The sequence below is a fragment of the Stegostoma tigrinum genome, chromosome 9 (genome assembly GCF_030684315.1).
Source record: "Stegostoma tigrinum isolate sSteTig4 chromosome 9, sSteTig4.hap1, whole genome shotgun sequence".
Taxonomy (NCBI): Eukaryota; Metazoa; Chordata; class Chondrichthyes; order Orectolobiformes; family Stegostomatidae; genus Stegostoma; species Stegostoma tigrinum.
This window is the reverse complement of record NC_081362.1, coordinates 95,682,277-95,970,634: the sequence shown is the minus strand read 5'-3', so window position 1 is coordinate 95,970,634 and position 288,358 is coordinate 95,682,277. Positions and strand designations below refer to the sequence as shown.

The following is a 288,358-nucleotide window of genomic DNA, read 5'->3' as shown; positions in this document are numbered from 1 at the left end:
ACACCAAAGGAGCAGTGATATATTTCCAAATCAGGATGGTGATTGCTTTCGAGAGGACATGGCAGGTGGTGGTGATCCCATGTATCTGCTGTCCTTGTTCTTCTAGACAGAAGGAGTTATGAATTTGGAAGGTGCTGTCTAAAGAGCCTTGGAGAATTTCTCCAGTGCATCTTGTCGATCCTATACACTGCAGCTACTGAGTGTCAGTGGTGAAGGGAATGGGTGTTTGTGGATGTGGTGTCAATCAAGCAGATTGTTTTGTCTTAGATGATTTTTTTTGTATGGTGTTATTGGAGTTGCCCCTAGTTGGCAACTGGGGGGTGGGTTGAGTATTACATCACATTCCTGACTTGAACCATGCAGTTGGTAGATTGGCTTTGGAGAGGCAAGAAGTGAGCTACTTGTTGCAGTATTCCCAGCCTCTGACCTTCTCTTGTAGCCACTGTGTTTATCTGACAAGCCCAGTTGAATTTCGGATCAGTGGTAATCTCAAGGACATTGACGGGGAAACAGAATGACATGTCAATAGCTCTGACAAAGGACTAAAATAGGATCAAGTTTAGATGAGTCTTCACATCAATTTTTTTTTAATTCACTCATGGGACTGGGCATCACTGGATGGCCAGCATCTATTGCCTACTCCTAGCTGCCCTTGAACTGAATGGCTTCCCAGGCCATTTCAGACAGCAGTTGACAGTCAACCACATTGATCTGGGTCTGGAGTCACATGTAATCCAGATCAGGTGAAGATGGAAATTTCCTTCCCTAAAGGACATGCCTGAGCCAAATGAGTTTTTCCAAAAATCAGCAATGGTTTCATACTCATCAGAAGATCTCTTGTTGCAGATTTTTAAAAATTGAATTTAAATTTCACCATTGGCCATGGCAGGATATAAACCCGGGTCTCTAGAACATTAACTGAGTTTCTGGTTTTATACTTCAGTGATAACACCACCAGGCCATCACCTCCCCAAAGTCACAGATTCTATTCCTGCTGAGTGGTATTCTGTGTAAGGCTGTGATTCATCAGTCTGCAAGGTCCATGCCAACAAATTTATCAGAACTCAAACCTCAATATCTACACACTCATCAATGATCAATCCCAACTGACAGTTCAATAATGTTTACACCACGGATGCATGAGCTCCCCAAGCCATGTCCCCATAGGTCCATCAGCTTACTCATCCACCTATACAGTTCCACCAGTTCTCCAATCAACCCAAACAGGTCCAACAGCCCTCCAATTGAGGGAGGCAATGGCCTAGTAGCATTATCACTGGGTTGTTAATCCAAAGACCCTGGTGATGTTTGGAGACCTGGGTTCAAATCCCACCATGGCAGATGGTAGAATTTGAATTTAGCAAATATCTATAATTAAGAGTCTAATGATGACCGTGAATCCATTGCCACTTGTTGGAATAATCAATCTGGTTCACTCATGCCTTTTAGGTAAGGAAACTGCCATCCTTACCTGATCTGGCCTACATGTGTCTACAGAACCCACAGCAATGTGGTTGGCTCTTAACTGCCCTTTGGACAATTAGGGATGTGCAATAAATGCTGCCTAGGCAGCGATGCCCTCATCCTCGAATGAATAAAGAAAAACAAATTCACTCAGTTGGGTCCGCCAGACCTCCAATTCACTCAAACAAGTATATCAGCTCTCTGGTCTAAGAGCTCTGCTGAGTGACCAGTCAATGTTTGGGTCCTGAAACCCCTGAAGACTAGTGTCCAAATAGGAAGGGAGCAGTCGGAAGCTCAGTGTCCATTGGTTAAACACATGCAGAGCCTCTAACTCACTTAGGAGCTCATGAAGAATGTTGGGTGAACCCCCAATGAGGAGATCACAATACAGGGATCACAGGAGAAATGAATCTTTCCTTTTGAAAACACACCTACCTGCTTGAGCCAAACGTTCGTTGTCATCATCTGGTTTTTCTCATCCTGTTCCAAGAAAAGGAAAGGAAAAGGTAATAATTGTTGTGAATAATTCATTGCTACTTCATTACCAACGTAACAATAAGCAAGTGGAGTGAATCAAGAATATTGCAAAGAACCTCTCAAATTGTGTTGGTAAGTAAATTAAAGCCAGTTCATTAGGATAATGCCCTAATTCAAGTACAGGTGGAAATTATACAGTGAATGGCAGAACTCTTAGGGGTATTGATATGAAGAGGGATCTGTGTGTGCAGGCCCACATATTACTGAAGGTTACAGTGCAGTTAAATAAGGTTATTAAAAGAAAGGCCTATGGCATGCTTGCCATCATTGGAAGAGGCATTGAATATAAGGATAGACAAGTTATGCTGCAGCTTCGTAGAAATTGTTAGGCCACACTTGGAATATTGCATATAGTTCTGATCATCACACTGCCAGAAGGATGTGGATGCTTGGGAGAGGCTGCAGAAAAGGTTTACCAGAATGCTGCCTGGTACGGGGAATTTTGGCAATGAAGAAAGGTTGGAAGTTTGGCTGGGTTTGTTTTCACTGAAATGCAGTGGTTGACCGGCAACCAAATAGACATTTATAAGATTGTGAATGGCATGGATAGAGTGGAAAGTATGAGGCTCTTTCCCAGGGTGGAGGGATTAATTTCTAGGAGACACAGTTTCAAGGAGTGAAGGGGGAGTTTATAAGAGATGTGAAAGGCACGTTTTTCACACAGATGGTGGTGAGTGCCTAAACATGTCGCCAGAGGAGGTGGTGGAAGCAGATACATCAGCAGCATTCGTGAATACATGAATAGGAAGGGAATAGAGGGAAACAGCTCCTGTAGGTGAACACAGTTTTAGTGTGAAAGGGCAAAATGTGGTGGCGCAAGCTTGGAGGGCCGAAGGGCCTGTTCCTGTGCTGTATTGTTCTTTATTCTTTCTTATTTATTCACAGGGCGTCGGTGTCATTGGCTAGGCCAACTTTTATTGCCCATCTCTAACTGCCCTCTGGGTTAAGGGTCAACCACATTTCTGTAAATTTGTCATCACATGTAGACCAGGTCAGATAAGGGTGGCAGTTCCCTTTCCTAAAGGACATTAGTGTCCCAGATGGGTTTTCTGACAATCGACAATGGGTTCATGGTCATCATTAGACTCTAAATTCTAGATCATTATTGAATTCAAACTCCACTAGTAACTCTGGCAGGATTTGAACGTGGGTCCCCAGAACATTACCTAAGTCTCTGGATTAACAGTCCCACAATAATACTACTAGGCCATTGCTTCCCCTATTTACTTTTATTTCAGAAGATATGAAGCGATTTTGAAACAGTTGCCTTTCTACAACTAATCAGAGATAGAACAACAAACATGCATTTCTGTGATGAAGGTGTAGAGCCGGATGAACACAGCCGGCCAAGCAGCATCAGAGGAGCAGAAAAGCTGGCGTTTCAGGCCTAGGCTCTTCGTCAGAAAATGCATTTCTGTAGCATCTTTTGCCATATCATGATGTCCCAAAAGTACTTCAGAGCTAATAAGTGTTTTTCAAAAGCAAGCACTGTATAGGAAACTTGGGAGCCAATTTGCAGACAGGAAGTTCCCACAAACGCAGCGTAATAATGACCTGTCTTCAGTGATACTGATTGAGGGATCAATATGGAGCAGCACCTCAGGGGAAATGCCCCTACTTGTTTCAGAAGCAGTGCCATGAGGATCATCTGCACCCAAGTGAGGGGACAGCAGTGTTCAAGGCTGAAAATATGCACAGCCGAATGAAGGTATGTGAAGGACACTCGGTGCTGCACATTACTGTTAGATGAAAGTGAACATTTTCTGCTCTAATAATTTGTGTCTAAAGGACATATTTCTTTAATTTGCATCTTGGTGTAATGGGCAGTCAACCAATGCAATCATTCCAATTCTCGTTGTGTTGTTCTGCAGATAGAATGTCTGTGGCGTATATGGTCTGTATTAGCCTCTGGCAGATAACTGAAGCATAAGGAGAAACTTAATGGATTTCAGTGCACTGAAAGAACACAACAGAGCCTTCTCTGGATTGCACAGACTGAAGTGTCTACATCTGTTTCCCTGCTCCCTCGCTCCTCCAAGTAATTCCCCTTCAGATAACAGACACAATAATGGCCAGTTTGGAACCTACAACAACCTACATTTATATAGTGACATGATCATAATGAAACGTCCCAAACTTGTTCTCAAGAAGTTTATCAAATAAAGTGCCTCACTGAGCCATAAAGGAAACATTAGGACAGAACACCAGAAGGGTGGTAAAGGGATTAACTTTTAAGGAGGGGGTTAAAGGAGGGAGGTGAGGTAAACAAATGAAATCATATTCCAGAATTCGGGGCCCAGGCAGCTAAGGGTGGAGAGTTCAGATTAGGGATCCATAAGAGGCTAGAACCAAAGGGTCATGGAGATCTTGGAGGGTGATGGGGCTGGAGGAGATTACAGCAATATGGAGAGGTTTTGGAAACAGGAGTGAAAATTTTAAGATGAGGGTATTGCCTCACAAGATCTGATTTCTTGTTCAAGCTCAGACAATCAGAAATGGCAGGCAATTTAACTATGGAGGCCTCACAGTGAAATCCAGACTGACAAGAGTGGAATGGGGAGGTTTGTGTGGAGTCAGGATCCAGATATGTTATCTCCCCTTTTCTTTGGGACACTGAGGACAAAGCCCTGGTCCCTGCACTACATGAAGAATCGTTCTGAAAGCCAACTCCAACAGGAAATTCTAACACACTGGGCACAATTGGAGGGATCTCACTTCCCTTGGAAGCAGGTTTCGTAGAGAGCAGTGAACTGCTTAATTCTGAGACAAGGACATACGGATGGTCGTATCAATGAAAGGGAACAATTCCAGACATGGTGCCAGAGCAGAAAGATTTGGGCATGTTGCTGTACAGATCATTGAAAGTGACAGGACACGTTGCAAAAACGATTGATAAAGCACACAAAACTTGTGATTTATTCATAAGCAGTAAAAGACCAAAGAAGCTACGATAAACTTGCATATAAAACATTGATTCTAAGCAGCAATACTCTGCTCTCTTCTGGATGGTACACTTGTGGAAGTATGTGAAGACTGCAGCAAGAATTCACAGAAATGTTTCGTTTATTCATTCACGGGACGTGAGTATCACTGGCTGGGTCAGCATGTATTGCCCAACCCTAGTTGACCCTTGTTGGTGAGCATCTTCTTAAACTACTGCAGTCCATGTGCTGCAGGTAGGTCCACGTTGCCCACAGGGAGGGAATTCCAGGATTTTAACCCAGAAACACTGAAGGAACAGCAATATATTTCCAAGTCTGGATGGCAAGTGGCTTGGGAATTTGCAGAGAGTGGTGTTCCCATATATCTGCTGCTCTCGTCCTTCTAGATGGAAGTGGTCATGGGTTTGGGAAGTGCTGTCTAAGGATCATTGGTGAATTTCTGCAGTGCATCTTGTAGACAGTACACACTGCTGCGACTGTGCCTTGGTGGTGATGGCCTTCCCACTGTGATGTAACCAGGTAGAATTCCATGAAAGATTCTCTACACCCACCTCGGTATTTCCCACTGTTGTGCCGGTAGTACACAGAACTAGTCAATGAAGGGTGTTTAATATAATCCTAGGGATTATGAGAACACCAGGCTGAATCAAGAGCTCTCAGTCCCTACAACACAGATAGCAGGGCATAAAGTGATGATAAATTATTCAATAAACAACCGCTTAAACTTTAATATCCAACATTTTAAATCTTTAATCTGTTTGTTTGTTATGAAGCTCATCCATCTTCATCCTCAAAGTGTAAAAATACCCAAACCTGATCTAGATTTGATGGCTGTTTCCTGCAAGTCTCCTCATATCTTAAGCGAGCAGCAGACCCTCTTTCAGTGTCCAACTCAGCTCCTGCTCCAACCCCAAGCAACATTCCCTGGGAGCAACCAACAATCACACATGGGCCTCTGAGAAAAATCTTGGTTTTGTCCCTTCCCTCAGTCCTTTTCCTGCTATACACAGTGGGGAAGTGAAGGGGGCAAAGGAACTCCTTCAAACCTGCACAGAAAGCCTTGCCTGTGTGAGTGAGCATGTCAGCAATGATTGGTATTTCACTGTGAAGAGCACTGAGGTGTCCTAAGGGTGTGAAAGGTTCTATCTAAATGCAAGTTCTTTCTTAATATTCCTGAATGTTTCTTTGCTAAACTTTGAGAGTGTAAACATGGTAATGTTGCAGTACAAACTCATAGCAATGATTGTGAATACCACTGATTATGAATTTTTTTTCTGAATAACGTCCTGATCCAAAATGTTAACTTTTCTGCTACCCTGATGTTGTCTGGTCTGCTGTGTTCCTCCAGCTCCACTCTGTGTTATCTCTGACTCCAATATCTACATTTCTTGCTATCACTGATTGTGAACTACAGAAATTGCGAACATTGGTGATTGTGATTGTAAGAAGGAGTAGGATTTGGCCATTCAGCCCTTTAAGTCTGCTTTATCATTCAATGAGTTTGTGACTAATCTGACCATCTGCAACTCTACGCTCCTGCGTTATCAGCAGAATCCTTGATTCCCTTCCTGATTAAGAATGTATCTCAGCCTTGAAAATATTTAACGGCCCAGCCTTGACATCCTCTGTGCTTCTGAGAGAAAGCTTCCTGTTATCTATCTCAAATGGATGACTCCTTATCCTGAGGTGATGCATTCTGCTCTTAGACTCTCCCATGAGGACAAACAACCTCAAAGCATTTTACTATCAAACTCCCTAAGGAGTCCTTATGTTATAGCAGGTCACCTCTTATTTCTCCAAAATCCAATTAGTTTAGGTCCGACCTACTCAACCTCTCCTAATAAGAAAGTCTCTATATACCCAGAATCAACCTAACAAACCATCTCTAGACTGCATCCAATGCCAGGATATCTTTCCTTAGATAAGGGGATCAAAACTATACATAGTATTTTGAGTAAGCCTAACTAATGCCTTATATAGTTTTAGCAAAACTTTCCTACTTTTATTCTTCATTCTCTTTGGAATAAAGGCTACTACCTCATTTTCCTTTTGAACTTGGATGCTAGGTTTTTGTGATTCAGACACAAGGACCCCCAAATCCCTCTGTACTGTAGATTTCTGCAATCTTTCTTGATTTAAATAATATTCAACTCCTCTGTTTTTCCTGCTAAAGTGCATAACCTCACATTTTCACATTAACAGCAGTGATTATGAATAGCAGTGATTGTCAGCAATGGTGATTATAAACTGGAATGATTGTATACAGCAGTCATTGTGAGCTGATCACTACAATATCTCACCACATCAATGAGCTGTGCGATGGAAAGACCAAAGTTGACGATAACGGCATCTGAAGCATTGGAGACAGGTCTGGACCACCGATTGTAGCCAGTGAAGAGGTGTTTGAAGAGCCTCTCCTCAGCCTGAGAATGAGTCTTCTCCTGACAATAGACTAGAGATAAGAAAGAAGGAGAGGAAGGGGGAGGGAGAGAGGACAAAGGAGAGAGTACAGGAGTTGCAGGGGAACAGGAATAGAAGATGAAGATGGAGCAGGAGTGGGGAAGAGAGAGAGAGACATGGAGTTGGAGAGGGAGAGAGAGAAAGAGGGAGATGGAAATGGGAGAAAAGGGAGAAGGAAATGAGGTGGAAGAGGGAGAGGGAGAGAGAGATGGGGAGGGAAAGGGAAAGAGAAAGAGAGAAGAAAATCAAGCGGGAAAGGGAGAGAGTGATGAACAGGGAGTGGGAGAAAGAAAAGGAGCAGAAGAGGGAAAAGGAGGAGGGGAGGCAGGGGAGCAGGAGAAGGAGAGGGGGTGGGAGAGAGGGAGAATCAGAATTTTGATGAAACCCACTGTTATTGATTAAACACATTGTTAGTCCATTTGATCAGCTCACACCCAAGATCTTTGAAATTAATTCTCTCCTAGCCCACAATCATTCCCATCTAGAAGGACAAGAACAACAGTTACGTGGGAACGCCACCCATTAGGAGTTCCCCTCCAATGACTCACCTTTCTGGCTTGAAATATATCACCATTTCTTCACTGTCATTGAGTGAAAATCCTGGAATTCCCTCCCTAAGGTCATTGTGGATCTAACTACAGCAAATGGACGCAGTGGTTCAAGAAAGCAGCTCACAAACACCTTCTCAAGGGGCAGCTAGCGATGAGCAATAAATGCTGGCCTTCTATGTGATGTTTACATCTTATGAACAAATGAAAGCATAGATAATGAATACCAATGCAGTTTCAGTGGCTAAGGTGATGGAATATATACATGTGATTCAATTCAATAAGTGGACCCTGCAATGGTCAGTTTGCCATAAAATCAAGCAATTAATCAGAAAAAGAAATGATTCCCATTTATTGAGGTCATTTATATTTTGCTAATACCTTCTGTCAGATACACCAGTGGCCATCAGGGGCCACATGCATGTCCTCTTGTGTGGTACATGATATAGGAGCCCCAGTGATGACCCATGTTAACACCAATGATGGTGTGACATCTATGAATTGAACTCAAAATGCCATTTCAACAAAGCTCTGTTTGCCAAAGCTGTAGGGGGGTGGGTGCCAGCAGCTGTAATGTGAAGGTGGGTCATTCCAGTGATACTTGCTGAGCACCTAATGACGATCAAACAAAACCAGAAAGTGAAACCATTAGGAAGAGAAACAGAAATTGCTGGAGAAACTCTGCTGTTCTGGCAGCATCTGTGGGAAGAAAGCAAGGTTAATGAACTGATTGTAGATAGGAAAAATTCGGTATATAGTTGAAGGTGTGGGGTGGAGGGGGAGAGAAAAGTAAATGATGAGAGGAGGTGGAGACCACAGAGATAGAACAGCAGGTGGGCAGACAAAGAACTAGACCATGGTAAGTCTGGGAGAATTAAAAGCAGTGGGTGAAACTGGGTTAGCTGTGATGGCTGCCCAGAGCCTATCTGATGACATGATAAAGGACATGGAAGGAGGTGCACAGGCTGCAAGTTGTTGAACTCGATACTGAGTGTTAAATGCTTTCGAGTTCCCATGAAAGCCCCTTCTCCCACTCTTATGTTGAGCCTGCACCCTCTGAACCTGCCTGGGGTACCACACTATTGGACATGGATACTCTCAAACTGGAGGTTCATTTGATCCAGGTCACCAGAGGGGCCAGTGCTGGGGTAGAGTGAGAGGTTGAGATTGAGCAATAGTAGAGTGGGGTGGGGACAGGGATTGAGCAGATAAGGAATTCCCAATCTCCCAATCAGGGGAGGAGTAGGAGAGATAGCACATATAGAAAGTACTTGGATGACTGTTTGAAGAACCCAGACCCTCTATCTTAAAGCTGAAGTAGGAGCATGTTCCTGTTGGATTAGCTGGACATGATGGCCCAATATCCTTTCTTTGGTGCTTTACTGCCTGATAATTCTATGAATGGAACTGAAATCCTGTGGGGAATGAAAGGCTCACCAAGCAAGTACAACTCCTCCAGGGATCACTGAACCCAAAATATTAACCCTGTTTTATTTTTCCTTCACAGATGCTGCCAGACCTTTCCAGCAACTTTGTTTTTGTTGCAAAATATTAACTTACTGCATCCGCACGGGAAGAGGGAACAGATGAGGAGCAGACTGCAGCCTCCCGGGACACTTCCTGCCGAGTTTAAAAGAGTAAACATCCCGCGTTCCTGACACCCCAACTTTGAACAAGAGACAACAGATTATCGTTGTCCCAAATTCATTAGAAACGAAATTGCAACGGTTTGGCTCAGGGAAAGGAGCGTCTCTGGGACTTCCTCATAGCGCTGTCCGCGGTGCTGAAACCCAACTCTGCGCATCCACCGAGGAAGTTTCAGCGTGCCAGGAGTTAATGGATGTGTCCTGTCGGAGAGAAAAACAGAGAAGCATCCACATTAATATTTCAACTTTGACGAGTGCACTCTACCGTAATAAAACTCAGTGCTCATCATCTAAATCTTCTTCAATCATGTAAAGTGATAGAAATAGAGATGAGGCCAAACTCTGTGACCCTACAGTCTAGGTCAAACTCGATCCAAGGTTCCACTCAAATGTTTCTTTAAGAGGTAAATGCAATGACCATCACTCAAACGCAGCTTTCGATTCACAGTCATTACACTTGAATGAAAACCTAACTCTTCCTACAAAAAAATGCAAAATATAAGCACAATAACATCGAGACAGCTCTGGCTGTGTTTTCCATGATTTAAACGTCTTTGTTAATTCCTCATCAGCTTAACAGGAGATGAAAAAAAAGACATTCTTTCTCGAAGCCTGTGTGACATTGACTATTTTGTTGCCGGGTACTGTATAACAGAGCAGACCTTGCTTCCTGGAAAGTCATTTTGTTGGAATGTGTCAAATATCTTTGACTTTCCAATGTTACACTCTGATTACAACATCACTCCTACATTAAGAAAGAGCTCCACATTTCATATGATATGAAAATAGGCCATTCAGCCCATTAAGTCTGTATGACCTTCCAAAAAAACACTCCACATAGACTCTCATATTTAGTACAGCCAATCCACCCCTAACTTGCACATCTTTGGACTGTGGGAGGAGATCAGAGAACCTGGAGGAAACCCACACAGGCACGGGGAGAATGTGCAAACTCCACACAGTCACCTGAGGCTGGAATCAAACCTGAGTCCCTGGCACCATAAAGCAGCAGTGTTAACCATGGAAACATTGTGTTGCCCTGAGTGAAGATTCTGATCAGGGCTCCTTCAGAAATGCAGAGCCTTGCTGTAAATCTGATGGGTTTTCCCACAGTACAGGAAATGTGGTGAGAGGCTGGGAACAGGAGGTTCAGGTCAGGTTGCATGGCATGTGGGGAAGTTTCCCATTCTTGGGGGGTGTTAAGTCTCAGGCGTAGAAGGAGGTATTGGGTTTGGTGACTGAAAGCACCATATCATTAGACAAGAGTGGGTGCTGGATCAGGGTCATAGGTGTGTAAGGAATGTGGGTAGGTGTATAGATCTGGGTGTGTATGGTAATTTGGGATTCAGTTTTATAGTTACCTAGCAATTAGGTTAGGTTTTCAATAGTCAAACTTTTCCTGAGTAACTATTTACTTCCCTGCAGTGGAACACACAGAATTCTCCAGTTTAAATCGGTACTTTTGAAAGATTCCAAATATAGAGTAATTGCCCAATGGAATCTTCAACTTCCCACGCACTTCTCTCAGAATCTGCTACTGTGCCAATTCCACTGGATCCTTGTGCATAACTCCCTTCTACATTGCAGAAGCAATTATTTCACCATTGGAAATGGATTGGAACATGTTACAAACAAAAAGGCAAACTAAAACACTACCAGACTGTTCAACACCGAATCTTCCAAAGATTGTTTGAAAGATGGAAGGAATCTCCACAAACACAGATCAATGAACAAAGATTAAAACAGGCAGTGCAAGAGAAGCTCTGTGCCATCTGTGGAGAAAGAAAGAGTTAATGTTTTGTGCCCAGTGTGATTCTTCTTTGGAACTGAAGAGGTCTGGAATATGATACTTTTTTATGCTATTGTGAAAGAGAAAGGTGAAGCAAATGGAACAGGTAGTGAGGATGTCCAGAGCAAAAGAAAAAGGGAGTGCTCATGGGGTTAAAGGAGGGATAAGAGGTGTGGAGTAGGTGTTAATTATAGGTGTGATTAATAGGAAATAGGTCAGCTCTGCTGAGAGAAATCATGTAAACAAGGTGAACAGGCTGTAATGAAAATGGAAGACAGTGCCCCTCCCACCCCCACCTCAAGTAAACAGTGACAGGCAGTTCCCTGCTGGCTTCTCCTATCGTCAATACTTTCAGGACAGGGAGGAGGAGCCTAGCACTGACTCAGAATTGGGCATGTAAGGAATAGTCAGAACAGACCATAAATAATGTAACTATTTACATTGGCTCCAAGTGAAATTTGGCAGTTCAAACGGGACAATGTATAATTGAGGTGACAGTACAAAGATTTGCAAATCGACATGTAAATCACCTGGAATAATTGGACAATGCCATTTTGTATTGCAGAGTTTTAGAGTTACAGATGCAATTGCTACACCCAGGTCTTTCTTCAATAAGGAACTCACTGGTCTCCCCTTACCCACTGAATTATTCCAACACTGAAACAGCACCAAGCTCATCCCCTGCATCAGCCCAATCACCGAGTCACCTCATATCAGATATAAATCTAAAATCACACCACAAGCTGTATATCAAGAGTAACAGTGAACCCTCCCATCCAGATCACTGCTGATTGACTCCACTGAGGTCATAGAATCATAGAACTATAGAGTACAGAAGAAGCTTTTCAGCCCTTCAAATCTTCATCAATAAAATCTTCACAAATCCTGCTCTAATCTCACTTTCCAACATTTGGTCCATAGCATTGAATGTTATGATATTTCAAGTGCTCATCCAACTACTTTCTAAATATTTTAATGTTTACCAAATCAACTACCCTCCCAGACAGTGTAATCCTGATTCCTGTTAATATCTTGATTAAAATTGTATCAGTGATAATGGGAACTGCAGATGCTGGAGAATCCAAGATAACAAAGTGTGAAGCTGGATGAACACAGCAGGCCAAGCAGCATCTCAGGAGCACAAAAGCTGACGTTTCGGGCCTAGAAATGTCAGCTTTTGTGCTCCTGAGATGCTGCTTGGCCTGCTGTGTTCATCCAGCTTCACACTTTAATATCTTGATTAAAATTCTTTTCTCCCAGTTCCTTCTCAACCTTTCACCTCAAAATTGTGGCTCTTGTTTTTGACCCTTAACTTAGGAGAACAGCTGCTCTCTATCCAGGGTGTTCATGTCCCTTAGAATATTATACATCTCTATCAGGTCCTCCCCCAACCTTCTCTGCTCCAAAGAAAACTACCTGACATTTTCCAGCCTCTTTTCATCACTGAAACACTCCATCCTGGGCAACATCCTGGTGAACCTTCTCTGCACCCCCACAAGTGCATTCCTATACAAAAACAGAAATTGCTGGAAAAGCTTAACAGAACTAGGAGTATCTGTGAAGAGAAAGCAAAGTTAACATTTTGGGTGCAGTGACCCTTCTTCAGAACTCTATTTCTAAGGCAGGGTCACTTGACCTGAAAGATTAGCTCTGATTTCTCTGCGCAGATGCTACTAGACCTCCTAAGCTTCTCCAGCAATTTTTGTTTGTGTTTCTGATTTACAGTATCCACAGTTCCTTTGGTCTGTGCAGTTTTGGTCTGACACAGGAGGAAGTTATACCAAACGGGAAGAGAAGGATGGAAACTGAGAGCAAAAAACCATGTGAGTTGTGGGAATAAGAGAAGGAAGAAGAGAGACATCTATAGATAAGTGCATAGAAATAGAAAATAAATGGGGAAATCTAGAAAATGGAATAGAGGGAAATCAGAGAATTAAATTCTGGATATAAAACCATTGAGAAGTGATAGGAGAAATAGGCTGCAGAGACAGAGTAGGACTGAGATTATGAAACCAGAAAGAGAAAAGATAATGAAATGGAGAAAAAATAAGTGAAAGACAGGCGGATGTGGTTAGGGAGAAATAATTAAAAGGTTGAATAATCAGAGGCATAGTGAAAATTGAAGGGGGGGAATTTTTTTCAAAGGCTGAGACTGAAATAAAAGTGATCAGAAAGATGGAGAAACACAATGACAAATGGAAAGAGCAAAACTGGCTGAACAATATTGGATACATGAATGTGAAATTCTACATGATGCATTCTGTTGTGGTTATTATAGAATGAAACTGCCTTGATAGAAAGGGAGAGAGAAAGAGAGAGAAAGAAGTAAAAAAAAGATAAACTGAAGGAGACCACGTGAAGAAATGCAAAGGCTTGAAACTAAAAGTGTGAGGGAAAATCAATGAGTGAGGTGAGACTTGTAGTACTGAAACTGGTAGTCGAGATTGAATGAGAAAGAGATAGAACACGATGAGATCGTTTCATATTTCCAAGAGGGGAGTGCTGCACACGCACTGAGATGCACAATGAGACACTAACGCAAAAAGCAGTGAGATACTAACAGTGAGTCACACATACTAACACTAACACACCGTGAGACACTGACCACACTCACTGACCCTGGCTCTCTAGGTTCAGGTGCTCCTGGTCTAGGGGAGAGCAGATTTATTTGCTCCTGGTCCAGAGGCGGGGTTGCAGGTTTAAATGCTCCTGGTCTAGAATGGCAGCAGTCCAATTCCGCACGGTCTCCTCTTGAAGCCGCTGCCTCGCCCAGGTTGTGGTGAACTGTGAGAGGGGGTTGCCAGTCGGGGTCGGGTCCCGGTTGCTTCCCGGAGCGTGGAGAGGTGCTGGGCTCCGGGCTGTCCCACACTCGGAGCTGAGCAGAGAGCTCACTGTCTCAGCACACAGCGACTCCGACTTCCCACTGGTCCGGTTCTCACAGCCAATCCGGGCTGGCGTGGGGTTACAACCGCCTCACATCTAAAGTAGAACACATTCATCCAAAACACCAGCTGCGGTCCTCAGGAGAGAAGCCAGTGTGATCAGTGAGAAGTGTGTGTGTGCGCGAGTGGCAGCGGCTCACTGTCAGTAGATATCTCAGCCTGAAACAGTCTGCAAGTAACACAGCCAGGAGGCCGAGTTCTCACATTACACCTGAATCCGACATGTGTGTCCGTCCGACTGGGAACTGTATTCCCAGAGTCTGTGCAAAGAAGAAATTTTATGCTCCACCTGTCCTGGGAGTGTTTGACGGGAGGATATAATGAAATTGATTGTTGACAATTTTAGATTGTAAATTATGATATTGTTAATAGTGATTGCTTGCGATAGCTCAGCGCTGCCAGCATTACTGCCTGAAAAGCATTAATTGAAGAAATGGATCTGAGTTGCTTGGTTTTATTAACTTCGGGGATAGTGCAGTGTCAGATGACGACTGCACAATTGATTGATTGAGGAGTCAGGATGGATTCTGTGGCTGGCTGTATCAGAAATAAAGGCAGAAGCTAGTCATTCAGATTCTTGCCCATATATAAAATCCATTAATTATAACAAATTCTATATTTACTACTAATATTGACATGCCAATGGTAATTATTTCAAATAGAAAGCTGGAGAAACTCAACAGGTCTGGCAGTATCTACAGAGAGAGAAAAAGTGAATATTTTCGGCCCAATATAACTTCTGCAGAACAAAAGTGAGCTGAAAATGGTGGTTTAATACTATCATTAAAAGAGAAGAAAATATTCCCCTTTTTGCTCTATCTATTCTGTCGTGACCTCTTCCCTCCACCTCAAAATCTGAAACTACGAAGGATACAGGAGAAGTCTCAGGTTTCCACTGCAGTAACTCTCCGCATTCATGCACTGGACTGAAGCTTGTCTCACCAATTTGTGGCAATGCTGATGAGAAACTTCATTCTGGGACAGCAGCTTCCCGCATGTGATTCATTCAGATTTATTTCTGCATGTGTGTGTCTAGGTGTGTTACATAAGAATGAGCTGTCACAGTGACGGTGCTCCCTTTAGGAGTTATTCTATGCGTGTTAGGAAGACCAGCAGCAGAGTAAGTGATGGCAAACCATAGAATCCCTACAATGTTGAAGCAGGCCATTCAGCCCATTGAACCAACACTGACTCTCTGAAGAGCATCCTACCCAGACCTATCGCCCTACCCTATCCTGCAATCCCACATTTCCTATGGCTAACTTCACTTCCCTGAAAACTATGGACAATTTATCATGGCCAGTCCACACTAACCTGCACATGTTTGGACTGTGGAAGGAAACCAGCACATCCAGAGGAAACTCATGCAGAAAAAAAAGAGAATGTGCAAACTCCACACAGACAGCCACCCAAGGCTGGAATCAAATCTGGGTCCTCGGCACTGTTAGACCGCAGTGCTAACCACAGCAATCACACCACCCATGATAAAGTGTTTGCTGAAAGGATTGGAGGGAATCATTTCTTTGACCCCCTGCCACCTCAAGATGAAATACATTGTGACTCATGAATTCCAAATGCATCAACCTCTGCTCTAAACCCCTAAATAGAAATCCTGGCTCCAGAAATTTGACCATACTGCACCAGAGCTCTCAGAGGATAAGTTCCAACTTTAATTGATGTAGTTTCTAGATTCACATTAAATCTGTGCTGGGACATCATTAAAATTACCTGGCAGCTCTAATGGTCTCAACAAACTAGAAAAAAACTTGGACAAGGGGCTGCAAAAGTTCCAGAAATAACACCCAGGATCTGCAAAGCTGCTCAGAAGATCCTGCTCCAAGCAATGAGCAGCCAGCACTAGATTCAGCAAAACTTCTTGGGACCACCCGCATTGCCTGTGAGAAAAGGTCACTGAGAAAGTCATTGCTTTGGACAGAGCCTCAGAATAGAGCTGCAATTCTGGAAAGGGTTCAGTGACTTCACAGGACTGTTCAGAGAGGCAAATGCTTTACACAAAGGGTGGGTTCACTTGTGGAATGAATTCCCTGAGGTAGTGATGGGTGTGGGCACAGTTACAATGTTTAAAAGACACTTGGATAAGTATGTGAATAGGAAAAATTTGAAGGGATACAAGCCAAGCACAGGCAGGTGGGACTTGTTTAGTTTGGGATCATGTTCAGCATAGACTAGTTAGATCAAAGGGTGTTTCCATGCTGTGTGCCTGTATGACTCAATGATTCTATGACTTTAGCCTCATTTCTCAACAGTTCATTCACGTGTAATTACTGCACGACACTACACATCCACCTCCTCACGCCCACCATTGGTACTACCATTATTACCCACTTTACATCTTACATACTGTACATGAGCTATTCTACAGTGATAGTCACACCTGTTCTTTAAAAACTACTCTCTCACTGGCACATCCTCTCGTGTGTCAAGACCATATACAACCTATGACAAAAGACTGCTCCCTGAGAAGGCCGTATCCACTTGTCCATTACTGAGAGAGTGCACAACAGCAGGAGAAGAATAGAAACCATGGAAGCTGGCAGCTCTGAGAGATGCACTGCTGGAGGGCTCCTTCAGATCTCATTTGCTTTGTCCCTCTCTCTCTATCTCTCTCTCTCTCTCAGCCCACAGTTGCTGCATGATAAGCTGCAGCTGCTTTCACAAGTCACATCCTGTCTGCCATCACTGCTTCATGTACGTACACACACACAGGGCAAACACTCACAGCACTGGGAAAGGGATAGACAAGGTAGACCATAAGAAGACTGGGCAGGGGAAGTGCAAGGAGAATATCTCACAACATGGGGGAATCTAGAACAGGAGGAAACATTGTTTAAGAAATGTTATGGGTCTCCCACTTGAGATGGAGATGAGGAGGAGTGATATATTTACAAAGGTTCATTAGCCTATGTTATTCTTCAGCCATGTGAGTGGTGCAGCCTGGTTTATTGAATTAACTTGAGGCAATTGGACAGATCTTTGAGGGGAAAGGGAGGGAAGGGGTATGGAAGGCAGATAGGAAAATGCAATCAATGCCACAACCAGATGAGCCATTGTCAGGCCAATTGGTAGAGCAGGCTTAAGGGGACTGAATGGGCCAGACGTTCTCCTCATTCTTGTGTTTCTTATGGGCTCTACAATGGCATTTCTTAGATGGAATACAGAAGAACTGAATTCTTTCCATTTACCTTTCCTTCAGAATTTGAAGATTGTGTCAATATTCATTGGGACATTAGGATAAGACTACTCTGAAGGAAGGAAAGCAAATAGTGGTGTTGAGGGTGGTGACAAAGGCTGTGGGAGTGTTGGGCATTGGAAAAATGATTTAGCTGTAGCACTGCTAATTAGGACACATGCATTTATTGCTCAGGTAATAAAACCTGCAGTGTTCACATGGATAGAATAGATTGGGAGAGATTTTCCCTAATACTGGAAGGGTCAATATTCAGGCAACAGTGTATTAAGCTGAGGACCAGAGGGTTGAGAGGGAATTTGAGAAAAGAGTCTTTCACCTAGAGGACTGTGCGTATTTGGAACTCACTGCCTGAAAGGATACTCAAGTCAGGAGACCTCACAACATTTGAGAATTATTTAGATGAGCATTTGAAATGTCACAGCATGCAAGGCTACACATGATGTGCTGGAAAATGGAATGTGAATAGATGGATTGTTGATGGCTGATGCAGACACAATGGACCAAAGGATCTCTTTCTCCACGGTAAAAGCTCTATATCAATACTATTTGTTGTTGAGAATGTAAGAATAGGTGCTGCATTCTTTGCTGAGGCTTTAGTTCTATTTATTGAAAGATTGCACACACCTCATGCTGCATCAAATTTTGGTCATCCAAACACAGGCGAATGAAAACTTCAGTGATATCACAACAAAGTCTCACACAGATTATAATACATCATTAATGCCATTTTGCGCAGTCTGAAAGTATCCAATGATGCTACAGTTAGGGAGCACAGTGATCTGGACAGTCAGCAGCTATACTGCCCAGAGCCTGATGCAGTCCCTTCTCCTCCCACTAGTTCCCGATTGCTCTCCTGTTCTCTTGGGTATCCATGTGCCTGTCCCTTGTCGTCCTGCCCAAAAAGGTACTTGACCTGAGCAACAGTGAGGCTTATCAAACAATACCTAGATTTTTTTAATCTGGAAAAGAGCTTATCAAACACTGTAATGTGGCAGCGTCTGGTTACCCATTGGAGTTTTGATTTTCTGCACAGATGTATCATGTGATGCCAGACCAGATGAAGGTCATTAGCAACATTGGACATCTATGATGTCCATTTTGACTGCAGCCTATAGTGTTCCAATCAAAAACCACTAGTGCTATACTGCTGCTCCTGACTACATGACAGCCTTAGTTCAATCATGGACAAGAGAGCTGAAATCAAGAGGTGAGATGAAAGTGACTGTCATTGTGCTCAAGGCCACATTTAACCAAGTCTCTTCAAGTAACCTAAGTAAAACTGGAATCAATGGGTATCAAGGGCCAAACTCACTACATGTTGGAGTCATACCTGCCATGTGGGAAGATGGTTGTTGTCATTGGAGATCAGTCATCTCAGCTCCAGGACATCTCTGCAAAAGTTCCTCAGGGTAGCATCCTAGGCCCAACTATTTTCAGCTGCTTCATCATTGACTTTCTCTCCATCATAAGATCAGAAATGGGGATGTTTGCTGATGATTGCATAATGTTCAGCACCATTCACAAGTCCTCAGGTACTGAAGAAATCAGTGCTCCAAGTCCATATGCAACAAATACTTAGACGTTATCCAAGTCTGGATGTATCCACAAACATCCACTCTGTGCACCACCGATGCTCAATTGCAACAGTGTGTATCATCTACAATATGCATTTCAGGAATTCACTAAGGCTGTTTGGACAACATATTCCAAACCCGTGATCACTTCCATCCAGAAGGACAAAGGCAGAAGCACCATGGGGACACCATCAGCTGCAATGATCTGAGCACCTGAATGCTCAAGCATGACCACAATTTCTAGCTTTTCACCATTTAGATAGTGCTCCACTCTATCCCCTAACGGCTCAAAATGGATGAGATTTACCTCCACTGAAATCCATTTCCACAGTCACCTGAACTATCAATAGTCTTCCATAATTTTATACTTCCATCCAAACTGTTTAAGAAACAATTGTCAAACCATGGTCACAAGAAATTAGAGAGTTATGAATACAACCCAATCTATCAGGAAAACTAGCCTTCTCTCCATAGATTCTATCTACACTCCCAATGCCTCAGGAAAGCAGCCAACATAATCAAAGGCCCCTCCCACCCCAGTTACACTCTCTTCCACCCTCTTCCATTGAGCAGAAGACACAGAAGTTTGAAAACTATTCACTAACAGATTTAAGAACAGCTTCTTTCCCACTGTCATCAGACTTATGAATGGGCCAATTTTATATTTGAGTTGATCTTTCTCTGCATCTTCTCCATAACTGTAACGCTGTATTCTACATTCTGTTCAATTACTCTGATGTACTTATATAAAGTATGATTTGTCTGGTTGGCTCACAAAACAATATTCTTCAATATGCCTTGGTACATGTGACAATAATAAATAAAATCAAATAAATCAAAATCAAATCTGCAAGGTGCTGAGTTCTGGATTCTGTTCACCTTCTATAGGTTTTCTATTAGCATTGCTCAATGTCATCCTTCAGATTCACCAGAAGGACCCAGGCTCAAACATTGTCATCCTGGAAATTGACACTGCCACTGGCATCAAAGCCATCCTCCTGTGAAGCCAGCTGCACTGAAGAGGTTACCTTGCTCAGATAAACGACAGTTGCTTGCCCATGATTGTATGACACAAACAGTTGACTGCAGGCAGATGGCACACAGGAGTGCCATTCAAATGTTTGACAGACTCCTGAACAAAATCACTCTCTGTTTACCATACAAAACAGGGCCAAAGCTATGCTCAGGTGACAGTTGTGACCATGAAGTATATCATCAGTTGTTGTAAACTACCATCTGGTTCACTAATGCCATTTAGGGAAGGAAGTCTGCCATCTTTACATGATCTGGCTGAGATTGACACCAGAGTCACAACAATGTGTTGAGTTTTAACTTCCTTCAGAGATAGGCAAACGAGCCACATGGCTCCAGGGCAACTGAGGATGCTCAACAAACTCTACCCTTGTCCATGACATCAATGCAGGACCAATGAAAAGAAACAGTGGTCATGGCCTGAACTCAGATCCTTGCATGGCAACTCCAGCCACTTGCTGACAATTAGATCACTTGCCCATTATACCTATCCTGTTAAGCCTGCCCAGAGGCCCATCAAGCCTGCCCTCCAATTCAATATGATCATAGCTGATCCTAGACTTCAATGCCTTTTGCTCACCCCATTCCCACAACCTGAGGCCTTGCCAAAAATGAGGTCTTTTTTGTTTCTTTATTCATTAACAGAATGAGGGTATAGCTGACTAGGCAGCATTTATTGCCCGTTCCTAATAGATGGGATACTGACCTTTGGTGGTGGTGGATGGGGGGAATTGTTTCAACCATAATGTGATTTTTTTTTTCTTTATTCACTCACAGGATGAGGGATTGGCTGGCTAGGCCAGTATTTATTGCCCATGCCTAATTTCCCAGAGGGCAGTTAAGAGTCAACCACATAACTGTGGGTCTGGAGTCACATGAAGGCCAGACCAGGTAAGGATGGCAGATTTCCTTCCCTAAAAGGATATTCATCAGTCAGATGGTTTTTTTTGCCTGACAATTGACAATGGATTCATCACTAGATTCTTAATTCCAGATACTTATTGAATTCAACGGTAGTAGATTCGCCAACTTTAGGTACATTTAAGTCATCATTGGACAAGCATATGGACGTACATGGAATAGTGTAGGATAGATGGGCTTGAGATCGGTATGACAGGTCGGCACAACATCGAGGGCCGAAGGGCCTTTACTGCGCTGTAATGTTCTATGTTCTATGTTCTATAACCTGCCATGGCAGGATTCAAACCCAGAACGTTAACTGGGTCTCTGGCTTAACAGTCCAGCAATAATGCTACTAGACCATCATCTCCCCCAATATACTTTCATTTCCTTGAACTTCAATTTTAGCTAACAGTACCTGATTAAGAATCTTGTTAGGTTCCATCTGGCCTTTTGTATAAATTAGGGACAACTCTCTGACTACTACTTCCACCTCAACAAAACAATTCAGACAAGTTTGTCACAAACATCCTACCTTTTATATATTCATATCACGTCCGTCTGATCAGCTGAACCTCTACAATCTGTTCAGTTAGCCCGTTATTATTACAGATCCAGCAAAGTCTAAACGGCAGATATGAGGTATTCTTTGGAAGGCTATTGTTTGGGGTCCTGCAATGTTCACATCCTTTAAACCCTGGATGGAAATCGTCTTGTTCTGGGGATTTGTTCTCATTTTAGGGCCATTATTTTCTTCATACCTATCTTTTTGCTTTTGTTCATTTTCATTAGTGTCTATCCTTGATTCAGTAGTGGGGATGTCGGCTCTGCTAATCTCCTGCAAACTCTGGCACAAAACCCTTATTCAGGCTGATTGAAAATTACACATTTCTATTTGCAATCAGTTTCAAGTCTACTCTAACATAATCATTAAAAATTTTTGCATTGATTTTAATATCTTTTGCAATTGTCTTTAAAAATTCCCGTGTTTTGTGGATGGTACGATAGGTTTTGCCAATTTTTGCTGAAGGTTGTAACACAATATGCCTGAGGTTAGTACGATGCCAATGAAAAGGAACTACTAGGGAATTATTCACAAATGGAACAACTCTTGGCAACTACTAATGTAACTTTTACATTCTTCTTCAGCCTTCAGGATTTTGTTTAACCTCTGAATCATCAGGATTTACATTGTCGATTACAAATTTGAATGCTTCCTTTATTCTTCTGTTGCCTCATAATGTATAAGTTAATCATAACTGTTTCTTTACAAATCTTGTTCTATGAGGTATAAATTTCTTCTCCATCCATAAAGTTCTTTTTCAAGACCTCCCGCTGCCCATTCCCCATTGACTGATTTGCTAGGCAATTTGGTGAACTGTTAATCCAGAGAACTAGGTAATGTTCTGGGGACCTAGGTTCAAATCCCACCTTGGCAGATGGTGGAATTTGAATTCAATAAATATCTGGAATTAAGAATCTAGTGGTGATTCCATTATTGATTGTCAGGAAAAGTCCATCTGGTTCGCTAATATCCTTTAGGGAAGGAAACTGCCATCCTTACCTGGTCTGGCCTACATGTGACTCCAGCTCCAGGTCCAGTCTATGAGGTTGACTCTTATCTGCTCTTCTGGGTAATTAGGAATGGGCAATAAATGCTGGCCTGGTCAGCAATCCCCTCATCCTGTGAGGGAATAAAGAAAAAAAATCACATTATGGTTGAAATAACCCCCCAAAGGCCAGTAACCCACCACCAAGTCACCTTTTGTTTACATGCAGAGTCCTTGACGCTAATTCAGCTCCCTCAGAGCCAGTTTTCACAGTGAAAAGGATATCTAACACTCCTGTTCTTATCTGTCAGCCAGAGCTCTATGATTGGTCCAGAGTAACAGCCCCAATCAGGGAACCCATATTCTATCAGGTCCAGCTGGCTGACCAGTGGCTACAGAAGTGAACTAGAATCTTAGCAGCCCTTTCATGGTTCTCTCCATTTCAAACATTATATTGAACTTGACTTCATTTTGATCATTACTAATAATCATTCATGTATTTTTAGACTCTTAACTAATTTCATCTCGTCATTAAATTCAATACATTGGTCCTGAGACACATTGTTAAAAAAAACTGTCCAAAATGCATTTAAAAGATTCTTTATTTTTCTGACGTATATTTATCAGATCTTTGTAAAAATTCAAATGTATTTCATTCACTCAGCCACTGCTCTGAAACATTTATGTATTCCTGTGATGACTGTACCATTTGGGATATGTTTTCTTTTAGTACAAGTTTCAACATTTGGAGAAATTCTGGATCAACTGCACTTGGAATATGGAGGTCTTGATCTTTATGAAGCCTCAATGGTGTGTTATTGAATAAAGGCCAAAGACTTCCTGGTCCAAAGTCCTTCCTTTGGAACCTGCCCAGAGCAGCACTTTGAGAACTGAGGGATCACTCGACTTTTGAAACACTGGAGAATCCCAGTGAGCGGGTTATTGCCAGGTCAGCCCTTCACAGAATGCATCATTTCTTAACATTTATTCAATTGTTAAAACTGCATGAGTTTGAACATATTCAGTAAGGCAGCCATTTACAGAAGTGAATAGTGAGCAATTTTTAATATCCTTAACGACCTGTTTGGAAGCATGACCCTACATATGGCAACGCTGGGAAACATAAGATGGGTGCACACAGCTGTTGATGTGCTGGCAATGCAATGAAACACAACGAAAGCTCGGCAGTGAATAGTTTTGAATAGAGCAAAGAACAGAACTTAGACCAGAAGCTAGTGAGTAGAAATGATTTGCCAGACTATAGAGCATTGCCACTCAGGAAATAGGGACTAGTGTCTTTAGCTCATTGTTTGATCCTTTCTGCAAATGCTGGAATCTTGTCAAGAAAAAATGTTAACATCTCAAATGTGAGCTGATTGATGATGGGACGTGGTGCTTAATACACAGGGCAACCAGCCTCCTCTCAGTTCTTGTATTGGATAGACTTCACTGTATGAGACTTAGCCATGTGATGGTTTAGCTCTGTGGAGAGAGTGTCTGACAGGTCCTCAACCTGGCTGGCAAGGAGATCGATAGTCTGCAGCATCGTTTCCATCTTCCAAACATTCTCCTTGAACCTAACAAAGGAGAGGACAATACTGATAGAGGGTCAACCTGAAAACAACCTGTCAAGAGCCACCAAGACTGCGACTGTAAAAAGCCAGCTCAAGGAAGTATATACTTCACACGTAATAATGAGCAGAAGGAAGATTACTCTGTACCTAACCCTGTGCTCTCCCTGTCCTGGGAGTGTTTGATGGGGGCATTGTAGAGAGAGCCTTACCCTGTATCTAACTATGTGCAATCCCTGTCCTCGAAATGTTTGATAGGGAACAGTGCAGAGGCAGATTCAACATGTATCTCAACCCGTGCTGTTCCTATTCTGGGAGTGTTTGATGAGGGACAGTGTAGAGAGGCCTTCACTCTGCATTTAAACCAGTGCTGTCTCCCTTCTGGAAATGTTTGATGGGAATACTGTAGACGGAGTTTTACTCTGTATCTAACCCTGTGCTGTCTGGGGACAGTATTCAGGCAGCTCTACCTTCTGCTGTCCCTTATCGGTGGGTATTTAATGAGTTACTAAGTGCCATGGAAAGAAATGCTTCTGATTCTAAACAAACACAGAAATGGTTGGAGAAACTAAGTGGGCCTGGTAGCATCTATAGAGAGGGAAACTGGTAATGTTTCAAGTCAGATATGACTTATTTTTCAGTGTTACAGCTTACAATGTGCTTACATCCAGCATCTGCATTGGTCTGCTTCAATTTGAAGGTTTCTATTGCACATTTCTGGTGCCCTTCCCCTTTGTATTTGTTGGAGTTAAGCCCACAGTCAGATCAGCTGTGATCTTATTACATATTGAAGCAGATCCAAGGCAATCTGTTCCAGCCCATTCCCAACTTGTAATGTTTGTACATATAACATTTCAGTGGCAAAGGCCAAACTTTTCCAAACCTCTATATACATAGCTCAATACTTACTTTTTCACATGGTTATCTGATGTTGGCTCTGAGTCAAGGGCTTGCAAGATTTCTGTCATAATGTTATTGGATAGCTCATTCTGTTGTTTAATGTCCTGGACTGCGGCCGTGATAAGTGATTGGTAGTTTACTTTCCCAATCTCTTCGTTAACTGCAGATGCCAAGCTCTCCAGTATGAAACTGCTGCTATTCAAGAGATCCTTGATGAGATTAAGGTCTTCCTGAGTTACAGGGCCCACTGCTTCCTGCTCCCCGGGGCTGGCTAAGGAACTGGTCAGCACTGTTATCTCACACACATTCGAGAGCTCCATCATTCCCAATCCAGCTGCACTCTCAGTCGCGAATGTGTTGTTCAAACGCAAGGGGAACAGGGAAGCCAGAACATCGGTCTCTGAGGTATAATCTTCTCCAGCCTCCATCATGTAGACTCCCAAGACACAGTGTAAGATCCACAGGAACCTCATGATAACCTAAGGACAAGATCGGTTAGAATTTCCATAACCTTGCTTTTAATCACCAACATCTCAACCAATCAAAATTCCATGCCTTTGCTCCCTTCAGGACAAAACACTCTTCTACGGTTCCTGGCTGACCTCCCACTGGAGCTCACAGCCTCCCAACTGGAGGTCATAGACTCCCAATGGAGCTCACTGTCCCTGTGAGTTTCAATGTTCCCCTTTACTGACACACACACACACACACACACACACACACACACACACACACACACACACACACACACACACACACACACACACACACACACACAGGCTGTGTATAACAGGGCATTGAGACACAAGCCATTGACAAGAAGCTGTGGCAATCACTGACTCAAATTGCAGTTTGAAAAGAACTTTTAATTTTCTGAATTTACCTCGAGCAACAAACTACTGACACACATAACCAACAGATATACATACACATAACACTCACTCAGTCAGATATTTACACACATAACACATGTACCGTCAGATATACACACAATCAGATTCACACATACACAAATGCACACATCATCATTTGCACAGGAAGAATGTAGACGCCACACTCGGGCATAGCACATTTAATGAGCAGGAATATTACCTGATAAAATGCTGTTGTTAATAGAGGAGCTGCCTTCTCAGATGGTTGCAGTTTCTCTGTCAGAAACTCTCACTATTTTCCTGGGTGAGTGAAGTATTAGCTGTTCACAGTTTCCCTTTATACTGTCTAATGGAGATGGAGAGGCAGTGAGAGTTTGAAATACTGACTTTCCAGCCCCCTTTCCTTGATGCTGAGTTCTTCTGGGTTCCTGTTCTGCTATTTATTATTCACTGGCAGTTGCATAGTTCAATCTCCACATCTGTAAGATGTTAATGAAACCTTGCTGCAGACAGGGCGTGGGACTAAATACTTGCTTCAGTGGTGATTGTTAAAGTGACAGTAACACCAGAAACAGTATGTCGGGGGTTCGGGGGTGGTGTGCGATTGTGATACTGCTGTGTGTACACTTTAGAGTAAGGTGTCTCTTTGCAGATATATTGTTTCCCAGTTCCACAGTCCCTCAATGTTAAAATTCTTATCCTCATGTTCAAATCTCTCCATCACTTTATCTCTCCCTCCCTGTACTATTCTCCAGCTGTCAGAGAAGCTATTGGTTCTCAGCTCTTTCCTGATGTTAATCGATCCCCGTGATGCCTGTGTCTTCAGCTGTCTGGGCCCCAAATCCTGGCATTCCATCTCTAACTTTCCCTAACTCTCTCCCTCCTCCTTTTTGATGTTCCTTTGGGCTTATAGTTTTGACCAGGTTTTAAATCGCCAGAATTCATATCTCCAAGTGTGACATAAAGCCACTGATCACCATACCTGGAGGCCACTAGCCTTCATTGTCAGCGCAATGAGTTTAGGAGTTGGGAGGTCATGTTGCAGCTCTACAAAACATTGCTTAGGCCACTTTTGGAATATTGCATTCAGTTCTGGTCTCCCTGTTGTTAAACTTGAAAGAGTTCAGAAAAGATTTACAATGATTTTTCCAGGGTTAGAGAGTTTGAGCTATAGGGGAACGATGAATAGGCCTGCTGTGGCCTCCGCTACATTGGGGAAACCAAAGAGAGGCTTGGGGACAACTTTGCAGAACACCTATGCTCAGTTCGCAATAAACAACTGCATCTCCCAGTCGCGAACCATTTCAACTCCCCCTCCCATTCCTTAGACGACATGTCCATCCTGGGCCTCCTGCAGTGCCACAACGATGCCACCCGAAGGTTGCAGGAGCAGCAACTCATATTCTGCTTGGGAACCCTGCAGCCCAGTGGTATCAGTGTGGATTTAACAAGCTTCAAAATTGCCCCTCCCCCTACTGCATCCCAAAACCAGCCCAGCTCGTCTCCGCCTCCCTAACCTGTTCTTCCTCTCATCTATCCTCTCCTCCCACCTCAAGCCGCACCCTCATTTCCTACCTACTAACCTCATCCCACCCCCTTGACCTGTCCGTCTTCCCCGGACTGACCTATCCCCTCCCTACCTCCCCACCTACACTTACCTCTACAGGCTCCATCCCCGCCTCTTTGACCTGTCTGTCTCCTCTCCACCTAGCTTCTCTTCTATCCATCTTCTATCCCCATCCCCCTCTCTCCCCATTTATTTCAGAACCCTCTCCCCCTTGTCCTTTTCTGATGAAGGTCGAGGCCAGAAACATCAACTTTTGTGCTCCTAAGATGCTGCTTGGCCTGCTGTGTTCATTCAGCTCCACACTTTGTTATCTCAGATTCGCCAGCATCTGCAGTTCCCATTATCTCTGATGAATGGGCCTGGACTGGTTTCCCTAGCATGTCGTACGCTGAGAGGTAAACTTATAGAGGTTTATAAAATCATGAGGGACATAGATATGGCAAATAGCCACAGACTTTTTCCCAGCATAAGGGAGTCCAAAATTAGAAGGCATGGGTTTCAGGTGAGAAGGGAAAGTTTTAAAAGGGACCTAAAGGGCAACTTTTCCATGCAGTGGGTGGTGCATATGTAGGAAGTAGTGGAGACCGGTGCAATTACAACATTTAAAAGGCAGGTGGATGGGTACATGAATAGGAAGAGTTTCGAGAGATATGGGCCAAATGCTGGCAAATGGGGCTAAATTAATTTAGGATATCTGGTCGGGATGGAAGAGTTGGACTTAAGGGTCTGCTTCTGTGCTGTACAGCTCCATGACTCTTTGACACTGCCCTGGTGAATGGCAACACCTCCTGTGGTCTACAATGGGTCAGCACGATGATCAGAGCCAACTGTGGCTTGACAGCAAATACCAACACTGGAATGCAAGTCCCAGTGTCACGCAATTGTTTCATGTGTGGCACTTGTGATTCAAAAAAACCCTCAGAGTTTGGCATCTTATTCACCAGCGATGGTGCTTTATGTCATTAGGCAGCAGCTGAAATGGACTGTGTTGATCATTGGTTGAAGATAGAAGAAAACAGACGAGGAGCTCAATGTCAGATTTTGCTTGGCAATGCCACTGTGTAGCAACTGGTCACATTTTCCCAAGCTTAAGGAACTATGTCAATGCAGTCACTGATGTTAAGAGTGAACTAGCTGAAACTAACCTCTAGCCCTTCCCCTGACTAACACCTGAGTCTCAGTGGCGATGCCTCACTGCAACCAATAAGCATCTTTCTTGTCTACCCTCATGGTTACACTTCAATCTCCTCCTCACTCCTAACCCAGTCAAGACATTCACTTCCATTCCATCCCTCTCACCAATTCTCCCTGACACTTGTCCCATGCCCACTAAAACCTCACCTCCACCACAATGATTTTCTCATGGCAATTTTTCTCCCTCGTCACTTCAAGCAGCCCCTCATCTTGCGTGACCTAAACCTCAACATAAACTTTCTCCTCTCCCTGATTTCTCTGTCCTCATCTTGTACCTTCTACCCTGATGCCCTTTACTCCCCACCTCTCTGATTTTAACAGGTCCCCGCCCAATCCCTTACCCCTCACTCAACCCCCTCTTTCTCTGACTAAATTTTACCCCTCACAACAAACACATCCCAACCCACTTCAATCTTCCCTACTTCAAATACACATTCCAAATCAGCAACCCTCTCCAGACGCACCTGACCCCTCCAAGCCTTCCTTCCATGCATTAGTCACCTCTGGATAAATACCCTCCTTGCTAATTCATTAACTAATTTACTAATCGCTCTCCAATTATTTTCCTCAGCCCACCAAAATCACAAAGTTCCCAGTGATGGGAACCAGTCAGTGATGACAAAGAATGCCTTCATAGGCCAATTGGAAAGGCCATACCCATTGAGGGGATTTTAAGCTGGAGTAAAGCCCCTAGTTGCGAACAAAGAGCAGTTGGAAAAAATGGCTGTCCCACACCTCTCTGAACAAACATCTGCCATGACATCTTTTTTTCTTTTGGCTGTTAACTTTTGGAACCTTTGTTCTCAAGAAGTCAATCATGGTGTTCCACTTTTGTCACTACACATCACACCCTGAGCTTCTGCTCCTTCAACTCCGATATTGGTGCTATCTCCCGGGGAACCATTCGATCTACCACATGTCAGCCTCAGGTTGTTGAGAATGAGTCTTTAGACTTCCATTTCTCCTCTTGACTAATCATTACCCCCGCTTGAGACAACTGTTAATACTGAGGTGTCAATCAGTGATGTTAACGGTTGTGATGATGGGAGTGCTCATACACTATTGTCACCAACCCTCAGCTCTGACAGACAGTATCCTGTGTTCTTTCCAGATGGAAGATGGTTAATGGAAAACTGAGCTTCAAGCTGATGGGGAACAGTGTGTACCCTCCCACTCGGATTCCATTGACATTAGTACTTAGCTCTAAGGCAGACCGCAACATTCCTCACTAAATTCACAATGTTCTGGAAACATTGCATTGTTAATCAGACAGACTGGGCTAGACTCCAAGGTGAGTCAGACTACTTGGCTTCAACTGTTTACCAGATACTAAAGAGTAAAGTTCATGCTCAGAACAAAAGCTGCTGAGCAGTTTTATCTGGACGTAGTTTTAAGACAGGTAGGATCGGAGCTGGGGAACCATTAAATGCACCAACTTACCTAATGCTACCTGGAGTTTTAAGCTGTTCTCCTAAACAGGTAGATAGACGAGCATAAATCCAGTGGGAGCATTCTTTATATTCCGAATGACAATTGTAATCATGGCCTGAATGGGAAGTTGCTGGTGTTCTGGTTAAGGGGTGAGAACTCAGGCTGGAGAAGATGGAATTTGGGATTTAGAGAGATCCCAGGCCAGGACGTATTAATAGTTTGACACTATGTGAGCTTTGTGCCTACCATTAGACTGTCAATATCAGTTAAGGATAATTAATCTTCGGCATAGGATAAAGGTTAATCTTTTCAGTGACACCTATATTCTGGAAAAGGCCAGCATTTGTGGCTCACTGAACATCAGGGAATATTTCAGAGTCAATCACATCGCTCTGGTCTGGAGTCATAACTGGGTAAGGGCAGCAGATTTTCCTCCCTGAAGGGCATGAGTGAATCAGATGGGTGCTTACAAATAGTCAATGATGGTTTCACAGTTATTGCTACTGGGGTGAGCTTTCAGTTCCAGAATTACTCATGGAATTTAAATTCCACCAACTACTATCATGGGAATTGAACTGATTTCCCCAGAACATTAACGCCAGCTTCTGAATTAGTCATCCAGCAACATAATCACCCATTGATGCCAAATATTGAATAATAGTTGACCATTCAGCCCTTTGAGCCTGCTCCCCCAGTCAATATGATCATGGCTGATCATCCAACTCAATAGTTTGTTCCTCCTTTTCCCCTGTATTTTTTGATCCCTGTCATCCCAAGTTCTGTGTCCACCATCTTTCTGAAAGCATTCAATGTTTTAGCCTCAGCTATGTTCTCTGGCAGAGCATTCCACAGCTCACCAGAGAAAGCTATGCGGATGCATCACGCCTTGGTATGGCAACTGCTCAGCCCAGGATCATAGGAAATTACAGAGAGTTGTGAACACAGCCAAGGCCATCACGCATACGAACCTTCCATCCATTGACTCCATCTATATTTCCTGCTGCCTTGGGAAGGCAGTCAACATGATCAAAGACCCCTCCCACCCTGGTTATACTGCCTTCCAACCTCTTCCATCGGGCAGAAAATACAAACGTTTAGACGCTTGTACCAACAGGTACAGGAACATATTTTTCCTTGTTGTTTATAAACTTCTGAATGGGACTCTCAAATTAGAAATTTAACATTGACCTCGCCCTCTGTGTACCTTCTCTGCAGCTGTAACATTGTACTCGTTGCTCAACTCTATTACCCTAATGCACTTGTATGGTATGATCTGCCTGTACTGCATACAAAACAAAACTTATCACTGTACCTAGATGCATGCGACAAATAAAAAACAAATATCTCTGGGTGAAGAAATGTTTCCTCATTTCTGTCTTAAATGACCTACTCTGTATTCTTAAACTGTGACCCCTGGTTCCACAATCTGCTACCATTGGGAACATCCTTACCTGCATCCACACTGTCTAGCTCTGTTAGAATTTTATAGGTTACTATGAGAATCCACTCCTTTTTCTGAATTTCAGTGAATTTCCAGTTAAACATTTCACCTTCTCCTCAAACTTCAGTGTTGCCATCCCAGGAATCAGGTTGTTGACTTGGTCACTGAGATAGCTGGTGCCAGTTCAGATGTTTCACCATTGTCAGTGCAGACTCCGAAGAAGCAATGTCGTTCTACTCCTCTTAGTTTTTATATGCTCCAGTCTGTTGAGGTGTTTCGTGTCATTTCTGGTTCTTTTCTGCAAGGGATTGTATGTAGGGTCTAATTCCATATGTTTACTGATTGCATTATGGCTGGAGAACCAGGCCTCTAGGAATTCCTATGTGTGTCCATGTTTGGCTTGAGCTAGAATGGTGAAATCGTCCCAGTTAAATTGATGACCTTCGTTGTCCGAGTGTACTGAAATCAGAGAAAGTTCTTTGTGTTGTTTTGCTGTTAGCTGGCGTTTATGTATTCTAATGACTTGTTTCCTTCCTGTCTGGCCAATGTAATGCTTTTGGCAGTCCTAACATGGTACTTTTGTACCCTACGTTGGTCCTGTGTGTCATGGGTTTGTGGTCTTTGGTCTTTGTGAGTATTTGTTGCAATGGCCGTGGGTTTGTGTGCTATCCTGATTCCTAGTGGTTGCAAGAGTCTAATTGTCAGTTCTGATGTGTTCTTGACATACCGTAGTGTGGCCAGTGTATTAGTGAAGAGACGAAAGAATGCAGGACAAATAAGCAAGACAGACTACATAAAAATAAAGCCAGAAAGCTCAGACGCTTCCCACTTTTAAGGACTCACCAAAGTACGCAATCTAGACATCCCACTTTGACACATTGTCTCCCTACCAGGCATACCTACATACAAACTGGCCAAGGAGTTACAACAAAGACTGAAACACCTGGTCGACAGATAATCCCACTCCATCCACACAACCCAGCAATTCCTTAATAACCTCAGGAACATCAAAATCAATGATGATAAGACTATGGTATCCTTTGACATTACAGTGCTATTCATGTCCATGGAAATCCCTCCAGCCAAAGAAACACTGGCCACATTACAACAGGAAACAGAAACGCTGACCGACCTACTTGTTCCATAAGCAGGACCAATACACTCAGACTACTGGATCTATGCTCCATCACACACTTCATCTTTAACAGTCAAGTATACAATGAGATTACTGGCAAATCTATGGGGTCACCCATCTCAGGATTTATTGCAGAGACAGTCATGAAAAGATTGGAACACACAACCTTCTCCAACATACAGCCAAACTTTGGATACAATACATGAACTACACATTTGCCATCGTTAAAAAGCACTAAATTAGAAGAGTCACACCACCTCATCCACAGCATAATTACCGGGATCTATTCACAAAAAGAAGAGGAAATCAATTATCAACTTCTAAGGAGACCAAAACTGCATACAATACTCTAGACATGATCTCACCAAGACCCTGCATAATTCCAATAAGACATCCCTGCTGGTTTAGTTATTGGGTATTTAAAGAAATGTGTCCAAAGTTGAGATTTTGGGCATTAAACACTTTGCGGATTAAGTAAAGATATTGGAAATGAAAATATTTTCAACTGGTACTGGATATTAGACTCCATGACAGGGCTATTGCCATGTGACACAATGAGCCAATTCCATTGCTGTGGTCTGACCATGTACCAGTCTGTGGGGTGGATGAGCTGAGGCCTAGTTTATTTTCAAGTTAAGGTGTTACTGGATTCAATGGTCATCACTCCCAGGCCCTGATTCTGACTGTAGCTGACTGTCTACCTCTAATATTTAATGAAAATAAACAGGGCCAATGGGTGACTGAAGTCATCAAGGGATATCGGAAAACCTCTCAGGCTGCCAATGAAAGTACGTGCTCCCAATGAGCCCAGAATCCAAAATAGAGAATAGCCTTTCATACAATGGCAACGCCTTCCCTTTCAATTCCCTGAAGCCCAGCAAGGCAAGAAAATAACATAGAACATAGAACATTACAGCACAGCACAGGCTCTTCGGCCCTCGATGTTGTGCCGACCTGTCATACCGATCTCAAGCCCATCTAACCTACACTATTCCATGTACGTCCATGTGCTTATCCAATGACGACTCAAATGTACCTAAAGTTGGCGAATCTACTACCTTTGCAGGCAAAGCGTTCCATTCCCTTACTACTCTCTGAGTAAAGAAACTACCTCTGAAATCTGTCCGATATCTTTCACCCCTCAATTTAAAGCTATGCCCCCTCATGCTCGTCGTCACCATCCTAGGAAAAAGGCTCTCCCTATCCACCCTATCTAACTCTCTGATTATTTATTCCTCATTGTGCAACTAAAGACCTTCAGATGAGCAGCCTCATACATTCGCAACCAGTTATTCTCTGAAGCTTGGAATAGTTCTCGTAGTTATACAGTTGGATGTGGAACTGTTCCCATTTACCCTATGGAAGAGAAGAAGAAACATAATTCATAAATGTCTCTGCATCAATTGCCTCTACCCCTTTGCACTATTGCAGGCCATTCTCAGTTCCCAAATAATGACGAACTTTTCTTCAACTGGTTCTGCGTTGTAAACTTCCAAATTCTCTCCAACTCTTAACATTGACCTGCAGTTCCATATCAGGAGCCGAGGGGACCTGACAGGGTAGATGCATAGAACATAGAACATAGAACATAGAACAGTACAGCACAGAACAGGCCCTTCAGCCCACAATGTTGTGCCGACCATTGATCCTCATGGATGCACCCTCAAATTTCTGTGACCATATGCATGTCCAGCAGTCTCTTAAATGACCCCAATGACCTTGCTTCCACAACTGCTGCTGGCAACGCATTCCATGCTCTCACAACTCTCTGCGTAAAGAACCTGCCTCTGACATCCCCTCTATACTTTCCACCAACCAGCTTAAAACTATGACCCCTCGTGCTAGCCATTTCTGCCCTGGGAAATAGTCTCTGGCTATCGACTCTATCTATGCCTCTCATTATCTTGTATACCTCAATTAGGTCCCCTCTCCTCCTCCTTTTCTCCAATGAAAAGAGACCGAGCTCAGTCAACCTCTCTTCATAAGATAAGCCCTCCAGTCCAGGCAGCATCCTGGTAAACCTCCTCTGAACCCTCTCCAAAGCATCCACATCTTTCCTATAATAGGGCAACCAGAACTGGACGCAGTATTTCAAGTGCGGTCTAACCAAAGTTTTATAGAGCTGCAACAAGATCTCACGACTCTTAAACTCAATCCCCCTGTTAATGAAAGCCAAAACACCATATGCTTTCTTAACAACCCTGTCCACTTGGGTGGCCATTTTAAGGGATCTATGTATCTGCACACCAAGATCCCTCTGTTCCTCCACGCTGCCAAGAATCCTATCCTTAATCCTGTACTCAGCTTTCAAATTCGACCTTCCAAAATGCATCAGCTCGCATTTATCCAGGTTGAACTCCATCTGCCACCTCTCAGCCCATCTCTGCATCCTGTCAATGTCCCGCTGCAGCCTACAACAGCCCTCTACACTGTCAACGACACCTCCGACCTTTGTGTCGTCTGCAAACTTGCTGACCCATCCTTCAATTCCCTCGTCCAAGTCATTAATAAAAATTACAAACAGTAGAGGCCCAAGGACAGAGCCCTGTGGAACCCCACTCACCACTGACTTCCAGGCAGAATATTTTCCTTCTACTACCACTCGCTGTCTTCTGTTGGCCAGCCAATTCTGTATCCAAGCAGCTAAGTTCCCCTGTATCCCATTCCTCCTGACCTTCTGAATGAGCCTTCCATGGGGAACCTTATCAAATGCCTTACTGAAGTCCATATACACCACATCCACAGCTTGACCCTCATCAACCTTACTAGTCACATCCTCAAAAAACTCGATAAGGTTTGTAAGGCATGACCTACCCCTCACAAAGCCGTGTTGACTGTATTTGTTCAAGCCATGCTCTTCCAGATGGTCATAAATCTTATCCCTCAGAATCCTTTCTAACACCTTGCAGACGACAGACGTGAGACTTACCGGTCTATAATTGCCGGGGATTTCCCTATTTCCTTTCTTGAAGAGAGGAATTACATTTGCCTCTCTCCAGTCCTCAGGTACGACTCCAGTGGAGAGCGAGGATGCAAAGATCTTCGCAAGTGGCGAAGCAATTGCATTTCTCGCTTCCCAAAGCAGCCGAGGACAAATCTGATCCGGGCCTGGCGACTTGTCAATCTTAATGTTTGACAAAATTTTCAGTACATCAGCTTCCTCTATCTCTATCCATTCCAGCATGCACACCTGCTCTTCAAAGGTTTCATTCACTACACAGGTCGTTTCTTTCGTAAAGACAGAAGCAAAAAACTCATTTAGGGCTTCCCCTACCTCCTCAGGCTCCACACACAAGTTCCCTATGCTATCCCTGATCGGCCCTACTCTTTCTTTGACCATTCTCTTATTCCTCACGTAAGTGTAAAATGCCTTTGTGTTTTCCCGGATTCCTTCTGCCAAGCCTTTCTCGTGCCCCCTCCTGGCTCTCCTCAGACCATTTTTGAGCTCCTTCCTTGCCTGCATGTAATCCTCTCTAGCTGAACTTGACCCTAGCTTCCTCCACCTTATGTAAGCTACCTTCTTCCTTTTCACTAGAAGCTCCACCGCTCTCGTCATCCAAGGTTCCTTTATCTTACCCCGTCTTGCCTGTCTCAGAGGGACATATTTACTCATCACTCCCAACAACTGTTCCTTAAACCATCTCCACATGTCTATAGTTCCCTTACCATGGAACAACTGCTCCCAGTCCATGCTTCCTAACTCGTGTCTAATCGCATCATAGTTTCCTCTTCCCCAATTAAATATCCTCCCATTCTGCCTAATCCTCTCCTTCTCCATAGCTATGTAGAATGAGAGAGTGTTATGGTCACTATCACCAAAATGCTCTCCCACCACAAGATCTGATACCTGACCCGGCTCGTTTCCGAGCACCAAGTCTAGAATGGCCTCTCCCCTCATCGGCCTGTCAACGTACTGCGTTAGGAAACCCTCCTGAACACACCTTACAAAAACAGCTCCATTCAAATCTTCTGCTCTAAGGAGGTTCCAATCAATATTAGGAAAGTTAAAGTCACCCATTACAACAACCCTACTGCGTCCACACTTTTCCAAAATCTGTCGACCTATGCTTTCTTCAATCTCCCTGCTGCTATTGGGGGGCCTGTAGTAAACCCCTAACGAGGTGACTACTCCCTTGCTGTTCCTAATTTCCACCCATACTGACTCAGTAGGCAGATCTTCCTCGACAATGGAAGCTTCTGTAGCTGTGATACCCTCTCTGATTAGTAGTGCTACACCCCCTCCTCTTTTTCCCCCCTCCCTATTCTTTTTAAATGTTCTAAACCCTGGAATATCCAGCAACCATTCCAGCCCATGAGAAACCCATGTCTCTGTTATGGCCACAACATCATAGCACCAGGTACTGATCCATGTTCTAAGTTCATCACTTTTATTCCTGATACTCCTTGCATTAAAGCAAACACACTTTAACCGATCCCTTGGTTCCTTCCCAGGAAAATCCTTCCCACTAGCTGGTCTACCTCTTGCTACTGCCTCACCTGCATCAACGCTCACCTCTGGTATACAGCTCAGGTTCCCACCCCCCTGCCATACTAGTTTAAACCCTCTCGAACTACTCGAGCAAACCTTCTGCAGAATGCAGAAAGGTGATTTCCCCTTGTGTGAGGGTCTGGGACCACAGGACATCATCTCGGAATTAGGGGTCACACATACAAGACAGAGTTGGGGAGGAACACATTTTCTCAGAGGACATGAATCTGTGGAATTCTTTACCACAGCGATAGTCAAGGCCAGATCATTAAGTGAAATTCAATGCTGGGATATATACAGATTTTCAGTCAGTAAGGATTATGGAGAAAAGGCAGGAAAGTGGAGTTGAGGATTATCAGATCAGACATGAACTCACTGAATGGCAGAACAGACTAAATGGGCTGAATGACCTATTTCTGCTCCTACATCTTATGGTTTTGTTATGGTCTTTCAGAATGGCAGCCAATGACGAGTGGAGTTCAGCTCAATTAGGGGCAGGACTTATATTAACGTTATACATAAATGATCTGATCAAAGGAACTGAAGGCATTATTGCTAAGTTTGCAGATGACACAAAGATAGATGGAGAGACAGATAATGCTGAGGAGGGGAGGCTGTTGAAGGACTTGGATGGGCTGGGAGAGTTGTCAAAGAAATTGCAGATGGGAAAAAATGTGGGAAAGTATGAAGTTACGCACATTGGTAGGAAAAATACAGATGTAGATTGTTTTCTGTATGAGGAAAGGCTTTGCAAATCTGAAGTACAAAGGGACTTGGGAATCCTGGTTCAACATTTTCTTAAGGTTAATATGCAGGTTCAGTTGGCAGTTAGGAAGGCAACTGCAATGCTAGCATTCATTTTATGAGAGCAAAAATGCAAGAGCAGTGATGTGCTGTTGAGGCTGTATCAGGCTCTGATTAAATTCCACTTAGAATATTGTGGGCAGTTTTGGGCCCTGTATCTGAGGAAGGATATGTTGACATTGGAGACGGTCAAGAGGAGGTTTATAAGAATGACTACTGGAATTAAGGAGTAGCTGAGGAGTCTGGGTCTACATGTAATGGAGTTTAGATGGATGTGGGGAGCATCTGATTAGAACTTATAGAATACTAAAAAGCTTGAATAGAGTGAACATGGAGAAGATGCTTTCATTAGTAGGAAAGTCCAGGATCCAAGGGCACAGCCTCAGGCTGAAGAGATGATGGAGTGAGGATGTCTTTGGGTAGGCCAGCAATCCCTAATTACTTGGAGGTCAGTTAAGAGCCGACCACATAGCTGTGGGTCTGTACTCACATGGGGGCAAGACCAGGTAAGGATGGCTGTTTCCCTCTCTGAAGGACATTAGTGAATCAGATGTATTTTTCTAACAATCAACAATGGATTCATGGTCATCAGAAAGTTTTGATTTCAAATGTTACCATCTGCCGTGGCAGGATTCAAGTCTGGGTTCCCAGAAATTTATCTGGGTCTCAGGATTAACCAGCCAGTGATAATATCACTAGGCCATCTTCTCCCCAGTTTTGAACTGAGATAAGGAGGAAATTTTTTTTCAGCCAGAGGGTGGTGAATCTGTGCACAAATAAGAACCAAGAGAACTGTGGATGCTGTAAATCAGGAACAAAAACAAAGTTGCTGGAAAAGCTCAGCAGGTCTGGCAGCATCTGTGGAGGATTAAACAGAGTTAACGTTTCGGGTCCAGTGATCCTTCCTCAGAACTGGTGAATCCGTGCAGTTCATTGCTGCAGATGGCTGTGGAGGCCAAGTCATCCAGTTTATTTAAAACAGAGATAGATAGTTTCTTGAATAGTGAGAGGATCTAGGATTCCAGAGAGAAGGTAGGAGAATGAGGTTGAAAAACATATCAGCCATGATCGAATGGTAAAGCAGGTACAATGGGCTGAGTGGTTCAATTTTACTTTTATATCGTATGGTCTTTAAGTCTTGGTTTCTGCTAATCATTTCAGCTGATGCATGAGTCCTAAGGGTAGGTAATGGCCTCGAGATACTATTAATTGAACTGTAATCCAGAGGCATGCAATTGATTCAGGCTTGAATCTTACCACCACTGAATTTGAACTCGAAAAAATAATCTAGAATTAAAAGTCTAACGTCAACTATGTAACCATTGCTCTTTGAGGTAAATACTCATCTGATTCACTAATGTCCATTAGGGAAGGAAATCTGCCAAGCTTACCTAGTCTGGTCTATGTGTGACTACAGACCCATAGCAATATGGTTAACGCTTAATCCACATTCTGAAATGGCCCAGCCAACCATGCCCACATCCCCATGAGAGAATGAAATAAAAATCAGAGGATCCTGAGAGACATTAGTTCGGGAAGGGTTAAAGGTTTCTGGCTGAGGAAGGAGGGAATTGACTCGAACGGCTCGGCATGAGAATCTCAGAAGACGTTGGAGCAGGTCAGCTTTCACTGCAGCTCAGGACAAATGCTCACTGCCAAGTCAACGGGGCCATTTCAACATCTACATTCCCCAAAGGCTTTCAGCTTTGTTCTGGAGCTCCAAAGATAAATACCATTGTTATGAATGTGGCCTGAGAAATCACAATAAAATAGGAGCTCATATCCTAGTGGGGACAGTTTGGAAAACTGAACCCACTTCGTAAAACCTGCAAAAGGAAGCAGCTACCAGTAAAAGTGACTGTAAAGATGTTAGTTGACCATAAAATCTAGTCACTTGATGTCCTTTAGGGAGGGAGGCCAGCCATCCTTACCCAGCCCACTGTTTACGTGACTCCACGCCCATGCCAACTTGGGTCACTGGTAACTGACCTCTGACATGACTGATCAAACATATGAGTTGTACCAAACTGTGACAGAATCTGTACACTAGCTGCAGCTCACCAGCTTCTCAGGAAAACCAGGTTGGACAATAAATTCTAGCTTTACCAGCGACTCTGAACCATCGGGACAATGAGTGGAAATTTGAGGAGCCAATTGTAATGGCCAGTGTTTGACACTGATGCTGAAATCTAGAAAAGTATAAATCTGAAAGCTATTTTCGGATTACTCCAGGATAAGAGCAATCCCAGAGTAATCAGTGATTAATTACAATAAGAGATAGTAAGAACTGGCAACGCTGGAGTCAGAAATAACACAGTGGGGAGCTGGAGGAACACAACAGGCCAGGCAGCATCAGAAAGTCAACAAAGTGTGGAGCTGGATGAACACAGCAGGCCAAGCAGCATCTCAGAGCACAAAAGCTGACATTTCGAGCCTAGGATGAAGGGTCTAGGCCCGAAATGTCAGCTTTTGTGCTCCTGAGATGCTGCTAGGCCTGCTGTCTTCATCCAGCTCCACACTTTGTTATCTTGGATTCTCCAGTATCTGCAGTTCCCATTATCACAGCATCAGAAAGCTGATGTTTCAGGCCAGGAATCTTCTTCAGAAAAATTACAGTAAACAAATTTGCTTTGTCTGTGGAATGTTGGCATGTTTGAGAGAGACAGTACTGTGGGATGACTGGGTGAGGTCATGGCTGGCTCAGAACCAGCAAATCTGTCATTTTGTAAACATTTAGTTGTTAATCTTCAAATCTCCTTCTCTTTCCTTCCATTCTCACTTATCTCTACTAGCCCCTGCAGAATCTAGGCTAACCGCATCTCATCCCAATTATCATTGGCTTTTTTGGCCACAGGGATTCTTGAGGGAGACACAGCTCATCCTAGTGTAAGAACCTAGTCAGACACAACATGAAGAAACAATGTGAGTCAGGGTAGGAACCTTGGCTGAATCCCAGTGAAAACTGAGCACTGTATGGAGAGAATCCAGCTGGAATAATGCCATCACAGTGTATGTGGCAGCTGTCTGTAGGACCGGGGCTTGAAGAAAAGATCTTGCGCTGTATTTGGATTGGGATCAACTCAGAATTACACAGCAAGCCACTGTGGAAACTTACGAAATGGAATAAAAGGAACTCTTGCATTTACATAGCATATTATCATAATCCAAATAACAATCTTAGAGTTCGGGCTCTTTTTTATTTGGTCTCAGGTCAGTGATGTTGCTGGCTGGGTCAGCATTTAATGCCCATCCCTAGGTGCCCTTGAGAAGGTGATGCTGAGCTGCCTTCTTGAAACCTCCATTCCATGTGCAGTAGCTTGACTCATAATGACCTCAGGGAGGGAATTCCAAGATTTTAACCCAGTAACATTGAAGGAATGGTGATATATTTCCAAGTCAGGATGATGAGTGACTGGGAGGGGAACTTTCAAGTGATGATGTTCCCATGTATTTGATGTTTTTGGCCTTAAGATGATGGGTTTGGAATGTGCTGTCTAAGAAGGCTATCCCTAACCCTATTAAAGGTGAATTTCTGTAGTGCATTTTATAGATTGTTTTAATTCATTCATGGAATGTAAACATCCATCCTTAACTGCGCTTTAACTCAGTGGCTTGTTAGGGCTTTTTCAGTGGTTAGTTAAGAGTCAACCACACTGATGTGGACCTGGGGTCACATATAATATAGGCCAGGCTTGTATGCGTGTGACTCCAGAGCGCGTAAGAATGGCATATTTCACCCGTCTGGGGCATTTCTTTTATAACAAGTCACAGTGGTCACAGGCCCACCATTGGGTTAGCTTTCAATTCCAGATATTTATTGAATGTAGGTTTCACCATTTGCCATATTGGGATTCGAACCCATGTCGCCTGAACATTAGACTGGGATCTAGATTACAGGTCCAGTAGGTGATGACCCAATGGTATTATTGTTAGTCTATTAATCCAGAGACCCAGAGAATGCTCTGGGGGCCTAGTCTCGAATCCTGCCATGGGATCTGGAATTAAGAGCCTACCGATGACCATGAAACCATCGCTGATTGTCGGAAAAACCCATCTGTTTCACAAATGTCCTTTAGGGAAGGAAACTGCCATCTAGTCTGTCCTACATATGATTCACAGCAATGTGGTTGACTCTTAACTGCCCTCTGGACAATTAGGGATGGGCAATAAATGCTGCCTAGACAGCAACACCCTCATCCTGTGAATGACTGATGAAAAGCCCAGTGACATTGTCACTAGACCACAATGTCTCCAGTTTTAGACATTGTTGGTACTGAGTGTGGTGGTGGAGAAAATGAACGTTTGTGGATGTGGTGCCAATCAAGCAGACAGCTTTGATCTGGTTGGGAAAGTTTCCTGAATGTTTTTGGAGCTGAACTCTTCCGAGTCAATAACACTCATGACGCTGACACTATCCAGGAAAAAGCAGCCCAGTGGGCCAGCATCACTGCTGTGTATGAAATAGCAGTTGCCAAAATGGGCACAGCATGCACACTCTGAATCACAAATAAATGGTTCATCAGTTCAGCTGCTTTTGGTGCTTTCAGTTGAAAAACATATGGGGATGAAGGTAGGGGATAATGCATCTGAGGGTAGAACGGTAGTTAAGTGGTTAGCACTGCTGACATACAGCACAAGGGAGGCAGGCTTGATTCGTCCCTTGGGCGAATGCCCACCTGTGTGGAGTTGGCATGCTCTCCCTGTGTCTGCATTAGTTTCCTCCATGTGATCCAGTTTCCTACCACAGTCCAAAGATGTGCAGGTTAAGTGGATTGGCCATGCTAAATTTCCCGTAGTGTCCAGGGATATGCAGGCTAGGTGTGTTAACCCTGGCAAAAGCAGGGTTACAGGGATGGGGGTGGGTCTGTGTGGGATGCTCTTCAGAGGGGTGGTGTGGACTCAATGGGTCACATGGCCTACTTCCACACTGGAGGTATTGAATAGTTTAGTTGTCAGCACCTTGTAACATAGTATTACTTTTCAGTTACCTGCACCTCAGACAAATTTACAAGCGAGAGGAATTTTATCAGGGGTGACAAGAAAAGGCAGGGTGAGAGTACCTGCGTACACAACTGGCTTATCCCCCATGGACTCCAAACAACATTCATACCATCCCAATTCGGGCCAAACTGCAACAACTGTTATCCACAGTACCTCAACAGCCTCCAGAAACTGTTCTGCCTCCCGATCCTCAGCTCCACACTTGCAGCCATGCGCCGACATCTTCTCTCAGCACAGCCAGCCCTGCCCCAGCTCAGAGCCTTTTTTTCCCAGATCTTCAAAGGACCTATACTGTTCTTCATTCTACGCAGGATCCACAATCTCAACAAATGTATTTTTTCCACGCTATTGGACATCAAAGATTCTAACTACACCAAGTTCACTCAGACGTATGTCCAAACACAGATTCCCAACCTGATCCCCAACCTCGTCTTGAATCAGGAATAAAAACAGAAATTGCTGGAAAAGCTCAGCAGGTCTGGCAGCATCTGTGAAGGGAAAAACAGAGTTAATGTTTCAGGTCTGGAGACCCTTCCTCACGTACAACCCCACCAACCTCTGTATCAATGCATCAGCCTCTACCATTTCCACCACCTGCAATCAGACTCAACCACCAAAGAGATATTCCTCCCCCAACCCTAACTGCTTTCCATACAGACAATTCACTCCGCAACTCCCTCACTGCTCCACACTCCCCACCAACCCACTACACCCGGCCCATATCCTTGCAACTAAAGGAAGTGCTACACCTGCCCCTACTCTTCCTACCCTCACCTCCATCAAAGGTCCCAAACAATCCTTCTATATCCAACAGGGATTCACCAGTACATCATCTAACCTGGACTACTACATCTATTGCTGCCAATGTGGTCTCCTCCATATCTATGTTTATTGAATGTAAGTTTCGTCCACCTGAATCCACCTGGCGCCATTAACCATGCAGTCTCCAGCCACTCCCACTAACACCAACGATGACATCACTTCTGCTGTCTCCACCGACTCCACATCGCTACTTCAACTTCCGCCCATATGATCATTCCTATACACACATCCAATTCAGAGACAGCCTCCATTCCCATTCCTAGCTCCAGCCTAACACTAAGGCCCAGCCCTAATCCCTACTGGGTATTCACCATTCTCCGAAACCTCTCCCTCACTGAAGACAAATGGTCAGTCGTTTGCTGAGGACTTTGTTCCCCTTGCTCCCACATACCAATGAATTCCATCCACACGTCAATGTTGAACTCTTTTTCCACCACCTCTGCCTCTGCACCTATTTCTTCGGAAGGCAGTCCAACACACTCTTTACAAGATAATAAAATGTGAGGCTGGATGAACACAGCAGGCCAAGCAGCATCTCAGGAGCACAAAAGCTGACATTTCGGGCCTAGAACCTTCATCAGAGAGGTCTAGGCCTGAAGCGTCAGCTTTTGTGCTCCTGAGATGCTGCTTGGCCTGCTGTGTTCATCCAGCCTCATATTTTATTATCTTGGATTCTCCAGCATCTGCTGTTCCCATTATCTCTGATACACTCTTTACAAACCCTTTCTTCCATCTCCGACAAGCCTCATCCTTCTGGACACCACCCCACAGCCTCCTACCCTCCCTCAACCTCTTCATCTCCAACTGCTGTTGTGAAATCAATCATTTTAATCTCTCCACCCCCTCACTCACTCCAAGCTCTCTCCAACAGAACGTGCAGCCCTTCGCTCCCTCTGCTCCAACCCCAAAGTCACCATCAAACCTGCTGATAAGGGAGGGTGCAGTGGTAGTATGGCATACTAATCTCGACATCGCTGAGGCCAGACATTAACTCTTCAACACCTCTTCCTACCATCCCCTTGATTATGACCCCACCCCAATCAGCTAACCATCATCGTCCAGACCATGAATAACCTTATCACCTCAGGGCACCTCCCATGCACAGCCTCCAAACTGATCTTTCCCAAACCCACCGTCTATTTCTATCTCCTAACTAAATTCCACAAACCTAACTGCCTGGTTGACACATTGTCGCTGCATGCCTCTGCCCTACTGTACCCATCTCCCCCTATCTTGACACTGTTCTCTCCCCCACAGGTCCAGGAACTCCCCATCTATGTTTGAGACACCACCCATGCTCTGCACATTTTCCAAGGCTTTCAATTCCCTGGCCCCCAACACTTCAACTTCACATGGACATTCAGTCTCTCTACACATAGCCAGAGACTTTTCCCCAGGGCAGGATTGACTGCCACGAGGGGCCATAGTTTTAAGGTGTTAGGAGGAAGGCATAGAGCAGACGTCAGAGGGAGGTTCTTCACCCAGAGAGCTGTGAGCGCATGGAATACTTTGCCAGTGGTAGTCGTGGAAGCAGAGTCATTAGTGACATTTAAGCGACTGCTGGGCATGCACATGGACAGCAGTGAATTGAGGGGAACGTAGGTTAGGTTATTTTATTTTTGGATTAGGATTATTCCACGGTACATCATGGGCCGAAGGGCCTGTACTGTGCTGTCCTTTTCTATGTTCTATGTTCTACATGTATCCCCCACGAGGAGGGACTAAAATCCTTCGGTTTCTTCCTCTCCCACAGGGCCAACCAGTCCCCCTTCCACCAATACTCGCATTCACTTGGCAGAACTCGACCTCACCCTCGACAACTTTTCCTTTAGCTCCTTCCACTTTCTGCAAGCCAAAGGGATGGCCATGGGCACCCATGTGGGTCCAAGCTGTGCCTGCCTCTTTGTAGGATATGTTGAACAGTCATTCTTCCACAGTTATATTGGTACCCTGAGAAACTTGAACACATAATCCACTTCACTAACACTTTTCACTCCGACCTCAAGTTCATCGGGATCATCTCCGATACCTCCTCCGCTTCCTGGACATCTCTGACTCCATCTCTGGTGACTGCCTCAACACCGACATCTACTTTAAACCCATCGACTCCCACAGGTAACTTGGGTACACGTCTTCTCACCCACCCTCTTGCAAAATTCTGATCCCATGCCCCCAATTCCTTCTGGGATGAAGCAGTCCACTCCCAGTTGTCCTCCTACTTCAAGGATCATAAGTTCCCCTCTCCTGTGATTCATAATGCCCACAACCACATATCCTGCATTTCTTGCACTTCTGTCCTCAAACACCCTTCCCCCAACAATAACAAGGATAGAGTTCCACTGGGCCTCACGGACAATCCCACCAACCTCCATATCCAATGTACCATCCTCTGCCACTTCCACCACCTGCAATCAGACCCAGTCACCAAAGAGATATTCCTCTCTCCACCCTATGTGCTTCCCACAGAGGCCATTCACTCCACAACTCCCCCATCCACTCCACAGTCCCCACCAATCCCACCACACCAGGCACCTTTCCCTGCAACTGCAGGAAATGCTACACCTGCTCCTACTCCTCCGCCCCTCAACCCCGTCCAAGGCCCCAAACAATTCTTCTGCATCCAACAGGGATTCACCTGTATACCATCTAATCTGGTCTACTGCATCTGTTGCTCCTGATGTGGCCTCCTCTATAGCGCAGACTCAGTGACCAATTCATGGAAAATCTGCGCTCTGTACGGCCCAATTAACCCCACCTTTCTGTTGCCAGCCAGTTCAACTCCCTTCCCACTCCCTGGCCTCCTCCAATATCACAATGAGGCTCACCAAAATTGGAGGTACAACACCTTATATTCCACCTCAGAAACTTACATCCTAACGGCCACAATATAGAATTCACTAGCTTCAAAATCTCCCCACTCCGGCCCCATCCCATGTCCAGCCCTCCCTCCCATCCATGCCTCCTTAACCTGACACAAGCGGTTCATCTTCTTTCCCACCTATCCCTCCTCGACCTTCCCTTTGGCCAATCTCCACAACTCTCTACCTGCTTCCACCTTTCACCATCCTGTCTACCTTCCCCCAGCCCCACCACCTTCTATTTAATTCTGAGCTTCCTTCCCCCTCCCTGGTCCTGATGAAGGGTCCTGACCTGAAATGTTGACTTTCCTGCTCCTCTGATGAACCTGACCTGCTGTATCACTCCACTGTAATGACAATTTCTAAATACTCCACACTTACCTAGATGATTGCAGCTCAAAAAAAATTGAAGATATTTGATGCCATCCAGGACTAAGCAGCTACTTAATTGGCACTACATCCTCAAACATCCACTCCCTCCATGACCGATTCGCAGCAGCAGCAATGTGCACTATCTACAAGATGCGCTGCAGAAATTCACCAATTATCCTAGGACTGCACCTTCCAAACTCACAACCACTTCCACCTAGAAGGGCAAGGGCATCAGAGAAATGAGATCACCACCACCTGCAAGCTCCTCTGCAAGCCACTCATCATCCTGACTTGGAAATATATCTCCATTCCTCGGTGGCGTTGAGTCAAGGCGCTGGAAGACCCTCCCCAATGGCATTGTGGGTCAGCCTACAGCACAGATTGAACTAACTGGATCCGGGCTGTTGGCTGCCAGACTGATTCAGACTGGATCTGACAACGATCAGCAGAAAGACTTTAGCCCCTGCCTGAGGTAAGGCAGAGCTACTCATGTGGAAAGCAACACTATTCTGACAGATATGAGTCAGCATTGTGAATCGTTCTTGAGCAGATAAATGAAAATGGGAAAAGCAAACACGGAATGATTAAACGGATGAGAAGAATCGTGAACAGAAGGATATTTGTTGTTTTTCAGCTACTGGAGTCCAGGATTCATAATCCAGACAACACGAGTTCAAATACCAAACTGAACAATCCAAGAATGCGAATGTGATTTAAACAGAAGTTAAATAGCCAGAGTTTGTAAAAATGACTGAAAATGAACATCCGTCATTAATTTCCAACCATTCAGTCAAGTCCGTTTTCAGAAGGAAACCGACTGCCCTTACCCAGGTTGGCCATTAAGTGGCTCCTAATCTGCCCCAGAGTGGTTGATAAGGAGGAATCATAGCCCTGAGCTATTGTTTTGGAGTAAGGGACTCGAATGTCACCAGCGGATGGTAGAATTTTAATTTATTCTAGAATCAAAATCTTGCCCAAAGTTAACCATGTAAAGATTGCTGTAAAATCCTAATGCGTTCACTAATGCTCTTTGGGGAAGGAAATATGCTGTACTTGGCTAGTCTGGTCTGCACATGACTCCAGACCCACAGCAATGTTGTTGATTCTTAGGGATGGGCAATAAATGCTGACCCAGCCAACAACGCCCATATATTACAAATGAATGAATGAAAAAACCTGCTAGGCCCTGCTGTCTCCAATCCCAGGTTGCACAAACAGCACTGACCACGAGCCAATCAATGATAACTCGGATCCAGACCTGACACTGACCATCACACAAAGTCATCAAGCCATCAACTCACTGTGTGCTTTTGAGAATAAATAAACTTCTCCTACCAGAAAATTGAAATCAATTTGTTCATTCATCTCATCGTTGTCATTGGGAGCTTTCTCTGCACAGATTGGGTAGCACGTTTAGCTACATTGCAATGGACAACCATTAACAGGTTGTTGAAATTAATGGATGAATTTGCAATCCTGGGATCTGAGAAAACTCTCTTTTCTCATTCACAGATGCTGTCGACCTGTAGAGCTTTTCCAGAAACTTTGTTTTTGTTCCTGGGATCTGCTCCCTGATCAGATCAAGAGACAGTCAAGCAAGCAGGAGTTTAGCACCAGGCTACAACTAAGAATGGAAGAGATAAGGCCATACGACCGTAGGCTATAGAAGCAGAATTAGGCCACTCAGCCCATCGAAGCATTCAATCATGGTTGATAGATTTCATAGCACCACTGTCCGCACAGGCGTTGATCCACTTACCAATTAAGAACCTACCTCAGAGATAGTGGGAACTGCCGATGCTGGAGTCTGAGATAACAAAGTGTGGGGCCTATTGAACACAGCAGCCAGGCAGCATCAGAGAACCTATCTATCTCCGTCTTAAATAAACTCAATGACTTTGCCTCCCTAGCCCTCTGCGGTAATGAGTTCCACAGAATCTCCATCCTCTGACTGAAGAAATTCATTTGTAGAGAGTCATCCCTTCACCCTAAGATTGTGCTCTTGGGTTATGGTCACTCCTACAAGTGGAAATATCTTCTCCATGTCCACTCTACCCAGGCTTCTCAGAATTCTGTAAGTTTCAATCAGATCCCCCTCATTGTTCTAAACTCTATTGAGTACAGGCCCAGAGTCCTCAACTGCTCCTCATATGTCAAGCCCTTCATCCCCAGGATCATTCTTGGGCACCTCTTCTGGCTCCCTCCGGCATCAACAAAGCCTTTCTTAGATTTAGGATCCAAAATTGCTCACAATGTTCCAAATGCAGTCTGACTGGGTCTTTATTGTAAACAGTGGCTGCCATTTTTATAGGAGGCATTATAAACTGTGGCTACCATCTTTATAGGAGACTCTGTGATGAGTGGCTGCCATTTTTATTAGGGCCCTTATAAACAGTGACTTCAATCTTTATAGGAGACATTGTAAAGTGGAGTTGCCATCTTTTTAGGGGGCATTGTAAACAGTGGCTACCATACTTATGGGGGGTGATAATGGGAACTGCAGATGCTGGAGAATCGAAGATAACAAAGTATGGAGCTAAATGAACACAGCAGGCCCAACAGCATCTCAGGAGCACAAAAGCTGACATTTCGGGCCTCGGCCCTTCATCAGAGAGTCCTCTCTGATGAAGGGTCGAGGCCCGAAACGTCAGCTTTTGTGCTCCTAAGATGCTGCCTGGTCTGCTGTGTTCATCCAGCTCCACACTTTGTTATACTTATGGGGGGTATTGTGAAAAGGGGTTGCCAATTTTATTAATTTCCAAGAGATAACAACAGAGCCATACAGCGTAATAACACAGGAAATACTGTTTTGGAAACTTGTCAATGGGTATCCTCAACCGCATCCCCCGCCCTCCACCACCACCACCCCCCACCCCCTGGCATACTTTACTTCCTGTTAGTTGTGTTATGTCTCATAGCTAATTTGCAGTACAGATTTAAGTCCTGGAGAAGGGTGTAAACGCAGACGTTGACTTTCCTGCTCCACTGATGCTGCCTGACCTTCTGTGTCCCTCCAGCTGCAGACTGTTTTCACCCTGACTTCCAGCAACTGCAGTTCTGGCTATCTCCCAGCTTTAAACACCCCCTGCTTCTGATGGAGTCCCATGATTATTACTCCATCAACGGCAGTTGTGCCTTCAATTACTGGGCCTGGAGCTCTGGAAGCCCCTCCATGAACCTTTCTGTTTTCTCACCCTCTCAATTCCTTTAAGACACTCCTTTAATCCAAGTTATTGCTCACCTGATCCAATATGCCCTAATGAGGCATAGTGTCTAATTTGGTATCACAATCGCTCCCGTGAAACCCCTCAGGTTAACAGTGCGGTCTGTTGTTGGAATGTACCCATCCCCACTACCCTTTTCAAATTCAGAGCCTCGTTCTCTCTCCCTCAAGCAAGTCCCGAGGAGGGGCACCAGATCTGAAATGTTAGCTCTGACCTCTCTTCACAGATGCTGCCAAACTTGCTGAGCTTTCCCAGCAATTGTTGTTTAGGTCACGCTATCCCGCATTCTCCCATTTGGTACTGAATATGAAACTACAAGGATAGAATCGTAAAACCCCTATGGTGTGGAAGCAGGCCGTTTGGCCCATTGAGTCCATATCAACCCTCTGAAGAGCATCCCACACAGACCCACCTCAGTAACCCTACACGCCCTAGGCTGGAATCGAACTCAGGTTCCTCGCTCTGTGAGGCAGCAGTGCTAACCACTGAACCACTATGTTGCCCACATAATTGCAGAAATTTGGACTATTCTCCTTGGACAGAAGAAGGCTGAAAGTAAATTTGATAAAGTGTTTCAAAATCAGGAGTAGGCTAGAGACTGCGGACGGGGAGAAATTGTACCCACTCATGACAGGAATAAAGAATGAGGGGGTATAAATTGAAAGTGCTGTTCAATTGAAGTAAGGGTGATGTGAGAAAAAAAACTTTTTCACCCAGTGAGTAATTAGGGTCAGGAATAAGACCATAAGACCATGACATAGGAGTGGAAGTAAGGCCATTCGGCCCATCAAGCCCACTCCGCCATTTAAATCATGGCTGATGGGCATTTCCATTCCACTTCCCTGCACTCTCCCCATAGCCCTTGATTCCTTCTGAGATCAAGAATTTGTCGATCTCTGCCTTGAAGGCATCCAACGTCCCGGTCTCCACTGCACTCTGTGGCAATGAATTCCACAAGCCCAACACTCTCTTTTAAGTGGCGGAGTGGACTTGACGGGCCGAATGGCCTTACTTTCATTCCTATGTCTTATGGTCTTATGATCCTATCTTGATCTCTGGCTGAAGAAATGGCGTCTCATTTCAGTTTTAAACTTACCCCCTCTAATTTTAAGGCTGTGCCCACGGGTCCTAGTCTCCCCACCTAACAGAAACAACTCCCTAGCGTCCACCTCTTCTAAACCATGCATTATCTTGTAAGTTTCTATTAGATCTCCCCTCAACCTTCTAAACTCTAATGAGTGCAATCCCAGGATCCTCAGCCGTTCATCATGCGGTAAACCTACCATTCCAGGGATCATCCGTGTGAACCTCCGCTGGACACGCTCCAGGGCAGGTATGTCCTTCCTGAGGTGTGGGGCCCAAAATTGGACACAGAATGTATTGCCTGGAAATGTGGTGCAGGTAGGTTCAGTTAGGGCACTGAAAAGGGGCATTGGATGGCTCTGTCAATAGAAATAGTGTGCAAGGGTGTGGGGAGAAAGCAGGAGAGAAGCACTGGGCAATGATGCTCCTTTGAAGACATAATGGGCTGAACGGCCTCCTCCTGCCCTGTAAGAATTCCATGATTATGTGATACATTGCAAACTCTGTTGGCAAACCGACATCAGAGACATTAGTAATATCTAGTTGGTTATTTTAGGAAAGGCTGCCTAATTAATTCCCAGCAATTAATATGGTAATGAATATGACAAAAAAACATTTTTTCCTCAAAGTGGCTGTGGGCCAGGTTATAAAATCCAGGCTTGGACAAGTCAGAATTTAGTCATTTCAAAGTAAAATTTGCTCAGCTCAAGAGATCCTTCTTGAACCACAGCCTGTTACTGGATTGGTGTATATTGAATGGTCACAGTGACAGGCTGCACACTTTAACATCGCCCTGGGATGAAGCTCTGTTTTCCATTCTCTTTGTGATCACAGGCTGATCCATCCGTTTCTCAGCCACTGGAAACTCCTGTTTGAAAAGTAAGCAGAAGACTAGCATTTATGTAGCACCTACCTCATCCACCAGATACCCCAATGTGCCACATAACCAATTAAATACTTCTGCAGTAAAAGCAGAAATTGCTGGAGAAACACAGCAGCCTGGCAGTGTTCATAGAGAGACAAACAGAGTCAACATTTCAAGTCCAGAAGCCCTTCTTCAGAACTGAATAGAAATCATAGAATCCCTACACTGTGGAAAGATACTATTTGACCCTTCAAGTCTGCAACTACCCTCTGAATAACATACCACCGAGACCCACCTCATTCCAGTAATCCTGCATTTCCCATGGCTAATCCACATAACCCATATAGCATGGGCAATTTAGAATGGCTAATCCACCTAGCCTGAACATCTTTGGACTGTGGAAGGAAGCCCACGCAGACACAGGGAGAACGTGCAAACTCCACCCAGACGGTCACACAAGGATGGAATTGAGTACAGATCCCAGGTGCTGTAAGATAGCAGAGTCTAACCACTGAGCCACCATGCCAGTGTTAGAGTTTGGAGGGTTTTCAGAGTCTGGTCGCTGTTGGATTGGATCAGGAGATGTGCAGCCACCAAACTTAATCATGAGCAGGTAATCTGAACTTGCCTGTTGTTAACTGTTGGTTAAGCATTGGTTAGCACATAGGGAATACAGTCCCCAGCCCCAGCCCCTCGTGCCTATGAAACATCACCATTGGATCCTGCACATTGACCAAGAGGCTGGATGGATATACCCTGGAAGTTGGTACTTCAGGCAGTGCAGCACTCCCTCAGCACTACGCTGGAGTGACAGCCTTAATTTCTGTGCTCAAACTGAGAACGGGTCTGTATGACTCTAAGGAGGGACCAGAGGTCAGTACTTTATCTTGCAGGTGTCAGCAGAGATCTCCGACCTCCTACTCATTCTGTGACACCAAACTCTCCAACCAACCTTCTGTAAGGTCATAAGACATAAGAGTAGAAGTTGACCATTCAGCCCACCAAGTCTTATTGGCTATTCAATGAGATCATGGCTTATCTGACACCTTTCAATTCCACTTTCCTGCCTTTTCGCCACCACCCTTGATTCCTAACTGAATAAAAAATTGTCTATTTCAGACTTGAAAATACGTAATGACACAATCTCTACAGCAAAGGATCCCACAGATTTACAGTCCTCTAAGTGAAGAAATTCCTCCTCATCTCTGTTATAAGTGTATGATCCCACTCCCATTGTTCTCAGGCTCTTCCACAATCAGAAATAAGCTCTTCCCAGGCTGAAGACCGCCTTCTGGATCATCAGGTTTCAGCGATACGCCCATTACTCCTGGTCCCGCTCTGTCTCTCCGGTAACCGATAAAAGGTGGCTCTCTGGAGTTAATTTGTGCCACCCTATGCACAGGAGTGAGCTAGCCATATACACAGCCTTGTTTGTTGTTCTGAGTATTCACAGCTCCATCTGCTCAATGTCACTTTATCCTTTCTTCAGTGAATGAGAGCCAGCTTCTGTCAGGTTTTCAGTCACCCTCTCTGGGTATTATTCAGCATAGAATGAGTGTTACTGACTGGAGATAAGAAGATTCATTAATGAGAACTGGGAGTGATAACAATTCTTGCATTACTTTGAGTTTAGAAGTTTAAAGAATGAACGAGTCAAAGTGTATTAAATGTTAAAGGAGTTGATCATGTCGAGAGAGGGGGACAGTGGGTCTGGGGTGGGGTAGACGGAGTCCATGTGAGGGGGACGTGTAGATGGTAGTCAGGTGACTGGTGTAGAGGGACTCCAGGTGAAGTGGTTAGAGCCCTCAAATTGAGGCAGGCCATTCAAGGTTAAACATCAGGATATACTGCTTCATACATAGGGGAGTGGAAATTCACAACTCTGGCCACTGAAAGACTTCAAAGGTCACAGCTAAATCAAGATTATTGATGGTCAAGGCATATTGAAGGATATAGATGAAAGATAAGTGAATGGCGTTGCCTCAGTCAGAACAGGCTTGAAGGGTTGCCTGGCCTCCTGACCCAATGATTGGCCATTCAGATCAGCAATGGCTGTTCATATTGGACACCCCAAATTCACATCAGTCAGCACAGAGTCCTGGCCTTGCCAAAAGTTAATTGTCATTCCGAGAATTTCTGTTCAGACAAAAAGGATGATAACATAAAGGCAGGAATCACACATGATGGAGAATGATGGGAAATAATCTCTTTCAGATGCTTTGATGTCACCATGTGACTGGATCGACTCCTTTTCTTCTCTGAAAAGCTGCTAAAGTGAAGATAAACAAATAAATCCTTTGCTAATGATCCTTCTTGTCACAGAGACAGTGCTCTTTGTTATCGGATTTCTGGGCTCAATAATACTGACAATTTACTCATCTGCCATGGATTGATGGAGTGGAACAAAGATTGAACCGCAACGCTCAGAGCCTGCCTGTTACAGTAACTACCCAGCTCCAACTCACAGCAATCAGCTGGTGATCTTTATTGCAGAGAGATCCCAGCTCCTGCTCATTCTCACACCCCCACATCCCACCCTTACATCCAACAGTGACTAGAATTCAGAATAATTGCAATTATGGCTTTATGATCGAAATAACTTAATAATGATGCAATAATGATTGGTTAACATTCACAGTCATTAATTTTGCAATATTAATGTCCCTTTCCTTAACTACTCCCAAAATACACACACACACACACACACACACACACACACACACACACACACACACACACACACACACACACACACACACAAAATCGATGTAAAGCACAGGCCCTTCGGTCCACAATGTTATGCCAACCTATTATCCTAGTCTGATCAAACTACCCTGCATACCCTACATTATACAATCACACGACTGTCTATCCAAGGACTGCTTAAATGTCTCTTATGTATCTGACCCTTCCTCAGAACTGTTCAGAACTCAGAAGAATTCTGAGGAACGGTCACCGGACCTGAAACGTTAACTCTGTTTTCTCCTCCACAGATGCTGCCAGACCTGCAAAGCTTTTCTAGCAACTTTGTTTTTGTGCCTGATTTACAGCATCTGCAGTTCTTTTGGTTTTTATTTTTCATGTACCTGACCCTTCTACTAATGCCGGCAGTGCATTCCATGCGCCCACTACTCTCTGTGTAAAGAACCTACTTCTGACATCTCACCTGTACCTTCCTCCAATCACCTTAAAATTATACCCCCTCATAACAGTCATTTCCACCTGTCACCACATAGGAAAAAATCTATGGCTATCCACTCTATCTATGCCTCTCATCATCACCTCGATCAAGTCACCTCTCATCCTTCTTCACTCCCATGAGAGGAGCCCTAGCTTCCTCAACCTTTCCTCATAAGACCTGCCCTCCAGTCCAGGCAGCATCATGGTAATGTGGGTGGCACGGTGGCTCAGTGGTTAACACTGTAGCCTCACAGTGCCAGTGACGCAAGTTCAATTCCAGCCTCAGGCGACTATCCGTGTGGAGTTTGCACATTCTCACCGTGTCTGCATGGGTTTCCTCCCGGTGCGCTGGTTTCCTCCCACAGTCCAAAGATGTGCAAGCTCGGTGGATTGGCCATGTAGTGTTCAAGAGTGTGTGGGTTATAGGGGGATGGGTCTGGGTGAGATGCTCCATAGGGCAGTGTGGACTTGTTGGGCCGAAGGGCCTGTTTCCACACTGTAGGGAATCTAATCTAATCTAATCTAAATCTCCTCTGCACCAACTCCAAAGCTTCCACATCCTTCTTATAATGAAGTGACCAGAACCGAACACAACATTCCAAGTGTGGTCTAACCAGAGATTTATAGAGCTGCAGCATAACCTCACAGCTCTTAAACTCTATTCCCCTGCCAATGAAAGCCAACACACCATATGCCTTCTTTACAACCTTATCAACTTGGGTAGCAACTTTGTGGGATCTATGAACATGGACCCCAAGATCCTTCTGTTCCTCCACTCTGCCAAGAATCCTGCCATTAACTCTGTATTCTGCATTCAAATTTGACCTTACAAAATGAATCACTTCACACTTTGCTGAGTTGAATTCCATCTGCCACTTCTTTGCCTGGTTCTGCATCCTGTCAATGTCCCATTGCAACCTAGTCCCCCATCCTATCCACAAGTCCACCAACCTGTGTGTCATCGGCAAACTTATTAACCCATCCTTCCAATTCTTCATCCAAGTCATTTATAAAGATCACAAAGAACAGAGGCCCCAGAACAGATCCCTGCAGCACACCACTGGTCACCGAGCTCCATCTACTACCACGCTCTGTCTTCTATTAGACAACCAGTTTTGTATCCACACAGCCAAATTTCCCTGAATGCTATTCCTCCCTACTTTCTGAATGAGCCCACCATGAGGAACATCATCACATGCCTTGCTAAAATCCATCTACACCACATCCACTGCTCTACCTTCTTCAATTTGTTTTGTTACTTCCTCAAAGAATTCAATAAGGCTTGTGAGTCATGACTGGCCTCTCACAACGACATGCTATTTCTAACCACTCTGATACAATTTGAACCTCACTGCGAAGCCTCTTCCAGGGATGTCTAACCTGAAGAAGCTATCCTCCTGCATCCGGACAAACCTCAGGGAATCTCTCCCACTTCAACTCTTTTGTAATCTTCGATCTGCCTCCCCCTCTCTCACTATTTATTTCAGAACCCACTCCCCCTCCCACTTTTCTGATGAAGGGTCTAGGCCCAAAACGTCAGCTTTTGTGCTCCTAAGATGCTGCTTGGCCTGCTGTGTTCATCCAGCTTCACACTTTGTTATCTATTTCTAATCAAACCGTGCTTTTCAAACTAATCATAAATGCTATCTCTCAGAATCCTCTCCAATAATTTGTCCACCACAGAAGTAAGCCTGGCTGGTCTGTCGTTCCCAGGGTTATTCACTTTCTTGAATAAGGGAATGATATTTGTCTCCGTCCAATCATCTGGTACTACTCCAGTGGGCAGTGAGGATGCAAAGATTATCACCAAAGGGGCAGCAATCTCTTCCCTCGCTTCCCGTAGAAGCCTTGGGTATATCCCATTTGGCCCAGGGGACTTATCTATCCTCATGTTTTTCAAAATTTCTAGTACATCCTCCTTCCTAATGTCAACCTGTTTGAGCATACCAGCCTGTTTTATGCAGTTCTCACAAACAACAAGGTCCCTCTCACTGGTGAATACTGAAGTAAAGTATTTATTCAGGATCTCCCCTTACGATTCCACGGCTCCACGCACAAATTCCTTCCACAATCCCTGATTGGCCCCACCCTCACTCTGGCCATCCTCTTGTTCCTCACATAAACATAGAATGTCTTGAGGTTTTCCTTGATCCTTCCTGCCATGGCTTTTTCATTTCCCCTCCTAGCTCTCCTAAGTCCATTCTTCAGTTTCTCCTGGCTACCTTGTAGGCTCTTAGGGCCCTGTCTGATCTTTGCTTCCTCAACCTTAAGTAAGCTTCCTTCTTCCTCTTGACTAGGCGTTCCACAGGTCTTGTCATCCAAGGTTCCTTCACTTTACCATCCCTTCCTTGCCTCAGTGGGACAAACCTATCCAGCGTTCGCAGCAAATGCTCCCTAAACAACCTCCACATTTCTGTTGTGCATTTCCCTAAGGACATCTCTTCTCAATTTATACTCCACAGTTCCTGCCCAATAGCATTGTAATTCCCTCTCCCCAATTAAATACTTTCCCATACCATCTGCTCCTACCCCTCATACGCATACTCTCTCCCTCCCACACACACAAACACACACACGCACCACACATGCATACTCACACAAACATTCTCTCTCTCACACACACACACATTCTCCCTCACATACGCACACAGACATACACACACACATGCTGATACTCAGTGTCTCTCTCCCCCTCACATATAGGCACACACGCATTCTCTCGCTCTCTCTCTCTCTCACAGACACACACACACACACACACACACACACACACACACACACACACACACAGACAGACACACACACACACACACACACACACACACACACACACACACACACACACACAAACACCCACATACACAGAAATAATGGTCAGGAAAAAAGGAGAAAAGGTACAGATTACTTTATAGAGATTTGTTTTCTGGACAGAACATTTGACCAATATCTCATTCTTGAAGGCAAAAGGCCAAAGCATAGAATGTTGTGGAGCCTGCCAGCGTGAGACTCTACCCTCTGTAGTGCAGTCACTAATCACATAGGATTGTCTCTGAAACTTTGCATATAAAATTGTCTCAAAAATATCCTCGAAATGTTTCTTCATTCACGCTTTCAAAAGCACAACTCACCTAACCTGCGCATTCCTGAATACTATGGGCAATTTAGCATGGCCAATCCACATAACCTGCACATCTTTGGTCTGTGGGAGGAAATCCACATAGACAGTCACCCAAGGCTGGAATCAAACCTGGGGTTCGCTGGCGCTATAAGGCAGGAGTGCTAGCCACTGAGCCACCATGTCACCTCAGACCTGAAACATTCACTGCTTTTATCTTGCCATGGGAGTTGGGGGAAAGCCCTGTTAAAGCAAGCTCTGATGTCTACAAATAAACTTCCAATGACATTTTTAAAGAAACCACTCTTTGCATGTCCACAAAGCTTGAAGTAAGGTCCTTTATCCACAATCTTTTTAGATAGTGAGAACTGCAGATGCTAGAGGCAGAGATAACACTGTAGAGGTGGGGGAACACAGTAGGCCAGGTAGCATCAGAGGAGCAGGAAAGTTGACTTTTCAGATCGGGACCCTTCTTCAGAAATGGGGAGAGGGAAGGAAGCTCAGAAATAAATAGAGAAAGGAGGGGTGGGGCTGGGGAATGTAGGTGGGATGGTGATAGGAGAGTGCAGGTAGGGACTGGTGGGGATTGGTCAGTGAGGTAGGAGGACCAAATAGGTGGGAGAGAAGATGGACAGGTTGTTTCAGATCAAGGAGGCGGGGATGAAAGACGTTAAGACCATAAGACAAAGGACTGGAAGTAAGGCCATTTGGCCCATCAAGTCCACTCTGCCGTTTAAGTCATGGCTGATGGGCATTTCAACACCACTTCCCTGCACTCTCCCATAGCCCTTGATTCCTTCAGAGATCAAGAATTTGTCGATCTCTGCCTTGAAGGCATCCAACGTCCCAGCCTCCACTGCGCTCCGCGGCAATGAATTCCACAAGCCCACCACTCTCTGGCTGAAGAAATGTCTCCTCATTTCAGTTTTAAATTTACGCCCCCCTAATTTTAAGGCTGTGCCCACAGATCCTAGTCTCCCTGCCTAACGGAAACAACTTCCCAGCGTCCACCCTTTCTAAGCCATACATTATCTTGTAAGTTTCTATTAGACCTCCCCTCAACCTTCTAAACTCTAATGAGTACAATCCCAGGATCCTTAGCCATTCATCATACATTAAACCTACCATTCCAGGGATCATCCGTGTGAATCTCCACTGGACACGCTCCAGGGCCAGTATGTCCTTCCTGAGGTGTGGGGCCCAAAATTGGACACAGTATTCTAAATGGGGCCTAACTAGAGCCTTATAAAGCCTCAGAAGCACATAGCTGCTTTTATATTCCAACCCTCTTGAGATAAACAACAACATTACATTTGCTTTCTTAATTACCGACTCTACCTGCAAGTTAACCTTTAGAGAATCCTGGACCAACACTCCCAGATCCCTTTGCACTTCTGATTTGCGAATTTTCTCACCATTTAGAAAATAGTCAATGTATTCTTTTTTCCAAAGTGCAAAACCTCACATTTACTCACATTGAATTTCATCAGCCATTTCCTGGACCACTCTCCTAAACTGTCTAAATCTTTCTGCAGCTTCCCCACCTCCTCAGCACTACCTGCCTGTCCACCTATCTTCATATCATCGGCAAACTTCACCAGAATGCCCCCAGTCCCTTCATCCAGATCATTAATATATAAAGTGAATAGCTGTGGCCCCAACACTGAACCCTGCAGGACACCACTTGTCACCGGTTGCCATTCCGAAAAAGAGCCTTTTATCCCAACTCTCTGCCTTCTGTCAGACAGCCAATCCTCAATCCAAGCTGGTAGCTCACCTCGAACACCATGGGCCCTCACTTTGCTCGGCAGCCTCCAGTGAGGCACTGTATCAAAGGGGGGGTTTGAAGTGGGACTCGACAGATTGCTGTGAGGAGGATACATTGCCTGACAGGGCAGTAAGCGAAAACTGATTTTGAAACTATCTTGAAAAGGAATAATCTTCATTTCTATGTGTGAGGAACAGCCAGCAGAGGTAAGATGAGCTGAATGGCCTCCTCCTGTGTTGTCTCATTCTCCAGTGGAAGCGGCAATGACTGTAAGTGCTAGTCTCTGGACAGAGGGCTTCTCTCCTGTGTGGGTCACACACTCACAGCTAACAATTAGACAGTGATAGATGAGAATGTTAGCAGCAATCAGTTTGCTACTATAATTAGCATCCTTATTAGTCCGGAGGCAGACTGCAGGCTGAAACAAAATTTAAATCTCCCTCAAGACATGAATTATTCATCAGATCATCCAAGGATTTCTGTTTGAGGATGGCGGAAGGTTGCGAGTTTGAACAGATGCCACATTGCTGTTGCTGGAAGTATTTTGAGAAGTGGGTCTGATTGGAAAGGGTTAAAACGACTCATGTACTGGTCGTACAGTCATACAGCACAGAAACAGACCCTTCAGTCCTACCAGTCCGTCATGCCAAACATAATCACAAGTTAAACTAGTCCCACCTGCCTGCATTTGGCCCATATCCCTCCCAACTTTTCCTATTCATGTACTTATCCAAACATCCTTTAAACGTTGTAACTGTACCCGCTTCCATCGCTTCCTCTGGCAGTTCATTCCACACATAAACCACTCTCTGTGTGAAAAAGTTGCTCTTCATGCCCTTTTTAAATCTTTCTCCTCTCACCTTAAAGATATGTTGGATTCAGATTTGGTTGTTATTGTCACATGCACTCAAGTACAGGAGTACAGGAGTACAGCAGTACAGCGGAAAGTGTATAATGTCACCACGAATGGCGGCATCTTAGATACAAAGGTTTCTAGGTTCAACAATCTTAGGGAAAAAGTAGCAAGAGAAACAGAGTTAAAAAGTTACACATTACTTCACAGAATAAGTAGTTAAGTAAGAAATAAGGTAATAGTTGCCATTAAAGTCTTTTTAATTTAAACTAGGAAAATAAAGGAACAAGTTTAAAGTTCAACAATCTTTGATGAGCCCTCCACTTATCTCGCTCTCTGGGTAACCTCGACAGCCTGTTCTCAATGACTCAACGGTAGATGCCATCACTGCTGCTGAAACTGCCACCTCTCCTATCTCCCCTGGTGCCTCAGGAACATGCCCAGGCAGGATACACTCAGACGCCGAGCTGAGACACTCGCCATGGGCCACCCTAGTTTTCAGCCCCCCACCCTAGGCCTATCTATGCTTCACATAATTTTATAAATTTTTATAAGGTTCCCCCTCAACCTCTTGCACTCCAGTGGAAAAAGTCCCAGCCCTTCCAGCCCCTTCTTTATTACTCAAACTCTCCATTCCTGGCAACATCCTGGTAAATCTTTTCTGAGCTTAGTCTCAGTTTAACATCTGCTTCAATTGCTGACACCTCCAAAACACTGCCATTTATAGCCTGAGGCCTAGACAAGCCCGAAACTCACAACCATCTTGCCACAAGTTCCCATGGTATCTCTGTATCACTACCAGCATTTCCACGTTACTGTTCAGTAAACCAGGCATGAGCTGGTGAGGTGATCGTCCTAATGATGAAAGACTAGTAAATAGGAATCATCCTCGAATATATATTTTTTCTTCCAAAGATTTCGGGTGATGGATTGGGCGTGTTTCCTTTGGCAGCTTGTTCCTTTGGAAGGAAAATTGTTTACACAGTCTCCTGGAACCCAGTGGTATTTGTAGTTTGTATGGATGTTATCCCACTGTCTCTCAGTGCCATTGGGAACCAGGTCCTTGTTTTGGTTAATTCCCACCGTCCAGACCATACTGTATATACTCAGTCCGTTGTATTCCCTCCTTTCCTGCAGTGGCTCACATTCCAAATCTCCTGTCAAGGATGGGAGCCTGGTCTATCTCCCAGTCTAGTTGGTGGAGAATCATAAGCCCATCTTTCAGTTAGTTCTATTTATTTGATGTGCCTCACTGTGTATGGATCCTATACAAAACTCACAAACACCAGGACTGGGCACATATAGGTTTAATGTATTACAAAACTAATATCTATTTAATATAAATATTTTATTATACTGACATGTGTAATGTTCGGAAAGCTGTAGCTCAGATATTTTTGTTACAATATCAAAAATTTCTCCTTGGTAATCCAGGACTCAGTTTTGGATGGGTTCTGCTGAGTATGGAATCGCCAGTGAAGACTGGATTTAAGATGATTCCCCAGGTACAGCTTGTTACACATGTCATGGTTCTGAAAAGGTTAGTCACAGAATCCCTGCCATGCGTAAAAAGGCTGTTCAGCCCATCAAATCTGCACCCATCCTCTAAAGACTAATCAACTTTATCCCCATTGGAGGTTACATTATGCTCCACGAAAACCCTCAATAATGGAGCCCCCCAAGGATGACCCCCTACTGTACTCCCTGTACACCCACGACTCTGTAGCCAAATTCCGAAAGAATGCCAGTTTGCTGTCAACATCACCTTGTTAGGACAGATATCAAACAATGAAGAGTCAGAAACGAGGAAGGAGACAGATGACTTGGTGATGTGGTGCAATAATAAAAACCTTTCTCTCAATGTTGGCAAAATAAAAGAACTAAATCATTGACTTCAGAAAGAAAGGAGGAGAATTGGCCCCCATCAAAATCAATGAAGCAGAGGTTGAGAGGGTGGGAACATAAGTTCCTCAGAGCAATGACAACTGACAACCTGTCCTGGATTTCTCATGTAGATGTAACAGTCAAGAAGGCACAACAACACCTCTTCTTTCTTAAGGTGGCCCAGGAATTTGGCATATCCATAAGGATTGTCACCAACCTTTAGAATGCTATCTGGGTGCACAACGGCCTGGTATGGCCCAGGACCGTCAAAAAACTACAGAAAGTTGTGTGCACAACTTAGGCCATCACGGAATGCAATGCCACATCTATGAACTCCATCTGTGTGTCTTGTTGTCACAGAAAGGCTGCCAGCATCATCAAAGACCCAGTGTACCCTGGTAAAGCTCTCCTACAACCTCTTCCATCAGGCAGAAGGTTCAGAATCTTGAACACACACACATCAGCAGGTTCAAGAACAACATCATCCCTGCCATTGTTAGACTGATGAATGGACTCTCTAACTTCAAATAATGTTGATCCTGTTAATGTTGACCATGTGTAGCTCATGTTCTATGCAGTGTAAATTGTATGGATTACTCTGTCCAAGTTTTTTTACACCCTATTCTCTGTATGTCCTTGATCACAATGATCTGCCTTTACTGCTCACACACAAAGTTTTTCATTGTACTTAGGTACATGTGACAATAAACAAATCAAATAAATCAAACTAATTTGATGACAATCAGTGGACAAACAAAAAGTCTCATGTGAGCCTGATGTAGACAGATGCATTATCTCAGGCTCTTGGTAATCTTTGTAACTGCACTAAACAAGCCAGATTAGCTTGTTTTGATTTGTATCAGACAGTAAAAGATACCTTGTTGTTAAGATTATTGCCTCTTTTCATTGAGGCTTACTAAGTGGTTTATCTTCTACCACTGCTAATTAGATCATCCCTTAGAGTCAGCATAGGAATAATAATGAGTGGGCTGCAGTGGCAGTGCTCCTATCTCTAAACCAGGAGGCCTGAGTTCAAGTCCCACCTTCTCCAGGTGCATCATTACATCTCTGAACAGGTTGATTAGAAAAGGATATAAGACGTCACAAGTTGTTCCTGACATCATGATTGGACTGAACGCACTCCCAGTCTAATTCTGCCACAGTCCTCGTCACGCAAACCTCTGTAAGATTCTGTCCAATATCTGTAGTTAAGTGTGAGCTTTAAGGATTGATTGGGTTCTTGTTACACAGTGGTGATGTCGATGCCCATGACCCAGGAGACCCAAGTTCAAATCCCACTTGTTCCCAAGATATGTACTAATATCTCCAGAGATGGCAGGAGCTGCAGATGCTGGAGTAGCTGAGATAACAAGGTTTAGAGCTGGCTGAACATAGTAGGCCAAGTAGCATCAGAGGAGCAGGAAGGCTGATGTTTCGAATGTTTCTAAAGAAGGGTCTAGGCCTGAAATGTCAGCCTTCCTGCTCTTCTGATGCTGCTTGGCCTGCTGTGTTCATCTAGCTCCACACCTTGTTGTCTAATAATATCTCCAGTTTGGTTCAGAAGTTTCTGCAGTGCAATACTTTGTAAGGTCTGGTGGCAGTGAATATCCTTTACCTTTAATCCCCTTCTCAAAGCCAAAACCTGCCTCTGGGAGCTTGGGATCTCTTACCCTCATGTCACTGTGTCAAGCTTTGGAGGATTATACTCCCATGAATTGCTGACGAAGTGATGAGTATGAAAGGGTTAATCTATGAGCTAAAGTGAAGCTCTACCCCATTCTGATATATAATACAATCTCTGGGGGAAGTTTGAGTGAGTTGGAATGTTCAACATGTATCTTACCCACCTCGTGTTAGTAATAGCTAATCTGGCCCTGAGTTATCAGTTTCAAGGACCAAGCAGAATGTGAGTTGCTGTTCCTGCAACCTTCGGGTGGCATCATTGTGGCACTGCAGGAGACCCAGGATGGACATGTCATCTAAAGAATGGGAGGGGAAGTTGAAATGGTTTCAAATCCCCTTCCCATTCCTCAGACGACATGTCCATCATGGGCCTCCTGCAGTGCCACAACGATGCCACCCAAAGGTTGCAGGAACAACAACTTATATTCCGCTTGGGAACCCTGCAGCCCAATGGTATCAATGTGGACTTCACCAGCTTCAAAATCTCCCCTTCCCCCACCGCATCCCAAAACCAGCCCAGTTTGTCTCCTCCCCACACTGCATCACACAACCAGCCCAGCCTGTCTCTGCCTCCCTAACCTGTTCTTTCTCTCACCCATCCCTTCCTCCCACCCCAAGCTGCACCTCCATTTCCTACCTACTAACCTCATCCCACCTCCTTGACCTGTCCGTCTTCCCTGGACTGACCTATCCCCTCCCTACCTCCCCACCTATACTCTCCTCTCTACCTATCTTGTTTTCTCTCCATCTTCGGTCCGCCTCCCCCTCTCTCCCTATTTATTCCAGTTCCCTCTCCCCATCCTCCTCTCTGATGAAGGGTCTAGGCCTGAAACGTCAGCTTTTGTGCTCCTGAGATGCTGCTGGGCCTTCTGTGTTCATCCAGCTTCACACTTTATTATCTTGGATTCTCCAGCATCTGCAGTTCCCATTATCCCTGAGTTACCAGTACCCACTTACTGAGATGCAAAACGTTGTGCCCTGTTACCAATGACAAGTGCTTTTTTAACTGGGACGTCATCATGGCCCATCCTCCCCAACAGGCAGCTGAACAAGAAGGAGGATTGTCAGTATCAGCTGTAATATTGTAGCATTTGGATACCTTTGACACACTTTACATACGGACACCTTGCATCTGTTTACTTCATGCACAGGTCAATGATGAATCTGCATCTCCTTCGATAGGGAAACAGCTGACAGTCTGTCTTTCCAAATCAAGATGTAATAAAGTAGGTCGTAAGCTGACCGATTCCCAATCTTTTCAGCTTTGCACATTATTGATTGTCTGTTTCTGAAGAATTACTGGAGTGTTCTAGGATGTGTCAAGCTGTTCTGTGTGGAGCTGTTTATCAACATTGCTGGCATCAGCAGCGTGCAGTCAATTCCTCAATAAAATGCCGAGTGCTGTTTCTCAAGCAACATCTTCACTGCCTTCTTCATTTCTCATCATAGTTGCTGGGAAATGCCTGCCCTGATAGGGACCGCAGTCCAATGAGTGAGTTAATTGACATGGATTTTCAGGTGATGGGCAGACAGTGGGCAAAGTGGCATTGGATAGAATATTTGTGCGCAATTCACGGGACAGACAGGGTGGTATCACTCTCAGCAGACACTGAGGATAAAACCCTACATTTCTACAGAGGTAACCCAACCTCAATTTCTCAAAGAGTTTCACAGCCAGTGAAATCCCAGTTGAAGGATATATATGATGGAACGGAGGCACCGTGCCAGGTAATTTGTACACAGTACGATACCACTAACAGGAATCTGATCCTGCCCTGCTGCCAAAAATGAGAAATACTGTTCACCTCTGCCCACCACACTCCCTCAGTACTGAGCCTCTGACAGTGCCGTACTTCCTCAATACTGACCCTCTGACAGTGCAACACTCCCTCAGTACTGAGCCTCTGATAGTGCGACACTCCCTCAGCACTGACCCTCTGACAGTGCGGCGCTTCCTCAGTACTGAGCCTCAGACAGTGCGGCGCACCCTCAGTACCGACCCTCCGACAATGTGGCACTCCCTCAGCACAGACTCTCCGACAATGTGATGCTCCCTCAGTACTGACCCTCCAACAGTGTGACATGCCCTCAATGCTGACCCTCCGTCAGTGCAGCACTCCCTCAGAAGTGGCCCTCCAACAGTGCGGTGCTACCTCTGTTGCAACCCTCCAAAGGTGCAGCTTCTGTCAGTACTGACCCTCCGACAGTGCGGCACTCCCTCAGTACTGACCCTCCGACAGTGCGGCACTCCCTCAGTACTGACCCTCCGACAATGTGACACTCCCTCGGTACTGACTCTCTGACAGTGTGACACTACCTCAGTACTTACCATCTGAAAATGTGACACTCCCTCAGTACTGATCCCCTGACAGTCCAGTGGTCCTTTAGTACTAGCTCTCTGACAGTGTGACCATCCCTCAGTACTGACCCTCTGACAGTGTGGCCATCCCTTAGTACTGACCCTCCGACATTGCGGCACTCCCTCAGCACTGACCTCTGACAGTGCAGCTCTCCCTCAGCACTGACCTCTGACAGTGTCACACTCCATCAGCACTGACCCTCTGACAGTGCCACACTCCATCAGCACTGACCCTCTGACAGTGCAGCTCTCCCTCAGCACTGACCCTCTGACAGTGCAGTGGTCCTTTAGTACTGACTCTCTGACAGTGCAGAACTCCCGCAGTACTGACTCTCTGACAAAGCGGCGCTCCGTCTGCACTGACCCTCCGAGATTTTATTGCAATTTGGATTGTCACGCCTAAGCCTGTTTTCTGCCAATATCTTGGATCCTTTCCTACATTGTAACAGTGACTTCACCTGATATCAATGAGAAGGCCTGTTGACAATGAATCTACCCAGGTCATCGGGGATGGCTCTGGTAGACTTTACTGTGACAGTGTCCTAACAGTCACTGTCCTTCATGACTCCCCAGATACTGAACAGGCCCATCCAAATGCTAAACTGGACAATAAAATTATACAAAGAATTGCAGATGGAGATGGAGAAATTTCTGAAAAATCTCAGCAGGTCTGGCAGCGTTTTGGTGAGAAAACAGATTGAACATTTCGGGTCCAGTGACCCTTCTTCAGTACCTGGACAATGATCGGGCTTAGACTGAAAAGTGACAGATAACGTTCTTGCCACACAGATGACAGTCAATGACCATCTCCAATAATGTTTTATAGGTTTTCGATTTTATTGTAATGTGTATGTAAGTACAGAAGTGCAGGAATATGGTGAAAAGTTTATAATGTTGCGAAACACTGCACTATCTTAAGCACTGAGGTACCTACACTCAAAAAGATCAGGTACAAAATAGTAAAAGAAACAAAGTTTAAAAATTTAAGGATTACTTTCATAGAATAAGCAGAGAAATGAATAAATGATGTAATAGTTAACATGAAACTCTTTCTTAATTTAAACTATAAAAATAAAAGAATAATGTTAAAAGATCAGCAGTCTTTGATGAGCTCGCACTCCCAGAGATCTCAACTGCTTGTCCTCGACATTATCAATATCCTGGAGGTTACAACTGACCACAAATTCATCTGAACGTGACGCATAAACACAGTGGCTACAAGAACAGGTCAGAGGTTAGGAATACTGTGGCAGGTAACTCACCTCCTGGCTCCTCAAAGCCTGCCCAACATCCACAAGGCACTTCATTGAGCCCTGGGATTTACAAGCGTGATGGAGTACTCTCTGCTTGCCTCGATGAGTGCAGCTAGTATAAACCACTGCTACAAAGTATCCTATTCAATTAGTACTTCATTTATGACCTTCAGCATCCGCTCTCTCCATCACTAACATTCAGTGTGTACCATCTACAAGATACACTGCAGAAATTCACCAAGGCTCCTCAAATAACACCTTCCAATCCCGTGAGCACCAAGAATGGAAGGATTGAGTGTTGGATGGGTGGATAGAGAGGGGTAGATGTGAAATTCAGTGAGCAATAGTGCGGCTGCCTCAGTACGAATCCTGCACCGATTAATTGCTCAGATCAATTCAACTTCCTCCTGCAACTGGCCTTGTGTGATGATGAATGAAGGAAGCTATGAGGAATCTGATCTGATGTGATGAGTTTACTCAGTCTGATGGGGCTCAAAATCCAGGTTAATGATTGTTTCTCTTTAACATGGTCAGAACATTAACCTGAACTCAGGGATTAGCTGCTAGGCCACTTTAGTTAATGTGTCCCTTACACAACACAGCAAATATCACAAAGACGCCTGGCGCAGATTGAACTATTTTAATGTCTCCTGCCATCCCCCAACAAAGAAAAATCCAAGTTCTTCATTCCTTACATTCTCTCCGGCTCGCTCTCACTTTGTTTAAGGGATGTGGGTGTTGCTGGCCCGGCCAGCATTTTTTGCTATCCCTCGTTGCCCCTTGAGGTGTTGGTGAGCTGCCTTCTTGAGCCAATGCAGTCCATGTGCTGTAGGTGGACCCATGTGCCCTTAGGGAGGGAATTCCAGGATTTTAATCGAGCAACAGTTTAAAAAACAGTGATATAGATGATTTATACGGATGATGATGGGATAGTGTAGGGGGATGGGCTTAGATTAGTTCACAGGTCGGCACAACATCGAGGGCCGAAGGGCCTGTTCTGCGCTGTATTGTTCTATGTTCTATATGTTCTATGGTCTATGATGTATTTCCAAGACAGGATGGTGAGTGGCTGGGAGGGGAACTTCCAGGTGATGGTGTTTCCATGTATCTGCTGCCCTTGTCCTTCTTGTCAGAAGTTGTCACAGGTTTGGAAGGTGCTGTCTGAGGATCTTTGGTGAATTTCTGCAGTGCATCTTGTAGATAGTACACACTGCTGCTACTGAGTGTCGGTGGTGGGGGGGAGGGGATATGGTGCCAGTCAAGCAGGTGCTTTGATCTGGATACTGTTGAGTTTCTTTAGTGTTGTTGGATCAGCACCCATTCTGGCAAATGGGGAGTACTCTGCAGTTGACTAAAAGAGAAACCAAGACATTTTTGACAGGGGCGGGAAATAAGCCCATATTTCAGAGCTTGGTGTCTGAGTCCAGTACTTCAACGGTGCAACGGGTTTAGTTCATGTGTGACCACCAGCAGCCTGTACCATCTCTGAAATTACACAATCAATGTGATTCAGGAAGTCACTGCCAAAAAGAAATATTGTCTAAGTTGAAGTTAAGTTAACCAGTGTGATCTTCTTCATTCACATGTGCTGGCAACCTCTTCTACAGATTGACACACTGAAACAGAGTGGGAGTCGACAAGGGCATTGAGTGGGTTCAATGAACTCAGCATTCTCAACTGGGTCAAAAACAACTGAGTATATATCAACTGTGTGTCCATGGAATGAGTGTCTGTGGAGTGAGTGTCCATGCAGTGAGTGTCCATTGACTAGCAGTGTGCCACAAGGATTGGTGCTGAGTCCACTGTTGTTCATAATTTATATAAACAATTTGGATGTGAATATAGGAGGCATGGTTAGTAAGTTTGCAGATGACACCAAAATTGGTGGTTTAGTGGGCAGTGAAAATAGTTACCAAAGAATGAGATCTTCATCAGCTGGGCTGTTTAATTTGGACAAATGTGAGGTGTTGCAATTTGGTAAGACAAAGCAGGGCAGGACTTACACAGTTAATTATAGGTCCCTGGGGATTGTTGTCGAACAGAGAGACCTAGGGTTCAGGTACATAGTTCCTTGAAAGTGGAGCCACGGGTAGACAGGGTGGTGAGGAGGGTGTTTGGCACACTTGTCTTCATTGCTCACTGCATTTAGTATAGGGGTCAGCTGTAAAGAATGTTGGTCAGACCTCTTCTGGAGTACTATGTGCGGTCCCGGTCACCCTGCTATGGAAGGATATTATTAAATTGGAGATGGTGCAGAGAGGATTTACAAGAATGCTACCAGGGCTGGAAGGTTTGAGTTATAAGGAGACCCTAGATTGTGATGAAGGGTCTAGGCCAGAAACATCAGCTTTTGTGCTCCAGAGATGCTGCTTGGCCTGCTGTGTTCATCCAGCCCCACACTTTGTTATCTCGGCTTGTCCAGCATCTGCAGTTCCCATTATCCCTGGATTGGCTGAGGTTGTTTTTCCTTGGAATGTAGGAGGTTGAGGGGTGACCTTATAGAGGTTTATAAAATCGTGAGGGGTATAGATAAAGTGAATATCAAAGGTCTTTTCCCTAGGGTGGGGGAGTTCAAAATTAGAGGGCATAGGTTTAAGTTGAGAGGAGAAAGGTTTAAAAGGGACTTGAGCAACAACCTTTTCACACAGAGGGTGGTGCGTGTATTAAATGAGCTGTCAAAGGAAGTGGTAGATGCTGATACAATTACAATATTTAAAAGATATTTTGACAGATACATGGATACAAAAGGCTTAAGGGGAATATGGGCCAAATAGAGGCAAGTGGGACTAGTTTACTTTGAGAAACTTGGTCAGCATGGAAAAGTTCGATTGAAGGGTTTGTTTCCATACTGTCTAACTGTATGACTCCTGGAGTGTCGGAGGCTGAGGTGTGACCTTCTAGAGGTTTAAAAAATGATGAAGGGCATGGATAGGGTAAATAGACAAGGTGGGGAAGTCCAAAACTAGAGGGCACTGGTTTAAGGTGAGAGAGGAAAGATTTAAAAAGGATCTAACGGACAACTTTTTCATACAGAAAGTGGTGCATGAATGGATCTAGCTGCCAGAGAAAGTAGCAGAGGCTGGTACAGCATTTAAAAGGCATCTGAATGGATATTAGAATAGGAAGGGGTTAGATGGATATGAGCCAAATGTTGGCAAATGGGGCTAATTTAGTTTACAGGATAACAAAGTGTGGAACTGGATGAACACAGCAGGCCCAGCAGCATCTCAGGAGCATAAAAGCTGACGTTTCAGGCCTAGACCCTTCATCAGAGAGGGGGATGGGGAGAGGGAACTGGAATAAATAGGGAGAGACGAGGAGGCGGACCGAAGATGGAGAGAAAAGAAGATAGGTGGAGAGGAGACTATAGGTGAGGAGGTAGGGAGGGGATAGGTCAGTCCAGGAAAGATGGACAGGTCGAGGAGGCGGGATGAGGTTAGTAGGTAGGAAATGGAGGTGCGGCTTGAGATGGGAGGAAGGGATGGGTGGGAGGAAGAACAGGTTAGGGAGGCAGAGACAGGCTGGGCTGGTTTTGAGATGTAGTGGGGGGAGGGGACGAGCTGGGCTGGTTTTGTCACAAAACAGCTTGTCCCCTCCCCCCACTACATCTCAAAACCAGCCCAGCCTGCCTCTGCTTCCCTAACCTGTTCTTCCTCTCACATATCCCTTCCTCCCACCTCAAGCCGCACCTCCATTTCCTACCTACTAACCTCATCCCGCCTCCTCGACCTGTCCACCTTCCCTACTGACCTATCCCCTCCCTACCTCCTCACCTATACTCTCCTCTCTACCTATCTTGTTTTCTCTCCATCTTCGGTCCACCTCCCCCTCTCTCCCTATTTATTCCAGAACCCTCACCCCATCCCCCTGTCTGATGAAGGGTCTAGGCCCGAAACGTCAGCTTTTGTGGTCCTGAGATGCTGCTTGGCCTGCTGTGTTCATCCAGCTCCACACTTTGTTATCTTGGATTCTCCAGCATCTGCAGTTCCCATTATCTCTAATTTAATTTACAATCTGGCCAGTATGAATGAATTGGACTGAAAGGTCTGTTACCTTACTGTATATTTCTCTGACTCTATGAACGAGTGTCGAATGCGTGTCCATTGAGTGAGTGTAAAACGACTGAGTTTTAATCGAGTGAGTACAAGTTGAGTGGGTGCATATCAGGTGAATGGAAATTAGGTGAGTTTGAAATGAAATGAATCTGCTTTGAATGATATTAAATTGAGGTGAGTGTAAACAACGTGACTGAATATTGTGTTGAGTATGTGTATATTGAGTTGGAGTATATGAGTTGGGTCTAAATTGACCCTTCTTCTGAGGGCCCAGACGCAAAACATCAGCTTCCCTGCTGCTCTGATGCTGCTTGCCTGCTGTGTTCATCCAGCTCCACACCTTGTTATCTCAGATTCTCCCCAGCTCGGCAGTTCCTACCATCTCCAAAAGAACATGGTTTGGACTCACTAATATCCCCAGAAAATTATACTGTTTCAGAGATGGTAGGAACTGCAGATGCTGGAGAATCTGAGATAACAAGGTGTAGAGCTGGATGAACACACCAGGCCAAGCAACATCAGAGGAGCAGGAAGGCTGACGTTTCGGGCCTAGGCCACTTTGCTTTTGAAGAAGGGTCTAGGCCTGAAATGTCAGCTTTCCTGCTCTTCTGATGCTGCTTGGCCTGCTGTGTTCACCTTGTTATCCCAGAAAGTGTTATCTAAGGGTAACTAGCTACACATTAAAATTCATCATCCGCAATGTATATTTCACAGTGAGATCTTGGAACAAACAACCACATCGTCACACACACACTCTGTCCATCTGCCCAGGAACCAATCAGAAACCTGTTGTCATACGAGTGACTCCTGGCCCCCACCGAAAAACCAATCAGCTATCTGCCTTCAGGTGCAGTGTGCTCTGAGCATAGTGGTGTGCAGTGCCCCACATCTTTCCCTACTGCTTAAACAAAGCAACAGTGTAAACGCAATTCACAATGAATTCCAGGAGCTTGCTTTTCAGGCTGCAGTAATCCCTTCCACAGTCTCCAAGGTTTAAAGCAGTATTCTTTTCCCATCTTGGTCTACAATTCAGAATAAACACAAATGAAAACCAAAAAAACTGTGGACGCTGTAAATCAGGAACAAAAACAAGTTGCTGGAAAAGCTCAGCAGGTCTGGCAGCATCTGTGAAGGAGAAAACAGAGTTAATGTTTCGGGTCCAGTGGCCCTTCCTCAGAACTGGGGAAGTTCTGGGTGGTTCTGAGGAAGGGTCACCAGACCCAAACATTAACTCTCTTTTCTCCTTCACAAATAAAAAGATGTGGTTTTCACAATAGAGAGTTAGTGTTATAGAGTGAGTGGAGATGGAGATGGAGTTAACGAATAAACTTTTCAAGTCTCTAAAATCATGTGATCAGCATGTATGTTTTTTAAATTCATTCATGGGATGTGGCTGCTACTGGCTGGACCCGCATTTATTGCCTGTCCATAGTTTCCCCTGAAAAGGTGGTGGTAGGCCTACTTCTTGAACAAAATATCACAAAAAAAATCACATGATACCAGGCTATTGGTCAACAGGTTTATTTGAAATAATGAGCTTTCAGAGGGCATCTCCTTTGTCCGATGCAGTGAGAGAGGGTGCACATTTAGAGTTTATAGGCAGAGACAGCAAAGAATCATACAACTGGTGTGAAAGGAGTGAACAAATATAAAACGTCTGATGGAGAATTCTGTTCGAAAGGAAACACAAGTTTTGATTGAATAAGTTGAAAATTCCAGAATTTGTTTCAAGTTACTGCCCCAAGTTAATTAAAGCTTTTATCAAAGTCTGCCGACCTTTCCAAACATCAATCAGGCAGAGATACAAAAGGTGACATCTCGGGTGGGACACTGAATTGTAGGCATGAGGCCTCATTCAGAATCTGTCTCATAGTTTTAACCTGGAATCAGCAGGTTTTATTCTGAAAACAGAAATTTATAAAATGCCACACTGACTGACTGCGACTACAAATTGTGTGTTTTTTGGTCAAAATAGAATGTAACTGTAATTTTTTTTCTTTTATTCATTCATAGGATGAGGGTTCACTAGCTAGGCTGCATTTACTGCCCATCCCTAATTGCCCAAAGTGCAGCTAAGAGCCAACCACATTGCTGTGTGTCTGGAGTCACATGTATGTCAGACCAGGTGAGGATGGCAGTTTCTTTCCCTAAAGGACAGGAGTGCACCAGGTGGGCTTTACCCTGACAATTGACAATGGATTCATAGTCATCATTACACTCATAATTCCAGATACTTATTGAATCCAAATTCCACCATCTGCCATGAGATATTAGGAACTGCAGATGCTAGAGAATCTGAGATAACAAGGTGTGGAGCTGGACGAACACAGCAGGCCAAGCAGCATCAGAGGAGCAGGAAAGCTGATATTTTAGGCCTAGACCCTTTATCAGATGATCTTTCTGATGAAGGATCTAGGCCTGAAATGTCAGCTTTCCTGCTCCTAAGATGCTGCTTGGTCTGCTGTGTTCATCCAGCTCCACACCTTGTTGTCTCCACCATCTACCATGGCAGGATTTGAGCCCAGGTCCCCAGAATGTTAACTGGGCCTCTGGATTAACTGCCCAGCAATAATACCACTAGGCCATTGTCTCCCCCAATAGGCAAGCATCTTGGATGAAATAATTCACCCTATAAATTTGTGTGTGTGTGTGTGTGTGAGTGTGAGAGAGAGACAGAGGTGATACTGTCAAAACAAGACAATAAGACATTTCTTTGAAGCTGACATTTAGCTCCTGCTTTGGAAATTGTAAAATCAGAAACACAGCATGTCCACTGAGAAGGGATGTCTTGGAAAGTCAGATGGAGATGGGGCTTCTGCTCCTGACCCACTGAGCTCTCCTTGGCCCTTGTTCAATCTAATCAAATGAGTCTCTCAGGAAGCCTCTACTTTGAGCTGTAAATACAAGACTAGTTGAGGGTGTAGTAGGAACTGCTGATGCTAGAGAATCTGGCCTATCAGCAGGTTAACCATTAACCTCCTTATCACCCACAGGGATGTTATTAACATTCCAGTCATGGCTATCTCAGTGGGCTGGGACTGAGCTCCTCTCATTTGGATGACAGTCCTGCCGTTTGCCAGGTTCTATGTCCCACTCCCTGAGGGCTCCAATTCCCATTCACTGCTGGCTTCCTGCTGCATTTTCCACCAACCATGGTAAGGATCTTCAGTGTAAAGTACAGTGCAGAGCAGGGAGAGACAGAGAAATGTTACTCAGAGAGAGAATCTGAGGGAGTTTGTGGATGAGAACAAACAGACACAGTGAAATCTAATTCAGGGAAGGGACTGCTCTGAGGAATAGTCACTGGACCCGAAACGTCAACTGATTTCTATCCACAGATGCAGCCAGACCTGCTGAGCTTTTCTGGCAATTTCTGCTCTTATTTCTGATTTACAGCATCGGCAGTTCTTTCAGTTTTTATCAGGGATTTGCATTTTTTCTGTATTCATTCTGTGGATGAAGAAATATGATTGTTCCCTTGAGTAGATATTGGGGTATTTAATTGAGGTGTTTAAAATAATGAAGGGTTTTGATGGTGTAAGCAAGAATTGTATAAGTGCCTGGAGGAGGCTACTCCAGCGTTCAGTGAGAATATGGCTGTTTACAGTTGGACCCCCACATTTCTGCTCCAAATCTATTACCCCTTCATTCTCTCAACGGTCACTGCCAGGACCGTAATGTGTATGAGAAGCTCAGTGGGACACAGAATCCCAAAGATTCCTGAGAATGAAGGAAATTCACCGCACCTCTGTCCTAAACAACCAGCCTCATAACCAGATTCTGAGCCCATTCTGGACTCACCTGTCAGAAGGCAAGCAGCATTGACCCTGTTGAGCCCTGGAAACATTTCTCAAATGCCATGCGGCTCCGCAGTTGCTTCTCTAGTGTGAGTCACTGGCTTCAGTTCCACACAAGGCTGATTGAAACATGAGGTTAACACAATGATCTAAGATGAGAGCAAAGTCTGCCCTTTCCCTGCTGTCTCTCAAGCTCTAGAAAGCCACAGACCACTCTGCATGCCTGTTTGAAATGATTAGTTTGAAAGTAGAGACAGGATTGGATTAATCACTCTTTTAGCCATTTAGTCCATACTGTGACTGAGATGAAAGGAATCATTATACCAGGGGATTTATCAGTCATTGCTTGCAGTTTTATCAGAGATTGAATGATTAGAAAGAATGAATTTATACTCATGAGAGAATGGCACCCGCTATCATCGGTTACATTAAAAATATTTACTTTTCGTCTCAAAAAGTCGCTTGCTTCCGATTTACAGAAGAAGGAAGCATCACTATAAAGCAGGGAATGGCTCAATGGATTGTTTCATTATTTTGTCCTGGGAGTGTTTGTTGGTGACAGTGTAGAGATGGGAGTGTTTTTGTGGGGACAGTGTTGATAGAGCTTTGCTCCGTATCTAACCCCATGCTGTCCCTGGCCTGAGTGTATTTGTTGAGGACAGAGTGGAGGGAGACTTACTCTGTATTTAACCCTGTGCTGCCCTGTCCTGGGAACATTTGTTGGGGACAGTGTAGAGGGAGATTTACTCTGTAGCTAACCCCATGCTGTTTCTGTCCTAGGAGTGTTTGTTGGGAACAGTGTAGAGAGATCTTTAATCGGTATCTAACTCCATGCTGTCCCTTTCCTGGGAGTGTTTGATGGGGAATAGTATAGAGAGAGATTCACTAGGTGTCTAACCCTGTGACGTACCTGTCCTGGAAGTTTGTGAACTTTTAAGTTTAAAGTCGTTCCTGTTGTGAAGTACAATATGAAAAATTAATTTCCTAGTCTCCTGTTTGAAAGATTTTGCCCTCCGTCACATTGTACGTACGATGTCAGTTTGAATGTTTAAACTGGACTCAGTTACTTCATGAAAGTAAGTTGCTGCTTATCTCATTTTCAGCAGCCTCTGGGTGTTGTCTGTCTCTATTTTTAATCTGGGCCAAAAAACATGAAATTGCCACAGTACAATGAGCAGCCCTTTTCTGAAGAACGGTCTAGGCCCAAAACGTCAGCCTTCCTGCTCCTCTGATGCCGCTTGACCTGCTGTGTTCATCCAGCTCCACACCTTGTTATCTCAGCTACCTCAGCAGCCTGTCCCTCAGCGGAAACCCTCCATTGTTTAATTACTCATCCTACGCTTCATTTATTCACTGTCTCTGACTGATAGAGTAAATTACCAGCTCCTGGTTTGCAGAAAGTAGCTTCCTCCCACGAGGGCTGTGGATCCTTTCTTTCACAACTACCTTACCTTCAGACCGATTCCTGCAGAGGAATGACTGAGTGCCTGTGGAACCTGCTGTGTTTCGTGAATTTTGCTCTGAGATTAATTATGATCAAGATTTATAGCCCTCAGAACCTGTGGTTCAATTTTAATCAGGTCTGATGTTTTCTGGAGGCTAGCTCTGGCTCAGTAAGTAAAATTCATAGACTTGCAGCAGAAGGTCACAGGTTTAAATCACACCCTTAGCCCTGAGCCAGGCCATGACATCTTTATTTCTGAAAATTTGCTTTATTCATAAAATTTGTGAAAAAACAAACATTTACAAAACATTTTAACCCGAATATTACAGAATTTGCAAATAAAACTCATCTTGTTCCCACACAGTATGTTCTACTCAATGCAATTGTGACATTTACAAAATTCATTCCATGTCAAGTAAACAGTCTGAGGGCAAAATTGTTCAAGTGGGAAATTACAAAAAATGTATTGCATTTCTTTTCTCAGTGTGTTTCAGTGTGAGGTGACTCAGTACATTTACAATAGTCTTGCTTCACAATGTCCATTCATTAAGAAGCACACAGCCTGAAGGTTTTGCAGTTTCTAGCCCCTCGGCGTGTTATGGAAGGAAGTGTTTATCAGCACAGCTATTTTACACTGCATTGCACCTGCTCCGCACTTTAGGGGGTCCCTCAGCAGAGGGTCCTTGACCTGTGCCAATCTACATCACTCAGGTGAAGACGACTGGAACAGCAGCTGGCTTCAGGCAAAACAAACAGGGTCTTTCTCAGCACTGAGGTGCGGTTCAGGTTTTCCTCAGCGTGTGCCCCAAGGAACAGCCCCGAGGTCACAGAGCCCTGCGTCACAGTGCTGCTCAGGATGAACCTCGACAGTAATCTCCGCAAATCTCTCCAGACTCCCATGCAGTTCTCAGGGACTGCTGCACTGTTACAGCTGGTTCACTTTAATAGAAGCTCCCTTATACATGTAAAGATCCAACTGTTACAGCTGCTTCTCTTTGCAGAAGCTCCCTTATTGATGTAAACATCAAACAACAACCTTTGAACAGCATAGTCCACATTGAAAAACAGCAACAGCATATGTTTGATTGAAGCATATGCTATCCTGGAAGGACTTGACCGGGTGGGTGTGAAAAGGAATGGCTCCTCTTGTGGGAGAATCTAGAACCAAGGATGGCTGTTTGTTTTGGTTTGATTTTATATTGTCACATACAGTGAAAAGGTTTGTTTTGCATGCAGATCATACCAGACAGAGGTTGAGCAGTGACGTACACAATGTTATAGCTGCAAGGGTGGAACAAAAGCAAAATCAACATTAGACTTGAAATTTGAGAGGTCCACTCAGCAGTCTAATAACAGCAAGGAAGAAGGTGTTCTTGAATCTGAGATAACAAAGTGTGGAGCTGGATGAACACTGCAGGCCAAGCAGCACCTTAGGAGCACAAAAGCTGACGTTTCGTGCCTAGACCCTTCATTAGAGAGGGGGATGGGGAGAGGGAACTGAAATAAATAGGGAGAGAGGGGGAGGCGGACCGAAGATGAAGAGAAAAGAAGATAGGTGGAGAGGAGAGTATAGGTGGGGAGGTAGGGAGGGGTAGGCCAGTCCGGGGGAGACAGGCAGGTCAGGAGGGCGGGATGAGGTTAGTAGGTAGGAAATGGAGAAAGAACAGGTTAGGCAGGCTGGGACGAGCTGGGCTGGTTTTAGGATGCAGTGGGGGGAGGGGACAAACTGGGCTGGTTTTGGGATGCAGTGGGGGAAGGGGAGATTTTGAAGCTGGTGAAGTCCACATTGATACCATTGGGCTGCAGGGTTCCCAGGCGGAATATGATTTGCTGTTCCTGCAACCTTCGGGTGGCATCATTGTGGCACTGCAGGAGGCCCATGATGGACACGTCATCTAGAGAATGGGAGGGGAAGTGGAAATGGTTTGCGACTGGGAGGTGCAGTTGTTTATTGCGAACCGAGCGGAGGTGTTCTGCAAAGTGGTCCCCAAGCCTCCGCTTGGTTTTCCCGATGTAGAGTAAGCCACAACAGTGCAGGTGAACATCTGCTTAATGTGGAAAGTCATCTTGGGACCTGGAATGTGGATGAGGGAGGAGGTGTGGGGGTGGATGTAGCAGTTCCTGCGGTTGCAGGGGGAAGTGCCAGGTGTGGTGGGGTTGGAGGTGAGTGTGGAGCGGACGAGGGAGTTCTGGAGAGAGTGGTCCCTCCGGAAGTCAGACAAGGGTGGGAAGAGAAAAATGTCTTGGGTGGTGGGATTGGTAATCTTCTGTATCTTCGGCTGGTGGAAGATTCTGGAAGAGAACATATCCGCAGTAGGTGGGGTCTTTGACGATGTTGCCTGCCTTCCTGAAGCAATGAGAAGTGTAGATGGTGTCTGTGGATGGAAGGCTGGCGAATGTAATGTACCGGGCCATGTTCACAACTCCCTGCAGTTTCTTATGACCCTGGGCTGAGCAGTTGCCATATCAAGCCATGACACATCCAGATAGAATTCTTTCAATGGTGCATCTACAAAAGTTGTTGAGAGGCCAAAACTGTTTAAAAATCAGTCACTTATTTAATACAGGTCTCTAACATGCCCCTTCCCCACACCTCGCCAGCTCTCTAACTCTCCCCCTGTTTCTTATTCACTCAGATTCAAGGTACTGTGGGATACCAGTTCCAAAACTGGGCCACCACCTACGGCTGCAAGCCAGAGTTCTACTTTGAACCAGTCTCGGTGGAGGAGGTCCGACAGGTGAGGAACAGAATCCACTCGTATGTTCAGCCCCCACTCCAGCCTGTCACCTGCCAACCTCCAGACAGATCGCAATGAGCCAGGGAGCTCTTTAACCTGCAGTCAGGCTAAAAACTAACTCTAGATTCTGCAAGGCCACAGTGAGAGGGTGCAGAACTGTCACTATTAGCTCATGGATACATAAGCATGAAGCAAGTCACTAGAGATAGCATTCTGAGTATGTGTAGCACCTGTCACACCCTCAGAATGTTTTACAGCACTTCATAGCCCAGGAGAACAGAAGGCACTAGATAAATGCACTGAGGGAATAAGAGACACAGGATTTTCACCTGTAACAAAGCAAGATGCAGGATACACACACAGAGAGAAACAGAGACATAAAGGTTATACACATAGGGAAGACAGGAACAAGTATGTATGCACTTGGAAAATTAGAGTGTTATGATCCTAACATGTTAATTTTGGACAAGTCAGATCCCAGAATTAAATTTGGATTGATCAATCACTTTTTCAGGAATTTAGCATTGCAGTATTTTGTTAAAACATGAACATTTATGGCAATAGATTTGGTTTTAACAATAAAATAAAGGTTTGTTGCGCAAAAGAAATAGAACTGAAATAAACCAAATGAAACTGACTAAAAAAGTTTGAAAATTTTCAAAACATACAATAAAACGAAGTCTCATCCATTCCCAATGTCATCATTTTGTAACTTATCAAATCCAGAGAAATTTTCTTTCCCTTTTCAATTTGTAGGCTTAATTTCACTGTTTCTTCGTAGTTTCTGTCTGAATAGAGAAGTCTTTTCCTTCATTCGCATAGAACCAGCGGCGTAGACTTTCTTAACTTATTAGTCATCTGCAGAGTACTGCCCAACTGATCCTGTATGGGAAGATACACAAACTACACGCTTTCACTCAGGTAACTTATTCCTTAACTGCTCTGAACAATTTCCTTTTTCTCAGAGACTATATTTGCAACTGGCTCCATATTGTCTTCAAATTGCCCAAAACACGTTTTTTTTTCTGAAAGCAATCTTCAAAGATTCTAAATCCAAAGCAAGATAATATCTTTCAATGTTTTCTTTCTCATCTTGTAAATCTCCACAACATGAACAAACTCGCATTCATTCTCCAGGAGACACATATTAGTTTCAAATCAAAGTTCCAGCAAGACTAATTTCTTCACAAAAATAGATCAACACCCATATGCCACTAGTTTAAAATCCAAAAACTAAACAAAAATGCAGTAGCCTTCACAAATTGGCTGAAAGCAGACACTCTTGACTGGATGTGTTGACTCTCAGATTTATTATTTAATGTTGCACATTCTGTAGGTTCTGGAGCTTGCCAAACAGCGCAACAAACGAGTGAAGATTGTGGGCTGTGGGCATTCACCCTCTGACATTGCGTGCACTGATGATTACCTCATCAGGCTCAACAAGCTTAACCGACTTCTCCAGGTAACATTCACTCTGCAATTTCAAACCAAAATCCATTGCTTTTCCCAGCTTTCACCTTGGATCAGCCCAGGAGAGTTTCTCCCAGTGTATATTCTGTGATGAATCCATTGTGATTAAGAAGGAAGTCAGTGTTGGAAATTAACTCCACTACGATGTTACATAGTCCAAACATGGAACCTCACTATGCCAGCTAAAGGCATTGAACATAGGCAATATTGTCCATTTGACACTTAGAGATCTATTCCTGCTGTGAGGAAACAGAAGCACTGGAGAAGGTAAAAATAGATGCAGTAAATAGGTACACAGATATCAGAAATGAGTAGTTACAATGATCTTTTGGAAAGAGTAGATTAGAAAGCTAGGAGACTTGTTGGAGACCTTTAGAGTTATGGAAGGACAGTGGCTTAGTGGTTAACACTGCTACCTCACAGCACGAGGGACCTGGGCTTGATTCTGCCCTCGGGTGACTGAGTGGAATTTGCATGTTCTCCCCGTGTCTGCAGGAGTTTCTGCTGGGTGCTCTGGTTTCCTCCCACAACCCAAAAATATACAGCTTAGGTGGATTGCTAAATTTCCCATCGTGTTCAGGGATGTGTTGGTTAGGTGGGTTACAGGGGAAAGGGGCAAATGTGCCTGGGTGGGATGCTCTTCAGTGGGTTGGTGTGAACTTGTTGGGCTGAAGGGCCAGTTTCTGCACTGTAGTGATTCTATGATCTGTTAAGATAGACACCTAGAAGATGCCACCGCTTTATTTTACTCATTGTTCCTTGGGTTGCAGAAGTCACTGGCAAGAACTGCAATTGCTGCCTTTCCCGAACTGCCCCTGAACTGAGCGAATTTCTTAACCATGGAGAGGGCAGTGAAGAATCAATATTTCACTCCCTGCAGAACAATTGTCTCTCCATCACTACTTAAAAAGATTTAAGGATTCAGTTACACCATCTTTTCAGGAGCAGAGTTCCAAAGACCCATGACCCTCTGAGGGAAGAAATTTCACCCCCTCTTCTTTGGAAATATTTTTAAACAGTGGCCTCTAATTCTAGAATGTTCTTTTATGTTCTTCTTTCACAGGTGGATAAAAAGAGGAAGCAGGTGACAGTTGAAGCAGGAATGGTGCTGTCTGATTTGAATGAAGAGTTAGCCAATCTTGGATTGGCTCTGTCCAAGTGAGTGACTGAACGGGGGAGTATCTTCCCACATGAACGATCTGCCTGCCTCTAAGCCCCATCTCACACATATTTGTACTTAGTTTCTCTGGCAAGGAGGAGGTTGTATCACAGACCCTGAGAGATTTGCTGAGCTAAAATTCAACTTGGGAATTTACTCTTAATCAGACCAGCCCCCAATATTAGAAACGCAAAGCACTGCCAGCCCAGGCATATGAATCCTGTCCTTGTAATTCAGGTCTGATCTTGGAGGAAAGATTGGATAAGCTGGGGCTATATTCCTTGGAGCAGCAAACATTGCAAGGGGATCTGATGGAGGTTGTTAAGATTATGAAGGACATGGAGAGGGTCGACATGAAGGCACATTTTTCACTACGAGGGGGATCAGTAACCAAGGAGCATAGATTGAAGGTAAGAGGTGGAAGGCTAAGACGAGAGTTCAGTTGAAATGTTTTCTCCCAGAGGGTGGTGGAAATCCACAGTATGAAAGAGTAGTTGAGTTTGAAAGTCTCATAATAGTTTAGCAGTATTTAGATATTCACTTTCCTCCAGGTCAATGGGACAGAGAGTTGGAAAATTGGATTAGTGTTGGTCAGATTTTTGTTGACAAATGAGCACTCAATGGGCCAAATGGCCTCTTCCTGTAAACATTTTTTTAATTCAAAATTTACTTTATTTGTAAAAAATGCTTTATGTACATACATATAGATATACATAGTCACAAACGCAGTTCAGTCCTGTCCAGTAGAATATCAAGGGAACAAACAACAAGGAGTTTGACTTTATCCAAACAAAACCAACCCATCGTTTACATGGGCCAGACTATACTTACACGCGCTGAGGCGGCGAGAGGGTCCAATAACTGTACGGACCCCCATTTAGCACTGTCTGGTTAAACAGGGAGACCTCAGTCAGTGGCCTTTCCCCATTGGGCCTTGGCGGCAGCTGCCCCGAACTTTAGTGCCTCCCTCAGCACTTAGTCCTAGAGCTTGGGATGTGCCAGTCTGCAAATTCTGTAAACATCAACAAATCAATGTGTCAATTCAAGCCTGTTAGCTTCAAGCCTCACTCAATGCTGCAGCCTTCTCAAGGGCAACATTTCCTTCCTGAGTGATGATTCCCAGAAGTGAGCCCAAATTCCTGGCTGTGTAAGTGGGGAAGGGTTTATCCACAAGTTTATAGAATATTAAATTTCCACCCCTCCATTCTAGTTCCCTTCAGATAAAGACCAACACCCCAGTAAATTATTTGTTAACCTATTGTGCACACCTTCTTGTATTTAATGACTTTGGGACCGTGTGGTGGCCCAGTGGTTAGCACAGCTATCTCACAGCGCCAGGGAACCGGGCTTGATTCCACCCTTGGGCGACTGTCTGTGAGGAGTTTGCACATTCTCCTCGGGTCTGCGTGGGTTTCCTCCGGGTGCTCCGGTTTCGTCCCACAGTCCAAAGATGTACAAATTATGTGGATTGATCAAGATAAATTGTCCCATAAAGTCCAAGGATGCAGCTCAACGGGTTAGCCATGGGGAAAACAGGGTTAAAGGCATGGTCTGGGTGGGATGCTCTTTAGAGAGTCAGTGTGGACACGACAGGCCAAATGGCCTGCTTTCACATTGTAAAGATTCTATGGCTTGTGTACACTTTGAGCTTGCTCCTACTCCATAGTTAGTGGCGTTTAAGATTTCAATTTGTTTCTGTCTCAGATCCAAAACTGAGGACATCACGCTTTATAAGTTACACTCACGTTGATAAAGTTTGGCAGAATTCCTTACTCTGCCTCAGTTTCTCTGGAACTCCCCTCGCACGTTTTTGTCTCCAATCTCTGATCCGCATTTTTTTCTAAATATTTGTGCAAATGTATATAGCTCAATAGTCTGTCATTGATGAATGCTGTGAGAGCTGCTTGTTCATTTGCACGCTGTCAGTTTGCGTCCATCTAAAAGCTGGACCTGAGACACTGTCAGGCTCAAGCTCAGATTTCCAGCTACCAGAATGAATTTTCCACTCTGTGGGGGGTAGTGAAGGTTTCGGCCCCCATTCTAAGGGAGGTGAGAGATCTGTGTGCAATTGTGTCATCCAGATTCAATGTTACATATTACCCTGCTTGATAATGTATAAAATGCTTGTGGTTCTGTTATTACTGAGATCTTGCTGATTAATTGACTGACTGCAACAGAAATGCCTGGTTCAGTGAGTTGGAGCAATGTGTGTTATACACTGACTTGAATTATTAAAACCCAGTTTAATGTGCTCCAGTGACAGCCCAGATGAAATATTGCAAATTAATTATCACAGCCAGCAACAAAATGCTTCCATCAGCAGCTAACAATATTCCATGGTATCAAATAATGGTTAATATTTTATCCGCTGCTTGCCGCATGAGCTGAACAACATCACGAGTTATTTAACGACAGACTTTGGCAAATTTCCTTTTGGCAAAACAAATCACCCTACAACTGAGTGCTGCCTTTCTCAGGGAGTGTGTAAAGGTGGGTGTAGTGGAGATTTACTCTGAGAGCATATTGGCAATTGTTCAATGGACTCCCTGACTGTGCTTCGATAGTATAAAACAGCCTGAAAATCCAAGTCATAGAGGTTCTGTGGCCCCCATTATTTGCACCTTGGGATTGTACTGTCCCTGTGTTCTGCCAGGGTCCCTGTGTTAACACCTATAGATTATTCCTGATTGGTAGGCCCTTTGATTTTAGGAAGATGGGGAATAAGGGAAGGTCCTCCTGCAAAATTGGCCTACAGCTGAGTGTATTGCATTCTGTGTTATCTGCACTCCCAGTGCTAGTAGACAGCCCTGCGCTGAGTCCTTAACAGGAGCCTGAGGATTGTTTAGGCCTAAACAGTGTTTCCTGCCTTAAGGTACAAGAGTTGTAATCTTGGATGGATATTCAATACTGGGGACAACTGCACATCAACCTGACTATCCCCACATCCCCTCCCCATCACTCGCCTGAGGTCTCTGTGTACATCCTCCAGCAATGCCAAGCACCCACTGTCACCAGTCTCCTCCAATACTCTCCTTCCACCCTCACCACCAGGAATCAATCAGCCGCTACCTCTGGGCTGGGTGCTCAACACCTCCCCACCCTCAGGAAGACGCAGGCGAGGCCAGTGGACCCTGCCCCAGAGGGTGGTAGCAGCAAGCACACCATCAGCTTGGGTCCAAACCTTCCTTCCCTCTCCCAGGGCATCACAATGACAAAAAAAGCCAGATGCCTCACATTCAAAGAGAGTCGAAGGTTAATTGCCTGTGGAGATGTGTGACCAATAACCTGGCAATGGAAGTGGGTGTGGGTGACAGAGTTGGGGTGCAGGGTGGAAGTGGGGTGTGGGGGGAAGTGAATGAAATTCATTTTGAGTTGCATGTCAACACAGCATGTTATGTTCACTTTCATTTCACTCTCAGAGAGGAAGGGTAAAGGGCTATTCAACCATGTGGAGGACAGGAGGCGCAACCTCATGTAACACCTCCAGAAGTGTACCCATTTAGACTCAGCTACAGGCTGGGAGACTGAGAGGTATGGATTAACAAGATGTAAAAGCTCCTGTCCCCATGAGGGCTGTGTGCGTGACAGTTCCACTATTGTTTTCTCCTGATCAGAGAGATCTCATGGTTTGTACCTCTTCCCAGAAGGTGAGACTCATAGTCCTGACTGACAACGCCTCCCCACCCTCCTCCATTCCACCCCAACTGATAAAGATAGAGAGTCTGAGACCATCATCTACCAAAATGAACAAAATCAGCCCTGAGATATTGGGAACTGCAGATGCTGGAGAATCCAAGATAATAAAATGTGAGGCTGGATGAACACAGCAGGCCAAGCAACGTCTCAGCAGCACAAAAGCTGGCGTTTCGGGCCTAGACCCTTCATCAGAGAGGGGGATGGGGAGAGGGTTCTGAAATAAATAGGGAGAGATGGGGAGGCGTGCCGAAGATGGATAGAGGAGAAGATAGGTGGAGAGGAGAGTATAAGTGGGGAAGTAGGGAGGGGATAGGTCAGTCCGGGGAGGATGGACAGGTCAAGGAGGCGGGATGAGGTTAGTAGGTAGGAAATGGAGGTGCGGCTTGAGGTGGGAGGAGGGGATGGGTGAGAGAACAAACAGGTTAGTGAGGCAGAGACAGGCTGGGCTGGTTTTGGGATGTGGTAGGGGGAGGGGAGATTTTGAAGCTTGTGAAATCCACATTGATACCATTGGGCTGCAGGGTTCCCAAGCGAATATGAGTTGCTGTTCCTGCAACCTTCGGGTGGCATCATTGTAGCACTGCAGGAGGCCCATGATGGACATGTCGTCTGAGGAATGGGAGGGGGAGTTAAAATGGTTTGCGACTGGGAGGTGCAGTTGTTTATTGCGAACCAAGCGGAGGTGTTCTGCAAAGCGGTCCCCGAGCCTCCGCTTGGTTTCCCCAATGTAGAGGAAGCCCTGATTCTAAATGTAAGGGACAAAAGACCTTCTGCACGATCACAGAATGAGGAAGTCGCAGAATAGAGATGGTCACAGGCCGTTTTGGACTGACATGAGGAGAAATGTCTTCATCCAGAGAGTGAGGAGCCTGTGGAATTCTCTGCCATGGAAAATAACTGAGGCCAAAACATTAAATGTGTTCAAGAAGGACTTAGGTCCAGTTCATGGGACAGAATGGATCAGAAAGTATGGGGAGAAAGCAGGAACACGAACTGAGTTGGATGCTCAGCCACCATTGTACTGAATGGTACAGCAGACTCAAAGGGCTGAATGGCTTCCTCTTGCTGCTATTTCCTGCGGTAGCTGTGCTCGAGAGTGAAGAGAAGGAGGTCAGTCAGGCTCCCGCTTGATGACAGTGTCCAGAACCACACAGAGGAACAATCAAGTCAATTTATCCCGAGAAATAGATATTGCAGTAAGATACTGAAGGGAACCCCTGCCTTTGTCTAGCGGAATAATCTCTACAGAGCGTGGACAGGAGGAGAACTGCCTATGAGGGATGAAGGATAAAAGGAATGCAAGTATCTGCTACAGATAAAGTGGGATAAAGAGGGTGCAGAGAATCTCACTGATAGGTTGCTCAGTTAGCTCCCTTACTGCAGTGCCTGTGTTCAATTTATTTAACTGCCCAACTAATAAAACAGCACAAAGTGCGCCAACAGCATCAAATCGAAGAAGTGATAGGTTTCAATTGCTCCTTGCTAATAGATTCAGGATAATCTCCGGGCCCTGATTAATTTTGATAACTGTGTAATACATCATGTTTCCAGAAAAATGCTGAGAGGATTATGTGGACAGTAAATCAGCAGATTGAGCAGCAGTGGAACTGGGGGGACAGGTTACTAGGAGGGAGATTGCACTAAGTGTCTGAGCTCAGTCTTATTTGACAATGTGTCTCAGACAATGTGTCTCTTAATGCTGCTTCACTCTGTGCAAGGAAACACATCTTTGTGATTCTGTGAATGATCTGATTTCTCACCAGACTCAGGAGCCTGTTAAAAAATTCCAGATTCCAGAAGTGCCGACCCCATTCTGCAGCTTCTCATTTTCTATAGTGTCTGTTAAGGATGCAGATGTGTTCATGTCAGAAGCCCCGATCTGGCTGTGTTCATGACAGAGATTGGCACATCCTATTCTCCCGTAATCACTGACTCAAACCAGGTTTTTAATGAGTTGAAATTTGTGGCACCTCAGAGGTGTCTTCATGAGACAAACCTTAGAAGGATACATTCAAGAGGTACTCTTCATGTCCCCATAACAGGTTGTGCCCTTCACCTACCCTCGTGCCCCATGCCCTCAGGCTTGGCTATATTTTTTTCCATGCCCATTTGTCTATTATACACTGAATGATACAATCAACATTTTACTGTCAAAAAGATGTGTAAACTAAAATTGAACGAACAGTCATTCATTGATATATATTTTAAAAACCCTTTTTGCAACAGCCCAAAAGAAGTAGCAATTATTCAGATGCTTAGAACTATCAACAGCTGAAACTGCAAGCACCTGAAACCTCAAAATAATTTGTACAAATATACACTGTGAAACAGATAACAGAGAGCTTGAGCGGTCAGTCCAGCAAGGATTCAGGTGTTTCAACAGTGTAATGGATGCCTGGAATCTAAACAATGAAACCACAGAGCAGATACTGGACAGTGAAATTCCAGTGTTTCGTTTGCTTATTCAGCCAACCTGACATGATGGACTGAATGGGCTCTTTCTGCGCTATATTTTTTCTGTAGTTTTATGGAGAGTGTGCAAGTATGAGTGTTGAGTGATTGTGTGTGTGTGAATATAAATATGTGAGAATGTAAGCAAATTTGTCTGCGTGAAAGTGAACTTAAATGTGTGAATAAGTGTGTGTATGTGTGTGCTTGTGTATATGATTGCATGAGTAGGTATGTGTGTGTGTTTGTGTGTGTGCATGTGCATGTGTGTGCGCGTGTGTGTGTGTGATATGTGCCGGTGTATGAATGTGAAAGATCAAGTTAGTGTTTGAGAGTAAGTGTGTTTGAGTGTGTGCGATTGTGAGTATATCTGTATTTGAAAGTGAGTGCACGTTTGGACAGGTGCGGGTCCATGTGTGTGTCAGTAAGTGCAAGTTTTGGCCTCCAGCACTGTAAGCTGACCCACAGAAACTGTTCAAGTGGAGACAGAAGGAGGACATTAACCCATTGAATCTGCTTAGTCAGATCATTGCTGAAGTGTTGCTGATCTCTATTGATCCAACTTTGTGTGAATCTCTCAATATTTTTACCTATGAAGTAAATCCATTGATATCAGTCTTGAAATCTCCAATTAATCTCTAGAACCCATATGTCTTTGTAAGGGACAGATGTCTTGACTGTCATTCTCCTCTGAGTAATAAAGTGCTTCCTGATTTCATTCCTGGACTGCCTCTGATTGTAAGATGAATCACCTCTTATTCCTGATTTCCCAAGCAGAGGAAGCAGTTGCAGCATTTTAAATAAAGGTAAGTTACTGCGGATGCTGAAATAAAAGCAGAAATTGCTGGAGAAAGTCAGCAGGTTGGACAGCATCTGTGGAAAGAGAGAAGCAGAGTTAACATTTAGGGCTCCAAAGAGGACTTAAGACATTAGCTCTTGTCTCTGCAGACACTACCAGACTTGCTAAATTTCTGCAGCACTTTTTGTTTTTATTTTTGCATTTAAAGCCATTTGAATTCCTCCTAACTCGAATATTAATGCAAGCTCAAAGCGACACAAGGCTCAGTTCTGACCTGCAGTAACCTTTTGCTTTGGTTAGATCCAGTGTTATCTATGCAGAATAACAAACTGTGAGGCTGGATGAACACAGCAGGCCAAGCAGCATCTCAGGAGCACAAAAGCTTTTGTGCTCCTGAGATGCTGCTTGGCCTGCTGTGTTCATCCAGCCTCACAGTTTGTTATCTTGGAATTTTCCAGCATCTGCAGTTCCCATTATCTCTTATCTATGCAGGACATGGCCACACGAATGATATGTGAGGCTGGATGAACACAGCAGGCCAAGCAGCATCTCAGGAGCACAAAAGCTGACGTTTCGGGCCTAGACCCTTCATCAGAGAGGGGGATGGGGGGAGGGAACTGGAATAAATAGGGAGAGAGGGGGAGGCGGACCGAAGATGGAGAGTAAAGAAGATAGGTGGAGAGAGTGTAGGTGGGGAGGTAGGGAGGGGATAGGTCAGTCCAGGGAAGACGGACAGGTCAAGGAGGTGGGATGAGGTTAGTAGGTAGCTGGGGGTGCGGCTTGGGGTGGGAGGAAGGGATGGGTGAGAGGAAGAACCGGTTAGGGAGGCAGAGACAGGTTGGACTGGTTTTGGGATGTAGTGGGTGGGGGGGAAGAGCTGGGCTGGTTCCATCATGGGCCTCCTGCACTGCCACAATGATGCCACCCGAAGGTTGCAGGAACAGCAACTCATATTCCGCCTGGGAACCCTGCAGCCATATGGTATCAATGTGGACTTCACCAGTTTCAAAATCTCCCCTTCCCCCACTGCATCCCTAAACCAGCCCAGTTCATCCCCTCCCCCCACTGCACCACACAACCAGCCCAGCTCTTCCCCCCCACCCACTACATCCCAAAACCAGTCCAACCTGTCTCTGCCTCCCTAACCGGTTCTTCCTCTCACCCATCCCTTCCTCCCACCCCAAGCCGCACCCCCAGCTACCTACTAACCTCATCCCACCTCCTTGACCTGTCCGTCTTCCCTGGACTGACCTATCCCCTCCCTACCTCCCCACCTACACTCTCTCCACCTATCTTCTTTACTCTCCATCTTCGGTCCGCCTCCCCCTCTCTCCCTATCTATTCCAGTTCCCTCCCCCCATCCCCCTCTCTGATGAAGGGTCTAGGCCCGAAACGTCAGCTTTTGTGCTCCTGAGATGCTGCTTGGCCTGCTGTGTTCATCCAGCCTCACATTTTATGATCTTGGAATCTCCAGCATCTGCAGTTCCCATTATCTCTGACACGAATGATATGTCTTGTTCTTACAGTATTGGCGCTGTGTCTGATGTAACTGTCGGTGGCGTGATTGGAACTGGCACCCACAACACTGGCATTCAGCACGGCATTCTGGCTACACAGGTACTAGTTCCTTTCAGATAATTAGGTTATTTATTAATGTTACGTTAATGTTGTCAAATTATAGCAATCAGATGAGGCCTATCAGTTCAGACAGAAAGCAATTTACCTCATTTCTGAGATAACTCTCTCACCTCAGTACTGTTGGCTTTAGTTAACTCAAATAAATTTAGATAAAACCTCAATCATTAAATCTGTGAGGAGAGAAACAGTTAATCTTTCAGCTGAAAGGCCTTTCACCAGAACCAGTTTATGCAACTGGTTCCTTGAATGCATCAATTCTGTGTGCTTTCTAATGTAATTTAGATTGCCTCCAGCAAATTACACTTTGGGAAACAGTCTGTTGCAATTTAAGACACAGCATGTGGTAAGAGTAGAGATAACAAGGTGTGGAGCTGGATGAACACAGCAGGCCAAGCAGCATCAGAGGAGCAGGAAGGCTGACGTTTCGGGCCTAGACCCTTCCTCAGAAATTCTACATTATTGGTCCAGTTACAATATCCTGACACAACTTCCTCCCTTAATTTGGAAGAAACATGATTCCAGATACTCTTGATGACGAGGGTTTTCCTCAACTCATTGATGTACCTTTGCTTATTCATTCAAAGGATATGGGCATCTCTGGGCAAGGTCAGCCATTATTGGCCATCCCCAGTTGCCATTAATAAAATGGTGTTGAGCCAAGCTGTTGACGTCCAAATGTCTTTTTCAGAGGGCAGTTAAGAGTTAATTACATTGCTGTGGGCCTGGAGTCACATCTAGACCAGGCCAGGTAAGGGGATGGCAGGCTTCCTTCCTTGAAGTTCTGAGTGAACTCGAGAGTTTTTTTTTAAATTTGTCAATTCGGCATTTATGTGCTCAATATTATCCAGATGAATACTTTTATAAACAAAATTACAGATCTACTGAATAAACTGAATCTTCAGTGGTGGGATTTCAACTCATACCTCCAGATTATTAGCCCAGTAAAACCACTATGCTGCAATACTCAAGATCAATCACTGTGATTGGATAATAACTCTATCATCACTGCATCATGTACCAAACAGAATGGTTGATGGTGGATTGGAAAGGAATTGACTTTCTATTGTTGAACAACTTGGACACTCCAATTCTGACTCGCGAGCGAATGTTCACTGATGCAGAGACCCTCTTGATGATTCTGTCCTTGTACACCAGAACGTCAGCAATACTCAGTATCATAACACAAGTCCCATTCTGTTAGGATACTTTCACCTTGATCCTTAAACCCTTCCAAGTTTTGTACAAGTCTCAATACCATCAACACCCTGTAACCAACAGTGGAAGAACTTGCTAACTTCATTCTGCTTCTTTCAGATAGTGGCAATGACATTGATGACAGCAGCAGGGGATACACTTGAATGTTCTGACACCGTGAACCGTGAGATATTCCAGGCAGCTCGTCTGCATCTTGGTGCCCTGGGCGTGGTGTTAAATGTTACCATCCAGTGTGTACCAGCCTTTAAAATTCATCTCCAACAATTCCCAAAAACCCTCACAGAGGTATGTTAGTTTTCATTATCATTGGGAGGGAGTGGTGAGTGTGTGTTGGTGACTGGGGTCATGCTGTTGGGTAATATTAATATCAAACTTCAACATTAGACCTCACAAAGTCACAGAACTACTCCCCCTTGGTCCAGGAACTCCCTACCTACATCTGTGACACCACCCATGCTCTTCACCTCCTCCAACTTCCAATTCCCCGGTCCCCAACACCTCATCTTTACCATGGGACATCCAGTCCCTACACACCTGCAATCCCCATACACATGGCCTAAAGGCCCTCCGCTTCTTCCTGTCCCACAGGCCCGATCAGTCCCCCTCCACTGACACTCTCATCCGCTTAGCCGAACTCTTCCTCACCCTTAACAACTTTTCTTTTAATTCCTCCTACTTCGTACAGACAAAGGGGGTGGCCATGGGTACCCGCATGGGCCCAAGCTATGCCTGCCTCTTCATAGGTTACGTGGAACGATCCCTCTTCCGCACCTACACAGGCCCCAAACCCCACCTCTTCCTCCGTTACATTGATGACTGTATCGGTGCCACCTCATGCTCCCCAGAGGAGCTCGAACAGTTCATCCACTTCACCAACACCTTCCACGCCAACCTTAAGTCTGCCTGGACCATCTCTACTACTTTTCTCTCCTTCCTGGACCTCTCTGTCTCCATCTCTGGCAACCACCTAGAAACAGATATCCATTTCAAGCCCTCCGACTCCCACAGCTACTCAGAATACACCTCCTCCTACCCACCTTCCTGCAAAAATGCTGTGGCCTATTCCCAATTCCTTCACCTCTGCTGCATCTGCCTCAGGAGGAGGCATTCCACTCCCGCACATCCCAGATGTTCTCGATTTTCAAGGACCACAACTTCTCACCCTCAGTGGTCAAAAATGCACTCAACTGTGTCTCCCACATTTCCCGCAACTCATCCCTCACACCCCGTCCCCGCAATAACAACCAAAACGGAATCCCCCTCGTTCTCACACACCACCCCACCAACCTCCAGATCCAATGCTTCATCATCCGACACTTCCGCCATCTGCAATCCAACCCCACCACCCAAGACATTTAACCCTCCCCACCCTTGTCTGCGTTCCAGTGGGCCACTCTCTCCGTGACTCCCATGTCCGCTCCACCAGCCCCACCACACCTGGCACTTTCCCCTGCAGCTGCAGGAAGTGCGACACCTGCCCACACGCCTCCTCCCTCACCCCCATCCCAGGCCCCGAGAAGACTTTCCACGTCAAGCAGATATTCACCTGCACATCTGCCAATGTGTGGTACTGCATCTGCTGTACCCAGTGTGGCCTCCTCTACATTGGGGAAACCAAGCGGAGGCTTGGGGACTGCTTTGCAGAATGCCTACGCTCGATTCGCACTAAACAACTGCACCTCCCAGTCGCAAACCATTTGGACTTACCCTCCCATTCCTCAGACGACATGTCCATCATGGGCCTCCTGCAGTGCCACAATGATGCCTCCTGAAGGTTGCAGGAGCAGCAACTCATATTCCGCTTGGGAATCCTGCAGCCCAATGGTATCAATGTGGATTTCACAAGCTTCAAAATCTCCCCTCCCCCCACTACATCCCAAAACCAGCCCAGCTTGCCCCCGCCTCCCTAACCTGTTCTTCCTCTCACCTATCCCCTCCTCCCACCTCAAGCCCCACCCTCATTTCCTACCTACTAACCTCATCCGACCCCCTTGACCTGTCCGTCCTCCACCGACTGACCTATCCCCTCCCTACCTCCCCACCTATATTCATCTTTACTGGTACCATCCCTGCCTCTTTGACCTGTCTGTCTCCTCTCCATCTATCTTCTCCTCTATCCATCCTCTATCCACCTCCCCATCTCTCCCTATTTATTTCAGAACCTCCTTCCCCTCCCCCATTTCTGAAGAAGGGCCTAGACCCTTCTAAGGAGCAGCTTTCCTGCTCCTTAGATGCTGCTTGGCCTGCTGTGTTCATCTAGCTCCACACCTTGTTATCTCACATTCACCAGTACACCAGGTTTCCAAACACTCAGCCAATTCTCTACTCATGTTACCACTGTCCCTTTCATTTCTTGAGCTCAAATTTACTCACAAGTATGTTGTATGGTGTTGTGTTGAATACCTTCTGGAAGTAGATGTACATCACATCAACAAAATTGTACTGATCAATCATCTTAGCTACCTTATGAAAAAAAACCCAAAAATTTAGATAAACATGTCTTTTCCTCAATGCGAAATCCCTGCTGACTCTCCTTAATTAATTCACATTTGTCTATGTGACTATTAATTTTCTAGAGTTTTCTCTGCTGCTGAGGTTAAGCTGACTGGTTGTTGGCTTGTCTTTACTCTTTCCTTGAATGAGGACATAATATTTGCAATTCTCCTGTCCTCTGATAACACTCGTGAAGCTAAGGAAGATTTAAGTTATTACTCATTCCTCTACAATTCCCATTGTCATTTTGCTTAATATCCTTAGACACATCTCATCTAGTTCCACTGCCTTATCAACTTTAGAGACAGCCTGTACAATACCTCCTTCTGATCAATTTTAATCCATTCTAGTGACGGAGTTTCTTTCTCTGTCACCATGGCCTGGCCAACATGATAGGTAAAAACATCATTGGTAAAGACAGATGCAATTGGATGCCCGCTGCTTCCATATGTTGTCTCCTTTTTGGTCATTATTCAGCCCCACTTCCTCTTTTAGCACCCTTTTATTTATATGCCAATAGAAGGCTTTGGACTTCTGTAAATAATAGCTGCCAGTCTTTTTCTATTCTCCCTCTTTGAACATAGAACATAGAACATAGAACAGTGCATCTCAGCACAGGCCCTTCAGCCCATGATGTTGTACCAACCTATTATCCTCCTAAGATCAATCTCACCTGCATACCGTTCGTTTTACTGTCCTCCATGTGCCTATCCAAGAGCCATTTAAAAGTTTCTAAAGTATCTGACTCCACTACCACTGCCGGCAGTGCATTCCACACGCTCACCACTCTCTGTGTTTGCTTCACTTATTTGCATTCTCATCACTTCCCTGAGCCTTTTTATATTCGGCTTTGTTCTCAAAAATATTCTACGCTTGAACTTTTGAGACACCCTTTCTTCTTTACGGTAATTTCCACCCCTTTTCTCATCTGGGGAGTTCTGGATATTTTTATGTACCTTCCCTTTTCAAGGAAATATACCTCGTTTGTGTTCACCAACTGTCTTTTCTGCACTTCCAAGTCCACTCAAGCCGACTCAGACCTCATGCCTTTGTAATTGCCCTTATTTAAATGTAGCATAGTTGTTTCAGACGCACGTTTCTCCCTCAAAAACTGAAGGTTCAATAAAAGCGCAAATGGACTGAAGCAAATATGCAAGGACATAGTGTAAGGTACAGCTAGGTACTGAGTTGTTGAGGAAGGAAATGTGTTCTCGCTGGAAAAGAGAATCAAAGAGGAAACAAGCAGATTATAAAGGTGACGTTCATTGGCAGTAGGTTTAAAGATGCTCAAAGTGCCACTCCCTGAGATTCCCATACTGCAAAGCAAGTATGACTTTATATCACACATCTCCATAACAACCCAGAGATAACAAGGTGTAGAGCTGGATGAACACAGCAGCATCAGTGGAGCAGGAAGGCTGATGGTTCAGGTCTAGACCCTTCTCCAGAAAGGGTCATTTCTGAGACCCCGAAACGTCAGACTTCCTGCTCCTCTGATGCAGCTTGGCCTGCTGTGTTCATCCAGCTCTACACCTTGTTATGTCAGATTCTCCAACATCTGCAGTTCCTACTATCTCCATAACAACCCATGCTGCGCTGCCTCAGGCAGTTGTCAATTTTTATTTTACAGATGGTAAATCGTTATTACGTATTAAAAGTATTTTGAATAATAAATCAGTTCTGAGCGGATTTCTATGGCTCTGGTTGCAATTGGAACTAAAATCTGGCTTTAACTTTCCTGAAATGATGAGGCCATTAGTGTCCACACCGGAAAACAGGAAGGTGATAAAATATTCCTCCTTTACTCCCACCCTTCATTCCATTGCTTCCTTTTCATGCTACTGAACTCAGCTCAGCAGAAACCATTTGACTCTCAGACAAAACCTGATGATGAAGTCAATCCAAACTTTTGACGTATTTTATTTTCATTACAAACCGATGTTGAAATACATCACCAAATAACTCAGTCTGTGTTTGACCCTCTCTGTAATCGATGGGATCCTGCAGTGCACTTCCCCTTAATCTCCTATGCTGTGGGACCCTATTGGCAGAGAAGGTTTTCAAAAAAAAATTACTCCTCAAATCAGTAGGTGTAAACATTGAAGAATGATTCACGTGTTCCAACTTCTCCAATCTATCCACGTCATTGAGGTTCTTCAACATTGGGAACATTGTCATGAAATTTTTCTACACTCTTTCTAATGACTTTGCACCTTTCCTAAAGTGTGACAAGCAGAACTGGATGCAACACCCCAACTCAATGTTTTGTATATAGGTTCAGCGTTATTTCTGAATAAAAGCCAAAAGAATTGCAGATGCGATAAATCAGAAACAAAAGCAGAAATTGCTAGAAAGGTCAGCAAGTCTGGCAGCATATGTGGACAGAAATCAGAGTTCTGAGGAAGAGTCACTTGACCTGAAACATTAACTTTGATTTCTGTCCACATAAGTTGCTAACCTTCTGAGCCTTTCCAGAAATTTGTGTTTTTGTCCCTTGCTTCTGAACTCTAATTGCCGCTTAGTCCTTTGGTCTTACAGAGCTCAAGTATTGCTGAAAAAGGCACATTTTACTGAAGGTTTTCATCTTGCTTTCATCAGGATAACTATTCCACTTGCCAACCAATCCGGTCATGTAATATCAATGTTGTTCTCTTTTTAGTGTTAGTATTCTTGCAAACTGTCCTGATGAGTGCAAGAAGAAAATCCTTAGAAATAGTGCAATTTTTCAGCAATTTCCCATATTTTCTGATCTAACATTACCAGTGTGATGTTTAAACAAACTTGGAAGGAGTGCTGTTAAAGCGAATTAAATGGTCCTGGTGTGCTGAGCCTGTCTCACGCAGACTCAGAGCAGTAAAACTAGACACATCACCGTTTCACATTGACCTCCTTTTGCCAAATGGGACAATGCCAAGTGCAACAGTGAGAAGGACTAATAACTACCATAGGGATTTGTCTGAATGATGAATGGTATTAATGAGCTGTCTGCTGCCTTGTTCTCACTGATTAATGGGATGGTCTAATTACCTGGGAGCTTCAGAAAGCTTCCTGTGAGCTCTGAGCACATTCCTCTTTCCAAACAGCACTGAGAGCATATTTGACTGCCATCTGTAGCTGACACTCTTTCTTCTGCCCCAGCAATCGAACCAAGGCAGTTTGGGGCCTTGTGTAGGTGCGGAAGAGGGACTGTTCCACGTAACCTACAAAGAGGCAGGCATAGCTGGGGCCCATGCGGGTGCCCATGGCCACCCCCTTAGTCTGTAGGAAGTCTGTAGTTACATGGAACAGTCCCTCTTCCGCACCCCTCCCACTTCCTACAGACTAAGGGGGTGGCCATGGGCACCCGCATGGGCCCCAGCTATGCCTGCCTCTTTGTAGGTTACATGGGACAGTCCCTCTTCCGCACCTACACAGGCCCCAAACCCCACATCTTCCTCCGGTACATTGATGACTGTATCGGCGCCGCCTCTTGCTCCCCAGAGGAGCTCGAACAGTTCATCCACTTCACCAACACCTTCCACCCCAACCTTCAGTTCACCTGGGCCATCTCCAGCACATCCCTCACCTTCCTGGACCTCTCTGGCTCCATCTCAGGCAACCAGCTTGTAACTGATGTCCATTTCAAGCCCACCGACTCCCACAGCTACCTAGAATACACCTCCTCCCACCCACCCTCCTGCAAAAATTCCATCCCCTATTCCCAATTCCTCCGCCTCCGCCGCATCTGCTCCCACGATAAGACATTCCACTCCCGCACATCCCAGATGTCCAAGTTCTTTAAGGACCGCAACTTTCCCCCCACAGTGATCGAGAATGCCCTTGACCGCGTCTCCCGCATTTCCCATGACACATCCCTCACACCCCGCCCCCGCCACAACCGCCCCAAGAGGATCCCCCTCGTTCTCACACACCACCCTACCAACCTCCGGATACAACGCATTATCCTCCGACACTTCCGCCATTTACAATCCGACCCCACCACCCAAGACATTCTTCCATCCCCTCCCCTGTCTGCTTTCCGGAGAGACCACTCTCTCTGTGACTCCCTTGTTCGCTCCACACTGCCCTCCAACCCCACCACACCCGGCACCTTCCCCTGCAACCGCAGGAAATGCTACACTTGTCCCCACACCTCCTCCCTCACCCCTATCCCAGGCCCCAAGATGACATTCCACATTAAGCAGAGGTTCACCTGCACATCTGCCAATGTGGTATACTGCATCCACTGTACCCGGTGCGGCTTCCTCTACATTGGGGAAACCAAGCGGAGGCTTGGGGACCGCTTTGCAGAACACCTCCGCTCAGTTCGCAATAAACAACTGCACCTCCCAGTCGCAAACCATTTCCACTCCCCCTCCCTTTCTCTTGATGACATGTCCATCATGGGCCTCCTGCACTGCCACAATGATGCCACCCGAAGGTTGCAGGAACAGCAACTCATATTCCGCCTGGGAACCCTGCAGCCTAATGGTATCAATGTGGACTTCACCAGTTTCAAAATCTCCCCTTCCCCTACTGCATCCCTCAACCAGCCCAGTTCGTCCCCTCCCCCCACTGCACCACACAACCAGCCCAGCTCTTCCCCCCAACCCACTGCATCCCAAAACCAGTCCAACCTGTCTCTGCCTCCCTAACCGGTTCTTCCTCTCACCCATCCCTTCCTCCCACCCCAAGCCGCACCCCCAGCTACCTACTAACCTCATCCCACCTCCTTGACCTGTCTGTCTTCCCTGGACTGACCTATCCCCTCCCTACCTCCCCACCTACACTCTCTCCACCTATCTTCTTTACTCTCCATCTTCGGTCCGCCCCCCTCTCTCCCTATTTATTCCAGTTCCCTCTCCCCATCCCCCTCCCTGATGAAGGGTTTAGGCCCGAAACGTCAGCTTTTGTGCTCCTGAGATGCTGCTTGGCCTGCTGTGTTCATCCAGCCTCACATTTTATTATCTTGGAATTCTCCAGCATCTGCAGTTCCCATTATATCTGAGATCTCAACCAAGCTCATCCTGAGAAGTGAAATTAGCTTTCTTGCATCTTCAATCAGCGTTTGGAGAAAGGGGATAATTGATCACTGATACCCATCGATCACTGATGCCGTTGTCAATCAGTGATACGTTAAGGGGAAGGTGATGGCCTCGTGGTATTGCTGCACTGTCGACCCAGGTAATTTTTTTGGGGACCTGAGCTCAAATCCCACTATGGCAGATGGTGGAATTTGAATTCAATTTTTAAAACATCTAGAATTCTGAGTCTAATAATGACCTTGAAAACATTGTCGAAAGTCAGAAAAACCCACCTGGTTCACTAATGTCTTTTAGGGAAGGAAACTGCCATCCTTACCTGGGCTGGTCTACATGTGACTCCAGACCCACAGCAATGTGGCTGACTCTTAACTGCCCTCTGGGCAATTAGGGATGGGCAATAAATGCTGGCCTAGCCAGTGATACCCACATCCGCTGAATGAATTTTGAAAAAAAGGTGGTGGAGAAGATTATAACAAGTTTGAATAAAGTAAACAAGTAAACACTGTTCCAGTTAACTGCTGATATAAAGAAAAGGAGAGCCAGAATGAAGGTGTTGAGCAAGAGATGCTCAGGGGATGTGACAGAGAACTCTTTTACCCAGTGAACGTCTGAAACAGACTGCTTATGAGAGGGCTGGGGGTGGGAGAGTGAAGATGATGAAATATTACAAAGGAAATTGGATGGAAACTTGAAAGAAATAAGTGTACAAGAACATGGGGATAGAACCTGGGGAATAGGACTAACCAGATTGTTATACTGAGGGCCTGCGTGGACTTGATAGGTCGAATGGCCCACTCATGTGTGGTAATGACCCTTGATGAGGCAGGATATACTCCCACAAAGACTGGGAAGTCAAGAAAAATTTGCAGAAGCTGGGCACTAATATTTTCCACAAAGCTCGCAGAGAAATAGAGCAGAAAGAATTCAATGGAAAATAATGGAGAGCAGTTCCTGCAGAATATTCTCAAACTGAGCCTGGGGAGTGCTGAGCTTCAACAGGTTAATATGGGTCACTACGCTCAGGGCAAATACTAAAATAGTACAGACACTCAGACAATCAAATTAACAGAGTGTGGCTAATAGGAAGACAACAGTAGAATACAGCATCATTGAGCTGTAATGAGTTAGAGACGGACGCAATCTTTATTTCTGTTTCTCTACGCTGAACCCAGGCACTGTGTTCATCATGGGAGACGTTCCCAGAAAGGCAATTTCAGAGATATAGGAATAGCAGCCTTCAACTTTAACTCCTCCACTCCCGATTAAACTCTCTTGGAAGGAATAGAAGTCCCTCAGCTATTATTACAGACACTACCATTGTGTGTTCGCAGGAATAATGTAGTTAATTAAATACAAACACCTCGCAGAAAATCGTCAGTGAGCCTTAACTGAGCCGGGAGTCACAGGGTAACTGATGAGAGGAGAGAAGGGCTGAGAGAGAGAGCATTTACTTACTCATGGGTCTTAATGTCAGCTCCTGTACATGTTCAGAACACAGTGTGTAAGAGGTATGGTTATCCTTGAATGAAGATTTCAGGGATTGATTAACAAGGGTATTTTCTTTTCATTCATTCATGGGATGAGGCCATTGCTGACTAGGCAGCATTTATTGTTCACCCCTAATTGCCCAGAGGGCAGTTAAGAGTCCCCAGAACATTACTCAGTTCTCCAAATTACTAGTCTAGTAAGAATACCATTAGCCATCACCTCCACATTAGTGGGGCCACTAATCTACTCACTATGTCGCTTGCTGCAAGAGAACAATCCTCCCTTTTCTAACCTGGCCTTGTCACGGAAACTCCTGAATATATTGAATGCTGCAAATTACATGTGTGCTTTAATATACCTGAGCACTGAGTGCTGTATTTGTGTGCTGTAATGTAACTGATTCTGTAATATCATACGTTGTAATATTAATGGGCTTGAGATCGGTATGACAGGTTGGCACAACATCGAGGGCCGAAAGGCCTGTACTGTGCTGTAATGTTCTATGTTCTATGTAATTGAGTGCTGGATTTCAACTGTGTGCTGTAATATAACTGAGCACTGAGCACTGTATTTTAATTCAGTGTTTTGAAATATTAAAGCACTGAGTGAAGCAACATAAACTGAACCTTTGTTCCTTTCTCCTGTAGGTTCTGAATGATCTCGACACTCACCTGAAACAGTCCGAGTACTTCCGTCTGCTTTGGTTTCCTCACACCGATAAGGTCACAGTTTGCTACACAGACCGTACGGACAAGGTGGAGTGATGGCTTGTTTGTATTTACCCAGCATGAGAGACAGAAAGAGAACACAAAGTCAGAAGTTTGCATAGTGCCTTGGTGCAGATCCACAGTGTTCCTGCTTCTGTAGTCAGCAACACTCCTGACCATCTCCCTGCACTGAAGAGTTGGTTATAGATGTAGAGACACGCAGGCAATATATGGTCAAGCCAAGTGGTCACTAACACATGCTCATGTAGGCTGTGTGGTAAAAACAGAGAGGGTACATCTGTTTCAGGGTCCTACTCACTTTCTTTAATTTGAAAGATATACTTTTTCATTAAAAAAACTTTGTATATATACATTGACACAAAAACAGTTCAGTTCTGCAGTTACACATCAAGTAAAGAACAAAACATTGGAGCCTGACTAAACTCAAAACCATAAACCTCTCTTACATATAGGTTACTAATATTTATATACATTTGACACACTAGGAGGGTCTGAGACATGAACGGACTCCCATTTACCTTCAGCAGGAAGACCTCAGACAGTGGTCTTTCCCCATTGTGCCTTGGCAACAGCTACCTCAAGCTTTAGTGCATCCCTCAGTACATAGTCCTGGAGCTTGGAATTTGCCAGTCTGCAACACTCAGTCAGGATCAGCTCCTTGCCCCGGAAGACCAACAGGTTTTGGACAGACCAAAGAACTTCCTTCCGTGAGCTGGAGGTCCTCCAGGTGCAGTCGATGTTTGTCATGGCCCGCATCCTGGGGAACAGACTGCAGAGCAGAGTCTTGTGTCACCAAGCCGCTTGATTCGAACCTCAACAAAAACGACTGCATCTGCCTCCAGACTTCCCCTGCAAAGGCATGTTCCAGAAGATGTGTGACAGTCTCAACCGCACCCCTGCAGCTATTTCAAGGGCAGCATGGGGTGGTGCAGACTGACTGGGCGTAGATGAAGGATCTCACAGGTCGTGCCTTCGCACCACCAGCCAAGCTACCTTTTGGTGCTTGTTAGAAAGTTCTGGTGATGAGGCATTCTGCCAAATGACTTTGTCAGTCTGCTGAGGGAACCACGCAACGGGATTCACCCTCTCCTTCTCCTACAGTGTCACAGGCTGCTGACCACTTCCCGATGGACTTGTGGTCAAAGATGGTCTTCTATACAGATTCCTCGATGAAGGATAAGTGATACAGAACAGACCAACTACTTGGAGCATTCTGCAGTGATGAGGCCACTCCCATCACAGGTAGAACTTCAGTACATACTGCCGCTTGGTGTTTGTGCACAGAGGGTCTACGCACAGCTTGATGCAGCCACACACAAAGGAGTCCATCAGGATGAAGACAACATTGGTTACATTGCTCACCACATTACCCAGAGTTTTGTACATGGAGACCCTGCAGGCCTGGTTTATCTTAGGCTTCTAGAAGGAACAGAAGATGGAATAAAAACAGAAGTTGCAGGAAAAGCTCAGCAGGTCTGGCGGCATCTGTGAAAAGAAAATCAGAGTTAACGTTTCAGGTCCAGTGAGCCTTCCTTAGAACCCCCATCATTCTGAGGAAGAGTCACCGGACCTGAAACGTTAACTCTGATTTTCTATTCACAAATGCTGCCAGACCTGCTGAGCTTTTCCTGCAACTTCTGTTTTTGTTCCTGATTTACAGCATCTGCAGTTCTTTTGGCTTTTATTTTGAAACAGAAGATGTTTCGGGTCATTAAAGTTTGGGAGGTGGGCCAGACCAATGTTACGTACAACAACAGACAGTACCTCACACCTGGTCACCAGGTTTTTACCCGCAGTGGAGAGGGAGTGGTGCTCCCGAAGGACCAGTTTCCACTGCACCTTGGCGATAATCTCCTCCCTAGTTTTCATGTACACTCTAGCCCCACTGAACCATGTTCCCAGCACTTTCAGGTAATCTGTCCTGATGATGAAGGAAGTAAAGGATTGGTCGGCCCAGTCCCCAGTGAACATGGCTTTGATCCTGCCTCGATTTACCTTGGCTCCTGACACCACTTCAAACTGGTTGCAGACGCTCACGAGTCTACACACTGGCAGCGGCTCCGAATGACGCCATCCATGTACAGGAAAGCTTCAACCTGCAGACCCCCGGTGCCTGGAACAGTCACCCCTCTCAGGCTCGCATCCTTCCTGATGGACTCAGCAAAGAGCTGCGTACAACAAACAAACAAGGCAGGAGAGACTGGGCAGTGCTGCCTGACTCTGGATCTGATCAAGAAGCTTTCAGATTCCCACCCATTGATTGAGAATGTGCTAACAATGTTGGTGTAGAGCAGTCAGATGCAATTGCCAAAAGCCCATTTTGGAAAGTGTGTCCCACATGTAGGTGTGCGCTATCCTGTCAAAGGCTTTCTCCTGGTCCAGACTGATGAGGCAGGCATCCACCCCCCCACTGCCCTGCACATGGGCAATTGAGTCCCTGAGGAGCACAAGGTTCTCAGAGATTGTCCTGCCTGGTATAGCACAGGTTTGGTCAGGGTGGGTCTCCAATCCCAGAACAGACCTGACCAGTTGGCAATGACTTTGGGTAGGATTTTGTGGTCTGGATTCAGCAATGAGGCTAGCCACCAATTTTTAATTTCCTCCCTCTCCCTTTACACTTGTAGATGAGAGAGATGATACCTTTCTACATGGGCTCACTCATGGTTGCCTGCCAGAAGAATACTGTAATGCATCTCTAGCATGTCCTGGCCAATCAAGCCCCACAGAGCTGAATGCAACGTGGCTGGTAAACCATTGCTTCCAGGAGTTTTATTCTTTTCTAAGGACTCGAGGGCCTTGGTCAGCTCATTCTGATCCAGTCTCTCCCCTGTGCTGTTGTCTATGATCTCCATGATAGGGGACAGGAAGAAAGAAAGAACAAAGAACAAAGAAAATTACAGCCTAGGAACAGGCCCTTTGGCCCTCCAAGCCTGCACCGATCGAGATCCTCTGTCTAACCTGTCATCTATTTTCTAAGGGTCTGTGTCCATTTGCTCCCAGCCCATCCATGTACCTGTCCAGATATATCTTAAAAGACGCTAATGTGTCTGCATCAACTTGGAGGTCGCACCGTCTGTGAGCTTCATGTCATACAGTCTGGCATTAAAGGATTTGCTGATACTCAGGATGTCAGACTGAGATGATGTTACCAAGCTATCATCTTCCTTCAGGCCGCTGAGCACAGAGATCTCCCTTGCACCTTCTGGAAGAAGAAACTCAAGCACATCTCATTCTGCTCCATGGTGCGAACCCTGGACCAAAACATTATCTTGGAGGCCTCTGAGGCAAAGAGCAAGGCTTGATGGTTCTTCACCTCCTGCAGATCCTCCTTGACATTGACCACCCACTGTCTGCAGCAGAAGTAGGCTCTGCATCATTTTCTGGAGTTTGGACAGTTTTGCCCACCTCTGTCTCACCTTCTGAACACATTTGAGGATAAAGAAGCTCTTGATGCTCCCTTTGACTCATTACCCCCAGTCTGCTGGAGACTCAAAGAGGGGTTTCACAGCTCTCCAAATTGTGTCATCCCTTTTGAGCTTCTTAATATTTTCTGGAGTCAACGATTCAACGTTTAGCTTCCATGTTCCTTTGCCAGCCTGCTCATCATCTTGTATGTGACAGTCAGTCAGCAGAAGGCAGTGCTCAGAGAAGAACACCAGCTTGACATCAATGATTTGACTGAGAATGTGTGGAATACAAACAGGAAATCTAGCCTTGAGTAGATAGACCCGCCTGGCTGTGACCTGGTATATCTGCGCCGTGCTCTACCTGCAGGGGCGCTGAAGCTATTGGGCAGCTTGGCAACTTTAACTGTTTCTACCATGAATCTGCATGTGGAGTCCAGTTCACTGTCAGCCCTTCTGGATCATCCATGTGCATCGATGATGCAGTTGAAGTCTCCAGCCAGAATGACTGGCCTGGACGTCACCAGTAGAAGTGGAAGCTGGTGCAGGATGACCAGCTGCTCAGTCTGGGGTCATACACATTAGTGTCAGGGCAGTATTCTTGTATGAAACGTCTGCTACGAGGATGTGCCTGCCCACCACCTCCTTACCCTCCTCAAGGCAGAATACCCAGGCTGGAGGAAACGCTTTCATGTCCCCCTGATGAAATTGGATGCTCATAAACTTGACCATCTTCTTTAGTTGCTGAGGTATGGTATCCCACACTCTTGCAGAAACAGGATGTTTACTTTAATGTTGGCCAGGTAAGCCAACGGAGAAACACACCATGTAGTAGATTTATCACTATGCACGTTAATACTAGCAATTTTAACATCCATTTTAAACAATTACCCAATGTTTATTCACCCTTGCTCTTGTTACTAGGGGACTCCCTGCATCCTCATGGTGTGGATAAACTGTTAGACACTCTTCACACTGAGGTAGCTGCTGTCTTACTCCCTAGAGGGATTGCCCTGCTCCACTGTCCTCGGGTGGGAATGAAGCCAGTGGGGTCCAGTCCTCAGTCGTGGCTCCCAGTTGCCTGGAGCAGTGGTGTGGTGTGTCCCCCCAATTCTCACCAGCTGGAGGGTGGGCTTTGCTGGGCCCCTCTGGGAGTCGCTTTTCTGGGTCGGAGGGGTTCTCCTCTCCTTCTCCCCCAGCGTGCTCTGCCTCTCTTTTTTTTTGCTGATGGCCATCTCTCCATACACCTTCGTCACCAGAGGAGCTGTTGCTGCTGCCATCATGTAGTTGCTTCTTTCCATTTTGCTGCGGGGCTTTGAGGACCTGAGGAATCTGCCTCATCTGGCTGTTCCTCACTGGTAACCATTCCCCCACCTCCTCCTTGGTTTCCTCCTCCTCCAGTGACTCTGTCTCTTCAGGTGGAGGTTCGTTTGGTTGCTGTGCTGCTACTTGCTCCTCTCCGGCCTCTCCCTCCTTCTAGGTGCCCCTCATTTCGGTTTCTTGCGCTGAGGTGGCATCTTGCTGACCTTTTGTGGATCCATGGCTCACGCTGCCACATTTGGCCTTCTGCGTGCAAGTGATGCCACCCTCAGCCCCCCACAATTTTGGACAGGCCTTGTGATCAGGCGTTGGAGGATCATTGGTTAAGCTGAGCCGTTATTGGTGGATCTTTATGCTGGCTTCAGCCTAATGCCAATTCAGGGAAAAGCCACCCTGTAGCTATGGCCTCAGCAACTACCCATGCCCCAGGCCAGGGAGTGCAGAATACAGTCACGGTGACTGTGAAGAAGATGAAGGAAGGATCACCGGTCGACCGGACATCCTTTGTGAAGACAGTCCTTTGGCCTACGTCCTCACACAGGTTGAAGCTCTTGGACTGCTCGCTGGTAGCCCTCCTGTTTGTAGTTCCTGCAGGGGGTCACTTTGCACTCTGCCACCATGTGCCCTAACCTGCCACTGGCTCAGCTCATGTAGCCTTGGCTCCCTCTCATGGTAAAGCTGGAGGGCAGATGGAGGACCTTCCCACTGGCATCCATCTTCAGGGTAACCTTGATCTGCCTCCTGCTCGTCCATCTTCCAAAGGGGTCCACTGCATCAAAGCTGCCTTCTTCTAGCTGCACGTACCTTCCTGGAAAGGTCAGGAGGGTTGTACACATGGACTGTCACAACCCTGTGCAGGCAGAATGAACTATCCTGCCATAGATAGGATCAAGAGGGGACCCTCACCCCCACTGGGAAAATCCTGCAGGCAGAAAGCATCTGCAGTTGGAAAACATAGCAATTCAAGAGGACTGTCTTCACAAAGGATGTCCGGTCGCCTGGTAATCCTTCCTCCATCTTCTTCACAGTCACGCTGAGTGCACTTAGCACTCCCTGACCTGGGGCATGGGCAGTTGCTGGGGCCACAGCTTTTGGTTGGCTTTTCCCTGAATTGGGGTTAGGCTGAAGCCAGCATAACAATCCACCAATGACAGGTCAGCTTAACCAATGATTCTCCAATGTCCAATCACAATCTCAATCCAGCGATGCTCACAGTCACTCTGATGACTTGCAACTTGATCAATGTGCCTCCCCTGCTAGCCCAGACAGTGTTGGTGGGATCAGGGCACCATTAGGTTGGTGGTATTGTGTGAATTGAAAAGGCTAGAGCCTGCACACCCACCACGCCCCCACCTTCCACTAGAGCAGTGCGTGCTCCATCAACTGCTTCTGTGTTTATCTCCATGTTTTGACTGCATACTTGTTTATCCCCATGTGTTTGATTGTGCTGTTTGTTTTATTCCAGCCAATTAAAGCCACTTCCAGTTGGCTGTGGAACCATGCCATTGGCTATTACCTGCTGGAATTCCTGTTGTGGATCAGGTCAGTCCAGGTCACTGATCCCCTCCTCATTAACAAACACACCGTCCAAGCAACTCTGGAAATCCCAACCTCTGCCCCTCGCTGTCCTCCTTTAAGATGCTCCTCCTTGGCCAAACATTAGGCCATCTACCCAAATATCTCATTAGGTGGCTCAGTGTAAGGTTTAGTCTGACGAAGTTTATGTTAAACACTTTAGGGCAGTTTATTAAAAGGGGCTATGTAAATGTAAGTTGTTGAAGTGAAACGGTTTGGGATGCTTTATTTTACAAATTGTATGTAATTTTAAGTTATTGTTATTTGGGAACAAAATAAATGTTGGGGCAAGAGGCAAGTTTTATGACTTCCCAAGCTTCTTTCAGCTGAGAGGATTCCACAGATGATGTAAACAGTTTATCTGTGCAACTGTTTGTGCCATCAGTGTGAATCTGTGAAAAATAAACATTGGAGTGAGGGCATTCACACTGGTACCGCCCTACCCTCTGCTGGACTGTTACAGTTCGACCCTCACAATAATGTTCCAAACTCCTACTGTGAAATTGCAGCTCCTTTTACCAATTTGGATTGGAGACAGAGTGGACTATCTCATCCACACAACCCAACACATTCACATTCCCCCAACACTCATATTCTCATAGCCACGCACAAATAGTCGTCAACCAGACACACTCACTGACCCAGCCTCTAAAGCACATCCTCTCTCTCTCTCACACACACACACACACACACACACACACACACACACACACACACACACACACTTGTCTCTCAGTTTCATTTACAATTAACTGGAGAGGTCATTTGAGATGAAGGTCTGACCTCAGTCTGATCTGGAACAAATCTCGGATGCTTAGACAACTGCATTTTTTTGTCTGAGTGAAAGTCCTAACCGTTAACGCTTTGACATTCCTGTGCAGCACCTTCTTCCCTCGCCTAGTGCCCTGGGTTAATCGAATCTATTATTGGCTGGTTTACTCAGCAAAGGTCGAGCAAGTCAAACGCAGTGACAAAGCTTTCAACTTTGACTGTCTCTTCAAACAACATGTGTCAGATTGGGCTATACCCATGTAAGTAGCACCTCCTTACACTCCATTGTCAGATCTGAGCACTATTGTCCAACCAGGGCTCAAAATATTCTTTATTTGAGGGCAACTTGTTGAAATTTCTCCAGGGTTTCTTGTTGATGGCTACTTTTTCATCCTCACTAATACCGTCATTAGGTGGGATGCATTCACATGGTAACGTGCTATAGGGTACTTAGGCTAACGGAAACAGAATTAGGAGTCTTCAATAATTATCAACCTTACATTAAACTTAAAACCACTACAGACAGAGAAAGCTTACATTTCCTGTGCACTACAATATGTAAACTAGTGCAAGACAAACCCTAAGTTAGAAGCTGGTTTTGTTTTTCAATCATTGACAAAGTTGAATCTCTCAGAGAGTGAGCGAAAGTGGAAAAGACTGAGACCTTGTAGGTGGTACACTTAAGACTGTAAGCTTTAATCTTTACTCCTCTATTATTCAACGTAACACTAGGAAGGAAAGCAGCGCTAACTTTTCACTTTATTTCTTTACTTTTCAAGTTATACTAAGAACAATGGTAATGCTTTACTTTTAACTTTGTTTCTCTATGTGACTACTTGCACTTAGCTACCTTTGTATCTCGGACGGCGCTGTGTGGCGTCATTATATACCCACTACTCAGTCAGCGAACTGGCTACTTTCTTCCCCTGAATTGCAGCCTCATTCCCGCACCCCTCCATTTACCCCTACAGACTCACTCTATTACCCATCGCAGTAGAACCTCTCCCTCCACCACTGCTGACTTACTCAATTCAAACCCTTGCCTCAACATCAACCTGCCCATCCCAGACTCACTCCCCCAGCATATGTATCATCTACACCTCCCAATATTCTTAGTAACAATGTCCAATCAGGTAATGTGGCTTGTACCTTATTGCTGACAAGCAATGTGCTAAGACTCACTGATGGTTGTTCTGTACAACTTCCCAAATGGGCCCTTAGATCTAGTCAAGGGAAGGAGGCTGATGGCAACATCATTTTTTCTCTTTCAAGGGATGAGGGCATCACTGACTAGGCCAGAATTTACTGCCAGCAGGCAATTAAGATCAACCACATTGCTGCGGTTGGTCAGGTAAGGAATGCAGTTTCCTTCCGTAAAGGCCATCAGTGAGCCAGTGGGTTCATCTAGCAATTAATTTATACTCAGCATATTTGTTGATGATTTTTGTTGAATTCAAATTCCACCATCTGCCACTGCGAGATTCAAACAGGTGTCTACACACATTACCTGGGTCTCTGAAATAACAATCCAGTGATAAAACCACTAGGTCATCACCTCCATCCCTACTCACAGATAATTCACGTCTGGCTGTATGGCACATTCTCCCTGCTTCTCTCAGCCTCTTGTCTTTCTAAATTCTCCCTCCCTTCTCAAGGAAATCTCCTCTTAATCATACTCTCAGTCTCTTTAATTTCTCAGACTGACTCCAGAGTTCATAATCTCTTTTCACAGAAGCCCAGTGTGGAAACAGGCCCTTCAGCCCAACAAGTCCACCCAGACCCATTCCCCCTATAACAGACCTCATCTACACATCCCTGGACACTACGGGAAATTTAGCACAGCTAATCCACCTAACCTGCACATCTTTGAACTGTGGGAGGAAACCCACACAGATACAGGGAGAATGTGCAAACTCCACACAGACAGTCGCCGAAAGTAGAATCGAACCTGGGTCCCTGACACTGTGAGGCAGCAGTGCTAGCCACTGAGCCACCTTTCTGTCTGACCATTTCTGTCATATGGTTCTCTCTGTCTGTCTTATGCTGCTATTCAGTGAGGCAGGTAAAATGCAGGAAAGATACAGACGAACAATAAGCTAATTGGATAGTAGAGCAGCCTCGGGGCTGAATGGCCTCTTATTGTACCTGTGTGAATTCAGGGAGGAGTTGGTTACGAATTGAGATTCTGCATGAATTTCGTCTTCATGCTGCCTCAGCTTTGGTAACCAGTTTATCTGGACTCTATTCTCACATAAAGCTACAGCTTCGTGTGCAGCGATATGTGGGAATATGACAGAACTGGGTCAGAAAACTTGCTTGTTTCATGACTGATTGGCTTTTGTTACTCTGAACAGCATGCAGACGAGGCCAGCTCTGGAGCAACTGAAGAATTGGTTGGACAGCAATCCAAACGTGCAAGCACATTTTCCCGTCGAGGTTCGGTTTGTTCGAGCAGATGATATCCTGCTCAGTCCCTGTTATAAGCAAGACAGCTGCTTCATAAACATTATCATGTACAGGTAACAGTGAGCGAAGGCGTGGGGCACTGACAGCACGGAAACTGCGAGAAGGGCCAAAGTGACACAGTCCTGTTGCCTAAAAGGGAGACTGTCCCTTAGTTTGGGAACTAAGCAGTGAAACTAAGGCACACCCTAAAAGCAGAGTATTGTATATACTGAAATGCAGAAATTAATACAGAACACGCTACAGAAACTCAACAGGTCAGGTTGCGTCTGTTGAAATAGGAAGAAAAGGTTAATATTTCAGGTTAGAAACATTAATTCTATTCCTCTGCTCCAGTGATTCACACTCAACTGATACTGCTTGGCTTGCTTATGTCTCAGTGTTAGCCCCAAGATGTGTACTGCAGAAGTTTTTTTTTCAAATTTGTACATGGGAATGTGGGGATCACATCAACGTTTACCACCCATTCCTAATTATTCAGAGGGCACTTAAGAAACAATCACTAGCTCCACTGTGGACCTAATGACAAACCTGTTGTTCTTGCCTGGTCTGATTTCCCTCAGAGCATTAGCGAACCAAATGGGTTTTCACAACAATTGACACTGGTACACAGTCACCGTTAAACTAAATCATTTAAAATAAACTGCATTCAATTCCAGTATCCCTGCTTTAGGAAGGATGTTGTGAAATTTGAAAGAGTTCAGAAAAGATTTACAAGGATCTTCCCAGGGCTGGAGGCTTTGAGCTATAAAAACAAGCTGAATAGTCTGGGGGCTATTTTCACTGGAGCATCGGGGCTGAGGGGGGCCTGATAGAGATTTATAAAATATGAGGGGCATGGATTGGTTGAATAGCCAAGTTCTTTTCTCTGAATTGAGGGAGTTAGAAACTAGAGGGCATAGGTTTAAGGTGAGGTAGAAAAGATTTAGAATGGACCTAAAGGGCAACTTTTTCACGCAAACAGTGATGCATGTACGGAATGAGCTGCCAGAGGTGGTGGAGGAGGCCGGGACAATTACAACATTTAAAACACACCTGGATAGGTATATGAAAATGAAGAGTTTGGAGGCAAATGGGACTGGATTAACTTAGGATATCTGGGCAGCATGGACAAGTTGGAGCAAAGAGTCTGTTTTCATACTGTACATCTCTATGGCTGTAAATCCAGATTTTAATTTTTTATTTAATTCAAATATCCCCTTCAATCATGAAAGAATTTGAACGCATGGCCACCAGAACATTAGCTCAGGATTTTAAATTACTGCTCCAATGACATTACCACTATGCCACCGATAATGGTCTCTTACTGACAGTGGGTAATAGAGAATAGCTGACCTCTTGTCAAGTACTTTATACTTCCAAGGGAGTCTCAGATATTAGCACTCTGCTCTAGAAAGGAAAAATAATATGTCAAGAAAGAGGTGGTGACACTTGTTGATGCTGACTGAAGTGTCCAGTGTCTCTCGCCACCCTTGTGCCCTGCAATACATCCCTGCTTCCTTTTATCAGGCTGCGATTAACCAGAAATTTTACTCACAGACCCTATGGGAAGGAGGTGCCCCGGGAGCAGTATTGGGCAATGTATGAGGAGATCATGAAGAGGAATGGCGGAAGACCGCATTGGGCAAAGGTGAGTAACAATGATTGTCTGTCTCAGTGGAGATGAGTACAGGGCCAAGTGCTGACATTAGACTTCCTCTCTCTTAATCTTTGTCTTCCACTCATCCAATAACAGACCATAATCAGCCTCCCGCGGAAACTGTCTCACAGTATCTATTTTGTCAAATCCTAGGAGAATTCTTTACTTTCCAAAAAGATCACTTCTCACTTTTCTAAGCTTCTAGACATTTGAGATGCATTCCACTCAACACTTCCTGCCAGGCCGGGTTCCTAACTCTTCTTTCTCAACGATTCAGGCACACAGCTGTCTACGCCAAGACTTTGAGAAGATGTACCCAGCGTTCCACAAGTTCTGCTCAATCCGTGAGGAGCTGGATCCTTCCGGGATGTTCCTCAACAATTATCTGGAAAAGACCTTCTTCTAAGAGTGTAGATGTTTCACTCCTTTCTTCAACAGTAAACAAAGTTGTTGCTGAACTTGGTGTTGGTGGTGCTAAGTGTCTTGACTGTCTCTTGCTTCATTTCTACTCTCTCTCTCTCACACACACACACACACACACACACACACACACACAATTACAGCTTGTTACAAAGGATATAGGAGAAGCAATTGAATGACATTGCCAAATCATTTTCCATTTATCGCTCACTGAATAATTGGCACTAAGAGAAAATGGATTACCGTGCTGAGTCTATTTATCACGATTCAAAATCATTCGTATAACTAGCTCCCTTTTGCATTTAATTCAACAATTTGGTATTTTTCATTCAATGAACCTGTCTCTGAATAGCAACAATTAATTAATCAAACACAGGATATACCTCAGTCACTGGCCAGGCTGGAGCTGTTGCACTGCCATTCTCCATTCACTGATAAAGTCAGTGCTTGCTGCTTCATAGTAATTATTCCCTTCAATGGGGAGAAAGCAGAGGGGTTTTTTTATTCGTTCACAGGAGGGGGCATCATATCCCAGGCCAGCATTTACTGTCGTTCCCTAAATACCCAGAAGGCAGTTCAGAGTCTACATTGCTGTGGGTCTGGAGTCACATGTAGGCCAGACCAGGTAAGGATGGCAGTTTCCTTCCCTAAAGGGCATTAGTGAACCAGATGGGCTTTTCCAACAATCAACAATGGATTCACAGTCATCATTGGATTCTTAATTCCAGATATTTTATTGAATTCAAATTCCACCATCTACTGTAGCAGGATTCGAACCCAGGTCCCCATATCCGGGCCTCTGGTCAACAGTCCAGCAATAATACCACTAGGCCATTGGCCTCCCCATCGTGGCTAGGGAAGCTGTTTCAGGAACAGCACGGGGCAATGAGCCAAACAGCCTGCTCCTGCGGTGTGACAATTTTGATTTGCACTAATTTTCCTTCACAAGGGAGACCAATGGCCTAGTGGTATTACCACTAGACAGTTAATCTACAGACCCACGTACTGTACTGGGGACTGCAGTCAAATCCCCCTCTCAGAAGATGGAATTTGAATTCAGTAAAAATATGGAATTAAGGAACTAATGATGGCTACAGCGTTTAGGGAAGGAAAGTTTTGGCCTTCCTATGACTCCAGACCCAGAACAATATGGTTGATTCTTAACTGCCCTGGGCAATTAGGAATGGGTGATAACTGGTGACCCAGCCAGCAACACCCTCATCCTGTGAATGAATAAAACGAAAATATTTGAACAGATCATGACGTTAAATGAATCAAGTTTAAATTAAAATTCCACTTTTGCTTTCATCTGTCATAGTGGAAATCTCATTTCCTGCTATCTCTCACTGGCTCGCATGCTGCTTCTGTGTTGAAGATGACATTTCCGTTTTGAAGAAACTAAAAAACCATTTTCCTTTTGAACTGTACACAGGATTTCATTGAGGTGCTTGAACGCTCATTTGCTTCTTTTGGACATATTTTAAACTTATCAAGAAAAGTTTTAAAACAAGAAAGAAAAGTATAACTTACCATTTGTGTCACATGTTACTTTCTTCTGGAATCCTCACAGGTTAAAGATTCTGGGTAAGCCATTGAGGATGGAGATGAGGAGCAATTTCTTCACCCAGAGAATGGGGAGCCTGTGCAATTCTCTGACATAGAAAGCAGTTCAGGCTAAAATATTGAATGCTTTCAAAAGAAGATAGATACAGTTCTTCAGGCTAAAGGGATCAAAGAGTTTGGGGAGAAAGCAAGTACAGTACTGAGTTGGATATCAAATAGAGGAGCAGACTCAAGAGCTGAAAGGTCTACTCCTATTTTCTTTGTTTTCTTCTGGCTGTACCTGCTTCCTTGACCTCATGTTGGATGCTCTGAGTCACTGCTGAGAAGACCATGAGCTCTGGAGGACTCCTAGCGCTTTTCTACAGCCAGTCCCTGATAGGACATGAAGTGACTTGGCTTCTTGCCCCTTCCCTAAGCCTGCTTCAATGATCATAGGTTTTCATCATTTGCCTGGAGTTGGAGCAGTTATGTGGTCAGGTACAGACTAGGTTCCAGAGCCAGGGCTTTGTTGTGGTCTGTGGAGGATCCGCAGATTGATTGGCTGTCTGCATACAGCCATGAGGTGTCAACAAATTACATGGGAGGTCTGACTCTAGACAGGTCCTTCATTGATAGTAAGTGCCAGTTCAGCATAGGGCATGCGTAGGTTTTGTTTTTCTCATGCAAAGCCATTCACACAAGCAGAGGTTTTTTGTTACTACCATAATTACCCAGACTCCCACTACCAAAGGTTTAGCTGGCTCAGACACATCTGTTCTTTGGCTACAGGATCAGGGCAGAGATCTTTTACTGTGCCTCAGCTCCTCCCTGGTCAAACTCTGCTCCCTGGTCAAACTCTCCTCCCTGAGTTGAGGACAGTGCTAGAAAAATCATTTGTTGTACCAACAGGCAACAAGCTCAGCTACACCCAAGAGAGGACATTTATGCCTCACTGGAACCTCTCTTGTTTCATTTCTGCATGTGCAAACTTGTACTGTATAAATTGCTCTTTTCGCATATTGCGACAGATCAAAATTATTGAATTGCCTCTCGCACTTTGCAACATTTGAGTTTGAAAAGAATTTCTCTCTGTATTGGGACAGCAAACAAGACATGGCATTGTATTCACTAAAAAGGATCATGCTCAAACAATAACTAAGGCATGGAGTTTAGTCTCAGAACTCATACATCACCAGCTTTCTGGCACTGCCCACATACAGCCCCAGCTGCAATGTTTCATACAATGGAGTCCAGAATCCTTTCCCACTTTGGCCTGCTTGAGGCTCTGGGCCCACAGCAATTTGCTTGATTCTCAATTGCCCCTCTAATGGGTCGGAACAAGCCACTCAGATCAAGGACAATTAGGGAGGGCCTCATCAGTAACAAACACGTCCCGTAAAAGAATAAAGAAAATGATAATTACTTCAGCTATGCTCTCGTTTCTTGTATCCCTGATCACCATCTACAGCAACAATCAGGGCCCTTTACGCAGACTGTTTATCAACACGGGATTGATACATTTATCTCAGGAATACAGAAGAGAAACTAAGCCACGTTTACACATACTGTGTAACAAAACTGCTGTTGAGTCTCTGCTCCAGTCAGTTCCCCACGTTCACTTGGGTGATAAACTGCACAGACTGTTAGCTGCTCCCAGCACTGCAGCAACAGCTATAACTGGTCTCAGAGCAAACCTCTGATATAAAGGAAGATGTCACAATGGGATTTACTACAGACTGCTGCACCATGGACACAGTAGACTGAAAGATCTCCCTCTGTCATCAGAATAAGGACAAGAGAAACAAAAATAAACCAGGGTTCCCTGAACAATAACTTCTACTGAAAGAGACAGTGAGCACGGGTCTGTGCATGAGTGAGAGTGTGAGCAGAAAGAAGACTTGGTCTTGTGTTGGAAGCATGTGTGTTTGAAGAGATCATGCAGAACCTAAATTCCCTTTCACTGACATTCCTGCCCTAGCACAAAAATCTAGCAACATTCTGTAACTGATGGCGTAACAGGGAACAGACAAACAGTGACACCATGCCCCCAGTGAGAAAACACGCTGAGGAAATAAACTCGGATTCCGGACTAAAGATTACTCAATACTCCACACAAATAAGTTTGAAACCCAGAATTAACTTCAGTGAAATCATGCAACCTCAGGGGCTTCAGTGGTTTAACACAGCACACCTCCACCTTCTCCATACAGCCATGTCGGCTGGGCTGGCCCAATCAGGAACACTCATATCAATGAGCAAATAAAAAAACGTTTACAATTACTGAAATATGGTGGTAGATGTCAATGTCAATAACTGGAAACACAGGCTATCAGTTCATATAAATATACAAATCTTTTATTCAAAAGAACCAGAACAATCACAGTGAGAGAGTCAGATTGTACAGTATCCAGTTTGGAGGCAAAAGTAACAATCAGGACTGTCCAAGCTCCAATCTCCATTTTGCCCATGAACACCAAATCTAACCTGTACTGTTTAATCTATTGTTCTTCCACGGAGCTGAGATCAACGGTGAGAAGCTGGAATTCCATCGGGAAGTGTGCCCTGCTTCTCCTGTCTACAGATTCACCACTGAGTCAGAGGCACACAGACTATAACCAGACTGACCTTGAGCACCATTGAGTGGGACTCGCTGACCTGGGAATACTGACAGTAGACATTCAGATTTTTCACTACAATGAGCAACAAACCGACCCAAATCACTTGTGGTCAGTTCCATGAACCCAGAACTAGCTGCCCTCGTGACTGGACTGCAAGCAGTGCCCCCACAATTGGCCTGCGGTTACTGCCCTCTTGATCAGTGCTCTCGAGCCGTCAATGCTGTTGAGGTCAGCCTGCAGTGAGCCCCCTTGAGTCTGCACTAATTGTTGCTGGTCTGTCCTGAGCAGGTGCAATTGTTTCTCAGAATGGTAAAAGTATTGTCCTTGGCGATAAGACATCTCCTCTGTGTTGATCCACTGCTGCGGCTTAAACTGAGGAAAGAAAAAGGAGATTTCTTTTGCTGCTGATTCTGGCGAGTCTGAGGGGGCAAAATCAGAAAGAGACAATGACAATTGACAGCATTCAGCTCTCCATTGGAGGGAGTGCAGGGCTACAGAGAGGGTTCAAAGTTACAGCAGCTGCTAATTCAACATCTACATGTTCACCCAGTGGAGGCCATTCAGGCCATCATACCTGGGCTGTTTCTTTGAAAGCATTATCCAATTAGACCCAAACCTCCATGGCACTGCTAATTTTCTCACATATATAATTTATTAAAACAGACTTATCTCACCCATGTAAAGATGGCAGGGTCAAATGGAGATTGTTCATTTCTGAATAAGGCGGAACGCCATTAGTAGTGACAAAGTCCTGAACCCTGGAACAACACCATCAGTTTGAGATGAAACTTCACCGTGTCAAGTACAATCCAATCACAGAAACATTGAAATGTGCAAGACAGAAGCAGGAGGCAGCCACTCAGCCCTTCGAGCCTTCTCTGCCACTCATCACAATGATGGCAGATTGTCTAACTCAAAAACCAATGGAAACAATGGGGGAAAGAGAGGTGTCAGCGGATGTAGGTCCACAAGGTTTCCTCTTCACTTTCATATCCGGACATTATTGGTTAAGCAATATTATAGCCCAGGCACAAAGCCAGGGACGGGCTGAATGGAGGAACGATACCTGGAATGTTCAGGTGCTTGCTCCAAATTCTTGGCCAGTACTGATACCATTACAGTAACTCAGTGACAATGTGAGGGAGTGAAATGGGGGACTTGCGACATTACAGCCATGCAAGCAAATAATGGGACATCAGATGGATTAAAACTGCCTCTATTTTACATTACACAATCACAGAATTGGTTACAGCAAAGGAAGAGGTCACTCAAACTTGTTGGGTCAGCGCTGGCTTGTTGAATAAGCAATTCACTTAGTGTCACTCTCCCATCTGTCCCCCATAGCATTCGCACATTTCTTTTCAGATAATAATCCATTTCCCTCACTCTCTTCAGCACTGCAAAGCTCTCCCTAATTTTGTTTCTTTGGGCAGGAGTCATGAGTGTGCGAGCCAGGAAGGTAAGTTTCTGTATAAAATACTTACCTCTTGAACAGGTGGAACGAAGGCTGAGCAGGAGCAAATGCGGACATGGGGACTGCTGGGTAAGTGAACGAATATATTCCGGCAGTGGCTAAACCCGCAACACTTAACATATAGTCTCTCCCACACATCATCCTCCTCCTCTAACCAAAATTAAAAGAGACTGCATGGAGGGTTGGTAAGGTGAGATTTTTTTCTTTCTCTTGATCTCTTTTGGCAATTTAGAGCAAAGGGGATGGAAGTTTGGGCAGTTGCATGCTCCTCTTGTTGGATGTGGCAGGTAAGGGTTACCACTAGTGTCCCTTCTAACCTCATCTGCGAGATGTGCGCCCAACTCCAGCTCCTCACCGACTGCATTAGGGAACTGGAGCTGCAAAAACTCCGGACCATTCGGAAGGCCGAGGGGGTGAAAGAGAGGAGTTATAGGGAGGTAATCACACCTAAGTTACAGGATAAAGGTAGCTGGATGACTGTCAGGAGAGGGAAAGGGAATAGACAGACAGTGCAGGGATCCCCTGTAGCCGTTACCCTCAAATGATAAGTACACCATTTTAGGTACTGTTGGGAGGGACGACCTACCGGGGAAAGCCTTAGCGGCCAGGTGTCTGGCACTGAGCCTGGCTCTTTGGCTCAGAAGGGAATGAGGGAAGAATAGGAGAGCAAAAGCGATAGGAGTTTCTATGGTTAGCGGAACAGGCAGGAGATTCTGTGGTTGCGAACAGTATGTTGCCTCCCAGGTGCCAGGGACAGGGATGTCTTGGATTGAGTCTGCAGGATTCTTAAGGGGGACGGTGAGCAGCCAGGAGGTGTGGTACACGTCGGGATCATTGACATAGCTAGGACACTGGATGAGGACCTGAAAAGTCATTATAGAGAGAGTAGAAGCTAAAAGCCAGGACAAGTAGAACAGTAATCTCAGAATTACTACTGGTGCCATGAGCTAGTGAGGGTACAAATAGGAGAGCGAGTGGAGCTGAACACATGGCTACACAGCTAGTGTAGGAGGGAAGGCTTCAGATACGTGGATCACTGGAATACCTTCTGGGGAAGGTGGGAGGTGTACAGTAAGGATGGGTTGCACCTGAACAGGAGAGGCACCAATATCCTGGGCGGGATGTTTTCTAGAGCTTTTCAGGAGGGTTCAAACTATTTTTGCAGGGGTTGGGATCCGGAGTTACAGTTCAGAGGATGGGGTAGCCAGTGATCAGGCAGATAGACCATGCAGAGAATCTATGAGGAAGGATACACAGTTGATAGGGCAAAGTTGCAGTCAGTGCAATGGGTTGAAGTGTGTCTACTTTAACGCAAGTAGTGTCAGGAAGAAGGGTAATGAACTCAGAGCATGGATCAGTGCGTGGAGCTACGATGCTGTGCCATTATAGAGACTTAGATATCACAGGGGCAGGAATGGTTGTTGGATATTCCAGGGTTTAGATGTTTCAAAAGAAATAGGGAGAGAGGTGAGAGGGGTAGGGAAAAGGCATTGCAGATCAGGGATGGTATCACAGCTGCAGAAGGGGAGGTTGTGGAGGAGGGTTTGTTTACTGAGTCAGTATGAATAGAAGTCAGAAACAGGAAAGGAGCAATCACTTTATTGGGAGTTTTCTACAGACCCCCCGGTAACAACAGAGACAGAGGAACAGATTGGGCGGCAGATTTTGGAAAGGTGCAGAAGTAATAGGGTTGTTGGCATGAGTGACTTCAACTTCCCTAATATTAACTGGAACCTCCTTACTGCAGATAGTTTGAATGGAGCAGATTTTGTCAGGTGTGTCCAGGAAGGATTCCAAACTCAATATGTCGAAAGGCCAACGAGAAGGGAGGCCGTATTGGATTTGGTGCTTGGCAACGAACCATGCCAGGTGTCAGATCTCTCAGTGGTAAAACATTTTGGTAACAGTGTTCGTAATTCCTGACCTTTACTGTAGTCATGGAGAGGGACAGCAGCAGACGGTGTGGGAAAGTATTTAATTGGGGGAGGGAACATTACAATGCTATTATGTCCCCTGGGCAAGACGGAATATACCCATTGGGAAGCGAGCGAAGAGATTGCTGCGTCTTTGGCGATTATCTTTGTATGCTTGTTGTCCACTTGAGTAGAACCAGATGAGTGGAGGGTGGCAAATGTTATTCCCTTGTTCAAGGGAATAGGGATAACCATGGGAATTACAGGCCAGTCAATTTTAATTCTGTCGTGGGCAAATTATTGGAGAGGATTTTGAGAGACAGCATTTATGATTATTCGGAAAAGCACAGTTTGATTAGAGATCGTCAGCATGGCTTTGAGAGAGGCAGGTCATGCCTCACAAGCCTTAATGAATTATTTGAGCAGACAACAAAACACGTTGAAAAAGGCAGAGCAGTGGATGTGATGTATATGAATTTCAGCAAGGCAGTTGACAAGGTTCTCCATGATAGGCTCATTCAAAAAGCGAGGAGGATTGGGATTCAGGGAAATTTGGCTGTCTGGATACAGAATTGGCTGTCTAATAGAAGACAGAGGGTGGTAGTAGATGGAAAGTATTTAGCCTGGAGCTCGGTGACCAGTGGTGTTCCGCAGGGATTTGTTCTGGGACCTCTGTTCTTTATGATTTTTTGCAATAACTTGGACAAGGACATGGAAGGGTAGGTTAATAAGTTTGCTGATGACACAAAGGTTGGTGGAGTTGTGGATAGTGTAGAGGGCTATTGTAGGTTGCAATGGGACATTGACAGGATGCAGAGCCGGGCAAAGAAGCAGCAGATGGAATTCAACTCGGAAAAGTGTGAAGTGATTCATTTTGGAAGGTCAAATTTAAATGCAGAATGCAAAGTTAATGGCAGGATTCTTGGCAGAGTGGAGGAACAGAGGGATCTTGGGGTCCACATTCGTAGATCCCTCAAAGTTGCTACCCAAGTTGACAGGGTTGTTAAGGTGGCGTACAGTGTGTTGGCTTTCATTGGCAGGGGGGCTGCGTTTAAGAGTAACAAGGTTATGCTGCAGCTCTATAAAATCCTGTCAGACCACACTTGGAACACTGCGTCCAGTTCTGGGCAGCTCATTTTAAGAAGGATGTGGAGGCTTTAAAGAGAGTGCAGAGGAGATTTACCAGGGTGCTGCCTGGGCTGGAGGGCAGGTCTTATGAGGAAAGGCTGAGGGAGCTAGGGCTTTTCTCAATGGAGCGAAGAAGGATGAGAGATGACTTGACAGAGGTGTACAAGATGATGAGAGGCACATAAGAGTGATAGGGGAGATATCAGAGGTAGGTTCTTTACACAGATGCGTGGAATGGGCAGCCAGCAGTGGTAGTAGAGTCAGATACATTAGAGACATATAAGTGACTCTTGGATAGGCACATAGATGATATATGCAGGTCAGTTTGATCTTACAGTAGAATAATAAGTTGGCAGAACATTGTGGGCTGAAGCGCCTGTACTGTGCTGTACTGTCACATGTAATCAATACTGTCACTCCTCTTGCTTCTCTTCATTTTGTATCTTTCCTGAACATCTTGCATTCAGGAATATTTAAAACTCCTTGAGCCAGGTGTCTATGGGACCACAACAGCATAGTTCTACTTAGTAACCTGTGCTTGTGAGTCCCCAATCCTATTTCCTCTGTGCATCACATACATGCACTGTGTCCTGGATTTAAATTTTAATATTTTCCACTGTATCCTTAATACAGTTTATAACAGGTTTTTCTTGCCTAGTATTAAGCCTCTGAGTATTCTCTGCATATTATCTCCAGGTTTCCAAACTCGTGACAATTCTAAAACCTTCCCCAAATCAGCTTCTAAGGGAACCGCTCCCAGGTTTGTTGAGACACAATCCATCTGGCTTGTACCAGTGCCATTTCCGCTAAAGCCAGTACCAATGTCTCAGGAATGTAAAACTCTTCGTCCTGCTACACGATATTTCCAGTCACACTTTCATCTGTCTTATCTGCTTATGTCTCTACAGACGCCACAGGAAGCAATCCAGAGATTACTACTTTTGAGGTTACTTTTGTTAATTTTCTGTCTAGCTCTTAAGTTCTGTCTGCAGAACCATGTACCTTTGCTGCCCCCAACTGCTGCCAATGTGGTACTACCTGTCAGATACTTCTGATTGTCTTGTCATAGTCATAGTTATATTCACTGTGCACACACTTAAGCCACAGCAACCACATCTGTGATGGTGGTAGCCACGATGTTCTCAACTTCACAAATTTGCCACAGTGACACAAACTGCAGCTCAAATTGCTACAACCGCCAAGATTTTCTAAACACATGATAATTTCGGACAAAGGCGGCACCCCGGAGTTTCCAAATGAAACAAGATGTACACTGTTGGAGCACCGCTGCCATTCCTCTATTAGATAATAAACTTTATTACTAATTAGCATCTGCTACTAATAGAGCAAGTACACCAAAGGCAGGTACAAGTTAAAATGAAACAATCCCTTCATTTGACAGACAGCGCATGTGTGCAAGAATACTCACCTGAGCCATGTGTGGTATTCCTGGTGTCTGTCAGCCCATAGTTGCCACGGATTGATTCCGGAGCAGAGTAGCGTGCTCGGAACACCTTGGTGGGGCCCATCAGATAGCGCCAATGCTGGATGGCATCGTCACGAGCCAGGATGTAGGCTCTCATAGGACCACTGTCAACAGGAGAGAAGTCATTTGGCAAGGTTAGAGGCAGAGCAACTGTGTCATCATATGGGTAAAGGAGATAGTACCAATGGCTGTGGTTTGCTGTGTGTAATACCCACCTGGTCATGAACTCCACCACTCGCTGATAGAAGAATCTACCTGTAACAATACAGCAAATCAGGAAAACAAAATGAAGCATGTTGTAAGATTGGATAAGAGTTTTCTTTTCAAAATTATGAGGGCTCTGAAAGAGAACAGACAGGGAGAAGCTGTTCCCATTGATGAGAACCAGCTGGTACAGATTTAAAGAGACCAAAAGATGCAATTGTTACATGAGGAGGATCATTACACGGTGAGTTGTTAGAGTCTGCAAGCAGATTAAATCAAGGCTTTCATAAAGAATTAGAGAATGAGTTGAAGAGAAAATACATGCTGGGAAATAGGACTAGCCATGCAGCTGTCAGACACACCACTAGCCAAATGGTTTCCTTTGGAACGGCAACCATTGTACGTATGTTCTATGACAGTGTTTTCAAACCCATAATCTGTAGCCCACAGCACAAGTAACTGTAGGCACACGGGAATAGCCAGCAAGACCTACATGGCAAGCAGACTGAAAAGAAAGATTTCAATGTACTCATCAATACTCCCAGCAGCACAGACCCATACCTGAATGCTCTGCGTAAAATGTCCGAGACTCTTCCTGATCCCATTTTAAATACTTGTGCATCAGGATGATGAAGTTGTTGTCCAAGATTTTCTGATGGATAGCCTGAAAACAACAGTCAGCAAAAGATGACAGAGCGAGAGGAATTCATACAATGAGTGATTCCAATCACTCGGGGCTGCCTCAGGGAATAGGGCGAAGGTGGGAGGATCACTGTTAGTCAAGGACAGGAAGAGGTCATAGGTTACAGAATCCCTACAGTGTGGAAACAGGCCGTTCAGCCCAATAATGACACACTGACCCTCAGACCATCCCACCAGACCCATCCCCCTATAACCCACCTAATCTACACATTCCAGACCACTACAGGCAATTTAGCATGGTCAATCCACCTAGCCTGCATATCTTTGGACTGTGGGAGGAAACCAGAGCACCCAGAGGAAACCCACGTAGACAGGGAGAGAACGTGCAGACTCCACACAGTTGCCTGAGGGTGGAATTAAACCCGGGTCCCTGGTGGTGTGAGGCAGCAGTGCTAACCGCTGTGCCAACATGCTGCCCTCAAACCACTCCACAGTGCCACAGAGCTGCTTCACTGCTCCTCATGGGACAAGCCTCAACGTGGAGCACAGGGACAGGTCAACAACAGGACCTCTGAGCTTGGCTGACCCGGCCCACATCCAGCATTTACACATACATAGCTCAAGCTAGACAGCATGCACAAACTAAGCTTGTCCTTCCCAACAGCCTCAGCCACTCATCCTGTGCAATCCTTGATCACAGAACATGTTCATTGTCATCCTACTCATGACAGGTTCCAGTTTTTAATCCAACATGATAGATTCCTACAATTATTTGGAGGCAGCCAAAAGCTTCACAGCATTGGAGAAATCTGGATACACTTAAGCTGTTAGTCATGCATAAAGATATGCTTGCAAGGTTAGAACAGAGAATAGAACATAGAACTATACAGCGCAGAACAGGCCCTTTGGCCTTCGATGTTACGCCGACCTGTGAACTAATATAAGCCCCTCCCCCTACACTATCCCATCATTATCCATATGCTTATCCAAGGACTGTTTAAATGCCCCTAATGTGGCCGAGTTCACTACATTGGCAGGCACGGCGTTCCATGCCCTTACCACTCTGAGTAAAGAACCTGCTTCTGACATCTGTCTTAAATCTATCACCCCTCAATTTGTAGCTATGCCCCCTCGTACAAGCTGAAGTCATCAAGGTTGAAGGTTAATCTAACTGTATGTCAAATACTAATGGGTATTGATGGAGGAGACAGAGAGAAACTGCTTCTTCTGGAAGAGAATCAAGGAAAAAAAAGGAGTTACACAAGATTTAATTTCGATTTTATTGTCACACGTACTCAAGTACATAAGTACCAGAGTACAGTGCAAAGTGCATTATGTTGCCACACAAAGTGTTATCTTAGATATAAGTACCTAGGGACAGAATCTTAAGAACAAGGGAGAAAGAGAGATCAATGTTAGAAGTTAAACATTGCAGTAATTATAGTATAGCCGAAAAACAAACAAAATAAGTTTCAAAGGTACACATTGCAGACCTCCCTGGTTTAAGTAGTAACTGAAGGAATGAAGCTAAAAGCACAAGCATTACTGACTTCCTTCAGTGCTTAGATTGAGTGGGACTGCACTTCAAGGAATCACCTCAAGACCAGAGGTCCAGGCTGATATAGGGATATCGAGAAATAGGAGTAACCATAGCACCCAATCAGCATGCTCCACTATTTCAGAAGATCATGACTGAGCGATTGTGACCCTCAACTTCACTTTGCTGGTCTGCCCATCCATAATCTTTAACTCACATGTCAATCAGAAATCTAACGTGCTCAGCCTTGAACATATTAAATAAAACATTTTGACTGCAGCCTGGGGAAGAGAATTCCTAAGACTAATGACACAATGACAGGAGGAAATGCCTCCTGAAGTAGATCTGAAATGGAAGATGCTGTCATTTTAAACCATGACCCTTACTTCCAGACTCTCACAAGGGGAAGTCAGCACCTGCCTTGCCGAGTACCCTGAGGACCATATGTGTTTCAATAGGATTACATCTCATTCTTCTGAATTCCAACAGGCTCAGTGACAATGTTAGAAATCTGGATGTTTTAAGAATAAACTGGGAGCACTCCAGAATTAACTGGGAAGAAGTGCTGCTCATTAGGCTTTGTAATGAAAGCTAAGCTTTTCTCCAGTGAAGGTGGTGGCTTCTGGACATAGAAAGGGTGGAGAAGGGAAAGGTGAAAGGAGATTTAAAATAGGACCCTTGTAAATCTGTGAACGCCTGTTGTTGCCTCATTCACTATATGGATATCAGTCTTAAACAATGGGTCTGTTCTGTTTAATTTATCTTCAGAATATAAGTCAATCAGTTGAGTGAGGCTTCTTTAATCTGCTTCTGCTGTAACTATATCCGAAAAATTAACAGTATTTCAAGTGTGGTCTCACAAAGCCCTTGTACAGTTCCTTTAACAGCCTCCACCTGTATACTTCATTTCCTTTGCAATAAAGGCTGCTTGTCTTTCTAATCACTTGCAATACCAGGATACATGTACCAGAAAATCCAGATCCCTCTGTATCAGTGAGTTCTGCAACCTCTCTCCATTGAAATAACACACTACTTTTCTATTCTCCCCACCACATTGGACAATTTCATATATTTCCAACTTATATTCCATAGGCCAAATTTTAGTCCACTCAATTAACCTACATAAACATCTTTGTGACAATATTCTCTTGACAATTCACATTCCTGTTTACTTTCGCATCATCAGCAAATTTAGAAACCATACACTTTATCTTTCTTCCAACAGACAGGAACCTGAGTAGATCATAAAACCTCTCCAGCCTGCTCCACCACTCGATGAGATCATGGCTGGTCTACGGCCCAACTCCATTTATTTGCATTTGACCCATTTCCCTTAGTACTCCTGCTAAACAAATATTTATCAATTCAGATTTAAAATCAAGAACTGATTCAGCGTCCACTGCCATTTGTGGAAGGGTTCCAAACATCTACCATCCTTTGCATTGGACTCTCAGGTAAAGTGATGGCTGGAAAATGGGAAGCCTTCAAAAATGAGATAATCAGAGTCCAGAGAGTGTCTATTCCTATCAGGGTGAAGGGCAAGGCTGGTAGACTTAGGGAATGCTGGATGACTAGGAAAATTGAGGTTTTGCTCAAGAAACAGAAGGAAGCATGTGTCGGGTACAGACAACGGGGATAAAGCGAAGCCCCGGAAGAGTATAAAGTGAAGAGGAGCATACTTAAGAGGGAAATCAAGAAGACAAAAGGGGGACATGAGATAGTTTTGGCAAATAGGGTTAAGGAGAATCTGAAGGAATTCTACAAACATATTAAGGACGAAAGAGTAACAAGACTGAGAAGAGGTCCCCATAAAGATTAGCAAGGCTATCTATGTGTGGTACTGCAGGAGATGGGTGAGATACTAAACAAGTATTGCTATCAATGTTTACTGTGGAAGATGTAGAAGATAGAGAACGAGGGGAAATAAATAGCAAAATCTTGAAAAATGTCCATATTACAGTGGTGGTGCTGGACATGTTAAAACACAAAGATGGATTAAATCCTTGGGACCTGATCAGGTTTACCCTAGAACTCTGGGAAGCTAGGGAAGAGATTGCTGGGCTCCTTGATGAGATATGTGCATCATCAATAGTCACAGGTGAGGTGCCAGAAGAATGGAGGTTGCCTAACATGGTGCCACTATTTAAGAAAGATGAGAAGTAAAAGTCAGAGGACTACAGACCATTGAACTCAGCACAGGCACAAAACTCCAAGATGTCATGTTGCAGTTTTATAAGCCTTTATTAAGGCCACACTTAGAGTATTGTGTTCAATTCTGGTTGCGAGATTACAGGATGGATGTGGATGCTTTGGAGAAGGTGCAGAAGTGGTTTACCAGGATGATGGAGTCAATAGATGTGAAGCTGGAAAAGCGCAGAACCAACGTTCTGCACAGCCACAAGACGACCTCCCAGCTCAAATACTCAATGCACTGAGCTGACCATGCTTGCCAAACTAAAAAAGTCACATAAGGTGCAAGCTCTTTCCTACTTGCTTGAACTGAGCTGTGGGCAAATTCGCAGAGGGGCCATAGGAAGCTGCAGAGTCTCTCATGATCATTATATCTCACGCTGTCACAGATGCCCACAGAATGAGTGAGGTGAACAGCAGTCCTCCCTACCTGCAGGATTAAGGGGTGAGCCACAGCATCAGGTTTAACTAGAGCCAATGTGAGCTGCAGTAATGGTCGCGAACGTCCAACAGATGTCTGCATCTTCACAACTCTGAGAAGGTGAAACAGAACATTACCTTAAATAATGAAAATAACAGTTCGACTAAACATGGAGTGATAAACTCACAGAGATCCTAGAACAGGAGGTAGTCCATTGTTTAAAAAAAACAAAAGAACTACAGATGCTGTAAATCAGGAACAAAAACATAAGCTGCTGAAAAAGCTCAGCAGGTCTGGCAGCATCTGTGAAGAAAACATCAGAGTTAACATTTCTGGTCCAGTGACCCTTCCTCAGAACTTGTGCTCTTCCAATGGACCTGATCCAGTATACATTATGATTGGCTGTATCGTCACGACTTTGTCCCACATGCCTCAAGATGTGTAAGAAGTGAAATTCATTGATCTCAGTCCCTGACATTCCCACTGACCCCTGACCTTTGCAGGTTTTTGAGCAGGCAAACAGGTTCCTCTTGATGCATGAGGTGCTTCCTGACACCAGTCCTTAACAGTCCGTCCCCAATGTGCAGGTTCCATGGCCTTGCTTTGGAGTCCAGCAACCCCATCCCAATCACAGACGCTCCAAAACACCGCTTCATTCCCACACTCACTCTACTTCTTTGGCAAACTCAAACGCTCACGCTACCTCCACCCTAAACCCCACACTCACCCTCCATCCCAACACTTACTCTAGCGCTCGGCCAACCTCAACCCCGACACTCTATCCAGCCCCCCACAGTCCTGCATCCCATGGTCTCCTCCGCCCCTTCCTCTACAAACCCCCCCAGCACGGACACGCCCCTTCCTCTACACCACCCCCCCAGCGCAGACACGCCCCTTCCTCTACACCACCCCAGCACAGACACGCCCCTTCCTCTACACCCCCCCCCAGCACGGACACGCCCCTTCCTCTACACCCCCCCCAGCGCGGACACGCCCCTTCCTCTACACCCCACCAGCGCGGACACGCCCCTTCCTCTACACCACCCCAGCGCGGACACGCCCCTTCCTCTACACCACCCCAGCGCAGACACACCCCTTCCTCTACACCCCCCCCCAGCGCGGACACGCCCCTTCTTCTACACCCCTTCCTCTACAAACCCCCCCAGCACGGACACGCCCCTTCCTCTACACCCCCCCAGCGCGGACACGCCCCTTCCTCTACACCCCCCCCCAGCGCGGACACGCCCCTTCCTCTACACCCCCCCCCCAGCGCGGACACGCCCCTTCCTCTACACTCCCCCCCAGCACGGACACGCCCCTTCCTCTACACCCCTTCCTCTACAAACCCCCCCAGCACGGACACGCCCCTTCCTCTACACCCCCCCCAGCGCGGACACGCCCCTTCCTCTACACCCCCCCCCCAGCGCAGACACGCCCCTTCCTCTACACCCCCCCCAGCGCGGACACGCCCCTTCCTCTACACTCCCCCCCAGCACGGACACGCCCCTTCCTCTACACCCCTTCCTCTACAAACCCCCCCAGCACGGACACGCCCCTTTCTCTACACCCCCCCAGCGCGGACACGCCCCTTCCTCTACACCCCCCCCCCCAGCGCGGACACGCCCCTTCCTCTACACCCCCCCAGCGCGGACACGCCCCTTCCTCTACACTCCCCCCCAGCACGGACACGCCCCTTCCTCTACACCCCTTCCTCTACAAACCCCCCCAGCACAGACACGCCCCTTCCTCTACACCCCCCCAGCACAGACACGCCCCTTCCTCTACACCCCCCCCAGCGCGGACACGCCCCTTCCTCTACACCCCCCCCCCAGCGCGGACACGCCCCTTCCTCTACACCCCCCCCCCAGCGCGGACACGCCCCTTCCTCTACACCCCCCCCCCCAGCGCGGACACGCCCCTTCCTCTACACCCCCCCCCCCAGCGCGGACACGCCCCTTCCTCTACACCACCCCAGCACAGACACACCAGCCCCCGGGCATCAGATCCCCTCCCGCACACACCGCGAGGCCTGACAAGAGCAGCCCCCCCGCCCTGGCCGGGTGGTGTAGGATGAAGAAGCCGCAAGGTACTTTTTTGGGGGGAGGGGGGCATGGGGGTCAAGCGGCGGTTTATAGAGCGACTCTTCGGATACACTCACCCGCTACTGCCGCCATGGAAACCAACAACCGGAAACAGTCCTTACTATAACAACACCCCCAGAGCTTCCGGTTCCGCCAGGATTCCAGCCCCTGGAGGTCTTCGGTTCCACAGATTGGTTCCGGGCCTAGGGTGATGATGCAAGAGTGGGAGGAGATACACCCCGTGCCACACACCCCCCACCCTCACCCAAGAATGACTGTGTCAATGTCAGAGTCACTCTCACCTTGAGCCCCGATCACAACCTCCATCTCCCACCCTCCATCTCTCCCCCATCCATCTCCCCTCCCCATCCATCTCTCCCCCATCCATCTCCCCCCTCCATCTCTCCACCATCACTCCCCTCCCCATCCATCTCTCCCCCATCCATCTCCCCCCTCCATCTCTCCACCATCACTCCCCTCCCCATCCATCTCTCCCCCATCCATCTCCCCCCTCCATCTCTCCACCATCACTCCCCTCCCCATCCATCTCTCCCCCATTCATCTCACCCCTCCATCTCTCCACCATCACTCCCCTCCCCATTCATCTCCCCGCTCCATCTCTCCACCATCACTCCCCTCCCCGACAATCTCTCCTCTATTCAGCTCCACCCCTGCATCTCTCCACCATCACTCCCCTCCCCATCCATCTCTCCCCCATTCATCTCACCCCTCCATCTCTCCACCATCACTCCCCTCCCCATTCATCTCCCCGCTCCATCTCTCCACCATCACTCCCCTCCCCGACAATCTCTCCTCTATTCAGCTCCACCCCTCCATCTCTCCACCATCACTCCCCTCCCCATTCATCTCCCCGCTCCATCTCTCCACCATCACTCCCCTCCCCGACAATCTCTCCTCTATTCAGCTCCACCCCTGCATCTCTCCACCATCACTCCCCTCCCCGACAATCTCTCCTCTATTCAGCTCCACCCCTGCATCTCTCCACCATCACTCCCCTCCCCATCCATCTCTCCCTTGTTCAGCTCCCCCCTCCATCTCTCCACCATCATTCTCCCATCTATCTCTCCCCATTTATCTCCCCCCTCCATTTCTACACCATCACTCCCCCCTTCCATCTCTCCCCCATTCATCTCACTGTCCATCTCTCCACCGTCACTCCCCCCTTCCACCTCTGCCCGTCCACCTCTCCCCCTCCATTGTTTCCTCTCCATCTCTGCCCTTCTGTCACTTACTTCTCTATCATTCCACCTCTGTCACAGCCCCCTCCATCATCTGATTCAATTTCCTCCCTCTCAAACTGCAGGGTGAGTAGGAGCACACATAAGAGGGAAATCGGGAGGGCAAAAAGTGAACATGAGAAAGCTTTGGCAGATACCTTTAAGGAGAACCCAAAGATTCTAAAAATACATTAAGAGCAAAAGTGTAACTCAGGAAAGAATAGTGCTCCTTAAAGATCAAGAAGGTTGTCTATAGGTGGAACCACAGGTGATGGAGGAGATACCAAATGAGCATTTTGCATCTGTATTTATTGTGGAGACAGACCTGAAAGCCAGGTGAACTTCGGAAAATTTAATAGTGATGTCTTGAAAAGAATCCACATTGCAGAAGAGGAGGTGATGGTGGTATAAAATGCATAAAGGTACATAAGTAACTGGGACATGATCAACTGTATCTTAGGACATTATGGGAAGCTGAGGAAGAAATTGCAGGGCCCCTAGCAGAAATTTTTGTATCATTTACTGCAACTTGTGAGGTGCTAGAAGACTGGAGAGTGGTTCATGTTGTACCATTATTTGAGAAGAGCTGCAAGGAAGAGCCAGGGAATTATAAATTAGTCAGCCTTTCATCAGTGTGTGTAAGTTGGTGGAGAGGATTCTGAGAGACAGGATTTACATGTATTTGGAAATGCAAGGGCTGATTAGGGATAGACAACATGGCTTTTAGCGTGGGAAATTGTGTCTCACAAGCTTGATTAAGTTTTTCGAAGATGTGACCAAAAAGAGCGGTAGATGTTGCCTGCTGAACTTTAGCAAGGCCTTTGACAAGGTTCCATATGGCAGACTGCTTAGTAAGGTTAGATCACATGGGATCCAGAGAGAGCTGGCCAATTGGATACAACATTGGCTTGATTCAGGAGACAGAGGGTGGTGGTTGTTGATTGGACAGGAGGCCTGTTACCAACGGTGTGTCATGAGGATCAATGCTGAGTCTACTGATGTTTTGTCATTTATATAAATGATTTGGATGAAAATATAGGAAGCACGCTGAGTAAGTTTGCGGATGACACCAAAATTAATGGTATAGTGGACAGCGAAAAAGGCTATCTAAGAGTACAACAGGATTTGGATCAGCTGGGCCAATGGGCTGAGGAATGGCAGCTGAAGTTAATGTAAATAAGTGCAAGGTGTAATATTTTGGTGAGGCAAACCAGGACAAGACTTACGCAGCTCATGGTAGGGCCCTGGGTAGTGTTGTTGAACAGAGAGATCAAGGTGTGCAGGTACGTAGTTCCTTGAAGGTGGCTTCTCTGATAGACAAAGTGATGAAGAAGGCATTTGGCGCGCTTGCCTTCATCGGTCAGAGCATTGAGTCCTGGAGTTAGGATGTCATGTTGTGAATGCACGAGAAATTGATGAGGCCAGTTTTGGAGCACTGTAAACAATTTTGACCACTCTGCTAAAGGGAGGATATTAAACTGGAAAGGGTGCAGAAAAAATAAACAAGAATGTTACCTCGTCTGGGCTGGACTGGATAGGTTGGGACTTTTTGATTTGATTTGACATATTGTTGTCACATGTGCCAAGATACATTTCTATAGAGCTCAGGAGGCTGAGGGGTGACCTTATAGAGGTTTATAAAATCACGAGAGGCGTAGATAAGGTGAATAGCAAACGTCTTTTCCACAGAGTAGGGGAGTCCAGAACTAAACAGCATAGGTTTAGGGTGAGAAGGGGAAGATTTAAAAGGGACCTAAGGGACAGGTTTTTTACCGAAAGAATGGTGCATATATGGAACAAGCTGCCAGAAGAGATATATAATTACAGTAGCTAAAAGATATTTGAATAGGTTCCCAATGTATCATTCCCACTTCCAACTTTCCCACCTCCATCTCTCTCCCTCCATCTCCCCCTCCATCACTACCCCCTCCACCACTTCCCCTCCATCACTACCTCCTCCATCACTTGCCCTCCATCAATACCAACTCAATCACTACCCAATCCATCATTTCTCCTCCATCACTTTCCCTCCACCACTTCCCCTCCATCACATCCCCTCCATCACGACCTCCTGCATCATTTCCCCTCCATCACTACCTCATCCATCACTTTACCTCCATCACTAACCCCCCATCATTTCCCCTCCATCACTACCTCCTCCATCATTTCCCCTCCATCACTACCTCCTCCATCACTTTCCCTCCATCACTACCCCCTCCATCACTTCCCATCCATCACTACCTCCTTCATCACTTGCCGTCCATCTCTCTCCCCTCCTTCAGTCCCCTCATTTCTCCCCTCCACCTCTCCCCACTCCATCACTCCCCCTCCATATCTCCCACCCTTTACTCCCCCTCCATCTCTCCCTTCTCCCTTGCTCCCTCCATTGCACCATCCACCTCTCCTTCAATGTGTCATCTCCATCTCTCCTACATATTCCAAACAATGTAGATGCTGAAAAATCTGAATTAAAAGCAGAATGTTGGAAGTACTCAACACACTTCTGGCAGCATTCTGAGACAGAGATAGTAGGAACTGCAGATGCAGGACAATCTGAGATAACAAGGTGCAGAGCTGGATGAACACAGCAGGCCAAACTGCATCAGAGGAGCAGGAAAGCTGGCGTTTCAGGGCCAGACTGTTTCACTTCTGAAGAAGGGTCTAGGCCCGAAACGTCATCTTTCCTGCTCCTGTGATGCTGCTTGGCCTGCTGTGTTCATCCAGCTCCACACCTTGTTACCTCAGCATTCTGTGACACCCTGGTCCACTCCATCATCACTCCTAACTCTTTATCACTCTTCCACAGGGCCTTCACATGCAATTACAGAATGTGTAACCAGTCTATTGACTCGCTCCCTCGTCACGGCCCAAGGCCTGAATGCACCTTCCAGGTGAAGCAGTGTTTCACTTGTACTTTGTTCAATCTGGTCTCCTGTATTTGCTGCTCACAATGCAGTCTCCTTTACACCACTGAGACCGAATGCAATCTGGCTGACTACTTTGTGGAACACCTCCTCTTTGCCAGTAGGGATGACCCTGAACTCCCAGTTGCTCTGGCTTTTCGATAAACCACTTTGCTCTTATGCTAAACACTTCTGTTCTGGGTCTCCTGCAGTGTTCCAAAGGACCTCAACACAATCTCGACGAATGGCTCCTCATTGTCCTCTTAAGCACTCTACAGACTCTAGGCCACAATATTGATTTGAACAATTACAGAACATGATTTCTGTCCTTCATTTTGATTTCAAACTCGCCACTTTCCATGATTTGTTTGTGTGTTGCTGGCTTTCCTCCCAGCAGAGCAGACCCAACTTCTTTTCACAACTAACGTTGACACTTGAAGTACATCTCTATCTCTTCAAAATCACCATGACCAGCGCTTTCTCTTTTGCTCAGGGCAACTCCGATTCCTCCTGCTCCTCTTCTCCCTCTCTGTCAAAAGCATTAAAATCACCGTTTTCCAAACTTTCCTGTTCTGAGGAAGAGGCATAACCAGACTCAGAATATTAACTCTGTTTCTCTCTCCACAGATGCTGCCAGACCTGCAGGATTTCACCAGTGTTTTTACTTTTTTTAGGTTCCCAGCCTCTGCCATATTTTAGTTTTGTTCTGAGCCTTAGACGTCCTCTTGTAGCCCTCTAGTGATATGGCTGATAACCCCCAGGATGTTAACGGGAGGGGGTTTCAGTGAAAGTAATGCCATGAGTTGTTACAGACCATGGTTAGATTCGCCCTTTTTAGAGATGCTCGCTGTTTGGCACTTGAGTAATTTTTATATTTCCGACTAGATATTTCCTAACCAGCCTGTTCAGAGATGTTATTTCACACCTCTGGGGCAGGTAGGACTTCAATCAAGGCCTCCTGGTTCAGAGTTAGGGATATTACTGCCACTCCACAACAGCCTCTTGGTTTTACAGGCTATAGCTATTGCTTGAAGTATTCTGTATTGAATGAATGACACAAATGAGATAGGCATATAGTGGTATTAAGTCTCATGGTCAATAATACTGTGTGAAGAACAACCAATGATCACGATTTCATTGCTTTTAATTCAGAGTTTTCGGTATCTACAGTTGGAAATGTTGGGGAGATAATTCAATCTTGATCCTGGCACTTAGGTGGAGTGTGGCATTCTCCACCGCAATCAATTGCTGGAACAGAGTCTCTCTGACATCGACTGACAGGGAATTAGTTTCTTTTTTATTGTTGCAAAAATGAGGGATGTAAAAGGATCTGGAGAGGGCAGGCAGCAAATGAATAGGAGAAATAACTAGGACCGAATTAATAAACCCATTGCAATCTCTCTGCACCATGCCAGTTTAACGTTTCAACATTTTCCAAAGGATTTTAAAGTGAAATCATAACCTGCATGAAGATGGTTCTGTTTGGCCAGATTACCTGAAGCATTGTTTTATTTGCAATGAGAAGAAATATTTAAAATTCTGTGTTTTTCCGTCTTTTCCTATTCACCCTGTGTGTGTCTAACCCTGACTACCTCTAGTAAAAACTGAAAGAACTGCGGATGCTGTAAATCAAAACAGAAATAGAAATTGCTGGGAAAGGTCAGCAGGCCTGGCAGCATCTGTGAAGGGAAATCAGAGTTAATCTTTCGGATGGAGTGACCCTTCCTCAGAACTCAGAACCTCTGTTTTGCTAATCTGTCTGTCTGTCTCTCTCTCTCTGTCTGTCTGGTCTCTTTCTGCATGGATCTCTTTCTCTCTCGTTCTTCCTTTTCCTCCGTCTCTCTCTCTGCCTGTCACTCTCTCTCTCTCTCTTTCAGCCTGTCCTTCTTTCTGTCTCCCTCTCTCTCTTCCTGCGTCTCCCCTCCAACACATTCTGTTATTCCCAACAGTTTACTTGCTGCTGAGTTTCTGGTCCCTCCTTACTGCCCAGCTCCTGGGGGTTGAAACTGCGAACTCTCCGACTCGTCTTTCCCAGCCAGTCACTGGGATCAGAGCACACTCGCTCAAATCTACAGCACAGTCAGCGTGACAGAGAGATCCACTCGGGACCAGGAGAGAATCCACTCGGGACACGGAGATGATCCACTCGGAACAGAGGGAGCCATTCGGGACAAGGAGATAGCCCACTCGGGACGGGGAGAGACCCACTCGGAACGAGGTGATGATCCACCGGGGACAGGGAGATCTACTCGGGAAGAGTAATCCACTCGGGACAGGGAGAGATCAACCCAGGACAGAGGATACAACCCGACACAGAGACCGACCCGGGACAGAGGGATCGACTCGGCTCAGCTCCGGGAAGGCGGGTGAGGGATCCACCGGGAAGAAACTGAGCAGATCACTGCCCCCCCTCAGAGAGGCAACAGATCCCATGGGTTCTGACAGGAGCACAGGCAGGCAGCACTGGGACCACCAGGGAGAGGTGCAGAGACTGGGATTGAGCCCCTGCGGTGGGGGCTGAAACTTAGTGAGTGGGGCTGGGTGGGAGGCCTCAGTAGCTCTGGGGGGCACAGAATCACAGAGCTAGGGCCAACCCGGTGTGAAAAGGAAATTATTCACCAAGGCCTGATCAGGTCGGCCGCCAACAGTTCAACGGCAGCTTTCAAAGGGGAATTGCATTTGGTGGAGCTATGGGGTGAGGGATGGTTTAGCTCTTACAAAGGAATGATGGTGTAATGAACCTCCTGTTGGGCTGTAGTATTCCACCCCATTGCAGACCGGATGGGCTTTCTATTAGACTCTTAACTGGGTGATGTGCTTAGACCCTTCACACGTCGCTGCTTTCCATTGCTGTGACCCCTCGCTATCTCTTTCATGGATCTACATGTAATGATGGGCTGACTCCACAATAGTAACGATTTTATGGTGGTTCAAATTCTGTTTTATGCACCGCAATGCCAACCTTCCCCATTGCTTTTTCTACCTGTCATTTTCACTGATTCCCTGTTTGGAGCAGTCTCCCCTCGAACATTCCTCCATTTCTGATCAAACAGCTTTAACCTGAAACATTAACTCCATCTCTGCAAATGCTGCTGAGTATCTCCAGCAGTTCTTTCTTCACCTAACAGATTTTCATCATCAACAGCATTTTTCCAGAAAAAGAAAGGTGCAGATAAAAGTTTTAAATCTCCATGCACACTGAATTCATGAACAAACAAAAACACACAATTAAAATCATGGATGGAAACTATTGAAATAAAATTGGTTGCAAATTTGAGAAGCAAATCTTCCAGGAGACTTAGAGGAAGTCAAGAAAATGGAAGAAAAGGGTGGTGTAGGCCTGTACAATAAAAGGTAAAATAAGATGGTTCATAGACTTACTAACAGAGTCATTGAATGAGGATCTTTGGCCCATTGTGTTCATGCCTGCCATTAGATATCCACCTGTGAAGGAGCAACTTTTTCATGCAGAGGGTGGTGCGTTAATGGAATGAGCTGCCAGAGGAAGTGGTGGAGGCTGGTACAATTAAAACCTTTAAAAGACATCTGGATGGGTTTATGAATAGAAAGGGTTTACTGGCAAATGAGACTAGTTTAATTTAGGATATCTGATTGGCATGAACAAGTTGGACCGAAGGGACTGTTCCTGTGCTGTATAGCTCTATGACTGCATTCTAATTCCACTTTCTAGCACTGACCCATAGCCTTGCATGCTCTGGTATTTCAAGTTGGGCAACACAGTGGCTCAATGGTTAGGACTGCAGCCTCACAGCGCCAGGGACCTGGGTTCGATTCCACCTTCGGGTGACGGTCTGTGTGGAGTTTAAACATTCTCCCTGTGTCTGCGTGGATTTCCTCCCGTTGATCTGGTTTCTTCCTACAGTGCAAAGATGCACATGCTAAATTGCCCACCGTGTCCAGAGATATGCAGGTTAGGTGGGTTAGCTACGGAAAATGCAGTTACAGGGTTAGGGTAGTGGGCTAGGTCTGGGTGGGATGGTCTTCAGAGAGTCAGTGGAAACTTGATGGGCTGAATGGCCTACTTCCACACTAGGGATTCTATATCTTCATATGCCTCAATGATATCGTCTTGTACACTTTTAACCCTGGAAAATAGGAGACAAGTCTAATCAACCTGTCCTCATAGGACAGTGCCCTCATCCCAGGAATCAGTGTACTACTGCTCTTTGTACTTCATCAAAGGCATGTATATCCTTTCTTAAGTAAGGAGACCAAAATCATACACAGTTCTCACATTGTAGTCTCACTAAGTAATATGGACAGGGTAAGTGAGTGGGTGAAGACTTGGCTGATGGATTATCATGTGGGAAAATGTAAGGTTTTGCATTCTTACAGGAAGAGGGGAGCAGCTGAATATTATTTAAATGGAGAAAGTCTGCAGAAAGCAGCAACATGGAAAGGTTTGGTGTCCTCATGCATGAATCTCAAAAAAACTGGCATCCATGTTCAACAGGTAACAGGAAGGCAAACAGAATGTTGGGTGTTATTTCAAAGGGAATAGAGTATGAAAATGGTGAGGTTTTACTATAACTAATACAAGACACTAGTCAGACCACAGATGGAATATTGTGAACAGTCGTTTGCTTCTTATCAATGGAAAGATAACTTAACATTGAGGGCAGTGCGGAGAGGGTTTACTAGACTGATAGCTAGTGTGTGTTGTAATGAAAGATTGTGTTGATTTGGACCTGTATTCATTGGAATTTAGAAGCATGACAGCTGACCTTATTGAACCATAATGAGATTCTTACGGGTCTTGACAGGTTAGACATGAGAGTTTCTTTCCCCTGTGAGAGAGTCTATGACCAAAGGGAATAATCTTAGACTAAGTGGTCATGCACTAAAAAGAGAGATGGGGAGAAATTTATTTTCTTAGAGGATCGTGAAATCTGTGATTTTTTTTTATCATGGAGGACTGTTAAGGTTGGATCATTAACCATTTTCAAGGCTAAGATAGACTTGAGATAGTTTTTTTTATGGAAAGGGCAAGGAAATAGAGTTGAGGGTTATCAGGTCAGCCATGAAATCATTGAATAGTGAAACACTTGAAGGGCTGAATAGCCTCCTCCTGCTCCAATATTTTATTGTTATTGACCCTTTACTAATAGGAAAAAGTCGTTCCATCCACTCTACCTCTGTCCCAATAATTTTATATACTTCACGGCACACTGCCCACTCAATCTTCACTACTGCAAGGTAAACAACTTCACCTTGGCCAAGCTTTCCTGTATCTCAAACCCTTCAGCCCAGGAAGCATCCTGGGGAATCTCCTCCACACCCTCTCTAGTCCCATCAAGCTGCCTTCCAATATGAGGACCAGATCTGTATACAGTACTTCAGTTGTTGCCTAACCAAACTTTTAATACTAGAATAACTGCTCTGCTCTTGTATTCTGAGCTTCACTTAATAAAAGCAAGTGTCCCATGCGTCTTCTTGAACATAAATGTGCTATTTATTGTTTCTCTATTGCTTTCTGTTTTGGACAGTTTGTTGCTTGCATCTTGTCTGATCTTAATAGTGAATGCATTTATTATCTGAACCATTTCCTCTCAGTGTTGACCAACCATTTAAAACTTCCAGCCATAGTGAATGGGCTTGGAAAGGTCAGTGTTAATTAGGACTCAGAGACTGGGAAGACTGTCTCATTTTTCGAATTGGAAGTATTAATGCTCACTTGCAAGAAACAAGCACCAGTCTTTCTCCTCTGTTACAAAGCATCTTTCATAGAGACACTTGACAGAGACAAAAAGAGGTCTGATGTATAAAGGCTGCTTTATGTGATGACTTAGTCAGGAGCCAAAAAGAATCTTTGTGACAACAGATTTCATGGTATATCACTTAAAGTTCCAGTGATGTGTCATGCACAGAACATTTGGGCAGACTTAGTGATGAGAATTGCTCTCACACGTTTGTGTTTACCATTGGCAAATTTTGGAAAATCCTTTCAAAGTATCAGATATTGTCCATGGACAGTACTGTTGCCTCAGACTCAGATGCTGGGGTTTCAAGTATAGTTCCAGGAGTTTAATTCAGATTGAGGCCCACAGCCTGTAAGCGAAGGAGAGAGTGCTGCTTTGGTGAAGGTGCTACCTTTCAGGGGAAATGTTAAACTGAGGTCAGTATGCTTCCATAATTATATCTTTATTCATGTTTCTGTCTAGTGATGTATCAGCTGGAATTCTTCAGGATGCGTTATCTGGGCTTGTTCCTAGTCGCCTGGATTTGAAACATACCTTTGGGTTGTTTACAGCAACCGATAAATTTCTTTGAATCCAACCAGGAATTGATTGACGCTCTCGTCATCCATTGTCTTTCTGACTCTATTTACAGAGGTTACCACGGTGATTCTTCTTCTAACCCATTCTAGAACCTGGATACAGAGATTGTCATAGCGACCTGTCTCTCCTGGATGTGATCATGACGTCTTACTCAGCACTTCGAGTCCAGGGTCAGGTTATATTTTTCCTCAAAAATAGCCCTTGTTTCATGCCCTATGTCTGTGATAAACTTCTTTTCCTTAATGTGATGGCCACTCACTCTTGACCTTTCAACCACCAGTGTATAAAAATAACAGTAAGGGTATTTCTCGTACCCCAACATTAATTGAAATAATCATAGCATAAAGAGTTTACAGGAGGCAGATATCTTGAAATACATTCAGGAGAGCTTTTAGTATCAATGTGTAGAACAACCAACAGGTGCTGGATCTAATTCTGGGGAATGAAACCAGGCAGGTGTTTGAGAAACAGAGGTAACAAGGTGCAGAGCTGGATGAACACAGCAGGCCAAGCAGCATCGGGGGAGCAGGAAAGCTGATGTTTTGGGTCTGGACCCTTCTTCAGAAAAACTGTTTGAGAAGACAGTGAGGAGCATTTCAGTAATAATAACCACAATACCATATGTGATATAACAAGGCGTGGAGCTGGATGAACACAGCAGGCGAAGCAACATCTTAAGAGCAGGAAAGCTGACGTTTCAGGCCTGAAATGTCAGCTTTCCTGCTCCGCAGATGCTACTTGGCCTGCTGTGTTCAACGAGCTCCACACCTTGTTATCTCAGATTTTCCAGCATTGTGTACAGTTCTGGTCACCGCATTATAAGAAGGATGTGGAAGCTTTGGAAAGGGTGCAGAGGAGATTTACTAGGATGTTGCCTGGTATGGAGGGAAGGTCTTATGAGGAAAAGCTGAGGGACTTGAGGCTGTTTTTGTTAGAGAGAACAAGGTTGAGAGGTGACTTAATTGAAACATATAAAATAATCAGAGGGTTATATAGGGTGGATAGGGAGAGCCTTTTTCCTAGGATGGTGATGGCGAGCACGAGGGGGCATAGCTTTAAATTGAGGGGTGAAAGATATAGGACAGATGTCAGAGGTAGTTTCTTTACTCAGAGAGTAGTAAGGGAATGGAACGCTTTGCCTGCAACGGTAGTAGATTCGCCAACTTTAGGTACATTTAAGTCGTCATTGGACAAGCATATGGACATACATGGAATAGTGTAGGTTAGATGGGCTTCAGATTGGTATGACAGGTGGGCACAACATCGAGGGCCGAAGGGCCTGTACTGTGCTGTAATGTTCTATGTTCTATCTGCAGTTCCTATTATCTCTGATACGATACCATATGTTTCAGTTTGTTATGGTTAAAGAAAAAGATGGTCTGCAAAAAGGACTTTGGATTACATTTTATTAAAATAAGGCAGTATCTGGCCAAAGTAGCTCAGGCAGAGATACTTGAAGGTAAGTCAACAGGAAAACAGTGGGAGGCAGTCAGAAAGGCACTGGGGAGACTACAGGCCCAGCATGTTCCTGGATGTCCAGGAATATTCAGGACTGGAAAAAAGGGGAAAGGGAGATAGGCACAAAGGGAGCCAAATAACAGAGTCCCTGGAGGAGTATAGCAAGTGCTGGTGATTCAGATTTTGAAGCTTGTGAAGTCCACATTGATACCCTTGGGCTGCAGGGTTCCCAAGCGGACTATGAGATGCTGTTCCTGCATCTTTTGGGTGGCGTCATTGTGGCACTGCAGAAGCGCCGGGTGTGGTGGGGCTGGAGGGGAATGTGGAGCGGACAAGGGAGTCACGGAGAGAGCGGTCCCTCTGGAAAGCAGATAAGGGTGGGGAGGGAAAAATGTCTTTGGTAGTGGGCTCAGATTGCAGATGGCGAAATTTTGGAGGATGATGCGTTGGATTTGGAGGTTGGTGGAGTGGTACATGAGGACGAGGGGGTTCTGTTTTGGTTATTATTGCAGATAGGGGCTGTGAGGCATGAGTTGCGGGAAATGCGGGAGACACGGTCAAGGGCATTTTTGATCACTATGGAGGGGTAGTTGTGGTTCTTGAAAAAAGAGGACATCTGAGATGTTCGGCTGAGAGGAGGAATATTCTAGGTAGTTGTGGGAGTTTGTGGGCTGAAAATGGATATCGGTTTCCAGGTGGATGCCAGAGATGGAGACAGAGTGGTCCAGGAAGAAGAGAGATGGTCCAGGTCTACATCGCCAAGGCCAGACGCCAGCTCTCTGACCCTTCCTCCTATCGCCCTCTTGATCATGACTCCACCCCTGAGCACTAAACCATTCTCTCCCAAACCATCCATGACCTCATCACCTCAGGTGACCTCCTACCCACAGCCTCTAACCTCGTCTTTCCCCGACCCCGCACGGCCCGTTTCTATCTCCTTCCCAAAATCCACAAACCTGACTGCCCTGGTTGACCCATTGTCTCAGCCTGCTCCTGCCCCACCGAACTCATCTCCACCTATCTGGACTCCATTTTCTCCCCTTTGGTCCAGGAACTCCCCACCTACATCCATGACACCAACTACGCCCTCCACCTCCTCCAGAACTTCTAATTCCCTGGCCCCCAACACCTCATTTTCACCATGGATGTCCAGTCCCTATAACCTGCATTCCGCATGCAGATGGCCTCAAGGCCCTCCACTTCTTCCTGTCCGCAAACCCGACCAGTCCCCCTCCACCGACACCCTCATCCGCTTAGCTGAACTCGTCCTAACCCTCCACAACTTCTCTTTTGATTCCTCCCACTTCCTGCAAAGGGGGTGGCATTAGGTACTCGCATGGGCCCAAGCTATGCCTGCCTCTTTGTAGGATACATGGAACAATCCCTCTTCCAAAGCTACTCTGTCCCTATCCACCATCTCTTCCTCCGTTACATTGATGACTGTATCGGCACTGCCTCGTGCTCCCATGAGGAGCTCGAACAGTTCACCACTTCACTAACACCTTCTACCCCAACCTTAAGTTTACCTGGACCATCTCTGACACCTCTCTCTCCTTCCTGGGCCTCTCTGTCTCCATCTCTGGCATCCACCTGGAAACCGATATCCATTTTAAGTGCACCGACTCCCACAACTACCTAGAATATTCCTCCTCTCACCCACCTTCCTGTAAAAAGGCCATCCCCTATTCCAAATTCTTTTGCCTCTGCCGTATCTGCTCCCAAGATGAGACATCCCACTCCCGAACATCCCACATGTCCTCTTTTTTCAAAAACCGCAACTTCTCCTCCATAGTGATGGCTCAACCGTGAATCCTGCATTTCCTGCAACTCATCCCTCGCATCCCCTATCCACAATAATAAACAAAACAGAATCCCCCTCGCCCTCAAGTACCACCCCACCAACCTGCATCATCCTCCAACATTTCCGCCATCTGCAATCTGACCCCACTACCAAAGACATTTTTCCCTCCCCACCCTTACGTGCTTTCCAGACAGACCACTCTCTCCGAGACTCCCTTGTCTGCCCCACAGTCCCCTCCAGCCCCACCACCCCTGGCACTTTTCCCTGCAACCGAAGCAAGTGCTACACCTGCCCCTATACATCCCCCCTCAACCCCATCCCAGGCCCTAGGAAGACTTTTCACATCAAACAGATGTTCACCTGCACATTTGTTAATGTGATATACTGTATCTGCTATTCCCGGTGTGGCCTCCTCTACATCGGGGAAACTAAGCAGAGGCTTTGGGACCACAGTGCAGAATACCTACGCTCAGTTCGCAACAAACAACTACACCTCCCAGTCATGGAACATTTCAACTCCTACCCCCCCACTCCTCGGACAACATGTCCATCCTGGGCCTCCTGCATTTCCACCATGACGCCACCCGAAAGATGCAGGAACAGCAACTCATATTTCGCTTGGGAATGCTGCAGCCCAAGGGTATCAATGTGAACTTTGCAAGCTTCAAAATCTCCCTTCCCCCAACCACATGCCAAAACCAACCCAGCTTGACTCCACCTCCCTAGCCATTACTCCCACCTCAAGCCCCACCCCCATCTCCTACCTACTAACTCATCCCGCCTCTTTGACCTGTCCATCCTCCCTAGACCGACCTATTCCCTCCCTAACTCCCCACCCACATTCACCTTCACTATCTCCGACCCCACCTCTTTGACATGTCTGTCTCCTCTCACCCTATCTTCTCCTTTATCTTATCTTCTATCCACCTCCCCCCGTCTCCCTATTTATTTAGAATCCCCTTCCCCTCTCCCATTTCTGAAGAAAGGTCTCGACCTGAAACATCAAACTTTCCTGCTCCTCTGATGCTGCCTGGCCTGATGTGTTCATCCAGCTTCACACCGTTTTATCTCCATTGAGAGAGGCAAGGGTTGATCAGAGATAGTCAACATGGCTTATCAAAGGGACGCCATGCCTAACAGATCTGCTGGACTTTTTTGAGGAATTGACCAGGTATGTAGATGAGGCTAGTGCAGTTGATATAGTTTATTTGGATTTCAGAAAAGCCTTTGACAAGGTCCCACGTGGGAGTCTGATAAAGAAAATAAAAGTATATGGGGTCCAGGGTAATTTGGTAAGTTGGATCCAAAATCAGCACATTAACAGGAGACAGAGGGTAGTTGTAGAACGCAGTTTGTGTGACTGGAGTCCAGTGTGCAGCAGCATACCACAGGGATCAGTGCACGGTCCTTTACTGTTTGTGATATTCATCAATGATGGAGATGAGAATGTGCAGGGAGGATTAGTTTGTGGATATCACAAAGTTTGGCTGCGTGGTTGACAGTGAGAAAGAAAGGTTACAGGTCACCTCCATTGCCATGTCCCCACATCCCCTGAGCTTCTTAGTGTTTGAAAATCTTATCAATCTCTGCCGTGAATATTCTCAATATCTCATCATGCACAGCTCCCGGGGGCAGAGAATTCCAAAGATTCACATCTGTCAGAGTAAAGACATTTCTCTTTCTCTCAGTCTGAAACAACCAGCAATTTATCCTGAGACCAACGAGGCCCACTGTCTCTCCCTCCACCCAACTCTCACTCAGGATTGATTCCTTTATTCTGCATCTTCCCCTGCTTCATCAAAGGTGATTAGATCCTGAGTATATCTCGGGAGAAGTAACTACAGTCATAATAGACAAAATTTGGGTTTGGAGGGAAAGAGGGAAGGGATAGGTGTTGTAGTGGGATTGTGATGACAGCATTGAGAAGTTGTACACTGGGTTAAGGTTGGAAGAGTGGTGGTGGCTTGTGCCCAGGACTGTACCGATGCTATCAGCTCCCAAAAGGTAGACAGGTAGTTGAGGGTTTGCCTAGCCCTGTGCAGCACTTATTCATATCCAAGATCAAGCAGCCACCCTGTAATGAAATACTTTCATCTATTTCCTACCTCCTTACATCTGCCTCCACGTCCTTCTCATCTCTTACTTTCTACTATCTCCATCTGCTTCTCATTTAATACTCTATCTTCTCCCCCAACTACTGTTCTCTTGCTGCTTCCACCTCTTCCTGTAACATTTTTGCCTTCTCCCCTACCTCAGAGACCAATTCCTGCGGACCCAGCCCTGTCCAATTCCTTTGGCTGTGGAGCTGAAACTGGACTTTTCTGTCGTTCATCGATACTGACTGATGTCCATCTCGTCTGTTGCTGCAGATTAATCCTGAGCACGATGGAAGATTGTGAAAGGGACTGCAAAGAGGCCATTTACCCCCCATTCCTGAGAGGGGTCTCTTCCATCCTATCCCTTCTGGAACTTACAGTCAGTGCCGGAACAGGGGATCTCAGTGAGGCCGACAGTAAACAATTTAAGATTGAGATTGAGTCTGCACAAAGAGAGATCCTGTCAGCGGAAGAAGCTGCGAGTAGGATTGTGGATGGCATTGACACCAGTTGTGAGAAGCTGATGGTTCAGCACGGCAAACTGAGCACGGAACAGAAGGAGCTGCAGAAATGCCTTAAGTGCACGCAGGATCAATTGGCAGAGGTACAGGATCAGAGGAAACGGATTGAGGTGCAGCTCCAGGCAGCTGCTGTTTCACTGAAACAAATGGAGCAGACCCTGAAGGGATCCAGAGCGAAAAAGGGAGAAAAACAAACTGGGAGAGACATCGGAATCGGCCTGAGTTTTGTTATCCCCTGTATCGGTAAGATGTTTATCAGGAGAATAAAGTATTGATTTTTACAAAGACTGACCATAACATCCACACCATCGCCCAGCTCCTGCCTCCCACCTCAGATGATGAAAACCATTGTGATGTCAGACATTAATTATTCCATCCCACTCGTCACCATCTTCCAACTTCAATTCTCCGGGGATCTGAATTAATTCATGTACAATTCTGCTGCTACTATCCCAGTGCAAACCAAGCTCTGCCACTATTCATCCCTGGGCTCACTGACCTACATTCGCTTCTCAAGAAACAACAACTCATTTTTAAAATTCTCAGTCCAATGTTTAAACCCCTCTATGGCCTCACCCTCTTATTCACTGTTATGTCGTACAACCCCACAATCCTCTACAATCTCTGCACCTTTCTAATTCTAGCCTTGCGCATCCCCTATTTCAGTCACTCCATCACTCGTGACCATGCTTTCAGCTGTCTGGGCCCCATGCTCTGAAATTTCCAGAGGACCATATCCTGCAGGAGAATCAGGCCATTCAGCCCAAGTCTGCTCTGCCATTCAATGAGATCATGGCTGCTCTGATAATCCTCAACTCTATTTCCCTGCTTTTTCCCCATCACCCTCGATTCATATACTGATTAAAAACCTTATACTTAACAACCCAACTTCAATAACTATCTACGGTAGAGAATTCTTTGGATTCACTACCCTCTGAGAGAAGAAATTCCTCCTCCTCTCTGCTTTAAATTTGTAACCCCTTATTCTGAGATGACACACTCTGGTCCTAGACTCTCCCACAAGAAGAAACAGAGGGCCTGTTCCTGTGCTGTAGGTTTCTTTGTTCTTTGTTCTTTGAAACAAACTTTCCACATCTCTCCCATCAAGCCCCCCCCACCCCCACCAAGAATCCTGTATGTTTCAATAAGGTTGCCTCTCATCATTCTAATCTCCATTGAATACACACACAATATTCTCAACCTCTCCAGATATTCTCAACCTCTCCATACCTGAAATGAACCTAATGAACCTTCTCTGGACTGCCTTCAATGCCAGTATACCTTTCCTTAATATAAGGGACTCAAAACTGTTCACAGTATACAAGGTGTCGTCGAACTCGTGCCTTGTATGTATTTAGCAAGACCTCCCTATATTTATACTCCATTCCGTTTGAAATACAGGCCAGTTCTCCATTTGCCCACAAAACGTGGATGCCAGCTTTCTATGAGTGAGGCATGAGGTCCATCAGATCCCTCTGCTCTGAAACTTCCTGCAGTCTTTCCACATTTAAATAATATTTAGTTCCTCTAATCTTCCTGTCAAAATACATTGCCTTATATTTTCCCATGTCATATTTGATTCGTCAGATTCTTATCAATTAACTGTCCCTATCCCTTTTCATCCTCACCGGCGTTTCCTCTAATGTTCTTACCAGCTGCACAGGTCTCTCTAAGGTCTGACTGTGACAGCAACTTCTGGAACTGCCAGTCAATCCCATGGTTGATTTGCTGATGCTAAGGCTTTGCTTGGAATATCAGAGCCATGCAACTTCGAGGAGAAATTAAACCTTGCTATCCCACCTATTTTTGTGTCTCTTATAAACTGGGCTACAATATATTCCCTTTCCTCAGCCAAGTCATTGATGTATATTATAAATAATGGTGATCCGAGCATTAATCCCTGTGGCACTCCACTAGTTACAGGTTGTCATCTTGAAAAACCCCTTTTACCTCATCTCTCTCTCTTCTATTCATTAGCCAATCCCCTATCAAATATACTACCCTCAACACCATGGGCTATATCTTATTACACAGCATAACGTGTGGTAATTTGACAAATGACTTTTGGAAATCCAAGTATATTACGTCTACTGGTCCACCTTTATCAATTCCCTTGTTACTTTCTCAAAGTCCCCCCTAGACCTCTCCACCTTGCTATCTTTAACCATCCTTAAAGTACTCCTTAAAACCTATTTTTAATGTGTTCAGAAACCCAGCAGGACTGGCAGCATCTGTCTCCAGAGAAGTCTTAATATTTTGAGTCAAATGACTCTTCTAAAAATGACAAAACCTTTGATCTTATTCCTCCCAATGTGGTTTGACGTTAGGCCTCTCCTGTGATGAAGCACCCTGTAATGTTTCACTATGTAAGGGGGTATATGTACAGGAGGCCCCATGGGACTTGTTCACAAACTATTCCGGATGATCATCCTGGTGTACTGGCTCATATTTACCCGATGATTAACATCACAAAAATAGATTTTTTTAAAGTCATTACCACATGCAATCTCACAGTCCATAAGCATATATGTTCAAAACACAGAGAAGAACTTATAGACCAGTTCAAGATTCTTAAATTTCATGTTATGTGGGGTTCTTGTGGAATTCAACACAGACAGAACTGATAAGCTTTTGATGGGATTGATCAGGTCCTCCCTGAGCTTTTGAAGAACTTCTGGGTTTGGAAATGTGTGATACATCAGAGTGCATTGTCAGTTTTGAGTAGAAATTTATTGATTGAGTCTCACTGGGGTTAGAAGGTGCTGGTTGGGATGGGTAAGAGGGACAGTGTTGGGCATTTTACAGTGGAGAACTTGTCTGTCACATTATCCTGAGGGTTATGTCTTTGATTTTCCCTCCAGGGATCCCAATGGCAGTTGCCTTTGAGAAGGAGCGACTGTACAGGAAGTCTGAAGTGGACATAGCTTTGGAGGATCTCTCTCATGTGAAAGCAAACATCACAAAGGATGAAGAGGAAATGGAGAAACTCAACAGTCAGTTCCCAGAGTTGGAGAAGAAAAGGGAAGAGACAGCAGAGAGCCTGAGTGTGGTGAAGGCAGAGTTACTAAAGATCAAAAGATCCCGTGGTGCATTGGCCAATGTGCAATGTAAACTCAAGCGCTGCCACCAGCACCTGTCAGCTCTACATGGGCGAGTGAGTGCATTGAAGGCTCAGGCCCAGCACATGTACAGCATGGTTCCCCTGATCCCATTTGTAAGAGAGACCTGTGCACAAGCTCAGCTGCAAGGCCCAGGGACTGAGCTCCTGATGACTGGCTCACAGATCCACAAGGTCATCGAGGGTGTGAGAATTATGCTTCCCAAACTGCAGGAACCTAACCTTTCAGATATTGCCAGTTATATGTAACCTTCATTTAAAATATTTCTTAATCAGAGTGAAAAGAGATGTGATTATGGAATAATAACCAGGTAGATCAGCTGCAGATGAACATAGCAACTGAAGTAGGTCATTGAAACAGCAGGCCATACTGTCCATTATGCTTAAGCTGAAACTTCAAAGTGACTGTTCTACTCACCTTGCTCTTTTCTGTCCTTTTTTGAAATAAATGTATATAAAACCCATCCCATTTCAATGTGGTTGATCTATTTCTGAGCTTAAATTGAGCCACCTTCACTCGGTATTCATTTAGTCAACTCATTTCAACATTCCGCCACCCACAGCACTAACTGTCTTTCACACACACCTTGTCGCATACACCCCCTCTCACCCACATGTACATTCTCTCTCTCTCTCTCTCTCTCTCACTCTCACATACACAAACACACACACATTGGCTCTCAGTCACACACACACATGCACTCTTGCTCTCTCTCACATACACGTGCTCACACACATACACACTTGCTCTCTCTCTCTCACACACACACAAACTCACTCACTCACATACTCGGTTTCTCTCTCTCACACACACACTCACTCACATACTGTTTCTCACACACTCACTCACATACTGTTTCTCACGTGAGCGCACGCACACGCACACACACACACACACACACACACACACACACAGACCTGAATCGCAATTGAGAGCACATTTCTAGTGTCATCTATTAAAGTCATGTTCTATGTATGCCTGGGTGACCTCTGGAACCAACATGTTTGAGTCACTGGTTACAGTGATCACCGCTGGATCACTGAGGGGGAATGGGTAGGAATGGATGAGAGGGACAGTCCGTAATGGGTTTTAGTGCAGGTGTGGTAATGTTAAAGATTGGCCAAGCACACCTCCCAGTTCCACCTTCAGTGAAGTGTATTTTTAAAACTTACCTTCTAAATTACTGAAAGCAGTGGTCGATAACAACTGCCCTTTGGGGGCTTTTCGCAGCACTTTCCCTCACCACTGCAAAGACTGGTTAACTCAGGGCATCCCAGTCTTACAATAGAGCACCAGATAGGTCACCTCACCCATGCAAAGGCCCTGATGCCCATTCCAGGCCCCAGACAACTCTTTGCTTGCCTGGACCCATATGGCAGAGAGATTGTGTTAAGCATGTTTCTTCTTCTTCATATCAAAGGCATTTATGTAGCACTGAAACAGAGATACATGGAAACGTGGAAACATAGATACATTGAAACAGATATAAGTAGATACATGGATACATAGAAAACATGGTTACATAGATGTATACATTGAAACAGAATCATTGATACATACAAATTTAGAGAGATAGAAATAAAGGATCATCAAAAATAAATACATGGAAACAACAAAACATGGATACATTGAAACATAGAAGATAGAGGCAGGAGTAGGCCATTCAACACCTCGTGCCTGCATCACCATTCAGTATAATCATGGCTGATCATCGGGCTTAGTACCCTTATCCCCACCCTCTCCCCAGCCCTTGATACCTTTAGCCACAAGAGCTATATTTGTAGTAATATATTTCACAGGCTCACCACTGTCTGGGTGAAGGTATTGCCCCTCATTTCAGTCCTAAAATGGTTTCCCCCAAACCTTGAAACTATGGCTGCTGGTTCTGGACTCCCCCGCCATCCTTCTTGCATCTAACCTGTCTAATCCTGTTAGAATTATACAGGTTTCTGTAAATTCTCCCTCAATCTCCTAACCTCCAGTGAATCCAATTTCAGTTGACTCAATCTCTTCTGATGTGTTAGTCCTGCCATTCCAGGAATCGATCAGGTCAACATTTGCTGTGCTCCGTCTGCAGCAAGAACATCCCTCCTCAGTTAAGGAGACCAAAACTGGTCAAAAGGTTCCAGGTGTGGTCTCACCACTGTCCTGTCTAATATCAGCAAGACATCCCTGTTGGTATACTCAAACACTCCCACTGTGAAGACCAACATATGTTGTACCTTCTTTATTGCCTGCTGCACGTGCACACTTTCATTCAGTGACTGGTGCACAAGTACACCTAAGTCTTAATGATCGTTCTCTTCTCTCAATTTATTCTCACTAAAATAATAATCATCCTTCCAATCTTTGCTACCAAAGTGGATAACTTCACATTTTTCTACACTATTGTTGCAAACAGAGGGACCTAAGAGTGCAGGTGCATAGTTCCCTGAAAGTGGATTCACAGGTAGACAGGGTGATGAAGAAAGCATTTGACACTTTTGCCTTTATTGGCCAGTGCATTGAGTATAGAAGTTGGGAGGTCATATTGTGGCTGTATGGGACATTGGTTAAGCAACTATTGGAATACCGTGGACAACTTTTGTCTCCCTGCTATTGGAAGGATGCTGTGAAACTTGAAAGGGTTCAGAAAAGATTTACAAGGATCTTGACAGGGTTGGGAGGTTTGACCTGTAGGGAGAGACTGAATAGGTTGGGGCTATCTTCCCTGGAGCAATGGAGGCTGAGGGGTGACCTTACAGAGGTTTGTAAAATCATGAGGGGTATACGTACGGTGAATAACCAAGGTCTTTCTCTCAGGCTAGAGGAGGCCAAAACTAGATGGTATAGGTTTAAGGTGAGAGGGGAAAGATTTAAAGGAAACAAAGAGGCAACTTTTTCATGCAGAGGGTGGTGCGTGCTTGGGATGAGCTGCCATAGGAAATGGTGGAGCCTGGTGCAATTACAATATTTAAAAGGTATTTCGGTGGGTACATGAATAGGAAGAGTTTAGAGGAAGATAAGCCAATTGCTAGCAAATGGGACTAGATTAGTTTATGATATCTGGCGGACGAGTTAGACTGAAGGGTCTGTTACTATGCTATACGTCTCAATGATTCTATCTGCTACACATTTATCTACATTGCAGCATCTCTACATCTCCTCACAGCTCACCCTCCCATGCAGTTTTGTGTCATGTGCAAATTTGGAGATATGTCATTTAGTTTCCTTCATCAAAATCATTAACACATATTGTGAATTGCTGGGCCCTGGCAGTGAATCCTGTGGTGCCCGCTCTTCACTGCCACCATGCCCTTTTCTGCTGGAAAAACATCTACAGTTCTGTCCAGTTCCAGGTCTGTACCCTTTGTGTTGTGTGAAGATGTTGGGGAGATTGGTGGGAATGCTTCGCGGGTTAAGGAACCTCGGTGATGGTGATTACTTGGAGACTGTGGGGCTGTTTCCCTTCTAGCAGAGAAGGTGAGAGGATGTTCCGTCGAATATTCAAAATTATGAGGGGCCTGGGCTGAGTAGGTCAGGAGCATCTGTTTCCATTAAAGGAAGGATTGTATGTGCCCGAGTGAGAGGGAGACAAAGTGTCTGAGAGATAATTTTTTTTTCCTTTATGCATTCATGCAATAAGGGCATCACTGGCTGGGCAACATATATTGCCCATTCCTAATTGCCCAGAGGTAAGTTAAGAATCCACCACATTGCTGTGAGTCTGGAGTCACATGTAGGCAGTGTCCTTCCCTAAAGGACATTAGTGAACCAGGTGGCTTTTTCCCCAACAATCAGCAGTGGATTCATAGTCATCATTAGATTCTTAATTCCGAAATTCATGAATTCAAGTTCGACTATCTGCCATGTCTGGATTCGAACCCAGGGTCCACAGGATGTTACCTGGATGTCTGGATTAACAGTCCAGCAATAATTCCGTGTGTGTTTGTGTGTGACTGTTCGTGTGCTTCTGTCTGTGTGTGTGTGTGTGAGTGAGACAGAGACAGTGTGAGACTGTGTGTGTGTGAGAGACAGTGTGTATGGTTGTGTGCTTCTGTGTGTGTGTGTGTCTGTGTGTGAGGGGGAGATGGGGGTAGGGGAAATATGAGGGTGCACTGGGGAGCACTGGATTATTACCTGAAACAGGAAGAAGGTGCAGCGATCTGAGGAGAAGGAGAGACAGTGGCCCAGTGTGTTTTGCTCATTCAATGAGCCCATGCACAGACCATGGACTGAATGGCCTCCTTCAGAGCTGTAACAATTATGTGATTATGAATGTTCTCAGGAGAAGTTGCGTCTGTGACACTGAATGAAACTCAGTCCTGGGAAACTCCTACATTCAATCTCAGCAGATTCCAGTGCCATTGTATTCAGTGAGCACGTGGCTTGTTAAACACACAGAGGGTCTTTCTTCCTCTTCACCAACTGTTGCTCACAGTGTTGGCCAAGCTGCTCGTTGGTATTCACTAACACTTAGCAACACTCTTGTTTCTCTGCCACGTTGCCAGGCAGCAGTACAATTGGAGCCACCAAGTTAGCACAGATTTCCGTCTGTGACTGGCCTGAGTCTGTGGATCTGTACAGTACAGAGGTTGGTTCAGTGTGAGTTTGGAACAAAAGCCAACTCAAAGCATTGCAAAGTTCTTCTTGCTTCTGGAGATGTCATGGAAAAACAAACCAAGAGAGTTCATTCCAAACTGCTGCTGGGAGGGGGTATCTGGGCGAGGTGACAGGAAGGGACGGCTGTAACTTGGGAGGGTGTCAGTGTGGCAGGGGAGTGATTGGCAGGGTGGTCTGAAGGTGATATGGTAGGCAGTTAATGTCTCCAATGGGTAATTATAATATTTCATTTATTGAAAAGGAAAACAAAATCCTGGGAGGTAAAAGTGAAGTCTGGGCTCCCAGAAGTTCCCATGACTCTCACTGTTGATAGATCACAACCTGAAAGGCAGACAGATTTGAATAACAATTCAGAGACCACACAGTGGGCCCTTCTAAAAGTGTAAGCATTCTCAGCTTCTGAGGCAACAGGAACTTGGAAGGAAATGACAGGGAAATCAAGTAATGTGGATTTCACGAGCTTCAAAATCTCCCCTCCCCCCACTGCATCCCAAAACCAGTCCAGCTCGTCCCTGCCTCCTTAACCTGTTCTTCCTCTCACCTATCCCCTCCTCCCACCTCAAGCCCCACCCCCATTTCCTACCTACTAACCTCATCCCGCCCCTTTGACCTGTCCGTCCTCCCCGCACTGATCTATCCCCTCCCTACCTCCCTATCTACAATCATCTCAACAGGCTCCATCCCCACCTCTTTAACTTGTCTGTTTCTTCTCCACCTATCTTTTCCTCTGTGCACCTTTGATCTGCATTCCCCCCTCTCCCTATTTATTTCAGAAACCTCTTCCCCTCCCCCATTTCAGATGAAGGGTCTAGGCCCGAAATGTCAGCCATCCTGCTCCTAAGATGTTGCTTGGCCTGCTGTGTTCATCCAGCTTCACACCTTATTATCGCAGATTCTCCAGCATCTGCAGTTCCCATTATCTCAAGTAATAAGCGCCTTTGTTTTGTGTAACAATGATCCATCAAAGGTAGTTTCAGAGCCAGAGATTGTAAGAACTGCCGATGCTGGAGTCAGAGGTAACACAGTGTGGAGCTGGAGGAACACAGCAGGCCAAGCAGCATCAGCTGAGCAGGAAAGCTACCGTTTGAAGTCGGGACCCTTCTTCAGAGATGGTGGAGGGGGAAGGGAGCTCTGAAATAAATAGAGACAGGAGGGGTGCGGCTGGGGAAGGTAGGTGGGGTGGTGATGGGTGATTGCAGGTAGGCAGTGCTGAAGAAAGGTCAGTGAGGTGGGAGGAGCGGATGGATGGAAGAGAAGATGGACAGGTTGTGTCAGATCAAGGAAGAGGGAATGAGATGGAGGGTTGGTCGTGGGATAAGACCAGGGAGTGATGAGGAGATTTTGAAACTGGTAAAGTCCACATTTAGGCCATTGGGCTGTCAGCTCCCAAGGCAGAATCTAGTATCACAGCCTGTGATGAGAAGACAGGCTGTGAGACACGATTTTAAACAGAATATCTCTGGAATCTCTCTGGGAGTCATCTCCTGAGAGAGAGAGAGAGTTCTCAGCCAAAGAAAGCTGAAGGAAAAAGGCTTACAGAAATAAAACTCTGCTTCTGTCAAAAAGAGTCATGACAATCTGCAAGTGCTGTAACCACAGAACTAGTGGGGAATGAAAGATCTCTTCTTGTTTATCTCTCTCTCTCTCTGTGTGAAAGCTCACTTCACTGAGACCTCCTGTACCAACAACGTGTGGTTATTCAACTACAGAAGCCATCAGAGGAGCTGATTTCTGAATTCAGGATTACAATACCTTGAAAAGAGAATCTTCAAGTAAATAATAAGTTGCAATGATAACACATTGACTCTATTTTCATCTTTATTTTTAATCTACATGTATTTAGTCTTTGCACTTTTTTTGTAATTAACTTCATCACACTTTGTAAATTTAGAATCTTTCAATAGTAGAGTAATAAACTAACCATTTGAAATAAAGCAATGTCATTTGTTAGTTTTAAAATTAAGAAATTCAAAACTGAAAGGGAGTTAAACGAGCAACTCCCATTTATATGCCCTTCAAGGACAGGTGGGCAGGTGGTAAGGTGACAGTTAAAGTGGAGATGGGGATGGCTTAATTCCGTAATCACCAGACTATTAATCTCGATAGCCAGATAATGTTCTGTGGGGGCAGATTCAGATCCTGCTATGGCAGAGAGTGGAATCTGAATTCAATAAAAATAAACCTGGAATTAAAATTCTATTGATGATCATGAAGCCATTGTCGATTGTCCGGAAAAGCACATCTGGTTCAATAATGTCCTTCAGGGAATGAAATCTGCCACCATCACCTAGTCTGGTCTATACATGATTCCAAGCCCACAGCATGTGGTTGACTCTCAACTGCCCTCTGAAATGGCCTAGCAAGTCATTCACTTGTACTAATTGCTACAAAGTCTCAAAGAAATGAAACCGAATGGATCACTTGGCATCGACCCAGGCACCCGTTAAGACAACAGCAGAAACAGCCCTGTCAATCTGGCAAAGTCCTCCTCACTTACATTGGAGGCTCACGCCAAAACTGGGAGAACTGTCTCACAGATAATGGAAACTGCAGATGCTGGAGAATCTGGGATAATAAAGTGTGGGGCTGGATGAACACAGCAGGCCAAGCAGCATCTTAGGAGCACAAAAGCTAACGTTTCTGGCCTAGAACCTTAGACTTGTTAAGCAACAGCCTGACTAGTCGAACTCACAGAATCTTTGTTTTCTTTATTCATTCATGGGATGAGGCCATCACTGACCAGGCAGCATTTATTGTCGATCCCTAATTGCCCAGAGGGCAGTTAAGAGTCAACCACATTGCTGTGGGATCTGGAGTCACATGCAGGCCAGACCAGGTAAGGATAGCAGTTTCCTTCCCTAAAAGACATTCATGAAGCAGATGGATTTTCCAACAATCAAGAATGGATTCACGGTCATCATTAGACTCTTAATTCCAGATATTTATGGAATTCAATTCCACCATCTGCCGCGGCAGAATTTGAACCAACATCCCCAGGACATTATCTGAGTCTCTGGATTAACAGCCCAGCAATAATACCACTAGGCCATCGACTCCCCAGACAATCATACCTTACAGACAATGACCCAGACATCACCATCACCATCCCTGGATATGTCCTGTCCCACCAGCAGGACAGACCCAGCAGAGGTGGCAGCACCGTGGTATACTGTCAGGAAGGAGCTGCTCTGGGAGTCCTAAATATTGACTCTTGACCCCATGAAATTTCTTGGCCTCAGGTTAAACATGGGCAAAGAAACCTCCTGCTGATTACCACGTACCGTCTTCCCTCAGCTGATGAATCAGTATTCCTCAATATCGAACAACACTTAGAGGACACACTGAGAATGGCAAGGGCACAAAATATCCACTGGGTAGGAGATTTCAATGTCCACCACCAAGAATGGCTCAGCAGCAGTACTACAGATCGAGTCGGTCGGGTCCTAAAGGATAAAGCTGCTAGACTGGGTCTGCGGCAGATGGTGAGGGAACTAACAAGAGGGACAAACATACTTGACCGCAAACCTTACTAATCTGCTGGCTACAGATGCATCTGTACATGACAGTATCGGGAAGGGCGACCATCGCACAGTCCTTGTGGGGACAAAGTCCTACCTTCACACTGAGAACACCCTCCAATGTATTGTGTGGGACTGTCACTGTGCTGAATGGGACAGACTTCACACAGATCTAGCAACTGAGGACTGGGCATCCATGAGGTGCTGTGGGTCATCAACAATGGCAGAATTGTACTCCAGCACAATCTGTAACCTCATGGTCCAGCATATCCTCCACTCAACCATTACCATCAAGCCGGGGGATCAAGACTGATTCAATGGAGAGCGTAGGAGGCCACGCCAGGAACAGCACCAGGTATACGTGAAGATGAGGTGTCAATCGGGTGAAGCACCAAACAGGACTACCTGCACACCAAACAGCAAAAGCAACAAGTGATAGACAGAGCTAAGCGATCCCACAACCAAACAGATCAGATCTCAGAGATAATGGGAACTGCAGATGCTGGAGATTCCAAGATAATAAAATGTGAGGCTGGATGAACACAGCAGGCCAAGCAGCATCTGTGCTCCTGAGATGCTGCTTGGCCTGCTGTGTTCATCCAGCCTCACATTTTATTAGATCAGATCTCAGCTCTGTAGTCCTGCTCCATCCAATTTTGAATCATGGGGGAGCAATTCAACAACTCAATGGAGGAGGAAGCTGCACAAATGTCCCCTTCCTCAATGATGAAAGATCCCAGCACATCAGTGCAAAAGATAAGGCTGAAGCATTTGCAGCAATTTTCAGCCAGAAGTGCCGAATGGATGATCCATCTCGGCCTCCTCCAGTGGTCCCCAGCAAGACAGAGACCAGTCTTCAGCCAATTCCATTCACTCCATGTGGTATCAAGAAACAGTTAGAGACACTGGATAGTGCAAAGGCTACCGGCCCTGACAATATTCCGGCAATAGCACTGAAGACTTGTGCTCCAGAAGGTACTGCTCACCTAAGCCAAGATGTTCCAGTACAACAACAACACTGGTATCTACCAAACAAAATACGAAAAATTGCCCAGGTATGCCCTGTACACATAAAACAGGGCAAATCCAATCCAGCCAATCAGCAGGAAAGTGATAGAAGGTGTCAGTGCTATCAAGCAGCACCTGCACAGAAATAACCTGCTCAGTGACACCCAGTTTGGGTTCCACCAGGGCCACTCAGCTCCTGACCTCATTACAGCCTCGGTTCAAACATGGACAAAAGAGCTGAATTCCAGAGGGTGAGCTGAGAGTGACAGCCCTTAGTACGAAGGATCCCTAGCAAAACTGGAATTAATGGGTATCAGGGGCAAACCCTCCAGTGGTTGCCTGCCAGATAAGGAGATTGTCATGGTTGTTGGAGGTCAATCATCTCAGCTCCAGGTCATCTCTGCATGAGATCCTTGGGTTCTAGGCCCAACCATCTTCAGTGGCATCAACAAAGGCCTTCCCTCCATCATAAGGTCAGAAGTAGGGACGTTCACTGATGCTTATACAAAGTTCAGCAGCATTCCTCATATACTGGTGCAGTACATGTTCAAATGTAACAAGATCTGAACAAATCCATAATTGGGTTGACAAGTGGCAGAAAGTAACAGTCGTGTCACACAAATGCCAGGCTGTAACCATCACCAATAACAGACAATCTAACCACTGCCCCTTGACCTTCAATGGTGTTACCATCACTGAATCTCCCACTATCAACATCCTGGGGATTATCATTGACCAGAAACTCAACTGGACTTGCTATAAATACATAGTGACTACTATAGCAGGTCAGAGGCAAGGAATACTGCAGCAAGTAACTCACTCCTGACTCCCCCAATTCCTGTCCACCATCTACAAGGCACAAGTCAGGAATGTGATGGAATTCTTTCCATTTGTCTGGATGGGTGCATCTCCAACAACACTAAAGACATTTGACATCATCCAGGACAGAGCTGCCCACTTGATTGGCACTAGACCCACAAGTATACACTCTCTCCACCACCGAAGCTTAGCAGCAGCAGTGTGTACTACCTACAAGATGCACGGCAGAAATTCACAAAGATCCTCAGATAGCATCTTCCAAACCCATGACCACTTTCCATCTAGAAGGACCAGAGAGGCAGATAAATTGGAAAAGCACGCCCTACAAATTACCCTCCAAGTCTCCACCATCCTGACTTGGAGATATATGGCCATTCCTTCACTGTTGCTGGGTCAGAATCCTGGAATTCCCCCTTAAGGACATTGGAGGCAACCTACAGCTGGACAGCTGGAGCAGTTCACAAAAGCAGCTCACCAACACCTTCTCAAGGACAACTAGGGACGGGCAATAAATGCTGGCCAGCCAGCGAGACCCACATCCCACAAACGAAAAATAGAAGTGGACTTGGTGATAGGGTGATTGGTGGGCAGGGGGTGGGTGACATGTTGGCAGGGTGATAGGGTGACTAGTGGGCAGGAAACTCAGATAGAAAGTGGAGAAAAAACCTTTGGATGGGGTGGCAGGTGTATGGAGCTGGGTGGGTTTAGGGGAGGGGTATATAAGACAATAGACAATAGACAATAGGTGCAGGAGTAGGCCATTCGGACCTTTGAGCCAGCACCACCATTCATTATGATCATGGCTGATCATCCACAATCAGTATCCTGTTCCTGCCTTATCCCCATAGCCCTTGATTCCACGGAGTGGGATAAGGGAGTGCAGTCGGATTGGGTGGGAGCTGTTTTCAGTTATTAGGCAATCAGAAAGTCACTGAGCCATCAAGGGGGTCAGATTGGGGACTTCAATTGTACCATTATCCAGGAGTTATACCAAGTTTTCTCCTGTTGGATGTTTGCTAGGTAACTATCCAGACAAGTAATTCCAGGTTCCCTGTAGTGCCTAGCTCTAACTGTGAATCAGAGGCTTGTTCTGAAAGTTCCCAGGAGCAGCAGAACTGCCCATTGCCAGTTGAAACTTGTGGGGCACTACCCACGGAGCCTTTGTATTTGAATCTCCGATGGGTTCCCAGCCTCCAGCTGCACAGACCCCAGCAGCTCTCAGTGATAAAACCCTGTCTGTCTGCCTGTGTTTCACAACTTCATATTGAAAGCAGGGCTCCAACCAACAGAGGGAAGCAGAAACCAAGTGAACATGAAAGTCAAAACAGCGAAAAGGTTTGCTTTTGTGAAATACTGAGGGTTTCTGACACTATCACTGTTGATGAAGCACAGTAAAGCTGAAGCTGGAGCACAGCCTGCAGGATGTGGTCTGTGCTCTGTGACCAGAATCCAGCGTCAATTCGATCACAACAATAATCTCACTGAAAGAGCAACTTATTGAAACACTTTCAGCCTTCCCCAGCCGCTGTGGCTCCTTTGAGTGTTGTTAAAACTGAAAAGTATTGACGCATTTGCTCAACATCTGTCAGGGGGAAGATGTGAGAAACTATAATATAACAATGTTATGGTCACGCACAGAGAGACTAAATGCAATCAGGCAGAGTCCACAAGGTTTTGTAGATGGGAGATCATGTTTAACCCATCACAAAAACTCAAAAAACTGCAGATGCGGGAAATCAGAAGCAAAAGCAGAAATTGCTAGAGAAACTCAGCAAGTCTGGCAGCATCTGCAGAGACAGAAACAGAGTTAATGTTTCAAGTCACATGACCCTTCTTCAGAATGTTTAACCCATCAATTGAAGTTTTGGGGAAAATAACGTTCTGTGGATAAAGGGGAGGATAAAGTAAATGGACAGTATTTAGACTTTAAGAAGATACTTAGTAAGGTGTCAATCAAAGGTTATTATTCAAAATATTAGGTTATGTTGTAGAGCCTAACAGATGGATAGATTAAAACAGGAGATGTGAGTTGACTAATAGACCTTGTTTCAGAAATGCCAGAGAAGGTAAAAAGCGAAGATGGGAAGTGGGGTAAAGAAAGTGAGGGAAGACTTGAGTGTTGATGGTAAACAAAGAAATGTCGCCTCCCAATGGGCGAGAGATAAGAGCAGGGTTAAGTTGTAAATGCATGGAGTAGAGTAAACAAAACTGGGGAACTGGAGGTAGAAATCATTTTCGTGGGATATGATACAACAACATTGACACTATCCTGGATCAAGCAGAACAGGGCTGGATGTTTAACATTCTATGTTATTCAGCTCTTAGTATAAATAGGGTGAATAAAAGATGCGGAGGTGTAGCATTAGGCCAAAGATATCATTGCACTTGAAAAAGATCCAGTTTCTGAATTAGCAGCTGTCTGGTTGGAGGTGAGAAACAGGGATGCACCTGTGACCTTGTTGTGTATTTATTATAGATCTCAAAACAGTGGGGAGGAAGTAGAGAGTATTTGTAGACAGATTGTGGGAGCCTGCAGTACAAGTAGGATTGTAGTAGTTAGTAATTTCAATCAGTCTCGGACAGTCTGGGAGAAAGGAGGGGTATGGGGCATGGAATGGGAGAAATCTCTGCAATGTGTGCAGGAGAACTTTTTGGAACTGTACATTTCCAGTCCTACCAGGGAGGGAGCTGTGCTGGATCTAGTCTCAGGACATGAGGCAGGCGAAGTGGAGAGCCTCAGAGTGGGGGAGCATTTGGGAAACCGCAATCATAATATAATAAGTTTCAATTTCAAGTTGGATAAAGAATAAAAATTAGTTGAAGATTAAGACCTCAGTCTGGGAAAAGACAGATTTTAGGGGTTTAAAAGTTGAATTGGAGCATGTTGATTGGAAACACATTTTATTAGATAAACCAATGGATGAAAAATGAGAGAATACCAAAAGGAATATGTATAGAATGCAAGAGATAACACAGTGTGGACCTGGAGGAGCTCACATTGGAGACAAGTTGAAAGTGGTGTTCCCCAGGAATGGAATTGTGGTTCTTGCTTTTCCTGATTTATATAAATGATTCAGGGATGATTGTTCAGGGCAAAATCTCAAAATGTGCAGATGATGCTAAGTTAGGGGCAATAGGGAATTGTGAGGATGATGCTGAGAGACTTCATTGGCTCATTGACAAGTTACAAATGAGCAGACACCTGGCAGATGAATCTCAATGCAGAGAAATGTGAGGGAATGCATTTTTGCAGAGGAAACACAGAGAGATAAAACAGGCTCAATGGTAAAACTTTCAGGGGAGTACAGGAGTAGAGGGAACTCAGAGTTCATGCACATAACTCTGAAGGTGGCCACACAGGTCAGATCAGTTGTTAAGAAAATATATAGGATGATTGGGTCAGAAATTGAGATATAGAGTATAAAAGCAGGTAAGTGATGTTACACTTCTACAAATCATTGGTCAGACCACATTTGGAGTATTGTGTTCAATTCTGGGTGTCTTATTTAAGGAAGGATATTAATGCCCAGGAGAGAGTGGAAATGAGATTTACTAGAATGATATCAGGAATGAAGGATTTTAGATACAAGGAAAGATTAGAGAAATTGGGCTATTCTCCTTACAGCAGAGAAGACTAAGAGGTGACCTGTCAGTGTTTTATGTCTTCCCAATGGGCTTTCACTGACCTCACTCTCAAACCCTTCCCAATGCTTCCGATCCTCTCCCCTAGAGGAGACACTAACTTTGGACACTAACTTTACAAAAACTCTTTCACAGGATGTGGGCATCTGCAGCTAGACTCGTATTTATTGCCGATCACTTAAATCCACAGAGTCAAGGGTCAATCCACTGAATAAAATGAGTAAACACACAGATGTATTACATGATAAACAATAGATATTTATTCTGTTAAAGTCTAATTCTCTCTGTGTTGTAACCAGCCATTGTTGCTAGTTTCTTGCTCGGGAGGTCCAGGGTGAGATTGTTTGCCTGAATCTCTCTCAATGCAGTGTTCTTGAATCTGCCTCAGTTTCGCAGCCTCTTCACTCAGCTGGAGGATAGGCAGCATGAGCTACAAACAACAAAACTGACAGTTATCCTGAGCAACACGCATACACTACAGTATCATATTGATTTGGGACATTTCTTTCCCAACTCAGTTACACTCTATCTCCCTTACTCTCATTTGCTCACTCATGCTATCTTGCTCCAATGTCTCTTACTATTTCTCCTGATTATTATCTGTTTGTCGTCAGTCAGTTGGTCTATACATCTATCTGTCTGTCTGTCTATCTGTCTTTTGGCTTATCTGTCTGTCTATCTGCCTATCTATCTATCTGTATTCCTATCAGTGTATCAATCTATCCATCTATCTGTTTATCTATGTGTCCATCTATCTGTCTGTTTAACTGTCCTTCTGTCTGTCCGTCCGTCTACTATTGATCCTTCCTGGTTTCTTTTCATTATCTCAAATCAAACTGACCTTGGCAGGTCTGGTAGTGTCTGTGGAGAGAGAAACAGAGTTAACATTTTTGGTCAAAGACCTATCATCAGAATTTTCTACAGTCTATCTCTTTCTCTCGCTCTCCAGCCCTTTCACTATTCTACTTATTTTTCTTAAGGGCTGCCCATGTTCCTTTCTCCCTGTCTTTCTTAGTTTCAGTATTTTCTCCTGAGCTGTCTGACACTCAGCACTGAGATCTCCACTATTGATGGGGCAAGGAAGAAGATCCACCCCCGTCCAGAATGCCATTCAAGCCCACGCTGTGGAGCTTATTTGATTCATAACAACTGTCCAGCCAGCTGAGCATGCCCTGCTCTTCCCAGGTTGCTGTGTCACTATTAAAGGATATTGTAGCCTGGATCAGTGGGAGAGGGTCCACCTTTCTGTCCAGTAGGTGGGTGACCAGGAATCTCTCCTGCTCTGAGCTCCTTCCATTGGATTGTCTCGGAAAGGTTTACAAACTGATCCTTGGCCTGTTTGACCACATTATGACATATCTTCCTTCATCATCACACCCTGGAATGGGACTTGAACCTGGAGTTTCCAGTTCAGAGGCAGGGACACTGCCTACTGTATCACGTGACCACCTCTTCCAAGATTTGTAACATCTCAATATCGTTGACCATCAAGATTAATGTGAGTGCGTGTGAGAGAGAGTGTGTGTAAGTGTGTCTGTGTGAGTGTTTCAATATTTGTGAGTGTGTGTAATTGTGTGTGTGAGTGTGAATGAGTGTGTTTGTGTGTGTGTGTGTGTGTGTGTGTGTGTCTGGCTGTGTATGTGAGTATGGGTGTGAGTGAGGGTGTATGAGTGTGTCTGCATGTGATTGAGTGTGTGCGAGTGAGTCTGTGAGTATGAATGTGTGTGTGTGAGAGAGGGTGTGTGTCTGTGTGTGTGAGGATGTGAGTGTGTCAGCATGAATAAGTGGGTGAGTGTATGTGTGTGTGAACCTGTGAAGGTGTGAGAGTGTGCCTGTGTGTATGAGTGTTATGTGTATGTGTGTGTGCGTGTGTGACAGAATGCGTGAGAATGCATGTGTCAGTGTGTGAGAAGGTGTAGCGAGTGTGGGATGCACTGACACACTTGACGGTACCTTTTCTTTCTTTCTTTATCTGCCTGATGAAGGTCTTTGCTTTGATCACCGCGGCAACAACCAAGACGGCAGTGGAAACGATGGCACCAGCAGCATACCAGTGTGACTGGATCTCCTTATACCGGGAAGCTGGAAAACAAACAAAATTCCAGAAAAGAGATTCCACCCACAAGGGAAGTTCACTCACCCTCAGAGACCAAGACCAGACTTGGTGAGACGAATAGATAGATTCCTTCGATATTCGGTATCTGGGATTGGCCCGGCCTATGCTCTCATACAAGGAGCAGTCCAGGCTCACACTGAGACTCTCAGCTGCGTAACACGGTGCTAGTCCCAGAGTGCTCTCACACTATCGTGTCCCTTTCAATCCCACACATCCTCCTTGGCAGTTCTTGGGCAGCTGTAGGCCTGGCCAAAGGAAAAGTTGTGAGTGTGGGAGGCCACACTCAGGCAGCAATTGAAAAATGGCCCAGTGAAAACTATTCTGTGCTGAACAGTTACTAGACTCCAGTCAGAACTAAAGAACACACAAACTCATTGTTGTCTGCAACCAAACAGGGACGTTTAATTCTGCATCTGTGCATTCTGCACAGGCTGAAACCAGTTCTGCGTCCAGTTCTGGGCGCCCTATTATAGGAAAGATGTGGATGCTTTGGAGAGGGTTCAGAGGAGGTTTACCAGGATGCTGCCTGGACTGGAGGGCTTATCTTATGAAGACAGGTTGACTGAGCTCGGTCTCTTTTCATTGGAGAAAAGGAGGAGGAGAGGGGACCTAATTGAGGTATACAAGATAATGAGAGGCATAGATAGAGTTGATAGCCAGAGACTATTTCCCAGGGCAGAAATGGCTAGCACGAGGGGTCATAGTTTTAAGCTGGTTGGTGGAAAGTATAGAGGGGATGTCAGAGGCAGGTTCTTTACGCAGAGAGTTGTGAGAGCATGGAATGCGTTGCCAGCAGCAGTTGTGGAAGCAAGGTCATTGGGGTCATTTAAGAGACTGCTGGACATGTATATGGTCACAGAAATTTGAGGGTGCATACATGAGGATCAATGGTCGGCACAACATTGTGGGCTGAAGGGCCTGTTCTGTGCTGTACTGTTCTATGTTCTATGTTCTATGTTCTATGTTCTATGTTCTAATTCAAGTAAGCTCATGGGCCCAGTTGTAGATTGTCCAGTGTCTCATGACTCACCTGTTAAAGGGACACTGTCCCAACATAATATGCACCAACTATAACACATAGCGAAAGCCTCTGGGTGTACTCACTAAGGACAGTGAAGCGGTGAAACAATCCTTGCTCCAACACCGGGTTCCAGATGGTGCAGGTGTAGTTCCCACTTGACCCAGCTTTCAGTTTGAGTGAGCTCTTCACAGACACGCTCCCATCGGTGCTGTTGGTCAGCTCGGTGAGTAGGAATCGTGTCATGGTGTCACCCAGGTCATTGTGCCAACTGACATCTGGAGTGGGGTACCAGCCTGAGGACTCACAGGTCAGCACCGAGCGCCCACCTCCTGTTACCCGTGACTGGATGTATGGGCCATAGCCTACAGCTGGCAAGAGAGAAACACAGGCTATTTTCAGAGACACCACCTTGAGGCTACCCTTTTCTGAGTAAATAGGTAGGGTCAATCCCTGGAGAGTGGGGCAGTAACTTCCCACCAGGATCCTTGGGCACTACACCCGCTGTCCTCACACTGGGCTGCAGCCTCACACAGAGGGTGCATCATTTGGGGAGGCAACATCCAAGTGACATTATCGCTGGACTGTTAATCTAGGGACCAAGGTTCAAATCCCACCATAGGGGATGGTGGAATTTGAATTCAATAAAAATTTGGATTTAGGAATGTAATGATAACCATGAATCTATCTCCAATTGTTGGAAAAACCCATCTAGTTCACTAATGGGCAATAAATGCTGACATAGCCAGCTAAGTTCTCATCCCATGAATGGATAAAACAAAACAATTGCAACACATCTTGGAGTTGGGTTAGCTCTGGTCCTTTCTCACCTACAGATTATCTCTGCCTCCCTTCCCTGACCATCCTCCCTCTTCTCTCCACCCAGAGTGCACTGCAAAGTGCCACTTCCTCATTACAATCGGGCTTCAATGAAATCAAGGGCAGCTGCAATTATGTAGAAGCGTAAGTCAGTTTTAATACACAAGAGAGTCCTGTTGACTGTTGGGAGACTTGGGGATTGGAATACAAATATAGAGACTTTCAAGCAAATAGGCACATGGAGGATAGTAAAATGTAGGGTATGCAGGGTAGATTGACCATGGTAGGATAATAGGTCGGCATAACATCGTGGGCCAAAGGGCCTGTACTGTGCTGTACTGTTCTATGTTCTACGTTCTATAAGGGTTTTAACAGCAGTTTGGTAGGACCACATCTGGAATGTACCAGCAGTGCTGGCCTCCTAAACTGTATGAGGCATGGCTCTCAGAAAAGCCACTCAATTGATTGTTGGGACAGTAGGGGTTATTTTGTGAGAAAACTGTGAACTGGTATCTATTGGAGTCCGGAAGAAGGAGAGATAACCTTACTGAAAGATATAAGCTCCTGAAGGGACTCGACAATGTGAATGCTGAGAAGATGTTCGTCCCGTGTGGGTGAGTCAAGAACTAGGGACGTGGTTTGGAAATAAAGGGTCTCGTTCCCTAGATAAGAGAAGGATGGTGAATGGGTGGGGATAGGGTGGGGTTGAGGAGGACCTCCATCTTGGATATCTTCCTCCCAACATCATAAATCTTGCCATTTGAAGCTGTATCCAGCAGTCACCTTAAAGGAAGGGTTGAGGGAAGCATGCACTGTTGGCAGTCTTGTTTTTGTAATGAGATCTTAAACCAAGGCCACCAACACCAGCATCCCCCACCCCCCACAACACTCCACCCCAAGGGGACTTTCAAGATATTTGATGATGTACTGAGGAGTTGCTGCATTTCCTACCCAATAACAGAGACTACACACTTCAGACTGGTTTCACTTAGGCACAACCAGAGTGGGAGGTGGAAAGGTGTTACAGGAATGCAGTTCTTGTTGTGTTGTAGGGTACTCACTTGGCAGTGTATAATTGGCAGCGATGCCCTGGTGCAGTAATGAGTTCCAGATGGTACAGGTGAAACTGCCTTTGGAGCCAGTCGGGAAGGTCATGGCGCTGCGTACCCGGACTGTGCCATCTCTGCTGTCTGTCTCGTGGGTCTGGGAAGATTTTGTGATGTTCCTCCACCTGTAGTTTTGCCAGGTCACACTCGGTGCGGGATACCAGCCTGTGGACTCACAAACCAACACTGAGTCGTTCTTCTTTGTAACAAATGAGTAAAATCTGGGAGAATGGCCAATGGCTCCAGGAGATGGAAAAAAAGATTTATTGTTAACAATCAATCCTTGGAGATTCAACAAAGAAACTGTTCAGCTAATTTCATGTCTGAGCTATAAAAGATACACTGTGCCTACTTTTTTTTATTAACCAAGACTAAACTAGAACCAATCATGTTACAAAAGCAGAATCAATCATTGCTCTTTAACCTCTCAAACATTCCCAAGTCAGGGACCATACTGGGATTAGATACAGAGTAAACCTCCCTCTACACTGTTCTTATCAGAGACTGTTATTATTCTGTGACTGTGAATGAATAATGTGAGGAGAAAACTAACAATATGACCCTGGGATTCTCTGGGTAATCTGTCAATCTGCACAGTTCCTGGTCACATCAGTGAGGTTTAAATGATGTTACAGATATTGCCTTTCAGGAGGTCTGTTGAATGTCAAAGTTAGTTGAATGCCTCATTCTTACCTCCCACCTCAATAGTGATATCCTTGAAACTAGCTCCTGAGGTCGCACTGACATTGAGCCTGTATGTCCCTGCATCAGATAGACGCACATTGTGTAACCTCAGTGAGACATTGCCTTCTGCAATCTCATTCTCAAACAGCTGGGCTCGGTTTCGATAGTCTGGATCCAGTTGGTCAAAGAGAGTCCTGTTGATCTGATAATGCTGAACCAATCTGCTGGCTCCCAGTTTCTCCCATTGGACGGTGATGAACTGAGGCTCGTTTTGTGAATAAAAGTAACAGGGAGTGATAAGATCATCTCCAACCTGAAGTATAAATCTGTCACTGTCACATCCGACAAGGAACAAACCTGGAACTGCAAACACCAGGCATTTATGGTCAGAGCAGGAGAGAGGGGAGAGTGAACAGGTAAATGGCAAGTACAAGGTGTCCTATTCGGGTGAGCAGCAACATTCAACAATACACACAAAGATAGAGCATATCCTTAAAACATGTTAGACTAACACTGTCCTCATAGTGTCCCTGTCAAATACAGACCCCACTCTCCCTCTCCAACAAAGACTCAAATCTCTTTCTCTAACACAGACCCCACTCTCACTCTCTCTCTCTAACACAGAACCCACTCTCACTCTCTCTAATGAAGTCCCCATTCTCTCTCTCTAACACAGCCCCTAATCTCTCTCTCTGACACAGTCCCCACTCTCTCTCTCTCTCGCTCTCTCTCTAACACGGACCCAATTCTCTCTCTTTAACACAGTTCCCGCTCTCACTCTCTCTAATGCAGTCCCCATGCTCTCTCTCTTACACAGTCCCTGCACTCTCTCTAACACAGTCCGTACTCTCTCTAACACAGTCCCCACTCTCTTTCTCTGTCTAACACCGACACAATTCTGTCTCTCTTTAACACAGTCCCCACTCTCAACCTCTCTAATGCAGGCCTCATTCTCACTCTCTCTCTAACACAGTCCCCATTCTCACTCTCTAATACAGTTCCCACTCTCTCTCTCAAATGCAGTCCCCACTTTTTAACACAGATTCCACTCTGTCCCTCTAACACAGACCCACTCTCACTCTCTCTCTAACACAGTCCCTACTCTTTCTCCAACACAGTTCCCAATGCCCCTCTCTAACACAATGTCCACACTCTCTCTAACACAGTCCCTACTTACTCTCCCTCTACCATAGTCCCTATTCTCACACTCTAACATAGTTCCCACTTTCTTTCCCTAGCACTGTTCCCACTCTCTCTCCAACACAGCCCCCACTCTCACTCGCTCTCGCTCACTCAGTTTCCACTCTCTCTCTCTAACACAGTTCCCACCCTCTCTCTAACACGGACCCCACTCTCGGAAATCACCTGTAAACCTAATGAATGGCAGACACAATGGATTACTCCTGCTGCTATTTCCTACTGTCTTGTATCCCTGAAGTGAAGGTCCTACCACTGACAGATCCTCCACCAGGGCCAGTGTTTCTGACCATCCACCATTCAGGTAGATTGCCCCAGGAACCAGGCAGACTCACGCCCTCTTCCAGCTCCCTGTCCGCCAGGGATAGAGAACTGAAGCACTTCCAGCATCAGGTCCTCATGTGATCATTCACTGGCCAACTCTGGGCCTCATCTGACCAATGGTCAGGAGGACTGGCCTTGAAACATGCTGTCAACATGCATACCCACATGGTTTCATCCCCTTACTGTCACACCCACACATTTTCACGCCCACACACTCACACTGTGACTCCCTATACTCACACCTACACACTGCCACACCCTTACAATCACACCCGTCCAATCATGTAAACACTTGCTTACATCTACAGGCATACATATTTCATATACACTCAGTGACACATGCACAGTGGCATTGCTCATCGTCACATACAGCCTCATACACACACAGTGACACACACAGTGACACATTGACACATCCTCACACACACATAGTGACATTGCTCATCGTCACACACAGCGACACACCCTCACACACTCAGAGCAATACACCCTCACACATACACACACACAGTGACATAGCTCATCGTCCCTCACACACACACAGTGATACACACACAGCAGCAGACCCTCATACACACACAGTGACATTGCTCATCGTCACACATGGTGACACACCCTCACACACACAGAGCAACACACCCTCACACACACTCAGGGACACACACACAACAACACACCGTCACACACACACAGTGATGCACACACAGTGACACACCCTCACACACACACAGTGACATTGCTCATCGTCACACATGGTGACACACTCTCGCACACACTCAGGACACACATAGAGTAACACTCCCTCACACACACACAGTGACATTGCTCATCGTCACACATGGTAACACACCCTCACACACACACAGCAGCGCACCCTCACACACACACACACACACACACACACACACACACACACACACACACACACACACACACACACACACACACACACACACAGCAGCACACCCTCACACACACACCGCAGCATACCCTCACACACACACAGTGGCATTGCTCATCGTCAAACACGGTGACGCACCCTCACATGCACTCAGGGACACACACACAGCCACACGCCCTCACACACACAGTGACATTGCTCATCGTCACACATGATGACGCAACCTCACACACACAGAGCAAAGCACCCTCACACACACTCAGGGACACACAGCAACACACCCTCACATATACACAGTGACATTGCTCATCATCACACACAGCGACACAACCTCACACACACAGAGCAAGACGCCCTCACACACAATCGGGACACACATACAGCAGCACACCCTTGCACACACAGTGACACCACCCTCACACAGTGACATTTTCTCACCAATATTTGAGCTATCGGTGTGATGTGGAGGGGTGATCAGATTGATAAACAGGAAGATGAAACGATTCATTTCCCTGCTTAGGTGGTACCAGGGGGCCTGCTTCACAGGAAACGATTCAGTCTATGTAAACCTGAGCTCTCTGAGCCACAGCCTGTGCAAATCACATGAATCCAGTGCTGTACTGTCACTTGGAAATCCATTTTACCGTCCAAAGAAAGTGTGTGTTTACACAGTGTCAGCACTGGCTGCACCAGCATAATAATGTGCTGATGTCAGGAGACAATTGTTTACACGATGTGATGTCAGAAAATACAGCTCAATAGAGCTGGCACCCTCAGTGCACCTGACTGGGCATGGGGGCACACAAATTGGGTGCAGTATGTACAAGACAACAAGCAGAATGTGCCTGACCAGTCAACATCCTATAGTCACAACATCCAAGCTCCCCATTACTGGAATATATAGCATAAATTAAACAGAGTCTGACTGTGGGCCTGTGGCTAGCACTGTTGCTTCACAGCACCAGGGATCTGGGGTCAATGCCAGCCTCAGGCATCTGTCCATGTGGAGTTTGCACGTGCTCCCTGTGTCTGTGCGGGTTTCCTTCAGGTGCTCCAGTTTCGTCCCACGGTCCAAAGATGTCCAGGCCAGGTAGATGGCCATGTAAAATGCAGGTTTACAGGGATGGGGCTGGGCGGGAGGGTTGGTGTGAACTCAATGGGCCAAATGGCCTGTTACTATACTGTAGGGATTCTATGATGAACACCCAACCACCTTCAGCTGCTTCATTAATGCCCTTCCTTCTATCATAAGGTTAGAAATGGGGATCTTCGTTGATTCTTCTTTCTTCATTCACAGGACATGGGCATCATTGGCTAGGCAAGCATTTAGTGCACATCCCTAACTGTTAAGAGTCGACAACATTGCTGTGGGTCTGGAGTCACATGTAGGACAGATCAGGTAAGGATGACAGATTGTGAAGGAAAAGATTGAGTTAACATTTCGGGCCCTCAGAGGGAGGGTCACCGGAACCAAAGTGTTAACTCAATCTTTTCCTTCACAGATGCTGCCAGACCTGCTGAGCTTTTCCAGCAACTTTGTTTTCATTCCTGATTTACAGCATCCACAGTTCTCGCTGCTTTGATTAAGGATGACAGATGTCCTTCCCTAAAAATCATATTAGTGAACGAGATGGGATTTCCCCAACAATTGGCAACAGTTTTAGGAATGTTATTAGGCTCTTAATTCCAGCCCAGTTCGTCCCCTCCCCCCACTGCACCACACAACCAGCCCAGCTCTTCCCCCCCACCCACTGCATCCCAAAACCAGTCCAACCTGTCTCTGCCTCCCTAACCGGTTCTTCCTCTCACCCATCCCTTCCTCCCACCCCAAGCCGCACCCCCATCTACCTACTAACCTCATCCCACCTCCTTGACCTGTCCGTCTTCCCTGGACTGACCTATCCCCTCCCTACCTCCCCACCTATACTCTCTCCACCTATCTTCTTTACTCTCCATCTTCGGTCCGCCTCCCCCTCTCTCCCTATTTATTCCAGTTCCCTCTCCCCATCCCCCTCTCTGATGAAGGGTCTAGGCCCGAAACGTCAGCTTTTGTGCTCCTGAGATGCTGCTTGGCCTGCTGTGTTCATCCAGCCTCACATTTTATTATCTTGGAATTCTCCAGCATCTGCAGTTCCCATTATCTCTTAATTCCAGATTGTTTTTTAATTGAATTGAAATTCCACCATGTGCCACGACAGGATTCAGTCCTGCATCCCCAGAATGTTACCTGACTCTGAATTAACAGTCCACTGACAATACAACTAGGCCATCACCACCCCATCCCAAATGTAACACAACGTTCAGCACTGTTCGTGACGCAGACACCGAAGCAGCCCAAGTCCAAATGTAACAAGATCCAGACAATATCCAGGCTTTGGCTGACAGGCAGCAAAAACCATACTTGTGCCACCTAAATGCCAGCCAATTACGATCCCCAATAAGAGAAAATTTAACCAACACCCCTTAACGTTTGTTGGTATTACTATCATTGAATTCCCCACTATCCTGGGAGTAACCATTGACCAGAAACTGAACTTGACTTGTCATGTAAACACAGTGACTACAAGAGCAGGAACATGATGCACCTGTGGACGTCGGGTAGGATGTGGACATGTTTCACATTAAGGCAGCAATATGGAGTGTATATCTCTGAACACAGCATTAGGTACACCCCAAAACAGTGTTATTCCCAGTGACCAATGGACCTCCTACACGTGAGTCTATAGTCTGTTGCTTGCATTGCTCACATATTGCAAATGAAATCTCTGCCAAGTTGATCCGACTCCAGTTCAGAAGAGGGAGGGAGGAATGTTAGATGGTTTTTAACATTTGAAAACTGAGCCTATAGAGAGAAGAAAAATGGATTTTAATATTTGATCAGTGAAGGACTCGTGGTGTTTTGCATATGTTGTGATTATTAATATCACGGGGTTTAGAATTTTTTCAAAATAGAAGAAGATGGACTGAGTTCATGCTGTGAAGGCTTTGTTGATGATTTTGTTCAGGTCCTGTAGTCTTTGCAGTAGCCAGTGCCTCTAACTGTTTCTGAGCGCAAACACCAAGAATGATGAGTAACAGGGACTCAGAATGGTGAGGAGCAAGTAGTGAGGACAGGGATTAACTGCGATATGTCTGCAACAGCAGTATATTATGTATTCCTGTTTCTCCTTGCCTGGTGCAGATGATTTAAACAAGACCGTTTGGCATTCTTAAGGACTGTTTTTGCAGTTTTCAACATATCCTTTAGTGCCTGAGTCAGTATGGTGCAGGTTACATAAGAAGATGAGGTTATCCCAAAGATTATGCCAAAGACTGGGACGTGATGGTGGTGGTGTTCTGCATCAGTAACCTCCACACCAAGTTTTGGATTCATCTCTCCAAACATTCATGTGTCCTCAATGTTAGCTTGCAGGTCAGTCACAGATCTTCCCACCCAACAGAGTCAGCCTTTTCATTGCAGAGACATTCAGACACAGAACTGTATGCATGAACAGCAGTGTGGAGGAAATCAGGGCCAGGTCACAGACATAGGATACCTCTGCAATAGGAATGGCACCACAGCCTGCAGAGGCTGCAGCAATCTCATTCATGAATATCTTCAGGCCTTCCTGTTTCTTTTCAATAACATCTATGGGTCTCTTTGGTAGAGACAGCAAAAAACACATTCTTCTTTGTTTCTGGTAGGACAGCGTCGAAAGCACGGCATAATTTAGGGAATTCACACTTATCCAGATTGTCACATGATATGAGAAAGACATGTTCATCTTTCATACCCATTGTGACCAATGAGTTAGAACAATAATTCCTGATTTTCTGAAGAACTCGTTCTTTGCTGTAAAGGTGTTTCTTTCCCTCAGATGAGAGAGATTGGTCAATCTTTGAACGCTCAAAGAAGATCAGTTTACCTGGCTTCTTCATCGCTTTGGCCAGGATTTCATCTTCTTCTCTGAAGCAGAGATCAGAAACAATTAAACTAAAGTCGAAAGCTGAAAACTTGGTCTCTTTGAGGAACTTCTTAACTTCAAAGTTAACTGAGCTGATTCTGTGGGAGTCCCAGCACATCATGTTGGGTACAGTGGGGTGTGCATAGTATTTGGGTTCCATTGTGGCTTCTACAACATCAATGGGAGCTGCATCTTTATCATTGATATCCATGTCTCTCAGTGCGTTAACTAATGTTGATTACCCTACACCTGTTGCACGCATCACTGCAATATCAATCTTCACATTTTCAAATGTGTTTTTTTTTCTCGAACTCTGATTGAAGAACAGAAAACCCACCACGATGATATGTGCTTATCAGGTGTTTAACATCTGTTGAATTATACCATGCAAAGAATCTAATACCAGCAATTGATACCTGAAAGTAAAAGCAATGCTGTGTGCGCATTATAAATTATCGATACCATACAGTACTGAGCACACAATAAAGGTATTCAGTGCATCAAATTGTCAACATGGCTGTGTGCATGGGAAATGGTGTCAAACTAACTTGATTGAGTCTTTTGAAGAAGTAACAAAGAGGATTGATGACAGCAGAGATAGTAAGAACTACTCACGCTGGAGTCAGTGATAACATACTGTGGAGCTGGAGGAACACAGCAGGCCAGGCAGCATCAGAGGAGCAGGAAAGTTGACGTTTCGGGTCAGGGCCCTTTTCTAATGGGAGGAATGCTTCAATCTATAATCAAAGAAGAAATAGCAGGACAATTGGATATAAATTGTCCCATTGGGCAGACACAGCATAGGTTCAGGAATGGCAGGTCATGTTTAATTAATTTACTAGAATTCTTTGAGGACATTATGGGCACGGTGAGCATAGTGTATCTGGATTTCCGGAAGGCAGACAAGATGCCACACAAAAGACTGCTGCATCAGATAAAGATGCAAAGTGTCAGGCGATATATTAGCATAGATAGACGATTGGGTAACTAATGGAATGCAAAAAGTTGGGAGAAATGAGTGTTTTTCTGGTTGGCGGTGAGTGGCTAGTGGTGTGCCTCAGGGAACAGTGTTGGGACCGTAATTGTTTACAATTTACAGAGATGATTTAGAGTTGGGGACCAAGTGTAGTGTGTCAAAATTCACACATAACTCAAAAGTGAGTCTGAGAGCAAAGAGTGCAGAGACATAGTGTCTACAGAGGGATGTAGAGAAACTAAATAAGTGGGCCAGGATCTGGCAGATAGAATACAATGTTGATAAATGTGAAGTCATCCATTTTGGTAAGAATATTAGCTAAAGGGACTATTGTGTAAATGGTGAAAAATTGCAGCATGCTGCCATGCAGAGGCACCTGGGTGTCCTTGTGCATAAATCACAAAAAATTGATTTGCAAGTTAAGAAGACAGATGGAATATTGTCCTTCATTGTTAAAGGGATGGGGTTTAAAACAGGGAGGCTATGCTACAGCTGTATAGGAGGCTGGTGAGACCACACCTGGAGTATTGTGTACCGTTTTGGTGCCTTACTTGATACTGGAGGGTGTGAGGAGGGGTTTCATTAGGTTGATTCCAAAATTGAGAAGGTTGCCTTATAAGGAGGGATTGAGTAGACTGGGACTACGCTTATTGTAGTTTAGGAGAATGAGGATGGATCTAATAGAAAAATATCAAATTTTGAAGGGAATAGATAAGATAGAAGCAGGGAGGTTATTTCACTGGCATATGAAACTAGAACTAGGGGGCATAGCCTGAAAATATGGGGGAGCAGGTTTAGGACTCGGTTGAGGAGTAACATCTTCACCCAAAGGGGTGTGAATCTGTGGAATCCCCTGCCCAGTGAAGCAGTTGAGGATATCTCATTGAATGTTTTGAAGGCAAAGATCGGCAGATTTTTGAACAGTACAGGAACTGAAGGTTATGGTGAGCGGGTAGGTGAGTGGAGCTGAGTCTACAAGGAGATCAGCCATGATCTTCTTGAATGGTGGAGCAGGCTCGATGGGCCAGACAGCCTACTCCTGCTCCCATTTCTCACGTTCTTATGAAGCAGTCTGGGAAGGTGTCCTGCAGTCAGCATCATGATGAAACCAGTTGAAGCAGCAAGAGAAGTGAATCTGAGGTTGGACAGCAGCTGTGGAGCACCCTGATAGAAGCCTGAGGTGCAAGGCCCAGAGGGAGTAGCAGTGGGAGTAGAGCAGAATGAAGCGAGTCTTCACCAATTCCAAAGACAGAACTCCTGATGCGATGTCGGGATTTTAAATATGACTCCGGGCTGATGGCGTGAGAAAGACTGTGAAGTCATTTTACCACTTTTATCATTTAAAGATTATAAGGTCTTTATTTCAGGATTATGCTTTCTAAGGACAATCGTGCAGAGGTCCTCAAGTCATGAATTTTATTTAATTTTAAAGCAGAGTTCTGAACCATGGTGGGCTCCTCTTGCTCCCTGTGGGAAGCCGGGAACGTTCCCAGTGGCTGGGAACAGCGTGTGCCCAGGATGCCGCAATCCTGGAATTCAGAGCTGAAGGGGAGGCAGGAGATACTGTGGAGCATCCACAAAGGCGGATAGTACAGAGAGGTGGTCACACTGCAAGCTAACACTCCACTGGCGGAAAGGGAATGAGTGAACACCAGGCAGTGTCAGAGGACCAGGCAGGCACAGCAGGAATTCCCTGTTGCCATTCCCCTGAGAAACAGATAAACCAATTTGGCCAGTTTTGAGCAGAATGGCCTCTCAGGGGAAAACAGCAACAGCCAAATCTGTTAGACCACAGTTAGCTCTGCTGCACAGGACGGGAGCAAAACATGTGGGAATGAAATAGGAATGGAGGTTTCAATTGTATGGGGAATGGGTAAGTGTTTCTGTAGAGTTCCACAGGGATTGGTGCTGGAACTGCAATTATTTACAGTTTACACTAATGACTGAGAGGAAGGAAGTGAATGTACTTTAGACAAAAACAGAAGTTGTTAGAGGGATGCAGACAGCTTACAGAAAGATATTGATAGGTTACATAAGTGGGTGAAAAGTGGGCAAACAGAGTTAATGTCGGAAAATGTGAAGTTGCTCTGTAGGATGAGTAGGAAATTGTTTAACATTTGACACCTCCAGGCTAGAACTAGGGCCAGCCCAACAAGTCCCCAGTCTGAGACCCATCCCGCCCGCAAACGCTGCCCCCCCCCACCCACCACCACCCGCCTACCCTGCTCTGCATTTTCCGTGGCTAATCCACCTAACCGTGGGCAATTTGGCATAGCCAATTCACCTAATGTGCACATCTTTGGACTGTGGAAGGAAACTGAAGCACGCGGAGGAAACCCACACAGACATGGGGAGAATGTGCAAACTCCATAAAGACAGTCGACCGAGGGTGGAATCAAATCTGGGTCCTTGGTGCTGTGAGGCAGCAGTGCTAAACCACTGAGCCACCGTGCCGGTCAGTCCTGTTTCCAATTCAGCTCATGACCAAAATTAAAGCTAAACAAACTGTTGCGGTCTTTACAAAACAGAAGGTTGAGTTTAGAGGAAGATAGGGTTATTTGTTACTTACATAAATGATCTGGATGTGAATGTACAAGGCATGATTAGTAAGTTTGATGATGAAACAAAGATAGGAGATATTGTTGATAGTGAGGAAGGTTATCAAAAATTAAAGAGGGATCTTGATCAGATGGGGAAGGGGCTGAGGACCAGCAAATACAATTCAGTACAGATACCTGTGTGAGGTGTTGCACTTTGGAAAGTCAAACCAAGATAGGACTTATACAGTGAATGGTAAGGTCCCGGGGCGAGTTGTGGAACCTAGGAGTACAAGTACATATTTCATTGAAGGCAGCGACACAGGTAGATAGAGCAGTGAAGAAGGAATTTAGCATGCTGGCCTTCATCGGTCAAGGCATTGAGCATAGGAGTTGGGACATTATGTTACAGTTGTTTCCATCATTGGTGAGGCTGCGCCTAGAGAATTGTGTACAGTTTTGGTCACCCTGTTATAGGAAAGACACAGTTAAACTGGAAAGTAGGCAAAGAAGATTTATGAGGATGTTGTCAGGTCTGGTAGCCCTGAGTTATAAGGAGTGATTGGTCAGGATAGGGCTTTATTCCTTGGTACATAGGAGAATGAGGGTTGATGTTATTGACATGTATAAAATCATGAAGGGCATAGATATGATGAATGGATATCGTCTGTTTTCCAGGGATGGGGAATTGAAAACTAGAGGGCATAGGATTAAGGTGAGAGGGGTAAGATTTAAGAAGAAGGGCAATATCTTCACACTGACAGTGGTGCGTATGTGGAATGAGCTGCCAGAGAAAGTGGCTGAGGCAGGTACAATAGCAACATTTAAGAAAAAACTTGATTAGCATATGGATGGGAAGCATTCAGAGGGATATGGGCCAAATGCAGGTGATTGGAATTAGCTGAGTGGTTACCATGGTCAGCATGGCCCAGTTTTGGGTCGAAGGGCATGTTTCCATGGTGTATTACTCTATGACTTTATAATAGATTTTCTCTGAACAGGGCAACCAAGTATTTTAGCTCAGTTTGGAGCAGCAGATGTAGATTCTAGTCTGTGGAGATTGCAAGCCAGGAGAGCTTTGATCAAAATCTGCAGATTGTTTGAGGTGGAAGTGTTTACAACAACAGAATAATGAAAGGTTTATGCCGTTGATCTCAGTAAATAATCGGAGAAATGTGTCCAATGTCCATGAAAAGGAAACTAGAAAGTGTCGGTTAAGCAGATATAGCATGCTGAGACAGGCCTGTGTCTCTGTGTCTCAGGAGCAGATAGTGTTAGGAAACAAGTTATAGATATGGCATCAGACATAGTAGGAACTGCAGTTGCTGGAGAATCAGAGATAACGAAATGTGGAGCTGGATGAACACAGCAGGCCAAGCAGCATCAGAGGCACAGGAAAGTTGCGGGCCTAGACCCTTCATCAGATATAGCACACTGAGACAGGTCTGTGTCTCTGTGTCTCAGAAACAGATAGGGCTAGGAAACAACTTGAGCTCCATTTGGATGTTTATGCTAAGATCTTTTGAACATACTTTTCTCTCCTGTAGTGTTGCCTGTTTTTTTTTTCTTTCTTTCCCTTCTGTATAAAAAGCTTGACTTCTGTTGTTAAAGAACATAGAACAATAAACATAGAACATAGAACATAGAACAACACAGCGCAGAACAAGCCCTTCAGCCCTCGATGTTGCACCGACCTGTGAACTAATCTAAGCCCCTCCCCCTACACTATCCCATCATTATCCATCTGCTTATTCAAGGACTGTTTAAATGCCCCTAATGTGGCTGAGTTAACTACATTGGCAGGCAGGGCGTTCCACACCCTTACCACTCTCTGAGTAAAGCACCTGCCTCTGACATCCGTCTTAAATCTATCTGCAGCCTTATCTGTGTATATTTCAGTGACTAATCATTGTGGCAATCGACTGCAAAACATGAACTAAAAGAAAAACTAAAATAAAAGATAAAAGATTTTTCCAGCTGATTATCACACGGAGATCTGACTTGTTCAGTATTGCTGTCACCTGGGATCAAAGCTATGGGAAGGCCACTGGGTGCACTGTCCCCGAGTGGGAGGGGAAACTCAGGCAATGCTGATATAAGATAACAAAGTGTGAAGCTGGATGAACACAGCAGGCCAAGCAGCATCTCAGGAGCACAAAAGCTGACGTCTTGGGCCTAGACCCTTCTTCAGAAAAGGGGATGGAGATAGCACCTGGTGGAAGTATGCCAAATTCCAGACAGCACTTTATACCACAGCATGAAAAGCTGCTCCTCTCTGATGAAGGGTCTAGGCCCGAAAAGTCAGCTTTTGTGCTCCTCTGATGCTGCTTGGCCTGCTGTGTTCATCCAGCTCCACACTTTGTTATCTTGTATTCTCCAGCATCTGCAGCTCCCATTATCACCAATGCTGATATAAGTCAGGTCTTGTGGGACTCATTGGCGAAACAGCACTCAACCATTTCCCTCCTCCCACCAACCCTTCACCAGTTGGTAGTCTATGCCATACCTAGCTCATTGAACAAAATACCAGTTGAAAATCTGATGAGTCCCTCTGGCTTAATTCTCCAAGTAATAAACTGAGTATGGGAAGGGGAGGGGAGTACCTGGGGTTGGTCAGAGATATTTCAGCTTAAGCTGCTGGCTGTAAGCTGGCCTCATACCAATCAATGGTGTGAACTGCATTTGCTTTATTGTCATGCGCACTCAAATGAGTTCAGTGAAAAGTTGATAAATCACCACTTGCAACATCATCTTAGGTGCAGATTGAGAATTGAACATGGAGACTGAGAGCTTTGGCTCAGAATCAAACACCCCAAACTGCCACTATCCAAACAGGTCACAGCCCAAGACACAGCCTCACAGCTCTTCAGGGAAGTGAGGGTTGGTTCAGAACTCCAGCATCCCGAAATCTGTTGAAAGAATACCTCTGGAGAGTTAAAGTTGCGGGTAGGCATAGATACCTACACAGGGCAGAGTGAAAGATTGAATTTGGACAGTCAGGAAGAACCGAGAGATAAAAGACAAAGATATACACAAAGACAGAGAGAACAAAGCAGAGACAGGAAGACAAGGCAGAAAAGGACGAGATGAAAAGACGGAAAAAGAGACGATAATGTGTCGATAGAGAGTGACGGGGAGAGAGGGAGAAGAATGGGGAGTTGGAGAAATCCAGGAACAGACACTAGATGATGCATACCCAAAGATTCTGTTGTTCAGTTGTAATTTGTACTCGACGATCTGTCTGCACAATATCTCTGTGGGATGAGGGATCCACCCAGTTAAATGCTGACACAAACACCCTTCAATGTATGATAAGAGGAAACACTGATAAAGTATTAAAACCAGAAATCATGTATTGTAAAGGAAACCAAAAATCGCTGGAGTTCAGACCTTTCAGCAGTGAAAATGCGTTGTTGGATGTAAAATATGAATTCTGTTTCTCTCACCACAGATACTGCCAGGCCTACTGAGTTTCTCTCTCCAGTGGTCTCCTCAGTGTGATCACAACTCAGCACTGATCTTCAGTTGTTCTGTCCATAGCTGCTGAGGGTCATTTAGCTGCAGCTCCTGGTACACATTATGACGGTATGGAGCTTGGTTGACCAGCAAGGGATCAGTTTCAGTGACAGTGTCCAGGCCAATGATGGCATCAGGTAGTAAAGAGTGCAGACACCTCCCTCAGGCACTTACACATGCAAGGGCTATCGAGGAGAACTATCTATAGGACAACGACCTGACATCACTCTTCAGGCTCATCAAATTCAGCTTATTCAGCGCAACAGCCAAACTCCAAGAGACCAATCCCTGATCCCAATGTCCCCTCGCAGCGTGCAAGGACAAACATCAATATGAACAAGTTCTGTGGAATAGCCTGGAACTAGGACTGCAATGGTGCTGGGCTGTTTACTCTGCGGTTTTCATAACACGGGGTTAGATACAGGGTAAAGCTCTCTCTACACTGTCCCCATCAAACACTCTCAGGACAAGAATAACGCGTGGTTAGATACAGAATTAAGCTCTCTCTACACTATTCTCCCATATGAAGTATAGCCCCCCTCTGTAGAAATGCACCTCGGTGGACATGGTGGATGTTCACATTGCTTCAAGCGAAGTGGCCTACTGAACAATTGGGATGTAATTCTCTGAAACATTTCACTGTTTCAGGTTGGAACATTGAGCACAGAGCATAATCGAGCCTGTCGGATAGAATGTAGATGGCTCAATGGTAAGTGATGGGTATTGTAAAGCTATCTTCGTCCCATAGGGGCTGCGCTCTCATTAGAAAGAGGCAACAGGTGGTGGTTTAACCCGAGGGTCACCACACCTCAGGTGGGAAGTGAAGTTGAGAAGGTGTGACCTTCCTTGTAATTTCAGGAGGCGCAGGAATTGAACTTACTCCATTGGTGTCACTCTGTGTCACAGATGAGCTGTCCAAGCTAATGAACCTGACCCCAAGGGGAAGAACAAACTAATGCCAGATAGAGATCACCAGGGTCTGGGGTCCTGAGGATCACCCTCACACCCTTCACTCGACCTGGACCTCTCCAATTTATCAATCCGAGTGCTGCTACTGGCTTCAGTTGTGATATTGCAGAAGAGAGTGCCTTACTTCCAAGAGATTTTCCAATTCCAAAAACTCTATTATGTCTCCTATCAGGATCTCCAGGCAATCCTAGCCTGTGTCAGGAAGCAGGAGGTGAGCAGGCCAGGAGATGGTCATGCCCTGAGTATCCAAAGTTTCGTTTAAGGCTCCATCCAGCAGATGGAAGCAGAACTCTGGTGATGGGAACACTGCAGAAAATATAACAAGTATCTGAAATGGTGAGCCTACACTGCTGTCTGTCACCGTGGCTGCTATACAACACAGGAAGGGTGAAGCTGATTACTGGCAGGATAGGATGCATTATGGGCTGAGAGGTTTACACATGAAATGATGTCAGATTTCCTTGATGTTACTGAGCCATTAATTTTTACAAAAAATCAAGAGCATATACAGACATACTAAGAACTGCTGATGTTGGAGTCAGAGATAACACAGTGTGGGACTGGAGGAATACAGCAGGCCAGGTAGCATCAGGGGAGCAGGAAAGTTGACATTTTGGATTGGGGCCCTTCTTCAGAAATGGGGAGTGGGAAGGGAGCTCAGAAATAAAGAAAGAGGACAGGGTGGGGCTGGGGAAGGTAGGTAGGTGGGATGATGATAGGTGAATGCAGGTAGGCAGTGGTGGGATAACAAAATGTGGAGCTGGATGAACGCAGCAGGCTAAGCATCTTAGGAGCTGGAAGGCTGACATTTCGGGCCTAGAGTCTTCATCAGAAATTGGTCAGTGAGGTGGGAGGAGCAGGTAAGAGGAGACAAGATGGACAAGTTGTGTCAAATCAAGGAGGCAGGGATGGGAGGGAGGCTTGGTCATGGGATGAGGCTGTGGTTGGGAGATTTTGAAGCTGGTAATATCCAAGTTTAGACCAGCAGTCTGGAGGCTCCTGGCGTGGAATGTGAGGTGCTTCTCCTCCAGTTTGTGGGTGGTGTCGTTGTGCACTGGAGGAGGCCCAGGATGGACATGTCACCCAGGGAGTGGGAGGGGGAGCTGAAATGATTCACAACAAATAATAATACCTTTCAGTCGTGAACTATTTTAACACGCCCTCCCACTCCCTGGGTGACATGTCCATCCTGGGCCTCCTCCAGTGTCACAATGACACCACCCACAAACTGGAGAAGCAGCACCTCACATTCCACCTCAGGAGCCTCCAGACTGATGGCCTAAATGTGGACACTACCAGCTTCAAAATCTCCCAACCATGGCCTCATCCCATGACCAATCTTCCCTCTCATCCCCGCCTCCTTGAACTGGCACAACCTGTCCATCTTCTCTCCTACCCATCCACTCCTCCCACCTCAAAGAGAGTACACAGTCACCTTCACATTAGTTTTTAATTCCAGTTTTAATTGAATTCACATTTCACCATCTGCCATGGTAGGATTTGAACTCGTCCACAGATCATTAGCCTAGAGTTCTGGAGTCCTGAGTCAAAGTACAGGGCCACAACACCTTCACCACCCTCTATTGAACACATAGCCCAGCTATAGCCTGTGAGGATTTGATGATAGGGTTGAAACTATGCTTCCATCCCCTGGATGCGAGATTCTGAATGTCGAGTACAGCTCACCCTCAGTAGATATCATGGTGACCTCAGTTATAATGCAAGATCCAACATATGGATAGTCACTTGATTGAACATCAGACAGTACAGCACAGGAACAGGCCCTTTGGCCCACCATGACTGTCCTGACCACAATGCCATTTTAAGTGAATTCCATGTGGCTGCACACGGCCAGTATCCATTGATTCCCTACCTGTTTTTGTGCCTGTCCAAATCCTCTTAAATCTTGCTATCATACCTGTTTCTACCATCTCCCCTGGCAATTCCTTCCAAGCACCTACCACCCTATGTAAAAAAACTCGTGTCCCATATCACCTTTAATCTTTCCCCTTCTCACCCTAAACCTGTACTCACTAGCATTTGAGATAACAAAGCGTGGAGCTGGATGAACACAGCAGGCCAAGCAACATGTCAGGAGCACAAAAGCTGATGTTTCGGGCCTCAACCCTTCATCAGAAAAGGGGGATGGGGAGAGGACTCTGCAATAAATAGGGAGAGAGGGGGAGGCAGATCGAAGACGGACAAAGGAGAAGATAGGTGGAGAGGGGACAGACAAGTTAAAGGGGCGGGAATGGACACTGCAGAGGTAGGTATTGGTGGGGAGGTAGGGAGGGGATAGGCCAGTCCGAGCAGGTCAAGAGGGCGGGATGAGGTTAGGAGGTAGGAAATGGAGGTACGGCTTGAGGTGGCAGGAGGGTATAGGTGAGAGGAAGAACAAGTTAGGGAGGTGGGGACGAGCTGGGCTGGTTTTGGGATGCAGTGGGGGAGGGGAGATTTTGAAGCTTGTGAAATCCACATTGATACCATTGGGCTGCAGCGTTCCCAAGTGGAATATGAGTTGCTGTTCCTGCAACCTTCCAGTGGCATCATCGTGGCACTGCAGGAGGCCCAGGATGGACATGTCGTCTAAGGGATGGGAGGGGGAGTTGAATTGGTTCACGACTGGGAGGTGCAGTTGTTTGTTACGAACAGAGCGGAGGTGTTCTGCAAAGCCGTACCCAAGCCTCTCTTTGGTTTCCCCAAAATAGTGGAAACCACAATGGGTACAGCTGATGCGATATACCACATTCCACTTAGGAACCCTGCAGCCCAATGGTATCAATGTGGATTTCACAAGCTTCAAAGCCTCCCCTCCCCCCACTGCATCCCAAAACCATCCCAGCTCATCCCCGCCTCCCTAACTTGTTCTTCCTCTCACCTATCCCCTCCTCCCACCTCAAACTGCACCTATCACCTCCCTACCTCCCCACCTATACTCACCTCTACAGTCTCCATTCTCACCCCTTTAACTTGTCTATCTCCTCTCCACCTATCTTCTCCTCTATCCATCTTCGATGCACCTCCCCCTCTCTCCCTATTTATTTTAGAACCCTCTCCCCATCCCCCTTTTCTGATGAAGGGTCTCGGCCTGAAACCTCAGCTTTTGTGCTCCTCTGATGCTGCTTGGCCTGCTGTGTTCATCCAGCTCTACACCTTGTTATCTCGGATTCTCCAGCATTTGCAGTTCCCAATATCTCCGATACAATTTTAACCCCACTAGCATTTGATGTTTCCACCCTGGGAAAAAGACTCTGACCATCCACCCTATTCATGAGTCTGATAATTTTAAACATTTTTCTCAGGTCACCTCTCAGCTTCTAATGCTCCAGTAAAAATAATCCAAATTTGTCTTCTTATCAATTAATACACTCCAATCTAGGCAACCACCTGGAAAACCTAAAACCAAAGAGGTTCAGGTACATAATTCTTTGATGCTTACATCAAAACTAGACAGGATGGTTAATAAGATGTTTGGCACACTTGCCTTCATTGCTCGGTCCTTTGAATATAGGAGTTGAGAATGAGGTTGCAAATGACATTGGTGAGGCTTCTTCTGGAATATGGTGTCCAGTTCTGGTTGCCCAGTTATGGGGATGGTATTATTTAGCTGGAGTGGGTTCAACAGAGATTTACCAGGATGTTGCCAGCTACAGAAGGTTTGAGTTATAACGAAAGGCTGGATAGGCTGAGACTTTTTTAACTGGAGCGCCGAAGATTGGGAGGTGACCTTATAGAAGCTTATAAAATCATGAGGGGTACAGATACAATTAATGGTAGGTGTTTTTTCCCCCTGGTATGGGGGATTTTAAGACTAGGGGGCACATATTTTTAAGGTGAGATGACAGAGAATTTAAAAAAAAATCCGAGGGGAAATCTTTTTACACAGAGGGTGGGTCACATGTGGAATGAAATTCCTGAGGAAGTGGTGGATGTGGGGAGTTACAACATTGAAAGGACATTTAGATAAGTGCACAAATAGGAAAGGTTTGGAATAATATGGGTCAGGAGCAGGCAGGTGGGACTAGTTTAGTTTGGGATTATAGTTGGCATGGACTGAAGGATCTGTTTCTGTATGTTATGGTAACTATGGCGTTATAGGACATAGGACATAGAACATAGAACAGTACAGCACAGAACAGGCCCTTCAGCCCACAATGTTGTGCCGACCATTGATCCTCATGTATGCACCCTCAAATTTCTGTGACCATATACATGTCCAGCAGTCTCTTAAATGACCACAATGACCTTGCTTCCACAACTGCTGCTGGCAACGCATTCCATGCTCTCACAACTCTCTGCGTAAAGAACCTGCCTCTGACATCCCCTCTATACTTTCCACCAACCAACTTAAAACTATGACCCCTCGTGCTAGCCATTTCTGCCCTGGGAAATAGTCTCTGGCTATCAACTCTATCTATGCCTCTCATTATCTTGTATACCTCAATTAGGTCCCCTCTCCTCCTCCTTTTCTCCAATGAAAAGAGACCGAGCTCAGTCAACCTCTCTTCATAAGATAAGCCCTCCAGTCCAGGCAGCATCCTGGTAAACCTCCTCTGAACCCTCTCCAAAGCATCCACATCTTTCCTATAATAGGGCGCCCAGAACTGGACGCAGTATTCCAAGTGCGGTCTAACCAAAGTTTTATAGAGCTGCAACAAGATCACACGACTCTTAAACTCAATCCCCCTGTTAATGAAAGCCAAAACACCATATGCTTTCTTAACAACCCTGTCCCCTTGGGTGGCCATTTTAAGGGATCTATGTATCTGCACACCAAGATCCCTCTGTTCCTCCACGCTGCCAAGAATCCTATCCTTAATCCTGTACTCAGCTTTCAAATTCGACCTTCCAAAATGCATCACCTCGCATTTATCCAGGTTGAACTCCATCTGCCACCTCTCAGCCCATCTCTGCATCCTGTCAATGTCCCGCTGCAGCCTACAACAGCCCTCTACACTGTCAACGACACCTCCGACCTTTCTGTCGTCTGCAAACTTGCTGACCCATCCTTCAATCCCCTCATCCAAGTCATTAATAAAAATTACAAACAGTAGAGGCCCAAGGACAGAGCCCTGTGGAACCCCACTCACCACTGACTTCCAGGCAGAATATTTTCCTTCTACTACCACTCGCTGTCTTCTGTTGGCCAGCCAATTCTGTATCCAAGCAGCTAAGTTCCCCTGTGTCCCATTCCTCCTGACCTTCTGAATGAGCCTACCATGGGGAACGTTATCAAATGCCTTACTGAAGTTATGAATCCTCTTCTGGAGTATTGTGTCCAGTTCTGGTCTCCCTGTTATACTAACGATATTATTAAGCTGGAGGGGGTTCAGAAGAGATTTACCAGGATGTTGTCAGGAATGGAGGATTTGAGTTATAAGGAGAGGTGAACAGGCTGGGACCTTTTCCTCACTGGAGTGTAGAAGGTTCAGAGGTGACCTTATACAGGTTTACAAAATTATAAGGGGTGTAGATAAGGTGGATAGCAGGTGTCTTTTCCCTAAGGTGGGGGATTTCAACACAAGGGACCATATTTTTAAGGTGAGAAGAGAAACAATTAAAAAAGACCTGAGAGGCCACTTTCCTTTTTACACAGAGTGGTTTGTGTGTGAAATGCACTTACAGAGGACATGGTGGATGTGGGTACAGTTATAACATTTCAAAGACATTTGGATAAGTACATGAATAAGAAATGTATGTAGGGATACAGGCCAAGCATAGGTGGGTGGGACCAGTTTAGTTTGGGATTATAGTGGACATGGACTGCTTGGACTGAAGGGTCTGTTTCTGTGTTATATGACTCAGTAAGTGTGGATGGTGGGAATCAGAAACAAATGTAGAAATTGCTGGACAAACTGGTGAGAAAGTAGAGTTACTGTTTCAGGTTCTTAAAATCTTCTTCAGGGTTCTGAAGAAGGGACAATAGACCTGTTACCAGGTGACCTGGTTTCCTCTCACAGTCAAAAGACTTGCAGTTTTACATGGGCTAGCCCTGGTAAATTGACCCATACTGTCCAAGTATGTGCAGGTTTAGTGCATTCGCCATGGGAAATGTGAGGTTACAGGGGCAGGTTCTGAGTTACTATTGACATCCAGGGGTATGAAATAGCTCTGGAATATGGCAGTGAGGGAGATGGTTACTCATGATCTAGAATATCACAGCAGGCTTGAGAGACTGAATGGCTTATTCCTGGTCTTCCGCCTGGTACAATCAGACCTCAACATCAAGTTGACACATGGCAACATCAAGTTGACACATGGATGGTTAGTGTGAATGTTGTAACAACTAACCTGAAGAGTATTGCAAGAGCTGAGGTTATTGGCACAGCAGAGGCAGATTTATCCCATTATGTGTGAGTGCTTGAGGAAGCAATGTGCAGGATGTTTTACTAGAGTCACAGAGCCCTGTGAGACTTTGCTGATGTAGATCATTGCTATATAAGCTCATGGTAGATGACAGCTATTGACACATTGTCAGATTGAAGACTAGAGAGCAGGGAAGAAAACAAAACAAGTAAAAGGTGATGGTGGTGGAGGAATCCCCTGAAAAAACTCTCAAACCAAGGCATCACCATGATCCTAGGACCAGGTACTGATTGAGATTATTTTATTATGTTTCATAAATAATTGAAGAGTTTAATTTTTACACACTAAACTGGTTTGACAACATTTAACAACTAGTAATTTAAAATTCAGTTCAAGGCACAACAGGTTAGACTTAAAGACAATGAGCAAATTCATTTACAGCAGCTGAGAACATTAGATTACACCTACCAATGATCACAGAGAAAGGGTTGCTCAGTTACAGTTGACCTCCAGTACAGGGTGAGCCATCCTCACCCCTCTCAGTAATTCAATCTCCGGGTGAGACAGCTCTGTAAATAAACTACAAATTCTGACAGGTGCAAACCTTTCAGCATTGCTTAGTGTACAGTCACTAAACTTCCTTACTTCGTAGCTTCTCTGATCAGAGTTTGCTCTGTTCCAGCTTTGGATCAAGGCATCTAACGCACTTGGCACTTTGGTTTAACCTTTCAACGTGATTCACAACTCAGCACTGATCTTCAGTTGTTCTGTCCATAGCTGCTGAGGGTCATTTAGCTGCAGCTCCTGGTACACATTATGATGGTATGGAGCTTGGTTGACCAGCAAGGGATCAGTTTCAGTGACAGTGTCCAGGCCAATGATGGCATCAGGTAGTAAAGAGTGCAGACACCTCCCTCAGGCACTTACACATGCAAGGGCTATCGAGGAGGACTATAGACAACGACCTGACGTCACTCTTCAGGCTCATCAAGTTCAGATTGTTCAATGCAACAGCCAAACTCCAAGAGACCAATCCCTGATCCCAATGTCCCCTCGCAGCGTGCAAGGACAAAACATCAATATGAACAAGTTCCTGTGGAATAGCCTGGAACCAGGACTGAAACAGTGCTGAGTTTTTTCACTCTCTGCCAAATTAAATTATATTCAGTTCGGAATTTTTATTTATTGATCGGTATATGACTGACTTGACTTAGTTATACTAACTTGTTAAAGTCAGTGCCATCATGAAACCATCAAACAGCAATCCAGGGACCAGTCAGACAGTGAAGCACCGATCCAATCCATAACTGCTGAGCTGTGTTCTATGCCATTCACTAGGGACACATTTCAGATTTTAAAAAAACTTCCACCTTTTCTAATCAACTTGTTCAGAGCTATTATGCACACCTCAGGAGCAAGTGGGGCTTCCACAGAGCTTGGAGGCCTGGGTGTAAGTGTACAAAAATCTATTCAATGATTGAGATAACAAGGTGTAGAGCTGGATGAACACAGCAGGCCAAGCAGCATCTGAAGGGTCCAGACCTGAAACATCAGCTTTCCTGCTCCTCTGATGCTGCTTGGCCTGCTGTGTTCATCCAGCTCTACACCTTGTTATCTCAGATTCTTCAGCATGTGCAGTTCCTACTACTTCTACTCAATTGTTAATACCTGGCCTCTTTCTGTGCATCACATGCAAACAGTATCCATCAATGGCCCAACAAATAAAAAGCTTCCTATGACAAATTGCAAAGTTGAAAGATTGGATTATCCCTCCAAATTCCTTCTAGAGAAACCTTGCTATGAGAATCTTGTCCTATGTTGATCATTAGAAGTAGTCATCATCTTTATCATTCAGATTGGAACAGGAGCTCTCAAAAACTAAACCATATTGAGATCTCTGTGTGTTTTTGGAACGTGTATCTGCTATAAGTTAACTGTGTGCTAACAGACAATCAGGATTGGAAAAAAAATCCAGAAATCTCAGGGGTAGATGGTGAATATCTGCCCTGGAAAGGGGTTACGAAAATGATGAAGGATCTAGAAAACTGGAAGACAATCAACACTGTGGAGAACTCAAAATATTTGCTTTGTTCAAACAGGTAACTATACTTAAAATAAATGATGTGGAGGGGTCAGTGTTGGACTGGGGTCGACAAAGTCAGAAGTCACAATACGCCAAGTTACAGGTGAGGTGGAGTGTGCCTGTATGCTTCCTCCAGTTCACCTGACAAAGGAGCAGCACACCAAAAGCTTGGAATTTCACATAAACCTGTTGGACTATAACCTGGTGATGTGCGACTTCTGACACTTAAAGAAGCATTTCACCTCCGTAAGGAAGAGCCTGAGAAATTGGAGCCCATCCTCGTAATCTTAGATGCTATGTTCAATATTTGGCTAGATTACATGACCTCTACACAGGTTCGGGATGATGCCTGCAAAAGCAAAATGCTGCAGTTGCTGAAAATCTGAAAAACACTGACTCAAAACATTAACTTTGATGTTACCCGATCCTACCTGACTGCTAATTATTCACTAAATTTTTGTATCTTTATTTCATTTAGCTGCTTTAGGCCTGTTCTCCTATCCAATTCTGTAGATCCACTGTAAAACATAGAAAATAGAAGCAGGAGGAGAAGGGTCCTAACCCAAACCGTCAACTTTCCTGCTCCTCTGATGCTGCCTGGCCTGCTGTGTTCCTCCAGCTCCACACCATGTTATCTCTGACTCCCAGCATTGGCAGTTCTTACTACCTCTGAGTAGGCCATTTAGCCCTGCTTTGCCATTCATTACAATGACAGCTTATTATCCAACTCTATAGCCTGTTCCTGTTTTTTCTCCATATCCTTTGATCCCGTATATCCAACTTCTTCTTGAAGTGTTTTGGACTCAGCTGCTTCCCATTGCACAAAACTCCACAGGCTCTCCACTCTCTGGGTGAAGTTATTTCTCCTCATATCAGTTCTAAATAGTCTACCCTATATCTTTAGGCTGTGGCCTCTGGCTCTGAGCTCCTCATTCACTGAGAATACCCCTTCTTCACCTAACCTGTCCAGGCCTGTCAGAATTTTATAGACTTCTATGAGACCCCGTCCCCTCCATTCTTCCAAACTTCAGAGAATGCAATTTTATTGATTCAATATGTCCTCATGTATCAGTCTTGCAATCCCAGTGTCGACGAAACAGCCCTGTAACCTTCTAAGAACCAGAAAATACAACCCCAGTTTATATATTCTCTCCACATAATTTAACATTTGTAATTCAGATCTCATTGTGGTCATGATAACATACTGCACTCCATCAAAGGCTATAGAATCCTGGCTTTGATATGGTGCCTTGCTCCAAGTCTGTCTGAACTGTCATCACTTCAGGTTTTCATAACTTTGATTCAATTTAGCTCCAAACTGTTAGCACACTTGCTGGCATTAAAATCCCTTTGCCCCAGATACACAAATATTTCTTGTTTATTCAAAGTGTCTATCTCTGTGACTGCCACCACTGTTTGTGTCATCAGCATGTTTTGAATTGTAGCTTTCTACATTATTATCTGCCCCCTTTAGAGAATAGGTGAATAGCTGAGGCCTCAACATACATCTCCGTGGGACACCACTAGTCTCGTCTTGTAAATTAGGTTCCCTGTCTGCTCACCCCATTTTCCTCCCAAGGCTCAGTTAACATGTTCACCAGCTGAATGACCTAATGTGGAGATGCTGGTGCTGGAATTGGGCAAAGCCAGAAGTCACACAACACCAGGTTGGACTGTAACCTAGTGTTGTCTGAGCTGGATAACCAGCCAACAATTGCATAAGGTACAACTTTAGCTGACAGTCTTTCATAAGACTTATTAGATGTCTGCTAGAAGTCTGTAAATAGAACATTTAAGGGTCAAGTATCTGTCAAGTACCTTACACCAGATCATGCCTGTTCTGTGATATTCTACAATCACTGTCTAAACCCATGATCCAGCTGCTTACACTGTGTGAACAGGAAGGGTTTAACTTCAGCAGGGAAAGGGCTACAGAAAAGAGACATCGGAGAATACAACAAGGAGAAAGAACCAGAACTGAATTGCCTCACAGTAAAGAGCAAATAATAGTGTAACATTCAAAATGCCCATGAGCATGCAGTGAGAAATGTGGAACTGACAATCTGCAATATGCAAATCTGTAGGGACTCAGGGTCAAATCAACACAACATGCAGTAGTGCAGGACAAGTTAATGAACTTTAGATAACTAAAGATCCTTACGCAAGAAATGCAAATGAACCAAATGCTTATTTACTAGAGAATGAAAAGTACAATTGACAGAACAGACAGAAGTACTAATGGAACAGAACAAGACGAGGAATAAAGTTAAAGGAACTTTAGCTTTAAGGCCAGTAGAGTCAATTGTTTCCATTCCCAACAGGCTAGGAGACAAGGGAACAAGATCATTCAAAAGGACTGCAAGTTTTTGGAACTCTCCGCTCCCAGGACCGGCACTGCTTAGCCACTTAATACCTTCAGATCAGAGATTGGCAGTTTGAGAAATTAAGGGAATCGAAAGCGATAGAAATAGTGTGCAACCTCTCATCAAAGAGTGGAGCAGGCGCAAGGAACAAGAGGGCCTACTCCTGCTCGTATTGCTTAAGTTTATAATATTAGGATAGTTAAAGCAGTGTTTAACATTCCCTGTTCCTCATTTCCAAATGTTGGGCTGTTACAGCAGCATGCAAGAACAAAGCCTGCATTTCTGGTACGATGGTCATGATGAATACAAACACCGAGCAATGACTCAGGGATCTTTTGCAATCTGCTCAACATTCCTCCTCCCCACCTCTTCAAAGAGTAAATCTCAAAGTCCCAAACGTGACAAGCATCCCATTTTAAGACTTGCTGTTTTGTACTGCATCAAGACAGAGCAGGGTAACCAAGAAATTGTTAATGCAATGTTAATTATATTAACGAAGAGCATGATTTAATTAAGTCCCTAATGCATTGATAGAGATTGATGGGACACTGGGGTGGTTGTAGGCGGCAAATATATTTCACCACAGCATTGGGTAAATAAATCCTTTTTCTTAGAGAAAAATAAAAATTAGTGTCTAGTTTCTCACTTTACCAAGGTATGAAGTCTAAGAATTACATGTGTTCAATACAGCAAGCTAATGACACTAGACAAGGCAACAAATTAATATCTTATAAACAAATATATAAAGAGGATGTGGTGTATTAATAGGTAACTCATCAAAACCAATAGCACTGTGCAAGGTCAGCATGAAAACAACCTTCAGTTCTGCAGTCCCAGGAGGCAGGAGAGCTGTGAAAGATGGTTCTTCCACACTCAGTTATCATTTTAGGCAAAGATACAAGCACTGCTGAGGACTGGGACTGATCCGGGTCTTGCTGTGGGAGCAGTGGCTGTGATAAGGTCTGGGGCTGAGTGGCCCTGGTGGAACCCAAACTGGATGTCACTGAGCAGCTTACTACTGAGCAAGTGCCAAGACATCTCATGGGGCCCAGAGTCAATATTGAAGATTGGCAGGGTAGCTCCCTCCTGACTATATGCTACTATGTTACCACCTTTGCTGGGCTTATCCTGCCTGTGGGACAATAGTGATGGTGTTGTCTGAGGCATTAACAATGAGAACTTTTGAGGTTTGACAGGGCTGTGCATGTCATCTCCATTTCCAGCCCCTTCTTTGATTCTGACTGGCTCATCTGGTGTTATTGAACAGTCAGTTTTCTGAGGGTCTGGGGTCTCATGTAAGCCAGACGAGGTGACGATGGCAGATTTGCTTGCCTAACTGGAAGATGATGAGCCAGATAGACAATTAACAATAACTTCATAATCACCAACGGACTTACTATTAATTCCAGATTTATTGATTAAAATTTCACCATCTATCAAGGTGAAATTTAAACCCACATTCCCAGAGCATTAATATGCTGTTTGGGATTACTCACCCCGTGGCAAAACAATTACATCATCACTCCCTCTGGAGTTAAATGTCAGAAGGATTGAAAAACATTCTGGCAGTTGAATGGGGTTAAAATAATTTGTGCAGCCTCAATGGTCATTAAGAGCAAGAAGCAGCATTTAGAATGGACATTTTGATTACTGTATGACAAGACGATTACGTTATTCTAGGAAATGGTAGATCAGCAGCAGAGAATGCTCTAAGATTTTAGGGAGAGAGCACGACACTGGGATTTGGTCTTGTGTAGCGCATACTAGCTTTTCCTATGTTATAAATCCTTAGCAGCAATTCCCACAGTCTGGAAGGGTGTAATATTTACAAAATTAAGCACCATGGTTCTTGTAAGGCTGGCAAATAAGCTAAGGTTGTTAACGTTGAAGCTCTATCCCAGAGCTCACCAAGGTAACCTAGGCAGAGGAGAATTTACTTCAATGCTTTCTTTAGAATTCTGCAAGTTTAGGTCATGCTCAGTGGAAAGGGAATAGAGTCCAAGACTTTTGAAAACCTACATGAACTGAGATAAGTCATACACAGTTTGTAACATGATAAACAGAATGAACGGTGGAGCCTCATATCCTCAACTGTGATGGCAAGGGGAAAGCAGATATTCATGGATTAGTACAAATCACTTCATTCTGAGCTGCAGAGCTCCTGGTTATAAGTGGGTTAGGTTTGTCAACATCACTATGACAAGCATGGTTAATGTTAAAATTTCACACACACACAGTGCTGAGGCCACACTGTAAAGTGCAAAAATAAGCTTATTTTCTTTAAAAAAAGGCACTAATTTTGCAGAAGAACAACAATCAGGAAATAGAGTGCTGGAATTCTGTTGGCTCCGGCGTCTTCAAGGAAGAAGCAGAACATGCTTGTGTACTGGGCAGAAATAATTTCCTTCCAACCACTGCATCTCATCTTGTGTTCATACCAGGTGTGTCCCTTAAACAAACAGGTCTTCAGAGACAGTCACACAAGGAAAACCTGTCAAGGAAAACAGGGATTAATACTCATTTGACATGCAGTGTCCTAATATGAGAAACCATGATGTAAATTATTCCAGTTATACTAAGTCTATGCTATTATGTCAATCACAAAACATTCATAATATTTAAACGGCGGTTTAATGCGTAAAACATACAGTGACAGGAATCCATTAGCAACCAAAAATAATGCAAGATAAAACACTGTGCTGACTAATCAAGCTCCATCCACAGACCCATACAGGGTTTAATTCACCAGTTTGATATCCCTCACGGATATCCCTCCTGAAATACTCCGGGATGCCCAAAGGCAATCACGTAAACCTCGATTTAACTGAGGAACAAGCTTGACATTTGTCAATGAATAAATGAGTATGTTCAGTTTTGGGCACTACTTCTCAGAAAGGGAGGAGCACAGAGTCATTTCAATGATGCAGGGGCTGAAAGCCTTGAATGTATGGTCAAACCTTGTATTAATTTGAGTTTTGTGGGCATGGTATTTAAAATGATAACAAGAATCGAGGATGCAGACAGACAGAAATGATTTTCTCTCAGAAATAGTGGGAACTGGTAGAAACTGCTGATGCTGGAGAGGCTTCGCAGTGGGGTTAAAACACAGATAATGCCAGGTTTGGGGTGTGGTAACTCCAGAACAAGGTGGAGAAAACTATAAAATCTGAGGCAGGCCATTCAGTGCTAACATCGGGAAGTGCTTCCTCACACCAAAAGGGAGGGGTGCCAGGACCTCCCTCTAACAAAATGATGTGGATTCTGAGGGAGCCGTGAACTTTTTCCAGCACTGAATGGCATCGATTTTCTGCTGCTTCAGTGCATCAGGGAATACAGAACCACTGCAGATAAAATAAACTTGAAATGCAGACTGGTCACAATCTGAATGGCAGAATGCAGCTGAGGGGCTGAATGGCTTCCTCCAGCCACTATTAACTGACTGCATGTTATTGGACAGCTGACGAGTATGGGTTGAAATACCTACTTTTCCATCTTGTTACCAACTCCAGTAAACTGAAACAGCCAAAATCACAGAAAAGACAATGGTCCCAGCGGTCCCGACTACGATATTCCAAGGCGATCCTGCAACTGGGACAAAAAAAAACAGGAGCAGGAAGTCGAAGAAAATATTCCTAATGTTAGTTCAGCATTAATCAGAATCAGCCAGACAGAGAGACAGACAGACAGCCAGACTGAGAGCAGTTTAACCGGCCAAAGACCATCTCCAACAAGAAAAAAAATCTAACCATCGCATTCAATGGTGTTACAATCACTGAATTCCACCATTACCAATTTCCTGGGGGCTTACTATTGACCAGAATCTGAACTGGGCCAACCATATAAGTATAGTAGATACAAGATCAGGTCAGAGACTGGGAATCCTGCAGTGAGTGACTCATTTCCCGACTCTCCAAAGCCTGTCCACCATCTACAAGGCACAAGTCAGGAGCGTGATGGAATCCTCCCCACATGCCTGGATACATGCAACTCCAAAAACACTCAAGAAGCTCAACACCATCCAGGGCAAAGCTGCCCATTTGATTGGCACTGCATCCCCAAGCATCCACTCCCTCCACCACTGATGTTGAGTAGCAAGTGTGTACCATCTACAAGATGCACTGCAGCAATTCACCAAAGATGCTCAGACAGCTTCCAAACTTCCAAACCCACGACCTCTTTCAACTAGAGGGTCATGCGCAGCAGAGACATGGGAAATTACCCCAAAGTCAGGATGTATTGTGGTTTGGAGGGAAACTTGCAGGGGATAATGTTCCTAAGCCTTCAGTGTTGCTGGGCCAAAATGCTAGAATCGGCTCTCTAATAGCACTGGGCGTCTACCTACAGCACATGGGCTGCAACGGTCCAACACAGCAGTTCACCACCACTTTCTCAAAAGGTAACTAGGGATGGACAATAAATGCTGACTCAGCCAGTGATGCCCACGTCACATGAGTAAATAAAAAACTGAAATTGCTGGAAAAGCTCAGCAGGTCTAGCAGCATCAGTGGAGAGAAAGCAGAATTAACATTTCGGCTCCAGTGACCATTCTCCGGTATGCGACAGGATGTCTGTTGTTTGCTATATCAGGACTTACTGCAGTTCCACATTGCCTGGTTGCTCACCAGTTGGTTTCCACATGAACTGGATGAAGATAAAGAAGTACAACAGGGTTGAATTTGCTCTGGTGCTTTGTACACAGTAGCTTCAGTGGAAAGCTAGATAAGTTTGGCGACAAGGAAGAGAATTTAATTTATCCTTTGTTTGAATAACCATCTCAAAGAGCTGCCCTCTTCACCTCACTTTACCTTCATTGCCTCACTCCAGCAGCAGCTTTTAGTTTAATATTATTGTAATATTTTAAAGCCATGTCCAAAACTCTAGGGTCTTAACTCCTCTTATATCCCAACCAGCTATCACCCTCTGCTCGCTGATCTACTTTGACTCCCTGCTTGGCAATATTTTGATTCTGAAATTATCATCATGGTTTTCAAATCATTCTCTAGACTTCAGCTCTTCCATGTGCCCCCTCCCCAGCACTCCTAATCACTAAACTGTTCCTCTGTTCCATAACCTTCAAGATTGCTACACCGCTCCAATTCTCAGACTCTTGTGTATCTCCAGAACTTCATTGGTGACTCTGCCTTTCATCAACCAAGATTTTTCCATCCTTCTCAAAGATGATCTTTAAAACATCAGCTGTGGTATGTGAACCTCACGTATAATCCTTGGCCACTAGAATTGTATTGCAGAAAGTCTGCCATAGTTCCACATCAGCTGTGGCAGTCTCTCTAACACTTTGCAGCTACCTTTACTATACGCAGCCTTCCCTCCTTCTACATGCCTTGATATATAATAATATATACAAAAAAAAAAATCAGGACTCTTGGGAGAAGCTAACAACCCCCTCCCACTACTCCAGTCAGTGAGTCTGGGAACTGAAACCAGAGTATGGATTGGCATTGGGCTCCCCAACTGTTCCTTCCTTCTTCCCTCCACTTTTCATTGTGGTTAAGACAAGTGGTGATTGCTGTCAATTACAGGGTGGTTGAAAAAAAATACTAATTTGAACACTGCTTGTTCCTCACACCAAAAATATTCTTGTTCCCATCACTGACTACCCAATGCCTGCATAATATACTGACCAATTGTGGCCATACAATAAAATGAATATACAATGTGCTGGCCATTCAGTTGCTCAACTTAGCTGCACAATGAAATCTCAGCTGATCTACATGTTCAGACTATTCCCCAAGGTTAGAACATAGAAAACATGGTTCTTGTGGAGCAATGGTAGTATCCCTCACTCTGAGCCAGGAGACACAGGTTCAAGCCTTACCAGCTCTAGGAGATGTGTAATAACATCTCTAAGCAGGCTGATTAGAAAATATAACAAAGCGGACTCCAGTCAGTAGTAGGAAAGTTATTTGGTTTTGTGCGACAACACTTCTAGGAATAAGAACAAAAGAAGATCCCAAGGATCTTCCAGTGCAGTGTTAGTGCCCCTACCTCTAAACTAGGAAACCCAGGGTCAATTCCTACCTGGCCCAGAGGTATATATGTAATAACATTACTGAACAGGCAGATTAGAAAATGCACTGTTCCCTGGATTGCTTGCTATCAACATGCTTGGGGTCAAAGTGGTTGACGTGTCACTTCCTCACATTAAGTAAAACCGAACTCCATCAGAAATATTCAAGTAATCTGACTTTGTAGCCCCATGGCATTCACACACAGTAATTCCTGACTTAGCAAACAACAATTTAAGGCACAGACAGATGTTTAATTTATTAGTAACTTGTTGAAAGAGTATGGGGTGTGAGCCTCTTCCTGCTCAGAGTTCTGATGTTTTTAATTGTGGCTTCTTCGTACTGTCAGCAAACTCGGAACATTTCCAGCTCCAACAACAAACAGCAGGTCCTCCTCACTCAATGGGAACTGACAGGCAATATACAGTCTGTGGCTTGGTGTAGTCTTCACTGCAGTTGCTGAGGGGATCCTCACAAGGAGGCCTGCACAATTTAAGTATACAATACTCACTCAGAACAACAAAAACAAATGAGACCGCCTCATTCAGGTGCTGGTCCATCATAGTGCAGGTGTAATTGCTGATCGGTCCGTGGTCTAGTCCAATCGTACTCCTCATGTGGAGAAACCCACCGGTTCTATTGATTGTCTCCGTGTGTGCATACTGTGTCAGTTGCACCCCCAGGCTATTCTCCCAGATCACAGTGGGCTCTGGGAACCATCCCGAGGACTCACATACCAGTTTGGAGAAGCCCTGATCAGTAATATGCGAGCGGATGACCGGCTGTGCACCTACAGCTGTGAGGGAAAAGCAAACATCTGTCACGTCTCTTCCATTTCATGTGGGGTCCCTTACCCAATAATCATCTCAATTATAGCTCATCGAAGCCCCAGGAGCCCTTTAATATGGCTTCAACACCTCCAAACATTCTCTGCCTGGTAATAAGCTATTCTGTGGTAAATCTGAGCTCATATTCTGTCACTTTTAGAAAAATATAAATATCCCTGGCACCATCAGAACCGAGACCATCTTTCAAAGCTCTCAGAATCAACCCTGTGACAATGCAGCGCCTCCTCAGCATAGACACTGGAATGTTTTCTAGATTTTTTTTATGCCCAATTCTCCAATTTGAAAGCATGATTATTTGATTCTAATTGATAATTGCACATTTATGTAGTGTCAAGAAGTTGGGTTCTTTGCTACTGTCAGAAGGGGGAGGACTGTAATGACATCAATTCCAGGCAGACTTGGAAATCTGCTCTCTTCTCGATTTTTATTTGCTGCTTTGTTATTCTATAAAGCCTCTACTCAGTCAATGTGAGCAAGTGTGAGGTTATAATTTTGGACTGAATTTGGGTAGATCAGGGTACTTCCTAGTTAGTATGAAATTCAATACAGTGAATGTCTACACAGACTTGGTGGGTGCAGGTCCAGAGATCTTCAAAATATCATAAGCAGGTACAGAAAATGATCAAGCAAGCTTATGGAATAATGGCCTTAATAATCTTGTGGACTGGAGTGTAAGGATGTACAATTTATACTGTAATTATATAAAACCCTGCTTAGTCCCCAGTGAGAGTACTGTGAGCAGATCTGTACACGAGAATCAGTATGGGTATATAGACTTGAATGGAGTATAACATTTGTTTAAAAGAATGATACCTGGACATGAGGGTTATATTTGAGTGGAGATTATACAAATTAGGCCTTTGTCTTTACAATTTAGAAATTTGAAGAATGATCTGATCGAAGTCTTCAAGATATTAACAGGAAAACTCAGTACAGCACCCACTCTCTGGGTTGTTGGGCTGATGGAGTGTCGGTGTAGCTATAAGGCTCAGTCCAGTGTACCGAATAAATGAGAGGACATTTCACTGGTTTCTACCTCTTACTCCCACAGCAACCATCGTCTCAGTGCTTTGGGATCGTGTGGCAACGGAGAGTCTGTAGATACCCGAGTCAGACAGAGTTACGTTCCTCAATCTCAGTGACACATTCCCTTTCGGAATCTCACTGTCAAAGACCTCGATTCTGTCTCTGTAGCTGGGCTCTTGCTCCTCCAGGCTGCTGTGGCTCATTGTATAATTGTAGATAACACCCACAGTGTCCATCTTCATCCAACTGAAAGTAATGGCACTGGGTTCATCCACAAAGTGATGGTAGCAGGGAATAACAAGATCTTCTCCAAACTTCACAGTGATCTGATTTTTCACACATTCAATCTTCAAATCACCTGCAAAAGACATGGAACAGGGAATCACTGCACTGTTTTTGCACAGATACTGATAAAGTGTGAGGGAGCTGGATGAACATCAGTAGGGATCCTGGTGCTCTGTAGACGTGCAATTTAGATGATCTAATTGATTTGGTAAGTATCCATTACTAGACTCCCTAAGCAGCTACTGTATACAGAGTTCGGTCATTGCAGAAGATTCCCAAGACAGCAGAATCATTTTAGGGAGAGCTCAAACATCCTCATGGACTTCAGAGTCTCCAGCTTATGATCGAAAGAAATGTACAAGGTTCCTTTGGGAATGATTAGAGACAAAGTTGGGACGTAGGGTACAACATATAAACTTTCAAGCATACCATCTACTCAAGCCTTTAAAGCAGCACCTGCTCCATAATGTGACAGGGAGATCAGGGCACAAGAGTTACAGTCATACTGCATTCAAAACAGACCCTTTGGCCCAATGCATCCGTGCTAACCAGACAACCCAATCTAACCTAGTCCCATTTGCCAGCATTTGACCTATATCCATCTAAACCCTTCCTGCTCATATATCCATCCAGATGCCTTTTAAATGTGGTAACAATACCAGCCTCCACCACTTCCTCTGTCAGCTCATTCAATAGATGCATCACCTTCTATATGAAAACACTACCCTTCAGGTCCCTTTTAAGTTCTTCCCCTCTCTGGGGGGAAAAATACCTTGATTTTTACCAAATGCATCCCCCTCATATTATAGTCTGCTGGGAGGTCACCCCTCAGCCTCCAATGCTCCAGGGAAAATAGCCCCAGTCTATTTAGCCCCTCTCCTCATAGCCCAAACCCTCCACTCCCTGAAAGGTGGCCACTGGAGAGTGAGCAATTGGTCCTCAAACCTGAGGAACAATCCAAGGAGGAATGAAATGCCCAGGGTTGAAGGGAGGAGAAGGATTGTGGAGTGGCAGACAGACAGATGCAGACAATTGTAGCTATAGTCAGATGGACAAACAAAGCCCCACACTCACCATCTGAAAAGCCCTGAGCAGCTGCCAGTTTTATGATGAAAGTAACGAGTGAAACAAAGAGATGACTCATTCTGTTGAAAGAGACAAACAGTTATCAAAACAACAGAAAATATTTGTCCAGAGTCACCACGAAACCAGCATTTCTTCTTCAGCTACAGTGAGAGTTCCATTCTCCATTGGAGGCCTTAACAAGCAGAAAACTGCAGGAAACACTTCCATTAAATAGATGACAGGAGGACAAATGGTAGAGGAAACTAAATGAACTAATGCCATGTCAGAGAAAACTAATTTAGTTTTCGATAAAACATTGAAGCACAGTTCACACTGAACTAGGTGTTCTCCTAGCCATCTCCATTCTCTACCAGCCTTGATATTTCCCTGCAGCAAGCATTTCTCCTTTGCCGTCCCCTCTTTGGAAAGGTTTCTAAATTGCATAAAACCTCCAGAAGTAAGGTGACCAACCATTAGCTCCTCAGCAACTGAGGGATAGGTAAGGAGTGTCAACTTGTGCCCACGACATCACTGGTCCCTAGAGTGAAGAAATTAATCACATTCCATTGTGGCATGTACTAACCCAGGACAGTGACCCACACTAGCTGACAGAACCGGTGTCAGCTCACAATTTGGAGGGCTTTCAGAAGAGCTTGCATCGTTACTAAAAGCAGAGAGCTTTTCCTTTTTCATGTACCAATAAGGTTAATCACAGAAGGACTGTGTCTGTGGATATAAGTAATTTGTATTTTCAGAAAGCAAGGGAACATCCAAGCTCATTAGATAAATCAGTTCATCATAGTCTGGATAGTGAGCTTTCATTTATTTATTAGAAATTACTCATTTCCAGACACCAGTGGTCACCAAACAAAATCTCCAGGTAATCAGTGGCTGACCCTGTCCAGGAACTCATGCCCCCATACAAATTAAATGATGTAAAAAGATTCAAAACAAACTCTGAAATCTCATGAAGAAGTCAAACACAACTAAACATCAAACCTTACAATAAAAAAAACTGGGACATTAGTAAGTTTTTCTGAGAAAAGTACTGAACATCACCCACATGATTCGAGGTATGCAGCACAATAAGTGGGTCAGCGAGAGACAGACAGACAGACAGAGACTGTCAATGGATACAGAGCCTGAGTGAGAGTCTGAGGCTTCTGCTAGCATTATAAATCATTGACAGGCAAATATCAGAAACAGTACTTGACTTTGTAAATGATGCTCAGGTACAAGGTGCAGAGTCTGGTCCAGTAATGAGATAAGGAGGCTGGGTACAGGGAGTGAGGCTACAAATGGGGGAAAGATGCCTTTTAACCTTTCAGCAAAGTAACACATGGACACTATTGTGATGAATATTGTCAACTAAATAAAGTTGTGCGGCATTAAAGATTTGTGTTTCTGTACTGTCTCATCTCACAAACTGAATTACGTGGAATCATACAGCATGGAAACAGGCCCTTCAGTCCAACCAGTCCATGCTGACCATAACCCCAAACTAAACTAGTCCCACCTGCCTGCACCTGCCCCTTATCCCTCCATTTCTTATTCATGTACTTATCCAAATGTCTTTTTAGCATCGTAACTGAACACACATCCACCGCTTGCTCTGGATTCATTCCACAAACAAACTATCCTCTGTGTAAGAAGGTTGCCCTTCACGTCCTTTTTAAGTCTCTCCCCTTTCACCTTAAATCTATGCTTGGTAGTCTTGAAATCCCTTTTCATTTAGCTCTGACTTCATCAGTCTATGGAGAACATGTTTATTGTGATGGCTTTTTGAACATAGAAGTGAGTGACAGATTTAACTTTTGTTGCTCCAATATGTCTGTTTCGTATGGTGTTTAGGAAATGAATGCTTTCCCTGTAAGGTGTCACTGTATGTTTGATGGAGTGATGATAATTATAGAGACTACTGTTGAATTCTTCTAACTCATCTTCCACGTGAGGTTACAAACTTTATGCACCAAACACAGTGTGGTCATTTGGTAGTATAGACTGAAGTACTGTTTTAAAACAAACAGACATTTTGTTGAAACTTTCCTTCTAGTTCTCATCAGGCCAATTCACGAGAATGTTTAGTCTATGAAAGGAGAGTGCTGCTAGGTGAATGATTGACTCAGTCCACAATCCAACCTGTTTCATCATCAGTTAATCATTAACTATTTCATTATTATCAAAGACATTTCACTTCATAACTGAACATCTTTTGCAATGATAAAAATATTGGCTTCCCTGGTGTATCTGGCATTTACCAGCCAATGATTCATGTCAATGAACATTCACTAGCCTCAATGTTAGCTGTGTTTTTCTCTCTTCACAGATGCTGCCAGACCTGCTGGGATGCTCCACCAATTTTCATTTTTGTTTCAGATCTCCAGCATCCACAGTTCTTTATTTCATCTCGGACTGGTGCTCGGGTTCACCACCAATCCCACATGTCCACACAACCTCTCTCTCTCTCTCTCTCTCTCACCCGCTCTCCCACTCTCTCTGACCCACTCACTCTGCTACTTACCTCACATCTTGTGGGTGACATGATCATCATGAATATATAAACTATGGGCAGAGATAGCCCCTTTGGTTCTTCAAAGCTCCATCTCTATTCATTAAGCTCCTGGCTGAATTAGTGTACTGAATTACATATTCCATTTGTCCCCGATTAATCTTTGATTGCTTGCCAAACAAGAATCCATCTACCTCCACCTTAAAAATGTTAACTGGTGCACACCTTTAACCAGAGTCAACCAACCAGCTCTCTTCTCTCATTCAACATAATTTCCCATTACTTTGGTATTGTTGTGAAATGTCCTAATGGGAGGAGGATAAAGGTGCAGAGTCTGGTCCAGTTACATGGAGGTTGGGTCCAAGGAGAGAGACTGCAAATGGCAGGGCAAAAGGGTTTTTAGCCTTTCAGCAAAGTAATGCAAGGACACTATTGTAATTAATACTGTCAACTTTAACAAAACATGTCCACTTACTTAATTTGGGTATTACTGAAAAAAAAGTTACACAGGCTACGTCACTGATCAATAAATCAATGCAAATGTAAAACAAGCTTCTGAAATCTAAAAAAAAGTCACTGAAAATGAAAAGGTGGTCTTTAAAAACATCTCAAAAAGGCACTAAAAAAGAAATTTGACCCCTGTATGTCTATGCAACCAAATCTACTGGTCTCAGGTTTCAGAATACCTAATTGACTCCAGCCGAAAAGACTAGTTGCAGTAATGAGTTCTAGGTTCCAATTGCCCTTTGTGTGAAGACATATGCCCCTGGACTGCTGAAATTGTAATTCTAATTTTCTCTTGACAAATGGAATTCATCGGATCAGATAGAAACAAGAGTGAAAATGGAATGTTACAAATACTAATGATTTCCCTGGAACACCAATAATATGGGGGTAAAAAAAAAAGAGAGAAGATGGTATCAGAGATAATGGGAACTGCAGATGCTGGAGAATCCAAGAGAACAAATGTGGAGCTGGGTGAACACGGCAGGGCAAGCAGCATCTCAGGAGCACGTCAGCTTTTGTGCTCCTGAGATGCTGCTTAGCCTGCCGTGTTCATCCAGCTCCACACTTTGTTATCTTAGAGAGAAGATGGTTTGTGCTGCAGTGCTCAACTCTGTTAAACACTGCCTGGAGCTCCTCGGGAGCCTTCACTCTGGCATGGCAGTCCCCAGTTTATCTGCTGCACAAGATGACAGTGGCTGAGAAGGCACACTGACATTTGTTTTCTCAGTCAGCAGATTTTTACTTTTCTGATCACCTCTTCCAATGCTCTTCTAAACTGTCAACCTGCAAAAAGGTCACAGCAGTCGCACATGTCTCCCAGTTTCTCAATGTTCAACACCTTCATATCTCACTTGCACTTGTCCTTACAAAGACCCAATGGCTAGCTCACTGAACAGATGGTCTTGGGATGGACGATGGCCATGTGCCTAATGAATCATTATTCATAAAGCACTGGTTGGGGGAGGGGGATGGGGGGGCAAGGGGGCAGGAAAGTGCAATTGCAGGATCAACCCACGAGAACAGAAAAGGCACTGAAGCAGGAGCACAATATGTTAGTTTGGCAATAACTGTATGCTCAGCATTCCTTTGCAGTAGAGGTTCACCAGCTCAGAGATTCTGCAGCATGTGATGCAAAATCAATTAAACTGCACAGGCACCTCACAAAAGACACTGCTAATAAAATCTCATTTTAAATAAAACCCACCAGTATGAAATACAAACGCTACCTCGCGCCATCAATAATATGTAATAGACAGTGGATGCCATATTTCAAAACAAACAAAAACTAATTCCCATCAAAACCTAATATGTATACTCACAAAATGTGTGGTTTAAAGACTAAATCTGGAGTCATGATGTGGAAGTGCCGGGTGTTGGACCGGGGCACACTCAATCATCTCGTACACAGTTCTACAGCAGATACCGTAACATTGAAATCAAGATAGAGTTCATATTCTCAGCTTACACTCAGGATACAATGTCTGGCTATGAGGCACTGCCAAGCAGACAAGGCAATGGAGCGATATCACCTACATGTACACCAAGAGCAAGCAACTGGAGAAACTTGGCATCACCACCAGCAGTAGTCAAGTCTCTCATGGTACCACAGTTGAAACTTGTACCACCGCGGAGAAATCCATCATAAACCTGTCTTACCAAACCCTTTAATTGGGAAAAATAGAAGTTCTCAGCCGTGGATTCAACTTCTGTCCCACAATCAAAATGACTCCATTGGTCTCGGAACAGACAGAGAAAACAATCAAATGAATGAGGTTTCAAGAAATCTTCCACGATCCAAGAGTTCAGCAGCAAGCCCAATGAGGCAACCAACGAACTGGAAGAGTCGACAGAGAGATCCGTGGTGCAACAACCAATAAAGGAGAAAGAGTCGAATTGGACCCTTCCGCAAGGCCGCTGCCCTAGACTCAACATCTAACTTCAAGTCATCAGGAGATGCGTCAGCACCAGATTATTAAGGTGCACTCACAAGGTAGCACAGAATGTCACCCAAGTACAATGTAACGCCATCCATGTTCTGAAGTCCAACTGCGAAATAGTCATCAAACCAGCGGAGGAGGAGCCATTGTCATGCAAATTAAAATGGACTACAGCAAAGAAGGATACAGACCACTCTGGGAGAAACTCCTGGAATTCTCTTCCTCAGGGCATTTTTGGTCTATCTACAGCACAAACTGCAGTGGTTCAAGATCTTCTGAAGAAGGGTCCAGAGCTGAAACTTTCCTGCTCCTCTGATGCTGCCTGGACTGCTGTGTTCCTCCAGTTCCACACCATTATCTCTGACTCCAGCAATAGAAGTTCCTACTATCTATGGCTCAAGATTTTTGATTTGCTTTGATTTATTGTTGGCACACATACCTAGGTGCAGTGAAAAATTAGTGTTTCACGTGCAGTACAGGCAAATCATGCCATACAAAGTTCATAGAGTGACAGAGAAGATGCACAAAAAGCAAGATCAACATTAGATCTGAAATTTGAGAGGTCCAACAGTCTAACAACTGCGGGTAAGAAGCTGCTCCTGAACCTGTCGGTACATGTGTTTAAGATTTTGTAATTTCTGCCTGAATGAAGAGGTTGGAAGAGATTATAACCAGGGTGGGAAGGGTGTTTGTTGATGGTGGCTGCTTTCCCGACGCAGCGAGAAAAGTGTAGATAGAGAGCATTTGGCCCATCATATCCATACACATATTCTGCATTCTGTTCTATTACACTGACGTACTTACGTGAGGTATGATTTGTCTCGATAGCACGGAAAACAACACATTTCACTCTCAGTAGATGAGGCAGTAATAAATCAAAATTAGTGCTGCCACATCCTGAGGGCAAATTGTAAAAAGGCAACCACACATTGTGAGCCACCAAGAACTTCGGAACTGGAGTAGGCCATTCAGCCCATTGAGCCTGCGTGCCCTTCAATACGATCATGGTTACTTATCACCTCAATGCCACGTTCCTGCACTGTTCCCATATCACTTGGTGTCGCTTGGTGTCATTAGTCTCCAGAAATCTATTGATCTCTGTATCGAACCTGATTTAACTTCCATGGCTTTCTGCAATAGGGAATTCCAGAGATTCACTACTGTCCAAGAGAAGAAATTCCTCCTTTTCGTCACTGTCTTAAATGAGATGCCCTTATCCTGAGGTTCCAAAAATCCTGATTCTAGAACCACCAGCCAGTAGATACATCCCTTCTGGATTCACTTGAGCAGAGTTCAAATTCTTGAAACATGACAAAGCTGCTTCTTTGAACTGACAGCCACATGTCATCAAGACCAAATTGTACAGATTAAATCTCGCAAAAACTTTTGGGCTTTAACAGAAAACAACCCAAGTCAGAAAAAGAACGTCCCAGATACTTTAACAATGAACGGGGCTTAAAGCACCTTTAAAAGCGTGAAAATAAAATCCTGATCAGAGATAATGGGAACTGCAGATGCTGGAGAATCCAAGATAACAAAGCGTGGGGCTGGATGAACACAGCAGGCCAAGCAGCATCAAATCCTAAATTTTGACATAATCATTGCTCAATCCTTAAGCATAGTTTAACACTTGCCAAACAAAACAACCTATTCAGAGCACAGTAACATGCACATGCAGTCCTAAGAGATTAACTTGTAAATCTCCTGGTGCTTGTGTGACATGTCAGCAAATTTTTAAAGTGCTAAAACATACTCCTCAAACAATTTCATTGTTGTTGTACTGTCAGGATGCTGGAAGGTAAACTAAAGAGACCTCCGGTTCTTTTGTCTAGCAATTTCAGTTCTCTTGAAACACCAGTCAAGAAAGAACAAGCGTCATCAGAACTTCCTCCCTCGCCCCCAACCTCCAGTGTAAAAGCAAGGCCAGTCGAAGGAAACTGTAAACATTAAACTCCAAAACACTAAAATAATACCACAGATCACATTTGCCTAACCAAACCACAGTAACCCACCATATGTACAGTGTTGTTTTATTAGATGCATCTCAGTATGACTGGGGATGAAGTAAACTAAACTGTCTCAGAAATATTCCTTTTTACCACTCAGCCAAAAAGTTCAGATTTAATCTTGGTTGTTTGGCTCCTTTTTAAAAAAGAGCTTTATTCATTGGAGATGGAAACAAAATACTCCAGAGAACTACGCTGTTTTCAAGCTACTTGGGTCACAGATTGGCTTCATCTAGGAAGTGCAAAACTCAAAGTTAGTACTAGAGATAACAACACCCTTGGTAAATTTCACCAGCAAAGAACTGAGGGGTTTGGGGCTGAAACATCCCAGGGTTGACACTTGAGTCACGCGATTACGTACCGTGTAGTGATTGAAGAGAAGAGAAACAAGACAAAGTGGTACATCATGTTTATATCCTTAGTGATCAGGGCAAAATTTTACAATGTTTAAAACTGGCCTCTTGCCCGTCCCCTCCTTCCCATAGGCAGGAACTCATGATCTTGAGTACACTCTATCCTCAAGACAAGGGTTTACGATTGCCTTCACTCCACTATTGGCAACCATGCCCTCAGATGCCTCAATCTTAAATTCTCATATTCCTGCTACTTAAAACTGCTCCTTAATCTGACCTCTTGTCTTCAGATTTTGGTCACCTGTCCTGCTTTGTCCTTTTGTAATTTGGTTTTAAATCTTGCTTGATAAAGCAGCTTGCAGCATTTCACAATGTTAATGATTACAAATAAATGCAACATGTTGACACAAATCCAATTTGCTTTAAATAGTGAGACACTGGAACATTTCCCCTCACCCTGGGGCATAAAAGGGGGCAGGGTGACCTTACAGAGTCTTATAAGATTAACAGCCGAGGTCTTTTCTCAAGGGTAAGAGAGTCCAAAAATAGAGGACATAAGTTTACGTGAGATGGGAAAGATTTAGATTGAAACGGAGGGGCAACTTTTTTTATACAGAGGGTGGTGCATGTCTGGGCTGACACAGGGAATGGGAGAGACAGGCACAATTACAACATTTAAAAGACATGTGGACAAGTATTTGGAGACAAAAGGGTTATAGGCCAGGCACAGGTAGTAAACCTGGTCGGCATGGACATGTTAGGCCAAGGGCCTATTTCTGCGCCATATGACTCAAAAGGAGAAAAAAAAAGCCTCAGTTGTCACTTCTTCTATGGCACTAAATAAAGATTACACGAGGCAGACACAGCAACATTGCAATACAGCAGGATTTTATTCAGTGTACAGAACCATGCTGGCTCTCTTGATGGGTCTCAATAGTCATTTAACCCGAAACCATCAAGTTTATTTCCCAAAAGCAGCCACTGTATTTTTGGTAGTAAACTGACTAAATCCAGGTCCTCTGCTCATACCTCTACATCGCATGGTCTTACGCTTTCCTCACCGGTCATAGGAGTTTTCAGGAAGTATCATGCAACCTGAAAAATTAACTCTGATTTCTCTCATAGATGCTGCCAGAACTGCTGAGCTGTTCCAACAATCTCTATTTTGGCTCATAGGAGTCTTGCATTTTCACTTCCAAGTTGTCTAATATCATCATCCTCTTTCTTCGTTATGGTCTACATTCAACTAATCTCATTTCAATCGCATCCTTCAGCAAGCTCTCGTGGTTTTGAATGTAGCAATCCAGCCTTAATGCCTCTTCTTCATGATATTCACCAACAATCTTCCCTCTTCCATCATCTAGGCATGTTCTTCGTGGTTCTGATGTTCTCTCCAACTAACCTGCTCCATCCTTTTCCACAATCAATTTCACAACTTCCTATTCTTTGGATTACCCCCCTTTCTCAAAGCCCATATTTCAGGTCTATACAGGAAGTAACTCCAAATCATGGTCTTGGTCATTCTTTTCTTAACATCTCTGCAAACTGATGTAATACATGATTCTTTATGCTTAGAGACTGCAGAATTTACTGTGCGATTCCACAACGATTCCTGAACGGCAAAGCCTGACTGTTGACAAGAATCCTCCAAATGTTAAAAAAATGGTGGTTCAGTTTTGACCATACACATTCATTTCTTCATTTCTGAAAAGCAGTCATACCAGACTCAAACTGCTCACTCTGTTTCTATCTTCCAGAGGCTGCCATATCTGTGGAGTTTCTCCAACATTCTGTGTTTGAATCAGATTTCTGGCATCTGCATTATTTTGCATTTGTGGGTTTCACTTCTGCTTTCCCATCAATATTTATTATAACCTTTTGTAACTTTTGTCCTTTATGTTTTAATATTAACTCAACAAGCATAATCCAATTTCCTTTTGGAATCATTCCTAGTCCCTGCTTCCTACACTCTCACTCTCAACAGAACCATTTTCTAGGCGACTGCCACTCACTGATTCTGCAACATATTCCCCTGAATCTCTTGTCCAGGATCTTAGATCCTTGAGCCATGAACTAATAGGAACTAGTGTTTCATGGCCTACCTTACCCTGTCTTTATCTTTAACACCTTATTCAAATTGTCCCTCAATCTCCTTTACTCCAAGGAGAATAATTCTACTTTTTCATGCTCATCTTTCAGGTAAAACCTTGCCCAACACTGGAATCATTTTTGCCAAAGCCTTTCAGGGATCCTCACACCCTCATTAAAGTGTGGTGACCAGAGCACAGTGGCTCTGTGGTTACCACTGCTGCCTCTCAGCTCCAGGGACCTGGGTTCAGTTCCACCCTTGGGCGACTGTCTATGTGGAGTTTGCACGTTCTCCCTGTGTTGGCATGGGTTTCCTTCCACTTGTAATTATTTTTTGTTTTAAAAGTATCCCAGGTTTTTAAAATTTCTCTTTGCATTGCTGTGTCCTTCTGCGATTCAGGATCCCAGTAAAGGTGCACTGTACCCTCACTAAAGCCACATTATTTACAGTGGAGCTCACGGCCACACAGGTTATTCTAACAAACCTCCCAAAGATTTTACAAAGATTCACCGATGTTTGATTTGTGCAGGTTAGATGGATTCGCCATGCTAAATTGCACGTTGTGTTCAGGGATGTGTAGATTGGGGGATGGGTCTGAGTAGGATGCTCTGGGGATCAGTGTGGACTTGTTGGGCCAAAGGGCCTGTTTCCACACTGGAGAGATTCTATGAACTCAGCACAATACTCTAGATGTGGCCTATAAGGAGGCTTAGAGGTTTCCAGCAAAACTTCCATGCTTCTGTACTCAATCCCTTCAATTATGAGGACCAAGATTGCAAAAACTTTGTTAATTATTATCGCAACAAGTCCTACTACTTCCAAAGAACAATGCACATGAACCTGCAGGCACCTCAATCCCTGCACAATGAATTGTACAATCAGTGACATATTTGACCTTCTTTTGAAGAAACAACGCACTGTATACGAATCAATCCCATTTCCAAAACCCCACATTCTCCTAGCCAACCTAAACTTGTGTGCTGACATAGTGGGAAAGACAGAAACAAGCCTCACAAAATGAAACCCACAAGCTTACAACTCTCAATTACAGGAATTAGAAAACTCTGATCTCTCCTGAACCATCCCTTAATAATTTCAAAAAATTCTTGTAATTGTTTTTTTGTTTTAAAATATTCCAGGTTTTTAAGATTTCTCTTTGCATTGGTATGTCCTTGTGCCATGCAGTATCCCAGTGAATGTGCAGTGTACCCTCACTAAAACCACATTATTTACAGTGGAGCTCACTGCCACACAAGTTATTCTAACAAACCTAACAAAGATTTTACAGAGACTCACTGATATTTGAATAGTGAAAGAAACCAAAACTTGGGTTCGCTTTTCTTGGAAATAAAATGCTTCTTCCATTTCTGCTTTTCATATTCTGAAGCTTGTCCCCACCAAACCTCCCATTCATTCCCATTAACGGCCAACTCCCATTCACGATAACATTACTATGGTTCTTTAAATAAACTTTGAAATGTTTTAGTGTACTGACCCATTTTATTAATAATCCAACGTATCTTCCTTTGGACTTGCAAAAATAAAACATTATAGACTACCTTTTAAACAATTGAAAAAGTCCACTATTATAAAGGAGCAGGAAGGTGAGTGAACAAAAACAAAGTTGCTGGAAAAGCTCAGCGGGACTGGCAGTATCTGTGCAGGAAAAACGGAGTTAATGTTTCAGGTTCAGTGACCCTTCTTCAGGCAGGAGGGTGAATTTGAGTCCAACAGCAGACCAACCATTATCTTAGTGATTTGCAAGGCAATGCTCGAGGGGCCAAAGACATATCCCTGCTACAGTTTACTTAATTTTTAATAAGCCAGACTCTTTTTTACAAAATGCTTACTAACCAGAGCCACTTCCAACAACCTGATAGCCATGCTCAGCAGAAACTGTTCCCAATACTCAAACCTGCATTTTTTTTTAATTCCTCTTTTTTGGCTTTGGAAGGACTGTAATGCTGAACTTTTAAAATTAGAAAAAAAGGGAAAAAATGTTATGCCAAAGATTTTGTAGCTAGACACCTTTGTACCGAAGATAATGCAGGAAATGACAACTTTATACACTTTTCACTTGACTCCTTTATTCCTGTACTTGAGTAGATGTAATAATAAAACCAAATTCTAAAACCTAGCTCCACTTTCCACAACAGTCATTTCCAACCATTACATAAAATAGCCTTCATTCCTAAATTTGTTTCTTCCCACTAACTAATTTTTAAATGCAGTTTATTACTCAGCAGCTAATTTAATTTTTCTTTAATCTGTTCTCATCATCTCCAATGTCACATCTTGCCAAATGGTTTTCTATTTCCCAATCCACCAAATCTCAACCCTCATCCTCAAAAGAACTCCAGCAGCTTTCACCAAGTACACTGCCCTTTTCAAAAACAACTTCCTTTTTACACTAAAAGAAGCAAAATACGAGGGACGCCCAACACCGATAAACAAAGTGCTGGACAGTGGTGAGCGAAACAGATTTCACATTCAGATTTCCGGAGAAGTGTTACTGGACCCAAAACTTAACTTTGTTTCGCTCTCCACGGATGGACCAGGCATGCCGAGTTCCTCTTTATATTGCTATGTGATAATGGCATTCTTCAAGGCTGAGGTTTCTTCTATAACACATGCTATGTTAACTGGGCTGCAATTATCCATTTCAGCCCAACCTCGTTTCTTAAAAATAAACTGTGTGGTTTGTTAACTTCCTCAGGCAAAGTAACAAGGGTCACAGGACTGCAGACTCTGCATGTATGAGGTAACAAGTTCATTTAAGCGGGAGCAGTTGGGCCTTGGTTTAAGGCAGCGATCAAATTAAAGGTACTGAGCCAGGTGGGTTTTCCCCCAACAATTAGCAATGGATTCATGATCATTCACTAGACTTTTAATTCCAGTTCCATTGTCTGCTGAGGCAGGGTCCTGGGTCCCAAGAGCATCCGCTGGGTTTTTGGATTAACAGTCCAACAATAAAAACTACCAGTACATCCCATTCCTCAATTATTAGACTGATCTAATAATCCTCTACTACATTTTTCTACCTTTGCCCCATAACTCTTGACTCCCATACTGAGTAAAAACCTAAATAAAAACAAAAGAATGGTGGATGCTATAAAACAGGAACAAAAACAGAAAGTCTGGCAGCACCTGTGAAGTAAAATTCAGAGCTAATGTTTCAGGTCTAGTGACCCTTCCACAAAAATGTCTTCTTCTACCCTATTAACTCCTCTAAGAATCTTGTATATTTCATTAAGGATTCCCCTCATTTTTCTAAACTCCAATGAGTGCAGACCCAATCTATCCAACCTCTCCTCATACAACAGTCACCTGTTATCAGGTTCGTGAACTGCCTCCTGGACTTCCTCCTCTGTCCTGTGCCATTCCACTCCTGGTTTTATTATTCAAACAGATGCCCTGTAATTTTACCATATCCTCTTGCTATATAAGTCTACAGTTCCCTTTCTCAAATCGACACCCCCAATTAGTTCAAAGACCTCTCTACAGCCTTATAGTTGTTTGATTCATCAGGATACTGGCCCCACTGGTGTCCAGCAGCTCCCACATGTTGCAGCAGCAACACATCACCTGTCCTGCTACCAACAATTTAACCTACAGATTAATTAGCCAAGACACCCTGCCTATATACTTCACTGCCCTGATATGTTGCATTTATCACCAAAAAAGGAGAAAAATCTCCAGTATCAATCCAATGCTCAATTTTGTTTTATAGAAGGAAGAAAACACTGCAAAACCTAAACACGAACTAAAAATCTGATGGTGAAAATCTTCATTTTCTGAAGAAGGGTCCCGACCCGAAACAACAAAATTTCTTGCTCCTCTGAAGCTGCTTGGCCTGCTGTGTTCATCCAGCTTCACACCGTGTTATCTCAGATTCTCCAGCATCAGCAGTTCCTACTATCTCTCTAAAAATCTGATGTTTACTTTCGTGACTAGATATACTCACTAGTCCTACTTCCCTGTCAGCTGCTTTACCCACACTTGTATCATGCTGTGGTCTGTCTCATGTCTCCGCCAGTGTCTCACTGCAAGTCAGAGTCTCAATCCTTTGTTATCTCTCACACCTTGCTCAGCAATGTTTGAAATCCCAGATTACTGAATCCGTCTGGATTGCACTGAGCTGAGGTCCCAATTGCTGCAGTCCCAACATTAACCATGTGATCAGAGGTAATGGGAACTGCAGATCCTGGAGAATCCAAGATAAAGTGTGGGGCTGGATGAACACAGCAGGTCAAGCAGCATCTTAGGGCACAAAAGCTGATGTTTCGGGCCTAGACCCTTCATCAGAAAAACGTCAGCTTTTGTGCTCCTAAGATGCTGCTTGGCCTGCTGTGTTCATCCAGCCCCACACTTTGTTATCCAACATTAATCATACTCCTTTCAATTTCTCTGAAGTGATCTCTTTCTTACAAAGATCTGCATAGAGAACCTGTTTAGTTACTCCTATCAAAACCTCTCTAAAAACAAAGAAACTCAAGTACTTGAATTCTAACAAGCAGAATCAGGCATCTTTAATTAGGCAAATAAAAACTGATTATAGTAATAGAGGGTGAATTCGCAAAGTCGTGTTTCCACTTTAAGATTTCAGTCAGAACTCACTCGGCCTTCGTCTCAGTCAGCTGAGGTCTTGCACTGCTGCAGTCCCAACACTGACAGCACTCAGTCCGTAGCGAGCACAGAGTGTCTCCTCTTTGAGGAAGGTCTACTCAGAACTATGATCCACGCCAATCAACAACTCATTTACACAAAGGAACAAAAAGGACTTGACACAAGAGTAGGCCACTCAGCCCCTCAAACCAGCTCCACCATTTAATACGATTTTAGCTAATCTAATTTTGGCTTCAATTCCACTTTTCTGCCCACTCTCCATAACCCTTCAACTTGTTACCACTTAAAAACCTGTCTGTCTATCTTCTTAAATATACACATTGTCCCAGGTTCCACCACATTCTGGGGTAGTGAAGTGCACAGATTCGTGACCCTTTGATAGAATCTTACTTGTTTCAATAAGGTTTCCACTCATTCTACTAAACTCCAACAACAGCAAAGGCCCAACCTTCTCAACCTCTCCCAGTGCAGGACTCTGAATTCCCTCCAGTGCCAGTAAATCTTTCCTTAGATAATAGGACTAAAGCTGTATTCTAGGCATTCTGCTACTATGCCTATCTTCCTGGAAAGAGTAATTTGCTCAAGACAGCTTGCTGAGAAAAATGTGGCAGAAATTATAAACCAGTTAAGCCTGATGTCTGTTCTCAGGGAGTCTATATTTAGGAATAGGCTGACCGAACACCTCCAGCATTTTCAGCTGATCAGACAGAGTCTAACTTGTAAAGGGTGGGTCATGCCAAATGACTCCTATTGGCAAAGAGTGTCTTTAGATATTTTTATAAAGATTTCCAGCGACACTTAATAAAATTCCTTGTAAGAGATGATCAGCTGTGAGGTTCTGAGTAATGGGAACAGTTTATGGACCAGCACAGGGAAATGGGCTGAACAGCAGGAGACAGGAGGGATACAAGAGAGGGACCTGAACTGGCACAAAGCAGCTAGCGGAATCTCACAAACATTTGTGCTGGAGCTTCAACTATTTAAAGTATTCATCAACAAATTAGATGAGGAACAGAAAGCAAATATCCAAATTTGCAGATTTCATAAACAAAGAGCCTTATAAGCCGTGTGAACATAAACATAACATTACAGAAATGTTAGCTGATGAAATGAACAGGTAAAACTGCAGAAAATGCATTTCGAGACAAGCAACTGTGAGGTTATCTACTTTGGATTATTAAAAAAAAATTAAGAGATGGGGCAGCAATTATTGCCCAACCATAACTGTCGGAGAGTCAGACACATGAGAAGTTTTGAGAAGATTTGCAGTTCAGGTTGAGGTTCTGGATGTGAGTTTGCTCGCTGAGCTGGAAGGTTAGTTTTCAGACGTTTCGTCACTTTTTTTTATTTGAAAAAATATACTTGATTCATAAGATGTACAAAAAATAAAACATATTTATACACCTACCCAGTCATGCAAGCCGCTCCGGGTTACCCAGGGGGTACATACATCAACTAAAGGAAAAAAACAAACAAAGAAGAAACAAAAAACAAAGCAAAGAAAATACCCCGGCAGTCGTCACCCCGCATAGTTCCAGTTGGCCCCCTGACCAGTTGGGGAAGGCGCCAGCTGGGCCCAGGTACCAGATAGGGCCCTTTTTTCTATTCTGGATGCGAGGTTTCATATGGTGGTCTTTCCCCACCGCGCCCTGGCGGTGGCAGCCCCAAGCTTTAGCGCGTCCCTCAGCACGTAGTCCTGGACCTTGGAGTGCGCCAGTCTGCAACACTCGGTCGGAGTCAGTTCTTTCAGCTGGCAGACCAGCTAGTTGCGGGCAGACCAAAGAGCGTCTTTCACCGCATTGATGGTCCTCCAGGCACAGTTGATGTTGGTCTCGGTGTGCGTCCCCGGAAACAGCCCGTAGAGCACGGAGTCCCGTGTCACGAAGCTGCTCGGGACGAACCTCGACAAATACCACTGAATCCCCCTCCAGACCTCCTGCGCATAGGCACACTCCAGAAGGAGGTGATCGACAGTCTTGTCCCCCCCACAGCCACCTCGAGGGCAGCGTGCGGTGACGCAGAGATTCCGGGCATGAATAAAGGATCTCACTGGCAGAGCCCCTCTCACCACCAGCCAAGCAATGTCCTTGTGCTTGTTTGAAAGTTCTGGCGATGAGGCATTCTGCCAAACGACTTTGGCAGTCTGCGTGGGGACCCACACGACGGGATCCACCCTCTCCTTTTCCTGAAGGGTCTCGAGGATACTATGTGCTGACCACTGCCTGACGGCCTTGTGGTCAAAGGTGCTTCCTTTCAAAAATTTCTCCATGAAGGACAGGTGGTACGGGACGGTCCAACTACTCGGAGTGTTCCGCGGCAACGAGGCCAGGCCCATCCTTCGCAACGCCGGGGACAGGTAGAACCTCAGTAAGTAGTGACACTTGGTGTTTGCGTACTGAGGATCTATGCACAGCTTGATGCAGCCGCACACAAAGGTAGCCGTCAGGGCGAGGGTGGCGTTCAGTACGCCCTTTCCCCCATTTTCGAGGTCTTTGTACATGGTGTCCCTGTGGACCCGGTCCATCCTCGACCCCCAAATGAAGTGGAAGATGGCCCGGGTGACTGCAGCGGCGCAGGTCCAGGGAATAGGCCAGGCCTGCACCACATACAACAGTACCAAAAGCCCCTCGCACCTGACAACCAGGTTCTTACCCGCGATGGAGAGGGACCGGAGCGTCCACCAGCCCAGCTTCTGCTTCAATTTGGTGATACGCTCCTCCCAAGTCTTAGTGCACGCCCCAGCTCCACCAAACCAAACACCCAGCACCTTCAGGTAGTCTGTCCGGACGGTGAAGGGGATGAAGGAGCGGTTGTCCCAGTTCCCGAAGAACATGACCTCGCTCTTACCCCTATTGACTTTGACACCCGAGGCCAGTTCAAACTGGCCGCAGGTGTCCAACAGCTCACTCACCAACCAACGATCGGTGCAGAAGACGGCGACATCGTCCATGTACAGGGAGGTCTTGACCTGAAGGCCTCCGCTGCCTGGGATAGTCACGCCCTTCAGGCTCACGTCCTTCCTGATGGATGCGGCGAAGGGCTCCACACAGCACATGAACAAGGCAGGAGAGAGCGGGCAGCCCTGCCTGACTCCAGATCTGACGGGAAAACTGTCCGATTCCCACCCGTTGATCGAGACTGCGTTAACCATGTTGGCGTAGAGCAGCCGGATCCAATTGCGGATGCCCTCCCCGAACCTCAATTTGGAGAGGATGTCCCTCATGTAAGCATGAGAGACCCTGTCGCAGGCCTTCTCCTGGTCCAGGCTGACGAGGCAGGTGTCCACCTGCCTGTCTTGTACGTAGGCAATTGTATCCCTGATGAGCGCGAGGCTCTCAGCGATCTTCCTGGCCGGCACAGCACAGGTTTGGTCAGGGTGAATCACCGACTCCAGGACAGACCTGACCCAGTTGGCTATGACCTTGGCCAGGATTTTGTAGTCCACGTTCAATCGTGAAATGGGACGCCAATTCTTAATTTCTTCCCTCTCCCCTTCCTCTTGTAAATGAGGGAGATGATGCCCTTCCTCATGGACTTGCACGCACATTTCCCCTGCCCGAAGCGCACTATCGTACACCTCCAGCAGGTCCTGGCCAACCAGGTCCCACAGAGCGGAATACAGTTCGACCAGTAAGCCGTCACTCCCGTGAGTCCTATTCCTCTCCAAGGACTTGAGGGCTCTGGTCAGCTCGTCCAGGGATATCGGCCGGTCCAGCCACTCCCTCGTGCCATCGTCTAAGACCTCCGTGATAGACCACAGGAACGACTCTGAGGCCGTGCTGTCCGTGGGCTTCATGTCGTCCAGTCCGGCATAGAAGGATCTGCTGATCCTCAAAATGTTGGGCCGAGAGGACGTCACCGAGCTGTCGTCCTCCTTCAGCCGGCTAAGCACAGAGCTCGCTTTGTGCACCTTCTGAAAGAAGAAACGCGAGCACGTCTCGTCCTGCTCCACGGAGCGGACCCTGGACCGGAAGATTATCCTGGAGGCCTCCGCGGCGAAGAGCGAGGCTTGCTGGCCCCTCACGTCGCGGAGGTCCTCCGTGACATCGACCCCCATCAACTGCAGAAGGAGCAGGGTCTGCACCCTTTTCTGGAGTCGCGACAGCTTTCCCCGCCTCTCTCTTGCCTTCCGAACACCCTTGAGGACAAAGAACCTCTTGATGTTCTCCTTCACCGGCTCCCGCCAGTCACCCAGAGACTCAAAGAGGGGTTTCACGGTTCTCCAACCAGTGTACTCCCTCTTAAGCTCCTCGACATTCTCTGGGGTCAACAGAGTTGTGTTGAGCTTCCACGTCCCCTTGCCGGCCTGCTGGTCGTCCTGTAAGTGACAGTCGGCCAGCAGGAGGCAGTGGTCAGAGAAGAACACCGGCTCCATGCTGGTTGACCTGACAGAGAACGCCCGTGACACAAACAGGAAGTCTATCCTTGAGCGAATAGACCCGTCTGGCTGCGACCAGGTGTACCTCCGCTGCGCTTCGTCTACAGTGGTGCTGAAGACGTCGAGGAGCTTGGCGTCCTTGACCGTGCCCATCAGGAATCGGGACGTGACGCCCAGTTGACTCCCCCCACCCGCTGTCCCCACGCCGGATCTTCCGTCTGCATCGATGATGTAGTTGAAGTCTCCGCCAAGGATGACCGGCCTGGACATAGCCAGCAGGGGTGGAAGCCGCTGCAGGACGGCCAACCGCTCACTCCGTACCGCTGGGGCGCACACATTGATCAGCCTCAGGGGAGCATTGCTGTAGGTGACGTCAGCTACTAGGAGGCGCCCCCCCACCACCTCCTGAACTTGAGCGATGGTGAAGTCGCGCCCCCGCAGCAGAATAGCCAGGCCCGAGGAGCGACAATCGTTACCCCCCCGACCAGATCGAAGACCCACAGGTCCAGGCGCCGGACCATTTCCTGTACCTGCCGAGGTGCGGTATCCCGCACTCCTGCAGAAACAGGAGATCCGCCTTGATGGTGGTCAGGTAGGCCAACGTGGATACACATCTTGCGGTGGACTTGACACTGCGCACATTAATGCTCGCAACTCGTACCCCCATTGTGGGCAGTGACCGCAGTACCCTCCCCAAGTCCAAGGACCAGCCCTCCATCTGTCCCTTCATGCCCATTGCCCGGGCTAACTGCTGGACGCTCTCCAGGCTCAGGAAACCGTCCGTGCTGCCTTCCGGGTGGCATCCCCCCATCGGGGGTGGGGAGGCAGGAGGGTCCGGCTCTGGGTCAGGCTGGAGACGCGCTGTTTCCTCCTTCCCGCCTGGAAGTACCGGGGGCCCCTCCAGTGCCCCAGCGGCACTTGACTGGGTGTCGGAGGGAGCCTCAGGAAGCCTCCCGTCACCTGGAAGCGTGGTGCTGCTTTCCTTCTCCCTGGAGATCTTTATCTTCTGCTTCGGGCAGGCCCTCTCCGAATCCCCATCGTCAGAGGAGCTCTTATACCCCCCCCCCCTGTAGCTGCCTCTTCCTGCCTGATGGTTGCGGTTCCTGGGCCCGTCGACACACCTTCCTCCTCGCTTTCCGGACCGTCGTCCAGTCCCCTGGGTCGCCTGTTGCCGCCTCCATCGACTCCGGGTTGTTGGGGGGGTGGGGGGGAGCGGAGCCTGCAGGGGCGCTTTGCTGGCCTCGGGTCCATCCTGCGGGGCTGGGCCCTCCTGCATGACCTGGCCCTCCTGCACATTAGTGGGGTCCTTGCTGGGCCCTGGTGCCTTCCTCTCCTCCGGGGCCTGGCCCCGCATTGCCCTTGCCGGCAACCTGGGCGTAGGTGGTCCCCCGCGGCGGGCATGCCCTATAGAGGTGGCCCGCTTACCCGCAAAGGTTGCAGCTTCTCTCTCGTGGGCAATCCTTTGCAAGGTGTCCCTCCTCCCTGCAGATGGTGGCTTTGCAGTCGGCCGCCACATGACCTGACCTACCACAGGCATGGCAGACTTTAGGTTGCCCTGCATAGGTCAGGTAGCCCTTGCTCCCGCCGATCGCGAAGCTGTACGGTGGGTGTACGACGTTCCCGTCCGCGCCCATCCTCAGCGTCACCTTCACCTGCATCTTACTCATCCAGATGCCAAAGGGGTCCATGATGTCAGTTAGGTCCCCTTCCACCTTCACGTACCTTCCGAGGAAGGTCAGGACATCAACTGCTGGCACGTGCGGATTGTACATATGTACAGTCACCATACGGCTCCTCTGCGCTGGCATCACAAACAGCGGGACAGCGGTCAATACAGAGAGGGGACCCTCACCTCCTTTCTCCTTGAAAACCTCCAGGAAGTGCTCGCAAAGCTTGGCACTCCTGAAGGTCACATCGTAAAAACCTCCTCCAGGGAAATCCTGCAGGCAGTAAATGTCCGCAGCAGCGAACCCGCAACAGTCCAACAGGACCCTCTTCACGAAGAAGGTGTGGTCCACAGGTGCAACTTCATCCACCTTCTTCACGGAAACACGGATGGTGTTCCGGACCCCCTGACCTGGGGCACGAGCACTTGCCGCAGCCATCGTTGCAGGTTGGCTGCTCCCCTGAACCAGCGTTAGGCCGAAGCCAGCATTAAGATCCACTGGTTGCAAGGGTGCACAGCCAACCCGACGTCTTCCTTTCACCTCCAACACAGCACTCTCCTCCTCTCGGTCCACAAGAGAGTGGGTCTTTATTTTGTTCCGGATGTAAGCTGGTTCACTGAGCTTGAAGGTTTGTTCCCAGATGTTCCGTCACCATTCTAGGTAACATCAACAGTGAGCCTCCAGTGAAGCGCTGGTGTTATGTCCCGCTTTCTATTTATCTGTTTAGGTTTCCTTGGGTTGGTGATGTCATTTCCTGTTCTTTTTCTCAGAGGATGGTAGATTGGCTCCAAATCAATGTGTTTGTTGATGGAGTTCCGGTTGGAATGCCATGCTTCTAGGAATTCTCATGCGTGTCTCTGATTGGCTTGTCCTAGGATGGATGTGTTGTCCCAATCAAAGTGGTGTCCTTTCTCATCTGTATGTAAGGATACTAGTGATAGTGGGTCATGTCGTTTTGTGGCAAAATATCTTGCAAGAACTGTGACAAACACTACATTGGACAAACTGGCAGAAAGCTAGCCACCAGGATACATGAACATCAACTAGCCACAAAACGACATGACCCACTGTCACTCGTATCCTTACATACAGATGAGGAAGGACACCACTTTGATTGGGACAACACATCCATCCTAGGACAAGCCAAACAGAGACACGCACGAGAATTCCTAGAAGCATGGCATTCCAACCGGAACTCCATCAACAACCACATTGGCTCCAAATCAATCTACCATCCTCTGAGAAAAAGAACAGGAAATGACATCACCAACCCAAGGAAACCTAAACAGATAAATAGAAAGCAGGACATAACACCAGCGCTTCGTCAGAGGCTCACTGATGATGTTACCTGTAATAGTGACAAAACGTCTGAAAACTAACCTTCCAGCTCAGCGAGCAAACTCACATCCAGTCAGACACATTGCTCTGATTCTGGAGTTACATGTAAATCAGACCAGGTAAGAGACCAGGATTTACTTCCCTATAGGATATTAGTGAATCAGACAGGCTTTCATGATAATCACTGAAAATGTCATACTTACATTCACACAGGTTGCAAAACTCACTCTGTTTCTGCCATCTGCAAATTTGGGTATGTGCTTTCTTTTCCCTCGTCTAATTTGTGGAGCAAATTGACAAATATGGTAATCATTAGGCTAACCTATTTTAAAAATTGAATTCAGATTTCACTGCCTGGGATTCAAACTCATGACTCAAAAACATTAGCCTCGTGTTGGGGATTATTCGTCCGATGATATTACCACCACACTATAACGTCCCCAAGAAAAGAATAGGGCAGAACACTTTCTTGATGGTAACAGTAAATCTCCAAGGAGACAGGAGTGTCCAGATACTTAGGTTTGACCATTCACAAAAGGGCACCAAGCTCAAGAATGCGTGGAACAGGAGTAGAAGGCAACCACTCAGCCAATACTCCCTCTGGGCTGTGCGGCCAAAGGGAAGTTCTGCACATGTTGACTGGAGTGTGGGTGAATATTTCCTGCTTCCAGAAGCCACTGCCACACAAATTGGAGGTCTGTGCAGCATCAAAAAAAATTTACAGAGAATTTTGTAGTTCATCTCTTGGGGCCAATAAGACCATGCTGATCTGTTTGTGGTCACAACATCACCTGTAACCCTTGATTCCATTAAGGATCAAAAACCTGAGGAATATATTCTACAACCCAGGCTTCGTTGTTCTCTAGGCTCAAAAATTAACAATTCGCCAGACAAGAAACTCCTCGTCATGCTTAAAACACGAGACACTATGTTCCCAAATAATCAAAAAGGCTAATGAAATGTTGGTTGTTATAATCTAGAGCACCAGTATGCAAGGAAGTACAATTCATACTTCAGCTGTACAAAGTCTTGGTTACTCAGGCAACATGGTGGGTCACTGGTTAATATTGCTGCCTCACAGCGCCAGGGGCCCAGGTTTGATTCCAGCCTTAGGTGACTGCCTACATGAAGTTTGCACATTCTCTGTGTCTGCATGGGCTCCTCCAGTTTCCTCCCACTGTTCAAAGATGTGCAGGTTATGTGGGTTGGCCATGCTAAATTGTCCCGTTATATCCAGGGAGAGATGTGTTGCGAGGATAAACCAGGGTCTGGGTGGGATGCTCTTTGGAGGGTCAGTGCAGAGTCAATGGCCTCTTTCTGCACTGTCCAGATTCTCTGATGTGCTGAAATTCAGTCACAGATTAGTTACTATTCCATTGAATGTTGGACTACCAGAGCAGGTCAGAGGCTAGGAATCCTGCAGTGATTAACTCCCCGAAGCCCTTCTGCCATCTACAAGGCACAAGTCAGAGTGTGATAGAATACTCCCCACTTGCCTGGATGGATGTAGCTCCAACAACACTCAAGAAGCTCAACTTCATCCAGAAGAAAGTAGTCTGCTTGACTGGCACCACATGTATTGTCATCAACACTCCCTCCACCATGAATGTCATCTGACAGCAATGCATGCCATCTTCAAGATGAGCCATAGCAACAAGCCATGCCTCCTTTGACAGTACCTTCCAGAACCATGTCCTCTACCACCAAGGAAGATGAGATCAGTGGAGATAAAGGAACCCCATTCCCCTACACAACAGCCTTGAATTATTTTGCCCTTTCTTCATTTGTCACTGGGTCAAAAATCCTGGAACTCTCAAACTGAACTGTTGATTTGTCAGTACCACACACAGCAAACTCTTTCACTCATGCACAGACACTCACAGATAAAGGAGCCAAACACACTAGCTGAATGTCCTTGATCTCCCGCCTCACCTTCAATCTGTGGAGAGCTGACACTATTTCATGAGTGTGAAGACGAATCCATGACTGAAACCATCCTATAAGGTCTCAAATCTTTTGACATTTTGAAGGAGAGGCATGAAGAAATGCAAGAACTCTTGACCAGCGATCAGAAGAGAACACAGAACCTGGCACTTGGTGCAAACCAGTCTCACCCAATACCTCACCCTCCAACAGAAAGCAAATCAACTGCTTTTAGAAGATTCGAACAGGCGAGGTGGTGGTGGTGGGGGGGTGTGTGTCTTGTTCCTGGCCAGCGTCTCAGTGACATGGAGAACCCAGCTGTTGCAAAATAATATGTGAATGTAGCCTTCCCATTTCTTCACTCTGCAAACGCACATTTATATATATCTTAAATGTGGCAACTGTGTTCCCACTGTCTCAAGCCTGACCTCAGCCCAATAACGCCCTGTCCTTGAGGAGTTAGCTTGCTATTTTGTGTCTTTGCACGGAAACAATTCGCGGATACAAAGCCTGTGGACGATGCTGGGAAGGACCCACATTGACATTGCGCCTAATTGCAGCGGGGACCAGTCCCCCGAAACTAGGCAGCGCCGTGCGGGTGACGGGGGGAAGGGGGAGGGCGAATGAACCCCGTCGATATACAAATGCAACGCACCGTGAGCGGGGATGCCGATCGTCCCAGCCCCGCCACCGGCAGCAGGTGAGGAGCCTCCAGCCCGCGCCTCCACTCACCTGGAAGCCGGCCTCTCGTGCTCGCGCAGCCGCTGGCCCCGGGAGCGCGCACCCCGCGGGAACGGCGTCTCCCTCTTGCGGGATTCTGCTCTTGTGGCGCGTCATCCTTTAGTTCCCCCGGTCCCATTGGTCGGGGTTGATGCCAATCAGAGTGAGATAGACCTATAGCGAGGCAGGGTGTACACCCATCCCCGCCCCTCCCCCTCAAGGTGGATTTATCTCTCCTTCTGAGGGTTGTCCCTTTCTGTCCCGAGGATTGGTGTCTCCACTTCGCTGTCCTTCTGCTGCCTTTGGTCCTTCCAGACTCAGGTAAATGGTTTCCATCTATCTATCTGGAGTTTGCAGTGGGGTGGTTTTGAATCTGGGTTGTGGGTGGGAGATGGTGCAGTTGTGGAGACAAGCTGTTGGGAGGACTCGAACCTGCCTCTAACTGGTTCCAGCCTGTTCGCACCGGCTGCTGTGTGTCCAGAGCCGAACATCCACCGACTTTTTAAACACCCCTCCCCACAGCAACCTTGCTCCGTCAGAGACGTTCGCTTCTTTTGGAAGAGAGATCGGAAAGAACTTGCAAGCAAAATATTATTTTTTTGTACCTTTTTTTTGTTTGAAAAACAACACCCTTTCCTGACCAATGTCCCGAAGAGCTTTGCAGCCCCTTCGAACTGTAGTGCTGAAAACCAAGTGAGATTCTTACTGGCATTGTAGTTATTATTATTATTACTGTTATTATTACTGTTATTTTGAGCTGTTGCTAGCAGGAGAAGTGTTGTGTTTTGTTTTTTTTTGTGACGGTTCTTCCAAATGGTTGGGAGGGGAAAGATGGTGCCTTGTTTTAACCCGCCTCGTCCGAACGATGCCTCCTCCTCCAACTCCGCCGCATTCGCTCCCTTATCTCGGTGTTTCCACCAGGACTGGAAAGTGTCGAGGTGTTTTGAGCGTTTAATTAAATACCGGGGGGGGGGGGGGGGGGGTGCGAGAGGAGAGAAGCCTCGGTTACTGCGGAAAGCAGGGTAAACGCTGCAGGGATAGTAGTGCGGATTGGAATGAGACCGGAATGGATAGACAGATCAATGGATTAGTGGATGCAATAGCTGGCACTTAGTTCGTTAATGTAATACGATAACGTAAAGTGCTTCACAAGATTGCCATAAAAATCTAACACTGAGCTGCAGTAGGGGAGATGAGTAGAAGTGGTCAAAGAAGCAGGGAGAAAGAGTGTTAACATTTCTGACCTGCGCCTGCTGCAATATTCTAATGAAGCACAAACACAAGCTCAAGGAACAACACCTTAAATTTTCTGCTTGGGTACTTCACAGCTTCAGTGGGGAACTCAACAGCTCCATAATCTGACTCTGTTCCCCATTTTCTCACCTTCTCTTCCTACACCTCACCCACTTCATCTTGTTTATGTCTTGTTTGCTGCTAGTAGAGAGTATTCACTCACACATAAATTGACACCCATTTCACATCTCTCTTTCTCTGTCACCACCATTGACATCCTCTTTGACTTTTGCATTACGTCTGATTCAAAGTATATACCTGTTTTTTTTTAGAAAAATCCAAGTTTCTGATCAGAAGAAGCCACACCAGGCTCAAAGCATTAACTCTGTTTCTCTTTCCACAGATACTGCCAGATGTGCTGGGTTTGTCCAGCATTCTCAGTTTGCTAGTAGGGAAACTGAGCAGGTCCGGAAAGGCAGAGCCCAGACGGTTTAACATATTGCATGTTTTATGTTGGAGAGAACAAAAGGTTTATTTCATTACAGAACACCTCCACAAAGCCTGTGCAACCCTGACCTCCTGTCTTCCTGCACGCTTCTCGTGTGATCAACAGAAGTTTGAGGAAGAATACTTCACCTCTCACTCATTTACTTTTTAGACTCCGCATTGGGTTCAACACTTTTCGAATATAACCTTTTTTTCTTGCATGAAAACTGCTTATGATATTTCAGTGATTTGCATTTCCACTTCTGGGATTCCTGTGACTAATACAAATGACTAAAATGATCAAATTCTGCCCTTCAAGCCCCCCATCATTCGATACAGTCAATGTTGATCTTCTACCTCAAATACATTTTTTTTAACAATCCCCATGTTCCTTCATTCTTTTAGTATTAGCCCATCATACCACCAAAACTGTTGTCATCAAGTTCACAACTGCCATCTTCCATGAGCAAGACAAAAAGAAACTATTCCATCTTATCTTTTTTCATGTGTTGTCTTTTTTTAATATGGTTGACAACATCATCATCTCTGGTGGGATTGCGAACACGTTTCAACTCTTACCTCAATTAGCTGAAACAGTTCCCATGCCTTTCCACTGATATCATCATCTTTGGTCTCTCCTACTTCACATGTATGTGTTGCTCCTTGGCAATGTCATCAAAAGCATCAATGCTTACATATGTTGACATTGATGCCAGTCCTACCTCACCAGTACCACTTATGACACCCTCCCCTCCAACACCCTCTAATATGCTAAAACTGTTCTAACCAATATCCAGAACTGAGGACAGAAATTTCCTCAGTTTTAAATATCAGGATGAATGAAGTCATTCTGTTTGGTCCCAATCGTAAACTCAGTTTCCATCATTGATTTTCATCCTCTTCAGCAAAATTCTGAAGCTGAATCAGACTACAAGTCTGGCCAAAGATTAGATGATGTTTCAACTGTATACCCATTTCATTGACTGATCTCCACCTCACTAGAATACTTGATTTTGACCTTCACTCCTCTCATCCACTGCTGAAATATCATCCATACTCCTAGACTTGAACATTCCAGTGCACTCCTGGATATTTTCCCATATTCCCATATTATATGCTCTGTCCATTTGAGGATATCCAAAGCTCTGTTGCCTGCCAGCTGGTATGCACCAAACCCTGTTGCCCCTCTAGTCTTGGCTTGCTAACTTATAATGGCTACCAGACAAGTTTAAAATCAAAACAATGACTAATTATCCTTGCTTTCAATTCCCTCTATCACCTCTTCCCCCTTATCATCTTTTAATTACCTACAACATGGCATAAGCTTCTGAGACCTCTGCATTTTTTTCATTTCTGACTCAGCGCCCGCCCGCCATTGGGAACCATTTTCAGCTAGCTTGGTCCAAAACACTGGTAATCCATCTCTGAACCGTCTTTGCCTCTTAAACTCTCCCATCATTTAAGCCACTGATTTTAAAACTACTGCTTAAGTTAAGACTATCACTTAGCTATCTCTGATAAATACATGCCATCTGTGCTATTCTGTGGCATCTGACATTCTGGGATTTTTACCTTAGTAAGGGTGATTCCTAAATACTATCCATTGATGTTGCTGTCTAATGAGGAATTGTTTTGTATGAAAATATAACCCAGTGGAGTCCTGCTTATCCAGAAAGTCTAAGTGGTAAAACATAAAATTTAATGTCATTACACAAACTCGAAACAGGCTACATGAGAGCGCAGTGAATATTTTACATCTATTTTGTTTTGATTTATTGTAGTCACGTGTACCTCCGTACAGTGAAAAGCTTTGTTTTTCAAGCAGTACAGGTAGACCATGGCAAACAAGGACATAAGGGTGATAGGGTGTATAGACATAACAAGGCATACAGGGTTACAGCCTCCCAGGAGGTGCACAAAGCAAGATCAACATCATTTGAAATTAAAAAGGCTCATTCAACAGTTCAGTAACAGCAGGGAAGTTGCTGTTCTTGCATCAACGTATTTGTGTGTTTAGGCTTCTGTATCTCCTGCCTGACAGAAGAGAATGTTACCAGTTTGGGAGGCATCTTTGATGTGGCAACGAGAAGTGTAAATGGAGTCCACGGATAGGAGTTGGCATCCATGATCATCTGCGCTGTGCACATAACCTTCTGCCATTTCTTATGCTCCTGGGCAGATCAATTGCCATACCAGGCCGTTATGCACCTGGAGAGAATGCTTTCAATGATACATTTTATAGAAGTTGGTGAGAGTCCTTTATGGACATGCTGAATTCCCGAAGGTGCCTGAAGAAGGAGGCATTGTTGGGCCTTTTTGATTGTCGCATCTATGTGAGAGGTCCAGGACATGTTGTTAGTTACCATCACTCCTCAGAACTTGACTGACTCAACCCTCTCCACCTCAGCTCCATTGATTTAGTTGGGGGTGCATCCTCCTGTTTTCTCCTGAAGTTGATCAGTTCTTTTGTTTTGCTGACGTTGCACCACAACACTGAGCGCTCTATCTCCTTCCTGTATTCTAACTCATTGTTTGATAGCTGTCCTACTAAGGTGGTGTTGTCAGCAAATGTGTAGATGGCATTCATTCAGAATATGGCTACACAGTTATGGATGTACAGGGAGTATAGTAGGGGGCTGAGGATGCATCCTCGCGGGACGCCGGTGTTGTGGGTTATCATGGAGGAGGTGCAGTTGTCTATTTTGACTGACACAATAAAGTGCAGAAAACACCAAGGTCCTAAAATTTAAAATAATGTACCGTGCAGGCGAGTCAATGTTTGTAGCAAGATGGAAGTAATTCAATTTTGAGTCTAGAACCCTTCATTAGGATTGCGAGTTGAAAACCTAGCTATGGCGTTTTAAGACTAGACAGCTAAAATTACAATTTTTGGAAAAATTCCGAGAAAGAGAGTGGACACCAGTGGGTGAATGGGGCTATCAAAGGAGAACAGAATAACAGCTCAACGTGAATGACCTTGAGTGAACCAAACCTATTGTCCTTACCCAGCCTATGTCTTAGTGTAATTCTGACCCATGTATTAAAATGTAATTTGCGTCAGGAGCAGGCCAGTTGAGCTCTTCAAGCCTGCTAAGAGTTGACTCTTGACTCCCGTCTGATGTAATTTAAGAAAGCATTGCATTGTAACAAAATCCAGCACGTGGGAAAGCCCAATGACCACCTTCTCAGGTATAATACCAGAAGGCGTTGGAGAAATTCTGCTTAGTTAGCAACATCCATAGAGAGGAATACGGTTGACATTTTGAGTCAAATCCTCTTCGGAACCACACTCTCCGGTAACTGTGGATGAGGAATACAATGCTGGTCTTGCCAATATCCTCGCGTCCCTGAGCAAATGTTTAAACCAAAACAGAAATTGCTGGCAATGCACAGCGGGTCTGGCAACATCTGTGGAAAAAGAAGCAGAGTGTTTGGAGTGGGATTCAACCCAAATCCTTTTGACTTGGAGAGGAGAGAACTATCCGTTGAGCCACAGCTGACACCTTACCCAACAAAAGCCTTCTAGTGTTTTATTTTGCCCTGTAACTTTTAAATTAGGCTTTAATTCCACAACTTTTTCACTCAGTAGTGAAAGTGCTGCAAGTTGAAACTTGAGTCTAAAAATCATCTATTAACAGTTTTGGAATAAAATTCCTCTTTCTATATCCATTTTTGTTCTGTCTGCTACCTCCTTTACTGAAACATTGGCTACAGCCTCATTTTTCAATGAGCAATTACCTAATGAATTCCAGTTCAATTAACTTTATCTGAAATTAAAAGGTAGTTTTAGTAATTGTGACCCTGAAACTTCCAGATGGTCACTTTAAAACAAAATTGTCTGGTTCACTAGCATCTTTTCAGGAAGGAAATCATGTCATCCTTGTTGCGTCTGACCCAGATGTGACTCCAGACTCTCAGCAACGTTTTCACCCTCTTCACTCATCATGGTTCTGCCTGCCCTTTCCTCTCGTCCTGTTTTTCCAAACTTGTTAGCGGAAATGTTCATCTTTTAATTTTCAGTTCTGGTAAAGAGCTGCACACCCTAAATGTTAATAATAGGCCACCTCTTTATAGACAGTGAGTCACCTGCTGTGTATTGCCTTTTCTTTACATTTTATTTATACACACCTGCAGAAGGGTGTAAAAGTTTCATTTGTTCATCCTAGAAATGACTCAGAAAGGAGGGGGTTCTGATTATAATTTTCTGGTTGCAAGCGATAAATTGTGTCCTTATTTTTCAAGTTACTGTTTCTGCAGATATATGTGCATGTACATACGTGTATGTGTTTGGGTGTGAATTTGGCTACTTGCTTTGGGATAGACGTAGTAACAGATGGCAGGATTGAGTTAGGCAAACACAGGGCAAGATGAAACATAGAATAGTTTTAAAATAATTACAAGAATGGGGGAGAAATGTATAAGATCTAAACGAAATCAAAGTATCGTGGGTACTGGAGATCTGAAATAAGAGCAGGAAATGCTGAAGAAATACAGCAATAAAATGTGAGGCTGGATGAACACAGCAGGCCCAGCAGCATCTGCTGCTGGGCCTGCTGTGTTCATCCAGCCTCACATTTTATTATCTTGGATTCTCCAGCATCTGCAGTTCCCATTATCACAAGAAATACAGCAGATGTGGCAGGATTTGGGGGAAGGGAGAAAAGCAGAACTAACTTTAAGTTCAATAACTTTTTGGAACACGTAGGAGTTGGAAAATGCTAAATTGATTTTATGCTAACATTACACAATACACCATCTTGCTGTAATGCTAACATTTCCGTCCTAGAATTGCTGGAATGTTCCAGCAAAACCCAATGCAAGCTGGAGGAACAGCACCTTGTTTTCTGCTTAGGCTTTTTACAGTATTCAGGATTCAGCATTTGAGTTCAACATCAGCGCGTGAACAAGGTCCTCCATCACGCACAGACACACGCTGTCAAGTTTGAATGGAATTGCTCTCAGCAAAGCTACTTTTTACTGTTCACACCAACCATTCATGATTGGAGAAACTTGGAATGTCTGGCAGCATCTGTGAAGAGAAAACAGTTTTGAATTCAGTGACCCTTCAGTGTTCACAAGTTCTGAACAAGGGTCACTGGATTTAAAATGGTCACTCTGCTTTCTCTGTACAGATGCTGCCAGGTCTGCTGAGTTTCTCAAACAGTTACTGTTTTTGTTTGTTTCAGGTCCCCAGCATCCACGGGTCTTTATTTTATTTAAACATTAACATCTATTTTGTTCTTCTGTTATCATTAACACTGTCTTTGTATTTGCTCTGTGTATGCTCACCATCTGTTCCACTAACTCCTCCCTTCCCTCTGTCAACAGTATAAAAACCCATCATTCTCAAACTGTGGACGGGTGGTAGATGTAAACTGCTGTTCACTGGGCTTATTAGCACCAAATGATTAGTAGGCTACTGTATCCAGCAAGTGAGAGAGAAACCAAATGGAAGAAAAAGGATTAATCACAGTTCTAAGTTAGACCATAACAGCGAGTCATGTTCTGAACTGAGAGCATGAAACCCCTTTTTATAGACAATGATTAATACCTGACATAGGGCTAGGGTCAGTGTGAAATGAGGGATGATAAAAACTGAGCAAAAAGCAATTTGGTGCAGTGATAGGAGATCATTACGGTCTGTGAAAGGATTACTTTTATTTCCATTTTCTATCCTTGAATTGCAAACAACCTGATGTCATTAGTCTTTTCACAAATTACAAATTTACAGTGTCTTTAATGTGGTAAAATTTCCTTCTCCAGACCATTCAGGCAATATATCAATTATAAGTCATATCAATTAGAGTAGGTGATCTAAGCTTGAGGTAAGTTTCAAAGGAGTTGTTTCTCCCTGAGGAGGAGACAGGATGAACAGCGTAGGAAGAGAAGTCAAGAAATGTGACAGCTAACATTATTGATGGCCATCACTTCATTAATGAGAATAAAGAGATTGAGGAAGTGTGAAAGGTCCGAATTGGAAGAGTGCAGAGATGTGGAGGTAGTTACACAAGGAAAGAGGGTCAGGCAAAGGATATGGAGGCAAGGCTGAGAATTTTTAAATTTGAGTAATTGCAGCACTAGGATAAAACTGACATCTCTGAGAATCTCTGTGTTCACAACAACATTGAAGAGAGGCTGATTTATTAAACCCATCATCTGTATGGGGATAAAATTGAGATAGTAGATTGTAAATTGCAAATGCTGGAGAATCTGAGATAACAAGGTGTAGAACTGGATGAACACAGGCCAAGCAGCATCAGAGGAGCAGGAAGGTTGACATTTTGGGCCTAGATCCTCCTTCAGAAAGGTCAGCCTTTCTGCTCCTCTGATGCTGCTTGGCCTGCTGTGTTCATTTCAGCTCTACACCTTTTTATCTGTATTGGGATACTCCCTCATGATTGTCAAGCTTTCAGATAATAGAAGAGTAACACCTTTATCAAACTGTGTTTTAGCTTTTAAATCCAGCAGCAAATTTATTAAAAGTAACAAATAAGCAGCAGTCATGGAACAGTCAAGCAACATATAGAAGGTCACACAGTTGTATCAAACTTTTATCTCTCCGCCTTCCTCTTGCTCCCTCCACCCCTCAAACAGAAGTAATAATAGACTTTGGCTTTGATTATTTTTAATCAGTTATAGGATTAACAATCTGTTTAAGTTTATCGTGACATCCCTGGATCAGGTTGAATTTCAACCTTGGCCCTCTAGAGGTAGGCTCACTAACATGGCCACTGTGCCAGAAGTCTGGTAGCATGATTTTATACAATGTACCCCCACCCCCCAACCTTCCATAAGTTAATGCTCATTTAAAACCATGCTGCTTGAATTCAGGATTGCGCTGAATTTAGTTTACCCATTACATTCGTTCATTGGCTCCCTGACCAGGAAGCATTCTTCCAACTCATGTCCTCCTTTTCCCCACATCTTTAAATATGTCTCTCTTGTGGATAAGGAGGAGGGGATTTGACTAAATAGTTTGAGTCCATGAGGCCCTCAGTAGAGCAAAGGGCCTAATGGCCTCTTTCTTTGCTGTAATAACTCTAACTAGATTGCTGCTATTCAAAAGGAACATAAATGAAGAGTAACCTTAGCAGGCTTACGGCTCACTGTAGTAACAAATTAAGGGTCATTAGATTGTTATTTACAGAAAAAGTAAGTAAACAGTTTGGAAAATAGCTTCTTATCATCACCATGGATTTCTAAATGTTCTGGTAATATTCCAGCAGCTTCAGTGAGATGAATTTAAATTAACCAAACATTTAAAATGCAACACCATTCCCACATTCGTGTTACAGATGGCTTCAGATGAATTCCAATTGTTTGTAAATGGGACTACATTCACTATGCACCGAGATGTGCAAAAGACAGTAAAAACAGTAAATACCCAGCAAGTCCCTTTTAGAATAGAGTTAGTGTTGTGCGTTGATCTATTTAGGATAGATTTGCGAAGGGTCGCCAATCTGAACATTAAACCTGTTACTTTGTGCAGCATGTTTTTTTTGTTTAAGATTTCTAGCAGCTGCACTATTTTGTTTTTATTAAGGTAGCTGGGCTGTCCATTTAACTTTTCATCGCAATGATGGCAGCCCTAAAGGATAGTACTCCCTCTGCAGTAAAGTAAGGTTTTGAACATTGTGAGCCTTCCCATTCAAGATTTCCATTCTTGGGATAAAAGAAGTCCCATCTTAAGGAAACACTTGTGTTGGTTCTCTGAAAGCCAGAAGTCTCTGGGTACATCACTGTTAGAGAATTTAAATATTTGGTCTAAGTCTCCTGTAGGGAATAATTTCTTTGAAGAAATGAGCCTGGTTTGATCCCTTCAATATATCCAGGAAATCTACCAGATCTGACAACTGTGGCTTGGGTTGTCAGCCATGGTTCACTGTGTAGCACTCCTATTTCTGTGTTAGAAAGATATAGGGTCAAGAGGGTCAAGTCTTACTTCAGACTGGAGCACATAACCCAAACTGATGCTCCCAGTGCAGTGCGGAAGGAATGCAGCACTGTCAGATGTGCCCTCCAATGGATTGGAAGTTCAAGTGAACCTTTATTTGTCATTGCAGGTAGACGCGAAAGATTCCATTATTGTTTCAAAGAAAAATAGGGCAGTTCTCCTAGTCAACATTTTATCCCTTGGCTGATATCACAAGACCAATTAGAAAGCAAATAAACAAGGTTATGAAATTGCTTTTAATCAACTCCTTAGGTTTCCAAATGCCTTGGTTATGTCAAAAAAGCTTCAGTGAGATGAAGTTAAATTGACCAAACATTCAAAATGTGACTGTTGATGGGGTGAGGGTGGTATGATTTGAACTGCCATTCTCTAGGATTGTTAGCACATAATTAGTTAAACTTTTGCCAAGTGGGAGAGGAACCAAGTAGAATGGAAAAGGTTGATCACCAACATAAGTTATACCTTTATCAGCAAGCCAAGCTCTGAACTGAGACGTGGAAACCCCTTTCACACACTGAGATGGTAAAAATAATGGAATCGACTGAAAACAGTTGTAGTGATGGGTGATTGTAAGGGTCTGTGAGTAATCTCCTGGACTGAACCCTATAATATTCAATGCTTAATAAAAATAGGAAGGACTGTGGATGCTAGAGAGTTCTGAGGAAGGGTCACTCGATCTGAAATGTTAACTCTGAATTCTCCCCACAGATGCTTCCAGACTGACTGACCTTTTCCAGCAATTTCTGTTTTGGTCTCCAATATCCAAAGCTTCTTTTTCTCATCAGGGAGATTTGTAAGAAATACCAATGCTAAATGATCGGCACTCTCCTCATATAGAATAAACATCGTTTTGCCTTTACTTCAGTATTTCTTGCACATTTGTCCTGAAGAATGCAAGATGAATACCTTTGACGAAATGGCTTCTTTCTTGTCAGCAATACTCCAAATTCTGCCCTAGTAACTGATTATACAGATGATATCCACAATTTCCAACAAATTAACCTGATCACACGAGTGAATCGTTTTTAAATTGTCATATTGCTATTTGTGGGAGCTTGCTTTGTGTAAGTTGGCTGCCACATTTCCAGTGTTGATATTACTTCATTTTGTGTTTTCTGGCATGCAAAGTGTCTTGAATACCAAAAGGTATTGTAAACTCTCTACTTCTTTCAGTTAGTGGGAAGATATCAGGGAGTAAGCTTCCCATTTGTCTGGCGCATAAGAAAGTTCTCAGTGCCTTATCATTGATGTTAGGTGCGGTACTTTTCAAGATGCATTTGGTGGGTCATAGTCCCAACACTTTTTTTTGTTTTACTTATGGGATATGGGCATTTTTGCACATCCCTAGTTGCCCCTTGAGAAAGTGGTGGTGGGCTGTTTTCTTAAAATGCTGTAGCCCAAGCCCCCGTAGTTGTTAGATCAGGTAGATTTCACAGATATATTAAGGGTTCAAATCAGCCTCATTTATTCATAGGGAACTTTAAGATAAATATTTCAGTCCAGTTTGACCTACCGTATCCCTTAAGGAGGGCATTCTAGGATTTCCTAGGATGTATTTCCAAGTCAGGATGGTGAACAGTTTAGATGAGAACTTGCAGCTGATGGTGTTCCCATGTATCGGTTGCCCTTGTCCTTCTCGCTTTTCCCAAAGTATTGTTACTTGAAAATTGAGTCTGTATAAACCAAATTCACTTTTGGGCTACGTTTAGTTTTTTCCCTTTTTGTTTGTTACTTCTCAGATATTTTGTAATGTGTACATATCAGAGGTCTGGAGTAATGTGATTTGGGACTGTTTGTGGTCAGCTCATACAGACAGGTGCCAGCCTTATCTGTTTATTTGGGAATACAACTTTTCTATAATCTGCTCTTTGAGCCATGCAGACGTGTGAAAGTTTAACTGTGGAAATAATAGCAAGTGGGGAATAGACAGAATGATCAAGGCAACTTTACTGACACATTTTAATTGTTCACACCAACCGACCTGTGTTCTTATGTAACAATAAATTAGCGTACATGGGGAGGCGATGGCCTAGTGGTATTATTGCTGGACAGTTAATCCAGAGACTGGGATAATGATCTGGGGGCCTGGAGTTGAATCTTGCCATGGCAGGAATTTCAATTAAGTAAATATCTGGAATTAAGAATCTTAATGATGACCATGAACCATTGTTGATTGTCAGGGGAAAGCCCATCTGGCTCACTGATGTCCTTTAGGGAAGGAAACTGCCATCCTTACCTGGTCTGGGCCTACATGTGACTCCAAACCCACAGCACTGTGGTTGACTCTTAATGCTCTTTGGGCAATTAGGAATGGGCAGTAAATACTGCCTCGCCAGCGAGTCCCTCATCCCATGAATGAATAGAGAAAATAAAGTAACAATAAATGACTGCATGTACTAACCCGACAACCAGGTTGGCTCTTCAGTTAGCTGCAAGAATGTTTCTGTCATCTGGACAGCCTGTTTCTTTACAGTAACTGCAGTGTTAGGCACAACACCCATTCAAGGACATTTCATCACATCCCTCCCAGCTGCTAGTGGTGGCTTTGTTTGTGGAAGAACGAAAATAACACAAACTGCTGGGGAACTCAACATTTTTGGGGAGAGAAAAGTGTTAATGTTTCGAGTCCAAAGACGACTGTTCAGGCCAGAGTTCCTGTACGCACACATAGTGCCAGACCTGTGATTTTTCTTGAACGTTTTCTGTTTTTATTTCTGAATTCCATCATCCACAGTGTTTTAACTTTGTCTGGGAGCAGTCTCCGAGGCTGGTGCCTGATTGACTTTCATGTTCACCAATTATGATTAGGTTGCCTGTGATTGACAGCAGATGGCCCAATGGTGGGATTGATACACCACACAAGGTAATGTAGCTGAGGCAGCGGTCGATACACTGTGTCTGACAGCCCAGAGACAGCGTGTCTGGTAACGGCTACGCTGTGTCCGAAGGCCTAGAGAGAGTGTGTCTGCTAGTGGCAATGCCGTATCTGACTGGTAATGTCTGCACCGAATGGGTTTGTGAGGGGACCCGGTGTCTATGTCTTTGCCCTGTCCCTCCTTCCAACTCCATATCTGCCCTGATTGCTCTTGTTCAGAAGTTGTACTCCAGGCTTGTTGGCAGCAGGGTGTGCCTGAGCTGACTCATTTCTGTGGGATTAAATGAACTGATTTTTCCAATTTTTTTTAAAGAGAAAGCATTCTGGTGTTTCCTATTGTTTTTCTTCCTGTTTTATTTCAGTTTTGCTCTGCACTGACCCTAGCTCCTCTTCCTCTGGCTGTTTGTCCCAGAAAATGCCACCTCTAATCACTCACCTTGCCCTATCCAGGCCTTTAAAATGATAAAAGGGTTTAACCAAAGGGGTCCGCCACAATTTTTCAAATGATATTTCTCTGATCAGGATGGAAATAAGGGAATATTTCTTTAAACACACAGCAGTTGATATCAGAGGTCTCTCTCTGTCTTCCCTCATTGCCTCTTCCATCTTCTGCTCCCAAAAGTCTGTAGATGCTTAGGTAAGGATATGAATGAGAAACGGGTTAAATCAAGCTAGTTTTCAAAAAGGGTCACTAAACCCAAAATGTTGACCTGTTTTTTTTCTCTCAGTAAATGCTACCAGACCTGCTAAGTTTCTCCTAGCAATTTTTATTTTTTGTTTTAAATTAAGCTGGAATCCGTTCGGGGGTGAGCGGCTGTGTAGTCTGACTCTATATAACAGATTACTAATGTGGAAAGGTTAGGTTCAGTCCTTAAATGAAGAAATTGGTCGAAAATTCCTTTCCTGCTGTCTGGTGTGATTGAAACCAGTTGAGAAAGTCAGGTAGACCCTGTTCCTTTCGGGAGTGGTGTACAGACGTAGTTGTATACATGCCTCCCCATCTCATATTCTTTGCGTAGTCACATTTGCAGATATGTGAATTAGCTGAAATGTGGGGAAACCAGTCAAAGGATTTGGAGCAGTGGAAGGTACGGTGTGTGCTCTTTCCTTCCCTAAATGGGGAAGGAGGAATTGTTCATTGTCTAGGAGTTATGAGGTGAGGGATTGAAGCATAGATATTCTAAAATAAAATATGCATGTATTTGAGACTTTGCTATGATGAAAGGTGGAGAATTACCTGCTGGTGGGGAGTCTAATTTTTTTTCCTTTAAGTTCAACTTCTAACTTTTTTTTTATATATACGTCTCTTCCTTCAGGATGAATTATCTCTTCCATACACTTGTTCTACTGACTGCTGCTGAAATGACCCGAGCAGGTAAGGGGATTTGTGCTTTTGTTTACAAGGCTTTACTATCTGCCACTTCACCCAGTGTGCCTCATGGTTAACTGGGAACTCTGGGGTACAGACTGAAGATCACCTCATGGAGAGGGATGACCTGCAGTAGCAGTGTAATCAGAGGGTCAGCCTATTACTTTGGGAGCATACATTCAAATCCAATCATGGTTGCTTCAGTTTATAAAATCTGGAATTGAACGCTATCTTCAGATGACCATGAAACCATTAAAACAAAAATAGCCCTTCAGGGAGTGAAATTTGTCACCCTTACAGAGTCTGATCTACATGTGACTTCAAATTCACAGCAGTATGATTGGCTTTTAACTGCCCACGACAATGGCTGAGGAAGCCCCTCAATTCAAGGACAATTAGGGATGAGCACTAAATACTGACTCGTGCAGCCATGCCCACTTTATATGAAGGAGAATAAAGCACAGGTACAGTTTGTGATGTTGTGTACATGGGTAAATGATAGCACCTTACAGAAAATAGCACCCGAAAACATGGTTGGAAATACTTTATTTTTTGAAAATAAATGTGAAATGTTGGGAGGGAAAGAGAGGGGACTAATAGGACTGCACAAGCACAATGGGCTAAATGGTTGCCTGTGCTGCACATTTGAGCATAAAATCTTTGCAGCACAGAAACAGGCCAGTCAACCCATCTTGTCTATTCCAGTATTCACTCTTGGACACCAGTTTTACTCCATCTTATGCTGTCAGCATAGCTTTAATCCTTTCTCCTTTTGTGTATCCAGATCACTCTCAAATTTACCCATTCTATTCGGCTCAAACAGTTCTTGTGGGACAGACTCCGTGTTCTCTTCCGGGCTGTGGACATTGCTGGATCATTTATTAATTGAATGTACTGCTCATTGCTTGCTTCCTTTGTGCCTACAATCGGAGGTGAACCTTGTATTTTTGTGAACCTTCCTTTACTTGTTCATTGCTCTGGTCAGTGTTAGTTGCAATAGTCCACAGGCTTTTCTCTCATCAGAGAGAGATGATTGGTGATGGCTTATCCTGAGGATCACCGTGCCTAAAGCAAAGGGCGAGGTTGAGAAGGACAGTCCTTCATGGTGACTTCAGCCAGTGAGGGAAGTGAACCCATGCTGTTTGCACACTCAGTATTGCAAACCAGCCATTGAGTCAACTGAGCTAAATTAGTTTAACTTTGTCTCACATATTTTGCTGTCCTGGTCTGTACCAGGTTCTCTTATCTAAGTGCCAGTGAGTTTCAGAGAGACAGGCAGCCCTGATCAAATAAATGCACCGTCACTCCCCTGAGTAAATATGTTTAACTCGTGCTTGTGTAATTTGATAAGTCTGAATAAAAAGCAAAGACAACTAAGCTTGTATCCGTGGTCATGGTACAAGATTCATATTGTGTTAAATGCAATTCAGAGGAACTTCTCAAACTGGAGGCAGATGTGCTAGAAATCCAAGGTGTACCAATCCTGAAACATTTGGGTAGAGTACATGGTCTGTATCGGGTTAGCAGAAATCTGACAGGCATCCGAATTGTTACACCTGTGTGCAACCCACCTCTTCCCCCAAAAAAAATAGCTTGGCTGACGACACTCTATCTATCTCCTCTTCACAGATTTATTTCTGATGTGTTTTTCACTTTGTGGTTTGTCCTCTTTCAAGATTCTGGTTGTGTAAAGTTTGGAACGGTTCTGAATGTTGTTTCATCATCTGTGGAGAAAATCCTGATTTGTTTTTTAAACTTTGAGTGCTTTTGGAGTTAACTATGAGAGGTGCACGCAAAGGGAATGTGAGTGAATACATTTTGTATGACCCGGCAGCTTAATCAGAGTGTTATTGGTTCCTTTTTATCCCAGGCTGGACAGGAAAGGTAACTAGTTCAGTTCCCTGCCCCAAATTGTTGATCCAGCTCCAGCCAAATGGAAAGAGCCACTTTGCAACAACCAGTACCGCTTCTCAGTCAGACATACACTGAATGTAAAAGAGTCTGTCCAAAGTGCTGAGAAAGTCACACACTGGGAATGAAAGAGGGAGTTTCTGATTCAAATACAAGACATGGAAAGTGATCGAAATCCCTTTTAAAATAAAGGGAGAGATGGCTGGCAGTATGCAGCTATCAGGTGGCATCTGTGGAGACAGAAGAATGGAGTTAACATTGCAGCTAATTACCAGTTAGTTTTTGTTTGCCAGATTATGTTCAAACTATACCTGGGCTGAGAGCACTTGGGAATTCGGGAGCAGAAAATGAGTGTGAGGTGCTAGAGAGCAGCACATATCTTTGGACCTAAGGCACGTAGATCCAACTATGAGATGGAGAGCTCGGTTCTGTGCTCCTTGTTGGTTAGTATGATATACCATGCGATTGTCCAGATAGTAGAACCTGAAACAGATGGCCTTCAGTCTTGCATAGAAAATTGGATGAGGGGTAGACCATTCAGCCCTTCGAGCCTGCTGTGCCATTCAATGTAATCATGGCTGATTGCCCAGCTCGGTTCCTGTTCCTGCTTTCTTCCTTTACACCTAGATCTGCCTCCTTGAAAACATGCAATGTTTTAGCCTCACCGCTTCCTGTGGCAGAGAATTCTACTGGCTCTTTACTCTGGCTGAAGGAATTTCACCTTATTTCAGTCCTAAATGGCCTGCCCATATTCTTGGACTGTAACCCCAGGTTCTGAACTCACAGGCAGCGTTCCCTCTGATTTTCATCCAGCTGCGTGGTCCTGTAAGTTTTTTTTTTAAATGTATGGCATTGACTTCAGGACCTGGAAGTCAATTCTGTGCTTGATGTTTCAGCACTATTTTCAGCACAGAATCTGCTGTCATTGGGAACATTCTTTCTGCATTTACCCTGTCCAGTCCTGTGTGAATTTTATTGGGGTTTCTCTGGGATTCCCCTCTCGTTCTTTCAAAATCCAGTGATACAGCACTAACCAATTCAGATTCTCTTCATATGGACTTGTTTCCAGCTGCTAACTCCTATATTGTGATTTGAACGTTAATCGCTAATATGTTGGTGAGAACAATGCAATTCCCACTCTATTCTGCCCTTGTTGGTCTGCAGAACATATTGGCTTGGTTGGGAATAAATACCTTTTGGAATCTCTAATTGGTCAGGCTGTGTGACCGGTTGTTGCTATACTGGAACATTTGCAACCTGCTTGTGTCAGATTCATGAGGACTGATGGTCCAGCCCTCTATCGTCAGCCAGACCACCTGAAGGACAAAGTGTGACTCTCAATTCAAACATAGGAACAACTGCATGATCACACCCAACAAATTGGAACAGGAAGAGACCATTTATCTGGTGCGGCATGTTCACCACTGGGTCTAATTGTTGCTGATCTGTGTTTTGATTGCAACAGAAACACAAATTACTGGAGAAACTCAGCAGGTCTGGTAGCAGCTTTCACCTTTATAGTTCTGAGGAAGGATCACTGAACTCTGTTAATTCTGTTTCCCTTTTGACAGATGCTGCTTAGTTTCTGCAATAGCAATTTCTGTTTCAGATTTCTAGCATTAGCATTTCTTTGTTTTATTTTGTGTTTTGACTACAGTTACCTGCCTTGGCTCTATGTCCCTCAACACTCATCCACGAGGCATCTATCAATCTCTGTTCCGAAACTTTCAATTGAACCATATCCTTGATGCCTCTTTTTAAAAAGGAGTTCCAGACATTCACTACTCTTTGTTTGAAGAAGTGTCTTCTGACCTTAGCCTTGAATGGCCTAGCTCTAATCTTAATGTTCTGACCCCAACCAACTCAATTCTGCACTCCTCCCACCAAAGGAAACAGTTTCTCTATATTGACCCTGAATTTCTCCTCTCAAGTTGAACATCTCAGCAGCCTCCACCAACTGGCCATTGTGATTAAGCAGCAACAAACAATGGCAGCCACCAAGGCAAAATAGTGTGGGTGCTGAGTTTGTGGAATGAGACCATTCTACATTGATTATCAGACTGGTACTCCTTTAAAGGAGACTTCTTTTGATTGTGGAATCTCATGTTGTGTAGTTAATTCACTTCCCTGAACAGCCCACCTCCTCATTGGAGTCATTTCTCTGTACTCGCAAACAGTTTGCTCCATATCCTCATAAACAGAGCTTTCCCTTTCTGCTCACGCAATTTTTGTGCCTATTTTATTAACCTGGTAGCCATCTGTAATGGAGAGGGATTAAGTCCTGTGACCCACACCAATTGCAGTGAAGTAATTTGCATTAATCGCTGAAATTAGTTGAATTGTTTCAACTTCTTATACCAACAGGTTACATTGTGTGAGGTGTTGTAATGAGTGAAAAATGTGTCTTAACCTGTTCTTAGCTGATTGAAAAATTATATAACTCTGATAAAACTAATTACATTTTAAGACTGAGATAGATTGATAGGTTCTTGATTATCAAGGGTTACGGAGAGAAAGCAGGAGAATGGGATTGAGGAATTTATCACCCATTATTGAATGGCAAAGCAGACTCGATGGGCTGAATGGCTTACTTTCTGCTCCTGTGTCTTATTGTCTTATAACTTACTTTGAGAATATCAGCTACAAATTCTCCTCCAAGCTGCTCACCGTTCTGACTTTGAAAAGTATTTCTGTTCCCTCAGTGTCACTGGGTTAAAATCCTGGAGTTCCCTCTAAGGGCATTGTGGATCTACCTACAGCACATGGACTGCAGCAGTTCAAGAAGTCAGCTCACCACCACCTTCTCAAGGGGCAGCTAGCGGCAGGCAATAAATGCTGGTCTAGCCAGCCAAGCCCACATCCATGGGTTAACCCAAAAAGAATTCTGCAGAAATATTTCCCAGAATTCATGAAAACCTCTTTTGTAATAATTTGACTAGAATTTGAAAAGGAAGCCTAGAATTGTTTCTCCCAGCTGGAGATTGTGGGAACTTAGTCAGCAAAACCTTAAAATAACTCTCTTATTTCTTTGTTACTTACCTTTTCGCCTTCTTGAGTTGAACTTGTCGTCATGGCCACATGATAAACACAGACATTATTAGGTCATTATGGAGTAATCATGGACCATGCAACTGATGGTTAACGGTTTTCCCCACAAATTGAACTGGTTCACTGAACAAGATCAGATTAAGAGTAGTGGAAAGTACAAAGAAAGATGTTTACAAATTGTTTCATTTATTCGGCGAGACTGATCATACTGAATAGCAGAGAAGTCTCAAGGAACCCGAATGACATGCTCCAAATTTTGAATGTTAGCATAAAACCCAAAATTGAGCATATAGGAGGGATGGGATGTCTGTGTCTCGGAACATGTAGCAAGATGACCTGAAATTGGACGTACCTCATGACTGACTTAAAAGGAGCCAGAGGACAACTTTTCACACAGAGGTGGTGCATCTATGGAATGAGCTGCCAGAAGAGGTGGTAGAGACTGGTACAGTTACAACAATTAAAGGACATTTGGACAGGTATATGAACAGGAAAAGGTTTAGAAAGACATGGACCAAATGTATGCAAGTGGGACTAGTTAAGTTTGGAGTACCTAGTTGCCATGGATAATTGGATCGAAGAACGGGAACAGTCCATGTATGACTCTGACTCTAAATCACTGGAAATGACAAACTGAAAACAGCCCTACTGATCCTACAAAGTTCTCATTGACATCTGGGGGCTCATGCCAAAATTGGGAGAACCATCTCACAGACCAGTCAAGCGACAGCTTGATATGATTATACTCATGGAATCATTCCTTATAGAGGATGCCCCACACACCATCTCTGGATATGTCCTGTTCCACTGAGGTGGCAGTACAGTGGTATACAGTTGGGAGAAAGTTGCTGTACGAGTCTTCAACATTGGCTCTGGACCTTGTGAAGCCTCATGGCATCAGGTCAAACATGGCCAAGGAAACCTCCTGCTGATTACCCACATACAATAGACAAATAGATGATAGGTGCAGGAGTAGGCCATTCAGCCCTTCGAGCCAGCACCACCATTCATTATGATCATGGTTGATCATCCACGATCAGTATCCTGTTCCTGCCTTAACCCTTGATTCCACTATCTTTCAGAGCTCTATCCATCTCTTTCTTGAAAGTATCTAGAGACTTGGCCTCCACTGCCTTCTGGGGCAAAGCATTCCATATATCCACCACTGAGTGATGAATTGGTACTCTTCTGTGCAAGGGTACAAAATGCACTCTGGGTGGAGGGTTTCAGTCTCCGTTACAGAGTGGCTTGGCAGCAGCACTACTGATCGGTTGGGTCAGTAAAGGACCTAGCAGCTGGACTGAATCAGTGGCAAGTGGTGAGGGAACTGACAAAAAGGAAAATCATTTTTTTTAACTAATCCACACTAATCTGCCAGCTACAGATGCATGTGTCCATGTCACTATTAGTAAGAGTGACCTCTAGTCTTAAGGAGATAAAGTCCTCCCTTAACATTGAGAATAACCTTCGTGGTGTTGTGTGGCACTGTCACCATGCTAAATGGGACAGATTTTGAACAGATGTAGCAACTCAAGACTGGGAATCCATGTACTATGGGCCGTCTGCAGCAGCAGAACTGTGTTCCAGCACAATCTGTAACCTCATGGCCTGGCATATTCTACCCACCCCCCCAATCATTGCCATCAAGCAAGGAAATCACCCTGCTTCAATGGAGAGTGCAGGAGGCCATGCTAGGAGCAGCATTAGGTGTACCTGAAATTCAGGTGACAACCTGGTGAAGCCACTGAACAGAACTACTAGCACGCCAAACAGCATAAGCAGCAAGTGATAAACAGAGCTAAGCAATCCCACTACCAACAGATCAGATCTAAGCTCTGCAGTCCTGTATCATCCAGTGGTGAATGGTGGTGGACAATTAAACAGCTCCCTGGAGGAAGTCTCCACAAATGTCCCCATCCTTGATAGAGCCCAGCAGACCACTGCGAAAAGTAAGGCCTGAAGCATTCACAACAATATCAAACTATAAGTGCCATATGGATGATCCATCTTGGCCTTGTCCAGTGGTCCCCTGCATTACGGATACATGTTTTCAGATAGTTCAGTTTACTCCACGTGATATCAAGAAACAGTTGAAGACACTGGACTCACAAAAAGGCTATGGGCCCTGACAACATTCTGGCAATCGTACTGAAAACTTGTGCTCCAGAATTGCTGCTCCCCTAACCAAGCTCTTCCAGTACACTTACAACACTGGCATCTCCTGACAATGTGAAAAATTACACAGTTATGTCCTGCACGTAAAAAGCAGGACAAATCCAAACCATCCAATTACCATCCCATCTACTCTCAAACATCAGGAATGTGATGGAAGGTCTCAAAGACAGTGCTATTAAACAGCACCTGCTCAGCAATAGCCTGCTCAGTGAAGCCCAATTTGCACTCAGCTCTTAATTTCATTACTGCCTTGTTTCAAAATGGACAGAAGTGCTGAACTCCACAGGTGTGGTGAGAGCAACAGCCTTTGACATCCAGGTCATATGACTATGTGTGGCATCAGGTAGCCCTAGGAAAACTGGAATCGATAGGAATCTGGCAAGCCCCTCCAATGGCTGGAATTGTACCTGACACATCTCTGCTCCAGGGTATCTCTGCGGGAGCTCCTGAGGGGAGTGTCCTAGGCCCAGCCATCTTCAGCTACTTCATTAGCAACCTTTCCTCCATCATAGGTGGTCACGATTCACAACTCTTCAGTTAGTGTAGCAGTCCGTGTCCAAATGTGCAGCAAGACTTGGACAATATCCAGGTTTGGTTTGACAATTGGCACGTAACATTGCCAGCAGTTATGTGGTGTGAAATACTATTTCCAAAAAGAGAGAATCCAACCATCACCCCTTGACATTCAACAGAATTAATATTACTCTGTGCCCCACGATCAACATCCTGGGAGTTGTCATTGACCAGAAACTGAACTAGACTCAGCATATAAATCCTGTGGCTATAAGAGCAGGTTAGAGGCTAGGAATCCTGCAGCAAATATCTCACATCCTGACTATTCAAAAGCTGCCCATCTACACGGGAAAGGTCTAGAGCATGATGGAATGCTCCCTGTTTGCCTAAATGAGTGTAAGTCCAACGGTACTCAAACATGACACTATCGAGCAACCCACCTGACTGGCATCACATTCACAAACATCCACTCCCTCCACCACTGACATTTAGCAGCATGTACTATCTACAAGATGCATTGCAGAAATTCACCAAAGATCCTCAGCTAGCACCTTCCAAACCTGCAAGCACTTTCATCTGGAAGGACAAGGAACTTCACCACCAACAAGTTATCTCTCAGCCATTCACCATCCTGACTTGGAAATATATCACTGTTTCTTCAGGGTTGCTGGGTCAAAATCTTGAAGTTCCCTTCTGATTGACATTGTGATTCTTTCTACATCAAATGGACTACTGCCTTGCAAGAAATCAGCCTACTGTTACCTTCTCAAGGGGCAACGTCTCAAGTGATCATCTTCTGTGATAGGGGATACGTCATGCACCTACCAAAAATGTGCTTTTGTCACTGATTCTGAGCTTACTTTTGAACTTGCTGCTGTGACCAATCCTGAGCATTTATTCGGTTTTCCTGACCTTACTGAAGTTTTATTGCGTGCCTTTGTTAAATCTGTTTGCACATTTTCCTAGATTGAACAATCGCCTTGTTCATTATTCGTGCAACTTCTAGGGAGTGGCCTGACTGTAGTGTCACCGTTTTCTGTGAATGTACATATGCAATTTTCCAATGCTATGCATGATTCCTAAATTTAATGAGCTTTGGCAATTTTTCAAGACTAATGCATCTGGGATGTCACTACCAATTTTTAAAATGTCCTGGGGTGTGGGAATATCTGGTTCCAGAAATTCTGAAGGAATTATGTAGAATGGTTGCAGCCCTCAAGGAAGCCATTCAGTCTGCCATGTCCATGCTGTTCCTGTGCATGAGTAAATTTGATAGTCCCACTTCTCCCTGTTTAACGTGCAACAAGTGTCGATAGTTCCTCTGTTTTACTTTATATTATTCAAACAGGTTTATTTAAGGTTCCCTAGGTATATATAGCTCTTAACAAGACTGCCATTTCTTTTGTGTCCTCTGTCAGAGATCTTGCTGATCTTGTCTGTATCTTTTTTTTTGAGTGCATAATTAATTTACCATTTCTTGTACTCCTTCGCAAGTCTTTACGCAGCATTTGTATTTTTTTTATTGTGGTTTTTTTTTATGTTCAGTTGTTTTCTTTTTAACTCCTCAAACTGTAACCCTATCTCTCCCAGTTCACTGGATCTCCATGTCCTTGGATTTGTGTAAGCTGTTTATTTTCTCTCAGTACTGATTCTGACCTTGTTTGTTGACCGGAGTTATTTAAAGGCACACACGTGGAGCCTTTGGTTGGTACCAAGCCAAGTGAAGCAGATTTCCTTCCCTAAAGGACGTCCGTGAACCAGATGAGTTTTCATGGCAATCAACAGTGGTTACATGATCGACTCTCGACCCAGCTTTAATTGCAAATGTGTCTATTGCATTCAAATTTATCCTGTCGCAGCAGATGGGTTTGAACGCATGACCCTAGAATATTGGCCCTTGGTTCGGGAGTACTCCGCCACCAGCCTGATTATGGACAATTTAGTTCTCACCCTCACATTGCTACTTTTTTACAAGTTTTAAAATATTGGTTTAAGACTTGAGATTCTCTTCAACGGCAGTGTCAATAATTTTATGGTTTCTGTTTGCAATGTTTCTCCTTGCAGTCACAGGTGGGAAGTGCACTTTGAGTAACTGTAATAGTAGATTGTGAGGTGTTCAGAAATAGTCACTGAAGATTAGATCCATGTGCTTAAAGAGATTGCTGACTGCAAATTATACAGTGGTGTAAATAGAAATTTATTCTGAGCACTGCATTCAAATTTTGTTTCGATGCAAAATAACATGGTTAAGATCAAGGGTAATTGTGACCTGCCAAGCACAGATGTAACTTAATCTCTCCCCGATACCCACTGAGTGCAATCTGTTAAGAGCACTATTTAAAGTTAATTGCATTACCGTCAGTGACTTTCATTTTGAGTATGGGTTGTTGTGCACTGGACGGTAGATTTTCCACATGGGAAATGTGTGACCATGTGTCTGCTGGTGTGTCCTACCATGTTGTCAGGAATGGAGCAGTTCCTGGAGGAAAAACTAGAAAAATATAGGTTGAAACTTCTTTATGTTGCATCTTTCACAATCCAGGAGGCAGAGATGTAGTGTTAAGACCATAAGACATAGGACCAGGAATAGTCCTTTGAGCCTGCTCTGCCATTCAATAGCATACTGTTGACCCGTTGTTCCGCAAGACCGTATTCCCACATTTTCCTCTTAACCCTTGATTCCTGGACTGTTCCCTTTTTAAATCTTTCTTCTTTCTCACCTTGAACTTATGTCATCTAGTTTCCAACTCCCCTATCCTTGGCAAAAGACCATGGCTATTCCCCTTATTATGCACCTCACGATTTTATAAACCTCTATAAGCTCACTCCTCAGCCTCCTACACTGACAAAGTCTTGCCACCCTGTCCTTATACATTTAAACCCTCTTGTCTTGGTAGTATACTTGCAAATCATCTTTGCGTCCTTCCTGGTTTAATAACCTGTTTCACAGGGTGACTGGAACTGTATACAGTACTACAAATGTGGCCTTACCAATGTCTTATACACCCGTAACAAGTCCCAACTCCTGTACTCGGTGCTTTAACAGATGAAGGCATGCATGCCAAATACCACCTTCACCACCCTGTTTACCTGTAACGCCACTTTCAAGGAACTATGTATCTGCACACCTAGATCTGTGTTCGACAACACCCCCTAGGGCCCTACTGTTAACTGTAAATCATGCCTTGAACAAAAACAAGTTGCTGGAAAAGCTCAGGAGGTCTAGCAGCGTCTGTGAAGAAAAGATCACAGTTAATGTTTGAGGTCCAGTGATCCATTCTCTGAACCCTCAGCACTGGAACAGTCCTGAGGAAAGGTCACCAGACCTGAAATGCTAGCTCTGATTTTTTTTTTATTTTAGGTGCTGCTAATCCTTCTGAGCTTTTGTAGCAACTTCTGTTTTTGTTCCTGATTTACGGCATCCGCAGTTCTTTGAGCTTTTATTAACCCTTGCCTTGGTTTAGTCTTAGTAAAATGCAGCTCCTCTCATTTATCTAAGTTAAACTTTGTCTGCCATTTCTTGGCCCATTGGCCCAGTTGATCAGGATCCTGCCATAGTCTTAGATAACCATCTTCACTGTCCACTATAACACCAATTTTTGTCATCAACAAACTTACTAACTATGCCTTCTGTGTTCTCATCCACATCGTTTAAGTAAATGACGAACAACAGAGGACCCAGCATCAATCTTTAGGCACACCACTGTTCACAGACCTCCAGTCTATCACCACCCTCTGTCTCCTTGCCATCAAGCTAATATTTTATCCAGTTAGCTAGCTCTTGCTGGATTTCATGTGACCTGACCTTACTAACTAGTGTACCATGTGGAACCTTGGTAAAGGCCTTGCCAAAGTCCATAAAGACAATGTTTACTGCTCTGCCTTCATCTATGTCCTCGGTCACCTCTTCAAAACTCAAATCAAATCAAATTAGTGAGACATGATTTCCCATTAACAAAGCCATGCTGACTATCCCTAACCAGTCCTGGCGTTTCCAAATACATGTAGACCCTAACTCTTGGAATTCCCTCCAACAACTTATCCACCACTGAGCTAAGGCTCGCTGATCTGTAGTTCCCTGGTTTTTCCTTGATGCCTTTCTTAAATAATGGCACAACATAAGCCCGTTCCAGTTTTATGACACCTCGCCCATAGCTGTAGATGTTATAAATATTTCTGCTAGGGGCTCTGCAATTTCTTCCCTAGCTTCCCAGCATAAGGCCTGTAGGAACCAGTTTATTTAATTAGCTTAACTAGATTAAGTAGCCACAGCACTAGGAGAGATTGTTTAAACTTTCCTCAGGCCTGAAAGAAATAAAACACAACCCTTAAGTGTCTGCCCTTCCTTTTTTCCACAGATCTAGGTTTGAAAAACGTACAAGATTAAGATTTATGCTCTTAAACTCCTTCCATTGGCCTTAACTCCTAGAAATTGCACACCCTTGCCGATTGCACTCCGGAAGTAACTGCTGCCCTAACCAGCGACATTCCCCTCCCCATAATTTTTTTTTAAATGTCAGTGTCTCAGTGTTTCACAGCCAGTGTGAAGTGCTTTTGAAATGAGGTTGCATTTCTAATCGAAAGGAAATGCAAGTAGTTAATTTTCTCACAACAGTTGCATACAAGCAGTCATACTATCATGATCAAATGGTCTGTTTTGGGTGATGTTGCATGATCGTAAATATTGGTCTGATCACACTGCAGGGGGCACTCTTGGTCTTCCCGAGCAAGCACGTGGAGCTGGGTTTGACTTCCTGTCTTAAAGTTTGGTATCTCTGACAGTGTTGCTGTCCCTCACTAACACAGTGGGAGTGCCAGCCTGGACTTGCTGCTGCAGCCTCTGCAATTACACCTGAGCCCCTGAATTTGTGACTTGGAGGTGAGTCCTACTGCTTCATGGCTGGCACCTGTTCAGCCCTGACTCAGACGGACAACTTGCTACCCTGCTTGATGTAGCAATCATGCAGCTAGACAACTTGCTGGTCTAGGCATAGGCACCATCATGGCACCAATAACGCATGAGTAGGATACCTTTATGGTGTCAAGAGATATCAACACTTCTTTATGTTCTCAGCAGTGTTCTTCAAGAATGAACACTGTCTATTAGGGATGCACAAGTTACAAGTAACATTGGATAAGGGATGGGATTGCAATTTTATTCTGTAGAATGTGATATAATTCACATGACACATCGCCAGTACAGGCTGCCTAGCTTGCTTTGTTTCTCTTTTCCCTTCGTCTTTTCCTAAGGCTGTCTGTTGATCTTGGCATCGGCTTGTCTCTTGCTGGTTGAAGGTTGAGCTATTTGAGCATCCTGAAGCACATTGGTGTACCCTGTGATTTTTAATAGAGTCCATCTGTTTGTGTGTCAGTGCTGGGAAATCAACAGTTCCATTTTCCATTCTTTGTTCGCTCTCCCCACCACAATAGGCCTGCAAATAGCTGAGGAATGGGCTGCATCTAATAATTGAGAATAGTAGGAATAATTTTATTCCAGAAGAGAGGCATTTGTCATGATTTATTGATTTCATTTCATTTCTGAACAGTTCCTGCATATTGTGCACTCATGCTTTGTCTGTCTCTCCCCTGTTTTTTGACCTACAGCTAATGGTAGCAAAACCCAAGCAGCCAGAACTCATAAATAACTTGTAAATAGTGAATTAGATGCTGACACTTAGTTTAATAGAAGTTGTGAAGGATGTGGGGAGGAACAGCAGCAGAAGTACGTGATTGTTTGGGAATTGGCACTGACTCAATGAGTAGAATGACCTTGTGTGGATAAAATGCTATATTTTGCAAACAAGATAACCAGTGATTTCCTAATCAGCTGCTTTGCTTGATACCATGATCCTTGGCTCCAACTTTGAATGCTCTTAGCATTCCCCTTTTTTAATCAGTGTCACTGCTCGATGAGTCAGATTCTTTTGTTCCATACCTTAGCTTGAAAGATGAAAGTGTCATGCAGCAGTAACTATTTGCATTTACATAGCAACTTTAATTGTAGTGCAACACTCCTTGTACATTCCATAGCATGGTAATCAAAAAAATTGACATTGTCATGTAAGGGCTCATAGGGAAGGTGACCAAAGTCTTGGTTGGTTTAAATGTCATCATCTGTGCTGAGTCTCCCCTGACCTGCTCAGATTTTCAGTTTGGGAATTTGGGTAGACGTCTGGGAGAATCGTCGCGTGAACAAACCAAACTGAGAAAGAGGATCTTGTCTTTGACTGCCATCTAGAGGTGGTCACACTTCACTGTCCGCAGCACTGCATCTCAGAGCCTTGTGCTGCATGATGGAAGAATGTGTAAAATAACCACAGTCATACAGGACTGTTCGAGAGATGACTGGTGAGTTTAAGCTGAGGGCCACTGTGTCTTGTGAAGGCAGGACCTTCATGGCTACTTCAGCTGCTGCTGGAGTTCAACCCGTCTTGTTGGTTTCACTCTGCATTGTAAAGCAGCCATAGCAAACTGACCTGCAAAATGTGTGCTGACATAGCTACCTGGATCATTGCTTATTGAACAACTTAGAACACGACAGCTCACCTTCTGACGTTCCAAACCACTCGGAACGACAGATAGCCAAGTTTCATTGTACGGACTGGAATGCAGTGGCTTTTCGGAGGATTAAGCGTAGGGATTTGAGGTTAGGTCATGTGTAAGAGGTGAAGGTTGATGGTCCATGTTGGGGGTGGTGAACATCGCTCCTGAGGGTCTGCCACTACTTGCAAGAGGACTGTACACTTCAGGCTCCAAGGTTAGCCATGCAACTGTTTTTATTTACTCATAGAACGTGGGTGTCACTGGCTAGGCCCAGCATTTATTGCCCATCCCTAGTTGCCCTTGAGAAGGTGTGTGCTGCCTTCTGGAATGACTGCAGTCTGACTGCTATAGGTTGACCCTAGGGGAGGAAGCTCCAGGATTTTGACTCAGCATCCATGAAGGAACAGTGATATCCTTCCAAGTCAAGGTGACGAGTGGCTTCACAACAAAGTAAGAACCAGGAACAGGAGTAGGCCATCTGGACCTTCAAGTCCACTCTGCCATTGAGTAAGATCATGGCTGATCTTTTCATAGCCTCAGTCCCGCTTACACACCCTCTCAGCATAACTCTTAATTTTTTAAATAGTAAATGAATTATCTATCTAAGCTTTAAAATCATTTCAGTGAGGAAGCTTCAGCTATTACCTCTGTGCAGAGAATTCCACAGATTCATAACACTTTGAAGAAGTTCTGCCTCAATTCAGTTCTAAATCTGCCTTACCCAAATTTGAAGCTGTGCCCTCTTTGTTTTTTTTTGCTTTGTTTCCACTGGCAGGTGAAATTAGAACTATCTTGCTGCTTCTATCTCACCTAATCCCTTAAGAATTTTACATGTTTGTATAAGATCAGCTCTTCCCCCCCCCCCCCCAACACGCTTCTAAATTCCAAAGAATATAATCGCAGTCTACTCAATCTCTCCTCATAAGCCAGCGCTGTCAACTCTGGAATCAACCTAGTGAATCTACTGTGCGCCCCTTCCAGTGCCAATACATCCTTTCTTAAGTAAAGAGACCAAAACTGCACACAGTACTTCAAGTGTGGCCTCACCAGCACCCTATACAGCTGCAGCATAATCTCCCTGTGTTTAAACTCAATCTGTCTAGCAATGACGGTCAAAATTCCATTTGCCTTCTTAATTACCTGGTATACCTGAAAACCAACCTTCTGCAATTCGTGAGTAAGGACACACCGGTCCCTCCGCGCAGCAGTATACTGCAATTTTTTTTACTTTTCGAACAATCGTCCTTTTCACTCTTATTCCTCCCAAATTAGACGACTTCAAATTTATCAACATTGTACTCCATCTGCCAGACCTTTTATCTACTCACTTAAACTATCTATATCCCTCTGCAAACATTGACACACTACAAATGGTTCCCAACTCCAAATCATCTATGTAAATTGTAAACAATTACGGCCCCAACACTGATCCCTGCAGCAGACCACTAGCCACTGATAGCCAACCATGAAAGGACTCATTTATCCCCACTGTTGACTTTCTGTTCAATAACCAGTTCTTTATCCATGCTAATACTTGCCCGTAACACCTTTTATCTTATGCAGCAGCCTCTGTGCAGCATCTTGTTGAATGCCTTTTGGAAATTCAGTTACACTACATCTACTGGGCCCCTGTTGTCCACTGCTCATACCGTTCTCATAGAATAACAGTAAGTGAGTTAAGCATGACCTGCCTTTTGTGAGCCCATGCTGTGTCTACACAATGGGACAATTTCCACTTGGATGTCTTGCTGTCTCTTCCTTGATAATTGAAAGCATTGTCCCCACCACAGAAGTTAAGCTAGCCAGCTTATAATTCCCCATATTTTGTCTACCTCCTTTGAAAAACAGCAAATGTGACACCACTGTTTAAAAATCTGCTGGAGCTGCCCAGAGTCCAGTGAATTTTGGAAAATTACCACGAGCATGTTTGCTATTTCTCCGACTTATCTCTCTTAGTACCCTGGGGTGCATTCTATCAAGGCCAGGAGACTAGTCTACTTTCTAGCTCCATTATCTTGCCCAAAACTCCCTCTTTCGTGTTAATGATTGTGTCCTCGCTTACCTTAGTCTCCTAGTCATCAATTACTGGCATTGTTACTTGTGCCCTCCACTGTGAAGACCGACACACAATACCTGTTCAATGCCTCAGCTATTTCCTTATTTCCCATTATTAAATCTCCCTTCTCATACTCTAAAGGACCAATGTTGACCTTAGCCACTTTTTTTTTGTTTTATATATTTGTTTCAAGGGGAACTTGAGGAAGTAGCGTGACCATGTATCTGCTGCCCTGGTCCTTCTAGGTTATTGACAGGATGCAGAGATGGGCTGAGAGGTGGCAGATGGAGTTCAACCTGGATAAATGTGAGGTGATGCATTTTGGAAGGTCGAATTTGAAAGCTGAGTACAGGATTAAGGATAGGATTCTTGGCAGTGTGGAGGAACAGAGGGATCTTGGTGTGCAGATACATAGATCCCTTAAAATGGCCACCCAAGTGGACAGGGTTGTTAAGAAAGCATATGGTGTTTTGGCTTTCATTAACAGGGGGATTGAGTTTAAGAGTCGTGAGATCTTGTTGCAGCTCTATAAAACTTTGGTTAGACCGCACTTGGAATACTGCGTCCAGTTCTGGTCGCCCCGTTATAGGAAAGATGTGGATGCTTTGGAGAGGGTTCAGAGGAGGTTTACCAGGATGCTGCCTGGACTGGAGGGCTTATCTTATGAAGAGAGGTTGACTGAGCTCGGTCTCTTTTCATTGGAGAAAAGGAGGAGGAGAGGGGACCTAATTGAGGTATACAAGATAATGAGAGGCATAGATAGAGTTGATAGCCAGAGACTATTTCCCAGGGCAGAAATGGCTAGCACGAGGGGTCATAGTTTTAAGCTGGTTGGTGGAAAGTATAGAGGGGATGTCAGAGGCAGGTTCTTTACGCAGAGAGTTGTGAGAGCATGGAATGCGTTGCCAGCAGCAGTTGTGGAAGCAAGGTCATTGGGGTCATTTAAGAGACTGCTGGACATGTATATGGTCACAGAAATTTGAGGGTGCATACATGAGGATCAATGGTCGGCACAACATTGTGGGCTGAAGGGCCTGTTCTGTGCTGTACTGTTCTATGTTCTATGTTCTAAGGCGGTCATGCTTTGGAAGGTGCTGTGTAAGGATCTTTGAATTTTTGCAGCCCATCTTCTGATTTGTGCTAACTGCTGCAACTCCACATCGGTGGTGAAGGGAGTGGATGTTTGTGTTGGCACTAATCAAGTGAGCTACTTTGTCCTGGATGGTGTCGGGTTTCTTGATCTGATCAAGCCCCAAGTCCCTGCCTAACCTTAAAAGTCTCAGTGGATCATTTTTCCTACGTTGCGATACAAAGTAATGTTGCTTGAACCCAATCTTGAGTACGAAACATATCCATTGACACTTCTTTTTGTGTTGAGTTGCTAATTAATCTCTCCAACGCAGGGCCCACACTGGCCACATTGAATTCTTCCAACTGCAGAGACATTCTGGCTGTTTCATTTTGTGTACCAGGGCATAGTGGATCGACATACAGCAAGTGGACTGCAGCGGTTAAAGAAAGCAGCTCACCACCACCACCTTCTCGGGGGCAACTCGGGGCCACAAAGAACTGCTAGCCTAACCAGAGTAGCTCGCTTCACACAAGTAAATTTAAAAAAAAACTGTTGTATCCCTAAATCTTGGAATGCCTTCAGCTTGAGGTGTAGAGTCCTCCTCTCTCACACCGTCATTTTGTTGATGATGGAGTAGGCTAGAGTGGCCAAATGGCCAGCTCACGCACCTTGATTGTGTGCTTGAGGTACAAATTTGCTATGATTGGAGAGAATGGCGGGCCAGTCCCAAGGGACTGAATGGCCACATGCTGAGGGTCCCGAGCTTACTGTAAGGGATCAGGAGTTGAAGTTACAGCTGGTGTGTTGCCCACAGCAATGAGGGGAGGCAGTGGCCTAGTGGTATTATCGCGGGTCTGTTAATCCAGAGACCCAGATAACATTCTGGGGACCCGGCTTCAAATCCTGCCATGGCAGATGGTGGAATTTGAATTCAGTAAATATCTGGAATTAAGGTTCTCATGATGAGCATGAATCCATTATCAATTGTCAGAAAAACCCATCTGGTTCACTAATACCCTTTAGGGAAGGAAACTGTCGACCTTACCTGGTCTGGCCCATGTGTGACTCCAGACTGACAGCAGTGTGGTTGACCTCTGGGCAATTAGGGATGGGCAGTAAATGCTGCCTGGTCAATGACGCCCTCATCTCGTGAATGAATGACTACTAATCATCCCTCTTGGCTGTCTCAATCTACAGGTCCTGTTAAAGTGAAGTGCAAAGAGGAGCAAATCACGGCCAAGGCTGGGGAAGATGACATCATCCAGTGCCGGTTTTATTCCAGAAACAAGGCTGGCAGCGTGGCTTTCGTTTGGAAGAAGGAGGATGCTGCAGGGATTATCTACAATTACACAATGAGGCACAGCAGCCTGGAGGAGCAGGAGCCCAGCTACCGTGACAGAGTCGAGGTCTTTGACAATGAGATTCCAAAAGGGAATGTGTCTCTGAGATTGAGGAACATTACTCTCTCTGACTCTGGTATCTACAAACTCTCCGTTGCCACCCGTTCCCAAAGCACTGAGATGCAAGTCTTGCTCAGTATAAGAGGTAAGAATAGGTAACTCTCATCTCATTGACGAAAACAAAAATGGATTCATTGCTTCTTTCAGAAACTCTTGTACAGGTGTCAGTCTGATCATGATTGGAGAAAAGCAGTATTTAAACTTGGATACTAAAAGCATTTATTATACAGATATATATATATATTTTTAAAAATCAAAATTAAATCCTGTCCTGGGCTTTGTTTGTGTTCCTTCCCTCAATCTGCGCCCAGCATCTTTCCACAGCAGCTCAAGCGAGTCCAGGAAATCATCGTGTGTGGGATTGGGATCATGGCTTGAGACATTTGCTATTACTTGTGGTCGTATGTCAGAGCTCTAACACAATGTGCCACATTGCTGCCTCCTTATTCATCAGTGCTTTTTAAAAGCAGAAGGGATCTGGAGAGGAGTACTTTCAATGGAAGTACTGCTGCTCCCATCTGGACAAGGTAATTTAAAACGTGTATGATGCCTCTGCCTTGGAATGCATTGTCTGTCATCTCGTTGGGCTGATAAAAGTAACGTATATACCGTAATCGTCTCATTGGTTGTTATACAGTGCACATTTGATCTACTAAATGTTATTGGTTCCTGGGTGGTGACTCCTCTGTGGGTGGAGTTTTTAGAAATTATAATTATTATTACCCTCTTTTTCGTGCAGTGGAGGGGTTTCTGGCAAGGTGGATTTCTATTTTCCATCTCCCTGGTTGCCTGCAGATCGGGCTGATAACTACCCTCTGAAGTGAGCCAGTTGAGGATCAGTCATGTTGGAGTCCCTTGCACACCTAGATTTCTTTCCTGGAAGGATAATTGAAGAATGGGACTTTTGATTTTGGATGAGTTAAGATTTGGGCAGCCCAGTTTTGTAGGTGCTCAGATTTATGGAGATTGTGGGTCTGACCACAATAGTCTCAAACAAGTTGTACCTGGACATAACACAACCATGGGCCACTTTCCCCCAGCAAATGGGCTGATTTGTATGGTAACTGCATAGTTCACAAGTGATCGCGTCTACCCCTGTTGAACAGAGAAAGTGTGAATTGATTACACAACTTGAGAGGGTCTGCATGTTAAGCTAGGGACAAGACAAGGAGCTATGCGGGCCTTCAATTTCCACAGTAAAAGTCATTCTGCCTCATCCTCTGGCCATGTAGCCAATTGAACTGAAGTGTGGAGATGGTTTATACTATGCAGGAGCAGAAGTAGGCATCTTCAGTCTTAAGGGATTTGGGGTGAGCAGCTCAGGTTAGGGTCATATCTCTACAGCTTACTCATCCTGCCTTTTTGTTTTGCTTTGTAATAATCGTGAGAGTTCTTTCTGTCCAATATAACTGTTTCAAGTCTTTCCCAGTCACTGAGGATATAGAACAGCAGCTCTTGTGAATCTGTTTCCTTTTATGGCCTGGGATACTGATCACGGGGCCTAAGCTAGGGTGGTGTTATGGACCAGACCAGACCCCTCGCAATATATTAAGAAGGTAGCCTAGACCCTAACCTTTTCTTACTTTAAAGGTAAAACATTAGGTGTGGTGTTTCAGATACAGTTCGGCTTGTTGAACTACTTGACGTTAAGCAAAACACATTTTATTCAAAGACTGTAGTTAAAATATACGCAAAGAAAGAGGAATTCAGGATAACTTGACTCTGTTGGAAAAATTAACAGAATACTGGGTACACTAACAATTACTAATTAACTATTTAGTATAGTAACATTCCATTAACACACCTTTTTGGCAAAAAGGCACATTTGCCAAACAGATTTGTTTTGTGCAATCCAGCAGCCCAGGAAGAGAACACCCTGCTTTTGGCTGTGATTGAGAGGGGGTGGGGGGGAAAGGTAGCTTCCACTTCAAGACCTGAACAGCAACTGCCACTGAAAGCTAAAAATCCTGGAACTGTGGGTGGGAGCATGATCACACCCACTCAGGGTGCTTCTATTGTTCAAAATTTCTTAAAACAAAAACTCAAGCTTCACAAGTTTCTGAATCAGTATGCAGATGTGCCTACTGGAGAAGGTGCAAAACTTGACCTACTCCTGGGAAATAAGGCAGGGCCGGTGACTGAGCTGTCGATGGTGGAGCATATTTTGGAGCCAGTGATCATAATTCTACTAGTTTTAAAATAGTGATAATAAAGGATAGATGGGATCTAAAAATTCAAGTGCTAAATTGGAGGAAGGTCAATTTTGAAGGTATTAGGCAAGAACGATCAAAAGTTGATCGGGGGCGGATGTTTGCAGGTAAAAGAATGGCTGGAAAATGGGAAGCCTTCACAAATGAGATAACAGGAGTCCAGAGACAATATGGTCCCATTAAGGTGAAGAGCAAGGCTGGATGACTAGAGAAATTGACGTTTTGGTCTAGGAAAAAGAAGGAAGTTAATGTCAGGTACAGACAACAGGGATCAAGTGAAGTCCCAGAGGAGTGTAAAGGCAGTAGGAGTATACTTAAGAGGGAAATCAGGAGGATAAAAAGAGGGACATGAAATAGTTTCGACAAATAGAATTAAGGAGAATCCAAAGGGATTCTATAAGTACATTAAGGGCAAAAGAGTACTCGGGGTTGGGGGGGGAGAGGGGGGGGAGAAGAGCCCCTTGAAGATCAGCAAGGCTGCCTACGTGTGGAACCCAGGAGATGGGTGAGATACGAAACTAGCATTTTCCATCATTGTTTATTGTGGAGAAGGATCTGGAACATAGATCATGGGGAAAAGTAGCAATAACTTGAAAAATGTCCATATTTCAAAAGTGGAGGTGCTGAACATCTTAAAATGCATAAAGGTGTACGCTGGAAGGTTTTTGAAAAGATTTATAGCTCGGGTTGTGGGTGAGGCTATTGACTTGCTTGCTGAGCTGGCTTATTTTCGTTCAGATGTTTCGTCACCAAGCTAGGTAAACTCACCAGTGAGGCCTCTGATGAAGCGATGTTGTTCTACTCCATTTGGAATTTATACTGGCTGGTCTGTTATGGTGAATTGTCACTTCCAGTTTTGCCCTGTATGTGTTTGTATATGGGGTCCAATTCTTTGTTGATTTGCATTATGGATTGAGAGCCATGCCTCTAGGAATTCACTTACCAACAGGGGGCGATAGACCCAACATTACAGCTGGGAAGTAGGGTCACCCAGACACTGAAGAGATGAAAGGATGCAGGACAGATAACCAAGATGAACTACATGTGAATGAAACCAGAAAATACAAACACCACCACCCCCATGCCATCTCCCCCACTTCTACATACTCCCTAAAATACACAAACTAGACATCCCCCTCAGATGCATTGTCTCATGTTTTACGGGCACACCTTCACACAATCTGGCTGAGGACCTACAACGGAGACCGAAACACCTTGTCGATGGATCATGCCATTCCATCCACTCAACCCAAGAATTCCTCAATACCCTAAAGAAGATAAAAATCGGTGACAACAAGGTTATGGCCTCCTTTGACATCATAGCTCTAAACACATCATTCGACATCCCACTAGCTAAAGGAAACTGTGTGGCCACATTATTAGAGAAAGCAGCAGCTCCATCAGCAATGACAACATAGTTAAGTAACGAGACTTGTGCCTCACCACACACTTTGTCTTTAATGGCCAAGCATACAAACAGATCGATGGCACACCTAGGGGTCATCCATCTGAGGATTCATTGCAGAGGCAGTCATGCAAAGATTAGAACACACTAGCCTACCTCCTTCAACCTAACTGTGGACCCAGTACATGGATGACACGTTTGTCATCATTAAAAGCACCAAACTGGAGACCCACCACCTCATCATCAACGTATTCACAAGAAGAAAACCACAATCTGCTTCCATTTCTGGACATCAGAGTTGATCATATGGCCAAAAGAGAGTTCCAAACCTCACTCTGCAGAAAAGCAACCCACACTGAACAAATCCTCAACTTCCACAGCAACCACCCCAACGTCCACAAACAAAGCTGTATTAGGACACTATTTAAACGCCCCACTACTCACTGTAACATGCCAGAACTATGCAGGAAAGAGGAAGAGTACCTATACAAAATCTTCGCTACAAACGATTATCCTGCAACTTCATCTGTAAGTGCCTACTAAATAGACAACAAGAGGACACAGTACACCCTAATACACTGGCCACACTGCCCTACATGAAGAACCTATCAGGACTGACAACAAGTCTCTAAGACCACTAGGAATCACGGTGGCCCACAAGCCCACAGCCACTCTATGACAAACACTCGCAAGGATTAAAGACCCCATTCCCACAACATGTGGAACCAACATGGTTTACAAAATACCACGCAACGATCGCCACAAACATGTCATCAGACAGAGAGGAAGGAAACTAGCCACCAGAATACACGAAACATCAGCTAGCAGCAAAATGACACCATTAACTTTCCCTAATATCATACATTTGGACAGTGAAGGCCAACAGTTTAACTGGGACGCCATAACCATAGTAGCCCAAGCCAAACATAAACATGGGCAGGAATTCTTAAAGGCATGGTTCTCAACCCATAATGCAATCAATAAACATTTTAGAATTGAACCTATATACAAACCAAAACCAGGAATGACACAACTCACCGTAACAGACCGGACAATATAAATCCCAAGCAGAGTGAAACAACATTGCTTTGTAGGAAGCCTCGCTGATGATGTTACCTGGCATGGTGAAGAAACGTCTGAACGGAAGCAAGCCAACTCGGTGTGTATGCTTGAACTCTGGGAAGCTAGGGAAGAGACTGTTGAGCCCCTTACTGAGACACTTTTTTATCATTGACAGCCACAGGTGAGGTACCGGAAGTCTGGAGGTTGATTAACGTGTTGCCACTATTTAAGGAAAGTGGAAAGGAAATGTCAGGGAACTATAGACCAGTGAGCCTGACATCGGCGATGGGCAAGTTGTTCGAGGGAGTCCTGAAGGATGGGCTGTACATGTATTTAGAAAGCCAAGGATTGCTTAGGGATAGTCAACATGGCGTTGTACATGGAAAATCGTGTGTTACTAGCTTGATTGAGTTTTTTTTGAAGAAGTTGATGAGGGCAGAGTGGTGGATATGATCTATATGGACTTCAGTAAGGCATTTGACAAGGTTCTTCGTGGTAGATTGGTGAACTAAGTTAGATCACACAAAATACAGGGAGAGGTAGCTATTTGTATACAGAACTGGCTCGAAGGTCAAAGACAGAGGATGGTGATGGGTGTTGCTTTTCAGACTGAAGGCCTGTGACCAGCAGTGTACTACAAGTATCAATGCTAGGTCCACTGCCTTTTGTCATTTTCTATATGATTTGCATGTGAACATGGGACATATGGTTAGTAAGTTTGCAGATGACACATAAAATTGGAGATGTGGTGGACAGTGGAGAAGGTTACTTCAAAGTACAATGAAATCTTGTTCAGAGGGGCCAGTGGACCAGGGAGTGGTAGGTGGAGTTTAATTTAGATAAATAAGTGCTGCATTTTGGAAAGACATTCTGCCCTGATTTGCATACACTTAATGGTAATGTCCTGAAGCGTGGTGCTGAACAAAGAGACCTTGCAAGTGAAACTTGAAAGTAGGGTCGCAGGTAGACAAGACAGTGAAGAAGGCGTTTGGTATGCATGCCTTTATTGTTCAGTGTATTGAGTTGGGATGTTGCAGCTGCACAGGACATTTTGGCTCAGCCACCTTTGCAGTATTGCATGCAGTTCTGGTCTCTCTGCCATTAGGAAGGAAGTTGTGAAACTAGAAAAGGTTCGGAAAAGATTTAGGATGTTGCCAGGGTTGGGGGGTTTGAGCTACAGGGAGAGGCTGAATAGGCTGGCGCTGTTTCCCGGAGAGTCGAAGGCTGAGGTGTGACCTTTGTAGATGTTTATAAAATCATGAGGGGCATGGATAGGATAAATAGACTAGGTCTTTTCCCCAGGGTGTTGTAGTTCAAAACTAGAGGACATAGGTTTAAGGTGGCAGGGGAATGATATAAAAGGCACCTAAGGGGCAACTTCTTCATGTAGAAGGTGGCGCATATATGCGATGAGAGAAAGTGGTGGAGGCTGATATAGTTACATTTAAGAGGCATCTGGATGGGTATGCGTTTGGAAAGGTTTTAATGGCAGATGGGACTCGATTTTATATAGAATATCTGATCAGCATGGACAAGTTGGACCGAACAGTCTGTTTCCATGCTATATGTCTCTTAAGTTGTTCGTCTTCTAGTAGACTGTTCAGTTCGTGTCCTCCAAGCGTTCTCTTGAATAAACCAGCACAAAATACCCCTTTTAAAGCCAGAGCATCGTCACAGGAGACATATATTTGCCGAGTGCCACATAGTTACCTGGATGCACTGAGCTTCTCCGGTCAATTTTCAGAGTTGGATGGGGTGTGGAGTTGAGACACACTGTGGTCTTAATGAGATAGCTGAATAACTCCTTGTCAGGGGATAGTTTCTGAGTCCCTTTTGGAGCCAAATGAGAGAGAGAATTTATATGGCATCTTTTATTATGAACAAAGCAGTTTGCAGAATAATGAGAGATTTTTGAGTTGTCGTGGTTGTTGTAGCGTAGCATGTGTAGCAGGCAGTTGACACTCAGCAAGGTCTCACAAGTAGCATTTGATAACCGTGTCATGTCCTGGCCAAGACAGCCGAGAAGAGTTTCTCCACCAGCTTTTGAGAATAGTGGCTGTGGGATTTCTGTAACTCCAACTGAGGGGGCAAGTTGGACACTGGTTTTATTCCTTATTTGAAAGATAGCTCTTCCGGCAGTGGAACTCTACCTCAGTGTTGCACTGGGAGTGTTGTCTCAGAGTAGTACTCTGGTCTCTGAAGCTTCAAAGTTACAACATTCTGACAGTGAGATGAGAATGTTGCTCACTTGGATATGGCTGGAACCTGCAAGCACACCGTTTGCAATGAGAATTTCTTTAAAACCCCTCACGTTTCTTAACAAATTCAATTAATTAGGTTACAGATGATGGTGAAGTTCTGGAGGTGGAGGGTTTGAGCACTGTGTGAAGCTTCTGCCATCTGCCAAGCAGCATAAGTAAAGTTCTGGGGCAGCTATGGAGAAGTTGTTTCCCCAAGCAGGAGCATCTGGTACACTGGTGCTTGACCAGAGGGTACACTTTCAGAATAAGGGGTCGTCATTTCTAGACAGAGATAAGAGGTTTCCTGTGAGGGTAGTGAATCTGTGCAATTCTTTACGGTAGACGCTGTGTTGTTAAAATGTATCCCAGCCTTGAATATACCTAAATCAGTAGGGGATCAGGGGTTATAGGGAAAAGGCAGGAAAATGGAAGTATTATCAGGTCAACTGTGATCTCATTGAATGATGTAATAGACTCAATGGGCTAAATGGTCTACTTCTGCTCCTACTTCTTATGGTCCCACACTTATGGTTTTGGGCCGACATGGTGGCTCAGTGGGTAGCACTGCTGCTTCACAGCGCCAGGGACTTGGGTTTGATTCCACCCTCACGTCTGTGCGGGTTTCTGCCATGTGTTTTGGTTTCATCACATAGCCCAAGGATGTGCGGGTTAGAGTGGATTGGCCATTGCTAAATTGCTCATAATGTCATATATTATCTGTCATAGATTACCCATAGATATGCAGCATTAGAGGGATAGGTTAGGGGGGTAGGTCTGGGTGGGATGCTCCTTGGCGGATCGGTGTGGACATGATGGGCTGGATGACCTGCTTCCACACTGAAGGGATTCTGTGGGGACCATTATGGCGACTGGATTGTTAAAGATGCAAGTGAGTGGTGGGAAATTGACTGCTTCTCGTCAGTTGCAGTGCAATCAGTCTATGAAATAATAGAAAAATAATCAATGATAGAAGGAATTTATTTCCCTTTAGGTTTTTAACTGTGATTTGTACTGGAGCAAAGATAGCTGTCTGCTCCAGGTCACCTGCCACATTGATTCCTGATTTTCTGACTTGGGAGATGAAAGAGTTGTCCCTGAGCCATGGCTGTAAGATTCAAAGGGCCAAGTTTTCAGAGCACAGTGAAGAGGGTGGGTCCTGGCAAAAGATTGTGATTGAACAACGCGCAGAAATCTTAATATCAAGTATTTTTTTAGCTGGCTATTGCTGAAAAGTACAGCAACCGGGTTCTCACTTCTGAACTTTTCATTTGCTGCCACAGACTACCTGATGTTGTTATTAAATCTCTTGGAATTTAATTTGACCACAAGATCAGCCAGCTATGTGGTGGCATGTATCAGAAACGTTGAGAGAATAAGGACATTGTTTGCTGAAGAATATTGAACTTGAATTAACTCATCTGCCAGTGTCACCATCTTTTATATGCATGTGAATTATGTTGAATTGTACAGCACAGGAAGATGCTATTCCTCCCACTGGAACTAGCTTTGACTCTTTGAAAATTGACTCTCCATTTGGTCCTACTGACCTGCTTAATTGTCCATATCTCTGCAAATCTTCCTATTGTGTATTTATCCAGTTGCTTACTGATTGTAAACATAGAATCTGCTTCCACTTCCCTTTCAAGCAGCACATTCCAAATCATAATGTGCTACAATTAAGAAAATGTTCTCCTTTTCAATTTGTTCCCAGTTATCCCAACTCTGGCCTCTGATCCTTTTGCCTCCAGAAGCAGTAGCTCCTTCACACAAACTCTTAAGTTTGAGAATCCGTGCCACTTTCCCCACCCTGCCTTGGTCTTCTCCATTCAAAGGAAAACACCCCTGTCTTCTCCACATACAAAACTGGGGTGTGTCATTTGTGGAATACCAACAGAAAATGCTTGAGATGCTCAGCAGATCTGGTAGTATCTTTGGAGAGAGGAAAACCTGAGTTAACGTTTTGAGTCCAGTATTGCTTTTCTTCAGAACCCACACTCAACTCTAAACGTTGGTTCTGGACCTCTCTTTGCTGATGCTGATGGACCTGCTCAGTTTCTCCAGCCCATCGCTTTTATTCCAGATTTTCAGCATCTGCAGAATTTAGCATTTATTTGTGTCAACCGTGGTCTCATTTTAAGTAAATCTCCTCTGCACCTCGTTTAGGGTTTTTTATGCTTCCTTGAGATTAATTGCCTGAATTGGACACATGATCCTAGTTGATGCCTAACTGTTATTTTTTTGAAGGTTAACCATAATTTCCTTTCTTTTGTCCCTGTTCGTAAAGCCCAGGATCACATGGCACGTCAACTTGTTGTTAAAGGCAGTTACTGAAGCCAGTTCAACTTCAACAAGAGTCTGCTTCCGTCCCCTTCTCTTCTGGCCTTCCCTGCCCTATTCCCACCTCATAACTGTAACCATAGAGGGTCATCGATTCTCAAGCAGTTGTCCTGTGAGAGCCCCAAAGGACAGCAGTGTTGGTGTTTTAAAGAGGACTCAATGAGGTAAGGTTTCATCTGCCTTGCTGACTCAGTTCAGATTGTTTGCTTTTTCCTTTGCAGCTCTTGGCACGCAGCCTGTCATTCATTCACCTTCCGATGACCTGGGTCTATTGGTGCTGGTCTGCGAGTCCTCAGGGTGGTACCCGGCTCCTAGCGTGATCTGGGAAAATGGACTAGGCGAGAATCTGACCAGCTACTCGCACACACAGCTAACTAACTGCACAGGTGGCAGTGTCTGTGTGAAGAGCACGCTAGAAATGGATAACTGGCCCACTGGCAACTACACATGCACGATGTGGGACCAGGAGCTGGATGAGGGATTGTCGTCTACTTTCACGCTGAGTGAGTATGGCAAATGGTATTGCGGTAAAAGTGTGTGAAATGCGTAACATAAGTGAAACTGTCTAATGCAGCCTGAAAAATTAAATCCAGCTTTTATTCAGTGGATTGCTCTATTCTGATATTTCATAGCCTGTTCTGGGGGTCTGTTCTCAAAGCTTATAAGACAATTGGTAATAATGACGGCTAAGGATAAGAATTTTGTTTTACTCTGAGTTATGATGATCTAGAATGCACTGCATGCACAAGTGGAGGGGGCAAAGTGAGTTGGATAAATACTTGAAAAGGAAGCGTTCCCAAGTCTAGGGAGAGAAAATGGAGGAGTGGGACCAATTGGACAGCACTTTCAAAGAGCTAGCACAGATTAAATAGGCAGACTGGCTTTCTATGGTCTGACTTTTTGCCAACAAAACATTTTCTATTGAAAGTCATTCATAAAACCATAAGATACAAGAGCAGAATTAGGTCATTCGACCCATTGAGTCTGCTTCGCCATTCGATCACAGCTTGATATGTTTCTCAATCCCATTTGCCAGCCTTCTCCCTATAAACTTTGACGTCCTTAATCAAGAACCTACTTATCTCTGTCTTAAAGACAGTAAATGACTTGGCGTCCACAGCCCTCTGCAGCAGTGAGTTCCACAGATTTACCAGCCTCTGGCTGAAGAAATTTGTCCACATTGCAGTTTGAAAGGTTCATCCCTTCACTCTGATGCTATGTCCCCAGGTCCTAGTCTCATTGTTTATTTGGCAGTCTTTGGTATCAGTTGGTCTCTTTTGGTGTCTGGATTATACCTAGCTTCCAACAGTAACTGTAATCTTAGTTATTGAGAATGGAAGTTGTATTAAACCATCGTTTCTTAGAGCAACTGTATCATTTGGAACTGGCAGTGATGTTCCAATGAGTTGGAAGCCAGAAACTTGATGAAAGAAATTGACCACATCCTCCCCTGCTCCAGCACTCTGTGCTGAGACTTCTTCACGATTCCTGTCTTGCTTTGCTTCAGCCACTTGGAGACCCTCTGTGCCTGTCTGTTTTGGGAGGAGTCCGGGAGGGCAGCAACCACTAGCAGCAAAGAATATCATCCAGCAAAGAATGAAATAGTCACGTACGGAAACTTGGCCAAAGAGACAAGGAAACACTTAAGGAAAGTGGGAGGCAGAGCCGAGAGGGAATTTCCAGAGGTTAAACCCTAAGCAGTTTGAAGGCTTAGCCAGCATTGCAGGAGCAATTAAACTCAAGGATGCACAAGATGGCAGCGAACATTGTTGTAGGCGCGAACGAGATCACAAGACGGAACGAGGGCCTTGGAGGCATTTCAGAACAAGGTTGAGAATCCTTGTTCCTGACATTCAGCAGAATAGATTGTTGATTTAAGACATAAATGTTTAAACTGCGATAGTCAGAAAGCATCTCTGAGGTTCTTGCGTTGTGGGACTGAGAGAATATGTGAATGTCACAGCAATGTCTGAATGTTTTGCAGTTCACAGGGTATCATTGGGTACAGTCATCGGTGCGACTGGTGCGAGTGTTTGTGCTTTCGTACTGATTGTCGCTGTCTGTTGGAGTTGGTGGTAACAAGAAAGCGATATGATTTGGGATTTTACGGTAAGCATCTGAGACGTGCACACACACCCTTTCCCTTCACTGCTGTGCAAACTGAAAAGCTGAAATTACATATGATCTTTCCTCTGTCTGTCTGCTTGGTTCATTTCGTTTCTGTGCTATTTCATGGGAATGTAATTTCCCTAAAAAAGCCACTGAGTAATGTTTTTAATGATCAGCATCAACCTGCTTGGTTTAAATATAAACAAATCCTGGCACTTGCCTGTCAATCCTCATTATCCAAGACAGCACCTTGACTAATGAGAGTCCCAGTTGTCAACCAACTAGTACTCTCATCTCAGTCTAAATGTTGTTCCCTTTTTACTGTTGGTATTCTTGCAGATTGTCCTGATGAATACATGATGGAAAGCTTTGTCACATGCTTTTTTTTTTTAGCAACACTAAATCAATTAATAAATATAATTTAGTCCAAATTCAATTAATCAGCTGCTGTGGTAGCCTTTGGCTCCGTGTCACCATGTCACTCAACAAGATTACTGCTATAATGTCATCCATGCATTGTCAAGCAAACCATAAGTTATAGAAGCAGAATTGGGTCTTTTGGCCCATCGAGGTCAGATGTGCCATTTGATCATGGCTGATACGTTTCTGAAGCCCATTCTCCTGCCTTCCCTGTGTAACCTTTGATCCCTTTGCACATCAAGAATCTGCCTTTGTCTTAACCAATGTTCCAGTGACTTGACCTTCACAGCCCTCTGCAGCAATTAGTTGCACAGAGCCACCACCCTCTGGCTGAAGAAATTCCTCATCTTCTTTCTAAAGGGTCATCTCCTCAGTCTGAGTCTGTTCCCTTGGGTCCTAATTTCTCCTAAAACATCAAACAGTGCACACAGGAACTGGCCTTTCAGCCTACCCTGTCTGTGCAAACCACAATGCTGTTCTAGACTAATCCCATCGGCCTGCACACAGCCTGCATCCCTCTGTTCTCTGCTCCTTCATGTGTCTGTCTAAATACCTTGTTAACTTTGCTGTTTTTACCACCTCTGGCAGCATGTTCCCAGCACCGAACACCACCTGTACTTTTTACAAAGAAAACTTACCTGGCACATCTCCTTTTAAACTGCTCCCATCTCATTTTAAGCCAATGTGTCCTAGCATTTTACACTTCCATCTTAGGAGAAAGACTCTGACTGTCCACCGTATCCATTCCCTTCATATTTTTGTTTGGTTCTATCCATTCGAAACCGTAAACCTCTTTTGCACCCTCTTCAAAGCCTCCACATCCTTCCTATAGAGTGGTGACTAAATGTGTCCTGACCAAAGGTTTATACAGCTGCAACATGACTTGCCACCTTCTATAGTCAGTGCTCCAATCACGGAGCATGTCATACACCACCTTTACCATCTTATCCGCTTGTGTTGCAACTTTCAGAGAGCTGTTGACTTGGACCCCAAGATCTTTCTGTATATCAGTGCTCATAAGGGTCTGGCCATTTACTCTATACTTTCCTCTTGCATTTGACTTCCCAAAATGCTTCACCTCACACTAGGCCAGATTAAATTCCATCTGCTATTTCTCTGCCCAACTTTGCAGTTGATCTCTATGCTGCTGCATTCCTCAGTATCCAAAACTCCGACTTCCTGCTAGTGGAAACATGTTCTCCATGCCCACAGTATCCAGGCCTCTCAGTATTCTGTAAGTTTCAATCAGATCGTCCTTCATCCTTCTAAATTCCATTGAGTACCGACCCTGTATGTTCACCCACAACTCGTTGACAGCCCTTCATCCTTGGGTTTGTTCTTGTAAACCTCTTCTGAACTCCAATACCAGCTTTTCTTTCTTAGGTAATGGAGCTCAACTGTTCAGAATATTCCAAATGCAGTCTGACCAGAGTTTTGTACGGACTCAGTATTATATCCCTCTTCTTGTAGTCTAGCCCTCTTGAAATGAATGTTAAAGTTACATTTCCCTTGCTGACTGCCAGCTGCATCTGCTTGTTAACCTTTAGAGAATCTTGAACTAGGCGTTCCAAGTCTTTGTTCTTCAGATTTCTGAAGCCTTTACCTGTTTAGGAAGTAGTCTGTGCCTGCTTTTCTTGTAACCTCACATTTTCTCTCATTGTATTCCATCTGCTGTCAAGTTTGTTTTCGGAGACCCTCACGGACTTGCTGCAATAACAAGACACTGACCTATTTAGAAAAACACAAATGCTTTTATTACCAAGCAAGTACAAGGTGTGGAGAATCACTGTACTCAACCCGGCACAGAGTGCAGAGTCTTGCAAGTAATTCTCCACCAGCGTGTGGCAGACTGTTTAAAAGATTTCAGTGAGCCACACAGGCTTGTACAGTACGTGGATGACATGCTGTTGTTCACAGACAATAGTGAGGAACATAGCCCCCTACTTAGTGAGTTGTTACACCTCGCGTGCAAGAGCGGGTTGAAGGTAAACCCTAAGAAGGCACAGATAGGGTTGAGGGAGGTCAAGTTCCTGGGACTGACCCCGAGGGCTGGAGAGCGCAGCACAGATGCGGCACAGGCTAAAGAGAGCTTGTGGGGTGGCTTGGTACATTTGAATAGTGCCCAGGATGTAATCTATAAAATCTTCTGTTAGTCTTTCGATCAGGGGCCCTTGACATAATTAAACACCCCTTTTGTGGCTTCCAAGGGGCATCGACTTGCATTGCATTTTGACCCCCTTGGGTGAGGCACCGTGCGATTAGGGAATTGCCGGTGATTTTTTTTTTCTTACAGGGGTCCTTCTTTTAGGGGATGGCTATTCAAGGGTCTCTTCCAAACTCTGTCCTCACATTCACTATCCTCTGCATGTGAGTTGGGACGATCATGTTCTTTGCTACTTGTGGAATCGCCAGGAAACAGTAAACAGGTGTCAGAGGGTCAAGGAGGCTGCACCCGGGACTTGTGTCTTCCTGGGCTTCTCATGTGTTTTAAAAGGATCCTGTCGTCCCTCCTTTTGTTCACTGACCGTCTGGTCTGCGTCCTGTTTCCTGTTTGTCTGTTTTGTTTTAGATCTGGTATGACAGGAGGTAGGGTCTGTACAAGCCGTGGGCTTGTCAGGGGATCCATGTGGGCTGCCTACTGAAGGGCTTGGAGATTCTATGGGAGGTTCAGTTTGGTCAGCATGCGGTGGCAGTTGCTAGGACTGATGGCAGTATTGGGGTGCCTGCAGATGTAGATTGGCCAAGGACGGGTAGGGTTCTGGAGGGGGTAGCAGTTCCGATGAGGCAGAGGGATGCCTTCCCCAGTCCCCCTCGGTCTTGTGCATCCGTGTCATTAATTTGGAACAACATCGATATGTCAGGAGTTACCTCCGTTTTTTTTTCTGTCAACGTGGCCTGCCGCTCTAGCCCCTGTTCTGTCTTGTTGCTCTCTCTCCTACCTTTCTTGGTTAACTCTTCCCCTTTCATTCGTCTCATGATCCTCACAGTGCAGTTTTAAAACCCAGGCTTTTGGTTTTCCCTCATTATCACAGGCACTGATCCCTCGCCTACGTGCATTATCCACCCAACTGGCCAGTTTTGATTTTTCAGTCAGCTCCTCAGCTCTCTTTCTCCAGAATGACATTAACCCTTTGCAGTGCTTCTGCTTTAGTGCATAGATCTATAATCCCACGCTTTCCCCCCCAGTGGCCAATTGCCGCTTCTTAGCCTGTCCGAGTACTTCTGCACTCTTCCCACTTCTCCAACACTACCTGTCCCACCGTCTAACTTTGTTTCTGAGTTTGCAGATGATGCAATGCCCTCAGTTCCTTCGTCCAGATCATTAATGGATAATGTGAATAGTTGTGGTCCCGTCACTGACCCTTATGGAACTGCACTGGTCACTGACCGCCACCCTGAAAAAGAACCCTTTATCCCAACTCTGTACCAGACAGCCAATCCATTCCTTAGCTTGGGCTCTTCATTTCCTGTGCAACGGTTTCCCAGTTTCTTTGCAGCCAAGAGAAAACATTTGATGCGAGTAACCCCCATGTGTTGTTCTGGCATGTAATGGACTGACTTTAAAACTTTTTTTTGGCCAGGTTCCCCCTGTGTAACTATCACTGAAGACTCTGTTGGTTTAAAGGTGTGAACACAAGATGAGCTGGAGAGGGTGAAAAGGACATTGTTTCCACCCTGTATGCGATGAGGATGCTGCCGCCTCTTTCCTATTAGAAGACACCAGTGCCAACTGAGTTCCAGTGTTCAACCTTCGAGTGCAGGCGTTACAGTGTTCTGCTCCGCACAGGCTGTCATGCAGTCAGAAAGGAACAAAATGACTGGTGCTATTTTAATGGGTTTGTTTTTTTTGCACTTTACAGTGTGGTCCTTGCGCTGTGTAAGAGTTCAATGATGTATTGCTGCAAAAGGAAAAAAAAAAACTGACTTTTACAATCAGGGATTTTGCAGGTTGAGCATATAATTTAACCGGTCAATTCTCACTTTCTATCTAGCATGTTGTATAGCAATCGCTTTACTATTTTCCTTTTAAACAACATTGTTAAGTACACTGATGAAAGTCTGTTTTATAGCATTGAGTTTCCCAGTTCCAAGGGGCCATGAATGGATTTCACCGGGTTCCAGTCAAATTACTTCTTACCCTGAGGAATGTTAAACTTGTACATTGACAAATCCTTGCAACTAATCCAGGCAAATCCATTAAGGTGTTGCTGTTTTGTTCAAGTCTGTATCACGGAGATGGGCAGGTCCCATGATGCCAGCTGGAAAACACTTGTGGGGTGATCATTTTCTCCCTGCAATTGTTACACTTTCCATCAATACCACGTCAGTCCCGTCCACACAGTTTTTGGAGTTTAATTGTCAGGCAGCCCGTTATTTTTCCTGGTGGATCTGCCTCACCTTTTTTTGCTTGTGACCATTTGCGAGTGAGAATTCTTGTGAAATTTCTTCATACGGGTATAATCTGGCTCCAAATTCACAGATTGTTATACGAGCTGCATGCACCACTACATCATGTTGCGATGAGCTTAATTGTTTGGTGATTTCAGCACAGGAGGAGGCCATTTATCTCATTCTGTTTGCAGTCAGTTTTGTAGCCTGTTGTAAAACTAATCCAACTGCTCTCCTCTCTATTCCCATACCCCTGTACCTTACTTTGCATCTAATGTTTACCCAGTTTTTTTATACAAAGGAAGCACCAGCCATTCCCAACGACATTGCACCAATTCTGAAACAACTAACTTGTCCGACCATCTGTGATTGATTTAATTAATCACTGGCTCTTCAACAATGGAAACTCTGTTTCCCCAATTCCCTTATTGAAGTAATTTATGGATAATCTGTTCACGCTTCATTGAAAGCAGTCCCTGTATAAGAACAAGAAAAGGCCATTTATCCCCTTGACAGTTTTAGTTAATCTGTAATGATGAAAACAGGTTGCATAGTTTAGATTTTGTATTTCCTTGAGTTTAAAGATTAAATTGTGATTCTGATTGGCTATTTAAGATTATTAAAAGTTATATGGCATAGAGAGATCCTGTTTCCACCTACGGAGAGGTCCGAAACAAAATACCACAAACTTGTGTTTAGAGTTAAGTTGTTGAAGGCTGATTGTGGGAAGCACATCTTTGCATGCAAATTGTTGGAAACCTGGAGCATATTTGCTAAACAACGATGCTCTGAGTCAACTCAGAATTTCAGGTCTGTTGTTATGGTTTATGAAAACAAGGCAGACAGCTGGCATTGAGATACAGATCATTAACTCATCTGAATGGGAACCAGAAAATTGTGTAATATTTTAAAACAAGTGAAAAATGTGTATCTGACGTCTCTCCTTACAGCAATGGTTTCTAGTAAATGACACTCCCCACCACTTTAATAATCTACAATGATATCCCCAAGACCAAAGACTGAGCTTGGACTGGGACTCATCAAATTTCTCACTAGGTTAAGGAAATTCAATATTAATTCTTGAGATGTGGGTTTGACTGGCAGGGCAAATAGGTATTGCCATTCCCAGTTAGCTCAAAGGTGGTGATGGTGGAGTATTCAGGCAGTTTAGAACAACAGACCAGTTGGCTAACCCAGTTGGACGGCAGTTTGAGTCAACTGCAGACAGGCGGATTGTGAAAGGATTCCAGGTTTTCTTCCTTAAAGTGCACATAAATTTATCAGTTTTTCTGACAGTTTAAAGCTTCAGCTTCGCTTCTACTGATATCCCCTTTTTTTATTTATGGATTTAGTTTGGAAATAAAATCATCTTTCCATGTTAGGATTTCAACCTGGGTTTTCCGCTCAGTAGCCCAATACCTAACCACGACACTAATACTCCACACTGCTAATTTTAAAACCCCAGTTTTTGTTGCCTCCCATTCTGCCTTATCTACCAGCCCTATCACTCAGCACCTTATGCATTTTTACAATGGCATCTTTGTGCCACACTTACAGTTGTTATATTATTCCTTCTCATTCTGTACTCAGACTACACAAAGGTATATTCCCTCATGCTTCTGTACTTCTGTATATGTCTTCCCATTCTATGTCTTCCTGAAATCTTTTGCAGCCTACCTCACTGTTTTTATCAAGCCCCCTATTTTTGTGCCATTGCTGAACTTTGAGGTGAGGTTCCACTGTCTCATGCAAATAATCACCTACGTTAAGAATGTTCTTGCATTTACAGCTGTTGGCCAGCTTGGTAGCCTGCTCCTCAGAGAGAGAGAAAGACATTAACTTCACATCCAATGATGAGGACACCTCTGAAGCTGATGTTTGAGTGCAGTAATGAAGGAACACTGGCCATAAGTGTGCTAGTTTTTGGATCTATGTTAAACCGAAGCTCTAAATTCCCTCTGGAAATAAAAAGTCCTGCACACTATCGTTACAACAGTGATTACACTTTGAAAAAACTTAATTCACTGTGAAGTGGTTTGGGATGTTCTGGGCCCTTAATGGTACTATACAAATGCAGCCTTTTTTGGAAAACAGTGGTGAACTCAGCACTGACTTGTGGGTGCACCACTTGCAATCCATCTTCTACTGAAGGCCAATGCAATAATTTAGCTCTCACTTCATTGCTTAAAGGTCGAGTTCGTGAATCATGTTTACAATTTAAATTTAACCACTCAATTCCATTTGATGTTCTTTTTATTGGGAGTGAGTGGCTGATAACTCTGTTGTTCTTGTGATAAGTGTTGGGTATGTTTTGTAGCTGGGGACGGCAGCAGAAAATTGGGAGTGCAAGAAATGGGATGCACTGAGGTTCAGACAAGGAGTTGCTCCTTGCAGAATTCACCCGGTAGAACACTTGACAAACTTCATCGGCATCTTCCAATTGAATGCAAACCTGCCCCTCAATCCCTTTTCAATAAGAAATGTACCCTGGCCAAAATCTCCATGACTGACTCATTGTGTTAAGCACACAGTTTTTCTACTTGATAGATTACTAATTGCTTCTGCTCAGTTCCAGCTTCAAACTTAATGCTTTTTAGCTTAGTCACAGAAGCCCAGACATTGTTGATGTCCCAGGTCAAGTGGTTCAAGCTGCAAACAGAAGTTATCAGTTTGGAGATCTCGGTCACCTGGTTGTTTGCTCAGGTGAAGTTATCAGGAAAAAATCTGATATTGACCCTCATTATTGTATATACTTGTTTTAATGTCCATTGTTAATACTCATGATAATATCTATAAAAATGAAAAATTCTGTAAAAACCACGACTCTGGTGCGTTCTCACTGTGATTGACCTGAAGTCCCTGATAAGGTTGCCATCTCTGGAAAGGCCCATTCCAGAATGTCCCATCCAGTGACCTCCCTCCTCCAACCATCCCATGCCCAGCTGTTCAGTGTTCCTGTCAATGATGCACAACATTTGCTGATCTTCAGTTTTGCTCATCTTTCACCCTGCCAATTGGAAAATGATAACTCTCAAAATTGATTGTTAGTCAAAAATCATCTAACCAATTTCTTGAACCATTTTTTTAAACTGTTCATGAGTGTTCCAAACAAATAGTAATTATTTTTAATGTCTGTGATTTGCTTGTGGTGTATTCCTGGAGATGTTTAATTCCTAAAGGAAAACCACAGAGAGTTGGTAGCTGTATTTGCTGTTAACATGTTTCCAGATCCTTTTGTTAGAGAGAGAATGACCGCATATATCTAACTCCTGCTGAGATTCCCATTAACCACAGGTGTCACTTATCAGCCAGTTCACTTCATGTGGTGATAAGGCAGAGGCCCCTGGTAGTATCTCAGCTGTATTAATCAGGGCTCACTCCACTAATGGCTGCACTCTGTCCAAGCACCACAACAACACTGACCAAGTGATAATTGTGAGGTATGTCCTACCAAAAGCAGGAAAAAATCCAATTCAGCCAATCTTGATCATTGAGCAGCACAGTGGCTCAGTGGTTAAGCATTGCTGCCTCACAGTACCAGGGAACTGGGTTTGATTGCACTGACTGTGTCTGTGTGGGTTTTGTACTTTCTCCCCATATCTGCATGTTTCTTCCAGGTGCTCCAGTTGCCTCCCACAGTCCAAAGATGTGCAGACTACGTGGGTTAGCCATGGCAAATGCAGGGTGACACGAATAGGGTTTGGGTGGGAGCGTTGGTGTGGTCATTAACAAGCTGATTGGCCTGTTTCTATAATATAATGGTGATTGCTGACAGTGCTGCCATTGACATATAGTCACCAATGAGTTGCAGATCACAGTCAGTTTGGCTTCCATCAAAATAATATGGTATCAAATCTCATTATTCACATGTTGAAAAAAGCTATAAGCAGAACGTCACGTGGGCTTAGAGTGACATCAAGGGCATATTTGGTCGAGTGTGGCATCAAGGAGCCCTAGAAAAACTGGAATCCAAGGGAAGCGGGGCAAACTCTTTGCTGGTTGGTGTTATACCTGGCTCAGAAGAAGCTGGATGTGGTTGTTGGAGGTCAGTCATCTCAGCTCCATGATATCTCTGCACCTGTTCCTCAGGCTAGTGACCTAGGCCCAGTTATCTTCAGCTGCTTCCAGGCTACACTTGCTTCCATCAGTATGGTAGAATTGGCATTGTGTGCTAATCATTAGATGATGTTCAGCACAGTTTGCAGTTCCTGAGATACTGGAGCAGTTTGTGTAACAACACCTGGATAATAGCCAAGCTTCAGTTCTTGTATGGTGTGTAACATGCCTGTTGTAGTTGGCAATGACCAAATATTTCTGGCTAGTGACCAGAGTTGTAACTGATCCAACTACATAAACACCATGACTCCAAGAGCAGATCTGAGATTGGGAATTCTGCTGCACTACCTGACTCCCCCAAAGTTTGTCCAAAACCAACAAGGGACCGTCAGGATAGTGATGGAGTACTACTCCTCCTCGTTGCCTGAATGGGTGAAGTTCCAAAAATATTCAAGTAACTTGATTTGACACCATTCAGCTTTGAGCGTCAGATTTTATTGATGGCACATTGGTGTGGAGAAAGTGAATGTCGGAAGTGCTCAAACAGATGCACAGTTGCAGTAGTGAGTGTGATTTACAAGATACACTGCAACTCATCAAGTTTCCTTCAACAACGTTCCAGACTGACAACCCCAACCATCCAGAGGGACGAGAGCAGTGGATGTATGGGAAGACCGAGTCTGACACTAAGCTGACTTGCAGCTGTATATGCAACTGCTCAAACCTACTAACCCCCCCCCCCCCGATCTGAACGTCCTCCCTAACTTCCCACCTACACTCACCTTTATTTGCTCCATCCCCACCTCTTTCACCTGTCTGTATCCTCTCCACTTATCTTCTCTATCCATCTTCTGTTCACCCCCCCCCTCTATTTATTTCAGAACCCCATTTCTGAAGAAGGGTCTAGGCCAGAAATGTCAGCTTTTCTGATGCTGCTTGGTCTGCTGTGATCATCCAGCTTCACATTATCTCAGATTCTCCAGCATCTGCAGTTCCTACTATCTTTGCAGCTGTGTCACTGTTCCTTTTAGTCTCTCTCACATACCCTTGCAACTGCAATCTTAGTGTGGTCATTTTTGTAAAAAGTTAAAATGACCCAAACTATGCTGCCTGTTGCACCTACATAAAGTTTAAAGGTGATATGAAAGTGAAATAGTTGATCATTGAGGCTAGTTACAAACACCAGAATGGCATAGACCAACTGGAAAATTGGGCACATTAAGGTTACTAGAAATATGGGACAATAAAGTGACTTTGAAAAGTGTTGAACAGAAACATCTTGGTGTCCATTAACACACATCCTTAAATTGGTGGCGCTTCAAGTTGATTGAGTGGTTAAGTAAAAACAACACTTGAATTATTTGATTTTGGAACTGAGGAGTGGAATTCACTGAAACACTCAAGTGTTAGCCAGAGAATTGTGTACAGTTTTGGACAATACCCTCTAAAAGGTGTAGAAGCTGTAGACAGGCTACAGAATGGGGAGAATTTGTATTGTTCATGGAACGGTGAAGGTTAAGACTGCATCAACATTTTCAACGTGATCAAAGGTATTCTGGTAAGTAGATCAATACCTGAGTTCATTGAGGTAAAAGCAGAGATGAAACCAAAATGTTTGGTAGGAATGGAACACTCAACCTAAAAATATGTTGGGAGCTGATTCCATCAATAATTTCTGAAAATGAATTGGACAGACATTTGAAGACAAAGATCTTGCAGGGAAATAATGTGGGGCTGTGAAGCGAAGCACAATGGTTCTTTCAAAGACCCAGGACAGGAAAATGGGTTGAATGGCCTCCTGTTGCACTGAGTTTATATAGTTCTAATTTTAATTAACAAAACTTTTCTAATGAACTGTCCAAAGATGACTCAGCGGAATATTTTCAGGTAAAAGCTGACCTGCAAGTACACTTGATTAAAAGAGGAACATTTAATATACTACATTTTTGTTTTAGTAGTGTCAATCAAATAAGTAATGTAAAATTGAGTTTTTTTTTGACTAATTTAAGGAGCAATTTAAATTTATTCTAATATCTGTTTGTTGATCTGCAGTCACTGTTTAAAAAATGCTGATATAATGGGACAGTCAGATAATGAGAGTCTCAAGTAAAAGTGAAATTCTGTGGATGCTGGAAATTTTGAAATAAAAATAGAAAGTTTGCATAGAAATGCAAGTTAAATCTCTAATCCCCTTTATAAACACTCACGTGTACACGCACATAATAAAGCATGGGTGTCATCGTTGAAGGAGGGAAAACAAAGCAAGTCAGTGGCCTTTGCTCACAGGATCTGCTGAGATGGTTCCTGTGCTAATCGGAGTGCTGTTTGGTGGTTATCCTCCAGGTGTTTCACCAGTTTGCAAAATGTACAGATGTTGATTCACCCCTAAAAACTTATTTTTTAAAAATTATAGCTGGCAGCAATTGCTGAATGAAAATTACCTTTTTTTGAGGCTTAAATTAGTTTTTACTGCAGAAACTGGAGAGAGCTCCCGAGCTGCTTGATGTCTAAAGGCTTCTCTGTATCTTGTTCACAGTCTCAAGCTGTTCTGCTATCTGAGAACCAAACCTAAAAGTTCTGGCAGGCAGAAGGCTTTTTCAATCATTAGTGAGTCCCTAGTTTACAGACCTCTCGGGTGTTGTTATTAACCAAGGCTTCGTTTGTGCACAACCCTTTGACGACTGCAAACAATACTTAAACCACTGCTGGAAACGGCACCTCTGTAAACATTGTTTCCAACGAGTGTCAGTTTACTTGCTTTCAAGCCATGCAGTAATCCATGGTTACAAAGATGTTATTTTCTCATTTAAGTCCATAATTTATTATAGAATAAAAATAAACTTTAGAATTTATCAGTCTTTTAAAAATGTGCAGATTTATAACTAAACATGTACACACATCAAGGTACACTTCCCTTCAGTTGCCCTGTACTCCTATCCAGGAGAGAAACAATACTTGTTTCTGACCTCAGCCTTTTTCATCAAAAACGGCTCCAAAAGCTGCTTTCTAACTAAAATCAATCCTTAGTCTAAAACAAAAGCAAGCCAATGCTTTCAATGCCCCTTTTCTGGGCCCCACACTATAAAGAGTTTGCCATTAACTGTGATACTCTGATGAAGGGTCTAGGCCCAAAACGTCAGCTGTTGTGCTCCTGAGATGCTGCTTGGCATGCTGTGTTCATCCAGCCTCACACTTTGTTATCTTGGATTCTCCAGCATCTGCAGTTCCCATTATCTCTCTCTCTCTCGCCATTGACTCCAGCAGTTTGCAGTTGCCTGCTCCCTCATACATACGGGATTACATCACTGTTCCAGAAACTTCTGTCTATTTGTTTTTAATTTAACCCATCAGCATAGTAACTAATAGTAAGTTAATGTCACCGGTGACTCAGGGGTCTGTAGGCCTGCTTTCTCATTAGAGGGCAATAAGTGGTGATGGTTTAATCAAGCATTCACTCCACCTCAGATAGGGGAGAGGTCGAGAAGGTGGGACTTTTGTGGTAATCTCAGCTGGATCAGGAACTGAAGTGACAGTGTTGGTATTACATTTCAAATCACAGCCCACAAACAATATTTGCAGCTGAGAAACATCAGAGCCTGGAGAAACCCAAGGGTAGTACAAGCTTGTTGAAGCTAATTATCAGTGAAAAGCTGGAGCTGTGCTGACATTTCGGAGCTGAAATCAAGAGACAATATTAAGGGGAAGAATTCCAGGAAAGGAGGGTTAACAATCAGGAAGACCGTGGCATAGGTACAACTGTGGCCTATCAAGTCTGCTGTACTCTTCAGTGACAATATGACTCATTTGAAAGTTCAGCTCCACTGCCTTTTTCCCCATAGCCCTCAATTGCCTTACTGATTAAAAATCTCTCTCTCTCTTAGACTTGAATATCCTTAATGAAAAAGACCTATGCAGTAAAGTATATCACAGATGTACTATCCTCTGAGAGAAGAAACTTCCTCATCTCTGAAAAAGGGTGATTTATTCTTTTGAGATTATGCCTTCTGGTCCTAGACTCTCCCACAAGAGTCAACAGTCTTTCTACATCCGCCCCAGCAAGGGTTTGTCAAATTGTTGAGCTTGTCTGTGATGGAGTGTCTTTTTGGTGGATTTCTGAAGCTGGATCTTTGAAAGAGAAGGTTTGGCAAGCCTTGTAAAGTTTTAATGAGATTTGAGGACCCACTTGATCCTTAATGCCTGGCTTGCTGAGAAGTCTGTGGGCTCTGTCTTAATGGCATTTTCTATTTGATATAGCCAGTGGGGTGTTTGTAATTTCTCATCGCCAATGTTTGCCTCATTAATTCTGATTAATATGTTGGATTCTCATTAATATGTTGGGTGTGTAGTATTAAGATTGTATTACTGTTGTTTTGTATCGTAAAGTTTATTGTTGATTCAAAGCCATTGAAAGCTGGAGCTTTCTCTTACTAAATACCCAGATCTCACTCACTTTTGGTCCTTTTTTTTTACTGTTTCCCAGCCAGATTGTAACACAAATTTGACAGTGTGATTCTGCATCATAACATAATGTGTTGTCTCACAGGCTTTAAGGACCTGAGAATGCTGCGACTTGCTGAGGTTAAAGTTGATCAGATTTTCATTCTAAATTTTATCAAACATGTTGAACAGTTAAATAATTACTTCCCTAGTCATGAATGTTTTGGAAAAGGAAGAGTTATGCCTGAATGAATTGCAAAAATTAGCCAAGGCAAGGCTAATGATATTGGCAAAAAATTTACAGGTTTAATAATTGGGGCTAAAAAGCTGAACTAGTTAAGGTGACAGCACATCTGGGAGTGGAAGAAGAAGCTTAACCCAAGTGGAACACAGCTTGAATTAGTTGGAATTCAATGACAGATGAAGCAGCTTGAAATGGATGAGGAAAAAGAAATGAGAAAACTTGAAGAGAAAGACAAACATTTGAGCTTGATCTCCACGGACAGAAGTTAGCAATGGAGGAAAGAGGTAAGGAAAGAGAACGACTGAATGAATGAAAAATCAATGAACCCAAAAGCCAAAAAAGTTAGCTTCAGAAATGCAAGTACATCAAAGGTGGTGCCAAGAGTATGCTGAAAAATTATTGATCATAGAACATAGAACATAGAACAGTACAGCACAGAACAGGCCCTTCAGCCCACAATGTTGTGCCGACCATTGATCCTCATGGATGCACCCTCAAATTTCTGTGACCATATGCATGTCCAGCAGTCTCTTAAATGACCCCAATGACCTTGCTTCCACAACTGCTGCTGGCAACGCATTCCATGCTCTCACAACTCTCTGCGTAAAGAACCTGCCTCTGACATCCCCTCTATACTTTCCACCAACCAGCTTAAAACTATGACCCCTCGTGCTAGCCATTTCTGCCCTGGGAAATAGTCTCTGGCTATCAACTCTATCTATGCCTCTCATTATCTTGTATACCTCAATTAGGTCCCCTCTCCTCCTCCTTTTCTCCAATGAAAAGAGACCGAGCTCAGTCAACCTCTCTTCATAAGATAAGCCCTCCAGTCCAGGCAGCATCCTGGTAAACCTCCTCTGAACCCTCTCCAAAGCATCCACATCTTTCCTATAATAGGGCGCCCAGAACTGGACGCAGTATTCCAAGTGCGGTCTAACCAAAGTTTTATAGAGCTGCAACAAGATCTCACGACTCTTAAACTCAATCCCCCTGTTAATGAAAGCCAAAACACCATATGCTTTCTTAACAACCCTGTCCACTTGGGTGGCCATTTTAAGGGATCTATGTATCTGCACACCAAGATCCCTCTGTTCCTCCACGCTGCCAAGAATCCTATCCTTAATCCTGTACTCAGCTTTCAAATTCGACCTTCCAAAATGCATCACCTCGCATTTATCCAGGTTGAACTCCATCTGCCACCTCTCAGCCCATCTCTGCATCCTGTCAATGTCCCGCTGCAGCCTACAACAGCCCTCTACACTGTCAACGACACCTCCGACCTTTGTGTCGTCTGCAAACTTGCTGACCCATCCTTCAATTCCCTCGTCCAAGTCATTAATAAAAATTACAAACAGTAGAGGCCCAAGGACAGAGCCCTGTGGAACCCCACTCACCACTGACTTCCAGGCAGAATATTTTCCTTCTACTACCACTCGCTGTCTTCTGTTGGCCAGCCAATTCTGTATCCAAGCAGCTAAGTTCCCCTGTATCCCATTCCTCCTGACCTTCTGAATGAGCCTTCCATGGGGAACCTTATCAAATGCCTTACTGAAGTCCATATACACCACATCCACAGCTTGACCCTCATCAACCTTACTAGTCACATCCTCAAAAAACTCGATAAGGTTTGTAAGGCATGACCTACCCCTCACAAAGCCGTGTTGACTGTATTTGATCAAGCCATGCTCTTCCAGATGGTCATAAATCTTATCCCTCAGAATCCTTTCTAACACCTTGCAGACGACAGACGTGAGACTTACCGGTCTATAATTGCCGGGGATTTCCCTATTTCCTTTCTTGAAGAGAGGAATTACATTTGCCTCTCTCCAGTCCTCAGGTACGACTCCAGTGGAGAGCGAGGATGCAAAGATCTTCGCAAGTGGCGAAGCAATTGCATTTCTCGCTTCCCAAAGCAGCCGAGGACAAATCTGATCCGGGCCTGGCGACTTGTCAATCTTAATGTTTGACAAAATTTTCAGTACATCAGCTTCCTCTATCTCTATCCATTCCAGCATGCACACCTGCTCTTCAAAGGTTTCATTCACTACACAGGTCGTTTCTTTCGTAAAGACAGAAGCAAAAAACTCATTTAGGGCTTCCCCTACCTCCTCAGGCTCCACACACAAGTTCCCTATGCTATCCCTGATCGGCCCTACTCTTTCTTTGACCATTCTCTTATTCCTCACGTAAGTGTAAAATGCCTTTGTGTTTTCCCGGATTCCTTCTGCC

The 288,358-nt window shown here is 44.7% G+C and overlaps 7 protein-coding genes across 27 annotated transcripts in view; 3 read left to right on the top strand and 4 right to left on the bottom strand.

The window, feature by feature from the left end:
• The window catches only part of chrna2b (cholinergic receptor, nicotinic, alpha 2b (neuronal)), a 31,552-nt gene extending 8,864 nt beyond the window's left edge, over window positions 1–22,688 (bottom strand). Inside the window, exons 1-4 of one of the 5 annotated variants that reach the window (XM_048536365.2) lie at window positions 22,610–22,688; window positions 9,512–9,798; window positions 7,244–7,395; window positions 1,900–1,944 (exon numbers count right to left, since the gene is read on the bottom strand). In XM_048536365.2, the coding sequence (XP_048392322.1) occupies window positions 1,900–1,944; window positions 7,244–7,395; window positions 9,512–9,596 (282 nt within the window). In that variant the 5' untranslated portion in view covers window positions 9,597–9,798; window positions 22,610–22,688. Of the gene's footprint in view, window positions 1–1,899; window positions 1,945–7,243; window positions 7,396–9,511; window positions 9,799–10,259; window positions 10,327–11,253; window positions 11,275–13,991; window positions 14,600–22,609 lie in introns of those variants that run through there. The other 4 variants (XM_048536362.2, XM_048536361.2, XM_059648770.1 and 1 more) reach the window with 4 other exon arrangements.
• A 491-nt stretch (window positions 22,689–23,179) lies between these two features.
• Window positions 23,180–68,747, bottom strand: LOC125454964 (uncharacterized). Of its 7 annotated transcripts, XM_048536366.2 has the most exons (5): window positions 61,048–61,093; window positions 33,984–34,062; window positions 26,159–26,284; window positions 25,076–25,545; window positions 23,180–24,172 (listed from the first exon to the last, which is right to left on the bottom strand). In XM_048536366.2, the coding sequence occupies exons 4-5, from the start codon at window positions 25,537–25,539 to the stop codon at window positions 24,019–24,021; spliced, it is 618 nt and encodes a 205-aa protein (XP_048392323.1). In that variant the 5' UTR covers window positions 25,540–25,545; window positions 26,159–26,284; window positions 33,984–34,062; window positions 61,048–61,093; the 3' UTR covers window positions 23,180–24,018. The 7 variants fall into 7 exon arrangements, with proteins under 7 accessions (XP_048392323.1, XP_059504757.1, XP_059504758.1 ...); XM_059648774.1 differs by lacking the exons at window positions 33,984–34,062; window positions 61,048–61,093 and adding an exon at window positions 68,329–68,747; XM_059648775.1 differs by lacking the exon at window positions 33,984–34,062 and having other exon boundaries at window positions 61,048–61,099.
• A 6,649-nt stretch (window positions 68,748–75,396) lies between these two features.
• On the top strand, window positions 75,397–114,146 carry LOC125455140 (L-gulonolactone oxidase). 2 transcript variants are annotated; one of them, XM_048536805.1, is made up of 12 exons: window positions 75,397–75,529; window positions 80,252–80,353; window positions 81,690–81,815; window positions 82,887–82,981; window positions 91,452–91,542; window positions 92,878–93,063; window positions 102,431–102,538; window positions 108,701–108,777; window positions 109,692–109,841; window positions 111,936–112,017; window positions 113,584–113,674; window positions 113,961–114,146. In XM_048536805.1, the coding sequence occupies exons 1-11, from the start codon at window positions 75,527–75,529 to the stop codon at window positions 113,629–113,631; spliced, it is 1,068 nt and encodes a 355-aa protein (XP_048392762.1). In that variant the 5' UTR covers window positions 75,397–75,526; the 3' UTR covers window positions 113,632–113,674; window positions 113,961–114,146. The 2 variants fall into 2 exon arrangements, with proteins under 2 accessions (XP_048392762.1, XP_048392761.1); XM_048536804.1 differs by having other exon boundaries at window positions 111,936–112,100.
• A 3,832-nt stretch (window positions 114,147–117,978) lies between these two features.
• On the bottom strand, window positions 117,979–131,485 carry nme6 (NME/NM23 nucleoside diphosphate kinase 6). 2 transcript variants are annotated; one of them, XM_059648769.1, is made up of 6 exons: window positions 131,417–131,485; window positions 129,268–129,370; window positions 125,030–125,132; window positions 124,480–124,519; window positions 124,208–124,368; window positions 117,979–118,682 (listed from the first exon to the last, which is right to left on the bottom strand). In XM_059648769.1, the coding sequence occupies exons 2-6, from the start codon at window positions 129,358–129,360 to the stop codon at window positions 118,393–118,395; spliced, it is 687 nt and encodes a 228-aa protein (XP_059504752.1). In that variant the 5' UTR covers window positions 129,361–129,370; window positions 131,417–131,485; the 3' UTR covers window positions 117,979–118,392. The 2 variants fall into 2 exon arrangements, with proteins under 2 accessions (XP_059504752.1, XP_048392370.1); XM_048536413.2 differs by lacking the exon at window positions 131,417–131,485 and adding an exon at window positions 129,754–130,020.
• LOC125454989 (uncharacterized) lies at window positions 131,229–151,231 on the top strand. Of its 8 annotated transcripts, none has more exons than XM_059648766.1 (4): window positions 131,229–131,344; window positions 141,832–141,949; window positions 147,408–147,898; window positions 150,517–151,231. In XM_059648766.1, exons 3-4 carry the CDS (start codon window positions 147,424–147,426, stop codon window positions 151,020–151,022), a joined length of 981 nt encoding a protein of 326 aa, XP_059504749.1. In that variant the 5' UTR covers window positions 131,229–131,344; window positions 141,832–141,949; window positions 147,408–147,423; the 3' UTR covers window positions 151,023–151,231. The 8 variants fall into 8 exon arrangements, with proteins under 8 accessions (XP_059504749.1, XP_059504751.1, XP_059504750.1 ...); XM_059648762.1 differs by lacking the exon at window positions 131,229–131,344 and adding an exon at window positions 137,217–137,846 and having other exon boundaries at window positions 147,295–147,898; XM_059648764.1 differs by lacking the exon at window positions 131,229–131,344 and adding an exon at window positions 137,219–137,698.
• Window positions 151,232–164,651: 13,420 nt separating this feature from the next.
• Window positions 164,652–228,951, bottom strand: LOC125454737 (uncharacterized). The gene is made up of 13 exons (XM_059648861.1): window positions 228,461–228,951; window positions 204,482–204,552; window positions 203,133–203,480; window positions 201,760–202,044; window positions 199,845–199,863; window positions 198,723–198,810; window positions 196,217–196,554; window positions 176,302–176,474; window positions 170,116–170,469; window positions 169,378–169,587; window positions 167,584–167,868; window positions 166,317–166,445; window positions 164,652–164,793 (listed from the first exon to the last, which is right to left on the bottom strand). Exons 1-13 carry the CDS (start codon window positions 228,640–228,642, stop codon window positions 164,765–164,767), a joined length of 2,511 nt encoding a protein of 836 aa, XP_059504844.1. The 5' UTR covers window positions 228,643–228,951; the 3' UTR covers window positions 164,652–164,764.
• A 97-nt stretch (window positions 228,952–229,048) lies between these two features.
• Window positions 229,049–286,529, top strand: LOC125454739 (CD276 antigen homolog). 2 transcript variants are annotated; one of them, XR_007248086.2, is made up of 7 exons: window positions 229,049–229,218; window positions 242,390–242,448; window positions 260,958–261,305; window positions 270,696–270,977; window positions 272,459–272,583; window positions 276,585–276,839; window positions 285,330–286,529. XR_007248086.2 is itself a non-coding variant. In XM_048535868.2 (6 exons), exons 1-5 carry the CDS (start codon window positions 229,169–229,171, stop codon window positions 272,551–272,553), a joined length of 834 nt encoding a protein of 277 aa, XP_048391825.1. In that variant the 5' UTR covers window positions 229,049–229,168; the 3' UTR covers window positions 272,554–272,583; window positions 276,585–285,323. The 2 variants fall into 2 exon arrangements, 1 of the variants encoding a protein (XP_048391825.1); XM_048535868.2 differs by lacking the exon at window positions 285,330–286,529 and having other exon boundaries at window positions 276,585–285,323.
• The last annotated feature ends 1,829 nt before the right edge of the window (window positions 286,530–288,358 follow it).

Excerpts from the sequence above, each read along its gene's own strand:
- LOC125454989 (XM_059648766.1), top strand. The coding sequence starts at position 147,424 with ATGGAAGATTGTGAAAGGGACTGCAAAGAGGCCATTTACCCCCCATTC. Across the intron at positions 147,899-150,516 it reads TTTTGTTATCCCCTGTATCG|GGATCCCAATGGCAGTTGCC; the intron begins GTAAGATGTTTA and ends TTTTCCCTCCAG.
- LOC125455140 (XM_048536804.1), top strand. Across the intron at positions 91,543-92,877 it reads ACGGCATTCTGGCTACACAG|ATAGTGGCAATGACATTGAT; the intron begins GTACTAGTTCCT and ends TGCTTCTTTCAG. Across the intron at positions 113,675-113,960 it reads GAAGACCGCATTGGGCAAAG|GCACACAGCTGTCTACGCCA; the intron begins GTGAGTAACAAT and ends TCAACGATTCAG.
- LOC125454964 (XM_059648771.1), bottom strand. The coding sequence starts at position 68,373 with ATGAAGTGCCTTGTGGATGTTGGGCAGGCTTTGAGGAGCCAGGAG. Across the intron at positions 25,546-68,328 it reads AGGCTTTGAGGAGCCAGGAG|GTTATCATGAGGTTCCTGTG; the intron begins GTGAGTTACCTG and ends TCTTGTCCTTAG. Across the intron at positions 24,173-25,075 it reads TCAGATAACCATGTGAAAAA|GTTCAAGGAGAATGTTTGGA; the intron begins GTAAGTATTGAG and ends CTCCTTTGTTAG.
- LOC125454739 (XM_048535868.2), top strand. The coding sequence starts at position 229,169 with ATGTCCCGAAGAGCTTTGCAGCCCCTTCGAACTGTAGTGCTGAAAACC. Across the intron at positions 261,306-270,695 it reads AGTCTTGCTCAGTATAAGAG|CTCTTGGCACGCAGCCTGTC; the intron begins GTAAGAATAGGT and ends TTTCCTTTGCAG. Across the intron at positions 270,978-272,458 it reads GTCGTCTACTTTCACGCTGA|TTCACAGGGTATCATTGGGT; the intron begins GTGAGTATGGCA and ends AATGTTTTGCAG.
- nme6 (XM_048536413.2), bottom strand. The coding sequence starts at position 129,914 with ATGAAGCGGTGTTTTGGAGCGTCTGTGATTGGGATGGGGTTGCTGGAC. Across the intron at positions 125,133-129,267 it reads CTCACCCCTTAATCCTGCAG|GCTATCCATCAGAAAATCTT; the intron begins GTAGGGAGGACT and ends TGTTGTTTTCAG. Across the intron at positions 124,369-124,479 it reads GTGGTGGAGTTCATGACCAG|TGGTCCTATGAGAGCCTACA; the intron begins GTGGGTATTACA and ends TCCTGTTGACAG.
- LOC125454737 (XM_059648861.1), bottom strand. The coding sequence starts at position 228,642 with ATGACGCGCCACAAGAGCAGAATCCCGCAAGAGGGAGACGCCGTTCCC. Across the intron at positions 204,553-228,460 it reads GATCGGCATCCCCGCTCACG|AATGAGTCATCTCTTTGTTT; the intron begins GTGCGTTGCATT and ends CTCTTTCAACAG. Across the intron at positions 196,555-198,722 it reads GTTTCAGTTTACTGGAGTTG|GCAAGCAAATCTGCCATCGT; the intron begins GTAACAAGATGG and ends TCTTCCAGTTAG.